Raw genomic sequence first — 288,358 nt, forward strand, 5'->3', positions numbered from 1 at the left:
TGTTACTTATGTATCACTGTTACCCCTTGTTAAAGACTGAATTTTGTCCACCCACCCCAAAGTCATATGTTGAGGTCCTAACCTTCTGTGTGACTGTGTTTGGAGATAGGGCCATTAAAGAGGTAATTGAGGTTAAATAAGGTCATAATGGTTGAGCTCTGATCCCATAGGACTAGTGTCCTTATAAGAAGAGGAAGAGTCCTTAGATATTCTCTCTCTCTCTTTCTCTCTCTCTCTCTCTCTCTCTCTCTCTCTCTCTCTCTCTCTCTCTCTATCTCTGCACAGAGTAATGTTATGTGAGATACAGCAAGAAGACAACCATCTGCAAGTCAGAAAGAGAGGTCTTACCAGAAACCCTGACAGCACCTTGATCTTGGACTTCTATTCTCCAGAAACGTGGTATTTTGTTATGGCAGCCTGAGCTGACTAATATATGCCTATACATTTTATAAATCATGAAATATTTTTAAAAGAAAAATCCTTATATTTTAGCACCTTTAATGGCATTTTTCCTGCTTATGAAAAGGGACTTTACATTTGCCTTTTGCACTAGACCCTGCAAATTATATAGATTGAGGTCACACTCTGTGTCTCTCCTAGAGCCTCAAAATGCTTCTCTTTGCTTCCTCTCTCTCTAAATGAGCTTTTCCAGGTTGCGTATAGTCCAGCAAGTTCAATTCCATCCCTTCAGGTCAAGTGCTCAACATCAACCCATTAATTCTGTCTCAGAGCCCTGGCTCTACATTTCCAGGAAAAAGTATCCAATTGGCTTAGTCCTGCCTGTGGATTTGTTGATCCAATGTCAGGTGTTCACACGTGTTCCTGGCTGTCCAGGCTTATATTTGCAGGAGCTCAGGTGGAAGGTCATTTCAAAGGAGGTGGTGTAGGCTGTGCTTTTATGGAGGAGAAGTTGGCTTCAATTCCAAGCTCAACTGCTTTTTTCAAGGGTGTTCAGCATTTTCACTTGCAAATATAACCAACCATAGTTTTAAAAGGAAAAGCAGAAATCAGTGCTCTATGCTGAGAAGTATTTCAGGGCTGTGTTGCTCAGCTCTCCATTGACAAAGAACCCAATAAAAATAGAATTAAGTAGAGATTTTTAACAGGATAATACAATGTCCATGCATTTACAATTGAGGATACTCTATATTCATTTTAACCTGAACATTAAAATATATCTATATATGTATATATAGATAGATATAGATATAGATATAGATATAGATATAGATATAGATATAGATATAGATATAGATTTCAGAGAGAAAAGAAGGGGGAGAGAGAGATGGAAACATCAATGATGAGAATCACTGATGGGCTATCTCCTGCACACCCCCCACTGGGGATCAACCCAGGCCTGTGCCCTGACTAGTAATTAAACCGTGACCTCCTGACTTATAGGTCGATGCTCAACCACTGAGACACACTGGCCAGCCTAATAAGGATTTTTTTATATGCTGTCTCATTTCATATTACACTGTGATTGAAACAGTTAAACTGCAAAGATATAAATGAGGTAAATTTTAATAACATTTTAAAGATTCATATTTGTTATTTTAAAAATGTAGTAAAAGCGAGTCTTGCTGTGTACATTTCCAGAAGCAAATTTGAAAGATTCCTGTTGAAATGAAATTAAAAATTAAAATCACCAATTACTGAAAAATTTAATTCAGGCATATTGACAATTCTGCAGTCTGCAACCCAGCAGTGGAACCCAGTTCCCAAGGTGCTGAAACAGCTCTGGAAAACACCGTGCTCCGAAGCTTAGCTGCTCTAATTGTAGAAGAGGGACCCAGACAGAGCCAGTCATCCTTACTTATATATACACTCTCTAAAAACTGATTGTCCGGTTTGCTGGCCCGTAGTAGATGAAAACTAACAATGCACTAGGGCAGTAAAAATAAATGAATAAGAAGCAGTATTGCTGCTAAAGCATCTAAGTGATTGTTGACGTTGGAGAGAAAACTGAAGAGGAGGAACTGCAAACGCACAGCGTCTGGAGACATTCATGCCCACATATGTCCTTCCACCTTCCTTGGATACATTCCACAAACATGGCTGAGTGACTGCTCTTAGCCTTTCACTGTGCCAGGTGCCCAGGATGCAGAGGTTAAAAACTCAGTGCCTGCCTTCAAGGGCTTATGATCTAGCATAAAGGTTGACATAGAAAAAGGCAGGTATGATAGAGTCTGGAGAGTGGTTAAGTGCTAGATAAGACTGACAGAGGGTGGAGCCAGAATGCACTCAAAATCTTCCAGGTGAGATGCAATGAAGCCCTAATTAGGACCGTGGCAGTGGAAATGAGAAATGTGGAAAACTAGTTCAAGGTGACCGAGTGGATGTGAAGGGTGAGGGAGAAGGAAAAGTCACAGACATCTTTCAGATTTCCGGCTGGTGTGAAGAAAGAGTTAGAGGCTCTGGTCTCTCTAGAGGGCATTGCCTTTTCCCCTCTGACATTTTAAATGAAGACTTGGAATTACTGACAAAAGGGCAGAAAACTGTGAAATCCACTTAGTAGTGATTTTCTCTGTTGGGGAATAAAACACCTCATTCTAAATGAATGGTGTACAGAGAAATTCTTGGAAGTTCCTTGAGGGCAGGGCACACATCGTTTGTCCTGGTGTCCCCACTGCCCAAATATGGTGGATCTTTAAGAATAATTAATTTATTTGACTTATAGAAACCAAATAAAATCACATTGACCTTTTTCAGTCATCTCCCTTCAGGGGGTAAGATAAAACTGAGGAAATCTATGGATGTCCTTTGTGCTTGAGCAGATAGCTATATATCCTCCAGATATATCCTCTTTCAAACAGGGTTTTTCTTAAGGCAATTGAAAAGTCCACATTGTCTTATTGAATCAGATCTTCTAAAGTTCCTGATGAGCAGCCTTTCCATCTCCTCGTGATCCGAGGGTGTGGTGGGAGGCGGGCAGTGACACCTCAGGGCACTGGGAGTGGCCCTGTGTACTCACAGGCACTCTGCTTGCTCTCAGATCCAGGGACTATGCCTGTAGCAGCCTGGCATTCCCTAAAGGGAAGGAGGCCTCATCGGCTCAAACTCAGGAGTCAAAGGGTCTCCTGAAGCCTTCTTGACCCTCAGAAGTTTCCTTAGGGTTTTTACTCAGAAATGAAGCTCATCTTTGAGATGCAACTTGTAAACAGTTAATTAAATCAAAATACACTTAAAAGAAAAGCTCTGAATTGGGTCAGAGTTGGATGAAGGGGAAAAAACCATGTAGATGTCTTATGGAGCTTCTCTGAAAAATAACGATTTTCACTAATTTAATCAGTGACTTCTACTGGAATAATATAATTTTTTCATTTGAATGTTTAATTTTTAAAGCTAACCTGAGAAATAGAAGCGTTTTATCCTTTATCAAATTGTTATGAGTCATGATGGATGCATCTGAAAACATCAGCTATAAAATCTCAGTTGGCTTTGAAGCAGGAACAAAAACAAAATAAAACAAGAATCAAATCGCACAAGAAAAAACAACTTCCAAAAACACTCCTAAGAATGTCCTTGCATATGGAACATAGCTAATTAAGTCAGATGGCCAAATTTGTGAGTTCAAATAGCAGACTTTGTTATCACAAAATCTCTGGTTTGAGGAGCATCATGCTGCAAGAGTATGAGTGTTTGAACTAAAATTACACTGGGTGTTCTTGGTCCAGGTGTATGTCTTGGGGTGGGAGTAGCCACGTTTTTAATTTCCTCTGAATCCTTCTGAAGCATCTGAAATTTCTGCAAACCTGAAAGTTGTCAGGAAGTATCACTGGCTAGTTGCCCAGAGGACTTACTCTGAGATGAATGGATCCTACTTCAGTCACTTCTTTGTAGGGAGAACATTCTGGAAGCATTTAGCTGGGTAAGGGTGCTAATCTAGCTCATGAGGGCAGGGAGAGGCAGTGGAGGGGTGGGGCATTCATCACGGTTCCCTGGACTTGTTGGCCCCAGCCAGGTGCCCTGACTGTGAGAAGACTTGGTCAGCCTGAAGCAGACCCTGGGGGCAGATGTGCACTGAAGAGAGGCAGCACAGGAGGTATGTGGGGGCAGTAGAATTTGGGTGGGCAGTGCCAGGCGCAGTGACTAACCCTATTCTATTTCTGAATGCAAGGCAGGCCACTGATGATGCCATCTCCTGTGAAGAACAGATCCTTGCCCTTAATGGAAAGTGATGAAGACATGACAGACTTTCCTCTGGGAAGACTGTGGGATCAGAATGAGCCATTTTTGGATATAAATGTCAGGGGCTTTGCCTGCAGCAGTTCAAGGAAGACATAATTACTGTGTGCTGCCTCCCTCCACTCCTTGCCCTGCACTGAATCACCCACCTCCCTGGAAACAGATCCACAGAGTTGGGGTGGGAGGAGGCGGCAGGGGCTGCACCTGCTCAGGATTCTTTCTCACTCTCAGTGGAGTCTCTGACTTCTCAGAATTCTGACCCTGAGAGCTCAGTGGGACTCCAGCAGGCAGAGGAAGACCATCTACCACGGATGTAGCTCCAGAATTGAGGGCAAGGTATGAACTAAACCTGGAGCCTTCTCTGTCAAAGGCAGGCTAAGTTTAGGCATTCTGAGATCAGTTCTGGGCTTTTCTGAACCTCAGCTGGCGGTCTCAGAACTGAATCCTTAGGCACTGCCCCATACTTTCCCTGGAAATACAGATGTGACACGAGATATTTATGCTTACCAGCTACCCGGGCCAGACATATTGGGTCTTTACTAAATCCTTGTAACTTGGAAACTTTAATAATGATTTTCTAGCATACCTTCCACCTAATCTCGAATGGCATTTAAAAGGCAGACTTATTGAAGGACACTTGCTCAATTATATTTTTGTATTTCAGATTCTATACAAACCGAACATGGCTTCTGTAAGGGAACATCTGTTCTATACCTAGCAGTATTAAAATATTCAGAAAATTCATTCCACTTTACAACTACATAATTTAATTTGGTTCTTTTAAACATTTAAAATTACAGTGTAAAGGTTCACAAGGTTGATGAATTCCTTTTTCTGTGACTGAGTTGAAGAGCTATTATTATTCTACGGTCACAGACGCTACTGTTCCCTAATTTCAGCCTGATAGACATCCCGTGGGCCTATTCATCTTCAGCTGTATTCATCTGGTTTTGCTTCCTTATTTCAACTACATTTTTGAAAGTTCCTGTCTGAGCTTATCCACTGTGCCTGTCCTTATAACATTATTGGAGAGATAATATTCATTTAATTCTCACCATTCCATCCTAACTACTTTTCTATGAGGCTTCGGTCTCTACAGAAGTGATAGCCTAGAGGCCTCTCTGTTCCTGAGGGTGATGCTGATAACAGTGAGAGTGAATGTGCTCATAATAGAATTTCCACACTTTTCTTTTTAAAATGTCACAAGTAATATATGCCCATGATGAAAATGAGAAAACATGAACGCGGAAGAAAAATTAAGAATTTATATGTATAAATTTATAAACATGTACATGTACATTTGTAAACATGGAATACATTTGATCACTTTTTAATATGTTCCTGCTTAACATAACGTGAACATGTTCCCTTATTCTAATGGCTGCCAAATTTTGCTTGGTACGGGTACAATCAAATTAATTTAATTAAGCTTTTATTGTTGAAGATTCAAATGATTTAAAAATCTTTGCTATGGTAAGTGCACACTGATGGACATCTTATAGTTATATGCTTGGGCATTTCCTCAAGTATTTTTGTAAGACAAATTTTCTGGAACCCAATTTCTTTTTGACCGTAGCTCTGCCCATGGCCTTAACCGGCTCCTTCCATGGCACCTGGCTTTGGCAACACAGAAGACACAGTATTGCTTCTACTGAATTCTTTATATTATTCCTTTGACCTCAAGTCTTCACTTTAGTTGCTGTATCTCCAGAAATTTCTCACTTTAGGTTTTCTATTCCTTAGCTAGAGGTTATCTGGGGCTTGACCAAAGTTGTAATTTCCCCATTCCCTCCTATCTTTCCACATTGTTCCTTTGCCCTCTCTAAATGCCTGCACTTCCTGTGACTCTGTCTTTGGCTTCCCTTCTTTGTAGTCTGTACTATCCCTCGGCTAATTCTCCCTCCGATTCTAATTTATGAGAGTGGTGAATTCTTGAGTTTTAGCCTTTCCCCCAATCCTTCGACATATATTCCCAACCATCACCTTGGCATCTCCACGTGAGGAGGTGACTCAAAGTTAGTCTTCCTAAGAATAAACTCATGCTTTACTCCAAACTCCCAAGAAAAGAAAAAAAATGCAAAAATAAAAAACAAAAGCACCCCCTCCCCCAAACCAAACAACTCATTTTCTCCTTCTGTGCTCTCTTTTTTAAAGTGAAAGCGCCCACTATCTACCATCAAAATGTCATTCAGATTCAGAGTTAACTGACATTTATTGACTGCATCAAATCCTATCAGTCACCTGCATAAAACTAATGGCTTCCCATTGTCATGAAAGTGTAACCCAAAGGCCTTATAACCGCCACAGGCTCCTGGTCTTTACCTGCCCTCTGCCCTCCTTTGTTTCCAGGCTCCTCCTGGTTGACTCTGCCCAGCCACCTTCTTTCTGGCCTTCTCTTCCCAGTGCAAGTACCCATACATCTCAGAGATTTGGCATTTAACCCATCCTTGGCCATGAACCCCTTTCTGCATTGTGCTTTTGGTGGTGTAACTAAAAAATCATTGCCAAACCCAAGGTCACTTATTCTGTTTTCTTCTGGATGTTTTATAGTTTAAATTTAGATCTACAATCCATTTTAAGTAAATGTTTGTAAAAGGAGGAAGGTCTTTGTCTAGAATCTTTTTTTTTTTTTTTTGCATATGGATATTTAATTGTTCCAACACCATTTGTTGAATATATGATCCTTTGTCCATTGAATTGCCTTTGTGCCTTGATCAAAGATCCGTTAAATACATTTGTGTGGGTTTATTTTTGGGCACTAATTTATATAATTTTTAAGATTCATGTATTCCTACATATCCTCAGCAAATATTTATTGAGCAACTACTATATGATAGACACTGTTTTAGGTGCTGGGAACATATCAGTGGGGAAAAAAAGATAAAAATCCCTGGCTTCACCGAGTTTACATTCTAGAAATCCTTACATATGGAAATATTTTTAGTCATTCACATTCCTTTCCCAATGAAGTATAGTGTGCACTTAAATGCCTATGTCTTTGCTCATGTTTTTCAATGCATTTGTTTGTTCATGACAAATTCAAGTTGCGTGCTGCACACTGTGCAAGGTCCTGGGGCTATGAAGATATCCCCCTTCCCTCCCACCTCCTTGCATGCCATTTTCACTTTTTCTACCCATTGGAAAAGCACAAAGATATGATTTTTGGATTTAGGCATACCTGAGACCTCGAGTACGGTGAGAAATGAGGTGCTGGCTAAGTTATATTTAACAGCTTACTCTGATACCTCTAGCAAAGAAACCTCCATTCCAATGTTAACTGCCTTGGAGTTTTCTGGGTAACTGGGATGAGAACAAACAATGTTATTCAGATTGAAGGGTGATATGGGCAATGTTTTCCAATGTAGACTGCTCCTAATCTATTATTAATTTGCACTCCTCTGATACACAGTTGTTCCAGTAATGTCTAGTTCTGCTCTGAGTCAGAAGAGATTTATGGAAACAAGATGACTTTGAGCCTTATTTGTCTGCAGTATTCCCTTTTCTGACAACCCAAAACTTCATTAAGGAAAAGGATAATGAAAGGGACTTGCTTAGGCAAGGTAGCATGAAAAGGGGAAATTAAAAAAAAAAAAGATGACATTTCTAGACTTCAAATGATTTTTGTAAGGGTGCGAGCTCAGAACTGTCTATCTCATGCTAAGTAATTCACATGAGAATTTCTAAGTTCCTGTTTATCAGATTCAAGAAAGAGCACTACTTGGCTCCCCTTAGCTATCCACAGCGGTAGGTCAGTGGCAATTTATTTAAACAACAACAACAACAGAGCATGAGTTATTAACTAGTGAACAGCCTGAAAGAAAAAGAAAAAGGGGAGGAGAAACCAAGATGGCGGCATAGGTTAACGCCGGAGATCGCTGCCTCAAACAACCACTTCAGAGATATAACTAAAGGACAGAACGGACATCACCCAGAACCACGGGAAGGCTGGCTGAGTGGAAATTCTACAACTAGGAGGAAAGAGAATATCATACCCAGACTCAGAGGAGGCGCAGTGCTGAAGTGAAATACTCAGGTGCGGAGTGTGCGCGCGGAGCGGGCTGGCGGCGGAGGGCGCGGTTGTTGTTTTCAATCGGGAGGGAGTTTCAGACTCTGAGCTCCAGATCCGGGCGAGTCTCTGGGGACCGAGACTCAAACGGGAGAAACGGGACTGTCTGGCTTCGGACGGAACTCGAAAGCAGCTTTCTCTCCGAGGTTTGCAGCCATTGCTGGGGCTCTGAGAGGCAGAGCCCCTGGGGAAGGAACTGAGCGTCGCCATAACTGCTTGTTCCGCCCGCCCTGTAGATCCCCGGGGACCCGCCCCGCCCAAGCCCTGCGCAGCACCATTTGCCGGATAGCCTCAGGCAAAGGCTAGATTAGCACCGCCCTAGAGATCCAGCACAGAAGCCCTCCCACTACAGACACAGCAGACTCTCATAGCCAGTTAGCCTGGAGGTCAAATCACCCCGGTATTGCCGACATCAATCAAGGCTTAAAGGCAACAAGACTGTGGACAAAGACCACTAGGGGGTGCACCAAGAAAGCATAAAAAATGCGGAGACAAAGAAACAGGACAAAACTGTCAATGGAGGATATTGAGTTCAGAACCACACTTTTAAGGTCTCTTAAGAACTGTCTAGAAGCTGCCGATAAACTTAGTAAGGCCCTCGAAAAGACTGGTGAGACCGCCGATAAATGTAATGAGATCCTCAAGAAATCTAATGAGACCCTCGATGTTGTGATAAAGAACCAACTAGAAATTAAGCATACACTGACTGAAATAAAGAATATTATACAGACACCCAACAGCAGACCAGAGGAGCGCAAGAATCAAGTCAAAGATTCGAAATGCGAAGAAGCAAAAAACACCCAACTGGAAAAGCAAAATGAAAAAAGAATCCGAAAATATGAAGATAGTGTAAGGAGCCTCTGGGACAGCTTCAAGCGCACCAACATCAGAATTATAGGGGTGCCAGAGGATGAGAGAGAGCAAGATATTGAAAACCTATTTAAAGAAATAATGACAGAAAACTTCCCCCACCTGGTGAAAGAAATAGACCTACAGGTCCAGGAAGCACAGAGAACCCCAAACAAAAGGAATCCAAAGAGGACCACACCAAGACACATCATAATTAAAATGCCAAGAGCAAAAGACAAAGAGAGAATCTTAAAAGCAGCAAGAGAAAGAAACCCAGTTACCTACAAGGGAATACCCATACGACTGTCAGCTGATTTCTCAACAGAAACTTTGCAGGCCAGAAGGGAATGGCAAGAAATATTCAAAGTGATGAATACCAAGAACCTACAACCAAGATTACTTTATCCAGCAAAGCTATCATTCAGAACGGAAGGTCAGATAAAGAGCTTCACAGATAAGGAAAAGCTAAAGGAGTTCATCACCATCAAACCAGTATTATATGAAATGCTGAAAGGTATTCTTTAAGAAGAGGAAGAAGAAAAAAAAAAGGTAAAGATACAAATTATGAACAACAAATATGCATCTATCAACAAGTGAATCTAAGAATCAAGTGAATAAATAATCTGGTGATCATAATAGAATCAGGGACATAGAAAGGGAATGGACTGACTATTCTTGGGGGGGAAAGGGGTGTGGGAGATGCGGGAAGAGACCGGACAAAAATCGTGCACCTATGGAAGAGGACAGTGGGTGGGGAGTGAGGGCGGAGGGTGGGGCGGGAGCTGGGAGGAGGGGAGTTATGGGGGGAAAAAAAAGAGGAACAAATGTAATAATCTGAACAATAAAGATTTAATTAAAAAAAAAAAAAAAAAGAAAAAGGGAAAAGGGGAAATAAAGATGATTTCAAATACTGTTTTTTCATGGTTGACATTTAGTGGTGTAAGAGACCTTAGGACCATCTGTTCCACAGAGGAGGAATTCTCTCTGTAAAAGCTGCAGCAGAAACCAGCCTATGTTTGAACCCTTCCTGGGGCAGGGAACTCAGTACCTCATAAGAACTGAGGTAAACATAAGTTCTTACCTCAGTAAGAACTGAGCTACCACTTAATTATAGAAAGCCTTCCTCCCTTGGAACTGAACTCTAGCAACTCCCAAATAGTGTCCTAATTCCATTCTTCGAAGCAACAAACACATGTCCTCATTCATAGGAACTTCCTTTGGGTATGGCAACTCTCAGGGCTTTCCTGAATCCTGGATTCCCTCCACACTTCCCCTCCGTCCTGGCTGCAGACCCTCTTTGAGATGTTTTCTGGTTGGTTGAAGCCTTTGTTAAAATGTGATGCTTACAATGAACATCTGGAACATCCACTCCAGATTCTTGAGATTAGGATTTAGATAATATGGGTTGCTAAGAAGAAATGTTAGCAAATGTCTAAATTATACTTCTGTTATATTTCTTTTGGTAAAGTTAAATGTTTAAAGTTCATTCTGCCCAGATTAGAGGTGTTTCCACCTGAAAGTGTTTTCATCTGCAATTTCACAAACTTCATTTTGGAAGCTGGTGGCAACAAGCTGGCAGGAAATATGGGACTTAGGAAAAGCAAACATGTTCTATTTGCTAATGGTCACTAACCATTTGTAACCAAGGTGAGCTTATTACAGAAAGGAACAGATAGCTGAAGTGTAAAGGCCCAGCATTTAAAACTCCCAATCCTTGAACAATAGGATCAGTTAGCAGAGCTCAACTATCAGTGGCTTCATAAGAAAGAGACTTGTTTACACTGTGTAATTTTTGTCAGTAGGACTGCCTGCCTGCTTATGATCTATTTTTTATTTATTTTTTTGTTAATCCTCATCCGAGGATATTTTTCCATTGATTTTTAGAGAGAGTGGAAGGGAGGGGGAGAGACAGAGAGACAGAAATATCGATGTGAAAGAGACCCATCGATTCCCAGGCCAACACTCTATCCACTGAGCCAAATCGGCTAGGGCACGATCTTATTATTTATTCACTCACATTACCTGTGAGCAGGAGATGGTGCTTGCATTTCAGAGGTCTGTGTGAATCACATGTTCTCATTTCCTGCCAGGCCTCCGGTATTCCCTCTTTGAATGTTGTCAGCAAGGCCAAGGGTTTTAGCACATGTCCCTCACCCTAGAAACTCAATGAACCAATTTGCCAACAGTTCTTACCTGTTTGAAATTTTAGACATAAAACTTTGGAAATTAATAAGTTTTGTAAACAGAATATAACCATAAATATACTTGCTTCTGACTTCCAAGGGAAGTCTCTGTGACCTGTGAGTGAAAACATAACTATGAGCCTTATGTCCATCTTCTGACTTGGTGGGAAGCCTTCAGGAATTATAGTGAAAGCCAAGGTTGCCTTCAAGCACCCGTCACTACAGATCCTGAAGACTAAGAGGAGAGGGAGTAGGAATGAAGCACAGCGGAGTCCAAGAGCTTGGAGGGAGATAAATGACCACTTGATAGTCCTCTGACCACTCTGCAGAGGCAGTGATTTTCATTCACCCAGTTGTTTAGAGTTTATGGAATGCAAGAAAAGAGTCACTAACAGTTTTCACGAGAAAAACAACGTGAAAGGTATGAACACCCTAGAGCTGACAAAAAGCCAGTAAAAGGATGAAGAGTATTTGTCAAAGATTCTGAAACCTCAACTTCCCAGCTTCTCTTGGACCTCAGGCCTAGGGATGGAATCGATGAGGTCCCAGAAGATGACTTCTTGGAGCTGCTGAGGCCCTGGCCACAGAGGTGACAGAATGCCCGGCAGCTACCACCCGTAAGGATATACTACATCTAAGAATGTGTTACCTTCCCCTATAAGAAATACCTATTCATTTCAAGATGTGTGTTTGCTTGCATATACTGCAAAGTACTGAAGCAACAACAGTTTAAAAATGCTCAATACTTCTGACATGCTTAGACAAACAAGAGATGTAAAAGCAACTCAGAATTAGAGTCTCTTTACTCAACCACTGATAGATTTCAATCTGAAGGCATATAGTGGCAAGTAAATTACTATTGTATTTCCAGGTAAGAAAAACAAAGTGAGGCAAAGTCTGCTTTTGAATCTAAACAGTCCTATGTCTAAATGGCTTCTCTTTCTGGTGCTAAGCATATGCTCTGGCTATTGATAATGATGACAGCAAACACTACATAGCACTCACTATGTGCCAGGCACTGTTCTAAGTGCCTTTCATATTCTAACTCTTTTATCCTCAAAACAACCCTGAGAGAGTGGTCATCCCTGTTTCATAGATGAAGACACTATAAGACATAGTAGGCACTGAATCAATATTTTGTGAATGAAATGAATAAACCAAACCATCATCAATCACTTTATTTTCTTTTTGCTCTCAGTAACTCATTCTTTCCTACTCTGATCTATTTTTTACAGTTAGTATTACAAATCTGTTCTTCAGAACTAGCAGAATCATTTTTACAAAGATTGAGAAGAACAGAACACTCTAGTTAATATAATTATGCTGCAAATGAAATCATTAGATCAGAAACTGTTTGTATTTGTGGACAATCTCAAAAGACCATGACTCCAGAATCCATCTCTCCTACCAGGGTTGTCTGCCTGTGCCAAAAATATAACTAAGGAAATATGGATATCTGTTTTCCTGAAAGAGCCTCAATGGGCTATGAGTTCATGATTAAAACAAATATATATTAAAGTAACTCATGAAATTGCTTTTTTTTTTTTGCAGGTCAAAAACAGTCAAATAGCAACAATTTCATATGGTTCAACTTAATTGATTTTGTCATATTTTAATGCAGTGTGATTGTAGAACTGAATTTTCTAAGCGAATGGTGAAGGACCTTGGAATAGTTACTGGAATTTAACTAGGAAGGTATTGTTTTATGCTACATTTTAGTTTCTGCAGCAAATTATGTCACGTTTTTAATACACTTAACCTTACATTTTCATTTAATTTATTGCTTTGTATGTCCTTGTTTACTTATGATTTTAAGATTATGTGGATGAAGAATTTCCATTCATACATATTCCAAGTAGTTTTTGAGACATTGTCCATTCTAATAGAACAATATAATAGTCACACATTGTTCAACTGCTAAACACGGTCTAGTTTATAGACTATGTAAATGTCTTTAAAAAACACATTTCCATATATTTTGGATATTAACCCCTTGTTGGAGATGTTATTTGCAAATATCATCTCTCATTTGGTTGGTTGCATGTTTGTGTTGTTGGCAGTTTCTTTTGCTGTGCAGAAGACTTTTAATTTGATATAGTCCCATTTATTTATTTTTGTCTTTACTTCCCTTGCCTTCAGGGTCAAATTCATAATATGTTCTCTAAGACCAAAGCCCATACATTTAGGACCTATGTTTTTTTCTGAGTAATTTATTGTTTCAGATCTTAAATTTAGGTCTTTGATCCATTTTGAAATAATGTTTTGTGGGGACAAACTGTAATCTGGTTTCATTCTTTCACATGTGGCTTTCAAATTTTCTTAGCACCATTAATTGAAGAGGCTTTCTTTTCTCCATTATGTGTTTTTGGCTCCTTTGTCAAAAATATTTGCCCTTATAGATATGCATTTATTTCTGGCCTCTCAATTCTGTTCCAGTGGTCTGTGTCTGTTTTTCTGCCAATTCATGCTGTTTTGATGATCATAATTCAATACCAAACAAACAATCCAATTAAAAAATGGGCAGAGGACTTGAACAGACACTTCTCCCAGGAAATCATACAAATGACCAATAGATACATGAAAAGATGTTAAACTTCACTAGCTATTGGGAAAATCAAATCAAAACTACAATGAGATACCACGTCACACCAGTTAGAATGGCTATTATTAATAAGACAGGTAATAACAAGTGTTGGAGAGGTTGTGGAGGAAAAGGAACTCTCACTGCTGGTACAGCCACTATGGAAAACAGTATGGCAGTTCCTAAAAGAAATTAAGAATAAAGTTACTATATGACCCAGTAATCTCTCCTATGGGTATCTAACAAAAAATCTTGAAAATATTTATTTACAAAGATATATTGCACCCCTATGTTCATTGAAGCATTATTCACAGTGTCTAAAATATGGAGACAACCAAAGTGCCTTTTGGGAGATAGAAGATGGCGGCTGGAAGGATGGCAGTGAGGGAGAGAGTGTAAGAGAGTGATGGACCGAAAGGGGAGTGTGTGGACATGTGCAGTGTGTGTCTGTGAGTGAGGGACAGTTAGATCCTGCAGGACTTTTGGGGGCTGGTGCACTGGGCTCTCTTAGACAACCCCGCTACCGTTGCAAGCACTCCTGGGCAGCCAACGGTGCCGGCACAGAAACCACACCATATTGAAGGGCAGAACTGCTGTAATTAGAAGCCCAGCCTCACCACCACACAGACTGACATCAAATGCAAACCGGGGACCTACAGCCACTCTGGACAAAGACCTGCTACTGCAGCTGCAGACCCAAGGACACCAAGACTACAGTCCTCCTGGCTGCAGGCTCCCAAGTCCCAGAGCACGTTCCCCTCCCACTGACCTGTCACAGCAGCACAGGTCCCACGTGTCTGGGCTCCCCCATGACTCTTGGTGCATGTGGGGCTCCTGCTGACCCGCAGCAGCCATGTCCCCTGGCTCCCCAGCTCGCCTGTGACTTTTGGCATGTGCAATGCTCCTGTGAAGCCCACTGTTGTGGCTTAGGCCCTGCGCAACTCGGTGCCTGGACCCTTCAGTGATAGCAAAAATGGGGAGACAAAGAAACAACCCCCAAAGGAAAGAAAAGGGGGACTTGCCCCCCGCCAAAGGAACCAATGAAACAGTTGCATGCAATATGTCAGAAAAAGAATTCAGAGTAATGGTCATACAGTTCATAAACTAGATGGGCAAAAAAATCAACAACCTATGGAAGAGTCAAGAGGAAATCAAAAGTGATATAGCTACAATAAAAAACATGATGGAAGGTTTCAGTGGAGGACTGAATTAGTGAGTTAGAAGATAGGGCAGAGAAACAAGCCCAATCTGAACAGCAATTGGAGAAAAAAATTATCAGGAGGAGAGCCTAAGGGAGCTTTGGGACAACATGAAATGAAGTAACATATGTATAATAGGGGTGCCAGAAGGACAAGAAGAGCAGTAAGGATTAGAGAACCAATTTGAAGAAAAATAACAGAAAACTTCCCTGATACGGGAAAGAAAAAGTCACACAAGTACAAAGAGTCCCAAACAAGATGAACCCCAAAAGACCCACACCAAGACACATCATAATTACAATGGCAAACGTTAACGACAAAGAGAGAATCTTAAAGGCTGCAAGAGTGAAACACAGAGTTACCTACAAGCATCTCCTATTAGATTATCAAATGATTTCTCAACAGAAACACACCAGGCCAGAAGGGAATAGAATGAAGTATATAAAGTGATGCAAAGCAAGGGACTGAATCCAAGAATACTCTATCCAGCAAGGCTATCATTCAAAATTGAATGGGAAATCAGGAGCTTTGCAGACAAAAAAAAGGCTAAGGGAGTTTATCACTACCAAGCCAGCAATGCAAGAAATGCTAAAGGAACTGTTGTAAAAAGAATAGAAAGGGAAGAAGGAAGACAGGCATAAAGAAGAAAAATGGCTACAAACAAGTACTTATCAATAATAACCTTAAACATAAATGGACTAAATGCTACAATCAAAAGACATAGAGTGGCTGAATGGATAAGAAAACATGACACATATATATGCTGTCTATATGAGACCCACCTCAGAACAAGGGACCCACACAGACTGAAAGTGAAGGGATGAAAAAATATTTTTCAGGCAAATGGAAATGGAAAAAAAGCTTGGATAGCAGTACTTATATCTGACAAAATACACCTAAAAGTGAAGGCCATAACAAGAGACAAGGAAGGCCACTTCATAATACTAAAGGGATCGATACAACAAGAGGATATAACTCTGGTAAACATAGATGCACCCGATGCAGGAGCACCCAAATACAGAAGACAACTTCTGGAATATATCAAGAGGGAGATTGACAGCAATACAATCATACATAGTAGGGGACTTTAATATTCCATTGACTTCACTGGATAAATCCTCTAGACAAAAAATCAGCAAAGAAACAGCAATCCTAAATGACTCACTAGATCATATGAACTTAATTGACATCTTCAGAACATTCCACCCCAAAGCTACAGAATATACATCCTTTTCAAGTGCACATGGGACATTTTCAAAGATAGACCACATATTGGAACACAGGCAGAGTCTTCAAGTTCAAGAAGATTGAAAGCATATCAAGCATCTTCTCAGATCACAATGGCATAATATTAGAAATAAACTACAATAAAAACAATCACAAAAATTCAAACACTTGGAGGCTAAATAGCATGTTATCAAACAATGATTAGGTTACCAAATAGATCAAAGAAAAAATAAAAAATATCCTGGAAACAAATGACAATGTAAACACAACAATCCAAAATCTATGGGACACAGTGAAAGCAGTTCTGAGAGGGAAGTTCATAGCATTATAGGCCTATCTCAAAAAACAAGAAAAACTGGTAATAAATTATCTAACTCTACAACTTAAAGATTTAGAAAGAGAGCAACAAGAAATGCCCAGAGTGAGCAGAAGGAAGGAAATAATAAAGATCAGAGTGGAAATAAATGACATAGAGACCAAAAAAAAAAAAAAGAAACAAACAAACAAAAAAAACCACAACATACACAATACAAAAGATCAATGAAACCAAGAGCTGGTTCTTTGAAAGGCTAAACAAGATTGATGAACCTCTAGCCAGGCTCACCAAGAAGCAAAGAGAGGGGACCCAAATAAACAAAATCAGAAATGAAAGAGGTGAAATAACAACAGACCCCACAGAAATACAAAGAATTGGAAAAAAAATACTGTGAGCAACTCTATTCCAACAAACAGGTCAACCTAGAAGAAATGGACATATTTCTAGAAAAATATGACGTTCCAAAACTCAATCAGTAAGAATAAAAAAATCTAAATAGGCTGATAACTATGGAGGAAATTGAAGCAGTCATCAAAAAACTTTCAGCAAAGTGCCTTTCGATAGAGGATTGGGTAAAGAAGATGTGGTACATATATACAATGGAATACTACTCAGCTATAAGAAAGGATAAAATCCTGCCATTTGTGACAACATGAATAGACCTTGAGAATATTATGCTAAGTGAAATAAGCCAGTCAGAAAAAGCTAAGAATCATATGATTTCGTTCATATGTGGGATATAAAACTGAAACTCATAGATATAGACAACAGTATGATGGTTACCAGAGGGAAGCGGGTGGAGGGGAGTAAAGGGTAAAGAGGGCCAAATATATGGTGACAGAAGATGATTTGACTTTGGGTAATGGGAACACAATGCAGTATACAGATTGTGTATCATAGAAATGTACACTTGAAACCTATCCTATATAATAAAGAGGGAATATGCTAATTGATCATCACACCCTCACAAGATGGCAGCACCCACAGCCACAAGATGGCAGTGCCCAGTCCCCTCAGCCCCTCTGGCAGTGAATTTTCATGCAACCATTACCTTTTTATTTTATTTTTTATTTTTTATTTTTTATTTTTTTTAATATATTTTATTGATTCCTTACAGAGAGGAAAGGAGAGAGACAGAGAGCTAGAAACATCGGTGAGAGAGAAACATCAATCAGCTGCCTCCTGCACATCCCCCACTGGGGAAGTGCCCACAACCCAGGTACATGCCCTTGACCGGAATCGAACCTGGGACCTTTCAGTCTGCAGGCCAACGCTCCATCCACTGAGCCAAACCGGTTTCGGCAACCATTACCTTTTTAAAAAATCCTTACCCAAGGATATGATTATTTCTTTTAGATCATCTGTTCTTGGGGAGCAGGCATAAGCCAGAAGGTGGGCATCCCCCAAGGGTCCAGACTGTGAGAGGGCACAGGCTGGGCTGAGGGACCCCCGTGTGCATGAATTTTCATGCACCGGGCCTCTAGTATTATCATATTAACCAATGCCACCTCAATCTATATATGTAAAAGCCTAAGCAACCATTGCAACCGGTTGACTGAATGACCAGTCGCTATGATGCACACTGACCACCAGGGGGCAGATGCTCAAAGAAAGCAGGAGCTTCCTCCTGGTGGTCAGTGCACTCCCACAGCGGGAGCAGTGTGGTGCCTGGCCCGGGCTTGGGCTCCTCCCGGGCTGCCTGCTGCTTCGTGCACTGCTACATCCCCCAAGGGGTCCCAGATTGTGAGAGGGCGCAGGCCAGGCTGAGGGACCCCACAGGTGCACGAATTTGTGCACCTGGCCTCTAGCAAATTTAATAAAAACATTTCTAGGAATAAATGTAATATCTATAATAATAAAAGCATAATATGCTAATTAGACCAAACTGCTGAATGACCTTCCAGACGTCATTCTGGACATCCTTCTGGATGAAGCCGCGGTGGCAGGGGCCAAGGCAGAGGCTGTTAGGGGTGATCAGGCAGGCAGTTGAGCAGTTAGGGGTGATCAGGCAGGCAGGCAGAGTGGTTAGGGGCAATGAGGCAGGCAGGCAGGTAAGCAGTTAGGAGCCAGTGGTCCGGATTTTAAGAGGGATGTCCGACTGCCAGTTTAGGCCCGATCCACCAGCAGTTGGACACCCTCTCAGGATCCGGATTGCAAGAGGGTGCACGCCAGGCTGAGGGACCTCTCCACTCCCCGTGCACGAATTTCGTGCACCGAGCCTCTAGTCCAGTGATGGCGAACCTATGACACGTGTGTCAGAGGTGACACGCGAACTCATTTTTTTGGTTGATTTTTCTTTGTTAAATGGCATTTAAATATTTAATATAAATATCAAAAATATAAATCTTTTTTATACTATGGTTGCAAATATCAAAAAATTTCTATATGTGACACGGCATCAGAGTTTAGTTAGGGTTTTTCAAAATGCTGACATGCTGAGCTCAAAAGGTTCACCATCACTGCTCTAGTCTATAATAATAAAAGGGCAATATGCTAATTAGACTGGACATCATTCCGGAGTCCTTCCTGATAAAGCCGGGCCAGAGGAAAACCAGCCCAGGTCCAAGGTGCCTGCAGGCAGTCCTAGGAAAGGCAGCCTGGGTCCCGGATGCCTATGGGCAGCCTGAGGAAATCCAGCCTGGGTCCTGGGTGCCTGCGGGCCGCCGGAGGAGGGAAGCAGCCTGGGTCCTGGGTGCTGGAGGGAAGCTGGTGCTGGCAGCTGGGGGAAGAAAGGCCTACTCTTGCATGAATTTTCATGCATCGGGCCTCTAGTTCTATTATAAAATTTTCTTTCAGGCTAGTCCCCTCCTAGAAACCCCTACTAAGTTATTGAGGGGATATTTCCTGACTACAAAAAAAATAACAATTTATGTTTACACTTGAAATCACATGATTCTTGCTTTTACTGGCTGATTTATTTCACTTAGAATAATATTCTCAAGGTCCATCCATGTTCAAGTGAAAACATATTAATAAAGTATTAATATGACTACTTAAAGTAGCCCAAAGCTTGTGATAGCAAGCAGATCTGTGCCTACTCATTTATTTTGAACATGTATTATTATGATTTAATGATGCATTGGGGTCCTTAAGTGTGACCAACTTACCACCCACTTTGTGATATTCGTATATTTTAAATATATCATTCTTCTAACAATAAACCAAATTCTAAAAAAGTAGTATTTATATAATGAAACATTTTTACAGTGTTATACATTTAAGTGTCCAAAAAATAATTGTATAAATGTGCTTATTTGAAAATAACAAAGGGCCAGAGTACACCCCCCTGAATACATTCTACATCTAATTTGACAAACATTTGGCAAATATTACTGGTACAAAGAAATGGGTCAGCCACTGTACTCCAGGTGCCCGCCATCACCGTAAGAGGCCCACAGGCATGAACCAACCACTATGTGAGACAGAATGAAACAAGTGCTAAGAGGAAAGAGGAAATAAGTTGTTCTCACTGACAAACAAAAATATAGGTAAACCTCTTTTATCCCAGATACTTTATTGTTTGGGCACTCAGATGTTTGCACTCATGTGCCTTGTAACAGTAGGGGTCAGGCAGAGAGGGAGGTGTGGGCGTTAGTTTTCCATTTGTACATACAATCCCCACTCCTCCAAAAATTGCGTCAGATAGGTTTCATCTTCTTCAAGTGGCTTGTTGGGAGCCTGCTCCTCATAAATTCTAGACAAAAGGCCTTCATCTGTGAGCTCCTTGTACTCAGGATGTTCACATCCTTCTGACTCATGTTCAAAGCCAAATAAGGAAGGTATACACAGCCTGCCAGTCCGAGGGTCCCAATCGACCAGTGTGGTCGATGGCTCTTCTTCTGGCTCCTCTTCTGTGTCCACATGCTCCTCTGGCAGGTGGTGCAAGTCTCTGAGTTGAGGGGTATATGAATACAGTAGTGTTTGTGGGCCCCAGTCAGCCAAAGCTGCCTGTGGCTCAAATAATTTTCCTTGTAGGAACATCTCCTCCTGCAAACTGAGCTCTTGGTCTCCAGGCCCCACAGAAAGGTCAGTAGTTCTCACATTATATTCATACTCAATGGCTATTTTATCTGTGGGTATTGTTCTGCCGAGTGACTCTTGTTGAGTCAGGGAAGTCCCATTGGAGCTTTCCTCAGTGTCATCGACAATGTCCATCGAATGGGAAGCATACCCTAAGTGCATCACCTCCATTTCCTCCTGATGGGGCTCTTGGTCCTTGCTGGGCTCAACCAGATCCCATACATCATTGCTTTTTTCCATGACACTTACATCCTTATGAGAAAATTTAGAATCCTCCAAAATATTGAGTGTGATAAAGTTAATCACAATTTGTTCAGCAGGTACAAAGAATCCTTTGTCAAGTTCATTTCTATAAATCAAAATCTATAAAGAGAGAAGAGAATGGTTTTCACCTTTTCACTTTTGACAGATATTAAAAACAGCTGTTAAGTAGAACTTATACTGTCATCAGATGGTTTTAAAAATCTATTCTTACCAATTCATGGAAGTGAAAGTTATGCTTGGAATATAGAGAAAACCTCATTCATACAAAATGCATATGGAAGAGACCAAGACATACAAAATGCATATGAAGTGAAAAGTGGTTCATTGGGTGGGTATCTGTCCAGGTCAAATATAAGGGTGTGACTGCCCCCTCCTCTAATTGGCTGAGGAAATTTAGGATGTTATTTAATTTCTCGAGCCTTGATTTTTAATTCTGAAAAATCAGAATTTGTGCCACATAAAAGGTGGTGAGAACTAAGTGAGATGGAGGTTTTGAAATTGCTTTGTTAATTATAGTTTATTATGTATTTGTTAATAAGCTGTGGTTACCTGGGCTCCTAGCCCTTTTTTGGATACAGCCCGGACATGAAATGTGGGTGGGCATGAAAACTGGTTGTAAAAAGCAGATAAGAACATGAGCAGGGATGGTTCTACTTACTTCCCCCAAACACCAAAGGAATCATGCTATAATAAAGTCAAAAAGGGAAATCCATTTGCCAGTTTATGGCAGACAGAAAAACTCTACCTAATGCCAGGAAAACTTGTTTCAGGTTAAAATGTTGCTGGGGATATGTGGGAGGTGCCTGTTTAGATTGCCAGTGATGAGCTATGTTACAATCCTCATTGTCTAATCTATGATGTGATTTCATTTAACATTATAAAATAAATCCTTTAATTTTATTCTTTTACAATTTTTTTTTTTTTGTAAAAAGTAACGTGTGGTCAATTTTGTGAATTTCCCTTCCAGGAAAGGTCTCCCTATGCCTTTAAAAAGCTAATCCTGAACCTTAAGTGCAGGCAGATTCATAGAACTATTTTTAAACTGAACTAACAGGGATACATGTATGTATTGTGTACATGTGAACATATTTTTAATAATTCCCAAAGAAATAATTTTTATTGTTAAAATATGCTCAGCATTTCAAAACCCTTCAGTGCATGGTCCAGAGGATAAGGTTAATTCCTTTTACTCTTTGCTTCTCCTTACTATGAGTGATGAGATCCTGGCCATTTCCCCCCTAAATGTGCTTCCATCCCATGTCCTGGTCTCCAGCCCAGCCCTCCATCCCACTCTCTTCTCTTAGACTCTCATCTTCTCTCCTTGGGAAAACTGGCAGTCTCCTAGTTACTTTACTTGTTTCTTCTAGTCTCAATCCCCCTAATGTTGTCTTAGACCCACTATCCAGTTGGATCTAAAACACAATATCGACCGTGACATCACCAAGGTAAAACCCTACAGAGATTTCTTTGCCAACAGAATAAAGCCCAACCTACTTGGACTAACAGCCCAATTCTCTCATTACCTGGCCTTACCACCCACTCTCTAGTAACAGCTTTCACAGCTCCTCATCAGGAACCTTATGATTTAACAATACCATGTGGTTTCCCAAACAGCTATCCACCTTTCCCCTGTTGTGTCTTCTGCCAGTAGTAGGTCCATAACTCTTACTCACCTTTTATAACCAAGCCCAGGCATGAACTTCTCCTGGTCCCCAGGCAGGGTTTCAGTGCCTCCCCTGTACCCCTAGCATCCCTAGTGCCTGCTTTCATCATAGTCATATCATTTTGAAATTCTTGTCCCCAACTAGACTTGAACCTCTGGAAGGGCATGGATCATGACCTCATTTATCTCGTACCTCAAGACCTAGTCTAATCTGGTCATTAAACCTAAAATCTTTGTTAATGCTAAAGAATCTTTCTCTTTGGTTATGTTAGTGAGTTAATCTAGTAGAGAAAGTGGTGGTTTTTTTTTTTATTTATTAGCTCTTTACCTTTAAACTCACTCTGCCCCTAAAAGGAATGGTATTAGTTACAGAGCCTCCTTTCCAGCTTCCTGGAGATGTGTTGCTAAAATGAGTCCGGCCACACTAAGCACTCACCAGATTTGCCGGGTGTTTCTCTTTGCCAACATGGATATATCTGTACGCAGAGAAGCCCATCACAGAAAAGATAAACAGGGTAACAGATATGGGCAAAACATACCAGAAGATGATTTTAATTTTCAATGCTGATGTTTGATCTGTTAAAAAAAAAAGAGGGGGGGGGGCGGGGGAGAGTAGATTGTTGTAACTTGGTGTGGTGGGAAAACATGGGCAATGTCAAGAAGCTTTGGGCATAATCACTTACACGTACGAATTCAGTTTTCTCATTTATAACAATGTAATAAGGGGTCTCAGAATTCCTACTGTCTCTGACAATAGATAGTCTTAAGGGCTGTCTCAAATCGTTACAGCAAGGATGCGTTAGCAACCCAGGTCAGCATATATTCCAACGTTTTATGTCTGGCTATGAGATTCATGTTGGTTTTTATACTTGAAGGTAAATGTATCTGAAATTCAGGCAACTCACAGCACTCCAAACCGAACAACAAAACCCCCTTGGAATGATCCCACTAAGCAGTCCCACTTTTCTATGCCACTCACTTGACTCAGTCTTTTTCATAGATTCAGTAGAGGACAGGGATATATGGCATCACCTTCTACGTGACCAACAGAACTACCCTCGTGCTGGTTGCTTGGGCTTTTCTGGGTACGTCTGGAGCTTGGGGATGTTTGTAGGAAGGTGGCTGAGCTGGTGTGTACTGAGAACGGCAGTAACTCCTTCCCAGGTTTTGATGTGTTATGGGTTCATGATGAGTAAAAGTCCATAGGGAATGAAAAGACCTGGTGAATAGTTTTAAGAAAAGTAGTCCTGGCCCACCATTGATCAGAACGGGGATTATTGTGACTAACTTATATTTGTTAAGCTCCTGTGGGGTAATTGGAAGTTGGGATGGTTAATTTTATGAGTCAATTTGGCAAAACCAAATTGGAACCTAGGTATTGGTAAAACATTATTCTAGATATTTCTGTGAAGGTATTTTTAAAATGAGATTAGCATTTAAATTAGTTAAACTTGAGTAAAGCCCAGTAAAACAGGGCTCCAACTGCAGGTTCTTCTATCCTGACCAATTCCTGAAGAGCACATCTGTCATCAGCTTCCACATAGAAAGATGCCAACACCACAATGCAGATGGTTTAGGTGACTGAGCATCATCTGCTCCTACTTTAGGCTACAACTCAGTCCAGTCCTCTGGATACAGTCCCTGATCTAGGACGGAACTTGCACTAATTAAGAGGAGCCAGGCCAACAGTGACTGGTGGCACTTCGTGTACATCAGCACATGTTGGTTACAATAAACAAAGAAACCCTATCTGTATTTGTAGGGATGGGGGGACTATGGGGAACAGAAATAATTTCCAAAGAATAGTCCCAAAAGAGATAATACTGATTTTTAAAAATACATCTTTTTATTGATTTCAGAGAGGAAGGGAGAAGGAGAGAGAGATAGAAACATCAATGATGAGAGAGAATCATTGATCAGCTGCCTCCTGCTCACCCCCTACTGGGAATCAAGTTTGCAACCTGGGCATGTGCCCTTGACTGGAATTGAACCAGGGACCCTTCAGTCCTTAGGCGGATGCTCTACTTAGTGAGCCAAAACAGCTAGGGCCCGATTCTTTTAAAAGGAGGTTGTCATAGCATTGTCTTGGAACGGTAGCGGGGGTGATTTAACAGCTGGGAGATCCTGGAAAACCTCAGGACCTGAAATGGTGCCTCCTTGCTCTTTTGTTACCTTTCATAAACTGGTTAGAAAGTTGCTCCATCTGCTTACTGGGAAGTATTTAATTTAATCTCTACTCTAGTTGCTTAACTCTGCCAACTGCTTAAATGACTTCCACTGGAAATGCATTCCTAGCATCTGGCCACTGATCAAGCTATTAGTAAACAGAGCACTTTATCCAAATACCAAAATAATTTCTTCAATCTGCTTTGTGTTGCCTTTTGCTTGCTTAGCATTTTAGTTTAATTTGACACGTGGTAGAGAACCTTTTATTTTAAAGGGAAAGCTATGGCAAGGATAGAGATTTAAAAAGAAAGCTTTTCACTTTTTATTTGTACTAAGAAAATTCCCTTTGTATTCCTTGGGACATTTTTATCATGACATGTGGGAGGCGTGAAGGAGGAGGAGAGCAGGGGTCTATCATCATCCCTGTCCCATAGCTGGGGATGGAACCAAGGCTTGGGGGAAATGCTATGACATTTGTCTTAGGCCAGCACGTTTGGAAGAGAGAAACAGAAGAATAATGGATGAAGAGCCAGTCAGTGAAGGTCAACTTTAGGATTTATTTTCAATTTTCAGGTTTTGAATACAAGGTCCTCTCACCCTGGAGGAAGAATGATTATACAAATGCTAAGCTCCTAACTCCATGTCTCCCAACAGAAAGGAGACTCTTCACTCACAGTTCCTTGGCAGCCACATTCAGACATGAGAAGGAGACAAAAAAAAAGAAAGAAAGAAAGAAAGAAAGAAAGAAAGAAAGAAAGAAAGAAAGAAAGAAAGAAAGAAAGAAAGAAAGAAAGGAGAGAGAAGCAACTCTAAGAGAGAGGCCATAAGTACTGGTTTGTAGATCCCAGACCAGCCAGTCAGCGATATGTAAACATGGAGCCTGTAATTTGTATTTCTGAGGGGGAGCAAAGGATTCTGTCTTAAAAAGTGTTTTGTTTATTTTTTAAAATATATTTTATTGATTTTTTACAGAGAGGAAGGGAGAAAGACAGAGAGTTAGAAACATCGATGAGAGAGAAACATCGATCAGCTGCCTCCAGCACATCTCCTACTGGGGATGTGCCCGCAACCCAGGTACATGCCCTTGACCGGAATCGAACCTGGGACCTTTCAGTCCACAGGCCGACGCTCTATCCACTGAGCCAAACCGGTTTCGGCTTAAAAAGTGTTTTTATGATAATGCTTTGTTTCTAGCAATACAATTAATTGTCTGATGTGCTTGAAGACCACAGAACTTCTACTGACCGGAATGATTATCATTTTGAAAAAGAAAAAACATGTGTGTAAAAGTTTCCCATTGTTATTTCCGAAGGCAGTGGCTTGCTGGCAGCAAGTGCCAGGCCTGGTGCTGAGGTCCCCCGAGGGGTGAAAACACTCCCTAACATTGGCCAAGTTCAATGGCAGTGTCCCGGGTTGCTCAATGCATTTCTGGGGACAGCTGTTTCTGCCTTTGCCTCAACCTGTTTCTGGTAGAAACAGATTTGCCAATACCTTGTCTACACTGCCACACTTCCTTCTAGTTTCATCAGACTTCTTTCCTCAGAGCAGCTGAGGTGTTTTAAAGCTTACCTTTCAAAGTACTGACACACTGCTTCTCAGAAGGCTGAGCAAGGCGAGGAGGCCCCGGGACGAAGGACCCCACGTGGATGCAGTACAGAGTGTCCGGCTCTAGCCAGCTGAGCACCAGCGTGTGGTTGGTCACACACTGAGACCACTAGGTTAGGGAATGGCAAACATCAGTTACAGCAAAGGTTTCTAGTACCACCCCAGACAAACAACTCTACAAGGAAATAAAAGACCCAGATACCATGAAATCCTTTACTATGCCTACAAGCTTTCTTTTCAGCAACAGCTTCAAAATACCCCTTTCCTCTAGCTCGGCAATACCCAGGAACTGAAACAATCCCAGTACAATGCTAAATAATAACGTAAGGATGGATTTCTCATTCAGCTTTGTCCTGTGTTCTTGCTAATACCTTTTTCTTTCTTCGAGAGTGACTGACAGATGTTATGCAAGTAAAAGCGTCTCCGTCAATAACTACTCCAATAGCAATATCATGTCCATTAATAGAAAGTTTCTGTACAGGAATTCTGAAGTCTCCTAAGTTTCTACATAGCTTCAATTGTACCTTGGATGGCATCTCTTTTGAATATCACATCTTCCCATTTTCACATGCAGAGAATTAAAGCAGTAGGGCTGCTTGCTTTAGCATTAACTGCAAAAAGGGACCCAGATTATGTGCCCTGTTCCATTTCAGACTTACCGTTCTGTTTGACTTAGTATTATAGATGGACACATTATACTTCAGATTCGAGTATATTTGTTGCATGGAAATGGAACTTTCTTCTGAATTTTTCTTCCACTTCTCTGGAGCCGTCAGAACCACAGAAATGGATTTCTCACCAGGAGTCAAAGTAATGCCTGGTGGGCCAATTTGTGCTTAAAGAGGAGAGGAGAGGGAATTATGTTCAGATGTAGAAATCACCTTGGATAAAACTACAGTCTAATCCTACTGGGACAAAAACTCTCCATCCAACTCTCTTATTTGAGATGCCTCAGAATGCTCCAAGGTGGGCCCAAGGCATGCAGAAACTTGAAACAAGAATTTCCTGTACGCTGACACGATGTTAAAACAGTCAGTTGAGGAGTTCCCAGTCACATGGATAAATAGTACTCGATGATGGTAAATACAATGAAAACTATTTATAACACTGCCGTGACTTGAAAAATCGGTGATAAATAACATCAATATGATTGGACACATGGCAAAAAGCAGACACGGAGGAATGAAGCACTGCTAAAAACCTTTGGAGATGTGATTGGAATAATCTAGAACAGAGGTTAGCAAAGTTTAACCATAAAGGTCCAGATAGGATCTCTGTTGCAACTATTATTTATATCAATGTAAAACCCATTCTTAGCGCTCGGCCTGTAGAAAAACAGAAAGGGGGGTGGTGCTGCTGCATTTGGTTGAGGGCATAGTTTGCTGACTTCTGAGCTCGAAGGGAATCTGAAGAAAGGCTCCAGTTTCAGGACCTAAGGAGAACTTGTAAATTTCATATGGCACCTCTGAGTGAGTCCTGTACCCGAGTCAGCTACAGATCAGGGCACAGAACAATGAAAAAGCAAACACCAGCAAGATGTTGTCTTGATTCTGAGTTACAGCTAGAAATTGCATCATCACACCACCAAGTCACACCACAAAGAAAAGACTTACTTTATTGATCAGAATAACCTGTAATCAACCTTGTGGACATATTCGACGGTTTTGAAACCCACAACATTAAAAACAGATCTGTCAGTTGTTCCACAAATTACATAGTCTCCACTAAATGTTAAAATCAAATCAAAATTTGATAGTATTGACATTTAGCATCAATTTGGGATCTGGGAGAGATCTTGGAGGTCACTTCGCCACAGCTTGCATTCTAAAGACAAGACTCTGGGATGCAGTGGGGAGAAGCACCTTGGGTCACTCCACCAGCTGACGGACAGAGTGCAGAACAGAGCCAAGCTAAGCACCGGCTCCTCGGGCAGAGCTGTCTATGAGACTGAACCTGGTAACACCAGGAGGTCAGGTGAGCGTGATATTCATCCGTGTTTAACAGACAACTGTATTACTTACTTTCTAATAAAGGATAGAACCGTCCAGTTTCTGCCCATTTGGAACAATCAGATCCCCAAATGGCCTTAACTTTGGCATAATATTGATGTTCATAGTCAGAAGTTTCAGCAGAGAGGTCACAGTGGGTCCTATTGATATTTCTGCATTCGGATTTATTCAGCCATTTCTTTTGCCCGTATCTGCAGAGAAGGAAACTGTGAATTAATAATGAAGTGCCCTCTGTGCTTTACAATAGGAATAAACAGTCATTATATAAACCTGAATGGAACTTAAGACCTTCTCTTCAGAACAACAGAAGTGCCTGTCATTGAGATAAAAAGGAATCTGCTTTTGCTGCTGGCAATTTTTTTCATTAGCTGTCAGGAACATGAGTCAGAGTTTCTGTAACCACCTTTCTTTTCTGTGAATTATAATTCACAGTATATTTTGAAAGCATAGATTTTATTATTATTCTTGGGCTACAGTAAAAATTTTACATATTGTGTGATCAACTCTTCTAATAATTATATCTATGTAAGTTTTGTAGTCTACCATGCATACTTAGGTCAGTTTGATGGGTTGTTTTAAGAAAAATTAGCCATCTTTTTTCTTGGAAGAAAAATTACCTTGACATTCTCATAAAATTAAAAACTCTACTTGCCATCAAGGGTTTGGGGAAAAGTCACTAGACTGAAGTGCATGCCTAAATCTGCATTTTCAATCATAGCGATGATGATATTAACTAGGATGTTCACTCTGATTTTTCCTTTCCTTTGTTAAAAGCATAACACCCATAGTAAATAGGGAGGGGGGAATATTTTTAGGTGGGAGAGACTAAGGTATATTTAGTGATAAGAGCTGAGCCGGGAAAAGAGACAGGTTTGCAGGAGAGGCTACTGAAAAGATTAAAGCAGCACGTTAGGGTTTTAGAAAGATAACTCTGGTGGTAGCATGGAGAATGCAAAGGGTTAGGAGAGGCAGCCTGGAGAGGAGCTGGGAGGATACTCCAGGTGGAAGATGCAGGTGGCTTAGACAAGGATGGTGGCCATGGAACCAACAGGACAAAGGAAGAAATATCAGGACACAGGACTTGGCGATTGAGGGCATGTAAGAGAGGAATTAAGGATGATGCCTCTTTCTGTCTGGGACAAAAGGTTGTAACAGTGGTAACCCATTTTACAGATGAGAAAACTGAAGCTCAGAGAGATAAGGAAATCAAATGCTCAAGTTCATATCACCAGTAAAAGGCATATCTGGGATTTGAACCGCTTTCCTGAGATGCAAAGCTTGAGCGTTTAGTGCTTCCCTATATATTTTTGTATTAAATTCTTTTGGCAGATATATTTTAAACTTTTGTTCAAATTTCATCTTTTACTTGGAAACAAACTTCACTCAAAAGTATAATATGTAGCCCTAACCAGTTTGGCTCAGTGGATAGAGTGTCGGCCTGCGGACTCAAGGGCATGTACCTGGGTTGCGGGCACATACCCAGTAGGGAGTGTGCAGGAGGCAGTTAATCGATGTTTCTCTCTCATCGATGTTTCTAACTCTCTATCCCTCTCCCTTCCTCTCTGTAAAAAATCAATAAAATATATTTTTAAAAAAGTATAATATGTAATCTGCCCAAAGTTACCCAGCAAGGCTCATAGCCTGGCTATGAACCCAGGACTGTCTGACTCCAGCTGAGCTTGGAGCTCTATCAGTGGCATATACCACCCTGTATTCCTGTCCACCTTTTATATATATATATATATATATATATATATATATATATATATATATATATATATATTCTTTTTCAAAAGTTGCACAATCCAATTTATCTGCTGTCAGAGAGCAGTGATGAATCTGCCCGTTTTAAAAAGTCCTTTTCTGAATCACGGAGACATACAAAGGACAGAGCAAGCTCTTTGCTCCACCTAATGGAAAAGGAGGCAAGGGCGTGCTCCAGAAACATTTCCCTTTGCACAGTGATGTCTTCTTTCCTAAACTCAGCTCCTGGGAAACGCCTCGGAAATGAGAATGAAGGTCTAGTTCAATTTGCTCAGGAATAGCAGTTGAAGTCCTCCATTGCCTTTGGAGGTCGGAATTTTTTTTTCAAAGACAAAAAATGGCTTTATTCTTTTTTGTAACTATGGTACATTAAAAAAAAAAACAAACTCAACTAATCAGAAAAACAGAATCAAGAGAGAAATAAATCAGCTGGAAACCCATTACCCTGAAATATTTGGTAAACATGATTCTGGACATCTCATCATGCTTACATATAACCAGAAGGATAGTTAGATAGCTGTATAGATAAAAAACTAGATTATACCACATGCGTAGTTTTAATAAAAGTAGTAAATTTAACTTGACTTAAACTTTAATATAAAATAAGAAATTAAAGGAATTGCTATAGTTCAAATGTCTCATTACCACAAGATATATTAGTTCTTAAAATATCATTTAAATTAAGAAAATGGTTTCTTGAAAAATACTGAGAGCTTAGTCATTAAAATGAAGTCACTTCATTTTAGATCATATTTAATGGTTTTCTGCTATGAATATCAGTTCACTTACAGTTTCTGCCCACCTTCTGATTTGTTCTATTATTGTTTAGGTTCAAATATATATGAGAAATTTCAAGAACCGTATTTCCCATCACTATGTGGTCTTAGTTCTAAATTTACATTGTTGCAATGCATGCTACTAGTCTTTATGCCATTATCCTGTCATTACTAATTTCTTTGTCTAGGTTCATCTTTTTTTTTTTTATGTCAGATGGTTATTATCTTTAGTTAGCGGTTCCCCACCCCCCAAGAAGGTCTCAGGGGAATGATATCCTGAATTCCCACCTACTTGAAAAGACATCTGTTGAACTTGGTAAGAGTCTTAGGCCTCACCTATTTTCCCCTCAGAAGATACGGCACTGTTTTCTGCTGAGTGCTGAGTGCTGCCAGAGAGAAATCACTTCATCCCCCCACCCGACTTGAGTCCTGCTTTTGCTAGGATGGCCAGAAATCATTTCATTTTCTTAAAGTTCAATAAGTTCACCAGGATACGTCTTGCTATTATTTTTATTATATTTTGCTGGATATAGCATGCATTTATGATATGCAATGCCAGATTATTATCATTATTACCTGGTCAACTATTCCTAACAGCTATAATAGTTTTTTTGTTCTTTTTTAATTCTTACTAATTTCAGCGAGGTAGGCAGAGGGAGAGGGAGATAGAAACATCAATGATGAGAGAGAACCATTGATCCACTGCCTCCTGTATGCCCCACACTGGGGAATGAGCCTGCAACCCAGGAATATACCCTGACCGGGAATGGAATCTTGATCTCCTGGTTCATAGGTTGACGCTTAAACACTGAGCCACGCCAGCCAGGCTATAATAGGTTTTTAAAGTATATTTAATATTTTTATTTTACATCTTTTCCCTAAGCTCTGCCCACTTGCTTTTAAAAAAAAGCTCTTCCTGTGGTCTTAGAATCTCTTCTTTTGGAAGAGATTGCAACTTCTTCTTTAAGCTTTGTCATTAGAAACATGTTGCTTATGGGCTCAAATTATGGGCAATTATTTGTATGAATTTTTCTCCCACTTCCATGAGAAAACTTTTCAGAAATTTTTTACTTGTGTTCTTTTTTCCTCTTTCTCTCTTCCAATGATTATGGATAGGTACTGTGCTGGTTTCTCTGGGACTACTGCTCTTTGAATGGGGCCAACTATTTTTATTTATTTTTAAAATATATTTTTATTGATTTTAGAGAGGAAGGGAGAGAGAGAGAGAGCAATAGAAACATCAATGATGTGCCCTAACCTGTTTGGCTCAGTGGATAGAGCGTTGACCAAAGTTCCCTTTTGTCGACTAAAAGGTCCCAGGTTTGATTCCGGTCAAGGGCATGTACCTTGGTTGCGGGCACATCCCCAGTAGGAGGTGTGCAGGAGGCAGCTGATCAATGTTTCTCTCTCATTGATTCTAACTCTCTATCCCTCTCCCTCCTTCTCTGACATCCTGTGGCACCAACCTGGGGCTCCATGGGGACATTTCCTCAATTTCTGGGGGTGGAAATCCTTAGATTCCACATCCTTAGACTTAAGCCTCTGAGTACTGTGACATTTATTCTTGTGAAATTATTTTTTTGCTGTTGGAGTTTGAGGAGGTATAGGTTTACTTCCAGCTTCTAGGCGGTTTTCTTTCAGATTTCACAGTATTTGGCTTATACACCTCATAGTCTGTGGCTTGGGGGCTGTGACCATTTCCTTGGTTGTTTTGAAGTTGGACAATGTCTGTCTGATTTGCATTCTTTCTTGCTTTCAATGAGTTTTGAGGGAGAGGTGAAAAGTAAAAATGTCCACTCACTACTATCTTCAACAGGAACAGGTAGTTGTACATAATTCTATGCTCGGTTTCACTTAAAATGTGCATAATTCCAGTAAGTTTAGACATTTCAGAGATTATGAATTTCTTTATTTGCTCAGCCACAGAATAGTCTTTTGACCAACTTCTTTTCTCCATTTAAATAACTCCCCCTTGCCCCAGCATCCAGTGCTCCTGTCTCCATGAAGAAACTGTTTTCTAATTTAACCTAACAAAGCAGAGCAAGAAAAATTTAACATGAAACATCTAATTTTTTTCTTTTCAAATACTTATTTAATACAAAAGATGGCATATCTTCACACAGTTAATAGGAGTCTGAGTCTTGTGTTTATAAATCAGTCAAAAGGAAAAGAACCAACTTACATGAAATACTGCACAGTGTAAGTCACTTCTACTCCTTGTAGGCCCTCGGGTGGACCCCACTGGAGGACATTCTTCATGTTTATGGATAAGAAGGTGACATTTACAGGCTTAGGCAAACCACCAGGGACACAGGGAACTGAAACAGGAGTAGAGAGAAATCAAGGTCTTAGTGAAGAAAGAGGAAAACATAACCCCTCTGGTAGTGGTGTTCAGTATGGCCTTCCGGTACTGGCACCCTGTGTATTTCCTCCCAAACTGAACCTGAGCGGACACGGACTCACTTCAACCCACAGATTGTGGCAGAAGTGACTCTGGGGCTAAGACTTAAGGCCTGGCAGCTTCCACTATTTTTAAAAAAAATAAAATATATTTTTATTGATTTCAAAGAGGAAAGGAGAGAGAGACAGAAACATCAATGATGAGAAAGAATCATTGATTGGCTGCCTCTTGCACACACCCTACTGGGAATCGAGCCTGCAACCTAGGCATGTGCCCTGACTCAGAATCGAACCCAGGACCTTCAGTCTGCAGGCCGACGCTCTATTCACTGAGCCAAACCAGTTAGGGCAGAGCTTCCACTTTTGCCTTTGGGAAGCCCTGAGCTGCCACATAGAAGTGGGGCCACCCTGCTGGGAACTCCATGTGGAGAGGCCATGTGACGAGGGAGAGGTTCAGTTGTCCCGGCTGAGCCCAGCTTTCCAATCACGGGGCCAGGAGAATCACTGTGGGTGTTCCAGCTCCACCGAAGCTGCAGGAGAGACTTGGAAGAAGACCAGCAAAAGAACCATCCAGCTGTTGCCCCTGTTAACACTCAGAACTGTGAGAAATTATTGTTTCAAACCACTATTTGGGGGTGGTTGGTTATGCACCAGCAGATAACTAGATATAGAAAGAAAATTTAGAATTGATGCCACTGAAAGACCAGAGTTTTAGAACTGATTAGCTTTACTAACAAGTATGTATAAAGCAAGGATTAGAAAAGAAACCAGGAAAAGAAGACAATTTATTTAATCAAACACTGATAAGCTCACATAACTGTGATCTAAGAAAAACTGTATCTGGAGGATGAATTTGTAGAAATCCTCTGTACAGAAAGGATAAAGAATTGAGAAACTCCAAAACAATTAGAAAAGGGCAAAAGGAAAGTGAAGGATAATCTCTTATAAAAGAAAACAAGGAAGATCCGTGAGTTAAAATAAGTGAAGAAATTCAGTGGTAACATGTAATAATAAAAATATTAATTTAAACTATTGGAGAGATCATAAAGTATACTGAGTAATAATCAAATTTTATGAAAAACTTATCCCATCACAAATATGCATATTCTAGTCAATGAACTTCGAAAGAATCAAATTTCAATACTGAAAATCAAAATTGGGAAATAAAATTTAGCTAAGTTACTGCGGCCTAGTCCAGTCTTGGCTCAAGTCCCATAATTCCTATATACATAAATTGGAATTCATGTCAGAGAAAGGAACTAGCTTTATGCTTGTGTTAATCCTTGGCTAAGACTAACTCTATACAATGCATTTTAATTTCACAAGCCAAATGAAAAGGAAGAAAAAAATTTTACTTTAAACTTTTTATATGACCCTGATGCTAAACCTAAATAATCTCTTTAATGTGGCAGAGTAACCAAAATATAGACAGTTGAGTGTGTTTGTGTGTGCATGTGTTATATTTGTAAGGACTTCTACTTTTAACTTTGATCATTTTTTAATAACTTAGTTTCATTTTTTTAAGAAGAAAATTAAATACCCAAAGAGAAGCACTATCAACGGATCACTGTGTGGGTATGTGTAGGAGGAGTAAAGAAGATCTCAAAATGACACAACCTGCCCAATGCCCTTCTTTGATTTTTATTCTTCTAAGTCTTCGGAACGAATGCTATATCAACTGGTATTGGCTTTTTCTTGAGGTTATATTCGGTGAGTAATGGTCAATGACTTAATACTGCTCTGTGCTATCACAAGGTTTGAAATTTTAATCATATGTTTGAGGATGAGACAGAGGATATGGGATGGCAGCAGCATGGAGTACAGTATTTCCCAACCTTTCAAAAGTGAGAAACACTTTTAATATAAAAATCCTAAGGATCTTTCCAGATATAAAATGCTACATGTGCCCTAGCCGGTTTGGCTCAGAGCATAGAGTTTCAGCCTGTGGACCAGAGGGTTCTGGGTTCGATTCTGGTCAAGGGCATGTATCTCGGTTGCAGGCTCCTCCCTGGCCTGAATCCTGGTCAGGGCACGTGCAGGAGGCAACCAATCGATGTGTTTCTCGCACATTGATATTTCTGTCTTTTCCATTCTGTTCCACTCTCTCTAAAAATCAATAAAAAATATCCTCAGATGAAGATTTAAAAAATAATATATAAATATATTAAAATAAAATGCTACGCGTGGTCCTACATGTTTAGTTGATACTAACATGTGAGGAGTGGTTAGCATAGTGTAAGAATTAAAATGAAAGTAGGCTATGCATTATAATATCACAGATATAAGGTATTACCAACGCATGGTTCCACAGAACTATCGGATAAGCAACTAGAGTAGTCTGGTTTGTGGCAACTTGAGTTTGGAAATATAAAACATAAGTTAGGCATATTTTCTCACTGTTTAATCTATACAAATCTTTATCTTCTATAACATTGGTTTCTGTTCATCTTTTAAAATAAGTAAACAATCAGCAGAACTCTCAAGATGCCTAAAACATACCAAAAAGTTTTAAGAAATAACTTACAATTTTAAAAAAGGATTGCTCATTTTTAAAAAAATATATATATATATATTATTGGTTTTTCAGAGAGAGGAGGGGAGAGGGATAGAGAGTTAGAAACATCGATGAGAGAGAAACATCGACCAGCTGCCTCCCACACACTCCCTACTGGGGATGTGCCCACAACCAAGGTACATGTCCTTGACCGGAATTGAACCTGGGAACTTTCAGTCCGCAGGCCGACACCCTATCCACTGAGCCAAACCGGTTAGGGCAAGGATTGCTCATTTTAATTTAATTCAAATTTCGTGGTCACTGTCATGAGGAAACAAAGCAAATTGCTTTTCTGAAATGAACTGTATTGGAATGTGCTGCCAATCATTAATATTCATTGATCCAACAGACATTTTGTTTAATGTTTTGTAATTATTTAAATAATCCTCTAGAAATGCTATGCCAGTTATTAAAATGTTGGCAAACTGTGGTAATAATAGGTTAAATAAAGGGAATTAATAATGTGAACATACTATTAAAACATTAAGCAATATTTTCATCATGCCATTCTATATTTTGGAAAGAAATTGTGAAATGTGTATACATTTCCCCTGCCAAGTCCACATTGTGGGTAAGTCACATGTATCACCACAATTTTGATAGTCCGCCTCCAAGATGGCCCTCAGTTACTCCCTCCAGCTGGCATTCCCAGACTGTCTAATCCCCTCCCACACGGTTTCTGGGTTGGTCTGTATGACCAATAGCATATGACAGAGATGATGGTACATCATTTCCAAGATTAGGTTATAAAAGACACTGAGGCCTCCTTCCAAGAGGCATAATGGTGAGCTTAGAAGTGGGTCCTTCAGATGACTGTAGCCCCAACCTATCACATGACTATCCTATCTAATAAAAGACTAATATGCAAATCGACCGAACAATGGAAGGACTGGTCACTATGATGCGCAATGACCACCAGGGGGTAGACACTAAACACAGGAGCTGCCCCTGGTGGTCAATGTGCTCGCACAAGGGGCACACTCTCAGCCAGAAGCTGGGCTCATGGCTGGCGAGCGCAGCGGTGGTGGCAGGAGCCTCTCCTGCATCCACGGCAGTGCTAAGGATGTCCATCTGTTGGCTTAGGCCCGCGCCCTACAGGGAGCCATCAGTTGGGCATCCCCAAGATGGGCGCTGAGAGACCCCACTCCAGTGCACGAATTTCGTGCACTGGGCCTCTAGTACTCTCATGAGAGACCCTGAGCCAGAACCACCCAACCAAGCCATCACTAGACTCCTCTTCGGAAACTCTCCAAGATAATGCTTATTGTATTCAGCTGCTAAGTTTTGAGGTACCTTGTTACACAGCAATAGATAGCTAATAAAACAAAGATTCTAAAAATAAGAGAAACTAAGATAGTTTAGTCACTAAAATAAAAAAATTAAATTAAAAAAAGGAAATTAAACTGGAAGAAAAAAATACGGCCCTTCTATTCCCAATCATGTTATAAATGACTCCTGCTTTAACAATCTTGAAAAGGTGTCCTTTTAATAGGTCAACTTTTTATTTATAAAGAAATTAAAAAACCTAGTGAGAAGACTGGATACTTATTACACTTTCAGTAGCAAGTAAAGATCACAGCAACAATGTTTTGGATTTTTAAAAAAAGACAAATTCTTAGTTAAGGTCATTGTAAATACACTGATAAGGATTTCAGTAAATTCTTAGTTAAGGTCATTGCAAGTACACTGAGAGTAGTAAAATAGCTTTCATAGAAACATTTCCTAATAGATATTACTGTTTTATACACTATTTCTAGGGAAAGAATATCCCAGCTTTTTAGTCCTGCACATTCTTTATGTGGATCGACATTATCTTTCCGATTGCACAGGCAGAAGAGCTATCAGTTTTGAATCATCCCGTCAATCAATCGAAATATCATCCAGGGGCAGCCCCACCATGAAAAAGGAGGAGAGTGGCCAAGATGGAATGGAAGAAGTACAGATGGGCTAGATCCCCTTCTTTGTGAGCCCTGGGAAGGAAGCTAGATTATACCTGAGATTTATTGCTAAAATAGTTCAAGCCAGTATTCATTAAATGGATGCACACCTGGAGGAACAAGGGGTCTTTTGCCTAAAAGATAGTATAGGAGGATTTAAAGGCACACAACAGCAGGGCAAGTTAGGATATTGCAGGTAATTTGGTGTGGCGAGTATTGAAATTTAGTGGGAGAGTATTGATGAAGCCTTATCATCAGGAGAAGCCATGGCCTATTTTTAGTTCCAATGAATTACTTCACTGCTGAAGGGAGAAAAGACTGGATGGGGGCAAGACTAGAACTGGAGAGACCAGTAGCACCATGACTCCAGCTGCCCCAGGGAGGCGGGCTGAGCTTGCCCCCAGATGCTGGCTGTGGATATGGGGATGGGCGGGCAGCTCAGAGCTCTATTTACAAAGTAGAAACAACAGGACCTCCTAACGGAGCAGAGCTGCTATGCTGTGAAAGCTAAATTAACAGGTGAGGATTTATCAAGGTTTTACCTGTTTTGAAGATGCAAAGCCGTGATAAAAAAATAGAATTAGCACTTTTTCAAAGGGGCGAAATAGAACATTTGAGAAAGAAAAAGAATTGGCAACTAGTACCTTCTTGTGGTTTTTAAATCTTTGCAGTTTGTAGGCACAGTGTTTGTTTCAAGTTTGGAAAACATAGAGAAGGAATGAATAAACATTCCGATTGAGGTAAGTCATTTTTCCAACCTGCCTGTACTGATAAGATAATTTAATGAACACCGGAGTGAAAATATGTTACACCACATTGATATCAGGAGTCAAGGGCCAATGTATGGGTAACAACAGCATTCCCCGCCGCCCACCCCCCACCCCCCCAACACACACACACAGGTTCAGGGCCAGAAAGTATAACTTTGATTCTCTCTGATAATCCATTGATTTCACATCCCAAATCATAAAGCTGTTTGACTGACACACGTAGTTTCTTCTGAGAATGCTGTACCATTACAACTTTGGTTTGAAACACAAGATTCTTCATGGGCTTGTCTGACCACTCCTTTTGCAATTCTGCCAAATGCGCCATGTTCACAGCCACACCAAATTACCTGCAATATCTTAACTTGCCCTGCTGTTGTGTGCCTTTACAATTTTGGTGCTCTCCTCCTATACTATCTTTTGGACTTTAAAGACCCCTTGTTCCTCCAGGTGTGCATCCATTTAATGAGTACTGGCTTGTACTATTTTAGGAACTAAAATATGATGATACTGTGGTGCTATGTAGGGTATACACCAGTGATGGCGAACCTTTTGAGCTCGGCGTGTCAGCATTTTGAAAACCCTAACTTAACTCTAGTGCCATGTCACATATAGAAATTTTTTGATATTTGCAACCATAGTATAAAAAAGATTTATATTTTTGATATTTATTTTAAATATTTAAATGCCATTTAACAAAGAAAAATCAACCAAAAAAATGATTTCGCGTGTCAGTGTCATAGGTTCGCCATCACTGGTATACACAGTCTCCACTAAAGAAAGTAGGCATTACTGACAACAGTCATCTAGGTAACAGTCTGGTCTTGGAAAAGTTGAACTCAGAAGGCTACACTTTGGGTCAGGACCTCTGGGTTCCCTTTGAGCTCTCTGACCAGAGTATGGGCTTGAGCAATAGAGGGATACTTGAGTGTGTCCCCTTGAATTGTGGGTACTTACAATAGCCTGTTATAACAAAGCTGTGAAGGGTCCACAAGGAGATGTCCATTTAATGAACTTCTAAGTAACAATTGTTAGTTATATCTTGTAAGTCCCATCATTTAGCTTAGTGTCCCCTCTCAGTGTTAATTTTCCTTTTGTTATAGCTTGTTATTGAATACTAGAGGCCCAGTGCATGAATTCGTGCATGGGTTGGGTCCGGCCAGCCCAGCCCCAATCAGTGGATCGGGGCTGGGCCTGTCAGGAGGAGGAGATGGCAGGAGGTTGGCCGGCAGGCCTGCCCCAATCAGGGCCCGATCAGGGCTGGGCCAGCTGGGGGGGAGGGACCGTGGGTGACTGGCTGACAGGCCCCACCCTCGATTGGGGTGGAGGGGCTGATTAGGGATGGGGCTGGTCATGGGGAGTGGTTTTGGGCCGGCTGGCCCCGCCCCCGAATGGGGCTGGGGGAGGTTGGCCGGCCAGCCCCAACCCCGATTGGTGTGGGGGGGCTGATTGGGGGTGGAGCTGGCCAGGGGGAAGGGCTGCGGGCCAATCAGGTTGGTGGGGGCCCATTGGGGGTGGAGCTGATGAGGGGGAGGTTGGCCGGCTGGCCCCACCCCAGATCAGGCCAGTTCACTGGCCACAGTGGGCATCATAGCGACTGGTCATCGGTCGTTCTGGTTGTTCCAGACGTTGGCTTTTTATATATATATAGATTGCAGATGATGTTTGATAGCATGTAGGGCTTTAAGAGAGACTACTTTTTAAAATAAATGTATTGGAGTTTACCCATCAAAGAGTACCCTTGGGAATGTTCATGATTACCCCCATGGTACTGCTCAGCTCACGGCATTTGAGGCATGCTTCCCTTCAGCTGCAATTATCTTTGGAGGTATTTAACAAACATGTAAAAAATTCCATTTCATTACTTTATAGTCACACATCGTTTTTGCCCAACATAGCATTTCCCCGTTTAATTGCCCAAGTTCGTTGGAAGTGCCTCTGAATGCTTTTGAAATTAAACCCATATATCAAAGATGGATAAGGGTTATTTTGGCCAAGGTATACCAGGTTCTACCTGTAACTCTGAAAAAAGGAGTTTAAGAAATTCATTGTTGTGAGATTTTTTTGCATAGCCTCCTAAAATACCTATTTTGAAGATACCATCATTAATTTGTATATGTCAGACCTACTGTTTGTTACAAAACCAGTCCTACTACCTTAGTCATCTCTTTATGAATGTCTTCCCTTCCCTTGCCTTTTGAAAATTAGCTTTTTGAGGGCAGGGACTTGATTTTCTCTACATTTTTCTATTTCCAAAGTGTCTTGATTGTAATGCATATCATAGTAACTGTGGAAAAGTAAATTGGAATGTGGATTGGAGTATCTACAACTTGATAACTTGCTTCCGAAGGAAAAACATAAAAGAATGAACAGAGTCAAAGACTAATTGGAGCTACTAAAGTACTGGAAAGATTAGCAGTTGGGAACTCCAAATTCAATCAGTAGGTGTTTATTAAATATTGATATACATCATCCAGTTTATTTTTCTAATCATTTTCACAACTTTTTATCTTCACAGAAGCAATGTTAATTATTCCATAACACCTTCATCATTTGAAATTTTCAAAGATAAAAATCAACAAGATAAAAATGTGAGAAAAAATTAATAGAAAAAGTAAGATGTTTAATAATAATTATTTCATAGAGACTTGGAAGAAATTATCTAGTGGCGACTTGAAAATAAGTAACAGTATTGCCTTCTGTTCATTGTTAATTGCGATTTTGAGAGAAATGAGGTTGGTCATGTGATCTCAGACTTCCAATCAACAAGATGAAGATGGAAGTATACAGTAGCCATCAAAAACACTGTCAGAAAGGTGAAGTAGTTTTTAATAGGCTAACTTTTCTCTGTAGTGACAAGTAGATGCTTTGATGTTTTGAAGGAGACTGGGAGTAGAATCAGACCTCTTCAGGGTTGAATTATCTTACCTAATAATAGACAAACATGTAAATTAACCATCCCTCCACTATGCATCAGGAGAGTATGCAAATTAACCCAACAAAGATGGCAGTTAATTTGCATCCATAGGGGCGAAGCGGCGGAGCGAAGACTGAAGGCTCCGTCTGGAGCCGTGAAGACTGAAGGCTCCAGCCAGAGCAAAGGCCTGGGTCTCGGGTGCTGGAGGAAAACCGGTACTGAGAGCCAGGGGAAGGGAAGGCCTATTGCATGAATCTCTTCGTGCAATGGGCCTCTAGTACCTTGATAACGTTGTATTACTAAAGGTAATGAAATGAACAGGGCTTCCACATAGGCCTTGCTGACGATCAGCTCTTGAGGTACTTTCTTGCCATAAAGATGTAAAAAATATATAACAAAAACATTGGTCAAGAGAAAAGCAGATCAACAATGGATAGACCACCCAGGTAGAAGAGCCAAAGACTGACAACAAAGGAACTTATCCAGGAACAACTAGGAGAATGAATCAATTAAGATATTCCCTTTGCTCATGCTCATTAAAGCAAACAGAGCCTTCAAAGGACTGTATTTATTCAGGAAGTGGGAAATAGCACGTAGGACACCAACTCTAACTTAGCAAACCACAGCTGTAACATATGTGCTTTTTGATAATTATTTGTGGTTTGACTCAGTATTGTAAAGAGCCGCAGACCACAATGATTCTTTGAGGCTGCCAATGACCTTGAGGTCTACAGCTACAAAGGTCCTTACTCCTACCTACTTGGTACCACCCTCAGAAATACCATCCTTTTATGGTATTTTGCTACTTGTCAGGTTTTGTTTGCCGATCTGTGGTTTTATAGGAAAGAAATGTATGTGTTAAAAAGGAATATTAACTACCTAGTAATTTATGGATAGAATATGATTAAAGCAGAATTTAGCTTTATTTTCTTGCAAATATTTTAAATGAAAAGATATAAATTTATACTGAATTATAAATATTTTGCATAATGTGGCTACATGGCAGCCTATCCATGACTATTAATTGAATTTATGTGTTTTCCTAAAAGCCTTTGAAGTATTTATTTATAGTAAGACATTTACTTGGATAAATCATTTCTTTTCAATGCACAGTTTCTCCTCAAGTAGAGTGAATGTGATGTGATGTGACATATATTGGCATCCCCGCCCCCCTGCCTCCCCAGCACACACACCAGCACTTTTTATAAGTCTCAGTTTAAGGGACCCTTTTCATAGGAAGCCCTGCCTAACCCTTAAATGAGATCAGTTGCCTTGTTCTGTGCTTCTAAATAAACATGGTTTACTCAGTTCTGGTATTTATACTTCAACTAGAGGCGTAGTGCACGAATTTGTGCACAGGTGGAGTCCCTCGCCTAGCTGGCGATCGGGGCTGATAAGGGCCATCTCACCCAGTCCCAATTGGGGCCAATCAGGGCTGGCCAGGGGGAAAGGCCACGGAAGGTTGGCTGTGGGAGCGCACTGACCACCAGGGGGCAGGTCCTGCATTGAGCGTCTGCCCTCTGGTGGTCAGTGTGCATCACAGCGACCGGCCTGCTGTTTGGTCATCCAGTTGTCCTGTCATAACAGTCACTTAGGCTTTTCTATATATAGATGCATTAACCTGTCTGAGACTAAAGGCTCCATGAAGAGAGAGACCTTGTTTTCTTGTTCATCTGAATGCCTAGAACAGTTCCTGAAATGTAAGAATGAGTGATATTGTATAAATGAATGAATGGCATTGTATGGATGAATGAACAAAAAGTGCTCAAAATAAACGATTATTTTAAAATCATATTGTATCAAGTTATATTTTAACTTTTAAGAACTCAGAATTGATGCATGGGGTATGAAGGTAATTCTTTTCCATTAAATCTGATCATTCACCTCAAACACCTCATTTCCTTATATTATTTGCTCCTGAACTGCATGTGATATTCTATTTTGCGCTTAAAAGCTATGAGCCAATTTTTAAAATAACAAGATAGAGCATTTAGTAGGTAGCTTAGTGGACCTTTTACAACCTATATATTTTAATCTAAAATGGAGAAGGAGGGCTGGCTTGGAATTATATGGATAGGTAGCCATAGTATGAATAGAATCGTTGTTGGAGCAAGAGTGAGGATTTTGCAGGCAAGGTTCCCCTCAGAGAAATAGAGGCAGGAGGAGCCAAACTAAAAGAGCTTTTAATAGCTAAAGCTGGAACAATTTGAGCAGCAGATATAATTGTATTGGATTATAACTCAAAGAATAAAGTAAATGTTAATGAGTCCTTATTGACACATTTAAACAATCAAATAGATAAATATGTGGGGGAGAAGTTAACAGCTTTTCCTGGCAACAGAATTCCAATTAATATGGAGAAGGAAAGAGGGAAATAAAAAAAAAAAATCACCATTACTCATAATAGTGCAGTCAACGTTCACTGGTGGATACTAAAATTAGTGGGTATAAATAAGTTTGAAGAGAAACAAGATATCTGTATGATCTCAAAGTATTTTCTCACAAGGTATTTATAAATCACAAAGTGGAAAATATGAACTCTACAGTGAGAAACCCTCCAGACACCACCTTAATTAACCAAGTGATCAAGGTTAATATCACCAGTAAAAATCACATATTGATACCATAAATGCTTTGGTATACTGCACTGGGAAAGACAACATAATATGGATGGTATTCTTGTTCAAAAGAAATAACCTCACTCTGATCACGAGGAAACGTCAAACCCAAATTGAGGGACATTCTAAGGAAAAGGTGACTAGATTTCTTCAAAAGTGTCAAGGACCTGGAAGCAAAGAAAGGCCGAGGAACTGTCACAGATGGGAGGAGACGAAGGAGGCATGACAATTAATGTAATGTGGGATCCTGGAGTGGATCCTGGAACAGAAAAGGGGCATTGGTTGGAAAATTGGTGAAATTCACGCAAGGTCCACAGTTTAGTAAATATATTAAACCACTGTTAATTTGCTGGTTCTGAACATTGTACAATGGTTACATAAGATGTGGAAACTGGAGGAAACTAGGTGAGTGATTTATGGGAACTTTATACTATTTCTGCAACTTTTCTGTAAGACTCAAATTAGTTCAAATACAAAGCTTAAAAAATAATTTTAAAAAAGTTTAATTAGTTAAACTGAAAGCATATGCGTATATTAAGTATGTCCTAGAATAATGTCTCAGTAAAATAAAATATCCAATGCTGCTGTTTTTAATATCAAAGAAGAGACAGGTCAACAAATACCCTCACTGTGTTTATTATAGTATATTAGTTTAAATAAGCATAAGTGTAGTAGTTATATTTAGACTGTATTCTAAAGCTCCAAAACTAAAGGTAGGTTCAGTTGTTCATAGACATAAAAAACTCTATATTTTTTCCCTCTTTGGGGATTTCGGAAAGATTTGGAAATTTTGTTCAAAGTCAACTGTATTTACATACCCAACATAGGAGCACTTAAATATATAAAGCAAATATTAGGAGACATAAAGGGAGAAATTAACAGCAACACAATATTAGTAGGGGACTTTAATATCCCACTCACATCAATGGATTTATCATCCAGACAGAAAAATCAATAAAGAAACATGAGCCTTAAACAATACATTAGAACACATACATTTAACAGCTGTGTACAGAGCATTCCATCCAAAAGCAGCAGAATGCACATTTTTCTCAAGTGCACATGGGACCTTCTCCAGGACAGATCACATAGATCAGGCCATAGAACAAGTCTCAATAAATTTAGGAAGATTGAAATAATCTCAAGCATCGTTCTTGAGACTTTTATTCAACATATCATTGGAAAGCCTAGCCACAACAATTGGACAGAAAAAGAAATAACAAGCTTCCAAATTGGACAGGAAGAAGTAAAATTTATTATTTGTGGATGACATGATTTTATAGATAGAAAACCCTAAAGGATCCATCAAAAAAGTAAAAAACACAAAAAACTGTTAGAACCAAAAAACAAAGTTGCAGGGTACAAAATTAATATTCAAAATTTATACACTAACAATGAACTAGCAGAAAGAGAAACTAGGGAAACAATCCATTCCCAATTGGATCAAACCTAGGAATAAATTTAACCAAGGAAGTAAAAGAGCTGTACACTGAAAATTATAAGAAATCAAAGAAAGAAATTAAAGAGGACACAAATAAATGGAAAGCTATTCCATGCTAATGGCTTAGAAGAATTAATATTGTTTAAATGTCATGTTACCCAAAGCAATCTACAGATTCAATGCAATCCCTATCAAAATCATAATGGCATTTTTCAGAAAAATAGAATAAACAAATCTAAAATTTGTATGCAACCACAAAAGATCCCAAATAGCCAAAACAATCTTGAAAAAGAAGAACAAGGCTGAAGGTATCATGCTTCCTGATTTCAAACTATATTACAAAGCTATAATAATCAAAATAGTATGGCATTTGGCATAAAAACAGACTCTAGATCAGTGGTTCTCAATCTGTGGGTCACGACCCCTTTGGGGGTCGAACGACCCTTTCACAGGGGTCGCATAAGACCATCGGAAAACACATATATAATTACATATTGTTTTTGTGATTAATCACTATGCTTTAATTATGTTCAATTTGTAGCAATGAAAATACATCCTGCATATCAGATATTTACATTACAATTCATAACAGTAGCAAAATTACAGTTATGAAGTAGCAATGAAAATGATTTTATGGTTGGGGGTCACCACAACATGAGGAACTGTATTAAAGGGTCGCAGCATTAGGAAGGTTGAGAACCACTACTTTAGATCAACTAGAGGCCCAGTGCACAAAATTCATGCACTTGTGGAGGAGGGGTCCCTCAGCCCAGCCAGCATCCTCTTGCAGTCCAGGAGCCCCTGATTGATTGCTCTGCCGGCCAGTGGCCTGGACCTCCCTCTGCAGGGCGATCATGGGGTAATGGCGGGACCCCCAACCAATCGCATAGCACCTGCCTTGGCTGGCCTGGTGCTAGTGGATGTCATAACGTGGTCGTCCAGACGGTTGTTCCACTGTTCGTCTGTTCATCGGCCGTTCAGTCAATTTGCATATTACACTTTTATTATTATAGATGGAACAGAATGGAGAGCCCAGAAATAAACCCACACATATATGGTCAATTGTTTTATGACAAAGGAGTCAAGAACATACAATGGGGAAAGGATAGCTTTTTTCAAGAAATGTTGTTGAGAAAACTAGATAGCCACATGGAAAAGAATGAAACTGGTTCATTATCTTATGCTGCACACAAAAATTAACTCAAATGGATTAAAGACTTGAATGCAACTTCTAGAAAAACACACAACGTGAGCTCTTTGACATCAATCTTGATTTTTTTTTGGACCTGACACTAAAGACAAGGGAAACATAAGTAAAACTAAACCAGTGGGACTACATCAAACTAAAAAAAACTTTGCCCAACAAAAGAAATTATTAACAAAGTGAAAAGGCAACCTAAATGGGAGAAAATATTTGCAAATCAAATACCCGATAAGGGATTAATATAAAAAATATACAATAAACAACGCACACAATTCAATAACAAACAAATGCAAAAAAAATAAAACAAGCACACAGGTAGCAAAATCTCAGATATATGCCGAAGGAATTTCTTCACTGACACAGCTCCTCGGGCAATGGAAACTAAATGGAAAATAAACAAATGGGACTACATCAAAATAAAAAGCTTCCGCACAGCAAAAGAAACCATCAACAAAACAACAAGAAAACCCACTGCATGGGAGAACATATTTGCCAATGATATCTCCGATAAAGGTTTAATCTCCAACATTTATAGGGAACTCATACAATTTAACAAAAGGAAGATAAACAACCCAATCAAAAAATGGGCAACGGACCTAATAGACACTTTTTGAAAGTGGACATTCAGAAAGCCAAGAGACATATGAAAACATGCTTAAAGTCACTAATCATCTGAGAGATGCAAATCAAAACAACAATGAGGTACCATCTCACACCTGTCAGAATGGCTATCATCAACAAATCAACAAATGACAAATGCTGGCGAGGATGTGGAGAAAAAGGAACCCTCGTTCACTACTGGTGGGAATGCAGACTGGTGCAGGCACTGTGGAGAACAGTATGGAGTTTCCTCAAAAAACTAAAAATGGAACTTCCATTTGACCCAGTGATCCCACTTCTAGGAATATATCCCAAGAAACCAGAAACACCAATCAGAAAGGATATATGCATCCCTATGTTCATAGCAGCACAATTCACCATAGCTAAGATTTGGAAACAGCCTAAGTGCCCATCAGCAGATGAATGGATTAAAAAACTGTGGCACATCTACACAATGGAATACTATGCTGCTGTAAAAAGGAAGGAACTCCTACCATTTGCAACAGCATGGATGGAGCTGGAGAGCACTTAGCTAAGTGAAATAAGTCAGTCAGAGAAAGATAAATATCACATGCTCTCACTCATTTGTGGATTATAATGAACAATATAAACCGATGAACAAAAACAGAAGTAGAGACAGAGAAGCATCGATCAGATGCTCAAAACTCAGAGGGAAGGCAGGGGAGGGTGGGGGTGAGGGGGAAAGATCAACCAAAGGACTTGTATGCATGCAGATAAGCATAAGTGATGGATGTGGACAACAGGGGGTGAGGGTGAGGACAGTATTGGGGGGACGAGGGGAACATTGGGGAGATAAGGACACATTTGTAATACCTTATTCAATAAAGGGAAAAAAATAAAAATAAATAAAAAAATAAAACAAGCAATCTGATTAAAAAATGGGCAGAGGATCTGAACAGACATTTTTCCAAAGAAGACATACAATTGGCCAACAGGCACATGAAAAGATGCTCAACCTCACTAATCATCATGGAAATGCAAATCAAAACCACAATGCGATAACACCTCCTATCTGTCAGAATGGTCATTATAAAAAAGACAAGAAATAACAATTGTTAATGAGGATGTGGAGAAAATGGGGCCCTCGTGCACTGTTGGTGGGAATGTAAATTGGTGCAGCCACTATGGAAAACAGCACAAAAATTCTTCAAAAAATAAAAAACAGAGCTACCATATAATCTAGCAACTCCACTTCTGGGTATTTATTCGAAAAGATATAAGTGCCCCTATGCTCATAGCAGAACTATTGACGATAGCCAAGATATGGTAACAACCTGTGTCCATTGATGGATAAAGAAGATGCAGGGTGTGTGTAATGGAATACTACTCGGCCATAAAAAAGAACAAAATCTTACTATTTGTAACAATCTGGATGGACCTTGAGGATATTATGCTAAGTGAAATACAAATATTGTATGATTTCACTTACATATGGAATTTTTAAAAGCAAAACAAATGAACAAACAAAACAAAACCGAACTCATAGATACAGAGAACAGACTGGTGGTTGCCAAAGGGAGGAGGGTTGGGGGGTGGGCGAAATGGATGAAGAGGATGGAGGTACGAACTTCTAGTTATAAAACAAGTCATGGGGATGAAATGTCCATCATGGGACTGTCATCAATAACACTGCAATAACGCTGTGTGGTGATAGACGGTAATAGACTTACGTGGTGATTATTTAGCAACGTATACAAATGTGGAATCATCATGTTGTACATCTAAAACTAATGTAACATTCTATGTTAATAAAAAGGGACACCCAGAAAAATAATTTTTTTCTCTCTACCAGAAATACAGAAGAAAAAAAGAAATGTTAGTGAATTATCTGGTTACTGGAGTCCAGCTGATAGAGTTTAAATTTAAAAACAAAACCGAAAACACAAGGTAAGCTCTTCCCAGAAAATCAAAATGCACAGCATATCTCCTTTCATGGTCGTACCGGAAAAGGAAAAAATGACGTGCCCAGGAGAGAGGATCTTAACTTTAAAAACATTGCTTTTTTTCTAGACCCCGTTCCTTCGGATCAGACCCTTTCTGGGAGGTTTTTCTATTTTTCGATTTCTTTTTTATTGTATTTATTGGGGTGACATACAGCGCAGACCACCTCTAGCTGCGGGGAGTTCCCTGTTTAAGCGCACAGGTCCCGCAGGTCCGGGGGCCAAAGCGCGCAGTCCGCCCGGTACCGGCGCGGGCGCGGGGGGCGGGCGAGGGCGTTGCGCACGGTCACCGTCTCCGACTGCAAGTTATGAGCTGTGGTAACCGCACCAGCTTCCTCCACCCGACGGCAACCCCCGCCAGAGAAAGTGTGAAACGCGGCGTCGTGCAAACTTGACCCAGAATCAAGCCCGGGAGTGACGGCGGTGAGTTTCTCCCTGGGGCTCCCCGCGCAGACCGCGCGCCTCCCGCTCGGCTCCCGGAAAAGCAAAACCCGCGGGCGGGAGCGCAAAACCCCGCGGGCGGGACGGACTCGACTGGGCCACGACCGGGTCCGGAGTCAGGCGGCGCCCGGGGGCCATGCACCTACCTGCGCGTCCCCACGGCGCGGCCGTGAGCAGCAGCAGCAGCGGCGGCAGCAGCAGCGCCTGGGCCGCGCGGCCGGGCGCCGGGGCCCTTCTGGCCGCCAGGTTCGCTGGGGTTCGGGAGCCCGACAGAGGCGGCGTGGCCGGGTCACATCTCTGCGGGCGGCCAGCAGCGTCGTCCGTCCCCTCGGGCCGCAGCTGGCGGCCGCGCGGCTTCCCCTCTGCGCCCCGGGCCCGCGGCTCCGGCTGCGCCGGCGCTCCTGGAGGCCCAGCGCCCAGGGAGGCGGTGCCAGGTCCGCGCCCCACCCGCGTCCCGCCGCAGCCCCGAGCGGGATGCCAGGGAGAGGGCAGGGTCCAGGCGGTTCCTGGTCCCCAGCCACTCATTGTTAAAGTTCTGAGCGTGTGAGACTTTATCTTCCCAGCCAGGGAGGCCAGGTAACACCTCACTCCAGCAAACTGGAGGCCCGCACCGTGAAAAGTGATTCTGGGATGCCTCATGGTCACCTCCCTAAAACTTTTGAAATGTCAAAGATGGGTGCTGGAAGAAGAGTGAAATGGATTATTTATACTGTCGGCACTCCGCCATGCATTGTATTTTATTTCATTTAATCCTCGCCACTGCAATTAGGTATTGTCCCATTTTACAGATGAGGAGAGGGAGGCTCAGAAAGTGAGGTGTCAGCCTGGATGAAGTCTCCCAAGTTCGTGAGCAGTGGCGTGGGGACTTCCAAACAGGCCTGATTCTAGGTCCCATGGTCTTTATAATGGGAGGGCAAGGGCAGGGGTTGCAATTAAGAAACGTGTTGAAATAGCATGAGCAAAACCTGAGAGCAGGCTCGGCTCCAGTCTCTGAAAGGAGTTGTAAAGATTGGCCACATCCTGAAAGGAGAATAAACGATTTACTTCAGATGTGTTACATCTCTTTCCCTCACAAATACCTGTTTTCAGATGTACAAATAAAGAGAAATGAGCCTAAAATTCGATCAACTACTTTTATCTTAGAAAAAAAAGAATCTTCAGTAATTGAAAAAAGATTTTATTTTTTTGGTGGGAGGGAGTGAGAGGTTGGTCGAGATTTTCAGAGTCCCCTAAATATGCTACCGCCCCCTTCCCAGAAAGAATTGGAAACAGGATGAATCCAGGTCAGGTTGTCCCTTTGGCCAGGACTTGGCTTTGTGATGCAGAACCTAAGACTGCAAACTACATTTGTCAGCGGGCCCTTTAGGTTCAGCCAGTAGGGGGCGCTGAAAGGGAGAGGAGGAGCTCAGAGACTTATAGCTTCCTATTTGCTGTTCTTGTCAGCAATATCCCACAGGGTCTGTATCCTGGCGGGAGCAGCTGCCAGTTTCCCGTTTCTTCCTGTGTAGCCAACATCAGCCTTGTTGCACTGCCTCAGAGATACCAGCGATGGCTGGCCGGGCCCCATTCCCAGAGGTCTGAGTTCCAGTTTCCTGGCCTCCTCTTCCAGGATGTAACCCCCTCGTCTTCCCTTTGTTCCTTCAGCCCTAGAACTGCTTTCTGTAGTTACTCTGTGTCTCAGTTTCAGAATCCCCTTTTTACTTTTTTTTTTTTTAGTTCTCCAACACCTGTTTAACCAATTCCTCATGGCAAATTCTTTTGTTAAAGTAAATTTGTCTGTTTTCCTGGGTGGACTCTTACTGGTTCACTAAGACTTTAGGAAGGATTGAACATCTTAGGAAAGACTCTAGGGGTTATTAGTACATCATCAGCATTGAAAGGGTTAGCTAGGTAGTTTAGGCAGGTTTAGAACGTTTTAGGAATGAAAGGTGTCTATGGAAGAGGAATACATATAGAGACTGGAAGATGCCAGGGTGTTTATCTGACTTGCGCGGAGGATAGAGAAATGGCATAGGCAAATAGAAATAGACCTGGCCCGTGCTATTAAGACAGCCATAAACCAAGGGGATCTTGGGCCTGAGACCATAAATTAGGCCAAAAGTAGCCCTGACCTGAGAAACTGGGAGGGCCATAAGATAAGGTTTTCTCTGCCAACACAACTGGGAGAGCTATAAGATAAATCAAAAGTGACTCCAACAAGATAAGGGGGAGAGAAGGTGTGGACACCACATGGGCTTTGAGCTTTAAAACGAATTCTGTCTAGCAGAATGACCAATAAGAAGAGGTCAGGTTTAGACAAAGAAGTGCAGCCTATTTAATGGCTCAAGACAAAGAAAGCAGCGGTCACCCTTCTCAGGGGCCCCTCTGTCTGTCCAGGAGGGACAGAGTCTTAGGTTTAGAATTAGGTTTTAGAGGTAGTGTCTGCTTGCAGTGTTTCTGTACTTTTCACCTATCACCTTTCGTCCGTGGCTTCATTCTTCGAAACCATCGAGACAAAAACCCGGGAATTCAGGTTGTTCCAGTTCAGTTTTCACGTTTCAGCATTCTCTTGAGTTTCTGTTCTTACTAACTGTAAATTACATTAGTTTAGCTCCATCATTATCATTTTAAGTCTAGAGGATTAAATATGATTCATATTTGCCACAAATATATTTTGGGCCAATTATTATTTGGTATCTAAGCTTTAGGACCTGTATGCATTTCTGTTCAAACATGAATAGTTCATGGCCCTAAAGGGGTTAAAGCAGACATATGCATGGCTCTTCATCCCTTCTCCCTGACCCTTCTTAACTTGAGTAGTAACAGTTCGTTGTTCCCTCCCACTGGGAAGTGGAAGTGGGTAGGGTAGCTGGGACTTGGAGTTCTTTCCCCATAAGTGGGCTACCCCTTGCTTCCGAGCCAGTAGTCTTCTGTGTGTTCCTCCTTCCCTCTGTCCCTTGGTCCTCAGGTTCCCCTTTCACTTGGCAGACAGCAGTCAGAATTTCACGGGTCTCATTCTTGTTAAACTCACCACTCTGCACTCAGCATGCCTGTGGTTTTCGTAAGCTGGGTGTGGCTTGAGCAACTGCTAGGTGTTCAGTTGGTGTTTTCCATGCATTCAATTAAAGAATGCAGTTGTGACTTTTCTTTTGTCTTTACCTGTGACCCAGAACTCACCTCAGGGACTTTCCTTTGTCCCTTTAAATTCTTACCCACCCTGTGAACTTCCTAGTATAAATCCTGCTATACCCTTCAGAGGATTCTTGAAATGACTCAGCACATTTGAATGGATATTTTCTTCTACTCATAAAGATTATAATCCTTCAGCATGAGTTACCATGCTGAGATCTTAGTTTTTGGAGCCCAATATATAGATTTTAGGGCTCTCTGATCAGAAAGGCCATTCTTCAATACCTCCCACCCCCAATCACAACACTAATACCACAAACAAAAAATACAAACTTTTCCTATTCTAGTTTAACTCTAAATGGTTTCCAGGAATAATATTAATAATGCAAAATTATCCTCTTTTCTTCCTCCTCCTTCTCCTCCATCATCATCATCATCTGAAGTTACTGATTTCCTACTTTGAGCCAGGTATTTCACATTTACTGCCTTCTCAGATCCTTAAAACAGTTCTGTGAATTACATGTTACCCCGAGTTACAGAATGAGGAAACATGCTTGGACAGGTCATTCACTTAATAAGTAACAGAACTGGAACTGAATCCTGGTTAATCTAATTCCAAAGTCTGTGTTTTTAATGGCTTCCTTATATGCTTTTTGCACTTAAGAGAATAAAGCAGATGCTTTTGAGGGGTGAACTGTGAAATAGCACACATGTTGAGATGTATATACTGTATTTATTAATCTAAGAAAATGCAGCATTGGTATGATTTCCATATCGTAAACTCCGTTGTGAATGGTAACAGATACTCATTTCTGGGCACTCAGATATTGCAAGGACAGGTTCAGAATGTGCTAAGGTGACTGCTCCAAAAGTAAACCTGAAAGTTAGCGGGCAGGTGGCAGTTAGAGGGAAAGAGTTGGCAAGGTACAGTTCTCTGAAAAGAATTGGGCGTCGGGACAAATTTGAGAAATTTTGGGAGATAATAAGCATCCAGTACTGAGACTTCTTCAATCCTTTTAGTCTGCTCTGCCCTCCCCTGTGGATATTTGAGGCCACAAGCAATTTTTTATATTATGTTGTCTGCTTACGTCCAAATAATATCTAACATTTAAAATCCTATGGAATGCTATCTCAGCATATGTTTCTCAACTTTTTTCCATTTTTTGAGAAGTGGTTCATGCATTTTAAAAGATTTCGTAATTGTGAAGTATAATACACAGAGAGAAAAATGCACAAAGATAGATGTTATAGCTCAATGAGTTATCCCAAAGTGAAAGAAAGCATTGATAAGCATCACTCAAGTTAAGAAAGAACAGTGCTAACCCTCCAGAGGCCCCTTTCCGACCCCTTCATGTCTTTGCCAAATTAGTGTGCATTCCCTTGTATCTGGTTTCTCTCACTCAACGTTATGCTATGAGAGTCATCTATGGTGTTGCTTATAGATGTGTGCAGTGTACTGCTGTGAAGTATGACTATGCCACAATTTATTTATTAATTCCCTCTTGGATGACTTTAGATTGTTTCTGGTTTGGAGCTAATAACAATAGTGCTGTTTTGAAATGCTCATTGTGTCTCTTGCATAAGTGCACAAGTTTCTGCCAGATACATACCAGAAGTCTTATTGCTGGATCATAGGAGAGACATAATTTTACCTTAATAATGCCAAACCTGTTTGCCAAAGTAGTAGTAACAACATACCTGCTCATCAGCTATAATGAGTGTTTGTCTTCCACATTCTTGCCAACACTTGATATTTTCCAGCTTCATGATTTTAACCATTTTAGAGGGTATGTAGTGGTATCTCATTGTAATTTTCATTTTTCTGATGATTAATGACATTTAGAACTTTTTTGTAATTTTATTATTCATTTGTGTTGTGATCTGATCAAGTTTCTTGCCTATTTTTTTCTGTTAGATTGTCTTTTTATTTTTAATTTGTTTGAAGGAATTTGTTACACATGCTGCATATGAGGCTTTTGGCAGTTACATATGTTGCAGATATTTTTCCTCTGGTTATGGCTTGCTTTTCTACTCACTAGAGCAATAAACAAAGTTCTTAAGTGTAATTACTCTAACTTAACAATTACTTCTTTTATGATCATTATATCTATTGTCCCATTAAAAAAAATCTTATCTCAACCTCAAGTTATGAAGATATTCTTCTAAGTTATCTCCTGAAAGTTTTACTGTTTTATTTTTCACATTTCAAATTAGGATGTGCCTAGAATTTATTTTTATATATAATATGAAGTAGGGGTTTAAAACTTAAACCTCATTGACCTGCACTTCTTCCTGAAAAACCTTCCTTTCTCTGAAGCTCTTTAGTTCCATCTTCTTCATAAACTAAATGTCACACATGAATGGGTCTGTTTATAGACTATACTATGTTCCATTGGCCTGTCTATTATTATTCCAATACCACCCCATCTTAATTACTTTATCTTTTTGCTAGTAGAGCAAGTGCCCTTATTTTGCTCTTATGTGAGTATCTTCTATGCTTTGTGCTTATACACTTTCTAGTTCCCACAAAACAACAGGCTTGATTTTATTTTTAGTATTTTTGTTTTTATTAAAGCATAGTATACATAAAATAAAATGCATAAAACACACCCATCTTAAGCTTTTCATATATACACAGCCATGTTACCAACTTCAGAATATAGAATACTAGAGGCCCAGTACATGAAATTTGTGCATTGGGGGGGGGGTCGGTCCCCTCAGCCCAGCCTGCACCCTCTCCAATCCAGGGCCCCTTGAGGGATGTCCGAATGCTGGTTTAGGCCCGATCCCAGGCCTAAACCGGCATTTGGACATCCCTCTGACCATCTGGGACCACTGGCTCCTAACTGCTCACCTGCCTGCGAGCCTAATCACCCCTAACCACCTCTGCCTGCCGGCCTGATCGCCCCAACTGCCTACCCTTGCTGGCCTGGTCGCCCCCAACTGCCCCTCCCTACTTGCCTGGTCACCCCCAGCCTGGTCACCCTCAACTGCTACCCAGTGCTGGCCTGGTCACCCGCAACTGCTCCCCCTGCCAGCCTGGTCGCCCCACGCAGCCTGCTGTTCAGTTGTTTGGTTGTCCCTCACTAACCCCCCTGCCAGCCTGTCGCCCCATGCAGCCTGCTGTTCGGTCATTACTGTTACTGTGACAGTGTCCCAGACAATTTGCATATTCCTTTATTATTAGTACTAGAGGCCCGGTGCACAAAAATTTGTGCACTTGGGGGGAAGGGGGGTCCGTCAGTCCGGCCTGTGCCCTCTCGCAGTCTGGGACCCCTCAGGAGATAACAATCTGCTGGCTTAGGGCTGCTCCCGGGTGGCAGAGGGCAGGCCCAATCCCTAGGTGCAGCCCCTGGTCGGGCTCAGAGCAGGGCCGATTGGGGAGTTGGGGTGCCGCCCCTGTCATGCACAGAGCAGGGCAGATTGGGAGGTTGTGATGCCACCCTCAGTCATGCTCAGGGTAGGGCTGATTGGGGGGTTGGGGCACCGCCCCCTGTCACATTCAAGGAAGGGTCGATGGGGAGGTTGCAGCGCCACCCCCTGTCACGCACAGAGCAGGGCCAATCAGGGGATTGGGGCACTGCCCCCTGTCACTCACAGAGCAGGGCCTAGCAGGGGGGTTGGGGCTCCGTACCCTGTCACACACAGAGCAGGGTCGATCAGGGGGTCGGGGAGCTCTCCCCTGTCATGCACAGAGCAGGGCCCATCAGGGGGTTGGGGAGCTCCCCCTGTCACGCACAGAGCAGGGCCTAGCAGGGGGGTTGGGGCTCCGTACCCTGTCACACACAGAGCAGGGTCGATCAGGGGGTCGGGGAGCTCTCCCCTGTCACGCACAGAGCAGGGCCCATCAGGGGGTTGGGGAGCTCCCCCTGTCATGCACAGAGCAGGGCCGATCAGGGCGTTGGGGTGCTCCCTCCTCTCACTCACAGAGTAGGGCCGATAGGGGAGTTGGGGCACCGCCCCCTGTCACACACAGAGCAGGGCAGATCAGGGGGTTGGCGTGCCGCACCCTGTCACACTCAGGGCAGGGCCGATGGGGAGGTTATGGCTCTACCCCGTCACACACAGAGCAGGGCCCGTGGGGCAGGGGGGTTGGGGCGCCGCACCCTGTCACACACAGAGCAGGGCCAATCAGGGGGTTGGGGCGCTGCACCCCGTCACACACAGAGCCGCAGGGCGATCAGGGGGTTGGGAAGCTCCCTCCTATCAGGCACAGAGCAGGGCTGATCAGGGGGTTGGGGTGCCTTCCCCTGTCATGAACAGAGCAGGGCGGATAGGGAGGTTGTGGCCCCACCCCCTGTCACACACAGAGCCACAGGGCGATCAGGGGGTTTGGGCGCTGCCCCCTGTCACGCTGATCCCGGTGCCGGGAGGTATATTACCCTTTTACTATATAGGATAGAGGCCTGGTGCACGTGTGGGGGCCAGCTGGTTTGCCCTGAAGGGTGTCCTGGATCAGGGTGGGGGTCCCCACTGGGGTGCCTGGCCAGCCTGGATGAGGGGATGATGGCTGTTTGCAACTGGTCACATACCCTTCAGGGTGGGGGTCCCCACTGGGGTGCCTGGCCAGTCTGGGTGAGGGGCTGAGGGCTGTTTTCAGGCTGGTGGATGACTGAAGCTCCCAACCGCTCCTTTTTTTCTTTTTTTCTTTTTTATTCTGGGCCAGCTTTAGCTCTGAGGCTCCAGCTCTTAGGCCTCCACTGCTGAAAGCAGGTATCTGGATTGTTTCGGTTCTATAATGGAAACAATGTATAACTCCAGCTCTGAGATCCCGGCTCGCTGAAAGCAGGTTTCTGGGGTTTTGTTTAGCTTCTATATTTGTTACAGTGTTTCAAACTGCAGGCTCAGAGGCCAGCAAGGCAGGTGGGGAACGTTGGAGTCCTCTGTCACTGAAGCAAGCAAGCCTCATGTTAGTTTCAAGCTGCCTGGCTGCCAGCCGCCATCTTGGCTGGCAGTTAATTTGCATATTGCCCTGATTAGCCAATGGGAAGTGTAGCAGTCGTGCGCTAATTACCATGTTTCTCTTTTATTAGATAGGATAGATTTCCAGAAGATTCCCTCACTCTCCTTCTCAGACCTCTCTAATATAGGGATCACTATTTCGACTTCCATTACCACTTGATTCATTTTGACTCTTCTTTACCCTCCAATTAATGGAACCATACAGTATGTATTCTTTTGTGTCTGCCTTTTTTTGTTTAACAGAATGTCATTGAGGTTCCTTCATGTTGTTACATGTATCAGTAGTTTTTACCATTTTTTTTTTTATTGCTGGGAGTGTTCTGTGATATGTTTTCAGTACCGGCATTTGTTCATTTTTATGCTGAAAGCAAACATGAGGTTTCTAGGACAGAGATCAGAGTTATACCTTTTTCATCTCATGGCACACATAAACTAATTACTAAAATCCCGTGGCACACCAAAAATTTTTTTTGCCAATCTGACAAAAAATAGGTACAATATGATTCAGTCACACCAGACAACTATTGTGTTGGATGTTGTCATTATTTTTTTTTTGTATTTCACAAATGAAGGGAAAGGAGGTGATTGACGCTGACTAAGTAGGTATTGCATGTTTTAAAAATTCTCGCAGCACACCAGTGCAGCACACCAGTTGAGAACTGCTGACATGCAGCAGTAACTGTATGAGTCCTCCAGGCTCCATTCTTTTCTCTCAGTGATGTGATGAGAGCCGCATGGATGCTGTGCATGCACCACAGCCAAGGAAGCCCCTAATCAGGAATGTGGAAGTTTTTACAGGCCGCTCACTGCTTAGCTGCCACTCTCACTTTCTGAGAAAGGGAGGGAAACTGTCTCCCTAATGTCAACAAGTACTTTGGAAAATCAATGAATTCTCATCGCAGGAAGGCAAAGGGGAAAGTCCCTGCCCTGGATTGCAAACATCTGGCTTTGGGGAAGGTTAGTTTTATTATCCTTTGAGTGGGAACATATGACTCCAAGTCTAACTCCCTTGCAAATGTGAGGAGCAAGGGAGTCTGGGGAAGACTTGTTATAAAGTTACAGTAAGAAAATGTGATAGACTAAAAGATTAATGAAACAGTAGATAGAGTCCGACATTTATGGACGTTGGGTAAATGACAAAGGGGGTATTTTAGATTAGTGGGCAAAGAATGGGATTTTCAGTGAATTATGGAAAATTGGGTATTTACCTTATTGCACACCACATACAAAAATAAGGTGCATTTAAGAGTTGTTATGGGTTAAACGATATCCCCTCTCCCTCAAGTTCATATGCTGAGGTCCTAACTCCCAGTTGCTCAGAAAGTGACCTTATTTGGAAATAGAGTTGTTGCAGATGTAATTAGTTAAGTTAGGATGAGGTTATACTAGAGTAGAGTGGGTCTATAATCCATATAACTTGTGTCCTTAAAAAAAGGAAAAATTTGGATGCAAATATGCACATGGGGAGAATGCCATGTGAACAGAAAGGCAGAGATTGGGGTCATTTATCTACAAGCCCAGGAACACAAAGATTGCCAATAAGCACCAGAAGCTAGGGAGAGGCATGGAACAGAGTTCCCCTCACAGCCCTCAGAGGGAACCAGCCCTACCAACACCCTGATTTCAGATCTCCGGTGTCCAGAACTGTGAGACAATAAATCCCTGTCAATTAAGCCACTTTGTTATGGCAGCCCTAACACACCGATCAGGAACTAAATGTGAAGGCAAAACTGGAACAATTTTAGAAGACTATATGTATAGAATATTCTCTCTATATTCTGGATACTAGGCAAATTTTTAAGAAAATTTTTTTAAAAATATTTTTTTATTTATTTCAGAGAGGAAGGGAGAGGGAGAGAGAGATAGAAACATCAATGATGAGAGAGAATCATTGATCAGCTGCCTTCTGCATGCCCCACACTGGGGATCGAGCCAGCAACCCGGGAATGTGCCCTTGACCAGAATCGAACCTGGGACCCTTCAGTCTGCAGGCTGGCGCTCTATCCACTGAGCCAAATCACTAGGGCAGGGGTCCTCAAACTTTTTAAACAGGGGGCCAGTTCACTGTCCCTCAGACTGTTGGAGGGCCGTACTATAGTTTAAAAAAAAACTATGAACAAATTCCTATGCACACTGCACATATCTTATTTTGCAGTAAAAAAAAAAAAAAAAAAAGGGAACAAATACAATATTTGTATTTGCATGTGGCCCGTGGGCCGTAGTTTGAGGACCCCTGCACTAGGGCAAGAGCATTTTTAAGTAAGGGATTTGTGATGTTGTTTTGATCATTTCTTTCTGTTGTGAGACTGAGAACTACTATGGAAAATGGAAACAGTACTCTTAATAAAAACAATGACTTCTGGAAGGGTTTATAAATAGCCACAGAATTTACTTCAATCAGTACTATAAAGAATAGTGGTAATAAAGAAGATGAAAATCCTTGCAAATGTTGAATGACCTTGGCATGCATGATCACCAAAATAGTTCTCAATGCAACAACTGTTGCTGTAATAATTCAGCTGGTGGTTGCACCTGCCAGACATGCTAATTAGCCAGAGTATGTGAAAAGAAACTAAAGAGTCCTGTTTTCTGGTAAGAAAGACAACACTACAACATTAATAATCTACTTTGGTCCAAATCTGGAGGTAGTTTGGCTTTACTCTGTTGCAGCATAGTTCCCTCTGCTGGGTAACCTAAGGAATTTAGATCTGAAGAGTATGCTACTATCCACATTCTTGACTCTTTGCTTTTACATTGAAATAAATTATTTGTAAATAGTGGCATTTTGTAATTATATGACACTATTTTTACTGTGGGTCTGAATTTCTAAAGCTTGACTGTAATTAATGTATGTACTCTCCTGTCTAAAATATGAAAGTTGAGCTTAGGCTCATAACTTCTTTTCATCTTTAGAAATAGAACTAAATTGCTTTTATATATAACTAGAGGTCCAATGCATGAGATTTGTGCAAGAGTAGGCCTTCGCAGCCCGGGCTATGTCCGGAAGATCATCTGAATGGTCCTTCCACTGTTCGGCCATTGGGTTGATTTGCATATTATGCTTTTATTATTATAGATAGATTATTTTTATGTAACTACATACAATCTTATTTTTAATTTCCTCTGGAATCTTGATTTCACACAATAGTTATCTTTATCACTTGCTTTTCTCTGTGTTTGGAATGTTCATCCCCTGATATATACGTGATCTGACCCCTCAATTGAGGTTTTTGTTCAAATGTCCTCAGAGAGACCTTTTAAGATCACCATTCAAAATAGCACCAATCCCTTTGTCAAATTCTACGCCCTTACCTGTTTCACTTTTCTTTTTAGCATTTACCATGACTTGGCATTAAGGGATGTCTATAGGTGTGTGTGCATACACGTTTGTATACATTACTGTTTGTCTTCTCCAATAAGAATGGAACCTCCAAGAGGGTCAGAATACCTCCTTTGCTCACTGCTGGCACCTAGTAGGTACACAATAAACATGTATTGAATGAATGACAAACTTTATTTTTTTATTTTTTGAAATAAGAACTTGATTATTGATTTATTTATTTTTAAATTCTTTATTGTTGAAAGTATTACATATGTCTCCTTTTCCCCTCATTGACCTCTCCCAGCCCACTTCTGCCTCCCAGCATAGGCCCTCACCCCCCTATTGTCTGTGTCCACTGGTTATGCTTATATGCATGCGTACAAGTCTTTTGGTTGCTCTCTTACCAACCCCCACCCCCGCCTTCCCTCTGAACTTTATTTTTAAAACTACAATGTAATTTTGCATTTTCTCAGATGTTGAACATTAGCATTTATTAACATTTATGATGCAACTTAAAACAGTGCAACTCTAGAGAGAGATGATTGTCCTGAAAGTAAAAACCCAGGAGAGAATGTGGACGGATATTGGTAGAGCCTGGTTAGTCTGAGTTCAGAATCTTCCTGGAGTTTCAAAGGGTTCCCGGGCTTCGAAGGACAGAAGCAGAAAGTCAGGATCCAGAGCAGTGTGAGCTCCGTTCATTCTACTCCTGTGTGCCTGGCCCCTCAGAAGTGTGCCCAGCCAGCCACTGGAGGTCACTGTGCTCATGCTTCTGAGTCTGGGTGTCCTGCAGGCCTATCCACACATGAGTATGCAGCGTCCCAGTTTACAACCCCGACACATGGTGCAGGCCTCCTCAATAGGGGATCACTTACTTTTCCTCCATAAAATTGATTTTCAGATCTGAGCAGCACAGAAAGGTTTAGAGGAGATGAGTGATCTCAGTTTTAGTCTCTGCCCTAGAACAGTGCTCAGAAGGAACACGGAGCCATTTACCTTTCAGTCAAGAGTGACTGACTCTTCTGCAGGCCCAGACCTGTAAGCAAGGACTGGAAATCATTGGGGTTTCACAGGTAGTTTAGATTACATTCAAAGATAACACCAAAATCCTTCCACTGGAAAAAAAAAAGAATCCAAGAAATGAAAAACAAGGTTTAATGACCAAAACATAAAAGTTGCTGTCATTTTGAAAGAACTTCTTAACCACACGAGATTACAGTTTGACTCAGAATTATATCTTTAGCCAGTCCCTGTAAGATTTTCAACCTAAGGCATTACCTGTTCATCTCCCATACTTAAAATATACATGTCAATGTAATGAAGCAAGCAAGTTGCCACAGCCTCCTTCCCCATTACTTCTTCCCTGCCCCCTTTGGGCATGTGCTCACATTTACCATTCATATCAAGGTATGAATGATCCATAGGAACTCTCTATACTCCAATTAGGAGTACTTCCTTTAAAATTCAATGATTCAACAATTATTTACCGAGTACCACCTTCTAATTACTGAACTCTGCGTTAGGAGCTGGGGACACAGCAGTGCCACACCACACAACGTCCCCTTTACTGTGGAGCTTGTATTCTAGTGTTTAAATAGAAATTAAGATTTTAAACTAAAGGGAAATCTCCCACATGGTTTTGGTAGCACGGTGAGTAAATAAGCCTCTAGTGAGTGCCACCGCACCCCCATGCCAGCTCCTGCAGCCGCCTTGAAGAGGCTGTTTGCTGCATGCCCATGTTGGCTCTCTCCAGTCGGTTCGCAGCTAGCCAAAGAGAATTTTTTTAAAGGCAAATTTATCTTGTAGCTTTCTTGCTACAAGAACTGTGTCTCATTACTCTTATGATAAGAACCGTGGTCTCCACCATGGCTGTGATTTGGCCCCTACCTGTTTCTCCAGCCTCACCTGGCACCATCCTTCACCTTGTTTCTTCTCCACTCCCTAGAGATCTATTGGCCATTTCTCAGTTCCTGTCCTTGCCAGGCACTTTTCCTCATCAGAGCTTCTGCAGATGCTGCTTCCTTTGGCTGGAAGCTTCTGTAACCATCCCTTCGTCCCCTTCACATACACACTCACCCTTCATTGTCTGCTTGAACTACAGTCACTTCTGCAGTGAAGCCAGTCCCCTAGATTGATCAGGTTTCCCCTACTCCATAGCGCTGATAGCAATGATGTCCACTGTACCTCTCAAATGCCTGAGCCTGTGCATTGCCTTCATGTTATCCTACCCCACTTCACCATTGTTAAATGTTTTGACACTTGTCCCCTAGAAAATGCCAGCATATCACTTCTCCACTTAGCACCCTTTGTGGTGTCCTTATTGCAAACTGGTCAGTGGTCAGTCTGTCTCCAGAATCCCAGCTTAGAGTCTGCTTGCTAGGACCAAAGCCAATTCTCAATCAATTGTGTACAATAGGTGGATATCAGTTTATTGTTATAAATTTTTCCATTTGTCTCCCCTCCTTTCTCTTACCTAGTCATCTCTGGAAGTATCCTTTGAAACATTAGGGAAGCAACGAATTATAATTTAACATCTCTTCCTTTTGGCAGTGCACTTTACCTTGTTTCCCATATATGTTTTATTTTATTTTAAAATTTATTTTATTTTTCACCATTTATCCCCTCTGTGCCCCCTTCCACCACCCCCTGCAATCACCACACTATGGTCCAAGTCCATGAGTTCTCTTTTTTCTTTTTTTGCTTAATCCCTCCACCCACCCCCAACTCTCCAACCCCCATATTTGTTTTAGCTCAAGAAATCTGAACCTGAAAAAGCATCACTGCTGGTTGTCTATATTTTTCTATATCAATTTTAATCCTTAGGAGGAAGAAATTGATTTGAGGATGCATCTCACAGGTCAGTTCCAAAAGGTCAGGTGGTACAAATGAGCTGAGCTGTTGATTCAGTTGAGGTAATTTTGATGAGCACATGCTTGCATGTGGGTCTGTAATGTGGTTCATCTCAATAAAATCGCAAGCTTTATGGGTTTGAAAGCATTAACTCACATCTTAGGAACATCCCACATCGATTATTATAATTCTTGTTGTGCTGCCTGAACATCTGCTTACCTCCAGGAATTACAATCGGATGGAATGGCCCCGCTCAAATCCAGACTCAGAAAAGAAATATGAGAATATCTGAGTCCTTTTCTGTTTCATTGAATTAGCACTTTCTTTTTACACCTTGCCTCGCATAATAATAATAAAAAGGATGTTTGTGACTTTTCTTGCTTCAAATTGATCTTGTTCTATGAGAATATATCTGTGATCTCATGCAGCATGTCTGTAAGTTAATGATATTTAAATATTTGCTGCCTTGTATCCTACCAAGTTGTCTACTGAGTTTCTGTTTGCAGACTTAGCTAAGTCACAGGAGAAAATATACAGTAGTTATACTGGGTCACCTAGTCATCTTTAAAGGCAGAAAGGGAAAGTGTGAGGCAGAATGACCAGATTCCCCTTTATTTTTCTCCTTCCCTGATAATCTAATTTTTTAATGCACCCTGGTAACTGAATGATAACTGACAGGAAATGCCCATCAGGCCTCTCCCCTCTAGTTCTCCAACAGCCCACCCTAGTTACCTATCAGCATTGTTTAAAGGGGAGAGGCCTTGTGGTGCTGGGGCAAGGCATTTCAAAGTATGGAATGAGTTGGCACAAGCCTCAGGGCCCAGGGTTGGGTGTATGAGATTCTGGTACTCTAAATTTTGGCTTTGAGGTGTATCTTTGGAATTTATTATTAGTTGTTTTTTTTCTCTCTCATAGTTTATTTATAGAAGTTTTCCCCCAAAAGTATTCTGTAAACGTGGGGTGTTACATGAGGGGAAAAACTCAAAACTATCCATGGTCAAATAGGTTTCTTTACTGACAATCTTCTCAGAAATTTTAAAATCCAAGGCACATTGTGCATTACCACGAGTGGAATCAGACAGTGTGTATTCAAATTTACTTGATGACGAACCTCTTTTTTAATAGAACATCTTACAAGAATAGTATTGCTTGGAACAAAGTTTGGGAAACACAGGCTTAGATTAATTTGTAAATTAATTTATTTTCTTGGGGCTACCAGGGGATGGCAAGGAAGATGTTTCATATATAGAGAGTAGCAGAGAATAAAATGAGTCTGTTAGTAAAGTGTTGCTGTAGATAATTCAGAAAATGGCTAATTTATATGGACAAAATCACTGAGCATTGACAGTTGCTATTATTTAATTTCACAGTGGAATGGTAAAGATGGGCACTAGTATAGTTTTTATATATACTGTGAAATTTGGTAATATAAATCCAGTGCTACGTATTTTAGAATCAATTATGTAAGGTTAGAAGCATCTTAATTTCATTTCTTTTAATCCATCGGAGTTGATTTTTTTAGAAATTCTAGACTCATTTCATTTAAATATCACTGTTTTGTGGCATTTCCATCCTTCTTTTACTGGAAGTGAATTTCCTGTTATGACATGGCTTCATTGGAGATGAATAAATGTGAACTATAACTGAATGCTGCATGATTTCATAACTCTGTAAAAATATACCGACCAGTTTGAATTGGTCTATGAAGATCCCTTTCTATTTATTTCAATATAAGCTTTCCTAATTATTTTAGCTCCTATGTTCAGTGGGACTTTATGGTGTCTCTTTGGATTCTAGCACATGTTATAATTCAGTGCCAAATTCCATTTCCCAGTTTTTATTGAGAGCTAAAAAGCACAGTTTTTCTCTCTGACATCTGGGGGAAAAGTTTGCCTTCTCTGAAACTGGATTCTTCAATCTATCTTTATCATCTTTTCACTCATTGTCCATATAGTAGGAAACTTTACTTAATACAAAGAAGTAGAAACATATTTCAAGTACATAGTACTATTCCTATTTGAAGTTAAAAAGGGGAGTCCCAGCTCACTCTAAAGAGTGAAGGTGGGGGGTTTCTGAGACAGTACAATTGAAATGAATGGGTTTTGATTTAGACATCAAAATTTAAAACTCTAAAACCTTGGTCATAAAGCGTTTCTTGGTAATAAAGCATTTGCAAATAATGACACATTGTCTGGACATTAAATAATAATGAAAGAGAAGTGGAGCTTAATATTGTGAGACCCCCGAAGAGGGACCCTCACTCTGTCCCACAGATCGACGGCGACCCCAATCAACCGCAGGAGACGTCACTTGATGCAAACGGCAAGAGGCTTTATTCCAGCGCGCTGGGCTCAACTCATACTCACGCAGGAGCAGAGGAGTTGGGCGCCCAGCAAGGGGTCTTTCAGCTATTTATATGCAAAAATCACACATCAGGGAGGGGTTGCATGCAGGAGGGTAAGAGGAGAACAAAGAAATTCCAAAGGGGTCTGGTTTGGGTCTTGATAGGGCATTCCTGCCTGGTGTTTTCACAACCTGTTTATCTCAAGCCCGGTTTACTCAGCCTGCCCTTTGTATTGGGGCTATCTCCTGGAACAGCCTTAGGGAGGGCATCATTCCCTCTGTTCCTATCTCTAGTGGGGGAAGCCTGGGGAGTTGAGATCAAACAGGCAGCTAGGCCTGGCAGCTGGGCCTGTGCAGTTTGTAACATTCTTTTATTCTTTCAATATCACCTCTGTCCTCCAATGTTCTCATATCAACCCAGCTCATGGGACACACCTCCTTATTGTCAGATTGGATTTCACAGTCAGTTCAAAAGTGAGATTTCTCCCATTTATTTATTTACTTATTTAAAAAATAACTATCAGTGGAATATAATGATAATATTTTGACTTTGAGAATGTAAAGAAAATCAGATACTTATTTAACAAATATGGATGGTTGGATATCTTATACATGGTGTTCTCTTCATTTTTCTCTTATCACTGACCCAGGGAAACATCTCTAAACATCCTCTTGGTGTCGGGATAGGCAAGTGGCTAACTGAGTAGATGGTTTAGAACTGTGCTTTGGGAGAGCTGTGATTCGCAGAAGGTGGGGGCTTAGCTATTGGATATTAATGCCAGTGGTCTTAATCCAGCATTTAGAAGTGTTCAGGAATCTGGAGAAGGCGCTGTGCACAGATTAATCAAGAGTCCAGAGATGAAACATAATTTTGAAAGACATTTGAGGGGCCAGAGGAGCTTAGCTAAAGAAACCAAGTTCTCCCTTGTCTCAGGACCCCTTGCTTTTTATTAACATAAAATTGTCCTAAGGCAAGGTAGATATACACATCAAAGGGTAGGGTTAGGTATATAGAATCCATTGTCAGGTTGGGGAAACTGCCTACGGCTGTTCAGGTGTTTGGCCAGTAGCAGGCAATAACATGTAGACTGAGATGCCCTTAGCTGTGTGGCAGTAAGCAATTATTTTAATGCATCCTGAGATTTGGGGAAATGCCCTCCACCATTTCCAGATGATTCATCCCTGCTGACATGCTGGAACTGGCTTCCGGCAGATATGATTATTCATTCATTCATTCAGTATAAACTGAGCACCAACTACATACAATGTCAGCACCCTAACTAGTGCTAAGTCAGGCTGAGGTTGCAACTGTTATTCAATGCCAGGAGGCCTGGATGTTGCCTCAAGGGTGGCTTAGAACAACAGAGCTTTTATAATAATGATCTAACTGTTTTGGTTTTCCTTTGTTGCTGGGACTTCCATTCAAAGAGCTGGTACTTTCTGCTCTGGGTACACATTCTATTAAACTGGGATTATAGTTGCCGTATTTCATGGGCAATTTAGGATAATCCTATTTCCTATGGTTGTTGAAACACTATACTTTAAGAAGAGCTCTCAGGAATTAATTCATTTAACCCATATAATGCTGTAAAGTAGAAGGCTGGGACCTGCCTTCTTTCAAAAATTACTGATGCAGTATAGAGCAGGAATATCTGACCATGTGACCATTCTCATTTCTTTCCCCTGTGTTCTTTCTCAACGCTTCGAGAAGGGATCAGCAAACTCTAACTTGTGGACCAAATCTAGTCTCTGTACAATCAAGCTATTTTTGACTAGCCCAAGAGCTAAGGATAATATTTGTATTTTTAAAGGATTATAAAAACAAAGATTATGTGCCAGAGGCAGTCAGTATGTGGCCTGCAGAGCCTAAAACATTTCCTATCTTGCTGCCTTAGTCCATTTGAGCTGCCATAACAAAACACCACAGACTTTGTGTCTTAGAAACAACAGAAATTTATTTCTCATAGGTTTGGAGGCTGAAAGTCCAAGATCAGAGGTTAACACAGCCAAGTGAGGGCTCTTCCCAGTGGCAGATGTATCCACGTGTCTTTACATGGTGGAAGGGGTGAGCTAGATTTCACAGTTTCTTTTGTAAGGTCACTGACCACATTCATGAGGGCAGCACCACCTTCATGACTGATCATCTCCCAAAGGCCCAACTTCCTAATACCATCACCATGGGCATTAGATTTTCAGCATATAAATTTGTTTGGGGGGACATACGTATTTAGGCCATATAGTACTGGCCCATTACAAAAATGTTTGGCAACCCTTGACTTAGTGGCTTATGTCCAGTCTTCATGCTGTCAAAAACTAACAGTATAACTCACTCTGAAAAACATTTGAAAAAATTATTAGGAATTCAAAAACTTGTCAGATAAAACAAAATTTAAAACAAAACAAAACAAAAAGAACTTGTCAGAATTCCTATAACATATTTTTAAAATCAAAGCAGTTTAGGCTTACTCAAGAATCTGTAGAATACCAGCTTAAATATGGGTTATACATGACCCTGGACCAGTAATATGTCAGAACCAGTTTGTAAGAGTTGATTGTGCATATATCTTCCCAGATCCAGGTTAGTGATGTCAATCTGGTAGCTTGAAACTGGCCATAATGGAAATAGTTACACCACAGAAATTGGAAAGATCTACAAATTGGGCCTTTTCTCCCAGCAAGCTGGTTTTGAGATATTTACCAGTACACCATTGAATGTATGTCATTTCATGTCTAAAGTCATGTATTACCCAAACTGATGTACTTATTCTAGTAATAAAGATAATTAAAGTTTATAATTTCATAGAAGATAATTTTTGACATTGTATTGATAGTTTTTCTTAGAACCCAAAGCCAAGGGCATATATGGATACATATTATCTGTATAAGGGGAATAATGAAATTAACTACATTATTGGGTTGTTGTGAGAATTCAATGTTAATACTTGTAAATTGTCAGTAAATTTTCAAAGGTAAAACATTTAAAGCAGTGTCAGGATATGCTAGTTATTCTATCATTGTTAGACTTTGTATACTCATAACCAGATTCTCGTTCTATGGAGCAGAGCACATTCAAACCTAGGTCCCATCTGGAGATAACTGGGGGCCTGGAGTCAGAATAATGGACTGTCCACCCTTTCTTGCTCCGCCCTTTACCACTTTGCATCTCAGGCAAGTCAACCTCAGTGTGCCTGACCATCCCCATTGTAGAAGAAGCTTAATGTCACCCACCTTGCCAGTTAGTGGGAGGATGAGACAAGATAATAAATGGGAAGACACTTTGCTAATGGTAGCACACCACACAAACATAAGATCTTATTATCTTACAACAAGATGATCTTGAAATATATGTGGTAAGGCTCAGGCTGACATTCTGTTGAAAAGAAGAAATGAGTCACATTTCCCTTTGCTCCTCATCCTATTCTGTCAAATGTGGTGAATCATGGCCAAAAATGTAAATGAGACTCTCATAAAGACTCATAGGGAAGTGTTTATTCCACTTGGAGGAGCGTTGATGGCCCTCTGTATTCAGCAAAACTAAACTATGGACTGGAAACCAAGATACTGTAGAAAACAAACATAAATCTGTTTAATATAATTCATCTATTTTTCTATTATGTAAAGTATTTTACTGTCCTTTTAAAATGCAAGTTGTCTTATGAACTTCCACAATTGTTTTATATTTATACCATTTTATTACTATTGCAAAAGTTCACAAAGAAATTTGTTGTAAGGTACGATCCTAAACATAATTCATAAGTTAATTAAAATGATTTTAAAAAACAATGAAATAACTGCAAATTAAACTTATAATGTAACACTGAATTGGGAGAAAGCAATGCTTGCCCTTGTTAATATTTGCTACTAGCTCTCTAGAGCCTTGCTACCCAAACTTTAATGTATGTATGAATCACCTCTGGGTCCTATTGAAATGCAGATTCCACTGCAGTTAGTGTGGTTGGAGCCCAATGTAGTGCACATGTCACAAGCACCCAGGTAATAGGCACGCTGCTATTCTGCAGACCATATTCTGAGCAGCGGCAGAGGCTGTGCGGTATTCAGCAAGAGGGGAAAAAATTCTTTGAGCCTCTGCTGATTGCAGATTCTATTTAGGCTGCCAGTTGGTGAGGTCCTCAAAAGATAATGCCCTCTTTTTGTATAAGTTCTAAATTAGTTGGAAAAGGAAGCCAGAAGGCAAATATTGAAGTACAAGTAACACCTTCATTACCGATGAGTCTAAAGTGGAGGGTGTAGCATCATCTGGGAGCCAAATGGACTCACTACGAAGCCACAGGCAGGCTAACTTCCCCGTGGCCTGAGCAATGCTGGGCGGTGGCAGACTCCTTGGAGCCGAGCTGAGTTCCTGCTCTCAGACGGACTCACTCCCAAGAGGAAGAAGGGCAGAGTGCGAGTGAGAATGTCTAGTTATTCTTCCGAGATTGACCAGTTAAAGGGACAGAGAACAGCCTGCTTCACAGGAAGTAAAGAAATAGTTCCCATTAATATCAGAGACTGCGTCAACTCTTTTTGTAAAAAAGAGTTATTTACCCCCCCCCCCCCGCCCAGTTTACTACAAACATCCAATTTCTTCTACTCTAGAGCAGTGATGGCGAATACAATTTTATTACTATTTATTTATGTAGCATTGAATTGGGAGAAAGCAATGCTTGCTCTTGTTAACATTTGCTACTAGCTCTCTAGAGCCTTGCTACCCAAACTTTAATGTATGTATGAACCTATGACACGCGTGTCAGAGGTGACACGCAAACTCATTTTTTTGGTTGATTTTTCTTTGTTAAATGGCATTTAAATATATAAAATAAATATCAAAAATATAAGTCTTTGTTTTACTATGGTTGCAAATATCAGAAAATTTCTATATGTGACACGGCACCAGAGTTAAGTTAGGGTTTTTCAAAATGCTGACATGCCGAGCTCAAAAGGTTCACCATCACTGCTGACCCACAAAAGTTTGAATCAAGGCTTGATCCAGGTAATAAGTAGAATTTAAATCACATCAGAAAGAAAAGAATTATGGGGGAAAAATCCAGAAGAGATGCTCAGAGAGTCACCAGAATTAAATGGAATTGATAGATCAGAGATTGAAAGTAAGATATACCAAAGAAGATGTGGCAAATAAGCATGTACGAACACACTCAGCATCTTTAATCATTAGGGAGATGCAATCTAAAGACACAAGGTACCACTACACATCCATTAGAATGGCTACAATAGAAAAAATGGCAATGTCAGCTGTTCCTGAGGAGGATATGGGACAACCAGAACTCTCTCACACTCTTGGTTGAAATGTGTAAAGTTACATCACTATGGAAAATAGTTTGGCAGTTCCTTTAAAAGTTAAACATATACTTACCATAAACTCAGACATTCTACTACTCCTAAGAGAAATGAAAACATATGTGCATACAAAGACAAATGGTCATGGCAGATTTATTTGTCATAGCTCCAAACTGGAAACAATCCAGTATCTATTAAAAGATATTTAGGAGACTAATGTATTTAGAAGAAATATTAGTTTATATATTTGGACACAGTGTATAAAGATGTAATTTTGTGGCATCAACAATCAGAAGGGGTGGGGCTAGAACTGTAAAGGAACAGTTTTTTATGTTATTGAAGTTAAACTGGTATAAATTTAAATTAGAATGTTATAATAACTTTAAATGTTAAATGTAATTTCCATGGTAACTACAAACAAAATAGTTATAGAATACACACAAGAAGAAATGAGAAAGAAAAGTGTTTCACTGCCAAAAATAAACTAAAGACGAAATAAGACAGTTATATAAGAAATGAGGGACAAAAAAATTATAGGGTGTATAGTACACAAATAGGGAAGTGACAGAAGTAAGTTCCTCCTTATCAGTAGCTACTTCAATGCAAATGGATTAAAATCTCCAATAAACAGATTAAAATCTTCATACAGAGATTGGCAGAATGAATAAAAACACACCATCCAACACTATGCTATCTATAAGAGACTCACTTTAAATCCAGACACAAATAAATTGAAAGTGAAAGGATGGGAAAAGATGTTCCATACAAATAGTCACAAAAGAGAGCAGGGGTAGTGCCGCAACCTTTTGCAGCAAGGATTCAGAATCTGGAGAAGGGGCCACACACAAATGGATATACTAGATAAGAAATATAAATTTGGAAGGCATTGGGGGAACCAGGAGGAGGCCCTTCTCTAGTGGAATGGCTCTCTGAATCTCAGACCCATAGCTTTTTATTTACTAGAATACACATTTGCCCTTTAGCAAAGCAAACAGACATCAATGGTAAGGTTTTGTAAACAATAAAGGATTATCAGGTTAGGGGATTTCCTTCAGCCATTCAGCCAGCAGCAGGGTAATACAATGCTGATTCTCAGCCCTTGCTAAATATCAAAGTCCATCAGCCTTCTGACAGACTGCTCACATTTATATGTTAATTACTTCTTGGTCTTTGCCTCCAGCAGGGTAGCTAGGCTAATATCAGACTTTACATCAGTACAAAGAGACAAAGAAGAACATTATTTTGTCATCTAACCTAGATGAAATGAAGAAATTCCAAAAACAAACAAACAAAACAAAACAAAACAAACAAACAAAAAACACCACACAAACCTATCAGGACTGAATCACAAAGAAAAAGAAAATCTGAATAGTAAGGAGATTGAATCAGTAATCAAAATTCTCAGATGAATTCCACCAAACATTTAAAGAATGAGTAAAAGTCCTTCTCAAACATTTAAAAAAAAAATTGAAAAGGAGGGAATGCTTATTAATTCATTCTATGAGTCCAGCATTGCTCTGATGCCAAAGACAGACACTTTAAGAAAGAAAACCACAGACTTATATCCCTTACAAACATTGATTCAAAAATCCTTAACAAAATACTAACAAGTTGAATTTAGCAGCATAGTAAAAGGATTAAACACTGCCCAGTCAGTGCGGCTCAGTGGTTGAGCATCAACCCTTGGTCCAGGAGGTCACTGTTGGATTTCCTGTCAGGGCACATACCGGGTTGTGGTTCAATCCCTAGAAGGGGGCATGCAGGAGGCAGCTGATCAATGATTCTCTCTCATCATTGATTTTCTATCTCTCCCTCTCCCTTCCTCTCTGAAATCAATAAAAATATTTTTTTTTAAAAAAAAAGATTGAACACCATGAACAAATGCATTTTATTTCTATAGTGCAAGGATATTTCTATCCATGTAATACAGGCATACCTTGGAGATATTGTGGGTTCAGTTCCAGACCACTGCACTACAGTGAGTATCAAAATAATAAAGTGAGTTGTAATCTTTTTATTGGTGTAAGGTCTTGCCTTTAATTTGTAGAAAATGCAATATATGTAAAGTGTAATGAAGTAAAGTGCAATAAAACGAGGTATGCCTGTTCACCACATTAACAGAATAAAGAAAAAAGCCCACATGATCATCTCAATGGGTGCAGAAAAGCATTTGACAAAATTCAAAACAGCCTTTAATGATAAAATCACTCAAACTAGGAATAGAAGGAAATTACCTCACGATAATAAAAGCCATTTAGGAAAAAACCCATAGCAAATATACTCAATAGTGAAAGCTTTTCCTCTAAGATCAGGAACAAAACAAGGATGCTCACTCTTGCCACTTTTATTAATCATAGAAACTAGGCAATAACAATAAAAAGCATCCAGTTGGAAAGGAAGAGTTAAAATAATCTGTTCACAGGACTGTGAGAGAGGATCTGTTTCATGACTTTCTCCTAGCTTCTTGTGGTTTTCTGTCAATCTTTGGTGTTCTTTGATAGCAATATAACGCCAGTCTTTACATGCTATGCAATGTGTGTGTGTGTGTGTGTTTGTGTGTGTGTGTGTCTTCACAACGTGTTCTTTCTATAGGGACACACTCATAATGGATGAGTGGCCCACCTTCCTGCAGTATAACCCCCATCTTAACAAATTACATCAGCAATGACCCTATTTTCAAATAAGATCACATTCTGATATATTGGTTGTTAAGACTTCAACATATGAATATTTTGGAGACACAATTCAACCCATAATGACTTTTTTAAAATATATTTTATTGATTTTTTACAGAGAGAAAGGGAGAGAGATAGAGAGTTAGAAACATCGATGAGAGAGAAACATCGATTAGCCGCCTCCTGCACATCTCCTACTGGGGATGTGCGTGCAACCCAGGTACATGCCCTTGACCGGAATCGAACCTGGGACCTTTCAGTCCGCAGGCCGATGCTCTGTCCACTAAGCCAAACCGGTTTCAGCAACCCATAATGACTTTTAATTAACTGCTCAGTGCCTTAGTTTCACCTGTGAAACAGGGATATTAATAATACCTACATACCTACATTGTGGGGTTGGTATAAAGATTCAAACAATAGAACATGTAAAGCATTTGAGATGTCCCATCCCCAACACTCAGTGAGCAATTGGCAACTTTCAGCCATCACTGTTGTCCTCTCCTACATGTGCAGATTCAGCCCCTGGAAGATGTTCTGTTCTGGATTTACAGACCCACACCCCTCCCATCCAGACACCACCCAAAGCTCTTACCAAACACCTAAAAGTAATACGAAGCAGAATATGCTGAGTACTAACGTTCTGAGTGGGTGTGGTTTCTGTATGCCAGGCAGTTATGAAACCTTCATGGAGATGTTAGCAGACCTTGAAGATGGGGAAGAAGATGTGAATTATTTTTTCAAAATCCCTTTTTATGTTCTTTGAACTTCAATTATCTCATTTATAACATGGGGATAACAATTACTGCAATGATTCAATGAGACAATTTAGGTTAAACATCTGTCAGAACACCCAAATATAATAGGTGCTCAATGAATGTAAACAAACGAAATACAGAAGTTGTGCTGTGGGTGAAGGCTTGGGCGACTCAAAAGATGTGGACTGTGGCTTTCAAGCAGAGCAAAGCTGGGCTTATTAGCTCAGCACTTCCACATTCAACTACAGTGACCGCCAGCTTCCCGAAGATGACACAGGGGCACAGGGAACATCTTGTTCAGGGACCTCTCCGGCAGTTGCTGTTTGACCCTCAAAGGAAGCTGGTGTTAAGTGAAGATGGCACCTTGAAATACAGCCACGGGAGGTCAGTAGTGCGCTGTGTGTCTACAAAGAGGCAAAAACGGAGCCCCCTTCGCTACCTTCAGTCCATAAATTCCTTATTCTAAGCCAGAAGTGCTGTATTCCTTCCATACACTCAGATAAATTGACAGGTTAGCTTGAAGAAAGTACGTCTGCAGCTTACAAAATAGAATAGGCACCATTGTGTGTGAAGAAACGCTATTTTTACTCAACATGTTTTGGTTAACACCCTTGTGTTACCATATTTAGACCTTATATCGAGATCACAACTTTTCAAGGAAAATACGCTCAAACACATCTATCATTAGAATGATAGTAATTTCATTAATTTCATATTTCCTAGCTCTTCAGGATGGCACTTCAGTTCAGAGGAGTTAGCTGGGTCCTGGGTGGCTTCTTTCTTCCAGTTTGAGAGGTTGCACCCAAGCTCAGTTTCCCATGGGACCAGTGACTTCCTCTCTCATTCCCTAACCCCCACCAGACCTCAAATGAGATTAAATGGAAATCCCTGCCCTGACTGGTTTGGCTCAGTGGATAGAGCATCGGCCTGCAGACTGAAGGGTCCCAGGTTCGATTCCGGTCAAGGGCATGTACCTTGATTGTGGGCACATCCCTAGCAGGGGGTGTGCAGGAGGCAGCTGATCAATGTTTCTCTCTCATTGATGTTTCTAACTCTCTATCCCTCTCCCTTCCACTCTGTAAAAACTCAATAAAATATATTTTTTTAAAAAAATGGAACTCCCTCTGAAATCCTGGTAAGAGAGCAGCAGAAACATTGCATATGCTTGTACACATGTGTACATGTGCATGTGATCGTGTCTGCATGTGTAGGTAGATGTGTTTCAGTATTAATCACAGATTCCTATGTGTAAATCACATAACAATAGCATATGGTCACTAGCCTTGTATCAGAAAGTAGTATTTTCTCTTCAGATGATATTAGAAAGATCATTTGTTTAGTTTTAAAAGTCAAATGTCATCTATATTTGAAACTTTCATTGTGATTTAAAGCCAGTAACAAAAACCAACAAAACAGAATAAAACCCAAATCACTGCTCTTGGTGTCTTCAACTGCTCTAACTGCCTGACATCTCACTCATCAGGACAGTTTTCTTGACAGGAGAACTTCCATTTTCCCCTTCCCTCCCTTTCTCTCTTCTGTGTGGCAAGTGTATAATGTTGGGTTTAAAAGCACCCAGCACTTGGAAAGGTGAATTTTTTTCTCCTTGTATTACATGCTCCCCCTTCCCTGCCCCCCTCCCCCACACTACTTTGCCTGGGAATGAGAAGAGGTCAGAGAGAATGATCTCATACATGTTTGATGAAAATGTTGTGCCACCCCATAATACTGGAAGACATTTGTATCATCTGTATTCTAGGTTGATGAGAAAGCCATCTTATACAAGTGGTTAATTATTTAGCAGGGGTTCAACTGTTTATTATGTTGGAAAAGTGGGGTTTTGGTGGAGGAGTGAGGTGAAGAAATTGATGTTAAGGGAAGGCTCAATTTGTAGCTTTTATTAGCAGTAAAATCTGAAGCCTTGCCAAATCTCAACAGTGCCCAATTACATAAAACCAAGTTAATGGGTTTTTTTTGCACCATCAATATTTAAAAGCCTCTGGGTGGGCCGTGTTGGCACACCTATGTTTTGAAGAATGTGGAGAAACAGCTGTGATCACCTTTATAGTATGCCATTGAATAATGTGCTTCAAATTCAAGGTGTGCAGTTTCAAATGTGTCATGTTTACTGACATGCTGGCACACAGAGTACCTAAATAAGGTTAGTATGAGATAAAATCATGGGGAAAAGGAGGCAGCTCATTTCCCTTACTTCCTTTGCATTTTTAAAAACCAAATCTTTGAACTTAATGCCTCTGCATGGTGGTTCTTTCCCTCTAATTCTTAAATATTTCCCAAATCACTTTAAAGTATTAAATGACTGCTTTCTGTACCAAGCAGAGACACACCTTGCAGCAGCCCCATACTGACATAAGCTGCATACTAACATAAGTCTGCAGTGTGGTCAAAGGGATGATGTCTCAAAAATAAAGGAAAAGGGAGGTAACAAAATCTAATAGAGAGAATGCATTTATCATCATGGTTACTTTTTCTTGCATCACTGCTGTTTATGGGTCACTAGGTGAGCGATTTTGAGACACCCCTGTTCGTAGCATGTGGAGTTAACAGCTGGGTCACATTTTTAGCATTCCACTCAATGACATGCTTCAGTGTCCAGGTTTAGAGTTTCAGGTTTGCAATTTATAGGCATGTTTGCCTCCAGATATCAGAAGTTTTTTTTTTAGTTGGATGAAGTCATAGAGAGAAAGGCATATCATTCTACTGCAAATATTTTGGCCCTTTAAAAAAACTCTCTTTTTGCATGTATTGCTATAGCACGATAGTACTTTCTTTTGTTGCTTTATTTTGAATAGTCTGAAGATCTTAAAGGATCCCCCTTTGTACCAATCAGTGTCATACTGAATTTCCATACCTACCCTGAAGTCCAAAATGCCCCCCTCCATGCAACTGAAAACAACTTTTTAATGTGGAATATTGTTTAATTTCATGATGAGTCTTGTTGAATCTTCTTGTCTTGGGATCATAATGTGTTGGGAAGAACGTGGTCTGTGGAGCCTGACCCATCTGCGTTTAAACAGCAGTTCAGTTAGGCACGGGGCTTGACCTCGCTGAGCCTTGCTTCCTTCTTTGATGAGATGAGTAAAACAACGCCAACTTCACAGAGTTGTTTCAAGGATGAAAAGAGAATGACGATAACACATAAGAGTCATGAAGGAATTTCTATGTGCCAGAAACTAGAGCAGGAAAAATGTTCCTCTACCCTCTAATGTTCAGTGTCTGGGGCCTGTGAATTTATCTGACAAAAGACAGATTAACAGGAGTGAAGGAGTACAAATGTATTCATATTTTTACATGCACAGGAGTTCACAGAGAAGTGAAATTCCAAAGAATAGTTAGATTTGGGAGCTTATATAACATTTTAACAAAGGAAAGAGAATTTGGGCTTCAAGGCCTATAAATTGTGGGGAAGTAAATAGGAAATATATGGGAGAACTTATGGAAGAGGAAGTTTATTTGAGTAACATTTGTTTATGCACTTGTCTTGGTGCTGACTCTTGTTTGTGGTGATAAGTGTGCCTTTCTTCATCCTGGTACAGGAGAGCAAGGAAAACTTACACCACTTTCACGAAGGCATTTTTATGCCTGCATGTAGGCAGATAAAGGGAGGGCAGAGAACTCTTCCTGAGCCTGTTGATTCTTTTTAAAAAAATAGATTTTTATTGATTTCAGAGAGGAAGATGAGAGGGAGAGATAGAAACATTAATGATGAGAGAGAATCATTGATTGGCTGCCTCCTCCCCACCCCACACTGAGGATTGAGCCCGCAACTCCTGGTTCATAGGTTGATGCTCAACCACTGAGCCATGCCGACCAGGCTGTCTGTTGATTCTTAATTGCTGTTAGCTCAAAATTATCTTCCTGCCACAGTGGCATGGTTTGGGGTAGCATTTCCTGATCCCTTCAGTTTGATAGCATTACATAGACCAAACACTTTATGCAAATCTAGTGTATGGAAAAGGTGTCACATTAATTAGGCAAGAGAAATGTGAATTTATTCCACCTTCTTATGCATTACAAATTCTTGTAAGAATGACTTTAATGAAAATATAATAGCCTAATGAACACATCCTAATATACTTTACCATTTCTCTATAATTGAGCATTTAGATTGTTTCCACCCTTTCATTTGCTATTACTACAGCAAATCTCATTGTGCCTGAATTTATATTTGTGTTTTGAAATTTTCACACTTAGTATAGAGACCCAGTAAAACAATTACTGATTCAAAAGATACAAATACTTTAAAGCCAAATCGGTTGTCCTGACTTATCAACCTTATCCCATTGTTGGTACTACAATTTAATCTTTTTATAGTTGACTAGAGGCCCGATGCACAAAATTTGTGCACAGGCAGGGTCCCTAGGCCTGGCCAGCAATCAGGGCAGATCTGTGGGGCAATCGGGGCCCCCACCTTGGCCTGGCACCACCCGCTCACCTGCTCCACCATCCCACCATGGTCTCACTCTCATCAGGGCACACCGAGGCCAGCAGCACCTCCACTGCCGCCTGCTGCCAGCACCATGTCACTGACACCTGCCATGTTCCACACTGCCCTTGGTGGTCAGCGCACATCTAACTCCCGGTCGGTCGAACTCCCACCCGTGGGGACAATTTTCATATTAGCCTTTTATTATATAGGATGATATAAAATGGTACTTTGTTTTAATTTAAGATTTTAACTTTACTAATGAGTTGAACAATAAAACAATTTCCTGACGATTTGTATTTCCTCTTTTGAGAACTGTTTATTTATGTCTTTTTCCTATTTATCAGTTGCTTTGGTGTTTTTTGTGTTGATCCCTAAGAGCTCTTTCATCTATTAAGGTTATTAACTCTGTTCATTATCTGTTGCAAAAAAAAAAAAAATTACACCTTGCCTTTTTGGTTTTTAATTCAGTTTATGCTAAATTTGAAGATTTAAAATGTCATGGGGTAAAATCTGTCTTTTTCTATGACAACTACTTCCATTGTTTTTATCATCTAAAACTTTTTACCACCCAGCGATAAAAAAAAAAAAAAAAAAAAAAAAAAATTGGTAAAGGATTTTCTCCTAAGTTTCTTTTTGGTTTGAGTTTTTCAATTTAATTCTTTGATTAATCTAAAATTTGTTTTGATGTGTGTGGTGAGGGGAAGATCAGAGTATCCTTTTGACTGTACCCCAAAGAAGGGCCCACATGACTTGGGTCCCATAGAAAAGAAACGGATAAAGACATCTAAAGCAAAACATCCAAAGGCAAGAAATCAATGAATGGATTTTCTTCTTGGAAAAGATGCCTTTACAAAGGAAAGAAACTTAGAAAACTTGTATGTATCCTCAGGTTAAGGCCAAGATTTTTAAAACACAGGGAAATCTCTTTTCTTTTTATCTTAATTAACCAAGGCATATAAGACATTACATCTACCTTATTCTAGAGTACAAGTATCTGGTTCTCTTGGTATATAAAGACTTTGAGAATTCTATATCTATATCTTTGTTTGTGTGTGCGTGTGCGTGCGTGTGTGTGTGTGTGTGTGTGTGTGTTCCCCATTTGGCCACTACTTACCTCCTATGCCTTGTGAAAATAAAAGGATCTTCCAGGGGAATGAGGAACTTACAGTTGCAACACAAAGGACTTGCTGGGTTTTTCTCTGCCACACTGCAAGTCGAGACCTCAGGAGGGTATTCTGATTGAGATTGAGTCGTATACATAAATAAATCCCCAGCCAATGCTTGATTTGAATAGATATATGGAAGTTGGGGACAGAATTGACCAGATGCTGGACCATATGATAAACACAGTGGGTCATGGTGTGGTATAAAAACTGGGCATTTATATGGTACAGCTGTCCATGCATAATCTCCTACTAATTTATAAGGCAGGAGCATCTGCTCTCTAGCTGCCACTCTTTCCAATTTTCTAACGGCCTTCTCCTTGAGTTTCTTGTTTAATGGAGCAAACCCCACCCCATGCTGTGGTAAAGAAGGGGCGTCACCATGAGGGACAATGACATGGCCCAGAATCCTGCCTTTCAGAGAAGAAAGAGAGAAATACCTCCAGGAAGATTATTAGTCTCATTCTGAATAAATTTCTTTTAAAAAATATATATTTTATTTCAGAGAGGGAGGGAGAGAGGGAGAGAGAGATAAAAACATCAATGATGAGAGAGAATCATTGATCAGTCGCCTCCTGCATGCTCCCTAGTTGAGATCGAGCCTGCAACCCGGACATATGCCCTGCCCAGGAATTGAACTGTGACCTGCTGGTCGATGCTCAACCACTGAGTTCTGCTGGCTGATCCTGAATAAACTTCTTTATTGGATGGTAGCATTTTGAAAATGCTCTTCTAAATGGGGCATCTTGGGATTCCATCACTGGCTGAGATCTTTCTCTATTAGGAGAGATTTCATTTTGCCCCTTAATTTATCTAAGAGGAGAATGTAGGCCAAAATTAAAGCCTCACTTTGCTTCCTTTTTTTAATTTTTATTTTTCAGTTTGCTTTCAGCCAGAATTAATATTAGTTTCTGTTTATTTTGAACAAGCTAGCATAGCTGGGGACCACACAGGTAAAACTGAGAGGTGGAATTATGATGCCCTCCTCGCCCTACAACTCCCCTCAACAAAAACCTTTGAGAGGGCCCATCTCCCTACTCACTGGTCTTTCCTTCCATTACCATTTTATGGCATGCCCTTCGTTACCTACTCGACTAGGCCTAGCTTTCTACTACCCCTTTGTTTAACCCCACTAATGTATTAGTTGAAAGAGGCTTAGAATATTTTTATTTTAAAAGGGACTCATAACACTGATATTAAAAGATTAAAAGGAATGAACATCTTAATAACAAAATTTTATTTTCTGGAACATGTGGATAATATAGTTTAAAGAGAAGGACCACTTCACCTTCAAATAATACTATTTTGGAAGAAACCCATTGGGCTATGGTTTAGAAGAGGTTCCTATTCTGCCTCTAAGAGCTTTGTGATATTGGTCAGGTCACTTTGCCTCTCTGAGCCTATGTTTCCAAAACTGCACACTGGGTATAGTAACCTCTAACTTACTTTATAGAAATACCTTTTAATGTATAAGATATTAAACAAAAATAAGTGACTGTGATTATATATCCATGGACATGTGAAATATTAGAGCTGTACGTAATTTATCTATTTTACATACATAATACAATTTATCATCCAAACTAGGATACTTCTGAGAGAGAATGGGGGTGAGGACTGCATAGGAAGCTGGGATAGTAGTGAATTATCTGGAAAACCTGAACATATGGTCTCCTTGGCCATTACAAGCTCTAGAAGCCATATGCTCTAGTTACTCATCAGACCAGCTTTGTCCCTGAATGCTATACATGTAAGATAGGATGTAAAAATTAATGAAGGCCTTTCCACTGATATGTTGGTATGTGTTTGGGGAAACCAAGTACATTCAAAACAATAAATGAATGAAACATTTGATGACCTTCTATTATTTCCCTTTGACCTTCTGCCCTCCCTCAATAGTATTGATAATGTATAAGCATGCTAAGTGATTGAGATGATTTCTGCAGTGCTTTGCACATTGTGGGCAAGGGTCAAGACAAGACTGTGACCCTGATGATCCCTTCGCACCCCCTCCAGCTTTACCCATTTCTCCTGGGGCTTTCATGCTACCCATCAATGTCCATGATCTCCCCACCATGTCCTGTTTCAACCTGAGACCATATGTACTGATTGTACACTAAGTTTTGACATAATAAAGTTTCCCAAACTCCTCTGATCACGAGAATAACCTGAAGTGCTCTCCTTTTAATTCTGAGTCAGTGGAGCCTGATCCTTGGGGTGGGGCCTGCTTATCTGTATATTTAACCAAATTCTTAGGTAATTCTTATCATCACATGAGTCTTAGTTACATGGGTTTAATAAATATGAAAACAGAAAGATGCCCTCGAGGTCTTTTAAACCAGTGGTTCTCAAAGTGTGGCTCTCCAACCAGCAGCATCAGCAGTATTTGGGGACTTATTACACATGTAAATTATTGTCCCTATATTGCACAGGAACTCAAGAGGTGGGTCCAGTGACCTGTGTTGTAACAAGCCCTCCAGATGATTCTCATATAAAGACCCAGACCACTAATATACACCAACTCTTTCTTGTCATCCTTCATGTATAGATGAGGAATATTGGCACTCTCTTCTCTCACTTTGGAATCTTGGATTTGAAGTTAAGAAGGGACAAGTGCTACAACCCCTAGATGATTGGGAACAGGCTGGAAGGCAAACGGTAGGGGGCCTTTGAGGTTGGGGCATCAGTGGGCACGGTCCGCAATTCCGTCTCCCTACTTCTATGGTGAGGGGTCTTGTCTGTATAGATAAGGGCTCAAGTATGCTAAGGGGACTGCTGAAAGACACAGGCTTCTAAAGAGCCACACCCCTGTGGTAAACCAGAGTCTGGGTGTTAATAGTGACTTCTCACCAAAGAAATCCCCTGAGAACCCAGACACCAAGAAACCCCAGTTTCCTCCAGAGAAAGAAGTTTCAGCTCTGCTTTTGGTGGTTAGACTCTGCTTATTCTCAGGGTGGTGATGAAAGACTCTTCTAATTAGTGCTGCATAAGGATCGTCTGAAATTGTAACCTACAGGGCGAGATTGCTGTGGTTGGATCACACGTCTTCCCCTCACACTGGTGGGGAAGAATGCGTGCTCAGCAGATAGTTCAGATGTTCCTCGTTATACTCAAAACCAGTGTTCCCAAATTTCAGTCATTGACTACAGTTTTCCCAATGTTTTCAATATTCAACTACACCATGTACTATCACTTATTCAATATTTTTCATTTACTCAACTTAAAAAATACTCTATATATTAAAATATTTTTAAATTTACCAAACATTTTTTGAAGATAGTACAGAGATTTCCTGTATATCCCATACCTAGTTTCACCTATTATTAACATCTTACATCAGGAGGGTATACTTGTCACAATTAATGAACCAATATTGATACATTATTATTAACTGAAGTCTATACTTTATTCAAATTTTTTTAGTTTTTACCTAATGTCCTGTTTTCTGTTCTAGATCCCATCCAAGACACCACATCAAATTTAATCATCACACTATGTTTGGGTGTTAACCAGACCCACTGAACAGTGAACCAGTGCAAAATGATGGCACTCTGGCTGCTGCTGTTGCTGTGAGTATTAAAGGCCTCTGTCTCTCACCTGGGAGTCTCTTGTCTTCTGCTAAGGGCTAAGAAACTTCTACAGGCTGACTTATCAGCTCCCAAGGAGGATAAAATGCCAGGCCCCTTACAGCTCTTGATAATTGTTTATTGTACAGTTGAAGTGCTCAAAGAAAATAGGGAATATATTAAATTCATAAATATTTAAAATAATTCAATTAAATTATAAAAGCCCCTTTAAACATGATTGTTAAAAGTTTCCAGATTTATAAACACAGTAATGAAGCTTATGAGTTGAATTAAAAAAAAACACTCAATGAATTTGAATTTGTAGTTTTCATTAATTATCAATTGAAAAAAATGACAACATTCCCTGAATAAATTTTTTTCTGGCACAAAAACTATTGTTAAGGATGTTGTATGTTCTTGAGCAGAACTCACAAGTTCTTGGGTTGCACAGTCCAAGACAATTCAAATCTAAGTTTTGATCATAGGCCGAGGCCGCTTCATAAAATCATTTTCACTTGTTTCATCATGGGACTCTCAGATCCCTGCCTCTTAGGCAAACTCTCAGTTTTTGACACATTCTTCAAATTTTGTAGCCTTCAAGTTTTGTGACACTAGCTGTCCATTTTGTTATATAGACATTGACTACTGGCATTTTTTTAAATGTAAGTACTTACCACTCTCTTATTACTATCATTAGTAGTTTTCCCCTCCTAGAAAAGGAGAGATTGAGTTTGCCTGGGTAGCATTCCTCTGAGAACATTTGGTGAGTTTATCCTTTTGCAAGCTTCTCTCCAACCATCTTTGTAATTGATCTCCCTGGGTAACTACTGGAGCTAATGGCTGCCAGGCCCCTCACCGCCCTGACTGTTGTGAAATCAGCAGAGCTGATCAGACCTTTCTATTCTTGGTACAGTTCCTGCTTCTCTAGAACTGTTTGGCTTGCTCACATGTTTTTATTCACCCTTTCCTGCTTATGAAGATAGAAACAAATACATATGTATACTTTGAAACGTATAGTAATAAAAGAAAAACTCCATGAATGTCAACATTTGCCTACATTTAAATGTCAAGAAAAATGAAAATAACCTATTTTTTCCTTTCTTAGTATTACAGCTATCTTTTGTGTGTGTTTTTATACCATCTCCTCCCTTCAGAGCTTTGTTTTGAAGTTAATCTCAAATAGCTTGGCTGTAGGGAACCCTGCTGCCTTCCACTTCATTCTTCTAGCTCTGACCCTGATGTTTTATAACAAAAATAGGGTGTTCCAGACCCATCCTGATATTTTTGGGGGGGGGGGTATATCTACTTGATATCCCAAAAGAGATATCAAGTAGACACTTGGCTATATTTACTCTACTCCTTTCCCTGTAAAAAGAGGTCTTTTGTCAGAACAGTGTTGTGTGGTAAAATATGGTGGTGAATAAGACATTTAGTAAATCCATCAGTGCTGGACAAGACAGAAAGAAGCATGACGGGTAGGAGAGAAAACCTAAATCAAGATGTGGAGGGAGGAGGGAAATAAGGAACTCCATGGGGGACAAATCACTGCCCCCTCCAAGATGTGTGTACAGCTCGCTTGCTGCTGTTGCTCAAGGGAACTCAGACTGGCAGTAGCCAGGTTAGGCTCAGTAGGAGGAAGCTTGTGCCTTCAAGCTGTGTATAATAATCGTCATTCCTACTGAATGGACAGCTGCTCATGAGCACATTCAGAAAAACTGTTGTGTCTGGGAAAGAGGCTGAGAGGTCACATGTTCTAAGAGTGGGTCATCTTCTCTGTTGATTCCAGAGGTCTTACAGTTTATTTGTGCTATAAGAAAACGTTTGGGTCCAGTCTTGATTCTGTCCCTTTTGTCTCATGGCTTGATGGTCCAAGAGAACACCCATTTGTGATTGGAAGCTCCCAAATCCAGAGACCCTGGCTGTGTTCTATCATTAAGGCTTGTCGCAGACTTCCTTCTTGGTCTCCTATCAAGTGTTGCCTCCTCCCATGTATTGCTCATGTGATAGCCAGAGTGATATCTCTAAAACTAAAATCTGATTATAGCTTTTGCTTTTAAAAAATAATTAGTTAGCCCTAACCAGTTTGGCTCAGTGGATAGAGCGTCAGCCTGCGGACTCAAGGGTCCCAGGTTCGATTCCGGTCAAGGGCATGTACCTTGGTTGCGGGCACATCCCCAGTAGGGAGTGTGCAAGAGGCAGCTGATCGATGTTTCTCTCTCATCGATGTTTCTAACTCTCTATCCCTCTCCCTTCCTCTCTGTAAAAAATCAATAAAATATATATTTTTAAAAAATCATTAGTTCAATCGCAGTGCTTTAACTCATATACAATGAACACCAATTATGTGCCCATTCTAGGTCATGAGGAATCAGCAAAGACCAAGATAGAGGGTCCTTGCTTGTGGTACTGCTGAATCTAGTGGAGGATGAGGAGAATTGAAAATAATGTAAACAAACAAAATAGTGAAAAATGAGGAATAAATAAAGTCATGTGATACATATTAATGTAGGGGTGGGGAGACTTATTCTAGATGGAATAATGAGGGAAGGCCTTTTGAGGAGACAGCATTAAGCTGAAACCTGCAGGACAGGAAGCCGGCAAAGTGAAAAGGGAGGAAGGACATTCCAGGGAGAGGGAACACAATGGCTCCCGTTCTCTCATTCTGCAGGCTGGGAGATCAAGTCAAATAGACCATGTGACACAAACACAGACTTGTTTTGTAAGCTGGGGATTGTGTTCCACTATGAGGAAAAGGGACCCAACTCCAATGGCTTAAACAGATTGGAAACTGAAACTGCTATCTAGAAATTTAGGTTCCTCATGCTATAGTGCAAGCCTCTCAAATGGGCTATGGTTGCCTGAAGTAACTGATTCTGACCTTCAAGAATAAATATAATTGCTCTTTCCAATGCAATCATGGATTAATATATCTGTTACCCAAGACATTCTCTAGGGTTTCTCCCAATACTTCCATGTTCAGTGGTAAATGTTAAAGAACAGCTACTGCAAGGTCTGGTCAATCACCTGTTACTCGTCCTCAACAATTTCAGAAGATAAAAACAAAGAGAACATGGAATGGGTATTAGAGGAGGGAAATCGTGATTACCTACTACTGTCTCATCTCCAATGTCAAAAAGATAATTGTGGAGTCTTTTTCTGGGTTTTGCCTTCTGTGTCATCAAAGTTGATAAAGTTGAAAAGTTACAATTACCAACACTTTTTAACCTATAAAAAGTGATGAGGAAAGGAATAGAAAAGAAAGAAAATGTAAAAAATAAACATATGCACATGTATTTATTATACATAAATATACATATATGTATTTTTTTAAATTTCCTTTTTTCTTCTATACCTTTCCTTACTGCTTCTTGTAAGGTGCGTTGGCAATTGTTAGTTTTTAGCTTTGTCCACAAAAATGCAATGAACTGCTTATTCTGGGCCATAATAGCCAATTAGCTGAGCTGCTTGTATTATGGCCTGAATTGGCTAGAAAGCCATCTCCTGTTTTAGGCAAACTGAAACTTGGCAGCTTTTCAATTTATCTAGTAAGCTAGAGGCATGGTGCATGAAATTGTGCACAGGTGGGGGTCCCTTGGCATAGCCAGTGATCGAGGCCTATCAGGGGGCTGGCCAGCCAGGGGGACGGGCCGCAGGAGGTTGGCCAGCTGGGGGGAGGAGCAGTGGGAGGTTGGCTATGGGAGCACACTGACCACCAGGGGGCAGCTCCTGTGTTGAGTGTCTGCCTCCTGGTGGTCAGTGTGTATCATAGCGACTGGTCGACTGGTTGTTCCACTCGTTCCAGTCGTTTGGTGTTTGGTTGTAACGGTTGCTTAGGCTTTTATATATATAGATGCTGAGGAACAGTGAACTGCAAGTCTTTTCATTGTCAAGTAGGCTCATTCTTGATGAACTAATTGCTACTTATTACGATATTTTAGAACTGCAGATAGTTGTTTACTTCTAGAAAATTGAATGATGTAAATTATTCTCTCTAGAGTAAGGCAAATGATATTTTTCCTGTAGAGATAAAAATGACTTCCAATAGAAAAGATAACCCTGGAAGTTATAGCTTTATTGACCTGTAGGACATTCATCACATTTGTATCTAAATTAACATTCTTTCTTTCAGTGACTCTAAATACTTCTCATGCTCCTATAATTCTTTGTGTAAGTTTTACCATTCTTTTGGTTCCCTCATTAATGAGTTAAATCTTAATACATGCTCACTTAAGACACACACATATACACACATGCACACACCACAATGAAATATGACTGTACCAGTATGGCTAAAATTGAAAATAACAACAATACCAAATAGTTATAAGGATGTAGAACAACTCGAATTCTCTTACATTACTGATAGAAATGTAAATTAAGACAGTTATTTTAAAAATGGATTTCTTAATATCTACTAAAGCTAAACATATCTACTCCTGCGTATATAGCCAACAGAAATCCTGAGTATTTCTACCAAAAACATACATAAAAAGGTTTATAGAAACTTTATTTGTGATAGCCCCAAACTGGAAGCAACCCAATGCCCATAAATGGAATAGATCGATTATAATATAAATATACAATAGAAATCTACACACTAATTTTTAAAAACGAACAACTGATACATGCCACCACATAGACCTAACATTAAAGGAAAGAAGCCAGGTACAGAAAACTATACAATGTATGATTTCATTAATATGAAGTTCAAAAACAGGAAACACTTGTCTCTGGGATAGAAATCAGGATTGTAGTTACCCTTGGGCAATACTAAAAGGGAGGACTCACAAAGGAGCATTCAGCGTGTTGGAACTATTCTGTATCTTGATCTGGAATACATACAGAATACACATGTTAAAAATGTATTGACCTATATATGTAAGACGTGTGTACTTTTCTGTATCTTATAACAATTTTAAAAGAAAAAATAAATGAATTTTGGATAACTCACAGGCTCTCCAGGGGGTTGGGGGTGGGGCGGGAAAGAGAACCAGATTTAAGGCTGTAAAGCCAGGAACAGTGTCCCAGTTGAGTCACAGACTGGTCCATTAAAGACTCTTGTGCTACCACTGGGCACAGCCACTATAGCTTACGTATCTTAGAGCTCTAACGCTAGACATTGAATACTGCCAGCAAAACCACAACCACACCCGCCTCTATACCACCTTGCCAGCACCCTGGCCAGAATGGATTAGGCAAGACTGCCCATTTATAACCAAGCTTACAGTTCAAAGTCTGGGGCAGGGTATCAGATTGGCAGAGCCTCAGTACTTACCCCTTAGTTGCAAGGGAGGTTTAGAGAGAGGATACCTGCTACTATTTCATAAACTGGGAGAGTCCTCAGATATAAGATGGGGATTCCAATATGAAGCATCCTGAAGCATAACACATGCCTGTCATAACACACGTGAAGCATAACACATGTCTGCACAAGGTAGGTAATTCAATTTGTCCACAAATACTTGCAGTGTGTCCATGTGTAGAAGCCATTGTGATACTGAAGGAAATCCTTGGGTTGTCTTTCTATTAGATGGTTGTTTTTCTCACTTAATTGCAGGAAGGGAAGGAATTTGTGCTCATTCAGGGTGAAGCTGCTGAGTGACTAGGTTCAGATCTTAAATAGTACACTAGTTTTTTTTTCTTTTCAGGCCAACATGAGTTCACTTTTCTTTTTATAGGTTTATGAAAGGCAAGAGTAATGATCTTAACTACCTATTTCTTATAAGAAAATGATTTATTACTTTTAATAATGAACTTGAACCATCAGAATACTTAATAATGGCAGTAGGTTTCAGCTTGTGGAGATCTTGGCAGACCATTAGTGTCTTGCCTCCACAGCTCCATTCTTGCCACATGGCCCAAGTTCTATGCCCTGGGGTATAGCTCAACAACAAAAACAAGAACAAAATGAACTTGGAGGCTGTTGTGCTGATGAGGAGTTGACAAGCTGTTGGTTCTGGAAACATTCCTCTTTGATAAAGTTAGTTTGAGAAAACAAAAAATGACAGATTAATTTTAAACAATGCAAAATACTGTTTTTCATGCAAAGATGGAAGATAGCGGTAAAGTCAGGTACTGGTTGGAATTTAGCCAGAATTACAAAGCACCTTTTCAAAACACTGGAGATGACATGCTAGGAGCCTATAATAATGGCAGAGAGCGGGGAGGTGGCGGGGGGCGGGGGTCGAGGGGTGGGGGGGCAGGCACTGTAAGCATTTGAAACAAGTTCTGAAGGCATTGTAGATGTGGTTTATGGAATAGAGCCACTAGCACTGCCCTGGGTATATATTAAGATGTCAGCAAGTACTTGTGCCTGAACTTAGAGCATTCTAAAAGGACTTTCCTACCTTGAATATTATATTAATAGAACAAGAAGAAGATATTGGCTCTTTGGTTATAGTATTCATACAGCTTTATGATTTCTGCAGAATATTGAATGGGACCTGGATTTGTTGTAAAACCGAGTACTCATAAAATTCCATATGTATTTAGAACCAGTATAGCTGTGAATTGAACCAAGGGATATAGCCAAGATGAGAATTCTCTGAATGCACAAGGCCTTGGCTAACAACATCTCCGATAAAGCCCTGACCAGAATCACAGACACATTTCTGTAGGGCTTTTCTGAGCTCAAACTGCATTAATTGTATCATCTGTAGATATAGAGACTTTCTAGCAATGTTCTTCTCAATATTTAGAGGTTATAGTTGTTGTGCCCAGAATTCAAAGTTCCCAAGACCCCCAGGGAGCCAGTCAGTCCGATGCAAAAGCAAAGAGTCATTTATTTCAAACCTAGGTTTGGCTCCCCTGCCACACTCACCGATGCAACGGTAAGCTCCAGTGGCCGAGAGAGAGAGAGAGAGAGAGAGAGAGAGAGAGAGAGAGAGAGAGAGACGCCTGATGGGACAGGGGGTTTTAAAGGGGGGTGGAGTGAGGGCAGGAGAGGGGACTGTGGGCCCCGCTGATTGGCCAGGCGCAAGTCGGTCATAGTGATGGCATGCACTTCCCTTGATTATTATTGGTTAGTCCAGAGAAATCCTGGGTGCGGCTAGTAGCGGCTTCTTCCCGTGAGGAAGCACATGGTACCGTCCCAAAATGGAGGACCCAAGGCAAGATGGAGGGCGCAGTCCTTGCCCAGCTCCTGCTGCTGCCGCTCGAACTCGCCACAAGGCAGGACGGCCCTCCCGCACAGCCCCCGCAGCTGGCCTGCGGGCAGACTGGGACTCCAGCGCGTCTGGGCGGCATAGGCCCAGCAAACGGGGTGCGGCCGGTGGAGTGGCCCAGCTCTGGAGAAGCGGCATCCGCTCGGAGCAGGCCCGGCCATGGGGCCGGTGCACTGCAGCATGGCAGCCTCCCCGAGCTAGGGCACGCGCCCCACTCCGCTGCCGCCGCTGCACTGGGCCCGGTCCGGGGGGCAGCGGGCGGGTGGCAGCCCACGCCGGGCTCCCGCTGTGGGCTGGGGAGCCAATGCCCCCCCCCCCATGGGGCCCAGCGGCTGGCCCACGCAGGCCCCGGGCCCCCCCCCCCCCCCCGACCGGGCCCCAAGGGCCGCATGGACCCCCGGCCCCAGCACGGGCAAGCGGGGAGCCGACCACGGGGGAAGGGAGGGAAGAGCCAGGCGGTGAGGCCTTCCGCTCCCATGACCTCCCCCGCGGTCGGTTGCCGCCCGGCCCCACCCCTCGGCCCACCGCCGGCCACCACGCAGCCGGCCCGGACACTCGGACCCGCTCCGGGGAGGCCGGCGGCCGCGGAGGGATCCCAGAGCCCAGCGGCCAGACTCCTCCTCCCGCACCGCCCGGAGAGGCGGGCGGCGCGCCTTTCAATAGTAAGCACAAAAAGTTTTATTTTGTTAATACTGCACACAATTCATGCCACACACTTTTTTTTATTCTGTTAGTCAAGGATCTTTTGGTTGAAAGTGATAGAGAGTCCAGTCAAAGTAAAATAAGGAGGAAGGCAAATAATTTGCTCACTTAAAGTGGAAGTTGAGAAGCTAGGCTAGTTTTCAGCACAGCTGGATTTACCAGAAAACATCTGTCTTTTTCCATCTCTGCTCTCCTTTCCTTTGTGTTCCTCCTCTAATGGGTTTTCTCTAGCTGGTGGGAATATTGGCTGGGTTAGCGCCAAGCTTAGTTGGTCCTTATAACGCATAATCCCAGAAAGAGCAGAGAGAGCAGAGAGAACAGACTTCTTTCTTCTACTCTCAGTATCAATATTTGAAAAGAACTCTGACTGACCTAGCTGAGTCAAATCTCATCAGGTAATTGTGCTGTGCATGTGTGTTGGGGAGGTGGGGATCCCTTCGATAAAGTGACAAAAGGGAAAAAGAAGGGAGACAGTGAGCAGAGCTCTGGGGGGCTGTCATATGGGAATCCCGGGCTTGGTGAGTGAAATGAGGGGTTAGTGTGAGGAAAGAATAAATGGTGCAGAGGCCACATTAGCTGCCATTACTGCCTCTTCTCCTGCCTTCCTAGACTCCCTAGATGAAACACACACATCTCCCAGATCATTGGCCTTGGACACAGTATGATTTGGGGGGCAGGGTAAAAGGCCTTTCTGTTTAAAACATATATTTCCAGTTGCACAGTGTGTGTGGAGTGAGTTTCACTCATGGCAAAGCAATTCAGTCTAGGTTAATCTGTTACAAGTTTTTTTAAAAAAAGCCCCAAATGCAAATCGTCTAATTCGTGGGAATATCAGTCAAGCATAACTGACTGCTTTCTGTAACCTTCTGGAGGTCAGAAAGGAGGAAGGCCCAGGGCTCCCGAGAGGGGAAGGAATACCCAGTGGACTAGCCCCTGCCCACATGGGGCCGAGGAGCTATGGGTAAAGAGAGACTAGCTATTGTTGAAGAAATGCTGAAAGGAATTGAGTTCTTAGCTTAAAAGAAAAAAGTCCACTTAAGGGCACTGGGGTCAAGGTCCTTCCTTGTCATTGGACTTCCCCTATTCCGTAGAGATCAATTTCAGTGGATCGGTCTGGGCAACATCGAGCACTTGGCTGTGTAGTGAGTTTTTTCATTATTTAGACTCAAAGGCCTACTTTCCTTTCCAGGGAACATGGTCTCAATTTGCAGGATAAAATAAACAAAAGAAAATTCATTGTTCTAGTCTCCAAGTTCACTTATGTCTCCGGGTAATTGGCACAGAAGTAAAGGGAACCCTATAGTGTGATGGAAGAATTTAAAAATGCTTATAATTTTAAAAAGGTTGTCTAGAGCTCATCCTAAATCAGATATCAACTTATCAGGTTTTTTGTTTTGTTTTGTTTTGTTTTTGCTGATGCTGTGTTGTTGTTGTTGTTCACCTTGAAAACATTGGGGGTTCAGTTACAAAATACATTTCTGAATTTTTGCTTGAAAATTACGATACCATAGAAATGATTGACACTAGCTTTCAGAGCAACTTGGAGGTAGAACTTATCAGTTAATGAATGTTTGCCAATAAATGCATGGAGTTAAGGGATCTTTCAGTGACTAGGGACCTCCCAACCATGCAGGACAAATACATATTGTTGGACACTGCTCCTATTTGTCCCTGAAAGCAGTAGCCACCTGCTATCTGCCTAGCTGTCCTGTCAGATTTGCCTGCCCTTATGCTGTCTTGTTTCAAAGGTCAACACTTGCCTTTCAATATCTTGAGTGACATTAAAGAGAAAAAGAAGTCCCGAAACTCAGCATGGCAAATCTAATATTTATGAAAGGAATTTTACTAAGGGACTGAAGGGACAGCCATATGTACAAAAATCCAGAGGAATTTCTGGAGGGTCTGATAATGTGTTTAAGCTACAACATTAGACTGATGTGGTTTCTGACATTGACAAGTCACAACCTCTCTGAGGCTAATCTAATAGAATAGGTGACTACCGTTCATGATAATCATAACTACTTTGTGGGCAAGTCTGAGGGTTAAAGAAATAATGTCTGTGCAAGTGTAGACCTCAGACAGGCTGAAGCCCGGACCTGCTGAGGGATGTGCCTGAGGAAATAACCATCTCTTCGCCCAATCTCACGGCCAGTTCTCAGGATTGGACTGAGCTAATTTGTCACTATTTGCTTGTTCCTTGTGATCAGGCTGAATTCTAGCCTGGCTTCTCAAAATATAGATGAAAGGGGAACCTGGGAGGGTGTCAAATCCCTGTGAGAATGGCAAAGAAGGCCTCTCGCCTAGGAGAGTCTTGTTCTGAGCAGTTGGCAGTAGCTACGATCTGTGTCAGTGTGGGGAAATGTAAGACTCTGGGGAGTTAATGCCATTCTGGTAGCCCTGTGTTACCCTTCAGTGTTTAACCACTTCCCAGATTTCCTTATCATTTGCCATAAAGAAGCTTTCAACCTTGTGTGTCCATCGGAATGTTTCCTCTTTTCTCATCACTATCATATGGACACCCTCAATGTATAAATGCTTGGCAAATCCAGAAGCACAATGGAAGTTTGTTTCTTTCTGTAGCCCACTCTGTCAGACACTTACCCAAGCCTAAGTGAAGTGGGTTCACCTGCAGAAAGAAAATCCTAGTTTCTCATGGCTTCTTTCACTTACCTCAACCCTGTCTTGAGAACACTCTCTAAAATCCCTTCTCATCAATGTGGATGTATCCTTTTCACATTCCCAATTTCAGTCCCTCTCTCCTTTTAAAGAAAATCTGAGACAGGACTTCTGGGCTTGACTAGCAGCAAGGAAAACACATGATGCCTAGGAAGCGAGACTCAGTTGGAGGAAGAAACAGCTATTCTGGAGTAGCTAGCTCTCTGCTTTGGTGTCAGAATTGTCTGAGACCTGGTCTCCACTTAACTCCATCTCTGCATCTCCATACTCACCTGCCGAGGAAGATGCGGCAGCAGGTTGTGCAAAATAATAGGAAAAACCTCCCATCCAGCCCTCCTCACTCATCCCTCCCATGTCCTCTTGATTCACCAATTTATACAATAAATGTTGAGTGTCTGCTATGTACTGGTACTGTTCTAGATAATGTGGGGGGATAAGGGGACAGAGCTGCCTTTACATGCTAGTGGAAGAGGGGAGGATAAATGATAAACAAGATAAACAAGTAACTGTAGTGTGTCAGGTGGTTTCAGTGCTATGGAGAAAAATGAGGAGTAGAGAGAGTTGCAGGGGATAGTCTGCAATTTTAAATCAAATTTAAAACAAGCCTATGGATATCTAGGGGCACAACTTTCTGGAAAGCAGCCAGTACAAAGGCCCAGAGGCCAGAGCATTTGTATGTGAGAGCCAAGCAAAGGGGCCAATGTGCTGAAGTAAAGTGAGCAGACCAGAATGAGGGAATGAGGTCTGAGAGATCAGGAGCAAAGGGATGAGATTATGCAGTGCCTTGGAGGCCACAATAAAGATTTGGGTTTTTAATCCATATGAGCTGGAAAGCTAGGAGCACAGGAGTGTCATAATCTGACTTGTGTTCAAAGGGTTCACCCTGGCTACCCTGCTGAGACTAGATTAGAGGGAGGCAAGGGCAGGGCGGGGAGACCTGTAAGGTTGCCATAACCATTATCCAGATGAGAAATGATGTTGGCTGGGAATAAGGTAGCTGTGAGAAATGTCATATTTTCAAACTCAATCCGGTAGGATTTATTGATGGATTAAATATATGATGTGAGGAAAAAGATGGAGATAGAGATGGCCCCAAAGCTTTTGGCCTGAGAAACTATAACAGTGGAATTGCCATTCGATCATAGAACAAGATCACTGAATGCTTGGAGTCCTGCTAAACACTGCTCCTTCTGGCTGGGATGTATGGTGGGTCTAAAAAGTCTAATTTCATCTGAGAGACTTACCAATTTTATCCTCCTCTTAAATAAACCAAATAACAAATATGTCAAATTGCAAAGCAAAAGATTTATTGAAATAGGATGACCGCATATGCCTAACACAATGAAGAATGTGACAATTCTTATTTTTTACAAAGTATTTCATTCTTGCCTACGCGTGTCTAAGTGACTTGCCTAAGCATGAAAGCAAAACAAATAAACCCAAAACTTGGTGCTACCTATTAACTTTCATGAGGCAACCATAGCTGTTTTTAAATCAAGCTTCAGAACTGCTGAATTGCACAAACTTAAATGCTCTTGGCCACATGCAATCCCTGCTTCTCACAAAAAGCAAAAAAGATAATAAGGAGGAAAAAGCATAATTCAAAAATATAAGGTAAAGGAATTTTTTGTCTCTAGGTCTATGCTCAAATTCATCTTTTTCTGACCATAGGGCAAAGCAATGGAACCAGTTCTCTAGCTCTTGTTGTGTCTCTTGCTCTCTCCCTCCATACATTTTTAAATAATTTTTAATCCATTTATCATTGTGTATAACTGTATGTGACCAGAAGCATTGAATATATTTTTATCACATTTTGGAGAAATTTTCATGAGGAATTGTGCAAATGTTCTCCAAAATATACTTCCTCACAAGAAAGACAGCCTTAAACAGATATGTAAGATAAAGCCAAAAGTGAAGAAAGCAGCTTTCTGTTGATTACACTGAGCCTTAGGCTACGTACCTTTACTGGGGTGCAGTGGAGCTGCTAGGAACTTGTTGGGGGGCTTTAGCTGGCCCTATGATCTCTGCCAATACCAGGCCCTCTCCCGAGTAAACCTGTCACCCACTGAGTGCTCTCAGCTTCAAGCCAGCATCTCCACCTGGTTCTCAGCCATCCCACATGTCTCCAGTCAAACTGTAATTCATAAGATCCTTGTACATAGGAGTTCCTAATGTGCAACTGGCAAGAGACCCTTCATCGGGAAGGTAGAGTAGTGAGGGTGGTATAAATTGGAGTTAAGGTTTCTTTTTTATTTTGTTGCGAAATATATTATACCTGATTTTGAGAATAAGGTTGAATTCTTCTAAGGTAACATTAAGAAACAAAATAAAAACAGAAAAGAAAACCTTAATATGAGTATGTGCTAAATGAAAAAAATTGTATTGAGTAGACATCCTTCAGTATTTAGATGTTATTGTGGATAATCTTAATCTAGATATTCCTCCAGAGACTTGAGGTTCTTTGCAAGTACTATTGTTATTTACATAGGTTAAAAGATTGGTTCACTAAGTGGAAATGATTTATATAGAAAATAAATGTATGCAAAAATATCCTATATAATAGAAGGGTGATATGCAAATAAACTGGCAGAACCACCACCAAAGGGCAGACGCTCAATGCAGGAGCTGCCCCCTGGTGGTAAATGTGCTCTCATAGGGGGACCACTGCTCAGCCAGAAGCCAGGGAGCCTCTCCTGCCTCTGCTGCAGCGCTAAGGATGTCCGACTGCTGGACACCCCCGAGGGCTCCCAGACTGTGAAAAGGCACAGGCCAGACTGAGGGACCACCTTCCCCCACCCGCTAGTGCATGAATGTCGTGCACCAGGCCTCTAGTATTTATATAAAATAGAAATATATGGGAATATATTCATTCATATAAAATGTTCATTCATATAAAAGTTGGCACATCTATCTCAAATTGTGTCAATAGAGAGTGAAAAAGGTTGCTTGTCTATAATGCTATTTGTCAAAATTAATTCAACAACAGTTTGTTAAATGCCTACTATTCCTTGGTTTTTACATTTTTCAGGACAGTGGAGATTGTTGTTAGGGATGTTACATTCAGAAGTAAAGCTCTATATTTCATAGAGCCCTTATTCTCTGCCTCTTTAAATTCTAATGTGTTGGAAGTGGATATGTTGCTTAAATTCAGTTTACAAATGAAATATAAAGGAAGAAATAATGGATAAACAAAGAAGTCGCAAAAGTGTGACATTGCTTTAAGAAGAATAAAAACAATTTTCAATGAGATACTTCAAGCATGAGCCATCCCATTCCCAGAGAGCTTTTGATTTCCATGTTGCAGAGCACACCACACCACTTCAAGGACATTTCACACATCTCTCTTCACTTCTCTGACTTCTTCTGTCTAGCATGGGCTGATATATTTCAGCCACTACACAGTAACCAGTGTGAGGTGTTACAGCTTCAATTTCAACCACTCTGTGAGTTCCTTCATATACCTTTCGTTCCTATATACAAGGGAAAAGAGAAGAGATGATAAATGGTTTTCAGTAGGTCACTGGTTTCCTCTATTTTTGATACAATTAATAAGTTGTTCCTGGTCACAGTAGTAGATGGGCTATAGGGTTTCTTCCTAGACACAGCCTCTTTCTCCAGAGTCCTGGAACACAGCCTAATACAGAGGCAGGTCAAGTGACTGTGTAGGTTCTACATGAGGGCTGCTGATTGACCCAGTGGTCAATCTCTTTGTCAAGAATTTAAACTGTGCAGTGAGGAGAATTGAGTAGATTTGGAGACAGCTGTAGACATGCAACATGTGACCACAGAGAGGCAGAATAGGGTTCTTGAAGACTTGCTTCTCCATTTCTCCTTCCCAGCCATTAGAAAGCTGAGCAGCACTTTACTCTTGCTTCTGGCTGTCCCTAAGATTGCTTGTTATTTCCTAACTAGAGGCCCGGTGCACAAAAATTTGTGCACTCGCAGGTAGGGGGTCCCTCAACCTGGCCTGTGCCCTCTCTCAGTCTGGGACCCCTCGGGGATAACCACTTGCTGGCTTAGGCCTGCTCCCCAGGGGATTGGGCCTAAGATGGCAATCAGACATCCCTCTGGCAGCCCAGCAGCCCTTGGGGGATGTCCATTTGCCAGCGGGGAGCAGACCTAAGCTGCAGTCAGACATCATTAGCGCTGCTGAGGAGGCGGGAGAGGCTCCCGCCACTACTGCTGTACTGACAGCCATCAGCCTGGCTTGTGGCTGAGCAGAGCTCCCCCCTGTGAGAGTGCACTGACCACCAGGGGGCAGCTCCTGCATTGAGCATCTGCCCCCTGGTGGTCAGTGTGTGTCATAGTGACCAGTCATTTCCAGTCTTTCTGCTGTTAGGGTCAGTTTGCATATTACCCTTTTACTATATAGGATAGAGGCCTGGTGCACGGGTGGGGGCCAACTGGTTTGCCCTGAAGGGTGTCCCGGATCAGGGTGGGGGTCCCGCTTGGGTGCCTGGCCAGCCTGGATGACGGGCTGATGGCTGTTTGCAGCTGGTCACACCCCATCAGCCAGCCTGGATGAGTGGCTGAGGGCCGTTTTCAGGCTGGCAGGCGACTGAAGCTCCCAGCCTCTTTTTTTTTCTTTTTATTCTGGGATTTATTTACCTTCTATAGCTATCACTGGAGCTGAGAGCCTGCTCCAGCTCTGAGGCCTGGCTCCAGCTCTGAGGCCGTAGCTGGCTGAAAGCAGGTATCTGGGGTTTGTTTAGCTTCTATAATTGAAACATTGTTGCTGTCCTGCTCGCTCCAGCTCTGAGGCCGCGGCTGGCTGAAAGCAGGTATCTGGGTTTGTTTAGCTTCTATAATTGAAACTCTGTTGCCATCACTGGCGCTCTAAGCTCTGAGGCCCCGGCTGGCTGAAAGCAGGTATCTGGGGTTTGTTTAGCTTCTATAATTGAAACATTGTTGCTTCCAGAGCTCAGAGCTGGGCTGCGGCAGGTGGGGAACCTTGGCTTCCTCCATCACTGGAGCAAGCAAGCCTCATGTTCGCTTCAGCTGCGTGGCTGCCGGCTGCCATCTTTGTTGGCAGTTAATTTGCATATCCTGCTGATTAGCCAATGGGAAGCATAGCGGAGGTATGGTTAATTACCATATTTGTCTATTATTAGATATGATTAAACTCCTCCCCTCCACTAACCAGTTTGAATGGGGTTTTGTTCCTTAGAACTTAAGGAACCCTGTCTTAGAAGGCCACACAAAAGAAGGAACATTCAATTAACCACCAAATCAAAATAAAGGCACTGACAATGAATTAAAATATCATAGCAAAATGACACAAATATATAATGCTCTGACTCAAAAGCCATTTAAAAACAAGATTTGCAAAGTCCATAAAAATGAATATTTGTGGCAGTCAAATGGAATTAAATATTGTTAATACCAATCTTTAGATGTGCAGGGAAGATCAAGTGGAGACAAGCTGAGTGACTGAAAAGATACAAACACACATGCACAGATTCTTAATTTAATGCCAAGCACTAATTCCTCATCAATAAGGGTGAAGGTGAGAAGGAGCTAAAAAAGAAATCTCAGGAAAAATGAAAAGGAATAGAATAAAAGAGAGAAGACATATTTTATGACTGAAATGTGAGTCAAATGAACAACAACAAAAAAACAGACTTATCTATTCATCTGAACTTACCTTTTCTAGTGAGTTGTTAATTATAAAGACTCGGTATACTAGCTCATAGTAATTTTCCATTGATACATTTTTTCCTTTTTGGTTTCTATATGGTATCTTTGGAGGATGGAGAATCACCAACAAGGATCCATTGACTTGGGTTATATTCATGCCTGGAGGACCTATTTTTGCTGGAGAAAGAATAGGAAATTTTGATAAGTCATTAAAAAAATGTAATATCCCACATGGATACATTATGCATAATAAATAATTATTAAATTTAGAGATCTGTCAAAAATCATTATGAAGAGATACTGTTGATACCTAAAATATAAATATCTGAGAAATATCTTTGAAGGTAATTTTTTATTTTCAAAGACTCATAGATTCTATTTCAGCTATAAGAGTACATTTATCAATCATTTCCATATGCACTGATTGTTTAGGAAAATGAAGTCTAAAGTTTTGTTTATTGGTTATGTTTTTATTCCCTTTGTTATATCATTTAACTTATTTTAGCTGCTTTCAATATTACAATACTTGAAGTGCTGAATGGGTCAATGTTTGTTGCTTCTGTCCATCTGCTTCCTGTGCTTTTATTGTGAGCACACATTTAAAAGTTAATATGTTCTTTTTGTTGATTTGGTTTGAATTTTGTAATTTTAAATAAACTTTTTATTGACCTATAAAATAGATCTAGACTAGGGGTGGGCAAACTTTTTGACTCGAGGACCACAATGGGTTCTTAAACTGGACCGGAGGGCCGGAACAAAAGCCTGGATGGAGTGTTTGTGTGAACTAATATAAATTCAAAGTAAACATCATTACATAAAAGGGTATGGTCTTTTCTTTTTTTAGTTTTATTCATTTCAAACGGGCCGGATCCGGCCCGCGGGCTGTAATTTGCCCACGGCTGATCTAGATAAAAAATAAATCACAAGGCTTCAGCTCAACAAATTGTCTAGGTACCACTCAGATCAAGAAACAGGACATTACTAGCACTCAGAAACCGCCTCTATGTTCCCTCTAAGTAATTAACCCCAGAAGATAACCACTATTGTCCTTACTTCTATTTACATATACATTAATTTTTAGAATCATATCATATATACTTTTTTGTGTGCCTGGCTTCTTTTACTATATACATATATAAAATTATGGGCTGAATTATGTTACCCGCAAATTCATGCGTTGAAGTCCTAACCCCTAGTACCTCAGAATATGACTGTAGGGATGACATGACTTTAAAGAGGAAATTAAGGTAAAATGAAATCACAGGGATGGTATGGATAAGCCCTAATCCAAAATGACTGGTGTCCTTATCAGAAGATGTGGACATGTGCAAGCACAGAGGGATGACTATGTGAGAACACAGCAAGAAGATAGCCAGCTATAAGCCAAGGAGAAGTATCAGAAGAAACCAACCCTCTGACACCTTGATCTTCAGAACTGTGGGAAAATAAATGTTTGTTGTTTAAGCCACCAAATCTGTGGTATTTTGCTATGGCAGCCCTAGCAAATATAATTATAATATAATATAATGTAAAATAATATAATATAATAATACAATATAATATCTACAGTAATAAAAGACAAACATGCAAATTGACCATACATTCGCTATGCCTTAAGCCATGCCCACCAGCCAATCAGAGCGACTATATGCAAATTAACCCAACCAAGATGGCGGTCGGCAGCCACGGAGCTGGAGCAAGTAGGAGACTTGGTTGCCCCAATGATGGAGGAAGCCAAGCTTCCCGCCTGCCGTGGCGGCTCTGAGCTCTACTCAAAGCAACAAAGTTTCAATTATAGAAGATAAATAAACCCCAGATACCTGCTTTCAGCCGGCCGTGGCCATGGAGCTGGAGCGAGCAGGAGGCTTGGGTTGCCCCTGGCGATGGAGGAAGCCAAGCTTCCCTCCCGCCCACCCTGGCCGGCTCTGAGCTCCTCTCAAGGCTACAAAGTTTCAATTATAGAAGGTAAATAAATCCCAGAATAAAAAAAAGAAAGAAAAAAAGGAGAGGCTGGGAGCTTCCATCCATCTCCCGGAGGGGCTTGGCCAGCCTGAAAATGGCCCTCAGCCTCTCACCCAGACTAGCCAGGCACCCCAGTGGGGATCCCCCACCCTAAAGGGGGTGTGGCCAGCCTGAAAACAGCCATCAGCCCCTCACCCAGGCTGGCCAGGCACCCCAGTGGGACCCCCACCCTGATCTGGGACACCCTTCAGGGCAAACCAGCTGGCCCCCACCTGTGCACCAGGCTTCTATCCTATATAATAAAAGGGTAATATGCAAATTGACCCTAACAGCAGAATGACTGGGAATGACTGGTCACTATGACACACACTGACCACCAGGGGGCAGATGCTCAATGCAGGAGTTGTCCCCTGGTGGTCAGTGTGCTCCCACAGGGGGAGCTCTGCTCAGCCACAAGCCAGGCTGATGTCTGCCAGCACAGTGGTGGTGGCGGGAGCCTCTCCCGCCTCCTCAGCAGCACTAAGGATGTCCGACTGCAGCTTAGGTCTGCTCCCTGCTGGTAAGTGGATATCCCCCGAGGGCTCCCAGGCTGCCAGAGGGATGTCTGACTGCTAGCTTGGGACCAATCCCCCAGGGAGCAGACCTAAGCCAGCAGGTGGACATCCTCTGAGGGGTCCCAGACTGAAAGAGGGCATAGGCCGGGCTGAGGGACCCTCCCGAGTGCACAAATTTTTGTGCACCGGGCCTCTAGTAATATAATGTATATGTAATTCTTTTGGTTGCTGTGTTGTATTTAATTGTATGAGTATCACAGTTTATTGTGTTATTCACTAGGTTGTTTCTAGTATTTTAATATTATGAGTAAAGTTGCTATGAGCATTCTTGTACACGTCATTGGGGAAATATGCATTTTGTTGGGAATATAACTAAGAATAGACTTTCTGGGTGATAGATGTTGCCAGTTTTCACAGTGGATACACCAATTTATATTCTCTTTAGTATATGAAAGTTCCAGTTCTTTACATTCTCTCTAACACTTAGCTTTATTATCTTAACATTTTTTAATTTTAGCCATTCTGGTAAGTGTGTGCACTTATTCTTTCTGTTTTTAAATTACATTTCCTGATGACTAATGGAATTTAATGTTCATTGCATATTTGGATATTTTTGTGAAGAGTCTGATCAAACTTCTTGCCCATTTTTAATCTGTTGTCTTATTATTAATTTGTACGAGTTCTTTTTACATTCTAGACATAGTCCTTTGTCAAATATGTGCATTATTTATATCTTCTGTCTGTAGGTTGCCTTTTCATCACTTTAATGGTATATTTTTAAAAGTAGAAGTTTGTAATTTTAGTGTAATCCTATTTATTAGTTATTTCCTTCATCACTAGTACTTTTGAACTCAGGTTTAAGTATTTGGCTCTGTAACCTGGTACAACCTCAAGTTGATGTTTACTGAAACATGAAAGTTGAATATATTTGAATCTCAGGCCTTTTTGAACTTGGAAAATTCTTGATTCCTAACTGAGTCAAAACTGAAACATACACCTTTCATTGCTGTTTCTCTTCTTTGATGGCAAGGCTTTCCCGAGTCGGCTCTTTCATAGAGAACTGTTGGTGCAGTGGATTGGGCTTGAATTTCAAGTTATTCCAAAAAATATGTGCTGGATACCATGGATTGGTTTGCTTAGTTCTCATTCCGCTCCTGCTAGTTGAAGAATTAGAAAACTAAACATCTAGCATTTTGGCCATGATCCAATTAGTTTGGCTCTAATGGGACATAGCACCAGCTATCATTAGGCAATTGAGGTAATAATGCTGCAAGTTGTAAGATACATCTTTTATACTTCCCTGAGGGTAACTGCAAACTGGAGAAAGATAAGCACAGTACAGACCATTTGGCCAATAATGGACCCTGATTCTGAGCTGATAGTAATCCTTGGGGACTCAGAATGCCCTGTGGGTTCTTGTAGCTGTCGGGTAATAAAAGCAGATTCAATGAGATATACATACCAACTGACAGGATCAATGCCCATTTTGGCTTTCTGAGTTGTGGCATGAAAGTTATTATGGGATGAAAGGCCAAATGGAAGCCAGTGGGATTCCTCCTCTGAACAAAATTGAAAATCAAAAGTACTATTGTATCCCAGGGGAAACAGCAGAGATTTGTGCATCAAAAGAACACCTTGGCTCTAGCTGGTTTGGCTCAGTGGATAGAGCTTTGGTTTGTGGATTGAAGGGTCCCAGGTTTGATTCCGGTCAAGGGCACATGCCCAGGTTGCGGGCTTGATCCCCAGTAGGGGGCGTGCAGGAGGCAGCCAATCAATGTTTCTCTCTCATAGATGCTTCTATCTCTCTCTCCCTCTCCCTTCCTCTCTGAAATCAATAAAAATATATTTTAAAAAACACCTTGAATGATGTGGAGGTAGTAAGATGTATTACTTCCCCCATGCAACTCATTTATTTGAATTATATCCTCTTTTTTGCCCCCTACTTCCCCCCCAAAAGATGGAATAATGAAAGGGATAATTGTAAATGCACTCAGGTAGTGACCATGGTGTAACTCATTATAGTAACCGTTCTGGAGCCAATCAACACAGCCTTTAATATACAGTTACTGCTTTAGAGAATGACTCTTTTCCTTCCTTTGTCCAATAGTTAGGTATCAGAAAAGTTCTCTTTCACTTGGCTTCCTTTCGTTTTACTAAAATGTTTTAATTTTATTTTTATTGATTTCAGAGAGGAAGGGAGAGGGAGAGAGAGATCGAAACATTAATGATGAGAATCATTGATAGGCTGTCTCCAGTATGCCCCCTACTGGGGATCAAGCCCACAACCTGGGCATGTGCCCTGACCAATAAGTCATACCGGCCAGGCTCACTTGACTTTCATTGTCATCCTGGCTGTCTGTCACAAATAATCTACAGTCATTGATCTTTTCACAGGATATCCTGTTGGTCCACCAAATTGATCATGTGATACTGATTACATTTGGTGTGCCTAAAGTACTAGGCACTCTAGATGCTTTAGTAAGATACATAGAAGCAGAACATTCTCATTAAATTTCCTCTGCGGTTTGTTGGAGACATTTCCTCTCAAGTGAAAGACAAGTTGCTTTACTTTTCACCCCCTATTACTAAGAAACATTCGCTGGGCTTGCTAGATGAATGAAACATAAAGCACATTTACTTGTGCTATGCATTTTCAAAATATCCCATGAAATTTTGAACTTTTGAGCTTTGATTTCTCCACATTCTCCACATGTTTTGTAATAAAAAAAAAAAAAGTTCAGGTAAGTGTTTCTGAGAATGTGGATAAATCAGAACCTCATGCACTGCTGAGGGAACTGTAAAATGGTACAGTTGCTTGGGAAAACAGTCTGGCAGATCCTCAAATGATTAAACATAGAGTTACTATGTGACCCAGCAATTCCATTCCTAAGGCATGTGCCACAAAGAAATAAAAATATATGTCTACACAAAAACTGGTACATGAATTCCTATAGGAGCACTATTCATAATGGCCAACAGGGGAAAACAACTGAGAAATGGATAAACAAAGTGTGGTCTATCCATATACTAGAATCTGATTCTGTCACAAAAAGACAGGAAGTACTAAAATATGATGCAATAAGAAGAACCTTGCCGAAACCGGTTTGGCTCAGTGGATAGAGCGTCGGCCTGCGGACTGAAAGGTCCCAGGTTCGATTCCGGTCAAGGGCATGTACCTTGGTTGCGGGCACATCCCCAGTGGGGGAGTGTGCAGGAGGCAGCTGATCGATGCTTCTCTCTCATCGATGTTTCTGACTCTCTATCCCTCTCCCTTCCTCTCTGTAAGAAATCAATAAAATGTATTTAAAAAAATAAATAAATTTCCCTTAAAAAAAAAAAAAGAAGAAGAAGAACCTTGAAAACATTATACTAAGTGAAAGAGGCCAGTCACCAAAGACCACATATTATATGAAATGCCAAGCACAGGGTACTTTGTAGAGACAGAAGTAGATTAGTGGTTGCGTAGGGCTGAAAGGCTGGAGAAGTAGAGGAATAGGATGGTGATAGCCAATGTGTATGGAATTTCTTTTTGAGATGGTGAAAATGTTCTAAAATTGAGTGTGGATGATGGTTATACATATTTGTGAATATACAAAAAAATTGAATTGTACACGTTATAAGGGGTGTGAATTATAATTCAATAAAGCTGCTTAAAAATCTAGGTGCAGGCAGTGAAGGTCCACTTCCCTAGTGTCCCATACTTGCTTGATAGACTCATGAATAAAATGGTTGTGTGAAATGGATGGAGGTCATAGACTCAACCATATGGACTTCCTCTTGCCAAGGCTGGACTGACACTGCTGAGTGTCCAGTTTCCCAGTAAGATGAGCCAACCCTAGTACATAGTTCATTTTATATAGTAGATATTTTTATCTCTTTCCATGGGGGGGGGGCAAGTGGCATTGGAATAGAAGCTGTAGTTATCAGCAGTCCCCCTGGCCACCCCCCACCATGGATGTAATCATGAATGCCTCATGCATGAGCATGGTACCCCACGCTACATTGCTTATGACAGAAGAACTAAGTTAATGTGGAAGAAGTGAAGCCTTACCATATATTCTGTTTCAGCGATGGGGCTTTATATGAAGTAAAGTGGATAACTGAAAACTCAGTTTGGGAGACGACGCCTTGGGAACTTGTCTAGGAATTCGTATTTGCTCTAATCTTGTGACCAATATATGGCGCTATACCTTCCTTCCATAGACAGAATTCACTGGTTTAAGATACAAGACATGGTGGTAGGAAAAGCAGTTCTCATAGCAACTGACTCATGAAATTGTTGTTTCCCATACACTTGATCCTTAATCATTCTGGATAATAACAACAATAGTTTCCAATACTTAAAAGTTAAGGCTGCCTCCTAACTGTTTGAAGCTCTTGGTGCCATTTAACCAACAAAGCGAAAATAAGGTCCATGTGTTGTCTGGGACGATTGATTCTGATTATCAAGAGGAAATAGAATTGTTATAGATACACCGGGGTCAGGGAGAAGTATGCCTGATATCCCTTGAGGTGCCTCCTAGAACTCTCTATCCTGTGATAAAAAATGAATGTAAGATTATGTCCAGCTTATACAAGAAAGACCAAAAGAACTCAAACTCCTCATGACTGAAGAGCTGAGTTGCTGGCTGGAAAGAAAGTGAACATTGAATTAATAGTGAGAGAAGAAATTAAAAATATTAACTACAGCTTCATGACTAGTTGCAATTATGAGGACTATAATATGTAACATTTTCTTTCTTGTTTTGTTATGCATATCTTTGTATATATGCATTAAACACTCTTTTTTCTTTCCCCTTTGTCTACTCTTTTATATAAGGTCTGTTGGTAATGATTTATTTCATAATTTACATATTTGATTATAATATTATTCTTAGATTATGATTACCTTAGAAAAAGAATATACATCATGGAGATATGAATAAGAGAGCGAACTTTTTGTCTCCCCTTTGGGGAAGTAGCAAAAGTCTTAATTTCCTCAACAGAGAATTCTTCTAATGAGTATTTTCAGGAATTTAACCCCCATTATTAGGAGGGGTCTAGGGTGGTACAACTCGTTTCTGCTATCTAAAACTCCTTTTTAAATTATTATTACCTAGGAGGTAACAATCTGGCAGAGCGACAGAGTGTCGACTCTGCAGTCAGATGCAGCAGAATTTGAATCCTGATCTGGTTATACAGGCTGAGCAACTACTGAAGCCTCCGTGCCTTGATTTCCTGGGCTGTGAAGTAAGGGTAGTGGCCGCCATCTTCCAGCATTGTTCTGAGTATTTGATCAAGTGAGATGATGGTGTGGACCTCTGCAAAACACAGGGCCTTGCAACTAGACATACTCTAGGAAGGCTACTCAAGGGCAGGAAAAGCAAATGCAAAGAAACTCCATGGACTCACTTTCCCACCAGGGTGTGAACCGCCGTGTCATGGTCCAGGCTGAGTGGGTCCCAGCCACAGCCGTCTTCACCCTTCCGTAATAAGCCTCCTGAACATCTGAGGTTTCATTGGTAAGGTCACAAAAGAGTTCCGGAATACCCCAACAGTCCTCTTTATTTTTCCATTGTCTCTGTCCGTAGCTATAAAAGGGAAAAGACAAATTTGAGTGTCTTCTTTCTGTTGAAGGAGTGCGCAGTTTTCTCTGTTAATATTTTAGACTGGTTGAAAATTGTTCTCCAATATCAGTACTACTATAAAGGCTTATGGCTACTCTTAAGTATCCTTAAGAAGATTTCTTCTTGTCAACCAAAGTATTCTCTTGATAAAACATAAACTCAAGCCTGACACCTTCTGTATCACTAACCTAGAGCTTGTTTTATTAAAAATACTTTGTGGTTGTTCTTCTGGTCTATGGACCAACTTTTATTTTTGAGAACTGGCTCTCCACATCCTTAATGCTTCTGAGGATTCAACTCTGTGGTTTTCCTCACTTCTCATCAGCTTGCTGTTGAGTAATGTGGCTGATTCTGAGAAGTTGCTACTACTTTTTATCTCAGGTGATGCCTACCCAACACATAGAACCAATTTCTTTATTGGAAATAGAGTGGGGGTTGTAGTGAGTGCTATGTGAGGAGCTGGAAAAGAGAGAGGGGTACCCATAAAATTGTTCAAAAGGTAGCAAGGCAGAGACAGATAGGCTGATTCATCCTGAGACTAGGGGATGGTGTAACAGCAAAGGGGAAGATCAGTGCTTACTTCCTTACCAGTCATAAATCGGAGAAAATGCAATAAGATAACAGTGGGAGCAGAGCACGAATTAGAGGCCAGGAGAAAGGCTTCAACGTATTTGTTGAAGGACTTGAAATCTCTGACTTTCTAGCCATAGGAATATTGCTGATATCTTTACTTTGTAAACTATATGACAGCAGTTTCACTATATCAGAAGATACCATAAAAAAAAAAGAACCAACATCATAGATTAAGCACGATTTAATGTTTTTTAATTGTTATTTATTGATGAGAAATTGTCTTTGCTCGCTGAGTTTAGTATAATGACTGGCCTCTCTATTAATGTGATACCTTATTTTTTGTCCTACCCCAAATGGGACAGGCATCAATTATAGGCCCATATGAACTGGATAGAACCAAAAGGAATGATTTCAAAAATATAAATCCGCACTGTGCTGTTGAAAATACCACAGAGCTAAGAAGGGATCCAGGTAGTCTGAATTTTATACACGTTTGGGAGCCTTCGTTAAGAAAAAGAATTACAAATATAAAATTCTTCTATGTTGCCTTTAAGTTTAACCTTCATTAGTATCATGATAAAACAACTCCTAATCCACTTTTTATATTGGACCACAAATAGGCCCACTTTGGACCTGTTTATATTGCCTACGGAGGAAGGGCAAGAACACTCCTCCCAACTCCCTACATGCTGGAAGCATCTCCAGCTATGCACGCATCTGTTTTTGAAATGGAGGAATCTTTATAGTAAAGCTTTGTAAATTTTACCCAAATGTAAGAAAAGCTGCGGTAGTTACAGGCTGATAAAATTCCAGAAATATTTCTTCTGAAGTTAGTGAGAGGTTAATGAATGGAAACATTGGACCTTGGACCTACTCCATGCTGGAGAGACATGAATTTATGGAATAAAAATTGTTATTTTGGTCCAGAGCTACACCTGGTTTCTAAATTTATGATGAAAAACCTTCAAAATAAAGGGTCGTATTTCCTGTCTCACGTTCAGTCAGCACCGCAAACTATGTAAGAGAGGAAAGAGCCTCAAAAATACCCCAGGAAATGCTTGAGTGGGAAAACCTGTCATTTGCAAATCAGGAACCTCTGTTCCAGGCCTCGGTCCAGGAAAGGAGCTGATCTTATCTGAGGTTTGGCAAGGATCCCGCAGAACTAGCTTGAAGCTTACTCGAGAGGAACATGCAGCAGCGCGTTCCAATTCATGTTCATGCTTACAGGAGTCATTAATTTTTGAAATGCATTTTCTAAATAGTAAACACACTCTAAAAAATGACTTTTACATTAAAAATATATTTTACACACTGACCTCCATGTGACCCACAACTTCTTTTTCAGTATGAATAGTGTCAACTTAGTGAAGTGACTGCTGTATGCTTAGCAAGCTGTTTCCAACACTCACTTGACAAATAGTAATTTGAGTGCCCACTATGTGCCAGACTGCTGTGACGCTGAAGGCTGAGCCTGCAAGGTCTTGGTGCTGGTTTTTACAGGATGACATATGCCCCCAGCATTTTACACCACATCATGCAGTTTGTGTCACCAGGTGGCCTTCAGGGGAGACAAGGCAATCCTGTCCCTTACCTCTGCTTTTTCTCAGTCTTTCTGACACTGAAATAATGCTCATATTCTTACATTCCATTGCATTCTAGAAAATGTTCTCCCCGTGGCCATGTCTATCAGTTGGAGGAAGCTCAAATTACTTACATTTTATATTGTACAAAGTAGATACTGCTGCTGCTGGCAGAAGCCCTCCCAGGCTGCCAGTGCAAAACGTTGTGAAAGTTCCGGGACTGAAAATGTACTCTCTGAGGCTTCAGAGACTCATGGGCTGGATGAGTTTCTAAAATAATAGAGAAGGGAAAACACTGAACATTATTAATATGCGCACCATTGTTATTTTTTAAATATATTTAATTGATTTTTTACAGAGAGGAAAGGAGAGGGATAGAGAGTTAGAAACATCGATGAGAGAGAAACATCCATCAGCTGCCTCCTGCACAACTACTTGGGGATGTGCCCGCAACCAAGGTACATGCCCTTGACCAGAATCGAACCTGGGACCCTTCAGTCCGCAGGCCGACGCTCTATCCACTGAGCCAAACTGGTTAGGGCACGCACCATTGTTATTAATGTAGTTTTCAATGTAATACCTGAGGTGGGATTCCCTAAAGAAGTTGCTGTCAATGCAGATAATGGAAGTGGAGCCCAGAAATCATCATTTTGAATCTTCAATGTGATGATTTTTATGCATGCTGAAGTTTCAGGACCATTGTGTTTCAGACTATCAACACCTAAGTGATATCCTCTCATCCCATTCCCAAACCGTAGAGGAAATAAAGAGCAGTGGGAAAATACTGTCCTTAGTCCCTTCCCTGAGGGTCATGGAATGTAAGGACTGAGATGAAAGACCCATGCCAAGGCCACTCTCCCACCTTCTTAGGAGCCCTGTATGACTGCTCCTCTGATAGAGCATTTTGCCTTGGATCAATTTTGGCTCTAGGACCTCAGCCCAGCACTCAGTTCTTCCTTTCTCAGGTTCTTGCTCAATCTCTGGGTCCTGCCTCAGTGTCCTCCACCTCTCCCAGAGGACCCACCTATATTCCAGGTAGGCCGGCTTTGCTGTCCCACTCCTGAAGGTCTGCACTGATTGGCCTAAGTCCTGGCTTCAAGTGTAAGTGCTCAGCTAAACTGGCCCATGCTATGAAGGAGAGCCGCCCAAGGCCCTGCCATGGGCCCAGTGTCCCTGAGAAGGCTCTCAACAGCAATCATGGCAGGAAAGGATAACTTTGCCCTGACATGGCTTGTACTTTCCACCTCAGGTCATGTGACATGGGTGGTGCAGTCTCACCTGTTCTTAGTCCCATGGAGGCAAGAGACCTTTGACAATATTTTATTCTAGAGTCTGAAGAAAACCAGAATGTGTCACCCCAAAATATGCCTCTTTTGACATAAAAAAACTTATTTTGAGCTGAAGGCAAGTAAGCAATGCAGGCAGGAAAAGCCCCCTCCCCCCCCCCCCGCCCCCTTCCCGCTTTTTCTGACTAAAGGCAGTATATAAATTCTTCTTTTACCAAGACTGACTCTTACCCGCCCAGAGATGGCACCAGAAGAATCTGCCAACAAATCGCACTCCATTAGTTTCCTCTCATATATTTACTTTTCTGTAGTTTCCCACCCTTGCAAGCCTAAAATTGCTTTCATTTGTCCTGTCATGTCTCTACAAATGTATTTTTATTTATTTTTTTGATGAAGATGCTACATAAGCTAGAATTCTAACCCACCATTTTGAGTTACTCTGTTTAGGTTTCTCATTTGTGATGTGCTCTGTATGCATTAATAAGCTGTTTTTCTCTTGTTAATCTTTCTTTCTGTTAAAGCATCCTAGCTGTGAACCTAAGATGGGCAGAGGTAGAGCTTCACCTCCTGGGCAGGTTCAAGGTTTCTGAAAAGCGCTAGGACAGTGGTCAGCAAACTGCAGCTCGCGAGCCACATGCAGCTCTTTGGCCCCTTGAGTGTGGCTCTTCCACAAAATACCACGTGCGGACGCGCACGTACAGTGCGATTGAAACTTCATGGCCCATGCGCAGAAGTCGGTTTTCAGAAAGGAGACAGACGAAACAAGTATACAAGACGAGTGTGGATGGGAGAGTTGGAAGGGGTCGACCTCAGCGAACGTACCTCAATCAGATTGAGGACATTTTTAGCAAAGGCCAGCTTAGGAGTACCCTAATGAAGTTAAAACAATGTACCTACCTATATAGTTTAAGTTTAAAAAATTTGGCTCTCAAAAGAAATTTCAATCGTTGTACTGTTGATATTTGGCTCTATTGACTAATGAGTTTGCCAACCACTGGGCTAGGAAGTTGGGCAGAAGGAGGAGTCAGGAAGCATAACCCCTGTTTTCCCTGACGTCATTTTCTTTCTCCTGCTCCACCTGTGGGTGTGGTCCCCACTGAAGTTCCTTCCCTTTTCCTGAATGCTCCTCCCTGGATTTCCACATACATCAAGTCTTTGCTCAAATATCATTGAGGTGGAAGCAAGTAATCCTAAACCCATAATCTCAGCTCTGAACATTCAAGATGTGTTATTTCTAATGTTTGTTTCTTTTTACCACCCAAATAGTGTTACTACTCTTATTAAGGGGGGAGGGCGTTTTTATTTTTTGACCTCCTTCAGTGCATCACATGGTGGTGTGTACTTGGAAAGAGTCTATTGCCACCGTTAATTTTGCTCACTAAAATGCTGCGTAATCACTCATATTTAGTACATAAAACTCCCCTGAGTTTTTGGGAGATGACAGGCACAGAGTCCTTGCCTGGAGTTGATTTGCTGCCCTGAAGATAGATGATTCAGGGTCCCTTACCTATCTACGGATTTCTTCTCTAATTTTTGTAAGACAGTCATCAAAATAATAGCAAATCACTCTGTACCAGACACTGAGGGGCTTTTATCTGCATTAACTCATTTAATCTGCCCCACTTTTCTATGAAAAATGGACTATTGTCATCTTCCTCTCACAGACTTAAAAACTAAGCCTTGTTGAGCAGAAGGAACTTGTGTAGCAGCAAACTCCAGAGCCTGCCTGTCACCACGGAAAACCAAGTACAAAGCCTCGGGAGAGAAGAGCTAATGGAGAAAACCAAACAACGACAGGCTGGAGATATTCCTCCTCCTCCTCCTCCCCTTCCTCTTCCAGCTGACATTCATTGAACATGAATGTCTATGAACATTAAACATGTATCAGGCATGGTGCTCAAAGCTTTACATCCTATTTCATTCCCAAATCACTAAATAAAGCAGGTATATTTATTACTATATTTACAATAGGGAAGCTGAGACTTAAAGAAGTTGCCTATCTTGCCCAAGGTTACAGACCCGGTAAGATGCAGAGCCAGGATCATTTGGGTAGCACTGAATTCCTGCCATATTTTGCTAAGTTAGTCCTTGGTGTTACAAGGACCAAAGGCATAGTCTACACAATTGCACACATTTCTGGGAGATGGAGGCTTGAACTGTTTTTATATAATCAGTCACTGGGCAACTGTGTAGTTTTGGGAAACTTACTTGAGTCACTCACATTGAGAGGTACCCATCTGTTAACTGGGGGTCCTAATGGCCTTGCTCAGAGGTATGTTGGGGTGATGATGGTCTCTGCTCTGGAAGAGTTCTCTGTGAATACCGAGAGCAAATTCACACATGTTCTTTACTGTCTCTATTCTGTGCCAGGCATTGCTCCAAGCACTTGGCATATATTAATTCATTTAATCCTCACAATACGTACAATTCCCATTCTACAGATGAAGACATTGAGGCACGGGAGCATTAAGTCATTTGCCCAAGTCTTCCTAAAGAGTAAATGGCAGAGCTGAAATCCAGACTTGGACAATCTGGCTTAGAAGACTTTTTCTACCCACTAAGCTGTCATGTCCCCTGAAGGCAAAAGAAATGCTAAGGAGACAGAGGTGGATGTGTGTTGGTCCTGTATGAATTTTGCACCCACTAGAGTAGCTACTCAATAAGTCCACGTGGAGTTAGTTATTCAGGTTGCAGATAAAAACTGCCCCCACATCTGTTCTGATTATTTCAAGACAGAAGAAAGCTGGAATTTTTACAAAGCCCGGAAAAGCAGCATTGCCATTTCTAATAATCCCTCAAGCACACTCAGATGACAAAACCGTGAGCCATTAGAAAGAAATGAAGCACTTACCTGCAGCACCAGTCAGGAAGAGAGTGACGAGGAAGCCTAGAAGGCAATGTTTAGGCGTCATGGTTGCGCGTGTGACTGGTCAGGCAACCAGTGATCCCCTGAATGAGAGCACAGCTCTGATCAGAAGAGGAAATTGGAATCCTCTTGCAGAGCACCCTCTTCTGAGTTTAGCAGTGGTTCCGTGAATGCATTTTATTAGGGAAATTATGCAAGTGAAGAATTGCTTCAAAACATATTTGCTGTAAGTCACTTTGATGTGGAAGCTCAATTTTGTAGGGATTGAGGCTTCATTAACTGTGGAAAGGGAAAAAAATTCACTGAGGATTGGCAGACTGGAGGGCAGGGTAGGGCAGGAATTGTGCAAGGTGCTCTCAGGTGAGTGAATGGAGCAACTCATGAAATCTTAAAGGAACTTGGGCCCTGGAGGCAAAGGAGCTTATAGTGGGCGTGATTTTGAGTGATGTGCTTGGCAGTTATAGCTGTCAGAGCCCCTGGCAGTGGTTCAAAGCAGGTGGGGTCTCTGACTGTTTTTCTTTTTCCTCCCTTATTGGAAGCTCTCTGAGTAAACTTCTTGGTACATCTCGTACCCTCCACACCCTCTGGCTCCCTGCAGCGCTCCCTGCCATACTCGTTGGTCTGATCCCCACTCAAGTAATGCCTGTTCCTTTCTATTCCCAACCTCAGTTCTTATGAATCTGATATTGTGAGTGATTTCTGAGTAAGTCAAACCGAATGAGTCTTTAAAAGTGAATCTGGAGAAATCATTTTGAGCTACGTTAGATCTTTTTCATATCTTTTTGGAAATTTGATTAAACTAGGTTATCTGTTCCTTGTCCATGGTTTATTATGTCATCTTTCTTGCCGGAACAGTATTTATCACATGTTTTTAGAGACACTAAAACTGTACAATAAAGCACAAAAAAGTCAAAGGTGTTTGTTTTTTTTTTAAGAGGCTTAAAAGAGGAAATATATTCTGGCTTCCTTTTCCTTTTATGTAGTCTCAAGTTCTTGGTGGAATGGTCTGTTTAGTAAGTAATAGTGATGGTTGCTGAGCAGTACTCATTCATTCGTTTGTTCTTTCATTCATTCAATAATGTAACGTGTATTTACTGCACTGTCATGTGCTAAGCATTGTTCTCAGAAGCAAGGCTGCAGCCCCTACCTTCCCAAAGCCAACTTCTAAAAGAGAAAGCAGACACTGAAGTATCTATATATATAAAAGCCAAGTGACCGGAATGACCGGTCGCTATGACACACACTGCCGTGGCCAACTGGCCCGATCGGCCCCCGCAACCACCTGCGGCCCCTCCCCATGGCCGGCCCCAATCGGCCCCCTCCACCCTGATCAGGGGCAGGGCCAACTGACCTCCCACCCCACCCCCTCTCCCGCTGCCGGGCCGGCCCCAATCAGCCCCCCTTACCCCAATCAGGGATGGGGCCAGCTGACCGACCTCCTGTGTCCCCTCCCCCCACACTGGCCCAGCCTGATGGCCCCCATTGGGCTGGGCCAGCCGGACCCCACCTATGCAGGAATTTATGCCCTGGGCCTCTAGTGTGAGGATAACACTGTTACCGATTGGGGTAACACCAGTTTTTCCAGTGCTTCCAACTGTCACACTTCTGAATCTACACTCCTTGTCCCCTTCTCCTCCAAGTTAAATTTCTGTTGCTTATAAGCTACCTTAGCTCTCCAAAAGGGGAACTTGCATCACATAATAGATTCGTTCCCTTTGCACCTTCTTGGTGCGCCTTGTCTTCTAGCCTTCTCAGCATCATCCTTCACTCACTTGCTGACATTATCCTCTGAACTCTAGACTTTGCAAAAATGTCGGTATTTAAAGGGGGGATGATTATGTGAGTTTGCACTATTTTTTAAAAAATATGTTTTTATTGATTTTTTAGAGAGAGAAAGGGAGAGATAGAAACATCAATGTGAGAAACATCCTACACACCCCCTACTGGGGATAGAGCCTGAAACCTGGGCATGTGCCCTGACCTGGAATTGAACTGGTGACCTCTTGGTTCATGGGATGATGCTCAATCCACTGAGCCACACTGGCAGAGCTGGATTTATACTATTGATGTTCAATAATTTCAACACCAATATCTCTTGTTTTGAAGCAATCAAATTGCTCCAAATTCCACTTAAGAAAAAAAGAAAAATATTTGAATTCAAAGTTTAAAAAGCAGAGCAGCAGAGAATAAAATTGGGGTTTCTGCTGGGTTACTGACTTGGTAGAACAAATAAAGGGAAATTAGGAGGGAAAGGGAAGAAAGCATAGACTATATTAAAACCTGAATTCTCTCAAATGTGTGAACTTTTATGCTATGTTAAATTTCAGAAACCTAACCAGTTCTGTGAGCATTCAGTGAGCTCTCTAACTGTGTGATATCATATCTGCATTAAAAGCCAACACTGACAGCAATGCCACAAAGTAGATGAAAAGATAAAATTAAATTCTAAAATTCTACCAATTTGGAAGCAGAAGAATTTTACAGAATTGTTTCTGCCCGAGTCCATTCATTGTCTTCACTAGCTGAGTTTAGACAGAGACCCCCAAAAGCTAGTAACCTTTGAAGTCCTAGCAAAGGTCAGAACTGTGCACCACCCAGTTAATCTAGGAACCACCCAGTTAATTTAGGTAATAATAGTTGAAGCATCATCCCCACCTTAGTTCACTTAATTCCTTAGATACTTATGTGGATCCTTGTTGATTATTGTTGATCAGATACTCTGCCTATTCCTGGAAATCATCTACTGATGAGCTAATCAGATACTTTGTCTATTCCTGGAAATTGTCTGCTGATCTGTGTGTCATTGAAACCTCCTTACCTAAGGCTACTCCAAGCTCAATAAAAGATTGGAGCAGCCTGAGCATGGGTGGAAGTCCTTCGGGACTTGCCCACCTGGTCCTCCAATATTGCAAAATTATCTCGTGTCATTTCTCTCTCATTTGTTGTGCGGCTCCTCTTTCAGATACCGAACCCTACTCCACGCAGAACATGGAGGGAGTGTTACTCGACATGTTTCAAGTGAAATGACATTTGCTTTGGGAAGTAAAAACATTAAAGAAAATGGGGGACCCCTGCTCTTCTTTGGTCCAGCCATGAAATGCTGGCTTCAAACTCATTCCCTAGCTGTCCCGCTCTGTCCCTCCCTCTCCCCAACCCCCCTCCCCCTCTCCCCTCCCCACCCTCAGTAGGAAGAGTCCACCTTGACAGTGGGAGTGGATTCCTCCATTGTGTTGGTTTGGAGAGAACTTGCCTAAACTTTGGCCTTGGACAGTCTTTATTCTCTTCCTCTTTTCTCCTTGTGGCTTCTAGCGGGCCAATAATTCATCTAATTAATGGTTTATTATTGATTATTTTTAAGTGTGATATGGGATTTGGGTTATAACTTTTTGTTGTTATTTTTAGAGATGCATATTGAGGTATTACAGATAATATGAATGATGTTTGGGATTTGCTTCAAAACTAAGAGGTTGGGGAAGTGGGCTGTGAGCTGATAATTGTTGAAACTGGGTATTGAGTACATGGAAGTTCATTTTGCTTTCAATTTGTGTGTGTATATATATATACATATATATATAATATTTGGAAATTTTCATAACAAAAGAAAAATACAAGTTTATAAAGATGCCATCTTTATAAAACTCCTTTTGATGATTTTAAATGCCATTTTAGTGTCAATAGTAAGTTAATAAAATTATGGAACACTGGGTTAATTTCTTTCCATGCATTATCTATAATAATAAAAGCATAATATGCTAATTAGACAGCCAAATGACCTTCCAGATGTCATTTTGGACGTCATTCCAGACCAAGCCACGGCAGTGGGGGCCAAGGCATAGGTGGTTAGGGGCGATCAAGCAGGCAGACGAGCAGTTAGGGGTGATCAAGCAGGCAGGCAGAATGGTTAGGGGTGATCAGGCAGTCAGGCAGGCAAGCAATTAGGAGCCAGTGGTCCCAGATTGCGAGAAGGATGTCCAACTGCCAGTTTAGGCAGTTTAGGCCAGATCCTGCAGGGATCCTGGATTGTGAGAGAGTGCAGGCCAGGCTGAGGAACCCCCTCCCCCCGCCCTCCTGTGCATGAATTTTGTGCACTGGGCCTCTAGTCTTAGATCATCATCACAACAAGCCCAGGAGGTTGTTATTATTACCCTGATATTACTGATAAATAAACTGAGATATAGAGAAGCTAAGAGAAACTGACCAGGCTCTATAGCCCATGTGATGACAGAGTGAGGGGTGAATTCAGGTCTGGCTGACCTCAGGGCCTGATACCTATTATAAAATCACTATGTATTGTTCTTCATTTGTAATATTCATTCCATAAAATGATAGAATGATGTCAAAGAAGATTCGGCCATGTATTCCTTTAGTTGATGTTTACTGAGGATGTGCTGTATGCCAGGCATTGTGCCAGGCATACAGCAATGAGAAAGATGGCAAAGCCAGTCCTCATGGAGCCAACATCATTTTCATCAGCCAGGTCTTGGTAGTGAAAGGCCACATGTTTCTTATTCACCTTCAGAAAAGTGTTTAAAAAACTGGTCTTCTGGACTACTTCATCAGGGTTTTATTCAGTGGTCAGTGGACTAGGTTTCTGCTCTAGGCCCTTTCCCTTGTTCTGCGATTTGATTAGTAGATAGCTTTTTAAAATTCTATAATGAATCATAACTTAAACACCACCCTTCTCCCACTCTGACCAATAGACAACCATATGCCTATAGCACCAATAACTGGGAAACTATTTCCTCTTTCTTTTCTGCTGGGCACTCAGTAACTCTTTGGAGTAATACTTATGACCTTTAAGCAGTTCTGCATTCTGGAAATAATTGTCATGCATTTCAAAATAGTTTATGAACTTGAATTAAAAAAAGGAACCTCATTGTCAAAATAGGAAATAAGCACAATGACCAATCCGATCAAGTTTAATTTTAATTGATTTCTGGACTATGAACAGTAATATATTATTTTAAATCTCCATTCATAGGACTTAGGCCTTCATTAAGATAACTTTCTCTACTCTTCATTCATATTGTTATGGATAAACGATGCTCTTAATATTGTTTTGATTGTCCTTGACCAGGATCTTTCACTGATCTTGTAAACCCTATTAGATGATTAATCATTGTGCCTCTACCCTAGCATATGCCTATATATTGTTTTGACTTTAGAAAGATTTTTATGGCATAATCTGGTTCCAACCAGTTGCCAGCCCCTCCACTGCAACCACTTGGGTCATCACTACCATCATCTCTTTTCTGATTTGTGGTTACAGCCTCCTTTCCATTTTCCCTGCCTCTGTTCACTGCTTTAGTTAGGATGGTGCTGGGCACATAATAAACACTTAATGCATATCTGGTGAGTTGATGAAAAGGAATGATATTAGCAGTGGGTATGAATTTACAAGACTTAAGCTAAAAGAACAGGAAGATGCTTCTCTGCTTTTTTTTTATGGTCTGAGATGGTTGTCCTGAGGTATGGTTGTCAGGGGATTCTCTGATCTGTGAAGTCAGTAGGGTTCAGTCAGACACACACGGGCAACACTGGCCTATGCGACACTGTGTAGTGCCACTGCCAACTCTTCAGTTGGACGAGTTAATCTGTGTGACCTGGGAATTAGCTGCTTCCCTAAGACATTTCCTACGTGCTTTTCTAGGGCCATTTGGGCATGGCATTTCTTTGGCAGTTTTCTAATTCTAATTCTCCTATGATCATTTGTCTGTTTAGATTTTCTATCTCTTCCAGGTTCAGTTTCTACAAAATATATTGTTTTTAGAAGAGTGTGCATTTCATTCATGCTTTTAAATTGATTTTCAGAGTTGAGCAAGTTATTCCCTTACAAGGTATTCAATTTTCCCTGCTTCTGTGGTTTCCCTTTTATAATTTCCCATTTTGAGTAATGACATTATCTCCCTTGTTTTCTTACCTTTTTAGTTAAGTTAGTTATTTATCTTTCATTTTATTCAAGGAATCAGATTTTATAATTAGTTATATATTCTACTTTAAAAATTTTTTTGTCTCTTTTCAGATCTTCTTTTACTTTTTCTTTCTGTCTTTATTGAATCTGTTTGAGAATTCTTGAGTCAGATGTTTATTTTACTTATTTTACTATTTATCTTATATTAATACAAGTATTTACACTAGGAATTTACTCTGAAATGTATACCATAGGCTCCCCCTTTGGCTCTTAAGTGAGATATTTTCCTTATTTTTTTCTTCAACAATTTGCAGTTTAGATTACTTTTTCTGATCCAAGTGTTTTTAAAAGAGAGAATTTTAAAAATAACATTTCCAAGTGGAAAGGAGTTTTAATTTTAATTCTCAATTTGCTTTTTCATGCTTTCCAGAGAAGGAAAAGATGCTGACTTATGCAACCACGCACCATGTAGAAATCCACTCTCTTACACCTTTGCTTTTTGGGAGCTGAAGGGCAGGCAGAGAGATAGATTAGTATTAATTTATTCATGAACAAAGATAAACATGGCCAGACAATGTCATATCAGTCCAACAAGATGTACACTTCTAAGCAAAATTTTAAAATTCTCATGAAACTGAGAGTAAGGGAAATACCTTTTGCATTTTAAAATAATGACTTTTGGGGGGGGGGGTCTTATTTTACTGTATCATTTTGTGTAACCATCATAGTAACTCATTAGAGTGTATTTACAGCTTCATTGAAGGCTATTTTTGGAGGTAGTTGCCAGGATGTCAAAGTTAAAGTATGCCATATATTCAGAGAAGTGGTGACTAGAGTTAATAATATCTATACTAATAAAAGGGTAATATGCTAATTAGACTGGGTCGACCGACCATCTTCCGGACATCCAACTTCCTTCCGGACAAAGCCCTGGTGGTGGGGGCTGAGGCAGAGGAGGTTAGGGGCAATCAGGCCAGCAGGAGAGGGTAGTTGGGGGTGAGATCAGGCCAGCAGGGGAGGGCAGTTAGGGGAGAGATCAGGTCAGCAGAGGAGGGCAGTTCGGGGTGATCAGGCAGGCAGAGGCAGTTTGGGTGAGATCAGGCCAGCAGAGGAGGGCAGTTGGGGGCAGTTGGGGGTGAGATCAGGCTGGCAGGGGAGGGCAGTTAGGGGTGATCAGGCAGGCAGGCAGAGAGGTTAGGGGTGATCAGGCAGGCAGGCAGAGGGGTTAGGGACAATCAGGCAGGCATGCAGAGGCAGTCAGGGGCGATCAGGCAGGCAGGCATGTGAGCGGTTAGGAGCCTGTGGTCCCAGACTGAGAGAGGAATGCCCAATTGGAGAGTGTGCAGGCTGGGCTGAGGGACACCCCCCCCCCCCCGCATGAATTTCATGCACCGGGCCACTAGTGTATTGTATATTTGAAAGTTGCTAAGAGAGTAGATCTTACATGTTCTCATCACAAGACAAAAAAAGTTACTACTATATGAGGTGATGGGTGTTAAGTAGACTTATTGTGGTGATCATTTTGCAGATGTGCTATGCCAGTTATATTTCAATTTTTTTAAAAAATCCTATATTCCCAAGAGTATGGACTCTACCTTAATACTGCAGAGGGGCAGTATTGGGTTGGGAACATAAACTGGAAGCTGTAACATCTCTGTTTAGGTTGTTCCTTATCTGGGTCAGTGCAAAACAAAGCCATTTATGAAAGGACAGTTTGAAATGGGAGAGAAAGAAATGGAATTAATGTCCTTATGTACATTAAGATATGAAAAAATTTTTGCAGCTCAGGATCCTACATTCATTGTTCCTTAGGTTTGGAAGTTCCTTCCCAGCTCACTCTCTCCGCAGACCATTTAATTTATGCTTAAGTGCCACTTCCTCAGGAGGCCAACCTGATCCCCAATCTCAATTAGGTCCCCTTGTTATGCTCCAGCGCCAACCCATGCTTTTCCTTCCTTACATTTGTTAGTTTTGTAATTAAGAACTTGATGATTTGTTGTTTCCTTCCCACACTTATGGTAACTAATTTTTTATTAAGTGCTTCCACTGGCCAAATATAGTGTTAAGGGCTCTCTGAGATTATCTCATAATCATATTATAAGTAAAGTCCTGCTATTACCTTTGCTTCATAGTAAACTAAAGGGAAGTAACTGGCTCCAAATTACTTGGTGAGGAGCAAAGTTGGGGTTCTAACTCAGGGTCTGACTTCAGAGCACCTACTCTTAATTAACCACTGCACTGCACATACCCGGAATCAGGACCACCAGTGTGTGCTTGGCTCTTACCAGGTGCTGAATAAATGCTGACTGAAAGAAGAGACTTCTTAGGCCACATAATCATTTCAAATTGATCCATCTTTGAGGTTTTAAATTTAAAGCACCCCTTCTCCAGCTATGATCTTTACATTTGGGTGTTTAGTGAAGTCTTGTTGCTCAGGCTCACAGGCTTCTCCCCACTTCTGTGTGCGACATGCCCTTCTTGATCTCTTACCAGCAGGAGAAAGGGGCCAAGCCAACCTACTCAGTGGTGCTCTCTAATTTCCTCTCCTTCCAACTTCTGGCAATCCCCAATCACATCCCTCATTTTGAAAAAGTGGCTTTGCACTGACCAGTTGTGTGACATGATGGAAGTTACTCTTCGCCTACAAGCCTTCGTTTCTTCACTTATAAAAAACAGGCCATATGGATTTTTAGCCATGAGGTAGCACAAGTGAAGCTCTTAGCATAATGCCTGCACATAGTAAGGACTCAATAAATGTTAGCATTGGTTACTCCTCAGCTCCCCGGTTTCAGAGCTTACTAGAGAATATCAAAGTATCTCCCAAACATAAGCATTAATCTTCAATGGGGAACTCAGTGCAACCCAGCAGGCAATCCTTCTTCTATCTCCTGTTGGCATGGATAATCATCAGATAGCTATCACTGGCTTTATCTTCCTCTATCTGCTTACTTCCTCCCCCCTTTCCTTTGGTTTTTAACTATCTCTGAAATATTTCTACTTCTATAATCTTTTACCACAGCTTAAGCATCCTGGAATACATTCTCTAAGATCTCTTTACCACCAAAGATGCAAATTAAGACCAGCAGGCAGCTGATATTTACTGGAAAAAAGCAATGAGCAGAACCACAGGAACGCCGGCTGAGTGGAAGTCCTACAACTAGGAGGAAAGAGAAACGCATACGGACACTCAGAGGAGGCACAGTGCTGAAGTCAAATTCTGAGGTGCGGAGTGCGCGGAGCGGGCTGGAGGCGGAGGGCGCGGTTGGCGTTTTCAATCGGGAGGGAGTCGCAGACTCTGAGCTCCAGACCCGGGCGAGTCTTTAGGGACCCAGACTCAAACGGGAGAAGCGGGACTGTCTGGCTTCGGTCAGAGCGAGTGCAGCTTTCTCTCTGAGCTTTGCAGCGGGTGCTGGGACTCAGAGAGGCAGAGCCCCTGGGGACGGGACTGAGAGCCGCCATAACTGCTCTCTCCGGCCCACCCTGTTGATCCTGTGCGACCCGCCCCGCCCAAGCCCTGCACAGAGGCTTTTGCCGGATAGCCTCAGGCAAAGGCTAGATTAGCACCTCCCTAGAGGACAGAAGTTCTCTCACTGCTGACACAGCTGATTCTCATAGCCACTTGGCCTGGAGGTCAAACCCTCCCTGGAATTAGCTACAACAATCAAGATTTAACTATAAGACTTCGAACAAAGACCACTAGGGGGTGCACCAAGGAAGCATAACAAAATGCGGAGACAAAGAAACAGGACAAAATTGTCAATGGAAGATATAGAGTTCAGAACCACACTTTTAGGGTCTCTCAAGAACTGTTTAGAAGCCGCCGATAAACTTAATGAGATCTACAAGAAAACTAATGAGACCCTCGATCTTATATTGGGGAACCAACTAGAAATTAAGCATACACGGACTGAAATAACGAATATTATACAGACTCCCGACAGCAGACCAGAGGAGCACAAGAATCAAGTCAATGATTTGAAATGCGAGGAAGCAAAAAACACCCAACTGGAAAAGCAAAATGAAAAAAGAATCCAAAAATGCGAGGATAGTGTAAGGAGCCTCTGGGACAGCTTCAAGCGTACCAACATCAGAATTATAGGGGTGCCAGAAGATGAGAGAGAGCAAGATATTGAAAACCTATTTGAAGAAATCATGACAGAAAACTTCCCCCACCTGGTGAAAGAAATGGACTTACAGGTCCAAGAAGCGCGGAGAACCCCAAACAAAAGGAATCCAAAGAGGACCACACCAAGACACATCATAATTAAAATGCCAAGAGCAAAAGATAAAGAGAGAATCTTAAAAACAGCAAGAGAAAGAAACTCAGTTACCTACAAGGGAATACCCATACGACTGTCAGCTGATTTCTCAACAGAAACTTTGCAGGCCAGAAGGGAGTGGCAAGAAATATTCAAAGTGATGAATACCAAGAACCTACAACCAAGATTACTTTATCCAGCAAAGCTATCATTCAGAATTGAAGGGCAGATAAAGAGCTTCACAGATAAGGAAAAGCTAAAGGAGTTCATCACCACCAAATCAGGATTATATGAAATGCTGAAAGGTATCCTTTAAGAAGAGGAAGAGGAAGAAAAAGGTAAAGATACAAATTATGAACAACAAATATGCATCTATCAACAAGTGAATCTAAGAATCAAGTGAATAAATAATCTGATGAACAGAATGAACTGTTGATTATAATAGAATCAGGGACATAGAAAGGGAATGGACTGACTATTCCTGGGGGGGAAAGGGGTGTGGGAGATTCGGGAAGAGACTGGACAAAAATTGTGCACCTATGGATGAGGACAGTGGGTGGGGAGTGAGGGCGGAGGGTGGGGCGGGAACTGGGAGGAGGGGAGTTATGGGGGGAAAAAAAAGAGGAACAAATGTAATAATCTGAACAATAAAGATTTAATTAAAAAAAAAAGAAGTTTATATAACTAAAAAAAAAAAAAAAAGAAAAAAAGAAAAAAGCAATGAGGCAGAATCCTCATTTCATTACTCATTGAGCAAGTCACTTAACTTGCTGACTCATGGTTTCCTCGTCTAAATGGGAATAATAATTCCTTTCACAGGGTGTTGTAAAGATGAAGTGAGATGGAGTATTTCTGAAAACAGTTTAATAATTATATATTTGTACTTTTGTTTGTTCATTCATTCCTGATTGGTAGTTCTCATAGAAAGTGGCCAAGAGTCCAAGATCCAGAACATAGAGGCACAGAAAGGGAAAATTTGTACAGCAAGTATGGCACCTCATAGATGAGGCTAATCACCCTACAAAGTTGGAGTTTATTATCTAACTCATCCACTAAAAACCAGTATCTTAAGTGTGTCACAGCCAGTATTCTTAGACAATTTATCTTGGCATGGAATGATGGTGCAATGACTCCAGTATTTGGTAACCAGTAATAATTTAGGGAAAATATTTAATAAGCAGGACTGTCAGGAAGACGATCCCTTTGTTAGAGATAACTTTCTCCTAGAGCAAAAAGATAGAGATTTAATGCAACTCCTATGAGGCTAAGTGATTTACCCACAGTCAACATCTTTTGACTAATTTAGTAGGTATATACTGAGTGGCCAGATTATGACCACCTGACGTTTGTAGGCAAATTAGCTATAATTTTGTGCTGACGTTGCTAGCTGGCCAGACCATTATAAATAGGGAAGCAGGTTGTTTACCACGACAGTAGAAGTTATTTTTTTCTGAAGATATGGGTAAACAACGCGATTTAACAGCCTCTGAACATGGGATATACATACACTGAGTGGCCAGGTTATTATGACCACCCCATCAGTACTTCGTTGGGCCACCTTTTGCCTTCAATACTGCGGCGATTCTTCGTGGCATTGACTCCACGAGATGTTGAAAGGTGATGCGAGGAATCTGACACCATGCCTGATGAATAGCACTGTACAGTTCTGTGAGATTTGATGGTTGTGGAACCAGGTGCCTGATGGCTCTTTTAACTTCGTCCCACAAATGCTCAATTAGATTGAGATCTGGTGATTGTGGGGGCTGCCTAAGCAAGGTAAAGCCTCCCTCATGTTCTTGAAACCACTCCTGCACAATATGAACACCATGGCATGGCGCATTGTCTTGTTGGAAGAAGCCATCTCCATTGGGATACGCCATCAACATGATAGGATGAATCTGATCAGCGATGATACTTAGGTATGTTGTGCTATTCAGACGTTGTTCCACATGAATTAAAGGGCCCAAATCATGCCAGGAAAACATGCCCCAAACCATAACACTGCCCCACCAGCTTACAGGGTTGTACTCATGCATGTGCAGTGCATGCTTTCATGCCGTTTCTGCCAAATTCTTACTCTGCCATCTGCATGATGCAACTGGAAACGTGATTCATCGGACCACATGACTGTTTTTCAATGCTCGACTGTCCAATACTTGTGTTCCTGTGCGAATTGGAGACGTTTTACCTTGGTAACTGCAGACAGCAAAGGTGTTCGAACAGGCCTTCAGCTTCCATATCCCATACAATGCAGTGTACGGCTAATTTGCCTACAAACAGGTGGTCATAATGTGGCCACTCACGTTCAAATATATCCCACGTTCAAAGGCTGTTAAATCGTGTTGTTTACCTATATCTTCAGGAAAAAAAAAGCATTTCTACTGTGGCAAACAACCTGCTTCCCTATTTATAATGGTCTGGCCCTCTAGCAACTTCAGCGCGAAATTATAGCTAATTTGCCTAACACATCAGGTGGTCATAATAATCTGGCCACTCAGTGTATTGCTTGAAATGGGGAGCCTCAAAAGTTAAAATACATCCCAGTATAAAACTATAATAATTAAAAGAGTATGATATAGTACTGAGAATTTGGCGTATGATGTGACATTTGAAATCAGCACAGAAAAGTGGGATAATACTATTGGAGCAACTAATTTATCAGATGAAAATATATTATGAAATTGAATTGTGTCCCTTAAGAAGATAGGTTGAAGTCCTAATCTCTGGCACCAATGAATGTGATCTTATTTGGAAATAGTGTTTTTGAAGATCTAATCAAATTAAGGGTCAGTGTGACCTAATCTGATGATTAGTGTCTTTATAGAGAGAGATTTGGACACAGAGACACACAGGGAAGAATGCCATGTGACAAGAGAGATTGGAATGAGGCAGCTGCTGTCAAGGAAGACAAAAATAGCACCTCATTTTAATTTGAACTTTTAAGTGAGAAGAAAGTTTCCCATAATCGTTAATCTACTCATGTAAATTATATTTTTAAAAAATTTTAGTCAGTTAATTAATTTGAATCTTAAAATTCCTACCCTTAGTATTCCCAAGAATTCCTTGTGTAATATAGATAGATATCAACTAATTCTTGGTTTGCCTCTCACTGGGAATTCTCTCTTCACATCTGATGCTTCTGAGGGCTCCCTCACCCATTCCCATGGCTTCGACCACCATCTTTATGGTTCCTCAGTCCACATGCTCTAGAAATCAATCTGCTCCCATGCCACCCCACCCCCAAACAGCTTGGAACAGTGTTCTGCACACTGGGTGATATATACTGAAATATAGGCATAAAAGGACTGTTTTTTTAAGGATTAGGCTACTTTTAGAACTATTTTAAAGATTAGTTATGAATAATTAGAAAATAATTCTATAGCATTAATTCATAAAAATAAGCAAATGGATAAAAAATATTCTAGTTAACTGCCAAAGTGCTTGAATAAATGAGTACAAAAATGAATTTAAAAAATTCTTTATTTAAAAATCTCTAAATGCAGCATTCTATAAAAATTGTTTCTATTTACATACTCTTTATTAATCCTATTGGTATGAATTCAATTTTAAATGCAATTTTGTAAAGCTTCCAGGATTTCTTCGGAAAGTCAACATTTAAAAATATTTTTTACAGAAACTTAAAAAAAAAAAAAAGGACCCTGGGAAATCACTTACTGTCACAGGAAGCAGGGTTAATAGAGAGTATTGACTGTTTCTCAGAGCCTATGTAAATGGAAAAGTTCACATGCAACAACTGTGTCCCCTAAGAAGGGAGACACAGTTTGTTTTTTCAGTCTTTGCAGTTTTCAGACCAAATGTGACAGTGCCAGACTCTTTACACTGTTACCTAAACCAAGGTATTCCATTTGGTTAATATAAAAAAGACACCATTTCTGAAATCATGATCTTTTCATGAAATCAAAGCAGAAAAACTGTTCAGGATAAGCAGATCCTTCAAGTTGGCACATTATGAAAACTCTTTAGAATCTGCTGTGACTCTATAACCAATCAGGGACTCTTTAACACCTTCATCCACAGGCAGATCCACTAGCACATGGGGCTTATCGTAACCAAAGGAGGTAGTAGTGTTTCTCAGCGTTATGGGCTCTGGTTCTTCTGTCTTCATTCCACTTTTGTTACTTGGAGGAGATTCTGAGTCAGATAAGATGATGCCCGATTCCACAAGGCCACTATCAGAACCATTTCTGGAGTGATAACAGTTTAAAGCAACGATGCAGGGTTCAGACTGGTTACTGCCTGAATGGACAGAATCCCCTCTCCTTACGAGGGTCAAAGGGCTACCAGGGGCCATGTCAGGAGTATTTTCTTCTGTGGTCCCTACTTGTGTTCCACTAGAAAGATCTCCGTGTTCTACTTTTCCTGGATGGTCCTCAGTCTGCATACTGGAAATTACTGCTGAAGACAACTGCTCTTCCCAGATCACTTTCTCATTTTCAGGGACAATTGGTTCATAGATGATGGGTGATATATATTTTGATTCAGCTTTTGCCTCTGAAGAGGCATTTTTTACCACAGATACCTAAGGGAAGAAAATTCAATGAATAAAAATAACATATTATTAAACTTAAAGAGGTACCTCAAAAAAATGGTCTAAGGCTAATGGACAATTAAATATACCACTAAACAGCATATTTTGAACAGTAAAATAAAAGCTAGTGGTAGCACTGTCTTTATTTTTAATGAAAATATACTATGTTAAGATTAGAAACAATTTTTAAAAGTTAGTATCTCACCAATATATGCTGTATTTTGTGCATTACTTTTCATACATATGAATGTTAAATTTGTAATGGGAGTCCAGCTACTTTATAAAATGTTTTTACCATTTTCCTTCATAATTATAATTTTCATTGGCTCATATAAGTTCTTTATATGCCAATGATTAAATAATTTCTCTAATAGATGTTAGCAGTGTTAACAATTTTTACTGTTGATGGAATATGTTGAAATAAATATTCTTACCTGTCTTTTTACTTTAGAAATAAAAAAATGGAATGACCAAGTTCAAGGGAGGGGCATGTTTATGGAACTACGACACTTAGTACTCATTGTACGCTTATCTTCCCACCAGGGCTATATGACCAGTTTTACTACAGCTACTCCCGGATATTCAAGTTTATTTTTTCGTCTCTGGTGGGTATAAAATGGCATACTGTGAGATTGCTTTGTGCTTAATTAATAGTAAGGAGGAGTGCTATAATATGTGAATTGTCTACTATTTGTTCATTGTTCTTTTTTTTTTGTTGTTCTTTTTTTGTTCATTGTTCTTATCCACTTTACTTAAATGTAATGTATTCATAACAAATTTAAATGGGCCCTTTGCATATCACAGATGTTATTCCTATCATATGTGATTCAAAAAGCTGTAATTATTACCCTTTAAATGTTTTTATCATCATACAAAGAATTTTAAATGTTAGACATTAAAATGTCAAACTTCTAGTTTAGTCTCACTTTTGGCCATCTTTCCTTCTGCACTCCAACCACAGTGAAGTGTTTCTGTATTTTCCTATTTTCAAAAGCCATGGTTTCTCTTGATGCTGGACCTTAGCACATATGGTCCCTTAGTACTTGGAAAAACTCAAATCTGTCCCTCAGGACTGCTCAGGCTTCACTGCCTCTAAACAAAGTCCTCTTTGGCACGTATATAAACCTCTACTTTTAAACCTGTCACACAGTACACCCACTGAATACTTATCTTTTTCTCCCATTAGACTTTAAGCTCCTTAACAGATTTGTCTAACTGTACTTTTGCCACATGTATAAAAAAGGCACCTGGTGTGTAGTGAAAAATATGTCGTTTTGGATGTGTGGTAGATCTGAGTGATTTATGGTAGGTGACATGCTGCTGAACATCATTCTACTTTTTAAAAAGTTTCAAGTATTAAAAAGGTTCAAATCAGCACTTTAGTGTATATAATTAAAGAAGTATGTTTAAATAGATTACCAAGGACTTGGGTAACATGATGCTTTCTCTCTTAAATGGATTTATCTTCTTAAAGTTCCAACATACAACTACCAGGATAAGTACTAGAAAGAGTAGGAGAGCAGCAACAACTGGAATCCAAACAGAATCTGAAAGAAAGAAAAATCACAAATTAGAATTAGGATGGAACACTGGTATAATCAAATAGTTATAAAGTCTCTGAACTATTCTTTTTTAAAATATGTTTTTATTGATTTGAGAGAGAGAGGAAGAGTGAGAGAAACATCTATGTGAAAAAGAAGCAAAGATCGACTGCCTTTTGCAAGCCCCCTATGGGGATTGAGTGCATAACCCTGGGCATGGGCCCTGACCAGGAATCAAACCAGCAACCTCTAGGGCAGCAGTTCTCAACCTGGGGGTCGAATGACCCTTTCACAGAGGTCACCTAAGACCATCAGAAAATACATATATAATTACATATTGTTTTTGTGATTAATCATTATGCTTTAATTATGCTCAATTTGTAACAATGAAATTGGGGTCACCACAACATGAAGAACTGTATTAAAGGGTCACGGCATTAGGAAGGTTGAGAACCACTGCTCTAGGGGCATGGGACAATACCCAAATAACTGACCCACACTGGCTAGGGCTGAACTATTATTTATATAGATTATATCAGGTAATACGATCAGGGTGTTAAGAAACACTGCCACCAAAGTCAGGAGAGATGAGTAAAAAATTATGTCCTTGTCCTAGATAGCAACATACTCTTCCCAGCTCTACAATTCTTAACTTTCTGTGACTATCCTGTTATGACATAATGTGGCTAAAATAGCTTTTCCCTAACCATTTCCTTACAGCACCAAATATAAGAGGTATACAGAGCTATGCTTTTCTCTCAATTAAAGAGGCAAAAGAAGAATTTTAAAAATATTTAAATAATACAGTTCCACTCCATAGAATTTTGTTACATTTTATATTTATTTCAAGATTGCAAATACTTATAAAGATACATAGACACGTGCACGTGCATATGCGCACACACAAACACACAAAGCTGCAAAGGAATAAAGTCTCCTTGACTTTTGTTTCAGAACATATACATCTATCATCACTGGTGTGATTTTTCTCTTATGCTGCTTTTTATTTTCACAATACAATCTTCAGTACTTTTCCCCACAGTCCTCTGTTCCTAATTAACAGTACTTTACATATCGTGGTGGAATTTGGCTTCTTTCAAGGGCATTTCATTACCTTTAATTTCTATTCCAAAGTTACTTCTTTGGAATAGTAATTCTGGAAGTTACTACAAAATGAATGCTTGTGTCATACCTGTTACACTGTGTCGAGCCAGCTCAGCCAAGGGTTCACAAGCCTGAGTGAGGGCGGTGAATGGATGAAGAAAAGACATACAAAGAGAATAAGCTGGGTCTAGGTGGATCTTCCTGTGCCTGGCTGAGGCCACAGAGAGAGAGAGCCAGAGGCAAGCTGAGCCTTTATTTTATAGCCAGAAGTAAACAAGGTAGTGGTCACCATAGTTACAATGTAATTGTAAGTTTCACTTGTTTTGGCAGCACTTGCTATATCTCCTCAGCCCATTAGCTACCCAGATAAGATCTAGGGAGCGTCATAAGGTCAAGCCTAATTATGCTAAGAGGACTGTGTCCTCTAAGCTAGTACTTGTTTGTGGCTTTGCCAACAGGTCAGTCCGAGGCTTAACTCTATAGCCATGTCCTTATGTCTCGCCCTTTTTTTAAATTTTTAAGCTACTATAATGAAAGTAAAACTTAAGCATCAAGAACAAAACTCTGGCTATTAAAACAATAAAAAAACAATGCCAATGCAAAACCCAAACTACATGTTAACATTTAAAAACTTAAACATAAAGCTCTGGCTATTAATAAAACAATGCCAATGTGTTAACATTTTTAAAACTCGTAAGAATAACAAAACAATACCAATGCAAAACAGCAATAAGTGAGAAATCAAACTACAGTAGCATTTTTCTACTAAATGAAAGTTTCTTTTGCTGATTTACTCAGAGTCCTTGGACTTGGCTGCTCAAGACTTTGCAGAAGACTGGCAGCTAACCAAGGCTAGCATAGCCAGAAACATGATTGAGGGAGTAGCTTCCACATCTTGTTTTTCTACCATCTGCTGGGCCTCAGTTGTTAACTTCTTCAGCTGACCCATGTTGGCACTTCAGTCCCTTGCGTAGCCTTTGTCATCTTCCTTTTCCATATTGCTGTCATCGGGGCAACTCTCAGTCTTTTGAGCGAAGGGACAAGGAGCTTCTCTGGGTCCATTGTGGTGACGCACGTAATGCTCTGGCACCAAAATTGGCTGCGCTGCTCCTTCTTCCTTCATGTTTTCTGCACGTGCTTCACTGGAGCATCCTTTCACTTGACAACTGTAGTTCCTCTGAACTCAGGCCCCGTGTTGGACACCACATGTGCTGAACCAGCTCAGCTAAGGGTTCACAAGCCTGAGTGAGGGCGGCGAATGGATGAAGAAAAGACAGACAAAAAGAATAAGCTGGGTCTAGATGGATCTTTCTGTGCCTGGCTGAGGCCATAGAGAGAGATCCAGAGGCAAGCTGAGCCTTTATTTTATAGCCAGAGGTAAACAAGGTAGTGGTCACCACAGTTATAATGTTCTTGTGAGTTTCACTTGTTTTGGCAGCACTTGCTACATCTCCCTCAGCCCATTAGCTACCCAGATAAAGATCTAGGGAGCATCATAAGGTCAAGCCTAATTATGCCAAGAGGCCTGTGCCCTCTAAGCTGGGACTTGTTTGTGGCTTTGCCAACAGGTCAGTCCAAGGCTTAATCCTATAGCAGAGCCCTACATTACAGGATGTGAAAACAAATTATTACAATAGTAAAAGGTAAAATGAACTACATAATGGAACCAGCACTGGGCTCAGAAGCACTGGACAGGCAAGCAGGGAAGCTGCTATGAGCCACAGTGGTGGCACAGTGTGGCCACCATATCAGCACAGTTTATAATTTAGGCATCTTTTTTGTGTTTGTTTTTTTAAGTAAATCTAGGTTATTTGCATTCTTTTCTCTTTTTATTTTCCTCATTGGTCCGGAAAAGATGATAAAATAAAAATAATTATTTTAAAATGTTAATAATCCATTAAGGCAATCTACATTTATTTTTTAATATTAATTCCCAGTGCTTGTGCAGTTCACATGTCAGAAAATTTTAATCAATTAACATTCCTGCTATTCAGTTTTTAAACTTACTGTCCTCATAAAGAACATACATGAATACATATCTTGAAAATATATCATCTTGCTGTATTGAATAAACTGATTTATATTATTATGCATGATCCTGAAATGCAGACATTTATCAACAGTTTTATGTGTTTTTATATTTTTCTTCCTGCATGAAAAGGTTTTCATATGGCGTCCCAACCTGATTGTTTCGTATCTAGTAAGGCCTGAGATGTGGCCTTATTTGCAATTTTGAACTTCCCTGAGGAATGGAACTATTTTTAAAAGAGCAGTGATTACTGAAATTGCAAATGTCCTTTTTTCACATTACCCTATGTTATCACTCTTTATATTTAGGGAAAAAATGGTAAGAACTTACCTTTTATGCTCTTACTGTCAGAAATGGTAATACAAAGTTCTTTGGACATTTCAGTTTTAAAGGATCTTAAATTTGAGATTCCTTCTGCTGAAATACAGTACTCAGAATTCAGTGAGGACACTGGAATACTAAAGTTGCACTGAGTCTCATCACAATCATCTTCATTCTCTCCAAAAATTCTATCTATCATCTATATGAGAAAACAAAACACAATGAAAATTCATGGCTCCTTTTAATCTGCCAAAAAAAACCCCCAAAAAACAACAAAAACAATCATCATATTTACATTGGCCATACACCTGGAGAAAGCATATATGTGATGAATGTTGTACATGTCTGAAAAGACTGTTCATATCAAGTACTAAGTCAGTTTGTTACTTCAACAGAGCATGATGTAGCCATCAAAATTTTCTTTATAGGGATTAGGAATTTAAAACCACAAATAGCAGGAATGTTTTATTAGTCCTATTTCTGTAATGCTAGAAACTTAGCTGGTGAGAGATAAAAGCATTTTCTAGGAGAATAAGAGAGATATTATGCAAAGGCTGTAGAATCTCTTGGTAGTAATATGTAGAAGGGACTGAAGCAATCTCTGGAAATTTATAATTCACTCCACCAGTCGAAGTGCGTGGATCACTGCGCTAAGGCCTGAAAACTCAAGGGCAGGAGAGTGGTGCTGACCTCAAAGAAATTACTGTAGGGAGTAGAAGAGAGGTAAGAATTAAATGTAAGAAATGTAATGAGTATTGCAAGAGGACATGTATAAGGAACTAGGAATAACTAGACCATAAAAAAAGAAATAGTCTACTGTATCAGAAAATAATTCAAAGGCAAGATGATATGCCAGTTGAATACTGAAGAATAAGTAGAAATTTGCCAAAGGAGAAAGATGAAGAACATTCTATGAAAGAGCATATTACTTACAGGAATTAAGAACAGCAAGCAGTTCACCAAAGCATGAATGAAAATAAGGTTGGAAGGAATGGGGAGACTGGGTGCTGGAAAGGATATAAGAGGCCAATTCTCGAAGGCCTTGTAGGCCATGCAGGAAAGAGAATTTAGATATTATTTTGTAGCTGATGGGGATTTGTTAAAGAGTTTTAAGCAGTGAAGTAATATGGTTCTAGAAACAACTCTGCTAGCAACCGAAATGATGTTTTAAAATCTAAATCACATGTCACTCTTCTGTTTAAATTTTTCCAGATGTGCAATATCTCACTTAGAAAAAAAAATCAAATTCCTCTACTGCCCTAAGAGATGTGGCCCCAGGGACCTCTCTAACCTCATCTGTTTCCATACTCTGCGGCCTTGCCGCTCCCTTCATGTGCCTGGTGTCCTTTGGCCACACTCTGCCTGAAACACTCCCCTATCATGATCCATGGAGCTCACTCCTCCTCTCCTCCAGCCCTGGCTGTAGTAACATCTCGTCCAGCAGGTGAGGTCTGCTCTGACCACCCGTACCCCACTGCCCAACCCTCTTCCCTGCTCTTTCTCCATAGTACTTATCAGTTGAGTTTTGTTTGTACTGTTCATTGCTTCCTCCTGGTGCCTAGAAGGCACAGAGCACACATGCTTGACAAATATCTATATACTAGAGGCTCAGGGCACAAAAATTCGTGGGAGAGAGTCCCTCAGCCTGGCTTGCCCCCTCTCACAGTCCAGGAGCTCTCAGAGGATGCCCTACTGACTCCTGGGGAGCGGGCCTAGGCTCAATCTGTCCTCCCTCTGCGGGAGGCAGCCGGCTGATCAGGGGAAGGTACTCCCCCATCACCCTGCAGCTGCTGCCACTGCTGGCTACCTTGGCTGCGAGGCCTGAGCCCTGGGCTGTGCAGCCGCCGGTGCTCACAGCTCACTGAGCCCCGTGCTTCGCATCCGCTGGGCCTCACGGGTCACTGAGGACCCCCCACCCGTATACTGGGCCCCCATCAGAGCAGGCAAGCCGACCCCTACCCGTGTATCAGGCCTCTATCCTATACAATAAAATGGTAATATACAAATTGACCCTAAAGGCGGACGACCAGAATGAGCTCTGGACCAGTCACTTTGAGGTGCACTGACTACCTCTCAGTTTCTTCCTCGGCTGGCGGAGCTCCAATTGCCTGATAGAGAACGGGGAATTGGGGGTGGGTGGCGGGGGATGTGGGCGGCGCCATGCCAAGGCCACCTCCCCTCCCCCCGCCAGTCGCCCCACACACAGAGGGCAACCCGTGACAGAGGTGGGGCCGTCAAGTCCCTTCTTCCAACCATCAGGCACTGAATACCCGATGGCAAAACGGGAACAGGGGGTGGGTGGCGGCGGGGGGCAGGGCCGGCTGCGGGCAGCCGGGGAAGATGACCCTGATCGCAGGCCAGGCCTAGGGACCGTACCCGGGCACAAATTTCGTGCAGCAGACCTCTAGTTGTTAAATAAAGGAATGGTAGCACTGTGGCAAATGGATGGAATAGAATAATTCGTGATCTGCATACCAGTGCTAGAATGTAATTATATGCCCACAGTATTACTGTTAGCTTTTTCTATCATAAACAATGACTCCAATTACAGCTTTGTGTAATTTTACATTACTCCCAATGAGGAAGAAAAGCATATATTTATTCACATCTTACCAGTGAAGGAATGAAAATATACAGGTTAATATCCTAGATTAGGGCTATTCTGTTATATAAGACAAAGAAAAAACTTAGATGTGTTCACCTGGCCAGTGCTAGTGATTAACTATGCTACCAATTCCACTCAATAACATTTATATATGTATTTCATTTTTTTTACCCAAACCTAGGATTGGTAAGTCTTGGCTGAATATTCATAAGCATTTTTTGTTGTTGTTAATCCTCATCTCAGGATATTTTTTCCTATTGATTTTTAGAGAAAGAGTGGAAGGGAGGGGGAGAGACACAGAGAGAGAAACATTGATGTGAGAGGGACACATCGATTAGCTGCCTCCCACACCCACCGTGACTGGGGCCAGGGACCGAGGCTGCAACCCAGATACATGCCCTTGACTAGAATTAAGCCCGAGACCATTTAGTCCATGGGCTGATGCTCTAACCCAGTGATGGCGAACCTTTTGAACTTGGCGTGTCAGCATTTTGAAAAACCCTAACTTAACTCTGGTGCCGTGTCACATATAGAAATCTTTTGATATTTGCAACCATAGTAAAACAAAGACTTACATTTTTGATATTTAATTTATATATTTAAATGCCATTTAACAAAGAAAAATCAACCAAAAAAATGAGTTAGCATGTCACCTCTGACATGCGTGTCATAGGTTCGCCATCACTGCTCTAACCTCTGAGCCAAACTGGCTAGGGCAAGTGTTCTACTTTCTTACATGACTCAGGAAAAAACTTGGTGACAAAATTTTCCATTTTGAAAAAGATGAAATAGAAACACATACCAGACTTCCATTTATTCTCTCATGCACCTTGTACATGAATGTGTAACAAGTTTCGTCTCCATAAATGGTTCCTAGCACTGTTCCATTTACCATAATTAAAGGATGAAATATATTAATAATGATTTGGTCTTCCTTGTGACTGATATGCAGATTTGGTGGTCCAACTTTCCCTGGGTGGGAGGAAGGCAAAAAAGAAGTAGAATTAGTTGGCCCTGGAACTTTATAGTACACTAGAGGCCTGGTGCATGAATTCGTGCAAGGTGGGGTCCTTCTGGGTGGCCTGCAGGGATCAGGCTGAAACCCACAGTCAAATGCCACCTGCACCTCCTACCTGCTGCTCCCAATCATCCCAGCCCCATTGTGTCTGCTGCGGGCTTGTGCCTAATCAGTCCAGATCAGAAGAGGCTCGTGCTGCCACAGCAGCGCTCCCCAGTCATGAGTCCTGCATCTGGCACCCTCCCAAGGGGTGGGTGGCCTGTGGGATAGGGCTAAAACCAGCTTACATCCCCCAAGGGGTTCTGGATTGTGAGGTCACAGGGCAGGCTGAAGGACCCCACCAGTGCACAATCGAGCCTGGTAGGGACCATGGGAGGACTCCAGGGCATGTCTGGCCCATCTCACTCAGTCCCAATCAGCTGGACCCCAACAGCAAGCTAACCTACCAGTTGGAGCATCCGCCCCCTGGTGGTCAATGCAAGTCATAGCGAGTGGTTGAGCAGCCTTAGCATATCATTAGCATATTATGCTTTGATTGGTTGTTTGGTTATTCTGCCGTTTGGTCTTTTTGAATATTACCCTATTATTACATAGGATTGTATAAAATTACCAAAATCAAACAACCTACTCTTTTTGCTGTTCTAAAGCAGAGCCACATTTAAACCATTCCAAAAAGATCTAGAAGATTTGAAGTGTACTTAATAAAGAAATGTTTATAATATATCTTCTCAGTCAAGAAGTATTCTTATCTAATCTAAACTCCTCTTTAACACATTGTTTGCGGGTAGTTTTTATCGCACACTAACAGGTGGCGTGGGCCATTTTTGTTAATTTTTTGCGCAAATGGCAACGTTCAGTAAAATTACGATAACTTTAGTTTACGTATTTATACGTTACCCGCATTCTACCGCTAGTCTATAAAAAACGTATTAATACGTGTCCCGCGCTCTACTACACTGGTAGAACGTATAAATACGTAAAACGTGTAAACACGTTTCCTGCATACAATGTGTTACCAGTTTAAATTCATTTCAAGTCCTAAAGAAAAATAGGTGGTCATGAATCCCGGTAAAAAAACTTTGATATAATAGAAGTTATTTTTTCTTTACCTTTGGTTCTGTAGACAAAAAACAAAAAACAAAAAACACACAACTGTTTTCACCTGGCCAGTACGGCTCAGTGGTTGAGTGTTGACCCATGAACCTGGAGGTCACTGTTCAATTCCTGGTCAGGGCACATGCTTAGGTTTCAGGCTCAATCCCCAGTAGGGAGGTGTGCAGGAGGCAGCCAATCAATGATTCTCTCTCATCATTGATGTTTCTATCTCTCTCTCTCCCTGTCCCTTCCTCTCTCTGAAATCAATAAAAACATATTTTTAAAAATGGTTTTCTAAAAACATGATTTAGAAAAGATGTTTTAGTTATCTTTAAACCTTTGCAGTAACTCTTTATATTTCCACACTATGGATATCTGGCATGAAAGCTCTATAAAAGTCTGCTGAATATATTCAGTTTTTACTGTGAAAATCAGAACTAGATATTCATTCATTCCAGAAATATTTATGATGTATCTTTGATGTTGGGGACTTTGTTGGTGAACCATTTAACTATTTTTCACATATTTATTATATACCTACTATGTGCCAGGCAGGTCTGTTTTTACTCACCCATGTATCCTCGGGGCCTACCATACTTTCTGGCATAAAGTATGCCTTTGATAAGTCTTTCTGGGAAAAATCTGACATACAGAGGGTATAGTTGTTGATGACAAAGGCATCATAATCTCTGGGGAATAAAACTATTTCAAGGACAGGTAGAGAATGGGTGTGGAGGAGAACAAGTAAGCACAATCCAGAATGTGGGAACAGAAGGAGGTGGTGGTTGAGGTAATGAAGCATGAAGCTGAACAGGAAGGAAGTAAAGCTGGAAGGCAAGGCACTGAAGGACTGGAAGCCTAGGGAGCAGTCAAGTGACTAAAGATTTCTTTTAACCAGAAGTGAGGGTATAAGACAGCCGTGGGCAAACTACGGCCCGTTTGAAATGAATAAAACTAAAAAAAAAAAAAAGACCGTACCCTTTTATGTAATGATGTTTACTTTGAATTTATATTAGTTCACACAAACACTCCATCCATGCTTTTGTTCCGGCCCTCCAGTCCAGTTTAAGAACCCATTGTGGCCCTCGAGTCAAAAAGTTTGCCCACCCCTGGTATAAGAGCTACAAGGGAGGACATTAGTCAGAAAAGGAACTGGCATTGAAGATTCTGGAGCTTAATGTGATAGTAAAGATCAGGTAAACTATGGCAACAGGATGCTGGAAGCATGAAGAGCTGAAAATCATTGGGGTTAAAGAGATTACAGAATTCTGGTATTTTTTAAAGTATGAAGTTGGTATTATAATTCCCACAACCTTGAGGACTTAAGGTAGGCAAGTAAGATAAAGAAGCTGCCAAAGCTCTCAGTGAATGTAACTTATAAAGGAATGACCAAGACAGGGAGGGGCAGGGCAGTGCAGAGTCTAGTTGGACAGCACTAATCCACAGTTATTTATTAAAATATATTTTATTGATTTTTCACGGAGAGGAAGGGAGAGGGATAGAGAGTTAGAAACATCGATGAGAGAGAAACATCGATCAGCTGCCTCCTGCACACCCCCTACTGGGGATGTGCCCGAAACCAAGGTACATGCCCTTGACCGGAATCGAACCTGGGACCCTTCAGTCCGCAGGCCGACGCTCTATTCACTGAGCCAAACCGGTTAGGGCTAAACTATTATATTTCTATTCTACTTAAAAAGGTGGATTAGTAGCCCTAACTGGTTTGGCTCAGTGGATTGAGTGTCGGCCTGCGGACTGAAGGGTCCCGGGTTCGATTCCGGCCGGGGGCATGTGCCTTGGTTGCGGGCACATCCCCAGTAGTAGGTGTGCAGGAGGCAACTGATCAATGTTTCTTTCTCATCGATGTTTCTAACTCTCTATCCCTCTCCCTCCCTCTCTGTAAAAAAAATAAATCAATAAAATATATTAAAGAAGAAATATAATAGTTTATTAGGGGCAAAGTGATGGGCACTTCAGCCCTATTTTATGGGACTTGGGAGAAGAGGAAGACACGAATTCCCTAAATTGCTCCAAATGTTTCTTGGGCATTGTAATAGTTTTTAACAACTGCTAATAAAAGCAAATATATATATAGAAGACACGTGTAAACTCTCAAATTTAAAATTTAGATATGTATACGTTCTACTCACCCTGTTGGCACAAAATAAATTCTTCTGACACTGCATAGGCTGATTCTTCTTGTCCAAGCCTCGCTTTAACTCTGGCCCAGAGAGAAACGTCTGGAAGCTTAATCATGGAAAAGATGTTACAGTGATGATGAGAGGTATTGCAGGCATCAAGCCATTCATCCTCCCTAAAATGAAGAGGAATAAAGAAACACAAAGGTAACTTTTATTAGTATATAAACCTGAACCATCTCTGGCTTTGCTTTGCTTTTCATTCACAGCATGGAGCTGGTAGAAAGAGCTAAATAAGAATACGATAGCCCTGGCCGGTGTGGCTCAGTTTGTTGGGAATTATTCTGTGCACCAACAGGTTGCTGGTTCAATTCCCCGTCAGGGCACATGCCAGGGTTGCAGGCTTGATTCCCAATAGGAGGTGTACAGGAGGCAGCCAACTGATGTTATGCTGTCACATCGATGTTTCTCTCTTCTCCCTTCCTCTCTCTCTAAAAAAATCAATAAACTATTCTTTAAAAAAAAGAAAAAAGAATAGGATGAAGAATCTAGACAAAGTAGGAAGGAAGCCCTTGCTCTTTGGTCAAAAGTACTATAATTTACAATAAAGAGGCTCAATTCAAATTACAAGATCTGTACAAATCATATTCCACATGCAATTTAAAAAAAAATCTGCTCTTTAAACAACTCGTTTCCATTAACATAATCATTACTCACTTACAGAATCAACCCATTACAAAGACTCCTAACACTTGTAAAAAAGTTTTTTGAAATTTTTCTTTTACTGAACAATACAGGTACACTATAGGAAGTAAGATGACATTATTTTTAATAGAGAACTGAAAGCTTTATTTATTTATCGTGCCTTAAAATATGGGAAGTCAGCCTAGCTGGACTGGCTCAGTTGGCTGAGTTTTGTCCTATACCAGTGATGGCGAACCTATGACACGCGTGTCATTTTTTTTGGTTGACTTTTCTTTGTTAAATGGCATTTAAATATACAAAATAAATATCAAAAATATAAATCTTTTGTTTTACTATAGTTGCAAATATCAAAAAATTTCTATACATGACACGGCACCAGAGTTAAGTTAGGGTTTTTCAAAATGCTGACACGCCGAGTTCAAAAGGTTCGCCATCACTGTCCTATACACCAAAAGGTTGCCTGTTCAATTTGAGATCAGGGCACATAACCTGAGTTCGATCCCCAGTCAGGGCACATGCAAAAGGCATCTGATCAATGTTTCTCTCTCACATTGATGTTTCTTCCCTGCCCCTTCCTCTCTCTAAGCATGTCCTCAGGTGAGGATTTAAAAAATAAATTAAGCCCAGCTGGTGTGGCTCAGTGGTTGGGTGTCAACCTATGAACCAGGAGATCATGGTTTGATTCCTAGTCAGGGCGCATGCCGGGTTGTGGGTTCAACCCCCCACTGGGGGCGTGCAGGAGGCAGGCGATCAATGAGTCTCTCTCATCTTTGATGTTTCTATCTCTTTCCCTCTCCCTTCCTCTCTGAAATTAATAAAAATATATTTAAGAAAAATAACAACATAAATAAATAAAAAATTTTTGAAAAGGTAAAAAGACATCTGGGAAGTTAGTGATACTTGTCTACTTCAATTCTGACAGAAGGACTAAGAGGTAGGAAGTTTTCTGATAAGAACTAATTTGCATCGTTGGCTCTCTGGAATCTACAAGCAGTTCAGGAAGTTTTGCCACAACAGAAGGAAGGATAATGGAAGAGAACACAGTTATGAAATATGCAAGGACATGGACAAAACAGAGTAAAAAGGATAAAAGAGTAACACTCACCCATAGACTTTTACCTGTACGGTAAAAACAGGCTTCTGCGCCATGATTGGGTAATTCCAAAATAGGACAGTATCGAAGTTATAGGCCTTAATTGTAAGATTGGTTGGTATAGGCACTGTAAGAGATTTATAAAGTAAAATGGACAAGAGGAAGAAGTTAATTAACATTATAAAAGCTTGCCCTAACCAGTTTGGCTCAGTGGATAGAGTGCCGGCCTGCGGACTGAAGGGTCCCGGATTCGATTCTGGTCAAGGGCATGTACCTTGGTTGCGGGCACATCCCCAGTACGGGGTGTGCAGGAGGCAACTGATAGATGTTTCTCTCTCATCAATGTTTCTAACTCTATCCCTCTCCCTTCCTCTCCGTAAAAAATCAATAAAATATATATTTTTTAAATCTTATAATAAGAAGCCATGTTAACCAAATATAAAAATATATTTTTAAAAAGCATAATCCATAAGAATAAAATTATTTAAATTAGGAGATTTCTAAAAATAATTTTATTGTCAAATGTATAGGAAAGTTCTGATTCATTTTAAATTACTGAAGCAACATCGTGATATAAGGGAAACACAAATATAACAGAAGCAATAAATTCCTATGTTTTAGGAGTTTTTTAAATAAATGCACTGCCTGTTGTAATAATAATCCTCAATTCATTTAATAGTGGAATTTTCTATATATACTACAGATTGTATTCAATGTCTAGAGAAGAACTGGCTACAACAGAGATGGTGAATTTCACTCTCAAATACCACCACCCCGGTTCTCAACTCTACACCCAGCAGTATGACACATCTTTAGTACCTTTCCTGTAGCACAAGAGCAGGTGCCATTGACCATTCCAATCTCATCAACAGTTTGCTCTCTGTAGTGTGCAAAGTTCTTTACAAAAGAAACCCAATATTTCTTCTGGCCTTTGCTGTTTTAAATCATTTCATAAAACTTTTGTTGATGTGAGCCACATGACGTCACTTTAACATCTTCTCATCAGACATAACCAAAACTGCAATCTAGTTATTAAAAGTAGTCATTTCTCCCCTGGTCAATATAAAAGGTTGGCGTCCACCATCCCTTGGAAAATTAAACACACACCACACACACATACACCCTCCTCCCTTCTTTCCCCTTTGTCACCCTTCTGTCTCCCCTCCCTTCTTTCTCTTCGTTATGAATAAACATGAAGGTATTAAATACAATTAGCAATATAATCCCAAATGGAAAATTCTATTAAACATGATTTACTCATACAATTAAAAAATAAATGAATGGCAAAGTGGCCAAGGTTCAGTGGCTTCCTAACATAACTTATCATCTTCTTCAAAAATTCTGAGAGCTACAAGAATACTTTTTAAAGCACCTCAGATAATAATGATGATCACTCAGGTTTATATCAAGCAGACTACTCTAATAAAAAGAATATTCCTTGGGTTGGACATTAAGAATGCTGGGTTTGCCCGGCTGGCAGGCTCAGTGATTGATCGGTTAGATTCCTGGTCAGGGTACATGCCCGGGATGCGGGCTCGATCCCTAGAAGAGGGTGTCCAGAAGACAGCCAATCAGTGATTCTCTCTCATCACTTATGTTTCTCTCTCTCTTTCCCTCTCCCTTCTCTCTGAAATCAATAGAAATATTTCAAAAGAAATCTGGGTTCTTTCCTGCTGTACTACTACCTAGTTATTTCAGATTTCCTCATTTGTCAAGTGAGGTGTTAATTTCACACACATAGGACATTTACTTTCTGTTGAAGGAAACACCTACTCTACAGCATATAGCAGGATAGACTGAGGCTTCCTTAATAGGGTTCCTTGACTTTCTGAAATAGCTTACAATCCAGGATTGAGGCAGAAATAAAAGGTACAATCCTGGGTTCAATTCAATGTGAACATCAAATAACAATCAACATATAAACATAATTTTGCAACCAGATAAGAAAGAGAGGTACCTGATCCTAAGAAAACTCATAATGAATCTGAACTTCCTTCAAAAGCCATTCTTAATTTTAGCATCTTTTGCCTCTCCAGAGGCGAAGAATTTTCAAACCATCAGGTCCTAGTTTCTTTTTGTTTAACAGTCTTTTCCTCTTGATTACTCTCTCTAGTTTTGCATTTACTAGAAGCAAGAAGGAACTACACGGCACCTTCAACACTTTGCTTGGAAACCTCCTTAGTTAGGTCATGCAGATCACTAGGCACCTTTCATAGTGTCGCCAAGCTTTAGGCTTTCTGCCACTACGTATCAAGGATCTGCCTTCCTGCAGTTTCCAATAATGGCAGGTTTTTCCCTTCCTTTCAAGCCCCTGCTAAAATACTACTCCCAATACGAATGATTTTTTAACTGTATATACTCAATTTAAAATTTCTGGGTTTGAAAAGAAAAGGCAGCCCTGACTGGTTTGGCTCAGTGGATAGAGCGTCGGCCTGAGGACTGAAGGGTCCCAGGTTTGATTCCGGTCGGGGGCATGTGCCTTGGTTGCGGGCACATCCCTGGGGGTGGGGAGTGCGGTAGGCAGCTGATCTATGTTTCTCTCTCATCGATGTTCCGGACTCTCTATCCCTCTTCCTTCCTCTCTGTAGAAAATCAATGGAATATTTTTAAAAAATTTTTAAAAAGGCATATAGAAGTCAATCTATATACTAGAATAGCAAATAAACTCCATTTATATTTAAGAGGTTACTGAATCATATAAAACCACAAAAAGCCCAGCTGGTGTGGCTCAGTTGTTTGAACACTGTCAAGGCTGCTAGATCAATTCCCAGTCAGGGTACATACCCGGGTTGCGGGCCTCATCCCCAGTATGGGGCCTGCAGGAGGCAGCTGATCAATGTTTTTCTCATATTGATGTTTCTACCTCTCTCTCCCTATCCCTTTCTCTCTCTCTAAAGATCAATAAAAACATTTAAAATAATAAAAACTAATTCAAAAACCCCCCACAGACATTTTTTTAATGTTAGTTTTTAATGTGAATCAAACTGTTTCCCATAATTTAAGTAAAATTTGAACATGGTTAGACTAGGACAAGGTCTTAAAATCATAGCTTTCAAAGTAATCAAAACAGGTGGCAGGAGGAAGAGGTTTCGATGGATTACAGCAGACAGAAATTACTAGTAGATTAAAGGAGAAACTGTTAAATATTTACACAAAAGGATATCACTTGTGGTTTTAATGCTACAAGAAGAGAAACCATGCGGTTATTAGATACCTGCCTTTGTCATCTGCTAAAATCACAGCAGGCATGAGTTTTCTCATTCAAACTCAGAATTTTGTAGCCTAAAGTTAAAATTGTTACATATCCTGATTGATATAATTAAGGCTTACAACAAACTTCAATTCATAATAAATTTATCTTATGTAAATAAGACATGTATATATATATAGCAAGAGAGTATAGCATAGCATAGAGGTTAAGGAAAGATCCTACCAGATCACATGAAATAAAATAATCTTACAGATTTCCCCATCTCTTCAAAATGCCCAAATAGACAGTTTCCATAACTGATGTTATTTTTGGATATGGATTCCGAGTTATTTAGTGCATATGTACACTCTACCCAGAGTAATCTAGATTATTTTACAGGAGTTCTTCCAAGAACTGAAGATTTAACCAAACCAAACACAGGAGAGAAGAATCAGATTTTCCTAACACTCAATTACAATGGGGGGGGGGGGGGGAGGGGAGTTTTCTGGTTACAGCCAAGTGTTTCCTTGTGATAAACTAGCAGAGACAGAATATGGAAAAAAGAGCAAGGGAGGGGATGGAAAATACTGATGAAGATCACATCAACAAGTCATTAAGTAGTGCCACTAGATCCGGGGTGGGCAACCCCTGGCATGCGTGCCAAACATGGCATGCCAGTAACTTTTGTTAGCACGCGAAACCCTCTCTTATAATCTTCCATTTACAATTTTTGTGAACACTTGAATGACTTAAATGTTAAATTACAAGGAACTTGCAAGACACTTGATGTTATGTTTGGTTACATAAAGGCTTTTGAAAAGAAACTGGAAGTCTTTAAGAGGGATATGGATGGTGAGAGATTTAGATATTTCCCAAATCTCAAGAGGCACATCAAAGACCTCCCAAAAGATGACAGTACAGACTGTCAAAGCCTTCAAAAGCTGTTTTTAAACATCATCGAGTCAACTATTGAGCAGTTCTTCTCAAGATTTGAGAAATTCAGAGAACTGGAAGAGACAGCAAAATTCATGAGGTTTCCAGACAGCATGAAACTGGAGGAAATAAGCTTACAAATGTTTTCATGGATAGACATGGCTGACTTTGAAATGCAGTTGATTGAATTTCAGAGTAGCTCAATTTGGAAGCAGAAATTTATTGACCTTAGAGTTGACTTGGAAAACATTGAAAAAAAGCGATTAGAGACAGGAGTACCAGAGAGAAGTGTCGAAAACAAACTATTGGGGACTTGGAATGCCATTCCAGAAATTTTTTTCTGTTTAAAAAACTTTGCAACAGTACTCTCCATGTTTTCATCTACATACGCTTGTGAATCTTTGTTCTCAGTGAAGAATTTTGTTAAGTCTCGTAATAGGAGTAGCCTGACGGATGAAAGTAGTACCTCGTGCATATCTCTGAAGGTCACGAAATATAAACCTGATGTAAAATCTCTGTCATCAGTGATGCAGCAGCAAAAGTCCCACTGATAATATCAAACGGAGTCATAAAGTTTTCTGTCGGACTATCAATGTACATGTATACATTAAAAAATAAATGTATTTTTCATCATCATATACTGTGTTTTTGTCGCTCAGATGAATTTTATTATTTCTTCAAGGTTCTTCACATACGTACACCTTAAGAGATATCAAGTAGGCATAACATGTTCTCAAAAAATTAGGGTTGGCACGCAGAAGAATTTTGAGTCAGAGATTTTGCTGGTTTTGGCACGCACTCACAAAAAGGTTGCTCACCCCTGCACTAGATGGACAATGGGGTTGTCACCAAAGACCAAAATACAGCAATACAGCGACCAGAACAGTTCTGGGGACTGTTCATTTCTGGGAAAGGTAGGGTGGAGGGGTAAGCAGGGAGCCACAGACATCTGATTTCCGCTGTATGGATGGTGACAGACAGAAGTAAGGCTAGCTGCTACCAGTGCTGCATCCCATAAATGCGAAAAGCACCTGTTGCCTCTACTCAAAGAGGAACAGCCACAGGGATTCTTCACTAATTTTAACAACAGCGGTAGCCAACCCGTGGTCCATGAGGTCCGAAAGGTTGGCGACCGCTGGTCTAGAAGATGTGTACATCTGTGCGGAGCAGAGCTCCATACTCTGTAGACACCATTCCACAATCTGCCTACCTACCTCTCTATGGGAAGGACAACTGAGCAGCAAAGAGAAGTGAAAATACAGGAGTCAGTAAGTTGTTTTTGTGGATCTGAAGTCACCTGACACCACCACTCAAAAACAAATGCTCCATGTTAAAGCATCCAGACCCTTTCCTAAATGAGCAACTCTCAGACAAAAGATCTAACACCCTCTCCACACTGAAGGTGCAGCGCCATGGGTATTTTCACAATCATTTCTTCTTACACTGCAAACTGAGAAATGATGAGAAATATGATGAAAAAAGTGAAAAATATCAACTCAAGACTTTTGCACTTTTTTAGAATATATTTTTTTCCCAATTTTCCTCCTGAATGTTTTCATGATGTTGATAAAATGGCTATTATTCTTAATGCTTTTCCAACATTTTTTCTTTTTATTTTTTCTTGTGTTTTATTGGGATATAACTGACACACAAGTTTAAAGTATACCACAGAACTTGACTTATGTTGCAAAATGATAACTACAATAAGTTTAATTAACATTCATCATCCCAAATAGATACAAGAAGGAAAATAAAAGAGAAGCCAAATGTCTTTTTCCTTGTGATGAGAACTTCTGGGATCTGCTCTCTTAGACAATTTTTTAAAAACAGGTTTGTTTGTTTGTTTTATTGATTTCAGAGAGGAAGGGATAAGGAGAGAGAGAAACATCAATGATGAGAGAGAATCAGTGATTGGCTGCCTCCTGCACGCCCCCTACTGGGATCGAGCCTGAAACACAGGCATATGTCCTGACCAAGAATCAACTGCCATCTCCTGGTTCATGGGTTGATGCTCTACCACTGAGCCACACTGGCTGGACTTAGCAATTTTAGAATATACCATATAGCAGTGTTAGCTATAGTCATCATGTTGTACATTACATCTCTATATTATTTTCTTGTATCTGCAGAAGTTTAAGAACTAAGCGTTCGAGTGAGGACACCTAAAATACTTAAAGTCTATTTTACCTTTTATGTAATAGTTCCTCAGCTGGGTCAAGACCCCTAGTATCCCTGCAGTCTTCTTTTTTATTCCTGTCTGTCTTGGGAACTATTCTGGTTTTATCACTCACTCTGTCTCTTAAAACATGGAGCCCAGAAGTGATGTAATAGATGTGAATGAAATACTTTCTTCTCTTTTTTAAAGAAATGAACATATGGAATAGTGGCATATACTAAACTTGTAATTAACTAAAATCTCCCAAATCTTTCTCTCAAACCACCACCACATGAAGGCCCATCCACTTTTCTGACCTGAAACATAGGATTTTATTCTTGCCCATTTACCCAATTTTATCTAATGCCAATGAATTCCAACTATAAGAGACTCCTTAGTCACTGACTGTAGTCATTTCTCAAGATTAATTCCCCTCTGGACTAAGTCATTCTAAGTTCAAAAATAATTTAGGAACTGGAAAATAAAAAAAAGGCCATTTTAGTCTATGGAAGGAAAAAAAGTAGAAGAGCAAGTTAGCTGCTGAGCCTATATTAAGTTTCTTCAATTCTGCATGAGTTTTATTTTTTTTAAGGCAACACAATTTCTCATATATAACTAAAAATTTTACTATTTTTAAATATATTTGTTGCCAGGCTGGTGTGGCTCAATGGTTGAGTGTCGACCCATGAACCATAGGTCACCAGTTCAATTCCTGGTCAGGGTACATGCCCAGTTTTTGGGTTCGATCCCCAGTATGGGGCGTGCAGGAGGCAGCTGATCAATGTTGATGTTTCTCTCTCATGGATGTTTCTATCTCTCTATCCCTCTCACCTCCTCTTTCTCTCAAAAAAATCAATAAAACAAGTTGATATATATATGTGTGTGTGTATATATATATATATATATATATATATATTTGTTATAATGATGATGCACATTATTGAATGACAATCATAAATATATATCAAACATTTTCTACAGGACAAGGAACATGCTCAACTTTTTTATGCATTATCTCAGTTAAGCACAACCATCCTATGAGGGAAGTAATAATATTATACATATTTTTACCAATGACAAAACAAAGGTTTAGAGAAATTATCTAAAGACTTGACAATATATGAAGTTTTGTTGATTTTAAGAAAAGATGTTTAAGTGTCATTTTTGTGATATAGTTTAATAAAACAAGGGGGAAATAACCTCCATATATAAATAGGAATTGGAAATGGTTATTTTCTGATGATTTCACAAGCACCTGCTTCAAGTAATTTTGCCCAATTTATTATACTATCACAATTATACTAGCCACTGTTAAGTAATGGCTACTGCAAAATCTGAACAATGTATTAAGGTAAATCATTTCTGTTACATGGACACACATGTATTTGGGACACCATGTATTCAGATTACTATGCATTAGGATAATCTAAAATAAAGACACTCCCTTAATAAGAATATTACGAGTAAACTGATTCCTTCCTGTCAGAAATTCACTTAATTCTGGTTCAACTCTCATTCTGATTCATTAAAATGGAACCATTAATTATTGATCGAATTCATCCAGCAACTGCAATTTTGCTGTGTGCAGCCAAATTTTATAAGGTAGCTCTTTAAATGGGTTATTTTTCTCTTCAATTCTATACATATTCTTTTAGGTAGGACTGAAATGTGGAACTTGCAACATCCACATAAATCAGAATAAAATGAAAAAGAAAATTATTATTAACACTTGTCCAATAAGTATAATTAAAATGCATGATCTTAAATATCTGGAATCTCTGAAATAAATAAAAACAGAATCCAAAGAAAATAATGAAAAATTTAAATACACCCAGAGCATTATCCTAAAGTCAGACTGAGTAGAAGCATGGTTGAAAAAGTGGAGGTCAATTAAAAAGCTCCACATCTATGCTAAAGTACAGTGTGTTCTTCAGATAACATCCAGAGTGGAAGATCAAACCAGAAGGAGGTAGCCACTAGCAGGCACTGATTCACTTAAAAATATATATTACTTTTATATGTAAAAGTGTCTGAAAAGTGAAACACTACTAATTATTAGATGACACACACAGGTTATTTTTGCCTATAAATTCACTTGAGAAATATTAACAAAAGCCCATAGCTGTAATATATTCCCAACCACTTGGATTTTTCTAATCCCTTGCCTGTTTCTCTGTTCCTACCAGGTCCCCTCATCTAATATAAACTTCCTAATACACAGTCAAAGCCACCACTAATAAGAACTAACACACTGAGTGTGTATTAAGTGCCAGACACTGGAGAGTCAGACAAGCTAACCAAGAGCCAGAGCAGGTTGTCTTTGTGGGTTTTCCTCCTACACTCTTAGAGATTGCATTTTAAACTAATCTTAAAAGCATAGGGAACACAACAAAATCTAGAGAATGCTTTGAAAAAACTGGACAACTAACTGTATTTAAAATGCACTGAAGCCAAAACCGGTTTGGCTCAGTGGATAGAGCGTCGGCCTGCGGACTAAAGGGTTCCAGGTTCGATTCCGGTCAGGGGCATGTACCTGGGTTGCGGGCACGTCCCCAGTAGGGCATGTGCAGGAGGCAGCTGGTCGATGTTTCTCTCTCATCGATGTTTCTAACTCTCTATCTCTCTCCCTTCCTCTCTGTGGAAAATCAATAAAATATATTTAAAAAATAAAAAATAAAAAAATAAAATGCACTGAAAATAGGGGGTATCACCGATACTTGTGTTTACAAAATGCTGGTATACAGAAGGCCACAGCAGATCTTTCTATAGGGGACGGGCAGGCAAGGCAATTCTACTCCCAAGGCCTCCCAAGGATGTGCAAATTCTGCAGTCACAAGAGAATCCATGTTCAGGAGGGCCCTGTACTCAAGAAGGTAGAGTCTTGGCACTTGGTTGAATCCTCTGCTTGAGCCAGGAACCTGCCACATCTCTTCTTCTCTTCCACATCCAGTCAGTCACAGGTCCTGCTGACTCTGCCTTCTAAATATTCGTCCAACTGTGTCCTCCCTTCTCCATTTCAACTGCCACTTTTTGTCAACTCCTCCCAGACTTAACCAGCAACCTAACTGGCCTCCCTCCTTTAATTCTACCCCCAAACTAGTTTATAAAATGAATAATTTTTCTAAATGACATATGTAATCCAGCATAAAATCATTTCTCCTCTTAAAATAATCTAATGGCTGCCTGGCTGGTGTTACTCAATGGTTGAGCATCGACCCATGCGCCTAAAGGTCACAGGTTCGAACCCTGACCAGGGCACATGCGGGGTTTCGCGCTTGATCCCTGGTATGAGGCATGCAGGAGGCAGCTGATCAGTGTTGATGTTTCTCTCTCATCAATGTTTCTATCTCTCTCTCTCCCTTTCCCTTCCTCTCTCTCTAAAATCAATAAAAACATATTTTAAAAAAATCAGTGGCTGCCCACTGACTTGAGCAAGATATAGTGAGATTATTTTTCTCTTTAATTCTTTACAAATTTATATGGATGTTTCTTAGTTCAGCATCTGTACTTCTTTCAGGAACATTATTTCTCTTCTGGGAACTCCCCTACTGCCATCCCCTGAAATGATATACTTACCATGTGAGCTGGCACCTGACCCACACTGGGTGAGTCAAAGCCTTCCCTTGGGATTTTGTTAGGTTGGAGGAAGCTGCAAACTGTCAAAACCCAAAAGCTGTCAACATCCATGATTCCTGCCAACTAGGGAAAGTGCTCAACGCTAAGAGAGTATTAAGAAATGAAGAGCCTTGCCGAAACCGGTTTGGCTCAGTGGATAGAGCGTCGGCCTGCGGACTGAAAGGTCCCAGGTTCGATTCCGGTCAAGGGCATGTACCTGGGTTGTGGGCACATCCCCAGTGGGAGATGTGCAGGAGGCAGCTGATCGATGTTTCTCTCTCATCGATGTTTCTAGCTCTCTATCTCTCTCCCTTCCTCTCTGTAAAAAATCAATGAAATATATTAAAAAAAAAAAAAAAAAGAAACGAAGAGCCTTGGCAGTCTGACTCTCTGGCCCAGCTCTCCGAGGCCCACCTTTCTCTTTAACTCTTGCTTAGACTCTTGAGGAGCTGATCAATTCCTCTTTTTGCCCACGTCAGGCGAAGCTGTATTTCTAGCCTTTGCTGTTACACACGACCATCTCAAGGCACTTTATTAATTAGTTCCTACTTCTCCACTCATCCTATCTCTCCTTGTACCTCACACACATATTTTAAAATAAAATGCGTAATAGTCCACTAATTCAACATGCTATTTCACGCATCTTCCTCTGCACACACAATTGTCTCTGCATCTCCAGTTCCAATTCTGGAGTCGTCTTCTCATCTTTCCTAACTCTCTGGTCAGAGCCAAGTAACCACATGTTGCTTTCCAGCAGCCTGTGCAGTAAGTTCATGCTCTTACCATAATGTACTACAGCTTCCCTTGTGTCTGACTAACTTGCTCTAGTAATGACAGTTTGCAGAGTATACGTGGAATCTAATGAACAAAATAAACTAACAAGGCTGTCAGAGAGGAAGGGGGCTGGGGGGCTGGGTGAAGATGGCGAAGGGATTTAGCAAAAGCAGCAACAACAACAAACACACCACACACACAGACAACAGTATGATGATCACCAGAGAGAAACGGGGGAGGGGGAAGGTAGAAGAGGATAAATGGGGGATAAATGGTGATGGAAGGAGACATAACTTGGGGGGATGAACACACAATATAATAAACAGATGATGTTTTGTAGAACTGTACACCTGAAACCTATATAATTTCATTAACCTTTGTCAGCCCAATAAATTAAATAAATTAAAAAAAAATAATAATAACTTGGGCCCTGACCAGTTTGGCTCAGTGGATAGAGCATCAGCCTGCGGACTGAAGGGTCCCAGGTTCGATTCCACTCAAGGGCATGTACCTTGGTTGTGGGCACATTCCCAGTAGGGGGTGTGCAGGAGGCAGCTGATCTATGTTTCTCTATCATGGATGTTTCTAACTATCCCTCTCCCTTCCTCTCTGTAAAAAAATTAATAAAATATATTTTTTAAAAAAAGAACTTGGGAGTCTGGAGCCCACCTGCCAGACTCCCCATGAGTTTCAGCAGCCTCTCTGTGCCTCAATTTCTCATCCATAAATGGAGATACCTACAGCGCCGACTTTATAGGGTTGCTGTGACATCAAAATGTGATGAGAATTTAACAACAGTGCCTACAGCTTGATAACTGTTAGCTGTATAATCATGATCCGTGAAAACAGAAACGAAGTAAACTCCCCCTTTTTTTTTTTGCATTCCTAACACCTGGTACGATGTCGGCCCCAGAGAATACGACCCTGTATCTGTTTGCTTGACTTTTAAAGAACAAGCCATAGGAGGGCTGGACCGGAGCGCAGCATTCCTCCCAGGAGCCCATGGGGTAAGCCACAGCACAGAGCTTGGGAACAAGCGCTCGCCGGGCGGGCGGGGCCGGGCCGCGCTGGCCGTGGGCAGGAAGGAGGCACTCGGACGAACGGGGTTTCCGGTCACTGAAGTTTACCCGCCTTGCAGACGAGGGGTAAACCTACTAGGAAATGACCGCATCGGAGTTCCGAGTGGCCATTACACGGAGCTCAGGAAACGCGCCTTCTCAGCACGTTTCCCGGGAAATGTCCATCAGCGGGCGGAAGCCAGACGCTCCCAGGGCGCGAGCGCCCACCGCCGGCCAATGTGGCAGGTCCCGCACTGCCCCTCCCAGGCGGGCACGCAAGATGGCCAATCGCCGCTCAGTTCTCCGCGGGCCCAAGAACAACTTCGCTCCCACCCTGAAGATGCGGGGCCCACCCCGCCAGGATCGCCCGAAGCCAGGAGCTGTGGCCAGTGTCCAGGTGCCGTCCAGGACATTCATTTATTTAAACATGAATGGGAAGAACTGAAGGACCGAGAGGCGCGCCGTGTTCTGTGGCAGCAGAGGAGGTGGTAAGAGAAAGGGAACCGAAGTGTGCAAACCGCAGAAACCCGAGCCGCCTTCCCCAACGGCCGCCCCCGCAGCGCCTGACGCCCCAGAGCGTCCGAGAACCGACCGCCCCGGGCGACTGCGGCGCGGTCCCTCCGCGGGGCTTCCCGGCCGGGGCGGCCTCCTCCCTTCTCTCCCTCCCTTCCCTCCCGTCTACACCCGGCCACGGCCGACTGTACCCGAGGACGGCTTCGGATCCGCCGCGCTCCTCTCAGCCCAGCTCGCGGCCTGCGTGAGGAGGACGAGGAGAAGGAGGCGAGCCATGCTGCTGCGGACGGACGGGGTGCGGACCCGAGCGGCTGCGGGCGTCTCCCGCCGACCCCGCGGCCCGGGCCTTCCCTCACTTCCGCCACCGCGGACCGAGCTGTAGGAGGCAGGGAGTGGACAGTGCGAGATTAGAACCAGAGGCGGGGGCGGGACCAGGAGCGGGAAGGGGCGGGGCAAGGGCCGGGGCCAGGGGCGGGGCCACGGAGCGGGGCGTGGCCATGGGTGGGCCCAGGACCTGAGCTGAGAGGCTGGAGACCGCCCAGGACTGAATCCAGGGCTGGGAAGCGCGATTGGGACAAAAAGGCAAGGAGAGGCCGATTTCGAGGTATCCAGGCGTCAGGGGCAAGACCGTCTGGGGTCGTAACCCGGGTGCAGGGGTTTCTCAGGAACTTGGGTACAAAGGTTACTGTTTGTTGTTGTTTTCCTTGCTTGGCACCACCTCCCACGATTCCACTTCCTATTTTCTCAGTAACCTGGGGTTGAAAGCTTTGCCCTAGGGCCACAACCCACCCACATCACTGTATCCTGTTAGACTTCCCGTTGAGGCGTCCGGGAACTTGAGCGTTTAGAACAGAAAGAGCCCTTAAGTGCCTTCACTAATCCCTACATTTGTCTTTGAGGAATCTGAAGCTTTGCTGGTGAAATGTTTTAGGGAAACTTCCACAGCCCAAATCAATTTGGTTTGGCCAAGAAATACGCTGTGCTTGAGGGAAAGTAGCTTGTATTACCTTTTCAGCAATTAAATATCAATATCAATTTATTAAATGGCGTCTCATCATGAGATCTACCCGCTTTCACACCTGCTGTTACTCCTCACCTCTCCCATCCCACTCCAGCCACACGGGGTGTGCATAAAGCTAACTACCTCACCTGCTTCAAGTCTCTGCTTAGCATGGCCTTTTGCAAAAATTTGAAATTCCAGCCCACCTTCCCTTCTTTTTATCTTGACCTACTATATTTTCATGGCACTTAGCACCTTCACCCCACACTCTGCAATATGCATATTGTAATTTATTTTCTCACACTCCATAGGGCTGAAATCTTTGGCACTCGTAAGTATTTGTTGACCGAAAGAATACATGATTACACTACAGTTAAGCAAAATTTTAGAGAAAAACCATATGAAGATAGTGTACAAACGAGAGGAATTACTAGCTAGATCATTTTATTTATATGAATAAATCCCTTTGCTAAGTACTTCTCCAACTTCAATGTACAGGTGAATCACCTGGGGTGAGGGGGGCTTGTTACAATGCAGATTCAAATTCAGGAGCTCTGATTCAGGTTGGGGCTTGAGATGTTATGTTTCTAATGAGATACGCAGGGAATGCCAATGCCACTGGCTCTTGGGCCACAGTGAATAGGATGGCTTTAGCTCCATCTAGTCTGTGTTTTGGGGAATATTTTGTTTGATGTGTTTATGATGGCACTCTCTTAGTACATTCAGGCTGCAATAATACTATGGCATGGCTTATGAAGAACAGAATTTTATTTCTCACAGTTCTGAAAACAGGAAGGCTGAGGTGAGGGTGCCATCATGGACCACTGAGGGCTCTGCTCTTTTCTGGGTAACAGACTTCTTGTAACCTCACATGATGGAAGAGGTAGGGATCTCTCAGGAACCTGTTGTACTAGTATCAAGGCACTAATCCCGTTCATGAGGGTTCTACCCTTGTGACTTAAGCACCTCTCAAAGGCCCAACCTCCTAATATCATACCTTCGAGAGTAAGAATTTAAACATGTGAATTTTGGGTGGACATAGGAAAGGGACCTTCTAGTCACTGTAAGGATGCATGGATAAATAAGAACCGATCTTTGTTGTTTAGGAGTCTATGGAGTAGAACAGAACATAATATTCAGTTCAGTAAACATAATTGTGGTAGCCATCACAGGTTGGGTTACCCAGGAAGTAGAGTCTGAGGGGGAGATTAGCATGCAAGACATGCTCTTATATGGTTTTAGGATCAATCCCTGTGAAAGGGAGGTGAGCAGAGGGAGAAGCTGATCTGTAATGCCATCCCAACAAAGGCTTCAGAGACCACTTGGGTCTGGGATGGCCTTTTAGAGGTGTCTTAAATTGATATGAATGGCTGGGCCTTCAACTGCCAGTGTTGATTAGACATTGGATGCAAACCAATGATTTGGGGCTGTCCATTTCTTTAAATTAGGCTTCTCCAAAGAGTGCTGAGAGCTGAGGGTTTCTGCCAGGACTAGGGAGCAGATGGGGCTAAGTCTTCTATTCCTGAAGGGGGATTGGGCCGAGCTTCACAATCAGTGTCTACCATAGAAGACTAGCCTTTTGAGGCACTGTGCTAGTCACTTGTAGACTGAAGATATTGATTAATTCACTAATATTATTGAGTGCCACTGTGTATGTCCAGCACTGCTGCACAGTGAGATACAGACTTGAGCAAGGCAGATATGGCCCCTGCCCTCATGGAGCTTACACTCTGCTAAGGGATTAAGCAACCATTAATGAGCCCTAGCTGGCTTGGTTCAGTGGATAAAGCGTCGGCCTGCAGACTGAAGGGTCCCAGGTTTGATTCCAGTTAAAGGCACATGCCCAGGTTGCAGACTCCATCCCCAGTAGGGGGCGTGCAGGAGGCAGCCAATCCATGATTTTCTCTCATCATGGATGTTTCTATCTCTCTCTCCCTCTCCCTTCCTCTCTGAAATCAATTTAAAAAAACCAAATTAACGAAAAAAAAACAAGCATTAATCAAGCTATTATACAAATAAGTACTGAAACTGTGGTAATCATTATCAAAGAGAGCAATGGATTTACAGGAGCATAAACAGAGACTTAGCTCAGTCTAAGTTTTAAGAAAATTCTTTCTTAAGGCAGCTACAATTACAAGGTGAAAGATAAGGGAGAACTAGCCTAGATAAAGCCAGGGTTGGGAAGCGGAGTCACAAGCTAGTAAGAGAGGTAGGAGGATGATCAGTAAAACACACTTAAAAATTCAATATATAGATCTTATATGGCCACACAGAAGTAAAATGGGCAGTGCCTTTCCTTGGTAAAAATCCAATGCCTAATGCTTAAGAATATTGAAGTATATGTTAGCCCTACTATATCCTCTGATGAGTTTTTAAAAACCAAGAGAACCAATATGGGGTGAGAGGTGGATGATTCCAGGGCCAAGTGCAAACTGAAGTGCTGCTCAGAAGTTTGAAGTTTACACTAAGCACAGCCTAGAGCAGTGGTTCTCAACATCTGGCCCTCTGAATACAGTTTCTCATGTTGTGACCCAACCATAAAATTATTTTCATTGCTACTTCATAACTGTAATGTTGCTACTGTTATGAATTGTAATGTAAATATCTGATATGCAGGATGGTCTTAGGCGACCCCTGTGAAAGGGTCGTTCGACCGCCAAAGGGGTCGCGACCCACAGATTGAGAACCGCTGGCCTAGAGGAAGTAAGTTTATAGGCCAACTATTTGAAAGAGAATAGAGACTGGGTGTGCAGTGAAAACTGGACACTTTTGTCTCCTGACGCTGAGCAATTCCTTCCCCTCTTCTCTAGAGCAGAAATGTCTGCCAGTTTCCCTTTAAAGCAAGGAAAGTTTGTGGCATTTAGTACTAAATTCTAATGTTCTATAAATTATAGCCAATATTCCCCTGCCCTCTCACTTTATCCATGTCTCCACACTGTCCCTTTCTTAGCTATGTTTTTGCCATAACACTTATCATTCACAAATATATAACTACTAAAATTGTGGTAAGCATTACTAAAGAGAACAACTGCACCTAGACAAGTGCCTATCATTCCATTAATATTGAGTAAATATTCAATATTTTACAAAACGTCTCCTAGTAGATGACTTATCTCTAAGCACTGGCTAAGGTAGATGCCACATGCAAGTTAGTGAAAGTGACATTTTTCATTAGCTGACTGCTAATAACCTTTCTCAATGTCCTTCTGTCTTGCTACCTTCCTACTATAGAGGCTCTAAAAGCTCAATACTCACTTGCCCAATAGTCACAGCAGTTAAGCATAGTCATATGACACAGTTCCGGGCAATGAGACAGAAGTAGGAGTCTTCCTGTGTGTGTGCATACTTGTGCTACAGATGCAACAGGAGAGGGTGCTGGCCTTGACCCTTTTCTAATCTAGCTTCCCTAAATGTAGGCACATGCTGCCTGGATCTGCAGCAGCCATCTTGCAACCACAGGTGTTAATATTAGCATTGAGCAGTTGAACCAAAATCTGCAACCACCCACCTCTAGACTCTTGTTATAGGACAAAAAATAAAGTCCCATTAGCCAAAGCCAGTTGGTTTTCTGTTAAGTGAGCAGAAAGTTTTCTCAATCTGCCTGGCTAGTGTGGCTCACTAGTTGAGCATTGACCTATGAACCACGAGGTCATGGTTCAATTCCTAGTCAGGGCACATTCCCAGGTTGCAGGCTTGAACCCCAGTGGGAGTTGCTGGAGGCAGCTGATAAATGATTCTCTCTCATCATTGATGTTTCTATCTCTCCCTCTCCCTCCTTGAAATCAATAAAAATATATTAAAATTTTTTTTTCTCACTCAATACCAGGACAACCTAAATAAATTGTTTTTCAGAGAGTGACAATAAATCACAATGGACGGGAAGATGGCTGGGGGTAAGGGGAGCAAAAATAAAAAAAGAAGAAATAACCAGCTCAAGGACAGAAAGTAGAATACTGGAATAATAAGCAAAGATCCCTGGTGAGGAGAGAACAAGAGGCCCAGGTCTTGGAGCTGCAGCTGTAGCCAGAAGCTTGGTAGCACTTTGTATACCCATAACAATGTTCCCTCTCTGTGGCCCCTGAGGACCAGCTCACTGGGGACTATTTCCTCCTTGTCTGTCCCACACATCTTCACCAGAATCCCTTGTCACTAAAGGTAATCTGAGTGTCTTTGTCTCTTGCAACTAAAAGAGTACACCTAATAATGTGTGGTCAGTCCCATAAAGGACAGCTACCTTGTTCTTTTAGAAAACACTTCTCAACATCACATAAAACATTGGTCTAGATAAACTTGCTAAAAAAAGAACTAGCAATGTAAAGACGCAGTCAATTTGTCTCCAGTACCTCACACTTCCTCTTTCAGGGCTTCTTCCTCTTTGCCTAAGTGCTTTCCTTCACTGCACCGATGCCCAGTGCCGTCTTGCTGGTTTTTAGATACGGGCAGGGCAGTCCTCCTGCTTTGAGAACCTGGAACTGCTCTGGTTCACAAGGCTTCAGCTTAAGGACTCTTTCCATCTTGATCTTTGGTCAACACTTCAGTACACAGTTCTGTAATCTGCAGGCAGATGCAAAAGGAAAAGGATCCTGGCTTCTTGCCCTTTGGGTTGTAAATAAATTTCTCCACAGGGAAGACAAGACTAGAGTATCCACCTTGACATTCCAGGAAATATCTCCATTGTTCTGGGGTGGGTTGGGGGTGGGGGTCATTGCTCCTTGACATAAAAAAACAACAACAGCACACACAACCTGGCCTGAGTGGTTCAGTGGTTGAGTGTCAACCTAGGAGCCAGGAAGTCACAGTCCAGTTTCTGTTCAGGGCACATGCCCAGGTTTCAGGCTCAATTCCCAGTGTGGGGGGTGCAAAAGGCAGCCGATCAATGATTCGCTCTCATCATTGGTGTTTCTATCTCTCTCTCCCACTCCTTCCCTCTCTGAAATCAATAACAATATATTAAAACAAAATGCACAGCTCTGGGGAGATAAATCTCTCTGGATTATTAGGTAATCACATGTAAATTCACTTCCATGGTTGTTCTTTTTGTTTAAATCCCAAGTGTCAGTAAAATTTTCTCATAAAATTTAACTGTACAGAAATAAAAGTTTTTTCTACAGCCCACAGTTCCCAGGTTGAACCATCCGCCCACTGTCTTGATTGATTCTTGGTCCTGTAGGCATTTGAGTTTGGGACCACTGCCTCATATCGTCCTTTAAGTAAAGTTAACCTTTGAGAACATTTGAGATGTTGCTTCCTGTCACATGTCATAGGTGAGGACATCCCTTCTTGCTCCCCCACACCTGGCATGCCCTTTGCCCCGTGCCAGCTTTAACCTTCTCTGAAGCACTCTAGATGGCATTCTATACATTGTTTAAAGTCTGCCTCTCACATCTGGAACAGATGCTCCATGAGGGAGCAATCTCTCTAATGACCAGCACATAATTGGTGCTTAATAAATATACTGAATGAACAAATAAATGAGTGAGTGTGTGACTGAGAGAATGGCCTAAAAAAAGTTAACCTTTAGTGATAGCTTGGTGGCAAGCTATCATAATCAATACTTTGATCGAAGGATATATATGTGCTACCATCCAGATCTCTAAAAAGAGAGTTGAAATATATTAAGTTTGTGTGAATGAAGAATTTGTAAGATGATTTTTTCAGACTAGAAATCAAACCAAAAATGAAATGATAATTTCTTACTACTTGCTATAGACTGAATGTCTGTGTCTCCCAAAATTCACATGTTAAATCCTAACTCCTATTGTTATGGTATTTGGTGATGGGGCCTTTGAGAGGTGGGAGCCCTCCTGAACAGAATTAAAACCCGTATAAAAGAGACCCTAGAGAGCTCCCTTGTCCCTTCACCATGTGAGAAGAAGACAGCTGGCCCTAGCTGGTTTGGCTTAGTGGATAGAGTGTCAGCCTGCAGACTGAAAGGTCTTGGCTTCAATTCTGGTCAAGGGCACATACCTTGGTTGCATGCTAGATCCCCAGTCCAGGTTGGGGTATCTGTGGGAGACAACCACTTGATGTGTCTCTCACATCAATGTTTCTCTCTTTCTGTCTCTCACCCTCCCTTCCACTCTCTCTCTCTTTCTCAAAAAAAAAGAAGAAAACAGCTGGCTGTGAACCAGGAAGTGGGCCCTCACCAGACAGCAAATCTGCTGGCGCCTTGATCTTGGACTTCCCAGCCTCTAGAACTGTGAGAAATAAATTTCTGTTGTTTATAAGCTGCCCAGTCTATGGTATTCTATAGTATTCTGTGTTATTCAGCCTGAACAGACTATTCACTATTCCCAATTATGTAGAGAAAATTTTTGCCTACATGGAAATGTATAATGTGCATCTGTGTCTTAATCTTGTCACAGAAGCCTAGCTAGTGGTTAGGAGTGAGCAAGACAGTCTTTGCTATAGTCAGTCTATCATAAGACATTTTATGAAACAGTATTATTGTACCATGATACAATAATCAAGCATGAAGCCTCTGAAACTGGACTACCTGTGTTCAATGTGTCCATCGCTGCTGATTATAATCTTGGGGTTACTTAACTTCTCTTTTCCTGCCTTTCATTACCTGTAAAGTGGAGATAGAATAATGTATACCACATGGGATCATTGTGAAGGTTAAATGAGATAATTATGAGCAGTGCTTAACCCCATCCCCTGATAGGTAAGTATATAAACATTAGCTGTGTATTATTTGCTAGATCACCCCTATCACAGCAATTTAAAGAAAATGAGCTATCATTTCCTCTCTGAAGGAATTTATGAGAGGGATTAAAAATAGCAATACACCTTTGTCTTGCAACAGAAGTTGTGCCAGCTTTGTAAGAACACAGCAGGGAGTGGTCAGTTCTATTTGAAAGGGTGGAGAGTATTCGGGAAATTATTTACAGAAGGAGAGGGAAGATCTTTGAACAAATTCTTGAAACCAGTTTCTATTCTCACCTTGGGCTTCTAGCAACCACCAAATAGTGGTGAAGAAAAAAAAGTTAACAGCATGTCAGACGAATACGAAATGACTATATATTTGACAAAAAAATGCTTACTACCTTAGATTTCAGTGATTGCAAGTAACAAATATGTCAACATCATCAGCTTGCATTTCCCCCATTTTTGCCTTTTATAGCTTCTGACTTAGAGACTCACAAACTCTGCACCTCCACCGCACCCATTCCTCAGTCATTCATGTCAGCTTTAAGTACATCAGCAGTCTGAGAGAAGACCGCAAACAAGATTATATTAATTTCAGGTGTAGAATATAATGACTCAGTATTTGTATATATTGTGAAATGATCATTACAATAAATTTAGTTAACATCCATTCCCATACAGAGTTACATTTTTTTTTCTTGTGATAGAACTTTTCAGGTCTACTCTCTTAGCAATTTTCAAACATGCAATAGACTATTATTAACTACTGGAGACCCGGTGCATGAAATTCGTGAACTCTGGGGGGGGGGGGGGACCCTCAGCCTGGCCTGCGCCCTCTTGCAGTCTGGGACCCCTTGCTCCTTACCGCTCGGCTTGCTGCTCCTTAGTGTTGCCACGGAGGCGGGAGAGACTCCCGCCACTGCCACTGCGCTCGCCAGCTGTGAACCCGACTTCTGGCTGAGCGTGCTCCACTGTGGAAGTGCACTGACCACTAGGGGGCAGCTCCTGCATTGAGAATGCCCCCTGGTGGTCAGTGTGCATCATAGTGACCCGTCGTTCCACTGTTTGGTCAATTTGCATATTAGCCTTTTATTATATAGGATAGTCACCATGCTGTACATTATACCCCAATGATTTATTTATCTTATAACTAAAAGTTTATACCTTTGACCCTTTTACCCATTTTTGCCTACTCCTCACCAATCTATTTCCTGTATCTATAAAGGAGCTTGCTTATTAAAATCAAGATATAATGAAGCCAATACTATCCCTTAGGCCAAAAGAGGGAGGAATGAGTTCATCATGACCTAAGTGGAGACATTATCAACTTTTTAAAAAATTACATAAAAAAAAAGGAATGGTTATGATGGAAACACAGACAAAAAAAAGTGGAGTTCAGGGTTGCAAAATTGCTCACTATGTCTCCAGAGGAGTCACAGGAGTCCTTTCCTAATTATGCATATACCTAGTTTCTTTGCCAGAGAATACAGGGGTTAATTAAAGAAATGGGCAGCCCCATCATTTAATAGCTCTGGGACTTTGAATAATTCTTACACCTCTGTGTGCCTCACTTTTTTCATCTGTGAAATGTTCAGTGAGTATGTATAAGAGTATAATGCAGTGCCTGGCACAGAGAAAGTGCTTATGAAGTCATAGCCAGAATTTCTCTTTTCTCAGCACCGTTTGATCACAGTTTTATTTTCTTTCCTCTGACCCTCAGTCCCAACACACTCTGTACCCTTGCTCACTCTATTTTGACATTCCTGACATTAACTTTCGTTATTTAGTGGGGCTGAAGTGGAGATTCTGTGCTGGGGTCCAACCCCAGCAGGTCCAGGGGTCCCCAAAGGTGTGGACGGAGTTGGTGAAGACTATCCACCCTCTTCCAATGGTGGAGTCCTATCTGTCCCGAGTGCGGGGGGGGGCTTACCTAGGGGAATGGGGGGCTTACCTAAGGGTCCCTGTTCGGGCGCCAGATGCTGGGGTCCAACCCCAGCAGGTCCAGGGGTCCCCAAAGGTGTGGACGGAGTCGGCGAAGAAGGAATGACACGGAGACAGCGTTCAGTTGATCAGCAGCCTAGCCAGGATCTCCAGCCAAGTTCTGGTATGGATCTCCAGCCAAGTTCTGTTCAGGATCTCCAGTGAAGTTCTGGTTTGGTTCTCTCACTAGGTTCTCCAGCCAGGTTCTCCAGGTTCTCCAGCCAGGTTCTGTAGCCATGTTCCCTCGCTAGGTTCTCCAGCCAGGTTCTGTCCAGGTTCTCCAGCCAGGTTCAGTCACCAGGTTCTAGTCAGGTTCTCTTGCCATGTTCTATCCAGGTTCTGTAGCCAGGTTCTGTCTCTAGGTTCTTCAGCCAGGTTCTCTGGCTAGGTTCTGTCTCCAGGTTCTGTGGCCAGTTTCTGTCCAGGATCTTTTGCCATGTTCTCTTGCTAGGTTCTGTGTCCTGTTGTCTTGTTACATCTGTATTTATACCAGTTGATTCCAATCCTATCAATCTCTATTCCAAAGGTTAGGGCATTTCTTATCTCCATTCCAGGGAGTAAAGATTATGTAGCTTAAGCATGATTGTTCGTAGTTAAAGTGATTAATTACCCGCCTGGCACTTAGTTAAGGGGTTTTATTCCCTCCCTAACTTCAGGGGAAAATCCCTACCTGGGGAAACAACCTTTCTCAGAGAGGTGACCTTGGTTAAAACACATAGTGCCAAGAAGGTGAGCAAACATATTAAGAACAGTATGCCATATATGCCAGGTCCCTTGAAACAGCAAGGATGGACCAGCACCCGGCAATTCTGGAGGGTGGTGTTAGGTGAAACCACTTACTACAACTCCTCAGAGTGATGAAACAAACAAGTCTTAGATGGTCACAGGATATTGGGACTTGCTGACTGTCATGAGACGTTCAGGAGCCTTAAAACAGGTGCCAAAGGATCCATATAAGTAGCAGGGCCAGGCCATTAGTGATGCCTCATTCAATCAGTTGAGAATCTTAATAGAACAATGACTGACTCCCCCCTACAAGAAGGAATTCTACCAGCAAAGAGCCTTTAGACTTGAATTGAAATATTGACTCTTCCTTGGGTCTCCAGACTGCCAGCTGTCTGCAGATTTTAGACTTGCCAGAATCCATAATCACATGAGCCAATTCCTTAAAACCAATCTCTCTCTCTCCCTCTCCCTACTTCTCTGCCCCATTCCCGCACCCCACACACACTCTATTGGTTCTGTTATATGGTGAATACTTACTTATACAATCATGTTTAATAGACTGATGATTTAATAGACTATGATGCTAGCTCTTTCTGACCAAGCCTAGGAAAGTGTGAGGTTCTCCTTTGAACATATGGTTGTCTCCTGTAATAGCAGGTTGACCTGCATAGCAGTTGTGGGTTTTGGGTAGAGTGGACAGGACTCCTCACTCTAGGCCCATCTACATTATGCAGGTCAATTTGCTTTACTTAAAGTCTGACAATTTAAATGTAAATCTCATCAAAAAACATCCTCATAGAAATGTCCAGAATAATATTTGACTGACTGAGCATGGTGGCCCAACCAAATTGATACATAAACTTAGCCATCACAGCTATCCTGTTTGTTCAGCAAAAGTGAAAAAAGATGCTCTCTTTTTTTCGGTCAAGATAGATACTAAATGTAAAGATAGATTGACACAGAACCAAGTTCCCAGAAGCAGGCCTGGGATAGTAAGAAAAAGCCCGATAGTAAGAAAAGACCTGGAAGGTGTGTTGTCGGAGTATTGGGTTGCTGAGATTCCTCCTTCACTAGTGGGAGTGGGGTTCTTGCAATATATTTAGAAAAGGAATTTATAAAACTCAAATGGAATAAAGAGTGGCTTTTATTGGTGTGGAATTATATTTCTCGGGTTGCGAAGTCCCATGTCCCTTAATCCAGTCCTGAAAAAGGTGTATCTGGGGGTTTAGTAGAGTTAAAAGCAGGACCAGAGTCCAGAGTTTCCATTCCATGGTGGAGCTGAGTCCAACGTGGCATTAGGCTAGATTTACTCCATCAGTCCATGGTGTGGGCAAATGCAGGGAAGCTTGCCCCCTGCAACAGGAGTCCCAAAGAGCAAGAGAGAAAACTCCCTTTGTTCAGGAGCTTAAATATCAAATCTTCCCATGCTTGAGTGGCCAGGCCTGTTCTGGCCTCTGACTTGTTCTCAGGTGTGACCGACAAGTAAGCATCTTCTCAAGTCACCCTGACCTTACTGGGCAAGCATCTATTGTCCAGTCCCTTCCCCAGCGATCTGATCTGTGAGGAACAGACTTGGAGAATGTCAGCTGTAACTTCCTGGCAAAGTGCATAGATGACATGCCTATATTATATAGTCTCCCCTTTACTCCTTTCCTGTTAATTAATAACCAGATTGTTATAACTGGTATCAGTTGAACTTGGCCCCAATGACCTCTGGAAGCAAAACATTCAGCAAAAAGCATATTAATATCATCTGCTTCAGGAAGAAGACAATTGGTGTCTAGGACTGTTTTCATATACATTCTGGATGTGATACCACAGGAAAATTGGAAATCTGAGACAGAGGAGAAATTAGGGAGGTGAATGGTGTCCTGATCTTGCCTTGCAGGACCTGGGCCCCAATTCTGACTGGGTGAGGATGAAGAACACCCCCACCCCCAATCCATAAGCCACTCTTGGCTGTGCTCAACCTCATGGGGAACAGAGTCTGAGTTTATGTCTTATTGCCCTAAAATTTTCAACAAGTCAGAATTTCATTATAAAAATGGTTATTGAAATGTGATTGTGTTAAATTTATCTAGCTCTGGCCGGTGTGGTTCAGTTGGTTGGGCATCATCCCGTGTATTGAAATGTTGTCTGTCCGATTCTGGGTCAGGGCATGTTCCTGGGTTTTGGGCTCAATCCTGGTAGGGAGGCAACAGATTGATGTTTCACATCAATGTTTCTCTCTCTCCTTCTCCCTTCCTCTCTCTCTAAGAAAATAAATTAAAGAATCTTAAAAAAAAGAAATTTAAGTTATCTATATAGTATTTCTTTTAGAAGAATGGACACAAAGACAGAAGTAATATTCTGATGGCAAAAATTGTGCTCATTTTCTGCCAAAAAAAAAAAAAAATTTGGGAGGTTTCAAATTAGAGCCTAGAAGTTTAAATAGCTATAGTGATGAGTTTCATTTTTAGAAGGTGTTAAATTCTAATCATTACTTCATTATCACTTCAAAAGATTTGCTTTTTCAACTTTGGAGCTTAAAATGTGTTTGTTAAAGTGTCAGCAGTGAAGAGGAGCCAGGGAGTTGGTTGGGGTGTAATTGTAGTTTTTAGCTGGAACACTCACTGTAAACATTGCTTTAGTCCAAATTTATGTGGACAGACTCTTCTCTTTTAAAATAAAAAACAGACTGGGCATGCAATCTATTTCTTAAAAGATGAAAATTTGGATGTAAAAACTTATGAACCCAGTCCAGTTTGGAGGGTAGGAAATGAGAAAGAGTAAAACATCTAAAGAGGTTTTTACAGTCTAGACTTGCCACTAGCTACATATAGTCACAAAACACTTTTAATGTGGCTTGTCCAAACAGAGATATGCTGTGAGTGTAAAATACACCTTGAATCTGGAAGAGTTAGTATTAAAAAAAGTAAAACGCGTCACTAATGTTTGTTTTTATATTGATTACATACTGAATGATTATATTTTGAATATAATGAATTAAATGAAATGCACTATCAAAATTAATTTCACTTGTTTCTTTATACCTTTTTATACTTAACTAGAGGCCCGGTGCATGAAAATTCATGCATGGACGGGGGGTTCCCTCAGCCCAGCCTGCCTCCTCTCACAGTCCGGGAGCCCTCAGGGGCGGGAGGCGACCCAGCCATCAGGGGAAGGCAACACCCCCATCACACCTCTGCTGCTGCCACTGCCGGCAGTGCAAGCCTCAGCCAGCCCTGGTTACCTGAGCCTCGGGCGGCCCTGGGCGGCTGGGCAGCCACCATCCGAGGCTTGCCTGCGCCTCGGGCCGGCCCTGGGCGGCTGGGGGGCTGAGGGCGGATCCTGCTCCATCGTGCACCTGCCACCCCCAGCGGGGCTGAAAGGACTGGGGGACTCCGGCGGGGCTGAGGGAACTGGACATCGCCATCTTCTGGCTATGGGCGCTGCCATATTTGTGACAGTATGATGGTCAATTTGCATATTCCATCTTTATTAGATAGGATGTGGCTAAGAGAAAGTAAAATGGCACATGAACTCATTCAAATCTACTGGACTAGAAAATGATGTCCTTCATTTCTGCCATCTTCTGTACATATCTGTGGTCACTATGTTGATCTCAGGCTGTTTTTGGTACTGCAACAGCCTGCCATCTGCCACCACGTTCATTCCCACCTCGCTCCATTATAGAGGAGGAGGAATAATTTTCTTTCTTTCCTTCTAAGTTCTTCTGGCTGGTCTAATCAAATTGACATAAGACAGATTAATATGAGAAAATAAAATTTGTTATATTGTACATATGGGGATTCCCTAAAAATATAAGACCTATGAACAAATCTGACCGTTCAGGCATATATGCTATTCTGGGCTAAGCAGAGGAATCGGGGCTCAGACTTCAAAGGGAAAGGAGGCAATTCACAGGTAGATGAGAAGGAGCAAACATTTGGTGAATGAATTCTTGCTGGGCCACGAAGAGACAACGGGACATAGAAGAGAGTCTAGCAAAGAGACTTTGCTATATTCTTCCCTGTCTGCCATACTTAGTTCATTTTATGATGCTAAGGTGATAGCTTCCTTCCTTTAGCCTCCCTAACAGGTTTTCTATCTGAATTTCTTTAGAGAAGTAAGGAGGGAGATTCAAAGGTGTGTTTATTTTTTGTTGTTGTTTTTTAATTCTGAGTCTTTCCTTAAAATGAGCAGCTTAAAAGAATCAGTATCACAGAAGGAATATTTTGGGGTGACAAACAACTCTACTTCCTCATGAAGACCACTGGATAGCTTCTGATTTTTATTCATGAGTCTGCTCCAGCTGTAGGTGGAGAAGTACGCCTCTTACAGTCTGATTCTAAAATGAAAATGTTTAACTGGGGCCATGATCTAGTAACTGTATTTAATATTTCTTTAATCTTTCACATTGCAGTTTACTTGAGCATATACACCATCCCTAAGGGACTAACCTGATATTGACTGATATAACAATAGAAACAGGAACATATTGTTTGCTTTACAGCTTAGGAAGCACTTTTAAATAGCCATGATATTATTGGAATCCCACAGTTGTAAGCTGTAGATAGCACCATTATTGGTTATTATCATTTATATATGTAGTGTGGGGACTAACACAATTAATACTTCCTCCCACCTTCTAAGTTCTTCTAGCTGGACTAACAATCAAATTACAGAGATTAACATGAGAAATTACGTTTTAATACATGCATATGGGGAATTCACATAGACATGAAAATTCCAAAGACAGTGGGGGCAATATTGGGTATATATGACATTTTGGGCAAAGGCAAAAAGGGGGTGAGTGGGGTGTTAGATTTTAGAAGCAAGAATGATTTACAGGTAGTTGAGGAAGAGCAGAAGATACGTAGCAGGTAAATTCTTGCTAGGTAGCTCAGAAACAATCGAACCCAGAAGGTATCTAATCAACAGGCCTTTGCCTGAAGTCACACTATCATACTTAAGTCAAATTAGGGTAGTGAACATGATGCCATAGTAATTAACCTAGTTATTAATAATGATAAAGGAGCAAAGGGAAGGCCAAATATTATAGGCCTGTCATTTGGGCAGCTTTGCCAGGAAGCTACAATTTAACACTTCCCAGGGAGCCACCAGTCCATTCCTGCAGATCTTTGGGGGAAGGGACTGAACAGGGGGGAGATAGATGCATGCCTAGTAAAGTTGGAGGGCCTAGCAAAGGTCCTTGTTGTCAGTTACACCTGGAAACAGAGGTCATTGGCCAGAATGGGTGTGGCCACTGCAAGCTTGGGAAGATTTGGAATATTTGATTGCCTGAACAAAGGAGTTCTCTCTCTTGGCCCTCTGTGCTCTTGGCCTGTTGCTCTTGGTTGACTCCTGGCTTCCGTGGCTCTGGCTCCTGCTTACCTGCATTCGCCCACATGGCTCACAGCCATGTGGACCTCTCACACAATGGACTAATGGACTAACCTGATACTAAGCTGGACCCAGCTGCAACATGCAACAGAAACTCTGGACACTGGCTTTGCTTCTAGCCCTACTTAATCCCCAGCTACACTTCTTCCAGGACTGGATTAAGGGAAATGGGATTTTGGAAACATAGAGATGTAATTCTGTGTGAATGTCAGAAATTCTTTTTCTCTCGATATTATAAGGACACGACCCCCAACACTCAGTGGGAACAGGAATATCCCACTTCCACTGATAACAAACATCCTAAGACCTCCTTCCTGGAGGAGGCCTTTCCAGCTGAATCTCTGAGGTACCAAGGGAAAGGGTCAAAGTTCTTTCGGAGTCTTTTGTTTCTTAATAAACAGCTTAAAAATCAATTTCCATAAAAGTCAGCTTCAGGGTGCCAAAACTTTGGTTCCCTTCAATGGTAACAGAGGTGTAGATGAATTAACTGACCTCACCAAAGGCTGGGCTCTTGACCAAGCATCCAGGACTTTCCACTCTTGCAGGCTTCCTACTACTGTCTTTTTCCAGGAAAATCCCCTCGGCCCTGACCTCTGAAAGAAAGCATACCTTTAAAAGTTTCCAAACAACCTGGTCTACTTTCTATCCAAGGCTCTTTGCACTGTGGGAAGAGGAAAGTGGTAAACTGTGATAAATAGATTAGTCATTGTTTCAAGATTGAGGTAGCCAAGATTTTATCCTGGGGACTTTTGAGGAGAATGATGAAAGTTTCCTGATGTTAAAAAATAAGTATGCAGAAGAAAGAAGGAAAGTAGACCCCAAGTTTTTATTTTCCTTTCTTCCTTTTGATGCACATGCTTCCTAGTACATTTCCCACTGGCCATATTTCTTACTAATTTTAACAACTGTTTGTTAAAAATTATTTTTATTTCCCAACACTGTAGTTTACATTCTATACCATGTCCTTGAAGAAGACTAAAGTTTTGCAACCTTGAAGCTGCCTTTTGGGATATTGATATTAATATTTATATTAAGAAACAAAGACTCAGAAAGAAACTTTGACCCTACCCCCTTTCCTGCCCAAGAGATTCAGACAGAGAAACCTTTTTTTAAAATAGGAATGGAGCCTTAGCTTAATCACCTTAAGAATATTCATCCTAGCATAGGTCAAGAAGACTCCAAGCCCCCTACCCCATGTCCCAGAGTTTCTAAGTTGCCTAGTAAGAATTTTCCTGCCATGAATGTTCTACTGTTCCTCAACTACCTGTAAACTGCCCATTCTCACTTCTGAAATCTAATACCCTTTGCCCACCACCCTCTCCTTTGTCCAAAAATGTCCTATGTACCCAATGTTGCCTCACTGCCTTAGAATTTTCATGCTTATGTGAATTCCTCATGAGCATGTATTAAAAATTGGATTTTCTCCTATTAATCTGTCTCTATTAATTTGGTTATTAGCCCAGACAGAAAAACTTAGAAGGTGGGAAGAAAAGTATTAATTTTTTTTTAGCCCCACATTCTTCATTAACTACTCTGTATAGGTATTGATACATATCCTTGACCAGGTAGTTTTTCAAGAAACCTTTTCTAACACTCAGATGTGACCTTACTTGTCCCTTTTCTTTCTTTTTTGTTTGCCTGTCCTCCTCCTCTTCCTCCAGCATTTTACTCATTTGCAAAAAGGGTTATGAAAGGTGTCCTTACTTCCTTGCCAGGAAGGAAAGAGCCATGAATTTCATTCCCGGTAGACACACATAGATGAGTCACATTCATAGCATAACTCTTTTCAGTATATGTATAATTCTTAAACATTTTCTTTCCAGCCTTTAACTGCTTTGGGGGGTATTTAATATTATATGTGAAGGTCTGGAGGGCTAGTTAGTATTAAGGTATAAACTTTTCTTTTTAACTATGTTGCTTGTTGTAGTGGGATGAATTAAGTTCTCTACTGAGAAAATAAATTCACGGGACAATGTTTTCTTTTGTTGCTGTTTTTCAATTACAGTTTGTGTTAAGCATTTAGACAGACCTGAGCAGAGCAAGGACAGTGGGCCAGGTACAGAAAGTCACCAGGGTAAGCCCACAGTGCCTACCAATGGGCGAAACTGGGAAAACAAGGACCTCACCTCCAGGCTAATCTTTCCTCCCCTAGCATATGGCTGGTCAGACAGTTTAGACCCCCTGACCTTTCTATTTCTGGTCATATGTTTCAGGCCCTCCCCTGACCTTTCCTCTCTCGTCACATGCAATGGGGCCAGAGAATAGCCCTTAAGCATTGAGCCCCCAGTGCAATGAGGTTCTAACTGCATCAGATACATCTAGGCCTCAGTTGTGTTTAAGCTCAGGCCCAGAAAGGCAGCGAAACCAGGCAAACATTCCACAGCTGACTTCAGGATCAGCTGCATTGACTAATGACTACCTGCCCTGGTGCCCACCAATCAGTAGAGACCACAACTCTGAAAGTGTTACCAGAAAGGGGACCTGGCCCTTGACTGGTCTGCCGAGAGCCAGCTAGTAGTGTATGGTGCTTGACTTTGTGCAGGAAAGATTTCAGAATACGAGTCCAGGTGAATTTTAGAGGACATTAATTAAAGCTAGGAACAGGAAACAAGAAGGGGCTGGGGAAATGAGCCCAGGCTGGTCTGCTCACAAAGAAGTCAGAGAAAAGGGAGCCTTGGGGACAGGCTCCAGGCATTTGCCTGGGGTGAACTGCCATTGCCCACTGCCACCCTGTTCGAGGCTTTGTGGGGTCCCTTAGAGTTTAGGAGATGCATGCCTGAGGGGAGAGAAGGGGAGAGGCATGCGTGTGCTCTTGGGAAGAAGACTTGGTGCTGGGACTTATGTTTTGAAGGATTTTAAAGGCTGGGTGTTTGGGGGAGGTCTTAGGAGAGTATTTCAATAGAATATTCACCAGCTTTATGCTGATGTACCAACATGAGATTTATTCTCTTAATTTCATCTGTCCTTGGGTATGGTCTGCAAATCGCACCAATCAGATATCTGCTATCTGTCTCCCTGAATAGGGTGGTTTAGCTATTTACCCTCTGGCTGGGGAGAAGTGCTAACCATTTCCTCTTAAGTGTCCCTGGTTTAGGAAACATAGGATTTACTAGATGGCTGCAACTGCTTGGCATTGTGATTTTCTACATGGCTGCAAACTGCTGTACAGCTATCTGTCTCAGTTTCCCTACTCTGCTCGCCCTGGCTTCCTGGCCTATCTCAAAAGGACACACCTGGAAAGCTGATGAATATCATGTTGAGATCCTCCCCTGAGACCTCCAGAGAAATACCCTCAAGAGGGAGGACCCAGTGTGTTCGGCTCTCTCTCTAGAGCACAGTTATGCCTCCCCCCGCCCTCCCCCTGCCTACCCCAGGCTCCTTTTCCTTGCCTCTCTCTTTAGCCTAAGCTGCAAGGGCCCTTCTCTTGCCTCTGTAACTTGTTTCCTGAGACCATTTCTTTTATGGCTCACTTCTTCTGTTGTCAGTGGGGAACAGGCTCTAGAGCAGCGGTTCTCAACCTGTGGGTAGCGACCCCTTTGCCGGTCGAACGACCCTTTCACAGGGGTCGCCTAAGACCATCCTGCATATCAGATATTTACATTATGATTCATAACAGTAGCAACATTACAGTTATGAAGTAGCAATGAAAATAATTTTATGGTTGGGTCACAACATGAGGAACTATATTTAAAGGGCCAGAAGGTTGAGAACCACTGCTCTAGAGAAAGGCATTTCAATAATTCACGTGGCAAGGTGGTTTATTGGTGATGGCCGCCCCTGTTCCTGGGCTTCTAATGTCCTACCTCCCTCCATTCTGCCATGGAAAAAATACAACCATGTCTTCAGCAGGGCCAAAATAAAACCAGTGTCCAGAGTTTCTGCTTCATAGTCCTTGGGAGCCTGAGTAGTCTGCAGGCTCCAGATGACCACTAGACCCACATGGCCATGAGCTCCCTGGCAGGAGAGAATGCATGATGGCACCGATGGGTGAGAGTCAGAGAGAGAGAGAGAGAGAGAGAGAGAGAGAGAGCGCTTTGTCTCCTCAGGTTTTAAGAGGAGCATTTTCAAAATAGCCAATTAACTTCCCAAGATTTCACATGCTTGCATTGGGATCTATCCCCCTAGCAAAAGATCTTTTTCCCAGGTTAGAATGACAAGTATCTATGGTCCAGGACACCTCCCCTGCACTATTTTGACTTTATTGCACATGTGATTACCTCCACCTTTGTTCTTTCCTTTCCCCCCAGTGATCTGCCCGGAATGGACCAGTGGTTCCCTGGTGTGTGTGTGTGTGTGTGTGTGTGTGTGTGTGTGTGTGTGTGTGTGTGAAGCTGTAGCTTTCAGGCTTTCAGGTGAAGCAAACAGGCCTTTGCTTCCTAGCTAACCATGCTCAACAGTGTCTCCATGTGCTTCCTCTCCCATCAATAACTTGCTAATGACAGTAACACTTTTTACCTCTGTGACTTTCTAAATAAACTTTCTCTATAGTTTGAGTCTTGACTCTGAATTCTTTCCTAACCAGAACTCATGTACTGAGGTTGCTGAACCAAGGCCTCGTCTGACTCCACTGGTCTAATACCTGGTGCTGTTTCACTGCCAACCACTTTATTTTGTATTGGTTTCAGGTATACAGCATAGTAGTTAGACCAGCGGTTCTCAACCTATGGGTCACGACCCCTTTGGTGGTCATACGACCCTTTCACAGGGGTCACCTAAGACCATCCTGCATATCAGATATTTACCTTACGATTCATAACAGTAGCAACATTACAGTTATGAAGTAGCAATGAAAATAATTTTATGGTTGGGTCACAACATGAGGAACTGTATTTAAAGGGCCAGAAGGGTTGAGAATCACTGAGTTAGACAATCATGCTTTACAAAGTTTCCCCCCTATATTTTTAGCACCTACCTGGTACTGTTTGTCTGGCTTTTTAATTTAATTTTTATTTTTAAAAATATATTTTATTGATTTTTTACAAAGAGAAAGGGAGAGTGATAGAGAGTTAGAAACATCGATCAGCAGTCTCCTGCCCACCCCCTACTGGGAATGTGCCCACAACCAAGGTACATACCCATGACTAGAATCGAACCTGGGACCTTTGAGTCTGCAGGCCAATGCTCTATCCACTGAGCAAAACTGGTTAGGGCTAAAATAAACTTTTTTCACTTAGCAATGTGCACTTGAAATTCATCCAGGTTGCTGCATGCATCAAGACTTCATTCTTTTTATTCCTTTGTAGGATTTTGTGTTATGGATATACAACAATTTGTTTATCTGTTCATCGTTTGATGGCCATTTGGGTTGTTTTCAGTTTGGGGTGGTTATGAATAAAATTGTATAACTATTCACTTACAGTTATTGTTGTTTTGGGGTGTGGTCATATGTTTTATGTCTTTTGAGAAAATAACTAGGAGTGGGACTCTTGAGTGATATGTTAAATATTTAAATTTTGAAGAAACTGTCAAACTATTTTCCAGAGTGCATTCCCACCAGCAGTGAATGAGAGTTCCAGCTGCAACTTGTCCTTGCCAGTGCAGTATTTGATGGTTTAGGTTTTTTAAGAATATTTTTTATTTATTTACTTTAACTATTTTTATTAGAAAGCATTAGTCCTTGGTCCAATTTAATCAGTATTGGTATTTTTTAATCTCCCCTGCTTCTTAAATTAAGAGAGACTAAATTAGTTCACCAAATCACTGCAAATAGAGGGACCCAATCATTCTAGCTGCTGGCTCTAATCATGGTTCTTTTCTGTGGAGTTCAGGCAGACCTTTGCAGTTCAGATGGGTATCAGGAGAGTATGTTTGTGCATGGGTCTGGGGAAGTGGGTGAGAAAAGCCTCTTATTGGTATGTTCTGCTGAAAGCCACAGGGCCTGGGAAATCCCTGAAAAGTGTTTTCTTCCAGGATGACTAATCAGGATGGATTGCTAGTGAGGAGACTAGAAACCAGTGGACAGTTTAGCAGGGCGCTCAGCAATCTAGTCCTGAGGTAACAAGGCCTGAATTAGGTTGTGCTATTGGTAAAGGCTGGATATGATTTTTTTAAAATGAAATGATGGATATAATAAAAGGAGAATCTAAGTATTGGTATGAAGGTAAGTAAGGAGTTGATATGCTTGAAGTCTTACATTTAAATGATAGGCGAGGATCTCAATAGCAAAGTAAAACAGCATTTTACAAAATCTCCCTCTTGCAAAATCCAATGGCCAGTAAATTAATTCTCCAGCATATTTTACTTATCAGGAATATTGATATAAGTCTCTTGGACACACTAGACACTCCCTTCTTTTTCTCTTAATCTAAGGATACACCTTCCTGAGTCTCCTTCTTAACACTGCCTTCTCCTTATTCTCCTTTATTGGTTCCTCCTCATCTCCACCTCTGAATACTTGTATCTCTAGCTTGAACCTTTTACTTGAATCCCACACTTTTATATCTAACTACCTACTCAGCACCTGATTTGATGAAGTAATTCAGTCTCTCTTAACTTAAGAAGCATGGGAGATTGAAAAATACCAACACTGATTAAATTGGGCCAAGGACTAATGCTTTCTAATAAAATATAACCTCACACACCTATTAAAACAGAGTAAATAAATAAATAAGCATCTCAAGCTCAGCATATGCACAACCAAACTCCTGGCCTCCACAACCCCAGGCTGGAGTCTCCTTTAATCTGCCTCTCTTCTTCCCAATGCTCAGGCCCCGAACCCTGAAATCATCTCTGACTTCTCTTTCTCTCACCTTTACATCATATCCATCACCATATGCTTTTGGCTTTACCTTCAAAATATGCCTAGAATCTGACCATTTCTCCCTGCCTCTACTGCTACCAGCATGGGCCGAATCACCATTATCTCCAACTAGATTGTTTTGGGTCTCCCAGTTTTCACCCTAGATCCCTTAGATCTGCCCTAAAAGCAGTGATTTGAAAGAAAAACAGTCAGATCTTGTCATTCTTCCATTTAGCATCCTTCAATGGCTTCTTATCTCATTCAGAGGCTCCTTACAAGGCTTAATGGCTACAACACACTACAGCAATCAAGTTTTGCTACTGCTCTGACCCAGGACCAGATACATGATTTGCAAGGCCTGGTACGAAATGGAAATGCAGAGCTCCTTGTTAAAAATAATAATTCCGAGGTGCCAACCTCAGAGCATTCAACAAAGTTCATGGCCACTCTAGGCACAGAGCCTAGTCCATGAGCTGGCCCTTCTCTGACCTCATCTTCTCTTGCTCTTGCTCTTGTTTACTCAGTTCCAGCTATAATGGCTTCTGAGAGTTTCTTCAACATGCCAGTCAGGCTGAACCTCACATCCTGTTTGCTCTGCTTGACTTGCTCCGTCCTAGAGATCTAAGTGGCTCTTTCCTCCTTTCCTTTAGGCCTCTGCTCAAATGTCCATTCAGAGATATAGGCAAATTCAAAAGGAGAGATTTGGAGAATAATGTGATGATTTTTAGTCCTATATATAGAATCACTGAACTATACAGTTTAGACATTAGGGATCATTTAAATGTAGTTCTTTCTAGGACTAAAAAACAACCAAAACAATTGAGGACCAAAAAATAAAATAAAAATTAAATGCTTCTCTTTCTCTGACTGGCTTATTTCACTTAGCATAATATTTTCCAGGCCCCCTCCATTCTGTCTCAAAGGGTAAGAGATCCTTCCGTTTTTACTGCTGCATAGTATTCCATGGTGTAAATGTACCACACCTTTTTTATCCACACAGATATTAGCTATTGTAATGTGATATGTGGAATCTAATGAACAAAATAAATTGATTAACAAAATAGATCCAGAAGCATAGAATCATGGAACAGACTGTTGAATTTCAGAGGGAAGGCAGGGGTGGGTGGGTAGGTGGGTGGGATGAGATCAACCAGAGAACTTATATGCATACTAGTATATGCATAACCCAAGGACATAGACAATTGTGTAGTGAAGGCCTGGGGCTGGGCGTGGGTGTGGGCTAGAAGTGGCCAATGGGGGGAAAAAGAGGACATATGTAATACTTTCGATAATAAAGATTTAAAATTAAAATTAAAAATGCTTGTATATATATATTTACACAATTACCTGTTGAGTTTAGAGTGAGACATTTAGAATAGACACCCACAGCTAGAATTTAAGGAAACACAGAGGAATGGTGCAGAATAAGTCAGACCTCACCAATCTGCAAAGTTTTATAGGTAAGAAGTGTCCTGATTCTAAGGTACTAATTTTGGAGGAATTAGTTAAAGGCAACAGTTAAAATAAATGAAAGAATATATGTAGTGGAAAGAGCAAGGGCTTTGGACCTGTTCTTTGAAAATACCTATAATTAGTGGGAAAGAGAATTTGCTAAAAAAGGAAATAAATAGAAGCACTGATTCTGGAATCAGACAAATCTGATTTTGATTTTTGGTCAATTCATTGATTAACTATGCAACCTATTCTTCAAGCCTTATTTTCCTTGCCTGTGAAAAGAGGGTAATTATAATAATGTCTTTTTCATAGAATTTTTGGAAGAACATATGAGATAAGCCACATAAAGTAGTATAGTGTTTTCTGCATAATAAACATTAATTAACTACTGTTCATTATCTCTATAATTTATGGGAAGAAGTACTCTACCAGAAAATACATAAAGCTACATTCCAAAAATAATTGTCCTTTTTTCCATAGTCCCAATTTGAATCTATTCTTTCCAGTTGCTCCATTTTAAGGGCATCACTGGTTATGCTGAGACTGTTTGTGGTTTGGTTGAAGGGAAGTTGCACAATGTTCTGTATTTATGCTGACCACTTGAGAAATTTCACTGTTGTTATAAGGAGTTGAACGCTTCTGAGTAACCTAAAGCATTGTTTTAAAAAGGGAATTTCTGGGTATTGAGAATAACTAGCATGTTTCTAAATTGTTGTCAGCTGTTCTTTCTGTTTACAATAGAATGAGAAGTGCTTTTAGATTGGTAGTTCTTTCTTACTGTAGAGACCAGAACACACACTTTTCTTGTCCTCTTTACCTCTAATCCTTACAATGAATGCTCATTTATCAAAAATTGGAGGATGGTTTTATTCTCTACTAGAGGCCGGATGCACAAAAATTTGTGCAAGAGTAGGCCTTCCTTCCCCTGGCTGCCGGCACCGGTTTTACTCTGGCAACCAAGACCCACACTTCCTGCCGGTGGCCGGCAGGCACCCAGCACCCTAGCGGCTTTCCTCCAGCCCTTGCTTCGTCCGGAAGGATGTCTGGAATGACGTTCAGAAGGATGTCTGCTCTAATTAGCAAATTACCCTTTTATTATTATAGATTATCTGGTAGAAAGACTTATTAGGGAGAACTTTTTTGTTTTAAAATCAGCCATAGTTATTGAGAAAGAAAGACTAAAAGTGCTCTTATTCAGACTTTAACTTTTTCATTCCAAAAGATAAGAGGTTTAGATTTTGGCCGAAACCGGTTTGGCTCAGTGGATAGAGCGTCGGCCTGCGGACTGAAAGGTCCCAGGTTCGATTCCGGTCAAGGGCATGTACCTGGGCTGCGGGCACATCCCCAGTAGGAGATGTGCAGGAGACGGCTGATCGATGTTTCTCTCCCATCGATGTTTCTAACTCTCTATCTCTCTCTCCCTTCTCTCTCCCTTCCTCTCTGTAAAAAATCAATAAAATATTAAAAAAAAAAAAAAAAAAAGGTTTAGATTTTGGAAAAATGTCCCAAATAAATGTTCTGTGGGTCACTAAAGAAGTCTTTATTGACTCATTATCCTGAGGACATAGGTTTCTGGTCATGATTTGAAAAAACAAAAAAGTTTTTCACAGGACTCCTTGTGAGAACTTCCTTCCTGCTAGAAGTGGCTGATTGGGACAAGGGACACCCATGTAGTCACTGAAAGTGAAGCGAGTTGGCAATGATTGTGTTCCCTATCTAGCTGGGGATGGCAATATGGGACTCCTTTTTCTTACAGTGTGCATTCGTCAAATATTTGAGGGAACAAACCATAGAACTGTGGTGGCTTCTTGGAAGTTCTTTTTTGCTTGTAAACTATCCTGACTGGCTATAACCATTGCTATCACTATGTGTTGGCTAGAATTTACAAGCTCAGTGCTGGGAATACATGTATATTGAAATGAGGGTGGTGTACCAGAACCAATTGTGCCTTGGTTCATGGTCCAAATGAGGAGGCATCACATTAGAGCTCAGATTCACGTAAGAGTTCTGCCTTTTTCCGGTCATGTGTTTCTAAGAAATCATAAAGCCTTGAGTATGAGCATGATTATTGGTCACTATGGTTAAAAATTGTAATTAGAACAAGAATTAAAGAAATATACATACTTAAGTATAATTAATGTTCTTTTCCCTGGTTCATAAGTACTGGTTCTTCATTCAATCTTTATTTCTTCATTGTAACAAATACAACTGTATTGCCTTTAGCTTCCTGCTTTGAGTGGAGGCCACTCTAGGAATACACCCAGGAGTAGGATTACCTTTACATGGTTTGTTCATCTGCTGAGGACTACTGGAGTACTCTCCTAAATTTCTAAAACACTACAGTCCTTCCTGGAGTGCATAATCATTCTTATTTCCCTCTGTTTTTACTAAAATCTAACATTTTTTGATTGCCTTTTTGTCTTTCTGATGCTTGGTTTATCTCAATTTACATAAAGTTTAATTTTGTTTAATTTCTCCAATATATGGCAAAGTTGAGCATGTTTTTATACTTGTTAGCATTTTGTATTTCTTGTATATAAATTGCATTTATCCTTTGTTCATTCTTCTATTATGTTTTCTGTCTTTTGTTGATTCATATATATTCTTTCTCTATTCTAGACACAAATCCCTTTTGGACTTTAAGTATCACAAATATTTTCTCCCAGTCTGTCACCAATAAGTTTATCTTGTCTGTGGTATTCTTTGTTGGCAAGAAATCCTGAATTTTAATGTAAGTTAGTTTATCTTTTTTTTAAAAAAAAAAAAAACAACCTTATGACTTTTAGCATTTGGGTCATATTTAAATTATTCCTTCTTCTCTGAAGTCTGCAAAAATATTCTGCTACATTTTTTTTTCTGTTAACTTTATGGTAAAACTAATGTGATGAGAAGAAGTAGAATATAGGGAGTAGAGTTTGAAATGAATAAAACTAAAAAAAAGACCGTACCCTTTTACGTAATGATGTTTACTTTGAATTTATATTAGTTCGCACAAACACTCCATCCATGCTTTTGTTCCGGCCCTCCGGTCCAGTTTAAGAACCCATTGTGGCCCTCGAGTCAAAAAGTTTGCCCACCCCTGGAGTAGAACCAGAGGCGATAAGAGTGATCTGTTCAAGGAAAACAATAGATCTTGACAAGAAAAAAAAAATTTTTTTTTGTTAATCCTCACCTGAGGATATTTTTCCCTTGTTTTTTAGAGATAGTGGAGGAGAGGGGGAAAGACAGAAACATCAATATGAGAGACCCGTTGATTGTTTGCCTTTGAACATGCCCACCAGGGCCAGGGATTGAGCCTGCAACTGAGGCACATGCCCTTGACCAGAATCGAACCCAGGACCCTTCAGTTCCCAAGCCTATGCTCTTTCCACTGAGCCAAACCAGCTAGGGCAAGAAAATTGAAAGAGAAAAAATAAACATAAACACAAACATGCATATTAGTAAATAAAAGGTGTTCACTGGACAGATTTAAAATGTGTAAATTTAAGACAAGGAAGTTTGAACTATCTAATGAAAAGTATAACAGAGGGGAAAAAAAACACCAGAAAGTATGGTCAATGGAAAATATAAAATACAATCACAGAAGAAGTCCTAATACAGTAGTAATTATATTCTATTTAAAAGGCTCAAACTTATTTATCAAAATGCACAAATTTTGTAGAAAAAAGAATATAGAAAAGTTGAAAGGAATAAATGGAAAGACATATGCCAGGAAAACATGAATCCAACAGTAGCAATTTTAGGTTAAGTGAGAATTTAAAGTAACAAACATCTTAAGAGTCAAAAGAAGGACATTACACATGGGAAAAGAAACTTTAGCTCAAGAAGATATAAATTATACATGTACCAATCAACTGGGGAGAAGTGCTTCAGGCTCATCAGCCCTTTTGTTATTTATTTGCCTTTGACTGGTTGTGTGCACCTGGGAAGGGGACAAGGGCTCAGTTCCTAGCTTTTGCCCTTCCAAGTGCATCTAAGGAGTGAGCACGGGGAGATTTTCCTCAGCGTGGAGAGTTTTGATGTGAGATTCTGTTTATTGTGTTCCCAATTTCCATTACCTCATCTCTCAGGTGACCTCCTGGGACATCAGCCCGGCATTGCTCTGTCCCAAAAGCTGCCTCCTGGGTTGTCAATTCCTAGCTCCCAGGGGTAGCCTCTGCAGGGCTGAGGGACAAGGAAGGGAAGGCAGCTGGTTGTCACTATGTCCTTTTGGGGCCCAGTGGTGGAGTGATGGCATCAACATTAGCACATCTTCTTGTGAGGAACTAGAACACAGTATGCATCTTTATTCCTTACAGATAGTAGATGCTTAAGCTATGTTTGCAGCCACATTGATCTGAACTGTCTCACCTACCTTCCAAGTTCATTATGAGGAATAATCACAGTTGAAAATTATAAATAGAAACATATAATACAGTGCACTTAAAATAGTATGACTTTACATATAATAACCACTTAGTAAATAACCACTAAATAAATGTTAATTTGGATGAGCAATTAGAGTAGGCTATATGCCCCTATGACAGCATTGTTTCCTATCACTACGGCTGTTATGCTTTGATTGGAGAGAAGAAAAGATTACTTCAGGTCGATGTGAGCCGAATCATTTAACACAATTAGCACTTGTTTGGGATGTCATTTCAAAAAATTTTTAACTTCCCAATTTTGACCAAAATACCACCAATTGTTTGTGAATGAGCTTTGCAAAATTGAATACAGAAGTTTGGATTGTGAAGCGAAAGCTCGCTCACCCATGTTAAAGAAAATGTACATGTCGTTCTTGCTGGTATTTTAGGAAGAAAAAGGAGAAGTGTTCTCCAGAAGAGAATTTTCACTACCCTTGTTTTCCACCTCCTTGCAAGAGTGGAATAAGTCCCCATTTATTTGACAAGCAAAACTACTCCATAATTTCCAAATAAGGAGTAAAGTTTGCCATGTGCACATCTGGTACTTCAAATCTGTGGATCCAGTCTCAGTAAACAACAAAGAATACTTGTATTCTATGAAGTCACCAGAAAGTTCAGTTTGGAGTTGACCTAATTAATTCATGCAAAAAAAATGCAACTGATATAACTGATAATTGACAACAGTGTAAATAAAATATTAACCATTTGCCCTTTGTGAGATTTCAATTCTAGCCTTTTATCATATTAGGTCACCATAAATTAAACTATCTGGTCTGAGTTAATGTAACTCTGTAAAATTAAAATGTCCTTTACTAATGTAGCTTTATTGCTGTCTTTGGCATTCTTGAATGTTGATGTTAAGAGAAATGGTCCTGTGAAATTAAGATCTCTGCACCATTTTGGATGCCTCCATTGCAAAGATTAATAATCTAGCAAGACCTACCATTCAGAGAGTACACCATATGTTTCAGGCACATGTGTTAATGAATTTCATTCTCAATATAATCTTGCTAAATGGATATTATAATCTTCCCATTATAGATGAGGAAACCGAATCCAACTGAAACAACTTGTCCACAGCTAATAACTCGAACCACAGAGTTCAAACTCAGGTCTGTTTGATTTCAAAGTCTGTGGCCTTAAAGAATGTTTTGCATTGTTATAATGCTACCCAGTTTCTTAAGATAAGGATCCCAGTAATCAATTATTCTTATATTAGAGGTCTGGTGCATGAAATTCACACACAGGTATGGTCCCTAGGCCTGGCTGGTGATCAGGGCTGATGGGGGCCTTCTGGCTGTCAGCTGGGGCCTTCCTTCATTTTACGCTGCCCCTTGGTGTTCAGAGCACATCATAGCAAGCGACAGAACTCCTGGTGGAACTCCTGTGGGGACACTTTGCACTCAGTCTTTTATATGTATAGACTAGAGGCCTGATGCATGAAAATTAGTGCAAGAGTAGACCTTCCTTCCCCTGGCTGCCAGCACCGGCTTCCCTCTGGCACCTGGGACCCAGGCTGGCTTCCCTTGGGCCGCCCACAGGCATCTGGGACCCAGGCTGGCTTCCCTTGGGCCACCTGCAGGCACCCAGGACCCAGGCTAGCTTCCCTCTGGCCCTGGCTTCATCAGGAAGGATGTTTGGAATGACGTCCAGAAGACATCTAGTCTAATTAGCATATTACCCTTTTGTTATTATAATGACAAGAGGCGATCTTCAGAAGGGAAGAACTACATTCTAGAGCCACAATTCTGGTTGAAGTGGCATGCCACAACCAGGATGATCTGTGACACATGTAGGATTGCCTGTAGATTCCCAGATTCCTTTTGCCAGGCAGCTAGAAAAAACTGGACTTTGGTTAGCCAAGCATGCTGGGTGGCATGGACACCCAAGCCTTTGTGACTGGACATTGAAGGGAAATTTGATTTCACAGGCAAAGACATCTGGGACATTTAGATGACCTATATGCACAAGAGTTTACCTTTGATTTTAGTGTCTTCATGAACTACAAAGTGTAAGAACTCCTGATCTAAACCATGGCACTTCCCAGTTTTTCTTAGTTTTAAGGAAACTTATATTAACTGAAATACTCAATTCTAATAGTCCCCCAAATATTCTTATGTGTTTCCCACTCTCTAAGTTGGTAGATTTCAAATTGTGTTTTGTGTAGACCTAGGGATCCCACAGTCTCTCTCGAGGGGTGCCCCGTTACTAGGGGGGAAGAAAGCAGGGATGGGGCTCTGGCTAGGCATCACCACACCTCAACTGAAGCAGATCCTTGGACACAGTTGTAAAGAACGTAAGCTTTAGTTCCACTGTCAGGTGATTTGATTTCTTTATGCTCAGTGTCCTCATCTGTAAAAGGATACTAATGATTCTACCCTGTAGATTTCCAGTAATGATTAAATGACTTAATATGTATATGGAGCACTCAGTAATTTTTGGTTATTGCTATTACTATCTTAGTTATTACCACTGCTTAATTATGCTTCTGTATATAATCTATAATAATAAAAGCATAATATGCTAATTAGACCAGATGTCCTTCTGGACGACCTTCCAAATGAAGCCGGGGCTGCGAGGGAAGCCCAGGTCCCAGGTGCCAGAGGGAAGCCGGTGCCAGCAGCTGGGGGAAGGAAGGCCTACTCTTGCACAAATTTCATGCATCGGGCCTCTAGTTGTGTTATAATAGAGAGTGTTGAAAAATTTTTAAATCACTATCTTATGATCACTGAACTTCTTTTATTGTGTTTAAACTCTTTTTCTGTTTATTTAATTTTTATTTATATGTAATTTTCTCAGTAAATGGGATTAACTTATTCCCAGAATACCACTTATGAGGCAGTAAACTGTCCTTCCTGAAAATGACCAGTTATTTCTCTGAGAAACTTGAAAATCAGCTTTATTTCTTGACTAGATGATCTGATAAAAATGAGATTATGACAACTTAAAATTTTTAGTGGCCCTTTCTGCAAATGAGGGAAAATAGAAGTAAAGGAGTTGGCTAACAGCAAAGGAAAAAATAATGCCTATTACTAGTCATTTTGATGTTTCTTACTTTCCTTGGTCCTCATTTCTCTGTTTGAAACATCTGTTAAGTAATTTTTTAAGATGAAAAAAAAAATCCCATTATTTTTATTGTGCTTTTCCCCATTTTTGAGCGGTAAAATGTATCATACATACAAACTCGTGTAAATAACCTAATTTACTGATTTAAAAGGAAAATTAAATGAGCCCCACTGTGTGGATATCTTTGGTTTTTCCCTTCACCTTGGCCCCCTTGCTCCATTCTGCCAATGTTCTGTGCTCTCTATGATCTCTACCTCCATCCTCCTTTGCCTTCTGACTTCCAGTTAGCTTTGACCAATGTAGCACTGCATGAACTTATTTTTCTACACAGTGCCCCTACCTTTGTAAGTAATTGCCGTAGTAACTTCCCTTCAAATTAATTTGAGTGCACCATCTGTTTCCTTTAGAGACCCAACCAGCTCCCCAGGATTGCTGCAGCTATTCGGGATCTTTTTTTATTCCAGATGAATTTTTGGAGAATTCATTCTAGGTCTGTGAAATATGCTGTTGGTATTTTAATAAGGAGTACATTGAATCTATAGATTGCTTTGGGTAGTATGGACATTTTAATGATGTTGACTCTACCACTCCATGAACATGATATGTTCTTCCATCTGTTTATGCCTTCCTCTATCTCTTTTTTCAGTGTCCTGTAGTTTTCTGAGTACAGGTCTTTTACCTCCTTAGTTAAGTTTATTCCTAGGTATCTTACTTTTTTTGGTGCGATGGTAAATGGGATTGTTTTTTAGTCTCTCTGTAAGTTCACTGTTGGTGTATAAAAATGCCTTAGATTTCTTGGTGTTAATTTTGTATCCTGCTACATTGCCGAATTCATTTATTAAGTCTAACAATTTTTTTATGGAGTCTTTAGGGTTTTCTATGTATAGTATCATGTCATCTGCGAATAATGACAGTTTTACATCTTCTTTTCCAATTTGGATATCTTTTATTTCTTCTTGTCTAATTGTTATGGCTAGCACTAACAGTACTATGTCAAACAGGAGTGGTGAAAGCAGGCATCCCTGTCTCGTTCCTGTTCTTAGGTGAAATGGTTTTAGTTTTTGCCCATTGAGTATGATGTTGGCTGCCAGTTTGTCATATAAGGCTTTTATTATGTTGAGGTATGAACCCTCTATTCCCATTTTTCTGAGGGTTTTTATCAAGAAAGGGTGTTGGATTTTGTCAAAAGCTTTTTCTGCATCAATTGATATGCCTATGTGATTTTTATCTCTCAATTTGTTTATGTGAAGTATCACGTTTATTTGCAGATATTGTACCATCCTTGCATCCCTGGGAGAAATCCTACTTGGTCATGGTGTATGATCTTTCTGATGTAATGCTGGATCCTATTTGCTAGAATTTTGTTGAGGATTTTGGCTTCTATGTTCATGAGGAATATTGGCCTGTAATTCTCTTTCACTGTGTTGTCTTTATCTGGTTTTGGGATTAGGGTAATGCTGGCTTCATAGAATGAGCTTGGAATTGTTCCTTCCTTTTGAATTTTTTGGAATAGTCTGAGGAGGATAGGTTTTAGTTTTTCCTTGAATGTTTGGTAAAACTCCCCTGTGAAGCCGTCTGGCCCCGGGCTTTTGTTTGCTGGAAGCTTTTTGATGACTCCTTCCATTTCTTCCATAGTTGTTAGCCTATTGAGATTTTTAGATTCTTCTTGATTGAGTTTTGGAAGGTTGTATTTTTCTAGGAATATGTCCATTTCCTCCAGCTTGTCTAGTTTGTTGGGATAGACTTGTTCATAGTATTTTTTTACAATCCTTTGTATTTCTGTGGGGTCTGTTGTTATTTCGACTCTTTCATTTCTGATTTTGTTTATTCTCTCTTTGCTTCTTGGTGAGCCTGGCTAGAGGTTCATCAATCTTCTTTACCCTTTCAAAGAACCAGCTCTTGGTTTCATTGATTTTTTTATACTTTTTTTTTTGTCTCTATGTCATTTATTTCTGCTCTGATCTTTATTATCTCCTTTCTTCTGCTCTCTCTGGGCATTTCTTATTGCTCTCTTTCTAATTCTTTAAATTGTAGAGTTAGATGATTTACTACCATTTTTTTGAGGTAGTCCTGTAGAACTATACATAAGATGGGAAACCATAAAAATATTAGAGGAATCCACAGGCAGCAAAATCTCAGACATATGCCGAAGCAATACCTTCACTGATACAGCTCCTAGGGCAATGGAAACTAAAGAGAAAATAAACAAATGGGACTACATAAAAATAAAAAGCTCTGCACAGCAAGAGAAACCATCAATAAAACAATAAGAAAGCCCACTGCATGGGAGAACATATTTGCCAATGTTACCACTGATAAGGGTTTAATCTCCAACATTTACAGGGAACTCGTACAACTTAACAAAAAGGAAGATAACCCAATCAAAAAATGGGCAACAGACCTAAATAGATACTTTTTGAAAGAAGACATTAGGAAGGCCAAGGGACATGAAAACATGCTCAAAGTCACTAATCATATTAGAGATGCAAATCAAAATAGCAATGAGGTACCACCTTGCACCTGTCAAATGGCTATCATCAACAAATAACAACTGCTGGTAAGGATGCAGAGAAAAAGGAACCCTCATGCACTGCTGGTGGGAATGCAGACTGGTACAGCCACTGTGGAGAACAGTATGGAGTTTCCTCAAAAAACTAAAAATAGAACTCCCATTTGACCCAGTGATCCCACTTCTAGGAATATATCCCAAGAAACTAGAAACACCAATCAGAAAGGATATATGCACCCCTATGTTTGTAGCAGCACAATTTACCATACCGAAGATCTGGAAACAGCCTAAGTGCCCATCAGTAGATGAGTGGATTAGAAAACAGTGGTACATCTACACAGTGGAATACTACACTGCGGTAAAAAAGAAGGAATTCTTACCATTTGCAATAGCATGGATGGAGCTGGAGAGCATTATGCTAAGTGAAATAAGCCAGTCAGAGAAAGATAAATATCACATGATCTCACTCATTTGTGGAATATAATGAACAACATAAACTGATGAACAAAAACAAATCCAGAGATAGAGAAGCATAGATCAGACTGTCAAACCTCAGAGGGAAGGTAGGGGAGGGTGGGGATAAGGGAGAGAGATCAACCAAAGGACTGTATGCATGCATATAAGCCTAACCAATGAACACAGGCACCAAGGGGGTGAGGGCATGAGTGGGGTTGGGAAGGGGAAATGGGGGGATAAGGACATGTATGTGATACCTTAATCAATCAAAAAAATTAAAAAAGAAATGTTTTTAAAAAACAAACTTTGGATGCTGTTTTAATGCAAGGATATTTTCCAACTAATATTGATTATGATGTGGAGGAGTGGGGATGTGGTGATGGAGGGTGAAGAAGAACAAGACCTGACCTTCCCTGGAGGCCGAACTGCTCTAGGACAGGACCTCAATCATTCCTTCTTTCCTTTTCCATTCTGGCTCAGCACCTTTGCATGTGCTGTCGCTGCTGCCTGGTATGGTTTCCCAGGTGCCTCATTTGGTTAAGCACCATTCTTCTTCAGATTTCAGCTCAAAGTATCACTTCCTCACTGACATCTTCTTGGACCTCCCAGTTAGGTACATGCCCTTATTAGGCATTCATAGCTGCACGCACCTTGCCTTTAGGCAAATCACAAATGTAATTATTCTGTTTCTGTGGTATTTTGATTAATGTCTGTGCTGCTGGTAGTAACCTAGAAGTTCCATGAGGGAAGGGTCCGTGCATATTTGGCCTCTTGTCATACTCCTGCTGACTCACACAGGGCCCTGCATAGAGGCACTTTAACGTCTATTTGTTGAATGAATGAATAAAGATACTCAACAAATATTTATTCAGTACCTAGTAGGTGATCTGTGATAGGCACCATGACCACCTATAAGGGCCCATGAGAAAGGTCCTCTGCCTGAAGTAGTATACTGTGCAGTGGGGAAGAAAAAGAAATATGATGCCCAGCTAGAGGTTACACACACAGTTCTGGGGAGTAAAGATTTTATGCTGGACATGAAAGATGTATTTCAAAATCTGCCTTTGAAACTCTACTCTCCATTACCTAAGATGGTATTTGCATTAGGTGCAAGGTCTGGTTTTTAAAATTTGAGATATAATTGATATACAACATTATATTAGTTTCTGTGTACAACATAGTGATTTAATAATTGTATATGTTGTGAAATGGTCACCACAATAAGTCTAGTTAACAACTGTCATCACACATAGTTACAATTGTTTTTCTTGTGATGAGAACTTTTAAGATCTAAGCAACTTGCAAATATACTCTTCAGTATTATTAACTCTAGTTACCATGCTGTACATTATATTTCCAGGACTTTATTTTACTTTGTAAATTTTCAAGGTATTTATATCCTTTCATTGTGATTTAATTGCACAATGTATGAATAATCACTCAAAAATATTTGAATCCCACCTCTACCATTTGTAAGCAGTGTGATCTGGGTAAATTAAGTTACTTAACATATCTAAGCTTTAGATTTTCTGCTATAAAATGTGATAGTAGTTCGCACCACAGGACTGTGGTAAAGATTAAATTCAGTAATGGGTATAAAGGGCTTCTCACAGTTGCTAGCACTGAAGAAGCGATGACTGCTGACTGTTACTGTGCTGAGTGTAGCTTCATTGATGCCTATTCATCAGTGCCACCCCAGTCAGCAGCTCTAGTCAGGGCTATCTGACTGCCAATTGGAGGCTCTGCCAGGGCACACTGGCACCCTGTGGCTCAGCCTGTCCACAATCAAGTTCTTCCTGTCTCAGTGGTATCCTCACCTTCTTGTCATTCAGACAGAAACCTCTCCCTTCCTCTCCCTGATAACCAAATTCTGAGGCTTTTCCTCATCTAGCTACACCTTGTTAACATCCCTAGCGTGTGGCTTCTCTTCATCTACAGTGAATTTCAGTATCACTGACAGAATTGCCTCGTCTTACCACCTAGCCTTCTCTTGAGTGCATGACTGTCACTGTGTCTTTTCTAACTTGCGAGTTTAATCATGTTGCTTCTTTTCTTGAAACCCTTCAGGGGGTCTTGATTGCAGGCTGGGATGCAGGGTCCCTCCCAGACTTCTCCTGGCTTTCCTTCCAGAGCACTCTCCTCACCTCCCTCCCTCCCTTCACTTGCACTCTTACCCTACAGCGTGGGATGGCTGCAGGTTCCTGAATCAGCCACACCTAGAATGTGACTCAGGGGATATCCTTTATACTCCCAGAGCCAACCCTGCCTCACCTTCTTCACCCAGCAGACACCTACTTATCTTTCAAGACTTGGTTTAATCATTACCTCCTCTTAGAAATTTTCTCCCAGGGTAGAGGTGACCATGGTGACTATCATGCCCTCACTTCTGTCAGGACACCGTCCTCTAACACTTTACAACTCTGGCCTCATTGCTAGACTGTGACTAGGTTTTTCACCTTTGCATCCAAAGGAATGGTTTGGAAAAGAAGGTAGTTGTTAGATGAATGCTTTAAAAAAATCAAACCACTGAAAACGATTCAATTCATATTGAAACTCTGACTAGGAAATAGGTGGTCTATATTTACAACTTCTCTGAACAGAGTGACCTCCATTGCATGTGTAGATATAGTAATAGCACACCTTTGTGCTGCACAAAAAATGTCCACTGTGCTTGTGAAGCTATCCAGTGTCTTTCACATGTCACACTGTAAATATTTGCTTAATTCATGCAATGTGCTAGATACTTGTGGGCTTTAAAAAAGTATTTGGTCTTTTTCTGTTCTCTGAAAGAGGATGAAGTCTAGACTAGGTGTTGGCACCACTGGGCCGGCCAAGAGACTCTGTCTTCCTGTCTGTACTAAGCTCACCAGCTCATGGGGACCATGTTCAAGTCCAGGACACATCCTCTCCACCTTGGGGTCTATGATGATGTCTCTGCTCTGCTGCACTGGGTCTTTGCCCTTCACTGGATCCCAGGGGCCCAGCACTTAGAAGTCCCCTAGCTGAGCATATTTTCTTTCTGAACTAACACCCTTCCCTTCCTAACTCTACTGTATTTTCCTTTTGAACTAACACCCTTCCCTTCAATACTCTACTGTATTGATCTAACAAATTACTACAAGCACAGCAGCTCCAAACAACACAGATATATTATTGTACAGTTCTGGAGGTCAGCAGTCTGAAATGGGTCTCAGTTGGTTAAAAGAAGGGGAAAGCAGGTTGTGTTCCTTTGGGAGGCTCTAGGGGAGAATCTGTTTATGCTTTTCCAACTTTTGAGGCCACTCACATTCCTTGGCTCGTGACCTTCGTCCTCCTATTCAAAGCCAGCAGCTGGAGGTTGAATCCTTTTCACATTATAGTACTAGAATCTTCTCTTCTGCCTCCCTTTTCCACTTTTAAGCATTACACTGGCCCCCCTAAATAACCCATAGTAATCTCCCTATCTCAAAGTCCTCAACTTTATCAACGTCTGCCACATCCCTTTTGCCATGTAAGGTATAGGCTCTGACCGTTAGGATTGTACATCTTTGGGAGTGGGCATTGTGCTGCTCACCACATCTACCATTCCCATGATCTTTGCCATTTTTCACCCAAATATATATATAACCATCTGATTATTTTCCATTCTTTATCAATTTACTTATGAATTTAATAGATAATGTATTGCTTTTGTTATAAAGATGAGTTAAAATATCAGTCTAATATGAAACATATACAACCAAGCAAATAATTCTAAAACCTTGTGAAAAGTACAATATTAAAAGAATGAGTGCCAAGGATCCAAGAGGAAACAGTGCTCCAGTTTTCCCCGAATCAGACAGGAACTTGGAAAGTGCAAGGAAGGCCTCTAAGGGGAGGCTTCTTTGGACAGAATCTTGAAGAATGCGTGGAACTTACTAAACAGAGAGGCAAAGATGCCAGATAGAGAGGACAGGATGTACAAAGGCCCTTGGGCTAGGCTGTGAGAAAGTGATGGGGTGTGGGGAACTGCTATTAGTTTAATATCTCTAGGACTTTCTGCCATGATGGAAATGTTCTCCATCTGGGATGCCCATCGTGGCTGCCACTGCCACAGTGGCTCTTGAGCAGTTTAGATGTCGCTAGTTGACAACAATACTACATTTTTAATTTGATTTAATTAAAGTAAATTAAGTTTAAAGAGTTGCATGTAACGAGTGTCTACCATAGTGTCAGCCCAGTTACAAAGCATACGGTATCTCTGAGGGATTAATGGGAGGAGATGAAGCTGGAGAGGTGAGTGGGGGTTAGGTTACTGAAGACCTTTTTTGCCATGCAGGTGATTATGTGTTTCTCTTTTAGAGGTGTGGTTTTCAAATTGTGTTTCATGGAGACCAGTGGTTCCGTGGTTACTCAGAGCTGCTGCCAGAGCTGGTGTAGAGGTGGGGGAGATCCAGGAAGGCTGAGTGGGTGCATGGATGCCTGTTCCTCCTCTTCCTACCAACCCATCTCGTGAGTCTTCTTCAGCTGAGTAGCTCCTGTTTTATCATTTTAATATATTAGGTTTTGTTGTGTTTTTTTTTAAATACAGTACTATGGGGGAAATGAGCGGATGGTGAGAAATGGGATGACAGATTTGCATTTCTGATAGATCACTCTGTCTTGAGGTTGGGTTTCAAATGTGAGGAAGGGGTTAGAGGCGGAGAGAAGAATCTGGAGTTGGTTTCAATAGTTTGGGTAAAAGGTGATGCTGTCTGAATGGAAAGATGGCAGGGCAGATTTAAAGGGAACTTTAAATAGAAATGAGTAGAGTGAATAGAAATATCTAGGGAATAAAGGGAAAAAAAAGTTAAGAGAACTAAGATGATAACACAGGGCCCTGTTCATTTACACCTCAAACTACTCACTTGAATACATTTTTATCATGACGAATAAACTGGGAGCTGGAGCCACATGGGCTACTGTTTATAGACTGACCCTTCATAGGCTAACTGGATTGTGGATAGCACCTTGCTGTAAGAGGGGAGGTGCAGAAATGACTTGGAGAACATGTGGATGCATCAGACAGCCTGGCACTATCTGAACCAGCAATACCCCAGAGAGGTGCTTTCCAGGTGGCCTGTGGACCTTCAACACGACCAGTTCAACTCAGAGACCTGGGGCAGATGGGGGCGGGGGGTGGGGAATGGTTCAGTAGTCTGCATTTTCAACAACTCACCAAGTAATTCTCATGCACCCTGGGACTGGAAACCCACATCTCTAGAGATGGTTTGCATAGACTTCCTGCGCTTAGTGCCAGATAGAAACTCAGATTAGGGCAGAGATTTTGAGAATCAAGTACCAGAATAATATCAAGTACATGGAGACCCTCAACTACTGTCTGTATTCAATGGAGAAGCAGCAGCAGGGCCCGTTCTGAGCCCCAGGGAGCCCAAGAACTGATGTGAGCCCCAGTGCAGTGTGGAGGAGCAGCAGTGCCCTCCATGGTGTGAGTGGAGCTCAATTGTTTGCAAGTAAGCACCTGTGAGACACACCTGGGCACATGAACTTTACAGGAAAGTCTAAATCCTGCGTAAGCTGCAGGCAACAGTTCCAGGGAAGTATGTGTCATCCTTGTTAATGTGACCTCACCTGCCTGGCCAGCTGGTGAGGTCTGGAAGAAATCAGGTTACAAGTACAGAGATGAGGAAGCTGAGGTCCACAGACTACAGGTCTGTTTTTTCCTGTTGTCTAAGACAACACACCTGCGGGGTGGGATTCTAACCCAGGCCTGCCTACCTTCAGAAAGTGAGGCTTTGCTTCTGTGCTTCCACATGACAGAGAGTGTTAAAGTTCTTCTAAAGGTTTTGTAAATAATTAAGGAGTGGGATACTCTCCAAGTTTGAACTCATTGTTTTGTTTGTTCTTGGCAAAACTTCCACTGACGTAACTCGGGAAACTTCTAGGGTGTAGTTGAAAGTAGTTTTTAAATGCGTTGAGCAAGAGGTTATTCATTATTGATACAGAACTGAGTACAGATACACTTTGCTTAAATTTATTTTTCTAATTTTTCTCACAATACTTTCGCAAATCATTTATTAATGCAATTCTTATGTAAAAAGGAAAGAGGCAAAAAGAATACAGGATCAGGAAGTCAAAGCGTATTTTGTTTTTCCCCCTCCCAAACACTTTATAAAATTTAAATGCTACTGTATAGTTTTGCAATGTAGCCTGGGTAATCTTAAAAGAAAGGAAATACTTGTGTTTTAAATGATGAGCAGAAAAGCCTTTTACGTAAATAATTGACCACTTCCCTGCAAAAGTTTTAAGATTTCTCTAGAGACAAGGTGAATCATAACAAGTAACCTAAATACTCTTTAGTTTTGAATAAGCAAATAGTTCAAGGCAAAGTGGCTGTTATGCTAAAATGAAAAAAGAAGATGTAAGAAAGAAGGCTTATCAAGAAATTGTCAAGAACTAATGGGCACAGACTTTCTTTTGGTGGTTATGAAAATGTTCCGAAATTAGATACTTGAAATTAGATGGTTGAATAATTCTGAGGATCTACTTAAAGCCATTTTCCAGTTTAACAGGACAAATTTTATGTTATGTAAATTATATCTCTGTAAAGGTGTTATTAAATAAAATAGTAATAAGAGAACATAAGAAGAGTCAGTAACAAAAGAGAGACCCCCCAAAAACTTTCTATCTAGAACTAAAAGGTTTTAAACTAAAAATTTAAAAGATAAGATGGTCACTGTTGAAACCCTAATTAGTTACCTGAGAGATTTTTTTTTTTTTAAATCTTAGGGAAAAAGAGACAGAGGGGCCTGATGCATGAAATTCGTGGAAGGGCCTTGGCCCCAGCCCCTACCTGCCGCCACTGCAGCTGGGGGCCTCTGCCCCTCTGCTGTGGTCCCTGCCCACTGCAGCTTTGTGCGGAAAGAAGGACGTCCAGTCTAATTAGCATATTACGCTTGTATTATATATATATATATATATATATATATATATATATATATATACACATATATATAAAGAAAATCATGACTGAAAACAAAAACTTCTAAGATACAACTAAGAATAACATCCTATCTAATAAAAGAGTAATATGCAAATTAACCATCACTCCACAACAAAGATGGTGGTGCCCATAGTGTCCGGGCAGGATGCTGGTGGCGTCACCCCGGCAACGTGAGCCCAGCAGGCAAGTGAGGCCCACAGGCAGCACCCAGCAGGTCCTGCTTGCCCATCGCCATGGTATGGAGCAGGCAGGCCCCTCAGAGAGCAGAGAACCATGGGGAGTGGGCCCAAGCCGTCAGTAGGACATCCCCTGAGGGCTCCCGGATTGGAGAGGGTGCAGGTCGGGCTGAGGTACCACCCCCTCCGTGCACGAATTTCGTGCACCGGACCTCTAGTGTAAGTAATAAGTTTCCAGAAGAACAAAATACCTGGGTTTTAAAGTTCATATAAGCCCTAGCCAGTTTTCTAAATGGTTAGAGTGCCAGCCCATAACTAAAGGTTCTATTTTGGTCAAGGCCACGTAACCTTAGCTGCAGGCTCGATCCCCGGCCCTTGTTGGTAATTTGTGTGTGTGAGGCAACCAATTGATGTGACTCTCTCACATTGATGTTTCTATCTCTCCCCCTCCCTTCCACTCTCTCTAAAAATCAGTGGGTAAGGGTTAACAACAACAACAACAACAACAACAACAAAATTCATATAAAAATGCAAGAGCAGGCTTCTGGTCAAGATGATGGCATAGGTAAATGTACTTAAACACTCCCACAACCATATCAAATTTTACAACTAAAATACAGAACAACCATCATTCAGAACCACCTGAAATCCAGCTTTATGGAAGTCCTTCAACTTGGGAATTAAAGAAGCACATGGAGACCGGTAGGAGAGGCAGAGATATAGGTGGAATTGGGGAATTGGCTGGTCCCACACCCACGTGTGGTGGTTTAAAATCAGGAGAGATATCTTGGCTGTGAAGGTTTCCTTAAGGAGCAAGGGGTCCCCGGCCCACACCAGGGCTCCCAGCCCAGGGTTCTGGTGCTGGGAAGAGACATTCCCACTTCTGGCTATAAAAGCTAGAGGGGATTGTGACTCCTGGAGTTCCAGGCAGTTCCCTTTAAAGGGTCTGCACACACACTTACTTCAACTTACTCCCTCAATCTCCAGCACTGGGGCAGCAGCTTGAAAGGAACCTGAGATATTCAGGGAGGAACTAACTTGTCTGGGATCAGGGCAGGAGTTAGAGTGGCAGTTTTCTCCCAGCAGAAGTGATATATACTATCTAATAAAAGAGTAATATGCAAATTAGTTGTCGTTCCATCACTCCGTCGCAAAGATGGCCACGCCAATAGCCACAAGATGGCTGGGCCCCACATCAGGACTCATGCAGGAGGCAACTAATCACTTTGATGTTTCTCTCTGTCTTTCCATTTCTCTTCCACATTCTCTAAAAATCAATGGAAACATATCCTCAGGTGAGGATAAAAATATAAAAATAAAAATAAAAATAAATGTCATATCCTATGAAAGACATCTTGAAAATGCCTAAAGAAAGTTGTCATTTTTTCATGGTGAAGGGACTGGAGTCCGTGTTGATGAAAACACCTTGGTGGCTGTGGTGACTGGCAGTGGCTGCAGCAGCGGGGTGATGGGGCTGGTGCCTTCCCCTGATCAGCCCGGTCGCCTCCCACCAAGGGAGGCCAGACTGCGGCTTAGGCCCACTCCCCAAGGGGAGCAGGGAGCGGGCCTAAGCCATTAGTAGAACATCCCCTGAGGACTCCCAGTATGTGAGAGGGGGCAGGCTTGGCTGAGGGGCCCCCCTCAGTGCACAAATTTTGTGAACCAGGCCCCTAGTGTGTGTGTATTATTGATTTCAGAGAGGAAGAGAGAGACAGAAACATCAACAATGAGAGAGAGTCATTGATTAGCTGCCTCCTGCATGCCCCCACCCACACACACACTAGGGACCAAGCCCATAACCTGGGCATGTTCCCTCGACTGGGACCCTTCAGTCCGTCCACAGGCTGACATTCTATCCACTGAGCCAAACCTGCTAGGGCTGTGCATATATTCTCTAGAATTAGTGTTTCAGGATTCTTCAGGTATATTCCCAGAAGTAGAGTTGCTGGGTTATAAGGCAGTTCTATCTTTAATTTTTTGAGATAACTCCATACTACTTTCTACAGTGGCTGCACCAATCTACAGTCCCACCAACTGTACACAAGGGTTCCCTTTTCTCCACATCCTTGCCAAAGCTTATTGTTTGTGATTATTGATGATAGCCATTTTACAGGCGTAAGGTGATATCTCATTGTGGTTTTAATTTGTCTTACTCTGATTTCTTAAATATGCTACAACATGTGTACACCTTGAAAACATTATACTAAATGAAAGAAGCTAGTCACAGAAGAGCACTTATTGTATGATTTCATTTATATAAAATGTCCAGAATAGGCAAATCTATAGAGACAGAAAATAGATTAGTGGGTGCTTAGGACCAAGGTGGGGAAGAATGGAGAGTGATTGTTAATAACTATAGGGTTTGTCTTTTTTAGGTGATGAAAATGTTCTAAAGTTAGATTGTAAAGGTGGTTACACAAATCTATGAATTTATTTAAAAATATTGAACCTTATACTTTATGTAATTACTAGATGCCCATGTATGGGTGGGGCCCTGAGGGGGGGAGGCGGGGCAGGCAGGACACAATTGGCCCTCCAGGTGGCTGGTGGGATGCCCTTGCTGGATCCATCCCACTGACATTTGCGCCGGTTGTTGGGAGCCACCTGGTAGCTGCCTTTATATTATTTCTTTCTTGAAGAACATCTAGGGAAGGGAAGTGGCCGCTGTGCCCAAGGCTGACTTCCAGGAGGCCAGCAGTGCTGTTGGGATCATGCTTGCAGTGCTGGTCCATTGGTACCTGGCCCGTTCTCCAGAGATTGGACCTGCAGGACTACTGAGGGAGTGAGTGGCTGCCGCCAGGCTGGTGGACCACCAGGACAGGTTGGTCAGCTGAGTGGTGCTCCCACTGTGGGAGCACACTGACCACCAGGGGTCAGCTCCTGTGTTGAGCGTCTTCCCCCTGGTGGTCAGTGTGCATTATAGCAACTGGTCAACTGTTCTGGTTGTTCTGGCTGCTTAGGCTTTTATATATATAGATAAATTTGAAAATGCTCTTGAAATTTATGGTATATGACATATATCAATGAAGATGTTTAAAAAACTTAAAGAGAAATAACAATAATGCAAATTATGCAGTTATTTCACTTTCCAGAATCCCATTAATTAATACACTTATGACTTGCTAGTTCTGATCCTTAGGCCAGATTATAATAACCCTGCACTTCACTAGGAATTTCCTGGACACATTCCAGATGGGACTCCTAAGCTGGGCTGGAGAGTCTTAGAAAGTCTGCATTCTCTTTTGATCAATAAAATTGGTCAAAGGTACTATTACTTCAAAAATGCAGGTGTTTGGTTAAAATCTTTCAAAACTTAATGTTAACAGAGAAAATTAATAACAGGGATTTTTTTAGTAGCGGAAGTATTGGGAACATTAGCAAGTCCTGCAGGAGATAGTACCAGAGCACTCACATATTTATCAGGCACTAATTGAGCTCCTACTATTTGCCAGAGGTTAATAGGCACTGGAAAGAAATGGTTACAGGCTGGATACCTGCCTGAAAGTAGCTTACAGTTTAAGGCAGTGGTCGGCAAACTCATTAGTCAACAGAGCCAAATATCAACAGTGCAACGATTGAAATTTCTTTTGAGAGCCACATTTTTTAAACTTAAACTATATAGGTAGGTACATTGTTATTAACTTAATTAGGGTACTCCTAAGCTGGCCTTTGCTAAAGACGTCCTCAACCTGATTGAGGTACGTTTGCTGAGGTCGACCCCTTCCAACTCTCCCATCCACACTGGTCTTGTATACTTGTTTCATCTATCTCCTTTCATTCATCCTCTCTATGTGTCCAAACCATCTCAACATACCTTTCTCAATCCTTGACACTACATCTTCTTTCACTCCACAACATTCCCTAAAATTAACTTAATAATCTTTACTTAAAGTTTTAAGTCTTAGTTAAAGTTTAACTAAGTGGGCGGGCGCGCACGTACAGTGCGATTGAAACTTCGTGGCCCATGCGCAGAAGTCAGTATTTTGTGGAAGAGCCACACTCCAGGGGCCAAAGAGTTGCATGTGGCTCGCGAGCTGCAGTTTGCTGACCACTGGTCTAGGGAAAGAAACAAACACATTTAAGTTTCTATGTTGGTGCAAGGAAACTGAGGACACAGGTCAGTCAGCCATTGGCAGGGGAGGCTCTTTGGAGGACTTTCCAAGAATGAATCAGGGTTGGGGTAAGAGTGGGGCTGTGAAGCACAGGCATCTGGGATGTGCATTCCAGGGAGAAGAAAAAGTATTTCAGAAAGGGCAAGCCAATGTCCGCAAAACCCCACACAAGATTGTTCTCTTCTGCGATGCTGTGTTTAAGTGTCTTTGAAGAAGGAACTAATTTGGAGAAGCAAAGTATCTGAGCTTGAGAAAGAAAAGCCTTTGACTCAGTGCTACTTCCTCCTTAAGAAGTATTGTCTCAGAGAACTGCTTAAATATGTGTACTAGAGGGAAAACAACGTTAGTGTTCATTTATCTTCCTTTCTCATCTCTCTTCATACTCAGGTAAATTAGAAAACCAAAGTTCTTCATCATAGGAGCAGCAAACTATATATATAAAAGCCTAAGCAACTGGCCAACCGGCCAGTAGCTATGATGCACACTGACCACCAGGGGGCAGACGCTCAACACATGAGCTGCCGAGTGACAGCAACTTTGCAGAACACCCTCTTGCACTCCAGGACCCCTCAGGGGATGTCAGACGGCCGGTTTCACCCCAATCCCCACAGGCCAGGCCGAGGGACCCCACCGGTGCATGAATCCATGCACCAGGCCTCTAGTATACAATATGTATACTTAAACTTAACACAAATTTTACATTTCCTTTTATAACTTTTTTTCCCTCAAACATACACAGAACAGTGTACTGAAACCCCATATTCCTGTCAAAAACAGGGAAATACTATATACTTTTTAACTATATATTCTATGTTAGTATTTGTTTTCTGCTTCTTAAATTGAATTTCTATTTACTATGGCCAATACTATATATACTTCATGTGTTTTCAGTTTTTGAAATATTTGGCCAATTTTCTTTCTCTTTGCCTCAGTTTTCATAGCTGAAAAATTATTGGATTAGACTAGAGATGATCTTTAAACTTTTTCAAAGTTAACATTGTTCTAACTAAAAATTGAGAGATACCTCCAACCTTGTAATAACTGCTTTAATCCACCAGATGTCAATGCAACATAGCAACCTATTTTTTGGCCATTTAAGTCTCTTAGATCCCAGACTTAAAAACAGGAGAATAATAGTAAGTTTTATATCTGTTTTTTATTTTTGTTAAAAGATAAATGTAAAATATTCTTGTCAAAAAAGTCAATATACAAGCCTGTTTTACTTCAAAGACAATAAGCATAACTCTACTAGAGTTAATATTTTTGCCAAGGTATCATATACTCATGGTTTAAGTTTAAAATTCAGTTTCCCTTTTGAAATCAACACTTGGAGACTATTTCCTATCAGGTAAGTAAGTGGCACCAAAATTTGAAAGTCACTAAATTAGCCGAAACCAGTTTGGCTCAGTGGATAGAGCGTCGGCCTGCAGACTGAAAGGTCCCAGGTTCGATTCCGGTCGAGGGCATGTACCTTGGTTGTGGGCACATCCCCAGTAGGAGATGTGCAGGAGGCAGCTGATCGATGTTTCTCTCTCATCGATATTTCTAACTCTCTATCCCTCTCCCTTCCTCTATGTAAAAAATCAATAAAATATATATTTAAAAAAAAGTCACTAAATTAAGCAGTCACTCAATAATATTTAAAAATTTGAGCTACTGAGGAGAAAATGTTCAAATGTTCAGCGGTAATGGCTCCTCCAAATAGTATTATATTGAGTTAAACTATATATGAAGGTTAAACTATTTATTAACTTATTGATTTAATAATCTGCTTCATTCAGATTTAACTCCTTATGATTAATATTTATTCTGCAGATAAATATAAACACTTTTTTCTCTTTGAAAAAAGGATGATAAAAGTAATTTTAAATATAGATTGACATCATGTTTAAATCAGAATGTTAGAAAAAGATTGGTTTATTTTATTTTTCATTAAAACTTCAAGTGTAGCAGGGTGAGAAAACTGCTGGTGTTGCAGTTGTTTAGTTTTTAAAATTCTACTTTTTGCTTGTGAACCATCTTTCTATATATATAAAAGCCTAAATGTTGAGTGTCCAACCGAGCAGTCTACTGAATGACGTGCACTGACCACCAGGGGGCAGATGCTCCAACTGGTAGGTTAGCTTGCTGCTGGCGGTCCGGCTGATTGGACTGGGTGAGATGGGGCCGGACATGGCCTGAAGCCCTCCTGTGGTCCGTCCCCAGCCAGCCAACCTCCTGCAGGGACTGGGCGAGATGGTCCTGATCAGCCCCAATCGCAGGCCAGGTGGAGGGATGCCACGCATGCACGAATTCGTGTGCCAGGCCTCTAGTTATAAATATTATGTTCAAAATGTTTGAATTTCAAGCAAACACACACACATACACATGTCAATTATATCTTAATTTTTAAAAATCAAGAAAAAATGAATGATAGTGAGGAAGTTAGTAGGGAACTAAACTGTTAAGTTTTATGAAAACTCATGTAATACAGGGGAAGTAATGGCCAGCCTCAGCTCTAAATTACCTTATAACAGAAAATTAATGTAAACACATGAGTGAATGCTACTTAAACATATTTAATGTAAATTTATTGGTGATATTATGAAATATGTGTTTGTGTATATTTATAACTATGTCTATATTTATATAACATATTTGTAGCTATGTCTATATCTGTTATATCTATCTAGCTACATTACCTTGACTGTTACCCCAATAAATTCAATGTATAAAGTTGTCATATATTTTTAAAATTTTAAAGGAATTTTATAATTATATAAGGAATATATTTGATTATAGGCCATTTGGAAAATACAGAGAAGAAAATAAAAATTATACTTAAGCTTATCAGTATTTTGGTTTATATCCATTTCTAAATGTTTATTTATTTTAATAATAATACAAATATAAGTTTTGGATTAAATTTCAGTTTAACATTTTATCATGAATAATTTCCAAGTTTTTAAATATGCTTTGGAAGCATCATTATAATGGCTGAATTATATTATGTCAGATTCATAAATTAGAAGTCATAATTTATTTTGCTATTTACCTACTTTTGGACCTTTGGATTATTGTTAATGTTTCAATATTAGAAATAACACTACAACGAACATCTATACATATACATTTGTGAGCCTATCTATGACTATTTCTTTAGAAGTAGAATTACTGATTTAAGGACTATGAATATTTTGAGATACTTGTCAGTTTACTTTCCTAAAATTAATATCAACTTACATTTTTATAAATAATGTATTGTGAGTACCTGTTACAGTGAAGATTGAGAATTAACATTTAAAGTATATTTTGTCAATTGTGCAGATCATAAATAGAATCTTAATGTAGCTTTATTGTATGTTTCTCTAGTAATGAGGTTGGTAATTAAAAAATATATATTCATTGCAGTTAGTGTTTTCCCAACCAGGGATTGTCTATTCATGTTTTTTATTACTTAGTGATTTTTAGAGCCTTATTGTTATTTATTAAAAAATCTTATTACCCAATTAAAATATTTATTTTATATTTTGTTTATTGTTTTGTTTGTTTTTTTATGCACAAAAGTTTTAATTTTATTTTATCATTTTCCTTTACTCTTTTATTGCCTTTATCTTAGAAAATCCTCTTGTACCTTCATATCAGTTTAAAGACACATCTCTTTTCATCTAATATATTAGAGTTTCATTGTTTACACTCAAACCTTTAATAAACCCATTAGTGTGCTATAAGTTAAATACTTAGCTTAATATTTTCCTACGGGCAGATTACTGGGTCATTGAAGAATAAATTTGCTGAGCACCTAAAGAAAACAGAATGAACTATGTTCAGAGATTCATAAATGATAATTCATAACTGTTAGTAAATTATTTCTTGATGAACTATGTAAGATAGAGATGTCTAATAAAATGGCAAATAAAAATACTTTTAGGTGCATTTATATGAAAATAAATTTGAATGATTCATGAATGTGATTTTAGAATTCAGATATCTGCCTGCTTCAACAATGTAAAAATGACAGAGCTTGATTCTTATCCTTCTGATTGCTTAATCCTTAAACTTCTTGTAGTAAAAACGTTTTCATGCACATTTTCATCATAGTTTATATCTTAAACAGTGTCAGGAAAATTTATTGTTGTTTACTTAAAATAAAATATGTAAATATTTCTATATCTGCATATTTTGTGATGTTAAATATAGTTTTTACATAGCTGATGAAGCATCTGAAGGGATTTCCAGTCTTTTGGTCACTGGGGTTTTGGACACTGAGTTCAGTGTTAATTCACTAGAGCTGAAAATAAAATTAAAACACACACACACACACACACTGCATTTGTCATACTCTCAATAGTTCAAAACTGTGTGCTTATTTGCACAAAGACACAGAGCCAATTAATTTGAGTTTAGTTTGGAGATACTTCACAAAACTGTTAATCTCAGAGATAAAACCATAATGGTGCTACATTTCACACTAAACAGTTTTAGCAATTATTATCAGATATAATAGGTAACTTTATGTGCTTTTCCTTTTGGATAGTGTCTACTAGTGTATATTAACATATATTTTATATACAACACGATACACATAATAATAGTAACATATTGAGATGTGGTGAGATAAAATTTATCTTAAAATATAAATAACTAGATCAAAGAAATACTCCAACTATATGATGTAGGTAATAGAATTCTAATTTTAATTTGAATAAATTCAATGGGTCAGGCCAAAAATAAAACTCCATCAATCACATTTAAATTCTTCCCATGGATTTTAAATTCATACCATGGACTTAAGTGCATGACACTATACTTAAGATTTATTTTCAAGAGGTTTAAATTATAAGCTTTTTATAACTAATTATATTCATAATAAGTTGTGAATAAATTAAGAACACAAGTAAATTATTTTTCAAGCAACATGTTCTTAATCTAATTAAGGCTCAAGATTTTTTAAATAATTTTTTAAAAATTTATTTTTGTATATTCCATTTAAATGCATCTTATAAGATTTTGTTTACTCTTTTGTGTTTTTGTTCATCTATTTGTAAGCAGTTTTTATTCAAGGGGTTATTAGAAATATAATGAATACTTACCACTAAGTTTATAACAATACATGATAGAATACACATATACATATATGTGTGTATATATATACACACAAGATGGTAGATAATGATTAAGATAATATCTATCTGCAAATTTTAGACGAATATTGATCTTTGTAACTGATTTACAACATTGAACTAATGTAATATCTTCTTTTATTTGGAATCTTGAAATAAATGTCTAATTCAGAAGCATGGCTTTAGCTGAGGGTCTGTATTTATTCTTAGGAGAAATTTGAAGAATTTCATAATTGGAAGGCTTTCCACAAGCCCAGTTTATCAACCTGTTCTCTAAAGGCTGCTGGAGCCCTGGAATTATCCATGGATTGATAGTTTTCAGGTGCTTGAGAGTTACTGAGAAGGAAAGGGAGGAAGAGATGGGTTGATAGTGCTAGGTTAGCCTCATTAACTTGCCTGGTTAGTGTTCATATGAACAATGATCAATTGAAAACTTATAAAATCTTTGTGGGGAAAATAAGGCTAACTCCATCTGGAAGGCTGATCTGGCCTGAGCCTGTTGGTATAAGTGGGTAGCAATCTAAAAGAGTAGTGTCTACAAAACTCCAATATCTGTTTAGATCAATAGATGTGTTTACATACAACTTTGTATCATTTGATAACTTTCTGATTCGGCTTCTTTCAGTGTGCTGAAGAGCAAGGATTTGGATCCACTAAATTAATGTTTCTGTCTATAGTCTTTTGAAACCTTACAGCCTGTAAATAAAATAGGTAATGTTTCCCCATAAAATCAGCCATGAATTTTAAACAAATTAGCCCTTAAGCCTCCCCTCTCCCCCAAAATTCCATGGTGACAACTAAAGCGTATTGTCCACCATTGCTTCTGTGAAACACAGTTCCCGTGAAAAACTCTAAATGTAAACTCTTGAAGAACTTTTAGATCATTTTTGTTTTAATGAAGAGGCATTGACTTCTGCAATTTCTTATACTGTATAATTTCTTTCTTAGAAACAATATTTTTTATATTAATTGATTGGGTTTTGGCTATTTCCTCTGCTGTGATGTGTCTTTCAAGTTCAAATCGTGTCTCAAGTAGTATTTGTTTCACAAGGATCATGGACACCAGCCTTCCAGAATGTGTTTTAGAAAAGTCATGAAATGGAGTTCTTGTGGAGACTGAAAATGCATGTGCAGGACATGCAAACGAACCGTAGTCCAATTAACTCCTGAAAACAACAGCCCTAAATATCCTGTAAATGAACTGCATTCAGGCGCTAAAAAGACCTTCCATCATGATGAGATTATAAAGATCCTGCCCTTAATTATGAGTTGTAAAAGCCACTTTCAGGTAGAAATAAAGAGGGTGACAGTTGCTCAGCGAGAGGTGAACATTCATCTAGGAGGGGGGAAAGCCTTTCTGTGATAAGACCCAGAAATATGTTTTTCTGCTAATGCAATTTCATACATTTTTGTTGCGTGGTGGGCTAAGCAGCATTCCTGGTCTGTTGCCCCGGATGGGAATTGTTCAGCGCCATGTCACACATAGCTGTGCCCTCATGCTGAGCGGTGCACTGATCCCATGGCTGCAGTGACAGTTGCTGCAGAAAGCAAGGCAACACTAATTCATTCTCAGCCTCCTCTTCCCAACTCTGTCTCCAGCCTAGCATCCCTTTCAGGTTTATTCATGAGCTCATCACTCCAGAAGAAAAAAAGTTTATTTGCATTATAACATTAGATTTAAAAGCTATAAATTATGCAGAGCTATAAATATTGCTCCTGGGTAAACACCACCTCTCATAAAACCTGTGTTTGTGCACATGCACACATGAGTATGGTCTTTGGATTTTCTCCCTCGCCTTACAGCTCTACTCAATCTTCAACATCCTGAAACATAGCAGTTAAAACAGTGCTGTTTGGTTTTCTTTCTTTAAATGGAGAGGAAAGAATTTGGACTTGTTTTAGACAAGCTGGGATTCCTAGTGAAACATGACACCAGGCTTACTCAAATTGGAGACTCATCATCATTCCACAGTAAAAGTACTGCTGCCATATACTCGTATGTATCTAGAAAGTTAAAAAACCGATCATTTTTTATCCTGTATTGTCTATCCACCAGAGGCATAGGCAACTAGCAGGATAAACAAATTTTCACCAGCTTTGCCACCCTGGAATACTCCTCAAGTGCAGGCCAAACTTCAAATCATCAATATAATAATTACTACTGATCAAATATTTTCAGAAACTGAAGAGTTGGTCATTTGAGAAGAGGCTAACCTCAGATTGAATATAAGAAAGCCATGACTCTGTATCTCTCTTCTCACTGTAAAAAAGAAAATCCTGTTCACTAAGTCTGTTACTCACATGTGCACACAAACGTGAATTTCAATGAATCCTGTGTCCTCTGTATCCAGTGGCCCGGGTACTTGGAGGTGCTGCTAGGAGTCAGACATGGCTGTTGTGTCTTTGGAGCCTGTGTCAAGGGTTGGGTGGGGGTGACCCAAGGTGGGTCTGGCCCCAACTCTTTTCTCCTCAGTGAAATACGCGTTGTGTACTGGCTTGATTCATTAATTCCAACTCATCATGAACCAACATATGAACTACAACTTTAGGAAGATTATAGACCAATCTTCTCTTTTAAAAATAACAATCACCTACTTTTTTTGGTATTGTCTTTATATTGCAGAAAGTCTCCCTCAAGTCCAATTGGAATCCTTCCTAACTCATTTTAAACCTTTTTTTTTCTTGCCTGGACCTACTGTGTGCCAAGCATTGCTCAGAAACAAACTAAATAGACAAAATCCTGCCCTCATGGGGTTTCCATGCTGGTGGGCTCCCTTCCACTGCCCAGTTATTCCCAGAACTATGAGGGAGGGATGGAAGAAGGTAAGAGGAAAATTCAGCTGTGGGACCTGGAGGGAAGCGAAAGGAAGAAGGAAGTGTGGCGTCCTAGGAAAGCTGCCAGGTGATCATAAGTTGCCTGGCTACCTGGGAAGAGTGACCTTCCTTTCTAAGCAAAAGACCCTCTTTGTGAGGCCAGGGAATAATATTAATTTCCCATCATTGCCTCTCCTTTCTCCTCTCCAACAAAATGTAAAACAAAAATAGAAGAGGAGCAAGAGGCCCTTCTCTCCCAAGAGCCTTCACTGTGCTGAGTCTCAGGGCAGTTGTAGAAGGCACCTGAGAGAGATATTACAAGACTTGGGTTCTAGTGTAAATTCTGTTGCTAACTAACCATTCACTTGTGTGTCAGATGAGTTTAGCTTACATAATCGCTAAAGTCTCTCTCAGTCTAAACCACCTATGGCTGTGAAACTCACTAGAAGCAGGAATAAAGGTGACCCCTGGTTTGTAAACACGTTTCTTGATCAAAACTCAAATCTTTACATAAAGGTTGGGGTTAATGGGGGGGATGAGGACACACTTGTAATACCTTGACTAATAATAATAAAAAAAAATCAATAAAGTATATATTAAAATAAAAAACTTTACATAAAGGTTACTAATAGAACAAACAGAAAAGGCATGGAAACTCTTATATATAACAGAATGCCTGATATTCCTATATATCCTATCTAATAATAGACAAACATGGTAATTGACCATACCTTCACTACGCCTCCCATCGGCTAACCAGCGAGATATGCAAATTAACTGCCAACAAAGATGGCGGTTAATTTGCATATGTAGGTGCGAAGCAGCAGAGCAAAGACTGAAGGCGGCTCTGGCCGGAGCGAAGGCCTAGGTCCTGGGTGCCGGAGGAAAACCGGTGCTGGCAACCAGGGGAAGGGAAGGCCTATTGCATGAATCTTTTCATGCAACAGGCCTCTAGTATGAATATAAGTTGAAATACCCCAGTGATGTTTTTATTATTAATACTGAAACTTCATAGTATGAAAAGTCAAAATAATGTTTTAATTTTAAACCAATCTACCAATGGTCAAATTTTCTTCCATGTAACAACTATATCTTCTTGCCTACTGAAACTTGTAGATTGTATCTGAAATATTAATTTACCCATAAAGTTGCTAATATTCTCAGTCAGAATGATTTTTTTTTTCTCAGCACTTACTTTCTCCCTCTATTGAATCACTTGGCATACTCTGACTGGCATACTCTGTGTGTGTGTGCATGCATGCATGTAATTCCCACAGACTGTGAGTTCTTTGAGGGTAGAACTTGTATCTTACTTATCTTTCTGTCTAAACAGTTAACACAGAACCTTGCATAAAGTAAAACACCAACACATGTTTGTTGGATTGCATTCTCTGGCCCCTGACCCATTATGCCAACTGTTCTTATGCAATTTCTCAATTTCCTCAGTTCCCAGGAAACTCAGCTAATAGAGATGAAAACCCACAGATTGTAGAAGAAAATGAGATAAAACAGACAGATTGTTCAAGTCTTGGAAAGGACGTATTACAGATGGAATTAATATTGGCAAAACACCAAATAACATAAAAATGTGTTAGAATTGATTGATTCTGCCCAGTAAACAAAGTTAGTTTACCTTCCCAGTTAGTCATAGACCTATCACTCCTGGTCCAGGCAGGGGTGGAGGCTTGCAGGCTCCTCAGATCATAGGGTAGAACCATTTAACCAGAGAGTCTGAGACAGAGTTTTCTTGAAAGGCATTTAATACTGTCCGAATCTACCCAGTTTACAGAATAGACAAGATGGGCCCCGATTGGTAGAATTCCAGTTTTCCTGCCTTGAGAGAAAGGAAACACACTCCTTTTGTTTCTGTTCTTATATTTATGTTTTTTGTTTTTGTTGGGAGAGGAAGTCAGGGCCAATGGTAGGAAGTTGATCTACCATCAGGCATCATGGATGGTCTTTGTTTAGCAAATAAAGGAAGCCCTCAAGCAGAGGTTTCAGACAGCCAAGCCAGAATGTGCTCTTGGTTTTGGATCTACCACTTATAGCACCAGGATTCATTTCTTAGTAAATGGCTCTTTGGTATAAACTCTAGACCAGCTCAGGTTATTGCAAACCACTTTGATAGACTTTTTAATGTTACAGTGAGGAGACGTTGGCACAAAGTGAAGGGGAGACAAGACTAAGATGAGTAAAAAAATAGTTCTTGTCCTCAAAGTTGGATATGGTCTGGGCAAATATTGACATGTCCACACTAGAAAGGGAAGTGGTTTTGTGGGCTAAATGTGGAATTTAGGAAATTTCTAACTTCTTACATTTAGTCCTAAATTTTTTTCTCTTCAGTTTTTTTGCTCCATCAATCAATAATGGGCTTCCAGAAGCAGGTATAACAAGCACACAGATGATAAAGTTACTGCCTTTAAGGAGTTTATAAGCATTTTATTTGTTTTTATTATTTTAAAAAAGATATTTTTATTGATTTCAGAGAGGAAGGGAGAGGGAGAGAGAGAAACATCAATGATGAGACAGAATCATTGATTGGCTGCCTCCTGCATGCCCCCTACTGGGGATTGAGCCCACAACCCAGACATGTGCCCTTGACTGGAATCGAACCTGGGACCCTTCAGTCTGCAGATTGACACACTATCCACTGAGCCAAACCAGCTAGGGCTATAAGCATCTTTTAGAGAGGAAAAAAAAAGACTCCATGAAACAGAAATCATATAAAATAGTCTTATGTGCCATGTTATAAGATAGTAACACTAAGTGTAGTAGAATTTTACATATACAGAAAAACTTGGTATTGGCTTGAGCAGTGGGAGATGTCATGGAGGAGATAAGACTTGAAGTGGACCTTGAAGAAAGTCAGGGCTTACAGAGAGAGAAAATCCCAAAAGAGAGCTAACCCATTAGCATCAAAATCATATTGTGTAAATCAAAATAATTTTCTGCTATAATGTGATCATTGGTTCTTAAAGAAGCCTTGTGTATTCACGATAAAATTTTGATTTCAATTGGGTGGTTGGGCAAAAGGAGGTTAGGAACTAGAGAATTTCAGAAGTCCATTTATTTTTCCTGCAGGAAATTCAATTTTAAGAGTTTTATTGATGCATATTTTGCTATAACAAACTACAAAAAATGGTTAATCAAAATTAGAAAACAATAATCTAATGTTTCAGACAATGATAGGAATAATACTTTAAGACCAGAACAAAAATCAATGAATTTCTAGATCATTATTATTTATACTCATTTTGGGGTAAAATTCCAAACTGATATAACTTCGTTTTTTTACAAAAACAACAAGATTAAAGCAAACTGTGGTGTAGTTCCCATGCCTCAACCAGCTTCTAGCCACTCAAACAAAGAAGCTATGTGATCCGAGACAGCTAGTTTCTCAGGGACACCGTGCCAACAACCTGATCAAACTACATTCTAACCAACAGGCATGGGATGAAATTAATGCAATTAATTAATGAAATTATATATAATTCTCATTATGAAAATTTAAGCTGTAGGGGAAATGTTATGTTTGAATGGCAGTCCTAACCTTACCAGACTCCTACGTGCCTTTAAACATATCACCTTGTCAGATTCTCACTCAGATGCCTAGGCAGACTTCCAAGATGACCCTCAATGATCCTTGCTTCCTGGTATTCACATTTTATGAATCCTCTCCTCTTCACTGTAGGCTGGATCTATAGACTTGCCTCTAACCAATAAAATATGGCAGAAGTAATGGAATGTGGAACGTCACTGAGGGAGAACAAAGTTTTGCCACCTTTATATATGCTTTTTTGGGATATTGATTTTAAGCTGGTTATTTTAAGAAAAAAAAGATTCAGAAAGAACTTTTGACTCTCCCCACACCTGCCTAAATGAATTTAGATGGGGAAAACCAGCTTAAAAGAAGGGAGCTGTCATTTTAACATAATATGAGCTAAGTGTGGCATATGATACAATCTAGCAACTTCTGTTCGTTAGACTTCCCTCTGTGTCCATTGTTCCTGGGTGGCCTGGCAAGAATTTGTCTATCAAATGTTTGCTCCTTCGTATCTACTTATGAATTGCCTACTTTCCTTTTGAAGTCCCAGACACCTACCTCTGCTTAGTCCAGAATGAAATATAATCCTAACTGCCAATGTGTCTTTGGAACCCCTCTGTGTACATACATAATGCATTTGGTACTTTTTTCCTGTTACTCTATGTCAATTTGATTATTAGATTAGCCAGAAGAATTTAGAAGGAAATTTATTTTTTTCTCCCTTACTGGTAGAAAATTGTGGACAGGCCAATAATGGTAAATACAAGTTAGTTAGGTTTGCAACCTAGATTCCTCTGGTGCCTAGTAAAAGTCTAGAGTTGTCTCCAGTGATTCACTCTGTTCTTCCTATAGAGAGGGGAGATGAGAGAGGGGACACCTTTATAAATGTGCGCCCTGCTTTTAGGCAAAGAGGAAGAAGGCAGAGAGCTTTTATTGCATTTGTTTCTTTTTAATTGCCTTCTGCTCAAAATAATCCTTATGCTAAAGTGAAATACTTGGAGGTGGCATAGTCTGTTACCCTTCAACAGCAACAGATAAGGAATATATTTTGTAATATCGTAAGGGTCAGTAATATCTCCACTTTACAACCACACAAGTGTGGCTCAGAGACTTTAGATAACTAGTCTTCAGTAGAATGACCGAGCTAGGATGGCTGTGATTCTCAGCTGGATGATGTGTCATCAGTCCCTCAGACCATGCTCTTCCTTCCACATGAGTGAGATGCATATGGACTGTCCAACAGCGCCAGTCTCTCTTGTCACTTCTCTTTCCTCTACCTATTACTGCTCAGCCCAAGCCAATTTCCACTGAGAATATCTTTTCCTGTCCCACGTTACAATCTATAATTGTGAGGAATGTTAAAAGATTCTGGGCTGCTGTATTTGGATCAAGCTCACCTCATATTGGTAGCTGAGCATCATACATTTGTGCTGTCAGGAGACAGTGGGGAAGGGGGTTGTACCTGTCAGGACGATAGGTTCTGGCATTAGGCACACCTGGACTCAAATTTTAGCTATGGCATTTGTTATTTGAAACTAGTGACCCAGTGCATGAAATTTGTGCACATTAAAAGGGAATTAATTAGAGGAAATATTTTAATATTGCTGTTTGCCCTTTCTCTATAATAGAAGTGTCAGATATAAAAGAAAATTAGTAAAATGTATATGAAAATCTTCCTCCTGTCAGAGTCTGGGGTGCGCCACAGGAACCAGAGTCAAGTCCCCACCCACCCACGTGCACCTGGAAATTGCGTGAGACCCAGATCCAGCCTGCCCCACCCCTGTCAAACCCCGCTGGGTGGGGGGCGCAGCCTCAGGTCGCCTGGCCCAGTGCCAGGGTGGGGGGCTCGGCCTCAGGTCCCCCGGCCTGGGCCGGGGCTGGGGGTGCGCCTTGAGGTCTCTGTCAAACCCCGCTGGGTGGGGGGCGTAGCCTCAGGTCCCTCGGCCCAGTGCCAGCGCGGAGGGTGCGGCCTGAGGTCCCCCGGGCTGGGGCTGGGGGTGCACCTTGAGGTGCCTCGTCAAGCCCCGCATGGCAGGGGGCGCGGCCTGAGGTCCCCTGTCAAGCCCCACCAGGTGGGGCAGGGGGTGGGTGGCGCAGCCTCAGGTCCCCTGACCCGGCCCAGTGCCATGCAGCCTCAGGTCCCTGCTGATTGCTTGTTAAGGCTCATTAGGAGAACTCGGCCTCTGTTGTGGGTGCAGCCATCTTGACCATTATGGTGTGACAATCAATTTGCATATTCCCTCTTTATTAGATAAGATATTACTAAATGCTTCTGTATACCAGTTTCCACATCTGAAAAACAGAGGTAATAAAATTCTCTATCTCAAAGTGTTATGAAGAGTAACACATAAAGTCCTGATACACAAATACTCAAATGTTAGTCTCTCCTTGCTCCTGTCTGTCTGTAATGTAGCCAGAGGTGCCTGTGGATCTCGTTCCTCTCTGAAGCACATGCGTATTGGACAAGCTTCAGCCTTTTTAGAGTTATAATTTTCAAAATTTTCACTCAGTTTTTGCAAATTGATCCTGGCTATACCAGTGTGTTGCACACAAATAGCTGTAGTCACATGGCTCTAGCTGTAAAAGCACATTGGAAGATAGTTCTCCGTGAATCTCTCATGTTCCTTGTGACTTGCAAGAAGGAACTGACAGTTCTTGTTTTGGTCTGGACTACCCTTTCCAAGGATGTTTGTATCGCAAACAGCCTTGGAAGAAGGTAATAGGATCTGTCTACAGAGGAGATGGCAGATTTGCTTGCAATACAGTATAATAATATCTCTCTCTAGGGCAAAGGTCGAGCAAGTTTTCTTATAGCCCACTTAAAAAGTTGGGTTTCCTATGCTTGGAATTCTTTGGCTGTGATGCAAACCCACTCCATGTGCAGTAGGCACCAGGCCCACTCTCGTCACCACAGTAACACTTAGGGGACTAGGGGGTTGACATAAATATGAAAAATTCACGCTGCCTATTGTGCTGGGACTCCTAGAGTTCTTTGTCTCTAGCCTGGATATCATGTCTTTTGCTATCATCCATGAAACTGCGGCAGCTAAATTGTTAGCCTGCATAAAGAGCAAAAATCTCAGACCCATGATAGTTTCCTCATCTGTATGATGGAGATGATGGGGTAATAGTACCAACCTCATACCTTGAGAGAATTAACTGAGAATATATACACACACATAATTATGATTAGAACAGGGCCTGGCACATGTACACTCCTTGAGTGTTTGGTATTATTATGCTTTTTTTGTTGTTGTTGTTGTTAATCCTCACCTGAGGATATTTTTTCCATTGATTTTCAGAGAGAGTGGAAGGGAGAGGGAGAGACAGCAAGAGAAAAGCATTGAGGTTAGAGAAACACATTGATTGGTTGCCTCCCTCACAGGCCCTGACTGCAACCGAGGTATGTGCCCTTGACCAGAATTGAACCCGTGACCCTTCAGTCCATGGGCTGATGCTATAACTGCTGAGAAAAACTGGCTATTATGCATTTGTATAATTGGTGCATGAATTAAGACCAGTAATTTATCTCAGAATCCAGAGAATAAGACCTGAAATAACCATTACATGACTTTTCCCCCCCTCACTAAAAAAATTGTTACTTTGCTTGCAAATAAATATTAGTGTGGAATCTCTAGCACACACACAGCAGTCATTACTGTAATTATTTCATGCTGGATAGGTTGAGCCAAATAGGTAAAATTATAATAGTTTTCATTTGCAGACTTGAGGGGTTTTAACCTAATAATCTATTACTGAATACATTTTTATTAAGTACCTATATGAACAATTACATACTGGACATTTTTAGCTCAAAAAGATTGTTTCCTACTAACTCTGAGTCCAGGAGAAATCCTCTGTAAAACTTTTCATTAGCCAAGAGGGCATAAAAAATGTTGGGTTGATAGTGTAAGTAATTATTTCAGGATTCATGATTGCAAGTTTTTTAATCCAGTTCCCCTTACATTTTAAGACTACCTATTGCTTTATCTTTAGCTGGTAGATTAAGAGTCAGCATGTTCTTATTCATTTTTAGAATTTGAAGAACATTGTGATCAGAGACCTTCTTTTTCTTTTCATTTTGCAACCTAACTTCCTCTTTGGGTCTGTTGTGCCAAAAGCTATTTTCTAACACCCATTTCCTTCCCTTCTGCATCATATAGTGTCAGACTTTGCAGGACTCATTACCCAATAAATGTTATAAAGTGATTGGTAATCTATGATATCAGTTATTTTGGATCAAACTTAGAACTACCTGGATAGCATCTCCACACCATACCTGACATAAAAATGCTAAGGACCCTTTAAAAATAAATAAATATATATATATATATATATATATATATATATATATATATATATATACACACACACACACACACACACCACACACACACACACACACACACATATTTATATGTCAGGAATTTTTCTAAGCAAAATCTCATTTAACAAAGTTAAATTGTATCAAATGTACCCAGTTATTAGGAATGAAGTAGCTGTAAAAGCAGCTCAATTGCCAAACCCAAGAATTATGAGTATTACATATTATGTGCTATGCTGAGTTAGGTAGAAAGTCTCATGTAGATATTGCTTAACCAAATATTTCCTCCAAGGCAAAGTGTAGCAACTCAGGCCAAGCTGTAAAGTTTAGTTATATTGGTACATGGAGCAAGGATTCAGGCATTAGATATTTGGAATTTATATTTGTAGAAAAAAGTCACAGGAAATTATATTTTCAACGATTTTTTGCACACTTTAATTATGTCAAAAATAATTTTAGCTAGTTCTTTTAATGTTTAATTGGTTTTTTTTAGAGAGTGGAAGGGAGTGGGGAGACAGAGAGAAACGTCAATGTGGGAGCGACACATTGACTGGTTGCCTCCCGCACACACCCTGACCAGGGCCGGGGATCCAGCCTGCAACCTAGGTACTTGCCCTTGACTGGAATCGAACCCATGACCCTTCAGTTTGAGAGCCAACACTATCCACTGAGCAAAACCAGCTAGGGCTTAGCTCATTTTTCTTTTTTTTTTTTCTATAAGAAAAGGAGTATATCTGTGTTTTGAAAAGAATATATTCTCTCTTATAGCAATGTCAGTATATAAAAGGGCATGATATATAAACATCTTTCCTATAGCACCATTTATAACCCAAGCTGTGGATTTATCCTTATGCCCTGTGGGGACTGGCAAGGTCTGTTTTATTATTTCCAAGGTTTGAGGTGTTTTGAAAATCATCTAGTTCCATTTCCTTGTTTTATAGATGGTGAAGGGAAGGCCCAGGAGATAAATTTAACCCAGTCAAAGTCATTGAAGAAGAGGAAAGAATAGTGTAAAATCACACTCCTCGAAAATATCTTCCTTCATAATTAATTTGAAAATTCCATGTCTAATCTGGAACTAAATATATTCTGTAAAAGAAAATTCTTTGAATACCATGGATAATGCATTCTAATATCTAACAACCTTTCTAGTCAGAAGTGTCATTCTTGAGTGTAATAACCTCTTTTCATGCAAATTAAGCTTATTTCCACTTGTTAGATGCTTAATAGAGATGGATGATAGGCACTTTAGTAATTACAATCACGCACATGTATTATAATACTTTTTAATGTTAACTTATTCTCCATTATTTTCTTTGTATGCATTAAAGAATCAAACACCTTTAGTTTTTGAACATATGTCTTTGCTTCCCTTCCCTAGTGGCTAAGCCAGATATCTGGATATCATGATTCACTCCTCTATTTTTTCACTTTCACCTCCATTTAATTACTGGGGTCCTCTGGGTTTTACTTCCTAAATAGCGCTTGACTCTCCCATCCTCAATATCACCACTATAATTTATGCCACAGTCATTTCTTATCTGAATTATCACAACATTTTACCTGATCCATTAGTCAACCATTACTATGACAACAAGCGATCCCAAAATTATTGCTCTCATTGCATGAGGGCTTTAATTTGACCTTGAGCTTGGCTGGGCTTGGCTGAGCTTGGTTGGGCTCCATGTATCTTCCCACTGTGGCACCAGATGAAAGAGCAGCCCCCATTTGAGATTTACTAGTCTCACGACCAATAGCATAAGCTCAAGGGGGATAAAGCCATATTATGCTCATTTAAAGCTTCTGCTTGGAGGTGGCTTACGTCATGTCCTTGTTTTGGCCAAAGTGAGTCTCTTAGCCAAGCTCAAAGTCATTGGAGTAGGGAAGTATACTATGCCCATTGATGAATGTGGCAAAGGTAGAGAGAGTGCAAACACTTATGAACACTGAGTAACCTGCCTATAGTTATGTTCCTCTCCAATTCCTTGTCCACACTATCCACCTCACAAACAAGATCACACAATACCCAGTAGCTTCAGGATTTTTAAGAACAGGGGTGAGGGAAGAATTAGTGACTTCTTCAGAGAAATGAGTCTTGAGAGATAAATAGAATTTTCTACAAGAGGAGAAGAAAGGAAGAGCATCCTCGACTGAGAGTTCCAGAGCACAATAATAAGAACATCCTTCTGATTGACTAGTTTATTTCTCTAGATCATTTAACCATGTAGACAGCTCTTCATAAGATTGTCTCAGTTGTAGTGCAATGATTTGTTGTATTGTCATCTTTACTCTGTCCCTGCACAACTGTGAACTTTTTAAAAATCCTCATTTGAGAATATGTTTTTTTAAAAATTGATTTGAGAGAGAGAAACACTGATGTGAGAGAAAAACATTGATTGGTTGCCTCCCATTCATGCCTCAACAACCTAGGTATATGCCCTGACCAGGAATCAAACCCTCAACCTTTTGGAGTATGGGATGATGCTCTAACCAATTGAGCCCCCAGGCCAGGGTCAGTTGTGAACTTTTTGATGGCAGACATCATCTGTCTTATTTCTTTGATTACCCAGTACCTCAAATGGTGCCTGGAAGGCAGTAGGCATTCAAATTACTTGAGGGGAACATTTCTATGTTCAAAAAAGTTTGATTTAGGTAACTGGGCCATCTTAAAATCATGCTGCTGGTCTGAGACTGCTGGACAGTAACTGACAAACAGACTGTCATTATCCAAATCCCATGGCATGCATGGTCCGAGACACTACTTCTATTAGCTCTTCCCTAAGTATCCTTACTTATTTCCTCACCTCATTTGTCTTTTCTTACTTCTTCTTAAATATTGCTTCTTCAATTCATCAAGGCATATAAAATGTTAGCCTGCTTTCCTGACCTGGCAGCATCTGTGACCCTAAAGGAACTCATTATTCAGTCTTTCATACAAATGCTTAATACCATGTCAGAGGTTGACCTTTACCTTGCACCCTAGATACACACTTTTATCCAGCTTTAGGGCTTAACCTATACTTTCTCCATTTCTTTTTTTTTATATATATTCTTTTTTTTATTATTATTATTAGTTAAGGTATTACAAATGTGTCCTCATCCGCCCCCACCCTCCATTTTCTCCATTTCTTACAAAGTAAAGGTTGAGTCCATTACTAAGATTTTTCATACCAGGCCCTTTACACACTTTTGTCCCTTATGTTTGCTGCTCTTCCCCTTGCACCTTCCTCCACAGACCATAAGCCTCAGCACATCCTGCTCTTCCACATCTCTAGACGTGGCTTTTGTTGATCCCCTTGCTAGGAACTCTTTCTCTTTGTCTTCGAGGAAAATCCTACTCATACTTCAAGGCTCTACTCTGTGAAGAGGTCATTATTTCTGCCTTTACTTCTCTACAATTGTCAAATGAATGAATGAATGAATGATTTAGTTGACAGTTCAGATTTATTTCAGATTAATTTTCAAGTTCTCTTTTCTATAAGATATTCTTTATTTTCCCCTTATTTGAACTATTGGTTTTACCAATTTATAAGTCCAAATGCTGGCTGAGGCTCTAGACTTTATTTTTGTGCACAATTAGGTTTCTGCCTTCTGAAAATTCAAAACTTAAAATGGACATTATTCTCTCTGACAAGTTTTTTTTTTTTAAATCTTTATTGTTGAGAATATCACAGGTATTTTCACACACACACCCCACCCACTCACCTGGTTTCTCCCATCTATCTGGTTTCTCTGACAAGCCTTAATAGGATAGATATGTCTGTAATAGTGTGGATTTCAAGGAAATAATGCATTTTTTAAAAGTACAGATGAGTTATTATTATGGAAAATAAGAGGAAAATGGAATTGTATCATTCAAGAAGATGGGATGAGAAAGAAATTACTATCTGACTTTCAGCCGATCAGACAGGCCTAATGATTCAGTGGAAGAAAGTGTATTGAGAAGTCTCAGTTCTAGTAGAGAACTTATGCCTGGACCCTGGAACCTGCAGCTTTAATCTGAATTCCAGCTCCACCACTTGGTTTGAGCAAGTGACTGAGGCTCCCTGTGCCTCCGTTTCCTTACTTGTAAGATTTGGGGGAATAACAGTGTGCACATCACAGGGTTGTTATGAGGACGAAATGAGCTAATATATGTAAAGCACTTAAAATGGTATTGGGCACATGGTTAAGTGTTATAAATTGCTATTTCTGCTTTGGAATTTCTCCACTTTTTTTAAAGTTGGAGAACAAAAATCCTTGTTCTCACACTTCTGGGTTTCAACTGAGAAAATTAAAAAACAGTATAAAGCTTTAAAGTTCTAAAGAGATGCAGCTAACCACCTGTCCTAGGCTGCTCTTTCCCCTCCCCCACCCTCAACCACTTGAGGATGCTGCCCTCTGGTGGTCACTCAGAACTGCTATCTAGCTCTTCATTCTAACTCAGGCCAGAATTTTCTTTGTCTCCATCTCCCTGTAACTTAAACTTTAATTTATCAGAAGTTAAAGTATTTCTCTCTGGGCATTGCTTGAAACGTAGCTGCTAAATCACAAAAACATAGTAGATTTCAAAAATTGGAATGATTATTAAATATTCTATTTTTTATTTTAATGGTTATAAACTATTAGAAGATAATATATGCAATTACAAAATGTATTGTCTAAGTCTTTTCATTGATATACATATTTAAAAAACAGATAACTAATAGCCAAATACCTGAGGACCAAGTAGATATCTCTTTGTTACTGATTTAGACATTCCTTTTAAAAAAATATGAATGCTAGTTTAGGTATTATACTTCATATTAAAATTTGAATTATTTTATTAAAATTTTATTATTTTGGCAAAATGTTTTCCAGAATTGAGGAGACAAAAACTATAGTCATTAAAATGAGAATTCGTGCATGTGTATGAAGTCTATTAATATTCTAGATTTTATTATTTTTATCATCTTTAGTCTGCCCAACTGCCTAAACCCTATTTCTCCATGAATCTCATTAATAGGCATTTATTTTAAAGTGAAATTATGAAAAACTATTCTTTGCTAATTCTTTGGAAAACTTACATAATTCTGGAATGTAGTCTGAAGCAGATAGCTCACCTCTGCTGGGTGAACCGTTATGTCATTCCCAGCACCAAAAAAGAAACATCAGAAGATCGGTGACTATTTATTTACACATTTGTTATAGCTTCTACTTGAGAATAAAGAATGAGTTTGAACTCTAAAAGCTGAGCCTGCAGGAAGCCCCATCAGTCTCTCCACACTTCTGCTGTCATTCCTATTGTAGGGGAAACATTATTCAAACCACAGGCTCCAAACTCCCAGGTAACTGAAGCCAGCAGGAAGCTCTGTTTGATATCAAGTATGTTCTTTATCAACCTTTTTGTTGTGATGGGAAGAAATGAACTAACTTTACTTTTATCTTGCCCTGTTTTAACATAACCCAGTAGGTGAATGCTTTATTGGTGTGTGTTGGCCAAACTCTTTGATATATACTGACTTTGTGGTCATAAATTTTCCAAATAAAAACAACAGCAATCGTTTTTCATCCATCTATACTAATCAGAAAATATTACATGTTCATACATTTTTATTAAAAGTGTATTTGAAATTTTGCTTACAGAGGTTGCCACGGAAAACACACTTGATTTTTCTTACAAGATTCTGGGAAACAGAAGCCCTTCTGCCATCACCCAGAGAATCAAACATAACAATGCCACCGTGAACTTTGGGGTCAACATTAGAGACTCCACTGAATACTTGGTCTCAAAATGCTTTTTTGTATTAGACTCGTGTAAAATAAGAAAATTAAGGGTTTTTATGTTTTTCCCCCACAAGTAGTTGATTTTCAGTGAACAAGATCCTGATGCTGTATTGTGCAGTTTGTTAGCAAAGGTACTTCTAATGCTCATATGCTTTTTGATATACCGTTAAACCATACATTAAAGCTGTTCTTTGTTCTTTGTAGAATATTATTTGTGCAATCTCCGATTCAGTATCTGTGTTTTACAGGGAAGGAACAAATTTGAACAAAATATAGAAGGTTGAAGCAACACAGATTTAGAATGATTTTAACCTCATGTCTTTATCTTTCCTGCATCATTTTCTGTGATACATGGTCTCTTTTGGTTGCTGAGTTTATTACAAATTCCCAGAATCCAAATAATTTAATTCAAGGGATTCAGGCTCTAACAGAAAGAAAAAAAAACATGAAAAAATTTTACTATTTTATTTTAACGCAACATTTTGCAATTTAAAGCTCATAAGTGATTCAAACACCAATTATTTCAGTGCTATTTTTATTACAGTATTAGAGACATTATATATATTTAAACAAATATTATTTAACCACTGTCTTGAGGAGGGCCAATGCATAGTTTGTTGAAGTTATACTCCATCAAAAGACAAATCTAACCAAGTATTAACCCACAATATGCTGGTAAATTTAGAATTATCATCAGAGTCTCATTCCTTCTTATCTTCTTGGTAAGGTTCATATTAGCCTTAATTCCATTAGTTGGGAGGTTTATGCTGATGGAAGTTAGTTAAGCATAGTTGGTAAACATGTGCCTATTTCTGTGGCTCCTGGGTACTCTTTCTCCCATTCGTTACTTTATATTCGTATCCTGTTTTTAATCACTAGTAGCAGACAAATGCCAAAGTAGATCTATAAGAGAATCCTTCAGCTGTTGGAAGTAGATTTTTGACACATCTGTTTTTGAAGGAAACAGGTATAATTAGCTATGAGAATTGAAAACAAATTATTTCTTTCAAATTGAAAAAAAGACATTTTCAGGTTGAAAGGATGTCTGAGTAGAAGAGCGAGATAAAACACAACATTTTAAGATGGCTGCATCTTTCTCAGGGAGATTTTTATATTGAGCATTCCTAGTGGAACATAATACGAAATTTTCTTGGCATTGGAGACTAAGCCCAGAGCAGCGAGAAAAGCTCTGTGGCCTTTCTTTGAGCAGGAGTCCATACTGGAGCAATCCTCTGCTGCGTGTATCTTCTCCTTCCCACTGGCCTTCTTCCTGGGCAGGAACCCTCAGGAGATCTCAGCCCCTCGTGCCTGTGGCCAGAGGAAGAGGTAGAATGATGTTTTCAGCAGCAAATGGCAGGTCCCATGGAAGGATGGTGGAATGGTCCAAAGGATGAGATGGAGGCCAAGTTTCCCACCTGAGGCTTTCTTTCTGCCCATTCCACCTCGTCTCTTTGCATTCTTTCCACTTTAAGAATGACAATGTTATTCTCAGATGTATGTCATCCCATAGCTGGAAGGCTTCTACATCCAGAGATGTAAAAGAAAAAACTCTTTAAACTCCATGGAATCATTTTATGTGGAAAAGAACTAAAAAAAAAAAAAAAAAAAGTGGATCCATGTGTTCAAAGCTGGGTGGGTGTGCAGGGCAGCAGGTGGCTGATGTGTCTTTGCCAACCTAATCCACGCAGATGCATACCTCTTGGACACCACAGCAGCTCCCGACCTGCGCCATCTCTGTACTGAATCAGGTAGAAGGTCACTGGCCACCAGACCATCTCTGCCGGGATTTCACCCTCCTCGGGCTAAGGGAGTGAGGGGTCAAGGTTGTAGGGTGTGCAAGACTACATTCTGGTGGTTTTCATACTGCTTACAGGGGCTTCTAAAAATGCTTCCCAGGGAACTGGTTAAAGTCATAGTGTGTCTCACCAAATAGCTTTTAGAAATATTTGGTGTTTTTCTTTTCTTTTTTTTGGTACGCCTAAAATCCATACAATCCCATTAACCAATGTGGTGTTTTCCATTTTCAAAATGCTGCCTGTAATTTATCCAGTTCTTATGATATTGTTTCTGTTTGTGTGGTAACATTTGTTATCATAGACCCATTATAGAGAAAGAAAGGCCAAGACTATGAAAGGATAAAAATTGACAACAAATGGAGGGCATCTCAGATCATGAATATTTGCGATTTTCTAGTATCAGCCTCAGACAGCATTTAGGAACATTTTTAATTTATGAAAAAGAGTTATGCTGTCAGTTTACATTGGTAACTGTAGAGACCAAAATTTAATAAGATGGAGAACATACCAAACAAAGGGGGAAAATGTGTGAAAAATTAAAATGACAAACTGAGGTTGGTATGGTGTTGTAAAGACCATTTATGTATAGTCTGATGGAGCTAGGTGAAATATGGACTCAACTTGTTAAAAAAGAATTACAGATTTTATAGAAAATCTCTTCATAAATATAAAATTATACTTTTATTTTTTCTATAAATTTTAATATTTATTGACTGTTTTCACTACCATTTATTTTATTTATATTTAAATTGTAGTGGCTATGATTTCAAAAGCTCTGAATAAATTTTCTTAATTTCAAGTTAAATTTATTACTCTATTTTGGGATTTCTGGCAAGAAGTAAAAGACAGATACCCATTTGCTTTCCAATAAAATAGTAATTCATCTGATTTGTTAGCAGGAGCTTAGAGACTAATCCAATATGAAATAGTTCAATGCATATAATACAATTTCTCATTTTATACCTGTGATTCTGAAGTCCCTCCTGCTCGTGCATAAAGTGAGAAATATATTTCCCATGACAACAGTAACCATATACTTATAAGGACATTGCTGAAATTGAAGTGCAGGGTATGTTTGTATGTGTGTGTGTGTTGTTGTTGTTTTATTAACTCTAATATTATCCCAAACCTATCAGGGGATTTGGAGAGACTGACAGAGCAAAACGCAGTGAACACCCTGGGCTGATGGTCAGCACACACTCTGAGAACCCGATGAACAGCTTGACCCGACAGCCTTTGACGTCCATAGTGAGTGGCTCTGGCCACAGCTCTCAGGCATGAGATGTGGGTTCTTCCAAAAGCAAACAACCTTCGACCCATGGTCTTCATTTGGGCCCATCAGGTCAACAGTTGTTTCACAGGACATCGGCAATTGTCTTTCTCTGTGTGTCAGGAGCCTCTTGAAACATTATACGAGGATAATTAAGTGGTGAATAAGGGTCAATGCGGACAAATAAATCAAACTGATAGTTTGAACACAGACTGATTGAGCAAAAACAAGGACTTCTGCCATGCCTGTTACTGCAGTGCTTGATGTTAACTGACTTTGTTAACATTACATCCAAAGGCAGCAAGTGGGAAAGCTTTGTGTGGAATCAAAAGCTGAGCAAAGAGACATGGGATTTAATTGTTCAGCTTTATTTTTGAAATAAAGACATGCAGCGCATCCATTTAGTTGACTTTAATGGAGCACAAAACCAAACCCATTCTTTAGCATGCTAATTGAGTTAGAAGATGCTTTCCTCTTGGATAACAGAGACGTAAGAAATACCAATGGAATCATCAGACTTTTAGAGCAAAAGTTCAGAGTTATAAATATGGTGAGAAGTTAGGTATTTGTATCTGTTGAGGTAGGTTAAATATACCAGTAAATGTAATATAATTTTATAATTATTTTAAATCTTGTGTTACAAATCTGGTGGTACTGTATATGTAGAGGAAACATTTGAAATCAAATATATTAATGTATGGAGGAGATTTTTGTTAGCAGAAGGGCAGCCTAGAAATCAAGAAAAGAACAAGAGAGAGGAAGAGAAAGGCAGAGAGAATCCTTAAAAAGGCTTGTATATGTCCACAGGATTGTTCTAAGGGGAAAAATTATTAGAAAAAAATGTAAAGAATAAATCTGTCTTTTAATAAGAATAAAGAGCTGCTTTTTTTTTTTTTTTTTTTTTTTTTTTTTTTTTACTGTAAACATGAATCTAGACTATTTTATTTGGGTATTGAAATTCAACTTTTCCTAGCAGTCAAACTTTCATTTTATTACCCACCTTTACATGCAGAAATAAACATGTAGTTGAAACTATTACCTTGTTATATTAATTATCTCAGCTGTTCTCTAAAACTCTTGTCTTAATTTACCATATAGAGCTTTATCAGATAATGTAGGACATTGCATTTCATAAATATCACATATTATCTTTACGCATGAGCAGCATGGTCTTTTTAAAGGGTGACAATTAATAGTCTCATCCATAAAGTGAGAACAATTAAGTTTGAAATATAAATTTAAAATATGGACAATATTTTATTTATATAATTATATCATACACTTGTTAAGCATTAATGAAATTTGTTTTCATATAGAAAGCCATTATTTTATTATCTTAGTCAATAGAAAAATCTCTAGAGAGAAATGAGGAATTAATGACTTCTATTCTTTTGTGCATTTTCTACTTTATATTTAGATCACTTGAAGTTGGCAATATGGTGAACAGTGATTACAAACAGTAATTTATGAATTTAAATACATTTACATGACATTTGCTCAGAAACATTATAATTACACATTTATTCCCTTATCTGGGCATCTGTCTGCATTTTTAAAAAATTTAAGTTCAGTCACAAATACCAATATGATGGGATTAATGAAACTCACACTATTTGTCATTAATATTGGTTTTTATAGTAACTGTGCTACTATAAAATGACTATCAAGAATAAGTTATATAGCTAGTTATTGGACAGTGGCTACTTACTGCAGTGCTCCTGGGGTTTTTTTCCGGCCCATAAATAATTTCACATAAAGAATCTAAGAGAAGCTCTTCTATGAGCCGCCTACCCTGAGAAAGTGGGCTGAGAAAGGTGTAAAGGATTATGGAGGGAGATGAAGGCGAGCTTACACCATATCCAATCAGGCTTTTTCTTAAAGGTCAGGACATTCTGTCTGGGCCCATTTGTGTTTTTGATTCTGCCGTTTCACTCTTCAGGAACACAATGTAACTGTCAGTCTCAACAACAGTCCCTGGCTCCACTGGCTCCACCGCTCTGGGTAACATACAATATTTCACATCCACAAAACAATTCGGCGTCTGCGTGGGCAAACCATATGATGACCGCGGGGAGCAATATGGTCACACCCTACTGAGCACTCTTAAGGAGGCTCTGTAAAGAACTACATCTAAAACAGAATAAGGCTTTGCTCTTCTGGGCTTTTGCGCACTTGCCAAATAGCATTTTAATGCTTCATTCTTATCGGCAGAAGTCAAATGCAAATGTTTGCCCCCCCCCCCCCCCCCCCCCGCCTGTTCCAGCTCAGCAGATAAAGACAGCTTTACTGATATGCAAAACATGTGCAGTCATGGAGTTAGGAGGGAGATAGATATTACAAATAATTTAGTACATTAATGATGGCCTTGTTGGATCTCCCCCGTGTATGTTTTGTGATATTATTGATTTCTCTTTCCAAACAAAACCAGACATCAGCTCAAATTTATAAGGGCAAGGGACGGGTTCTGACAGTCTGGGAGAGCAGAGAACCAATACACTGTCTAACATAATTTTTAACCAGTGGGTTCTGAACTGAGCTCTGGAGAATTAACGCATATGGTACATTTTCAAAGGATTTGGCCTGGGAGACGACTTCTTTGACCAGCTGATTGATTTAAGTTACATCCCAGTCTGTCACTGTACTCAGAAGAAAATTAAATAAAGAAATTATTTACATAAAAGGATAGCAAAGAAAAAAAAGCTTCTATTTGGGGGCATATAGATCAGATTGTTTCCCTACTATCTAATATTCATTCTTATGGCTGCATTTTCCATTTCTATTCTTTTTATTCAATAGCTTCATCATGAATTCATTTTTAAGTGAATTATTTTTTAAAATACTTTAAAAACTTTCTTGAATTTTTCTAACAGCAAAAGCTTTTAAAATGTTTTAAAATGATGTGTGTTCTCTTTTTAACCTTCTCAACATTTCACCTGTGCCTCTGAAAATTTCTTCAAGTTCATAGCACTTAATTCACCAGAGACATTATTCATTATTTAATGACTAGAGGCCCGGTGCACCAATTTGTGCATGGGTGGGATCCCTAGGGTGGCCTGCGGGGATCGGGCCCCAGCTTGCACCCCCAGGTTCGCAGCCCCAGCTCGCACCCCGAGCCTCACAGCCCTGCTGTGCCTGCTCTGCCCCCTCACCTGCTCCACCATCCCACTTGTGGGGCGATTGATTGGGGTCCCCTGCCCAGCTACCTCAGCACCTGGGAACCGAGTGGCAGCTCTGCCCACCTCTGCTGCTGCTGGTTGCCTTCTGCAAGGCAATCAGCGGGGCAATCAGGCCCCCGCTTGCACCTGCCTTGGCCTGGTGCCGCCTGCTCACCTGCTCCATCATCCCGCAGTGGTCCTGCTCTCATCGGGGCCCACTGGGGCTGGCAGCTCCTCCACTGCCGCCCGCTGTCAGTGCTGCATCACCAATGCCTGCCCTGTTCCACGCTGCCCCCTGATGATCAGTGCATGTCATAGTGAGCAAACTCCCAGTTGAACAATTTGCATATTAGGCTTTTATTATATAGGATTCCTCTAATGGTGCTAAGTTTGACTTATGCTTGAAAACCTTATTCCTACACATTTGTAATACCTTAACTAATAAAAAAAAAAAAAGAATATTACCACTAAAAAAAAAAAAAAAGAAAACCTTATTCCTAGTTCTATGTTAATGACACACACGGTGATTGTCTAAGTATATATGCCTAATTGTATGAGAACATGATGATTATGTGTTGTTTTTTTTCTTTCTGGGTGGTTGTAATTTATGATAATAAGGGCCAGTGAAACTTTAAAAACACAAATGATTTATCTTTGGCTCAAGAGTGCATTTTTGTGTGTTTGCTTAAGTAGAGTTCTGTCATCTGATGTTACAGGAATTTATCATGCAAATTTTATCTTTAATGAATCAATGAGACTGAAATATTAAAAGCTGACTTAGGAGAAGCTAGAAAGGTTTTTATCTAATTTGACAACTCAATTCTTAGTAGAGACTATAGTAAAAAGTATTTAAAGAAAAGTAAAAATTAGTTAGAAAAGTTAAATGAAGGAGAAATCCACAGGTGATTGTGCAGAGGAAGTAAGCCTGTGAAAGGGTGAGTCCTGTGGAGGGAAACTGCCCCGAGTCCCTACAACTGTCTCTTGCCATCACGATCGAAGTTGAGCACTAGGTTTGAGTGGATGAGCTACATTATGTATAACCCGGTGTATGTAAGAGCCATGCCAGAGCAGTATTGGTGCAAGAAAGGAGGTTGTGCTGGAGACTGGTGAGCCTAGCACCTGCCCCAGCTGAGTGCCAGCCTATTGCCAGGTGGAAATGACAGCATAGTATTTTTATCAGAATTTCCTTTTCTTTTCTTCAAGAAGTTATATTTTGTGCCACACTAGTGAACTGGGTACCTCTTCCCACCATAGCATGCCAGTGGGGAATCTAAGGTAGATCAGATAGGACTCTTCTTAGTTCTTATGCTAGTATACAAGGTGGGGCAAAAGTAGGTTTACAGTTTTTCATATAAGAAATAATACAATAATTAATAAGTAACCCTACAAGAATAAACTCTGTGTTTCCGTAGTCATGCTGTAAACCTACTTCTGTCACACCATGTATATTGTGTTATTAAGTGTTTTGTTATTAAGTCAAGTTTTATGGCAATATGCTGAATTATTTTAACACTAGTGGCCCGGTGCATGAAATTTGTGCACATTAAAAGGGCATTAACTAGAGGAAATATTTTAATATTGCTATTTACCATTTCTCTGTAATATTGCTATTTGCCCTTTCTCTAAAATAGAATAATTGATTTGTCCCCATCTGACACTGGCCTCCCATTTAAAGTCAAGTCCGGCTCCCTCCTCCCTCCTGTCAGAGTCTGGGTCGGTGCCCGCGGGGATGCAGCATCAAGTCCTGCTGGCGCCACAAGACCCAGAGTCAAGTCCCTGCCCACCCACGTGTGCCTCGCTGCACACGCAGCCCCATCCACCTGCACGCACCTCGCCATGCATGCAGCCCTGCCCACCTGCGTGTGCCTGCTATGCACGCAGCCTCCTGGTGATCGGTCATTACGGCATGAGAGCATCATGACCACAGGCTTTTTATAATATAGGATAGCACTTGATCACTTCTTCTAAATTTATAGGAATTTAATGTCTTTACTAGGAGGCAATAAGGAAACTGGGCTGTTTAATAGCTTCTTCAAGGTTTTTACTGTGCAACTTCCTAAGATGTCTAAATACACATTGAATTATGATTTCCTGTCATATCAATATGGTTCAGACTGCTGGTTGTCCCTCAGTCCCTTTCTCCTTCTTTCCCTGGTACATGGCTGTGTAGCTGGAGACTGCATCCCCAGTCCCCTGCAGTTAGGTTCTTCCTGATAGAATGTGACAGGATGTCATGTGTGCCACCTTGGAGCTCTAGACATTGGGCTGTCTCATCCACATTCTTTTCCCTTTCCTACTGGTTGACTGTAGACATGGTGGTGACCTAGCTTCAAGTATGATAACCAGGCATGAGGGTGATGCAGTGACATGGAAGGTCCTGAGTCTCTCACACCACCTACTCTGGCTGACTCACTGCAGAAGTGTTAGGATAGAGAAGAAAGCTTCTACCTTTTTAGAATCATTGTATTTTTGTTACAGCAGCTTAGCAATACTCCCAGGAACACATGAAAGTATATCCCTTTTACAGAAAATTACAAAAATATAATGAAAGACAAAATAGAAATAATTTGTGGCTATTACCATTCTCCATCATTACATACACTTATAAGTTGATGGTAGTCCACCCAGGAGGAGAAAGTCCCACATGTGGGCAACTCTGGTGCAAAATGCAGAGCGTCTAAATGAACATTTTACAAATATGACTCAGCATTGTTTTCCTGTAACTTTTATAATGCAATAATATTTATCTGTCTTTTTATTCCTAGTAAAAATGAGCAAGTTACTTAAACTGTTTTTCCATAGGATCTTTCAAATCGAAACTTAGCATAAATTTATTCAGCTGTTTTAGTGACTGTCTCCCGGTCCCCCCCCCCCCCCCCCCCCGCCCGCACCCCTTCCCCCCCTCGCCAAGGGAAAAGTTGAGGGATGCTTCACAATGTGTTTCTGGCCAGAACAGAAACTATTGCTGTTTGCCATTGAGTAATGCAGGAATCAAGAGGTGTGGAACCAGTCATTTTAAACACAATTTTATTTCTTCTCACTCATACCTTTGGTCCCCACCAGTTCAATACCTTTTATCAGATTAATTTCAGGTGGCAAAAGGCAAGCAGGGAGGAGTCAAAATGGGTATTCACCAACTAAAATGGCAGTGCCCTTCACAGGTTTAGAACAAGGGAGAATTATTGAAATCATGACTATAGATCTCCTCAGAATGAAGACCCTTGAGGTGGTATCTCATCCATCTCCTCTCCACAGTCTCCTGCCAGCACCCACCCTGTGTATAAGCAATGCGTGTGCCTGTTATACTGAAGAGGCTCAACAAATGATGTGGGGGAGGTAGTTGACATGGACAAGCAATGACAGCATTTAGCCATCGTATGTGCTTGGGTACATGTGTCAGTGTGGGCAGAGAAAGCACTGTTCAGATTCTATGCCATGGGACCTGGTGGCCTGGCATAGGATGTTCCCTTTTTTCTTATCCCCGCCTTCAGGTCTGTTTCTCAGGGCAAACAACATTTTCAGGCCCATGTCCATCATTCATAGAGTGAGCAGATGGCTTATTTCCACTGACCTTTAGCAAAGGCATCAATCAGGCCAGCTTTTCCCAGGTCAGAATGGTTTGTTGCCCATAGGAGAGGATGAGCTGTTTTGTTTTGTTTTCAATGTTGGAACCAGGAGGTAAGCACACTCCTTTCTTCTAGAATTTCTTGAAGTTCCTCTTCAAACTGCTCTCTCCAAGTCCATTCTTCATCTCTGCAACCCTCCTGGTTCTATCAGAGCCAGATCTATTGCTAAATCCTCAACCCTTTTCATGGATACATTTCCCATTCTACACTTAAAACTATGAAAAGTCGTGTAACCTATTATCGGAGAAAGCTGGGCTCTGAACTTGAGCCCTGGGTTTTCATTGTTATCTACTGTACAATGCAGTTATATAGTACTCAGTACTTCCAACAATGAAATGAGAAGGCCGAAGATAACCAATCTCAAAAAGACTCAACTGAGCAAGGATTATTACTTAATCTGGCAGGAGGTGAGAAACGATATGCATTGTTCTCATATTAATTGCCTGTCCCTGTGGAGGGCACTGGACTTAAAAGATCTTGTTCATGCCTCATGACCACCTCATGAGGTAGGAATCGTTGTTGCTTTTTCACAGAGAAGGAAGTTGTAAGTAGAAGGGATTTAATGAAACCCTCAAGATCACCCACCTGGTAGGTTGCATAACAGAGGCTTGAATTTGGAGCTACCCACCTCTCAAGCCCATCATTTCTCTCTCTCCTATGTTCCTGCGCAGGGTCAGGCAAGGCTCCTGCGTGCACAGTTCTGGTAGGGTTAACCAGAAGTAGGCCTTTTTGAACCTGCAAGTAATACAGTATTTTGTCCCAACATGCACTCCCAAAGTTGATAGAGCTTAGTTAATTGATATGTATTTATTATTCTGAATAGACTTTTATTTTAGTTTCACTTTAAGTAGAGAAAACATCGATTTCTTTAGACTTTAATCAAAATTTCTAACCCACCACATGCAGCCAGCTTGTGGTTGCCCTTCGGAGGCTGCAGATTATCTGAAAATACTTGCCGTCTATCCTCACATAATCTCTCAGATAGAAACATTTCACTGACATGAACCCTTTCCTCTATCCCAGTGGTCGGCAAACTGCGGCTCACGAGCCACATGCGGCTCTTTGGCCCCTTGAGTGTGGTTCTTCCACAAAATACCACGTGCGGGCAGGCACGTACAGTACGATTGAAACTTCGTGGCCCATGCGCAGAAGTCGGTATTTTGTGGAAGAGCCACACTCAAGGGGCTAAAGAATCGCATGTGGCTCGCGAGCTGCAGTTGGCCGACCACTGCTCTATCCAAACTGCTTTACTCACTATCTCCACAAGACAATCACCTTTATTTCCTTCTTGCCCTTGTTCATACGCCCTGCTTGTCTAGAATGACTTTCCTTCTCTCTTTGCTCAAATGATCTTACTGAACTACCTTCAACTTGCAGTTCATCTCTTGCTTCCTTAATGGAGTTCTCCCCAGTACTTGGAGAGACTTCAAGTTCTCGTATGCTCCCAGAATGCTTATGGCTCTTTATTACTCATTTGACATTTAACATTTGGTGTCTTCTATTAAACTAGTAAAGTGTGACAGAAAAGTCCTGGCCTAGGTGTCAGCAGACCTGAGTCCCGGACCTGACACAGGATACCACTTGCTCATTGTAACCTTGGTTTCCTTGTCTGTAAAATTGAGGTAATAATACTCAAGTGAATTGCTTTGACAACCCAAAGAAATGTTAGAACATTTTACAAGCAATAAAATGTTATACAAGAGAAGGTATTATTATTATAAGCACATATGTTTTACTGGTACCACCCTCCCAACATCCCCCCCCCACACACCAAAAAAAAGAACCAAAAAAAACACCCAGCCAGCATAGTGATTTGACCATAATGTCAATAAAATGAATGAATGAACCAACTAGGAATCTAAAGAGCTGATCACTGGACCCTGTCCTGTCAGCGGCACAACCTTCAGTTTGACATCTGAATTCTATTCACTTTTTTTGTAAAATGTGAGGGTTTGTCTAGTCTAGACTAGACCAATGGTCACAACCCTGGTTGCACCTCAGAAACACTGGGGAGCTTTTAAAAAATGCAGATGCCTGGGCCTCACCTCAAAGCAATCCAGATTCTCTGGAGGAGAAGCTCATGAATAAGTATTAAAATCTGTTGTTTTTAATTTTGAAAAACTCCAACTTACAGAAAAGTTGGAAATACAGAATAAATAACTTTTTAACCCCGAACCATTTAAATTGCACACCTAATGATCCATCACTTCTGAATACTTTAATGTGAATTTCCTACAAACAAGAACATCCCCCAACACAAAAGCAAAGTAACTGTGAAAATCAGATGGTTAATATGGATACATTCAAGTTCCCCTTCAAGTTTCACCCATTGCCTCGAAAATGTTTTTGTATACTGGACCTGATCAGAATCACATCTTGCATGTAATTATCATGTCTCTCTAATCTCTGTTACACCAGAACATTTCCTCAGTATTTCCTCCATTTTCATGACCTTGTCACTTTTGAAGATTATAGGCCATTTATCTTGTAGAATGTTCTACAACTTGGGTTTGCCTGAAATTTCCTCGAGATTAGATCTAAGTTTGCATGTTTTATAAGAATATCATAGAATAGATGGCTCTTCCTGTTGAAGTTTATCGTTTTAATTTGTTCCATCACTGATGAGGTTCATGATGGCTTGATTAGGGAGATGTTGGCCAGTCTTCTAAACAATAATGTTAATCTTTTTCTCCTTTGTTATGAGTAAGTATTTTGTGGGGAGGCACTTTGAAACAATATAATTATCTTGTACCTTATCAAGCTTCAATTGTATTCATTTATTTATGTCTATATGTTGTCATGATGTTCTGTTTTATTCAATGAGCTGTAATACATTACTATTGTTATTTATTTTGATGCTTACATCGTCCGCAGTTTGGCCAGCGGACGCTCCATCAAGTTGGCTCTGTGTCCTTTTCACATGCCCCCATCATTCTTTGAGCGCTTCCTGCTTTCTGACACAGTATGATGTTCCAGGCTTGTCTGGTACTTGCCCCCTCCCTGGGATCAGTGATCTCTGCAAGGAGCCGGGCTCCTGGGAATGGTATTACAGCTAAGCTCAGGGTGCTAGGTATGCACCTTGCTATTGAGCTGTCAAGTGGCTCTGAGACTCTCTCAGTGGATGATGTTAGGGAACACATAAATCTGCAAATATGTGCACACACATACTTGATGGGTATATTTATTTCTGTCTCTATGGGAAGAAATAAATATACACATAAAGTATATTTTGAAACCATGAATTTATACTAATTCCAGTCCTAAACCTGCAAAGTTTATTCTAAATTTTTCCCTTTCAATATTTGTGGAGTTTAGGCACTTGATTCAAACACTAACAAAGAAAATCCTCTTGAGATTTTCTAAACTTTTATTGCTTGCCAGAATAAACAATAAATTATAAAATTATTAAACAAGATACATCTATTTTTGTAGTTCTATTATATTGTTTCTACACACACACACACACACACACACATTTGCACACAGTCATAGTCACACATTTTTTAAGCTGAGAAAAGAGCATTCTACCAGACATTTAAATATTGCTTTTATACAAGCTTATGGATCTATGCCATTCTTTACACCTATTTAATTGCCTTCATAGAGTAACTGTTTAAAAATATTATAGGAAAAGTGACCTTTCTGGCATTTTAAAACCAGAGTGAGATACATAAATAGATTTGTTTCTTGTCAGGAGCAGTGGAGTGGAAGCCCTTCCACAAGATGGGAAAAGTTGTGCAGTAAGCAATCCGTGACGAGCACATGTTGAGCCAGACAACACGGTGCTGGAACTCTGCCCGCCTGATGGACACCCAGAGATGGGATTATTTGTGTTGGGAAAGCTTGTATCAGTCACAATGGGAAGGCGGAGGCTGCAGTGGATAGAGATTGCCATTTGGGAATGCTTGTATCATGCTAATTGCACTTTGCTTCTGATGCACTTTATTTTCAATATTTCCCTGATTGGAAGATTATACTGTATTTCCACTCAGAGGTATCACACATTTTGTTCACAATGTATTCACAATCCATACAGTTAGTTACAAGGAGCAGCTGAAATGATGTAACTTCTAACATTTTCTGTTGAAGTAAGTACACGATACCTTTGGGATATTGAACTGCCATGAAATTTTTAAACATGGTTGAAAAGTAAAAGAAAAAAAATCACTCTCATTGACTTTTTAAAAACTGATATGATCATACGTATTTTATTGGATTACCAGCTTGGGTTCACTCTTTGTTACCTAAATACTCTTTATCTTTTAATAATTTCATACCTCTTATCACTGCAATTCTATGTGCCCAGTGTGATTCATTTCCTTCTTACCGTTTCACCCTCTTTCTTTTTATGATATTTTAAATCTTTATTATTGAATGTATTACAGTTGTCCCCTTTGGTTTTGTTTTTTGTATTTTTCCATTGATCCCCTCTAGCCCATACCCACCTTTTTTCTAGTATTTTTTTTAGAGAGAGAATAAAGGAGAGGGAGAGAGAGAAAAAAAGAAAAAATCAATGTGAGAACATAACTTGGATCGGCTGTCTCCTGCACATCCTGCACTGGGGATTGAGCCCAAAATCTAGGTATGTGCCCTGACCAGGAATTGAACCTGCAAGCTTTTGGTGCACAGGATGATGCCCAACCAACTGGGCACCAATTCACCTGCTTGGTAGATTATTGAGCCTCTAGGGTATATGCCACCTGGGTATATTCATAATGGATACTATCTTAAGTAAACAATTTTTATGTTAGCTAATATGTCTTGGTTGAGCATTCAGCCATGCATTAATTACTAATCCACTCAATACAATGCAATCAAGATCAATCAATTAATCAGGGTATTTTTAACCTGTTAGTTTGTCATTAAGTGGAAATCAGCTATTCCTTAGAATTTCTTTGATAGTTCTAACCAGATTTTTCTTTTTAGAGATTAAGGCTGAATAGTCGAATTACAATTTTTTATTTTAAAGTAGATGATTATTGGATATCCATTAATTGCATGACTAAGTTAGTATAACCTAGTTGGTAACTAGTTGTCTTGGCTTACTTGCGTAAAGTATCTTTCTCTTGGAGGTGAAAGGAGGTAGAAAAAGATGTTGGGAGATTGTTGTAGAAAATGAGTCGTCAGCAGTATGAGACGATAAGCAAAGAAATTTTCAAGCGATGGGGGTCATTTTAGACCAAATAAATTTTAAAGGGAATAATCAGAAAAGGTGGGGGAAAGTATTTTACAAAATGAAAGGTTGAGAGTAGAATTTTCTCAAAAGGAAAATATTTACTGAAAATGAAACTAGAATGTTACTCTCTAAGAGTATGTTTAGGTAACGACGTGTTTCCTTTTTTTATTTGAATACATAAAGTAGTTTACTTTTCTATCAAGTCAGCCGAATGATTTAAACTCTGCAAAATTACACTGTTCTAATGATCTGAAGAGTGATACCACAAGGAAGATATCTAGTCTAAGAGCTGGGTATATTTTAGAAATGTCTAACCATGCATTTGAACTCAGCCCATTCTATCCCAAATAAGACAATATTCCATTTTAGACTTGAAAAAATTTTGTATATTTCTGCCAAATGTTTAAAATCCTAGGGATTGTCCTTCCTCTCAGAGTCTTTTCTGAGCTGTTTAGAAAAGGGAGTGTGTCGAAGTAGCTCTGTTTATAATAAAACCTCCCTTTTTTGTATAAAACCAGTTAAGTAGAGAACATTGCATCATGCATGAGAGAATCTTCCCCTGGGTGCGTCTATAACGGACTACAGAGTACCATCCACAGACTTTAACAGATGCCCAACAGAGGAGTTCCAGGCCCTAACCTTCCTCTCGTCTCTTGTGTTAATGAGGACTCTTGATGCAGTTTAAGGCACACTAGTGAGCAGCTCTAAATCAGAGTTTATCCTGCAGAAGGAAACTTTACAATGGGTACCGAGGCCAGTTGGTTAGAATTCCAGATGTGGGGCCTGTACCCTGCCTCTGACCAGCATCCATTTCTGCGCTTCACAGCTGGTCCCTGTAAATGTGCCATATTGCCGCCCATCTGCTCAGAGAGTGCACAGTGGCACATCTCTCTCTGACAGTGGGCCGTTTTATTGAATGCTATAAATATTGAAATTCATAGGCATGAAGCAGCAGATTTTTAATGTTACTTAGAGAGACATTTGAGCCTCAACCTTTGGCAGAAGCATACACTGTTAGCATCTCAGTACACTGTGCACCATTTGGTTCAGACTCATGAACAACTTTTCCAGGGATTTCATGGCTCTCCAATCCCAGGTAAAATGGAGTACAGACCCTGAGGGATGATATTTAGTGTGAATGTCACCCTGCATACAATGCGCATTTGGGATATGGACTTTCCAGCCCTGGGCTGTGTTAAACCATATGTTAATGTTTTTATACTCAGAAAAGATTAGTTTGGGGACCAATAAAGTTTCAAAACTACAAATAATAGGCTAACCATTGAGAAACGTGAAGCATTCCTTCGGCTGATTTTTTTCCCGAGTCTCTGCAATTTATAATTTTTAAACGGCAGGGCTGTATTTTGTTACAGGAAACTGGCTTATCCATATTTTATAAGCTAATATGTGCAAATTTTGGACCAGAGAGTAAACATCCCCATTAATTTGAAATTACTGGCATGTGAGCTGGATAAGAAATAGAAAATTGCTTTGCGGTGTTTTCCCCCTTTGACCAAATAATCCCAAGCGAACTCTGAGGCCAAAGGGAAGTAAATCAAAGCACAGAAATGAAAAGGGTGCGAATCACCTTGCATGGTTTGACCTCTGGGTTAATATTCTTTGTCCTTAGTGAACTGTGAGCCAAAACAAAGCTGTTTAAGACAAAAATAAATGTGGTCTTATATAAAGACCCCTCTACTTTTCCTTCAGTTCTACTGTGAAAATGCTAAAGAAACAGAAAATGCCCTTTTAGCAGTTGTCAGGGATTTAACAACAGGAGCTAAGTCATTTATTTAGAACAGTAAGTAGTTGGAAAGAGACACGATACTGCTCCCAGTTTGGCATTTGTTTACACCAGAGCTGCTTAACAACGCTAATGTGACAACTATTTAAAAATAAAAGACTTTTCCTGCCTAATTGATGTGAAGAATTGAACACGATCAAAATCCAAACTGAATTTCAATTACTCTTCTGGCACGTACATTTCTCAAGACTGTGATGCTTTTTAACTTTGCTTCATTATCATTTTCCAATTGCTCTGCAGTCTTTGCATTTTTTTAAAAGCAGCAACTTGCATCTTTATTACTGGAGTTGTCACGTTGCACCAATAAGCTGTGTCATTGCTCCAACATTTCCCCGAGTTCCCAATCAGCAGAGTTATGTAAGGTGGCAGGTTAATAAATGCGACACACTGAAATCATTTGTACCAGATTATCTCTCTTTCCAAACTCTGACAGATGCTAAGTCCAGCTGGTACAAAAAGTTTATAGGCGAGTTGGATCTGGGGTCTTCACACACTCCACAATGTTGGCTACCGACGCTTGTTTTAATGAGTCACGGATTGCCTGTTTATCTTCTGCTCCCTGCTGTTTCTGCATTTTCTCTTCCAGAACAATCCTAGAAACACATGCTGCTACAGACGCTGGAGCAATGTGTGTAGACATTTGAGCCAAATTATTATAAAGAACTCTTTCTTCTCCGATATTAAAAAAAGGAGCGAGAATTGCACATTGCCTAGCAAATCGTTATCTCAGATGTTCACTGTGACATGCTCAATATGGCCTACCAGAAAAAGTTGGAGACATTTGAAACCTTAACAACTACACAGAATGACACTGTAATTGGCGGGTTTTGTTGTTCATGTTCTGGCTCAGCTAAAACTGCTCTAAACACTTTGTTTAATGATGTTACATTATGACAACACATGGCTTCTATACAGCAGGTCGTCATGTTTAACATGCAACTACACAGGAAAAGTAGCAAGTGGCCAGGAAATGCTACCGGGAGTCACCCTTCAAAGTTCTTGCCACAAACCAAAATATCATTAAACATGAAGTCTCCAAATAATGCCGCTTGCCACTAAAGGCTCACTTAAGCCAGGTTCCCAATTCCACTAGTTTAGGATGACTTTTCCAGGAAAGCTGTTGGTTTGAGTGTGTGTGTGTGTGTGTGCGCGCGCGTGTGTGTGTGGTGTGGTGTGGTGGGGGAAGAGGAAGGTATTGCCATCACAATATTTAACTGCAACTTGGGAAACTAGGTTAAAAAAGAAAGAGAAAAGCATACAAGCAAGATCATGCTTTAAGCAAATTGCTGAAATTTAGGCATTTTCCTTTGAATTTCAAAAAATATTGCTTAACAAGAAACTATATATTCTCCTCCAAATACATTTGTTAGTATTGTATTCTACTGCATTTTAATAATGTTTTTGGTCATCTCCTGAATGCCTAGCTTTTGCTGTCTGAGAAATATAGTGTGAAAATTAATGCAGACTCTATCTACAGATTTTTTTTATAATATCATGGGGAGAAGAAAGATATAGACAAATATAACAGGTATATACAGAAAAATATAGATGTAAACTGATGGAGGAGTTTGGTTAAAGATCACGGTGACAGGTTGCAAAATGTTTGGAATGACATTTGTGAAAGAATTTTCTACCAGGATAATAAAATATTGGAGAGGAAGGGTTGGACAAAGAAATATAAAATTGCTTTTGGATGTTTGGGATATCCCAGGAGAAGCCAGTGGGAACTGATGCCACGTCTATGCAAGAAGCAGGACATTCTGACAAGCTGGTCTGAGTGCTGTAGAAAAGGCTTGGAGGTCATTACTAAAAATAACCATTTTGTCCAGAAGAAATCAGGAAACTGGCGTGTGCCATGAGTAAGGACAAAAGGTGAAAAATTTCAGAGGAGACAGAAGCAAAAGGCTAGGAAATGTGAAGTCATCTAGAATTATATCATGCTTGAATATCATTTTATTATCTCAGAAAATATGCTGGAAGATTTTTTTCTGCATCTCCCTCAATGTACTTTATAAAAGATCCCTTGTGATAAATTATCATTCATATTGAATTTCAGAAAATATTTTATTTCTTTAAACAAATTTGTATTTTTATTTCAAAAAATTAAGGATGGGACAGACTGTACCCTTGCCATTTTAGATGTCAAATACTTTAGCATCAGTTATTAAGATTCACTTGCTCACAGAGGAGTCTGAAATATTCTCCTCCTCCTGTTTCTGTCAGGGCATTTCTGCCCTGTTTTGTCTTTAAGTCCCTCGGTTCCTTTTGGAAGCAGAGGGTACAAAGTAGAGAAGGTACACAGATCTCCTCACACTTCAGGATACTGTGCAATGAAAATGTAGCTTCTTCATTAAAAAAATAATTTATCTAATTTTCATTTCAGTGGTCTGATAGGTAAAGAGAAAAATAAACGATATTTTCGCACTCAGCATGTTTCATTAATTTAAACACGTCCTGTAAGTGGGTTAGTCTCTTGAAGTAAATATTTACTGTTTCAGGACCTTATAGTGCTCCTCTCCAAAATGGCATCTGCGTATTTAAGGAAGAAGGGCCTCCATGCCCTCGTGTTGGAATGGAAGGAGGTGTCTAGTTATTCTCTGCTTGTCCTCCCTCCCCCTGCCCTCCATCTCTGCCTTTATCTGCTCTCCTGTGTGTCCTGAAAGATTGGCACCTGCAGACACTCTCCCAGGCTTCCCTGCTGATTGGCTTCTGTTGGGTTGGTTAATGGGAGACACCAGCAGGAAATGGGGGTTTGGAAGGTGAAGAGTGGGGGAGTTTCCTCCCTTCTCCCTCGTGCTCTGTGCCTCATGATTCAGACTGGCACAGTCCCAGCTCTCATGGGCTCTGGTTTATCCTCGAGGGTCCCCTTAGCCCCAGGGGGAGGGAGACTAGGTTGCTTGTCTCTGGGCGCCTCACCATCCATTGTTGCTTCCTCAACTCTGTGCATGTCTCTGGAAGTAATGTCCACTGAGAGCCTTCATTTGTGCCACCTCTGCAACCTGCCGGGGCCTTGGCTGACTCACCAGTGTCCTTGCACTGACCTCCTTGCTTTCCTTTATTCGAGCCCTGCTCCTTGGTGGCTGCTCCCCACCCACTGCATTTGTTACTGAAACCTAGTGAACACAGATTGTTCTTTCTTAGCTTACTCTGGACCCACTGGTCCTCCTTGGCTAACAAGGATTATTTTGGATCCTCTAGGCACTCAGACCCCCCCTGAATTTCCTCTACTTCCTTCATGCCTAGCTTCTGGCTTAAGCTGTGAACTGCACAGCATCCATTTCTAACCCCCTGGCACTCCCAAAACTCACTGACCTCTGCCTGGAGAGTCCTCTCTTCTACCTATCCAACATGCTCCTTTTTTCTTTTTTTTTTTTTTAAAGAATTCCCACTTCAAGGGGGAGCTTGGAATACACAGGTCACCATCTGCTTCTCCTTCTTCTTATAATTCTATGGGGCAAAAGTAATGGATTCCCTGCTCCCCCTGATTTTTTTCTCACAGTAGCTATTGTCTTTACATTTTCTTTGAGCTATAATGATAGAATTCCTACTAGAGATTATGGGAAAGAGGTTAAAACATACATTAATTAAATATTTTCAAAGTATTAGGCTATCTGGAAGATTGGACAGTAGAGAAAGGAATTTAGTCAATGGATAAGAAAGAAAGATTCTAGCCTTATAACTGTGGCAAAGAAATACAGGCATTTCTCAGATGCAATGTATGTGTTCCTGAAAAGCCTCATGTTCTACAAAATTGCAAAACATATACTAAAAATAACAGGGCTCTTGGGAAAACCAGGTTTGGGGCAGATTTTCAAAACCCATATAATTTTTAACCAGAGAGTTAGCAAAACAATAGCGACCCCAACAAGAATTCTGGTACAGCTGATTGCCCACCAGTCATGCTGTGTCACAGCTGGCTGGGCCTCTGTGACCTTAAACCTGGCGCTCCTGCTTCCTTTTTTGAAATATCTCATCAAAACTAATCATCTGATGCAAGATACAGATGTCTTCATCAATAAAAAAAAATTTTTAATCACAAGTGGATTCTTCATCTGTACTGTTAGCTTCTCTGGTTGTTTTTTCATATCGATTTAAAAAATTATTATGCATTTTTATCACATAAGTCTATTTAACTAGAGTTCATTGTTTGGGGTGTACATTCTGCGGGTTTTGAAAAATGTATTATACAGAAAAATTGTTTCGCTGCTCTAAAAGTTTTCTGTGCTTCACTGTTCATCTCTCCCTCCTGCTTCTGAAACCCTGGAAAGCCCTGATCTTTTTTTAAATCCTCACCCGAAGATATGTTTATTGATTTTTTGTAGCGAGAGGAAGGGGGAGGAGAGAGAGAGAGAGAGAGAGAGAGAGAGAGAGAGAGAGAGAGAGAAGCATCAATCAGTTGCCTCCTATATGCACCCTGACTAAGGACTGAACCCACAACCGAGGTATGTGTCCTGACTGGGAATCAAACCCTCAGCCTTGTGGTGTATGGGATGATGCTCCATCAACTGAGCCACCCAGCCAGAGCAACTACTGATCTTTTTACGGTCTCCATAGTTTTGCCTTTTCCAAAATGTCCTGTAGTTAGAATCATACATTATGCAGCCTTTTCAGAGTGGCTTCTTTCACGTAGCAATATGGCTTTAATTTCTTCCTTTGCATGGCTTGATAGCTCATTCTTTTTAGCATTTAATAAAACATTCCAGTGTGTGGATGGAGCACAGTTTGTTTATCCCTTCACCTACTGAAGGGCATGTATGTGTAAATAGTTAACAGAACACATAGGGACACTCCTTGTGCTAAAAAAAAATGGCTTCTGTCAAATTTACAGCTTTTTTCTTTATGACTTTCAAATACTGATAGAACATGAATTATGATAAACTTTGTCCAAGACATTAAAGTTTGGGAAAAATTGCATATGAACTAACATCATGCTATAGGTTAAGGTGTACTTGTACATAATTGTGTTGAAACCTTCTTTCTTACTACACCCTCCCAATTCTTTCCACAAGTAAGCATTTCTTAGACCCAAAATACTCTGTTGACTGTACTTAAAAACATTAGCACCCGTTCCATCCCTCAGGAGGATTCTTCTTACCTTTTATCTTCCCTGACTCAACCAAATGAATCCCTAAACCCTTGGGTGGTTTGATAGCTTCTATGTATGCAAGGCCTCTGTGTTCAATTTTCTAAATTTTTTCAAAATTTCCTTTGTTTCACTCCTTGGCCCAGACATCATTATCTTAGCAGCTACTTAAAAAATACTTTAATATGTCATTTGTCATTTTGACCATCTCTACAGACTTGAATTACTTGTCAACCTGAGGCATCTATAGCAGAAATAAGACACTTTATCCTTAAACTTGGAGATGACACTGTTCTCTAGAAACAAATAGATCCCTGTGGCCATCTGAACAGTGGGTGAGAGCAGAAACATCACATGTGCAGCAATTGAAATAGGGTAGTAGGAGCTCAAAGCATGTTTTAAATGATTATTACACATTATTATTGATTGCTATCTATGGAGCATTTTCTCTCACACCAACTCTGCCTCGGGCATTTCATGTACTTTTTTCCTGGATCCTCACAACCACCCTGAATGATAGAGTCATTCCAAACTTTTAAGGAGAAAACCGACTCAGACAAGCCACATGATAGCTGGACAATGACAGAGCTGGAGTCTGTCCCAGGTCTGCCTGGTTCTAACCACTGTCTTCTTTCCTCTGTCTGACTCATTTGAGCAGCCTTTCCATCAGAATGAGACATGGGCACCGCATCCAGGTAGGGTGGGAGCCTGACGGGTCATCGGTTCTACAATGTGAGGTCAGGACTGAGGGTAGAATGTAGGAACCAGTGTGTGATGTGGACCCGCCTCCTTCAGAGCCAGATTTTATCTCAGACTGCTGGGAAGTGTCCGTAGTTAGTTAAAAGCCACTGTATTCTTCATTTTCCTGTACTTCAGGATGGTCCATAGCAGCCTCATCTTTGTTTTACATATTTCCACAGCATGGCTGTATAAATAGGGCCAAGTCATTTCTAACACATAAAATATGTTTGTATTGTACACAAATGGTGGATGCTATACAATATGATATATATATATATATATATATATATATATATATCTCCCAGTGTATGAAATCCATGCACTCAGCGGGGAGGGTTCCCTCATCCCAGCCTGCACCCTCTTGCAGTTCGAGAGCCCTTGGGAGATGTCCAGCTGACAGCTTAGGCCCGCTCCGGGCCTAAGCCTGCAGTCAGACATCCTTAGCATTGCTCTGGAGCCAGGAGAGGCTCCTGCCACCAGTGCTGCGCTAGCCAGTCATGAGCCTGGCTTCTGGCTGAGTGGCGCTCCCCCTGTGGGAGCTCACTGACCACCAGGGGGCAGCTGCATTGAGTGTCTGCCCCCTGGTGATCAGTGCACATCATAGCCACCGGTCATTCCGCCGTTTGGTCGATTTGCATATTAGCCCTTTATTATATAGAATATATATATATGACAGTCTATCAAAATTTCAAGAGTACTACTCAGTGAAGATAGAATTTTGAGTTTTTGTTCCCTACTTTTTTATATTTTCACCAACAAACAAAATTATGTGTTGATATTTATTTGAGAAGCAGTAAGGTATGGAATAATATAGATTTTAGAGTCAGGCAAATTGGGCTAAAATATGTCCTCTGTGACAGTATCACAATTCAGTGGATTCTATGAACTTTAGCTTTCTCAGTCTTACAAACTAGAGAATTACTTAGTCCTTATAGGATTCCTTTGAAGTTTTTTAGTAATAACATATGTTACTACTTACCATAATGCTGGCACTTATTGAATGCTCACCAGAGTCCCTGTGGGGTAGTGTATTACCACCCTCCTCTCTCAGATTTGGAAATTGAGGAACAGAGAGGTTACCCTGCCTGAGGCTGCACAGGGAGAAGTAGTGGAGCAGGAATGTGAACCCAGGCATTCTGGCTCCTGAAACGTCTCTCTTAATCAGAAAGAAACAATGCTTTCACTAACACTGTTCTCAGTAACACTCCACTAAACCATAGATTCCTCTAGACCCGTGGTCGGCAAACCGCAGCTCACGAGCCACATGCGACTCTTTGGCCCTTTGAGTGTGGCTCTTCCATAAAATACCATGTGCGGATGCGCACGTACAGTGCGATTGAAACTTCGTGGCTCAGGCGCAGAAGTCGGTATTTTGTGGAAGACCCCGTATTTTGTGGAAGAGCCACACTCAAGGGGCCAAAGAGCTGCAAGTGGCTTGTGAGCCGCGGTTTGCTGAGCCGCAGTTTGCCGACCACTGCGACCATCGTGTTGGTAGTCATCTCCCCCGACCCTTTTAAAAATAAATCTTTATTGTTGAAAGTATTGCATATGTCCCCTCTTTACCCCTAGCCCATCCCCTCCCCCTCAAGCCTTCACCACCCTATTGTCTGTGACTATGGGTTATACATATATGCATATGAGTTCATTGGTTGGTCTCTTTCCCCCCTCCACCCCTCCTCTGCCTTCCCTCTGAGGTTTGACAGTCTGTTCAATGTTTCTAGGTCTCTGGGTCTATTTTTGTTCATTAGTTTATGTTGTTCAATAGATTTCACATATGAATGAGATCATGTGATACTTATCTTTCTCTGATCCCCCTTATCTTATTATTAAGAAATCCTGTTTTCATGTATAGTTAGTATTCAGATATTGACTTAAACATGACACCTCTCTTAAAAGAGTTGAAAAGTTGCTATGTCATCATTTCTCCTTCTATGTTTAACTATTTTCTTCAATTCCTTTTGTTCCAGATCTCCTATTTAAACAAGTGGCATCTGACTTCTGTAGGAAGATACATCTTAACACAGTTTTCACTGTAATTCGGTCCAGAATCATGTTGTTTAATAAAAACATCATGATATTTGGCAAGAAATAATAAATCATTTGCTAGCAATAAATAAAAAAACTCCTTTAACACTGTAAGAATTTTAAAAGACCCATTTTCAGCCTACCGATGGATTCTATGTGCTGGGATTTAATATGTGAAATTCAAATGATAACCATTTTCAACCATCTTGCAATTATTTAAAGAAAATTTTGTTTTCCTTTTTCCTTCAGCATGTGAAAGTGTGTGCCATCTTGACAGATGTCAAAACACCAAATTTATGTCCATCCATTTTGACAATGGTGTCAAACATTGTTTAAAAAACATTTGATAGGCGACATAGTCAATCACCCTTACTGAGTATTTGGCTAAGAGAAATTTTGTTCTGGGTATTTCACACATTCTCTTAAAGGAACCATCATTAATCTAAACAATACTTTTTTTCTCAGCTGTTTTCCTCTTATGAAAAAGCCTGTGAACTTTACATTAACACAAGAATTATTATTTATAGCAATTCCCCATGGCTGTGTTCTCATTCCATTTAGCTGTTTTAACAGTATGCTAATGACAGGAAGAAAACATACATATAAAATATTGTAAGCATCAGGACTTGGTAGGAGAGAGTAAGTTTGGCTTCTGACCATGAAATCTTATTCTGTGGTGCCTTCTAATGGCATCTCTTGAGGCCAGTGGCTTTGAATTCTCCCAATTGTATGTGGTCACTCTGGCAGCATTGACCAAGTAGAAAATATTCAGCCAGAGAAAACAATAGCAGAAGCCACCCTTTAAGTGTCCTGCCTCCGACATCATGCAATTGACTCCAAGGCTCCCCACTAAGATGTCACTGTTTGACCAGTTTGCTTTAAAACAGCTTAATTAGCTGAAAGGAAAGCTATGTCTGAGCATGTTTGTGAGAAAAAACACACACACAAAAAAGATCTCTCCTTTCAGAAAGCTCATGCTCCATCTTGTCGGAAATCTTTGGTTCTGAAACAAAACAACATTCCTTTCATTCGAAATCAAGTCCCTGACAACAAATTTTCCTGGATTGGGAAATCAGTGGCCTGGAGTTGTCTCCATGTGGTCATTTGAGTTCAGGTTCTATATGCCTGGGTCTGTGTGGGACCCAGGCACAGTCGCCTGAGGCAGTGCTAGAGGGATTCTTGCTGATATCGTTTGTTTATTTCAAGCAAGGTCTACAAAGGGCATCACTGCATAAGACTAGGTACATTTTCTGGTCAGAATCTACTGAAGTTTACTGTAATGTCAGTCATGTCAAAATAACTTAAGTGGTCACATTGAAAACCACTCACAGCACTTGATTCATTTGCTTCTAGTTAAAATTTAAAAATTTCATTGATAAGAAACAACTCAGATTTCATTGCTGGGAGGATATGGATATCAACTTTGTGATAAAAGTTAAAAATATTCTCGATTAAACATGGACCTCCTACGAATGCATGCATACCATCTACTGTCTCTGGACTTCTAGCCGTGCAGTGAATTTGGGACCCATTCTAAATTCCTTAATGCAAGAGGAAATTCAATGGCTAACAGTGGATTATAGTGGACCTTTCTTGGGATGTATTTCTGTTGCTACACCCATTTGAGCAACACAGGAAATCCATGTTTTTATTTTTCAAGGCAAATTGACAGGGGATTGTTTTCATTTTGATGGGACAAGTGGAAACAGCTATAGAAAAGTTGAATCCATGTAAAAACAGTTCACAGGAAAGCCAATGAATCCCTAAAAGGGAGGACCACTGGCCCCCTTTATCACCCCACTCCAGAAAGCTTTGTGGATTTTGTTTTTTTCAAAGTCGCAGAAGAAAATCCCCATGGTCGAAACAATATCCAACTGTAAAAATCAAATTCTTTCAAAAATTAACCACAGCAGTGTGGCCTGGCTACTCATCCAATTTCTTCCATCGTTTCCTGTCTCAGTAGTAATTACCTGATGAACACACACATTCCCAGGCAACTCCAGTTTAACTTTTAAGTCATAATGAACACCCAATTCCAACCAAAGTACATTTGGTGTGTTTTTTTTTATTGTGCTGAACTCTGGAATTTGGTATAACTGTAAATAGTGCTCTCTCTCTCTCTCTCTCTCTCTCTCTGTGTGTGTGTGTGTGTGTGCTGTGTGTTTTGCCTATATAACTCGAGAAAGTCAAAATTGTGGTTTGCAAAATCCCCTAAAGATGATGCCACCCTTCCTAAAGTTACAGTGGATTTTAATCTGGAACTGTATCTCCACGTTTTTTCTAATGAAGAGAAGAATGAATAAATTAGAAAATAGTCTGTCATAGCAATATAAATCTTTCACCGATTTCAGGAGATCACCGATGAACTGATGCAGACTTCAGACACATCTGCTCTTTTGGCAACTGCTGTCTCTTCCAAGCCTGCTCATTGGCTCTCGCTAATCATATGCGAGGCCTCCTGGAAGCGTTTTGTGCCTCTCAGACTGAAGCCCGAAGCCGGGCAAGGCCAGGGACCAAGCTGCATTGCTCAGCTCCAAGTACCAACGCCATGCCACCTCCCACCTTCAAGAGGCCAGCAGTTGGGGCGGTGCAGCGGGAGCTGGATGTGGCTGGGGGTGGGCAGTGGGAATCACCTTGTGAGGCCGGGGGAGCACGGTTTACAGCCCCCAGAGGCTGGCAGGCAGCTGTCAGGACCTGATATTTTCAGAAAAGGTTTAGTGCCCACAAGGTGGCATCATTGGTGTCAACTTCGGAAGGTGGCCCTTAGCTAATCTTTGGAGTTGAGGTACTGTGCCGGTGGAGCCGCGGGTGAAGACAGAAAGGCCATTCTCATGAAATAATTCAAATCTTAATAAAGTTGTTTCTTTTAACACAGCGTAAACAACAGTGGGGAGAAGGGGCTAAGAGTGTTGCTTTAGTTCACTGGCTATTGTGTTGTGAGGCTAGAGGCCAAAGGCCTAGTGCAGTGGTCGACAAACTGCGGCTCCCAAGCCACATGCGGCTCTTTGTCCCATTGAGTATGGCTCTTCCACAAAAACCAACTTCTGTGCATGGGCCACAAAGTTTCAATCGCACTGTATGTGTGCACCCCCACGTGGTATTTTGTGGAAGAGCCACACTCAAGGGGCCAAAGAGCCGCATGTGGCTCTCGAGCCACAGTTTGCCGACCATGGGCCTAGTGCATTGGACAGCACTGGCCATCCTATATAATAAAAGGGTAATATGCAAATAGACAGAAGGGCAGAATGACCAGAAGCCTGTGGCCCCTTGCCTTGCCTGCCCCCCCCCCACCCCAATCCGGGCGTGCCCTGGCCAGCCCCGCCCCAGATCAGCCCCCCGCCCCCAATCAGCCCCCCGCCCCAGCAGGCTTGCTCCAAATGGCCCCATCGGGGCTGGCTGGCTGGACCCTCCCAGTGCACAAATTCATGCACCGCACCTCTAGTGAATTAATAATAGAAACTAGACACTGTACAGCTCAGTGCACTTTCATATAAATAATTGTGATTGTAAAGTATTGGTTTTCTCAGTAGCTAATGATGTGATATAAATCCTAGGTTCCAGGCTGTGCATCTGAACTGGGAATGCAAATTCTGAACTGGGAATGGAATCATAAAGTTCCTTTTCTTGAAAAAGCTGCAAAATATTGTCAGTATGTATAGTAACCCAGAGGAATAAGACACGTGAGTCTTTTTTTGTATCAATGCAGAGCTAAGAGGCAGAATGTAATCCAAGTACAATATTATTCTCCACATTCACAGGCAGTTTCTTGCTTTGTATGTTATGGTAAATTCCCTTTTCATTAAATAGTGAATTTCACCTTATCTGTGACACTTTCTTATGATTAGGTAAGATCGACAGCCTCCCTCGTGATGCAGATACAGGATGTGGGTATATTCGTCTAGTAAACAATTCCTGGTATTTAACAAAGCCCTTTATTCCATGTTATTTTCGTTTTGATAACTGATAGTTGTGCATTTTATGCCATCTTGCATTTAAAGATGTATGCGTCTATTTTATGGAGCCACTGAAGCTGGTCACTAAATATACTGGTCCAGCTCTGAAGGCGGAACAGGCAGGGGTTACACTTGATCGCACACTGCATTTGGGAATGAGTCTGGGGAGGGGTGCTGGGCGGGGGGTCAGAGTGGAGTGGGGAAAGTCCGGAGCCCTCTCAGCAGTGAAAGGGCCCAGAGCAGCGGTGATCCCTGGCTGAGCATCTACTGAGTGAAGCCTGCAGAGCCTTTGTGCCTTGACACCATTCAAGGGAAAAACAAAGAGAATAAAAAAGACCTACTATTTTGAAAGCTCTCCTCATATTTTACTATTTTATTTAAGCCCTCTCCCACCTACTGGTATTTTCATCTCTCCCAAAACTGTTTGAGAAGATAATACAGCTACGTGCTTCTAGTGTCCATATATTCTAGCATCTCTTAAAGTCAAGAATATGACTAAGACACCTAAGTTAACTAAAAAGTGTATTTATGCAATAACATATGCTGTCTCAGAGTCTTTCAGACACCAGTAAAATGTTCTTTATGCCACTTAATGCTACTTTCTGGTAGGCTATTTTTTCAGATCCAAAGTTAAACATTTCTAAAATTAATGTTACTGTTTATGTTAAAGGTGCCTGATCATATAGCCTAATCTCTGATTTATGCTAAAAATGATCTTTAAATATTTACTTTAGTAATTTATAACATATGTCCTCATTGAGAATAGGTCCGCTATCACCTTTACCTGAGTTTCTTATAGATAATTACAGAGAAAAAATTAAACAAGCTATGAAGAAAAGTATGTGATAGAAGGGGGGGGGGAGGAGAAATATGCACAGAATTTTTAAATTGGTATTATTTAGGTGTTATTTTTACTAAGATTTCACTAATATGATTTTGTATGCAGAGAGCTGTTAATGATCTTAGGCTGTCCACTCTAAAAGAAACTTAGAAAACTTTTTTTTCCATTTTATTGAGATATAATTGACATACAGCACTACAGAAGTTTAAGCCTAATGACTTGACATACATATATTGTGAAATGATTGAGAAACTCAATCTTAACCCAAGAACACAACTGTGTGAAGGTTTAAAATTAAGCAACTGTGGTGATGGTTGTATTTTAATGGCTATTTTGAGATAGTTTTAACCAGCTGTTAATTTTGTTAAATTAAGGTGATAGTGAAGTACATTCATAGCCACCTTTTCACTGGTAAAGACTTAGCTATCTATCTATATATATATAAAGCCAGTGACTGTAACACTATAATGACTGGAATGACCGGTCGCTATGATGCCCACTGCGGCCAGCTAATGGCCTGGTAGGAGGGGTGGGGCCGGCCAGCCAAACTCTCGCAGCCTCTCCCCCCAGCTAGCCCCACCCCTGATCGGCCTCTCCCACCTTGATTGGAGGGGCAAAGCCAGTGGCCAACCTCCTGCAGACCCTGCCCCCGCTCGGCCCAATGCCCATGGCCCCTCCCCCCAGCTGGCCCGGCCCTGATTGGGCCCGATTGGGGCAAGCCAGTCGGCCAACCTCCCCCTGTCTCCTCCTGATCCACCCCAATTGGGGCTGGGCCAGCCAGATCCCACCTGTGCACGAATTCGTGCACTGGGCCTCTAATCTATAATAATAAAAGTGTAATATGCAAATTGGCTGAATGGCCAAACAGCAGAACGACCATCTGGATGACCACACTATGACATGCACTGGCATCAGGCCAGCCAAGGTGGGTACGATGCTATTGGTTTGGGGGGCCCCACCATCACCCCATGATTGTCCTGTAGAGGAAGGCCCAAGCCACCAGCCGGAGGGGAGATTAATCGAGGGGGAAGGAGGGGTTGGTGGCAGACGAGGGCAGCGCCAGGCCAAGGCGGGTGTGGGTGGGGGGGCGGGGCTGGCTGCCAGCAGCCGGGGGAAACCCAGGTACCAGCAGCTGGAGGGAAACCCGGGTGCTAGCAGCCAGAAGGAAGCCTGGGTCCCAGGTGCCGACAGGCGAAGGGAAGCCTGGGTGCCAGTAGCCGGAGGGAAGCCGGTACCGGCAGCTGGGGGAAGGAAGACCTACCCTTGCACAAATTTTGTGCATTGGGCCTCTAGTAAGAAATATATAGTAATGTGCAGTAGTGGATACACTAGATATTTTTGAAACATCTCTATGCAAATTAATACAATATGACCTCAAATATTAACTTGCCAAAGACCAATAATAAAATGTTTTACACTTTTTGGTGTGTCTGAGCTGGTAATAATTTGTACAAAATGTGTGATGGGGTGAACTGAAAAAATTAAAAGGCTAAATGCAAAGCTATAAGAATCATGAAACGGCAACCAATGTGTGTTTAAGTATATACTTGTATTCCTTCCTCATTACCAATAATGACACTTATTTTATTACATATTTATTTAATCTTATTAAGGGGGATCAGATTTTTATTGTATTGCCTTTGTTGCTTATTTTGACACCAAGTTGAATTCTCCAGATTTTTAGAGATTTCTCAAATTTATGATGGAGCCCAATCATTTACAGTAAGCAAAGAAATGTCTTTCCTTTGAACAAACTAAGCATGGAATAGACACCAAAACCACAGTTGGGGCTAGCTAAGTGAGTAGATCAAGGTTTGGGTAGCAGGACTCCGTGTTGTGTGGGGTACCATATACGCAGTAGCCAGGCCATCTCTGTGGAGTCCTCAGAAATAAGGAGACTGGTCTTTCTTCTTCCCGGGGGCAATGAAGGCAGCTCAGGGTCTAGTCCTAGGGTGAGAGCCTTTGCTTCTCATAATTAGTCCTTTCTGAGCATCTCATCCCCTGCCAATGCCCCAGAGAGCAGGTTGGATCTCCCTGCAACTTACACAAGGAAATCCCACCTTTTCAAGATCCTTCTTGTAGTTTAAACAGAGGAGGAGACCCATAACTAAACTGTGGGATGGGACTGCACACAATGAGGAATTAAGCAGGTGTAAAGGACTCCTCCTCATTCTTTTGGGCACATGCCCTTTCTCTTTTGAATTGCCAGGGAAGGATGGAAATACGAACTTTCATGATGCCTATACAACACGTCATAAGCCAAAAGCGAAAAGAAAACAGATAAAGGAGATTGGTGGGGAGAAAAGAGAGCTACCAAAAGAATGTCCAAGGTATCAATCAATTTGGTTCCCCCTATGGTATGTCACTCTTCAGTGTACATGAGGCTAAAGGCATAGTTCCTGGCACAAATCAAAAGAGGAAGTGATTCTTCTTGTGTAGAGAGAAGGTGACATTAACTTTGCTGAAATGACTTCGACAATACCTTCCGTATTTTATATAGGGGGAGAGGGAGTGGAAGATGAACCATCAGTGGTGTCCCTCTGCGGCAGAAAGGGAAGGTAATTTATTATCTTTCGGCTCAGTCTCTAAAAAGGTAAGAAAATAAACTTGAGGAGGAATAGCCTGGAGCATACACATTCAGCAGGTCCATCTTTTCCCAAGCAGATTTCCAATGGAACTTTTTATGAAATGCTCCTTTCAAACCAGTGTGACATCTCACAATAAGGCACGATTTCTAGTCAAAACGAATGTCCGCTGTGATGCTGACAGCCGCCCAGTGGGATGGGGTCATATAACAGCACTGCAGGCATCCAAGGGACATCGGTTCTTGACCCCTGAGTCAACCTCCAGAGTTCCCAGGGTCAGGCCAGCATCCTCAGGACGCCCGTGGCCTCATTGGGGGACACCTCTGGGCTGTCCCACAGAACAGGGCCATTCTTTGCCAAAAGCGTTCCCAGCCCCATTTTGTGGCTTGCTTTGTAGAGTGAGACCGTGGAGCCTGAAAACAAAAATGCCTGGGGAGTGGAGGTTGGGACAGAGATGGTCAAATCCTCGAGAAGCCTGGAAAAGACAGCCTCCTCCCTGGGATGGTTTTGATGGGAATTATGGATTCGGACTGGAGGAGTTGGAGGTAAAGGAAGGATGCTTTCTTTACGCAGTTCATAAAATATGTGATCACATAGAGTGCACATTCATAGTGCGGATTTTCATTTTTCAACTACTTGGCAAATGCTGGATTATAATCTTTAAGGAACATGCAAACTATAGCATTAACATTCCACTCCTCTAGGCTCAGATTTAAGAAAACCCTGTGCCCCAGGACAGCACCAAAGTGAGTAAAAGATGCCACTGTCCCCAAAGTCTCTGTCACAATCCTTAACCCTAGGGCTCCATTAGGAACTCACTCCAAGCCTTAGTGTCTCTTAGTTTGGGTGCATTTTAACCCAAATAATAAGTAACACAGAAGAAGAAGGGAACCCGCAGGGTGAAAACTGTTAAGGGGCAGGCAATGAGACAGCTGATATTCTGCTCAGAAGAAGAGAAAACTCAGGATAGAATTATGATCCTGCATTGAAAAAATAAACATCTCTAGAGGAAACTCCAAGTCACCAAGACAAGTTTAAATGATATTACTATGTTCAATATATTCAGTTTTATACGGTAAAAACATAAAAAAGTGTACCCAAAGCAAATTCCCATGAAAAATATGGGAGAAAAGAGCTTTTTGTGTAAGTGATGAAGTTTACATTATTGTATAATTTGCTTGTATGGACCATGCTAATCTTTAAAGATGGATAATAAAACACTGCACTTGGGTACATATCGTTGGAAATTTTTAATAGCTTATTATGTGTAGAAATTTCTTTTCAGAATAAGTTATTTTTAGTTATTGCTAAAAATGATAGTAATCAGCCCAATAAGTGGTGTACAGATAACTCTGCCCTTATGAAGCTTATTTGTACAAGGCGGGAAACGAGTGTGTCTTTTTCTATGACAGTAAATGCTTTTCTTCTGAAGGTGGCAGAAGGTTCTGCTTTCTTACTCATTGGGAGGCCTGTGAGAGCCCATGTACGCATTCTACCTCTAAAAGGAATGCTCCCAGGATGAAAAGCACTGCCCCCCACTAAGCTAATTTCAATGTCTAGTTCTGAAATATTCAAGGCGCACTACTTTAAAAATCAAATAGAAACAAAATTACTATTTTAAAAAGATATCTGCACCCCATGTTCATTGCAGCATTATTTACAATAGCCAAGACATAAAAACAACCTAAGTGTTCACCGATGGATTAATGGCTAAAGAAGTTGTGGTATATATACACACACACATACACACACACACAAGGGAATGTTATCATCCATGAAGAAGGAAATCTTGCCATTTGTGACAAGAATATGGATGAACTGTGAGGTCGTTATGCTAAGTGAAATAAGTCAGACAGAGAAACACAAATACTGAATGATCTCACTTATATGTGGAATCTAAAATAAAAACTAAAAACACTGCATTCATAGATACAGAGAATAGATTGGTGGTTGCCTGAGATGGGGGTGGGCAAAATAAATGAAGGTGGCCAAAATGTACAAACTTCCAGTTATAAGATAAATAAGAACTAGTAATGTAATGTACAGCATGGTAAGTATAGTTAATAATACTGTATTGTATTTTTGAAGGTTGCTAGCAGAGTAAATTACAAAAGTTATCATCACAAGAAAATAAATTGTAATATGTGAGGTATCAATGTTAACTTATCATGGTAATCATTTTACAATAAATATGTATATAAAATCATGTTGTACACTTAAAGCTAAAGTTATACAGCTATTACCTTTAAATTAAAAATAAGATTAAAAGTTTGCAAAGTCTCCAAATAAATAAAATGTTAGAAAAATAATGTTGATATAAATACTTTTTTATTACTCCATCCTGTCATTAACAATGGCTAATGTTCATGAAAGGAAGATGAAATTTATTCATAAATCTCTTAACCAACTATTTTTTGCATACACTAGTATGTAGCAGGGATTCAGGGTTGCAGGGTTATTTTTGTCAAACAAACCACACTGTTTATACCATGGAGCATGACATGAGTTTCCAATATAGACTTCTTGAATTGCATCACTACTATTGAACTGACAGTGCTCACCTACTTCTGTTGGTTAGTCTAACATACTTTTATGCTTTGAACTAGGGGCCAAGTGCACGAATTCGTGCTGCAGCCCCTGGTCCCCTCTCTACCGGCAGCCCCACTCCCGCCACTGCTGTTCGCACTCACTGATGGCTCTGGCCCCGCTCTCACCTGCTGCCCCGATTGCCCTTCAGAAGCAGGGGAAGGTGGATCAGCCCTCAGAGGCAATTGGGGCCAGCAGCTGCTGCTCGCACTGAGTGTTCGGGACAGGTGCCGGGCACTGGCAGCGGGTGCGAGCAGTGGCTCCGGCACCAGCTGTGGGTGCAAGTGGGGCTGGCGCCAGCAGTGGGTGCGAGAGGTAGCTGCCAGCCCCAATTGCCCCTCAGGAGCAAAGGCAGGTGGAGAAGCCCTGAGGGGCGATTGGGGCCAGTATCTGCCCCTTGCACCCGCTGACGGCGCCGAACGATTGGGGCTGGCACTGGGCGGCAGCAGCAGGTGTGAGCGGGGCCAGTGCCAGCAGGAGGTGTGAGTGCCAGGTGGGATGGCAGCACATGGGAGCAAAGAATTTTCAGTAACCACCAGAGGCTTGCCCCAATGACACTGACTGGTGCCCTGCACCTTGGTCTGTGCCCCTGCTCACCTGCTCCACTGTCCCGCTGCAACCAATGCCCACCATGTTCTGTGCGCGCCCCCTGGTGGTCAGCGCACATCATAGCAACTGGTTGTTCGGTTGTTCTGCTATTTGGTCTATTTGCATATTAGGGTTTTATATATATACTAGAGGCCTGGTGCACAAAAATTTGTGCACTCGGGGGGGGGGGAGGGGGGCCCCTCAGCCCAGCCTGTGCCTTCTCTCAGTCTGGGACCGCTCGGGAGATAACGCCCTGCTGGCTTAGGCCTGCTCCTGGGTGGCAGAGGGCAGGCCCAATCCCTAGGTGCAGCCCCTGGTCGGGCTCAGAGCAGGGCCGATTGGGGAGTTGGGGCGCCGCACCCTGTCATGCACAGAGCAGGGCGATCCGGAGGTTGTGATGCCACCCTCAGTCATGCTCAGGGTAGGGCCGATTGGGGGGTTGGGGCACCGTCCCCTGTCACACTCAAGGCAGGGTCGATGGGGAGGTTGCGGCGCCACCCCCTGTCATGCACAGAGCAGGGCCAATCAGGGGGTTGGGGCACTGCCCCCTGTCACTCACAGAGCAGGGCCCATCAGGGGGGTTGGGGCTCTGTACCCTGTCATGCACAGAGCAGGGCCAATCAGGGGGTTGGGGTGCTGCCCCCTGTCACGCACAGAGCAGGGCTGATCAGGGGGTTGGGGCACCTTCCTCTGTCACAAACAGAGCAGGGTGGATAGGGAGGTTGTGGCCCCACCCCCTGTCACACACAGAGCCGCAGGGCGATCAGGGGGTTTGGGCGCTGCCCCCTGTCACGCTGATCCCGGTGCCGGGAGGCCTCGCGGCTCTGCTGATCCCGGTGCTGGGAGGCATGTTACCCTTTTACTATATAGGGTAGAGGCCTGGTGCACGGGTGGGTGCCGGCTGGTTTGCCCTGAAGGGTGTCCTGGATCAGGGTGGGGGTCCCCACTGGGGTGCCTGGCCAGCCTGGGCGAGGGGATGATGGCTGTTTGCAGCTGGTCACACATCCTTCAGGGTGGGGGTCCCCACTGGGGTGCCTGGCCAGCCTGGGTGAGGGGATGATGGCTGTTTGCAGCTGGTCACACACCCTTCAGGGTGGGGGTCCCCACTGGGGTGCCTGGCCAGTCTGGTTGAGGGGCTGAGGGCTGTTTTCAGGCTGGGGGTGACTGAAGCTCCCAACTGCTCCTTTTTTTCTTTTTTTCTTTTTTTCATTCTGGGCCAGCTTTAGCTTTGAGGCTTGGCTCCAGCTCTTAGGCCTCTGCTGCTGAAAGTAGGTTTCTGGCCTTTACTTACAATGTTGCGATCCTGCTGGCTGAAGCCCGGCGGACTAAAGCAGGTTTCTGGGGTTTTGTTTAGCTTCTATATTTGTTACATAGTTGCTTAGAGTTGCAGCTCAGAGGCCTGCAGCGGCAGGCAGGGAACGTTGGAGTCCTCCGTCACTGAAGCAAGCAAGCCTCATGTTAGTTTCAAGCTGCCTGGCTGCCGGCCGCCATCTTGGCCGGCAGTTAATTTGCATATTGCCCTGATTAGCCAATGGGAAGGGTAGCAGTCGTACGCCAATTACCATGTTTCTCTTTTATTAGATAGGATATATATAGATTCTGGTGATTTGCATGGGACTTTGGGAATCCATTTACTAGACTCAGTGCAATGTAGATATTTACTCATGCAAAATAAAAACACATTTGTCCTGTTAATGTATTATGCTACATCTGTCAACACCATCACTGGTTTCAGGTCTGGGCTTGAAATGTGAATTCTGGTTCTCATGCATGCACCTAGGTAATATATGGGAAATTAGGTGTATCAGGTGGGTCTAGGAGTGACCTTTTATTTGAGACATAAAAAAACTGACCCACAAACTCAAAAGTAATTAGAAAATGTTGTATCATCTTGAAAATAGGAATATGGAAGTGAGAAGCTAGCACATAAACAAACAGGCAAAAGGAAGGAATGAACTAAAATATATATCTACATGATATTTAACATGGGGGCTATTCATGGCAGAGTCTTAGGTTAGCTTCAAACCTATATAAGTTACCTTATTGGTAACTTATCAGGTATCCCTTCTTTCTCCCTAGCATAAATCAAGTCTAAAACTTCCCAAAATGCCTGTGTCATATATTTTTAATATATCTATAGTCTTATTTCTAGATGGTCAATGAATGTTCCTTCTTAACAGAAGCTTTCTTTGACTTTCTAATATTCAACTTCTGATTAGTGGAAACTAGGAGGGCATGGGCATGCATTTTAGATCTAAAAATAATCTGAGGAGCTCATTTGCTCTGGGTATCTGCTTTGGAGAGGTAAGATACACCCATTTCACAGAGGTAGTTGAGGCTCAGGGTGATAGAAAGAAAAGGAAAGCAGAGTAGGCACATACTGTATTTTAGACTTTTTCTCTCTGCTTGTGCCAATATTGATAGATCTCTTTATTATCTTAGAGGCATTTTAAAATCTGCTCATGGGGGTAATTTTTGTAAAATGAAAATAATATCTATAACTGCCTGCCAGTGCTATTGTGAGCCTTGAAATGAAAGGATCTGTGTAAAGTTCAATACCAATCTGTTATTGTAATGTTATTATGTGTTCATGAGCCATGCCTGTAGGGCAGAGAGAAATGTCATTTAGTTATTTTTTAAAATAAAGAACTTTTGAATTCTAAAGAACCTTAATACCTTCTAACTCATTGTTTTATAAATGAATAACCTAAACTTGAAAGGGGTGAAGTGAGGTCAAGGTTACCCAGCTAGTTAGGGATGAAAATGAGACCAGCACTCAAATCTCCTCATTCCTGGTTCAAGCTTTCCACGGTGTTATGATGTGCTTGGTTTTTAATCCAGCGTATTTAGCTATGTAGACACACTCTAGGACAACCTTAGAGAGCAAGGTGCATTTTTTTTAGAAAAAAAAGCACTAGTTTCTGGGGCCACAGGCACTTGAATTCACAAAATGCTTCTGCAGGACAGTTAAAGGCAGCCATTGTTCCTACAATTATTTGACTGAGTTGCCCAATGTGTCTTGGAGAAACCAGTGTGCACATTCTCCATGTCAGAGACTCCCACTCCTAGGCAGACACAGCCACTGTTTCCCCACTGGAAAAGGCCCTTAACCACAAATAATATGTACTTCATAGTAAATGCTAGACATCAACTAAATAGCAAGCGTAACTCTTCAACATCACACAGTGAATCAAGTATTCTGCATTCTAGGAGCAGAAGGAAGACTGCTTGCACACAGGCATCATAAGATTAAGGTGAGAGTAGATACCCTTGGGACAGAGAAAAATAGGCCAAACAGAAGAGTGTGAGAAAATTAGCTCAGCTGATTTGATGTGAACATCTGCATAAATTGTTAATGGGCACTATGTCTAATTAAATCCACCAGACAGATGCATGCCAGTTATCTGTGAAAGGTACTTTTCCCCACGCTGCACCTGTTGCTGGCTGGGGTAGGCTTGAATTCTACCACGTGAAACGTCAAAAGGATTTGAGGGAGACGAATGCGAAGCTCCAGTCTGATTCACTTAGAGACAAGCACTTCAGCAGTGGGAGATAATCACATTCAGGACTCAAATACAGACTGTAAAATGCAGATACGCTGAACCCTCACTGCTCTCCAAACCACCCATCTGGAGCTCCTCACAATTCTCACCTAGAGAGTAGACCTCTGAAAGGTGTAGATTTGAAAGACAAATTCTTACTGCGAACCAAATTTCAAAGAGTTTATTCAACCTGTTCCATTGGAGGGCAACATATTTATGCTTATATCAACCTCCATTTGTATACAAATGATTATTGTGCAAATAACAAATGATCTTTGCACATCTGAACAGGCTTGTTTGGGGCAGATGTTTCCTTGGTTATTCCACATTTGGTCAGGCATTACTTTGTGTCTCGCTATGTCCCAAGTCGTTCCTTTGATGAATGGTCTCCACTGGTTCAGACAGAGCATCTCGCCAGTGAAGTGGGTGCAAGTTGCACTGATAAAGCATCAGGCACAGTGATGAGCAGATAGGCTCTGGAGTCAGTTCCAGATCCCCACTTGCTGTGTAGATGACCCCCAGACAAGCCACGTCAGCGCGTAGGCTAAGTTTCCTTATCTGTAAGGTGAAGATAACAATAGCACCCACCCCGTATAGTACTAGTGAAGTTTAAATGGAGCATGTCTAGTGCTTAAGGTTACATTGGCACAGTGGGAATACCCTCGGATGTCAAATACAGGTTGGGGCAAATTAGGTTTACAGTTGTGAGTACACAGTTTATTCTTGTATTATTATTTATTAGTTATTGTATTATTTTCCATACAGACAACTGTAAACCTATATTTGCCCCATCCTATATTTTTGTCAGTTATTACTGAACAAACTAATTCTAGCAGATATCAATTGCAGCTGAGAGCTCAGTTTTGTTGTACTGAGGAGAGAAATGCAAATTAAAAACTAAGCTTGAGGTTGAATAGGGCTATTTTAAGACCTATAATACCAATAGTCACTTTATCACAACCACACCCTTCCCCCCTCTCCCATACACAGACACACATAGATACATGTTCATGTGCTGATGTAATTTGGTGAATTAAAAATTAGACTGATAGACAGGAAAGTTACCAGGGAAATCTTGGCTAGATTTTCCACTAATTCTGTGAAAATGTGTATAGTCACTATGCTTACTTAAGTTTTAAGCTAATGATATAACAAGGGACTATGCTAAAGCTAATATTTCCTCATGGGCTAATGAAGAAATTCTAGAAACTAGATCCTAATGTGAATGAGATCATCATGTGAAGCATTTTGTGGTCTTAGCAGGGGGTTTGGAATCTAAGTCGAATGGAGTTGACCTTGCAGAGGACTTGTGCAATAACACTACTCTGAGGGCAGGGAGATGTTCTGCAGCAGAAGACACCTGAGATCACTGTAATTGACACTGGACTCTCCACAGAAGTTCTGCATGGATACTCCCTATTTTTAGCTCTTTACTTGCTTTTATTTCAACTTTATTGAGATCTGAATGGTGATTAGAACAATTAATTAAAAATACAATGCGCTAGTCCTGTCACAATGTATTTGAATTTTTATTTGCTATATGTATCTAAAAATTTTTACCCTTTCATTTAACATAATTTATTCATTTAGACTTGTAAATAACATTCTGTAATTTTTCAATGAATATGTCCTATTTTTGTGAGCCAGTTAAACATTTATAAAGTATAATGTAGACAGAAAAGAAACACTAGATAGACATTAACATTCACACATCTCTTCCATATCACGTCTGAGAAATTCTTCTCAAATTAACCCCCACGGAGGAAAAGTCTGTGTAAACAGATGGACTTTGCACCTTGCCCTAAAGGTCAGCTGGCTGGAGTGTTGTGAAGTTTGACAGAAAATCCTTTCGTCAAGGACCTTCCCATAAGAAAAGCTTCGTCTTTATTTCAATCCAAGTGACATCAAGGGGACCCGGCTTCCACCATGGACACAGCATTCAGCTAGGCTTTCAAAGAATTCTGTGATGATGATGATGGTTGTGGAGGCGAAAAGCACGTTATATTTTCCAAGGCACTTTCACATCATTCTCACAATTGAACCTTAAAACATAGAGAGAGAAATACATATGCAAAGTATTTTTTTTCCGGGTTAAAAAAAAACCACAGAGACATATAAATCAATTTGAGTTCTTGAATGCCTCACATCAAAAGAACTTTACAATGTTTGAATATATCTTGACAGAATCCAATTTTAGCATTTTTAGAAGTACAATCTAGACTAGTAATTTCACCAGCAACTCTGGTTTGGGAACTACAGAACTCACAAATCATTCAAATATGACACACTGTGCACTCCTTTCCTGACTCTGCCAAAAGAATAACCAGCAAGAAATATGGTGCTCATAGAGGACTGCTGGGCCGTGATGCATGCTGCAGCTGCATTGTTCTGGGGGGATCTGAGTTTACCCCATAGGAAAACTCAAGAATCTGGTTCTTGCCTGTCCCCCTTTTCAGAGTCCTTGGACAAAACCCATTTTATGTCTCTTAAGTGAAAATCCTTGCTTAACTGTGTGTTTGACAGAAGTATGTTTTGAAAATGAGTGCCTATTGTATCTTCTCTATGACCATAATGGTACAATTCAAAAGAACTTTATTCAGGATTTGGCTAATTTTCTTTCTTTCTCTCTGTCTCATCCCCCCTCCCCAAACCATTGTTGGGCTGTCAAATGGGCATCTCTCTCATCTGCCAGATTGATGGCGTCGTCTAGGACTTCCCACATAGACAAGATAAACGAAAGGCTTCCCTGGACAGGTATGTAACTGTGGAGACAGCAGTCCTGCAGAAGAGGCCTCCTGATCAGAAAGAATGCCTGTCCCACAGTCAACTCTCTGGCTCTGCAGTCACCTTTGACATGACTTGCTGAATAGGAGTTTGTTTTCCAATTTCCATGGTTCAGCCATAGGCCATGCAAAGTAAATACTAGTAAATGAGCAACAGTAGGTACAAAGAAACATAAGACTAGAATCCCTCCTCCTTTGGAAGCCAGTTTGGGTAGCATTCACATGTGAATCAATCTGTTTGGGGTCTTTGAAGTGACTTTGATTAAGAGTTGTGGCCCAATAGTAGTGAAATGGGAAGGGACATCAAAAGAATTGGCAGTTTCAATGTGGACACTGGATGTGTGCACCATATCCAGAGAGAGCCCCAGGTAATGGGATGCTTTTTGTCTTTAATTCCAGTCACTATAAAATTTGCATCTATCTCATTTGCATTTTCCAATTTAACTTACTATTTTCTGCACTTTCAAATAACCGTTACTCTCTATTATTTCACTCTGGGGAATTATATTTCATTCTCAAATATGGATTAATTTTGGAAGCCAAACAAAAAGGAAATATTTGAGACCAGCAATATAGTTAGTATCGTGGAAAGAATACAGGCTTTGAGATCACATAGGAACTAATACCTAAGTGATACTCGCCACTTGTCCCACCTTCAGAGCCTCAGTTTCATCCTATGAAAAAAGGGAACATAATGCCTCCTGCTGAGTTGCCACGAAGATTAGAAATAAAAAATATGAACTATTAACTTATTTGTTCAAAAATGGCCATTATTAGTATTAAAATTTGAGGCCTATTTTCTGATTTTCATCAGAAATACCAGTTTCCTTTTTGGTTGGTGCTGTTTTGCCCTGGGGCAGCACATATTCCCAGTTTTCATGGCATTTGAATCATAAACACATGCATGCACAGTTGATTTTGAATTCATTTCTCTTAGGGTTGGTCATTTATACCACTAATGGCTATGATGAATGTATTCTGGAGCAATAATTAAAAATAAACACGAAAATCAGAACTACATAGTTATTGACTCAAAGTATAAATGAGAGCAAACATATTCCATTCAAATAAGAATATTGGAATTGTTACCAAAATTGATTCAGGAGTGAGAAATCTCTAGCTAGTGTGGGAAAATCACTCTCCTTTTCTGTGCTGCAGATATCTGAAATTCGTTACAGTCTCCAGTCCTCTTGCCTACTCCCACGCTACCATCCCAGGCTGACACGCTGGTCCTTTTCATCTATGACCAAAAAGGAACAAATGCTGCTGTTCTAAGCAAATTTTATTTTCTAAAAAAGCTGGAAGATCTGTCCACATTGTAAGAAAACAGATTGAATGCTTAGGTAATCCCAGAGGAGTATCACTAAATGGCTGTACAGCTATTGAGCAAGTCTTGTGTATTCATTAGCAAGCCACTTGCCATCTGGATGCCAAAACTTTGGTCCTTCGAAGTCTGAGACCTAACAGATTTGGTGGCTAAGCTCTTTCTGCACAAGCTGCATGAATGAAACCTGGATCAAAAGGTCACAAGTTGCATGTTTACAATGAAAAAATAAAAAAAAAAACAACCAGAAAACTTGAGACGTTTCATAGCATCATATGCCAAGTGAAGTCATGATGGCTCTGGTATGGCACGAGGGCTGCTTGAATTACTTCCCCGGGTTTCAGCTCATCAGTTTGCCCTCATCCATCCCAACCAATGCATGCCAGCAAGAATGTGAATGCAGATTGTGTCAGAGACAAATTATCTGGCCCCTAACAACACTTCCTTCCCAGATAAGCCTTTCCTCTAAGGAATGAAAAACACCTTCTGTCATTCACAAAACACTCTTGCTAGCAGACGTTTGATTCATTAAAGATGGGAAATGGCTCTTATTTTCCTCTATCATATCTCCATACTTTCTTCTTCTGCCCTATCACCTCTTTTTTAGAAAGCAAAATATTCCAAGTTGCCATTAGAAGTTCACACAATAAGAACTTTACACACTCTACTAATGAGATAAGAACTTTCAGAAATTCCACTTTTGGTTTGGCGGAGACAAAAGTTGGGGATGAAAGCAGAACATCTGGCAATAAAAGTCAGTGAAACAGGATCAGAAAAAGAGAGACCCACAAGAGTAATCATCACTTGGGAGTGTGTGGCCTACTGTCTTCATCTAAAACCGAGAGAAAGGGGTAAGTCCCACATAAAGGAGGAAAAGGGAGCGAGAGGCCTCTGCCAGGTAAGACTGCATCACAGAGATGACCCGGCCCAGCCATTCTCTCTAAAGAAGGTAAAGCTGTACTTTGTTTACTTGTGTTCATCTGCTTCAATAGCTCAAACATATTTTTATTAGAATTTTGTTTGGCAATTAATTATCATTTCTTACTGGAAACCTAATCACTGCAGACATTATCATAAAGTAATCCCTGAGTCTAATGATCCTTGATAATTCTACCTTTTTAAAAAATAAAGTTTGAATTTGAAATGTCTGACCATGACCTGTATTCTGGAACATCCAGCACTGATTACATTGTATTTGATCTTTGGTTCAGATGTGGCTGCACTTAATTTGTATTATACCTTTTTGTAGTTTACAAAATGATCTCATGTGAATTATTTTAATGATAGATAACATGCTGATTTTTATAGACAAGTAAACTGAGGCACAAAAGAAGTGGAAAGACAGGACTCAAGCCAGCCCTTTTAGCTCCAAATCTAACATTCCTTCCATCAGCTAGTGTACAAATTAAACCACTGGATATGATGCAGACCTTCCATAGTCTGCAAAAAGGTGCCATGGTGGCAGTTATTGCTATTGAGTGGGCAGGATTGTAGAACACTGCCCAAATGTCTTACTAAAATTTATCCTAAAAGCTACTTCAAGGGTGGAGAGGGCCACCGTCCTTCAAGGCCTGAATGATGTGACACCACTGATTGACACAAACCCAGCTCAGACCTCAGGAAGAGTGGGGGGAAGACAAGCCAAGTCACAATCCAAATTAGTGCAGCCGCTCCTGCAGCTAGAGGAACACAATGTGGTCTTTGACTAACCTTTCAAAGCTCCGTGTAGCTTGATCTCTGATGGCACTTGTTAAAGAAGAGCAGGGCGGTGCCGAGTTGACAGCCTGGAACATTGACCAACATGCTGCGACTGACGTGTAAATAACCCTCTGACTAGGGGTCCCGAACTTGGAAAAGGAAATGTCATCTCCAGACTTTGCCCATCATGTGTTTATGCAGAAATGGTCTGTCGAGGTGCCTTTCTCTACCTTTGCAGACAAGTGACATAATACTGGTGGAGGTAACATTTTTTGGAGTTTATTCCCAAGATTGGCTGTAGTTTTAAAAACATTCCTTTTACTTGAAATTCAACCATATTTTTTCTTTCTTGAAATGTCTCATCTCTGTCCAGAGAAGAGGAAGCAGAGAACGTATCTAGTCAATGTATCAAATATATCAATATATTACATATTGATATATAACATATTGATACACATCAATATATCAATGTACCAAATTTATCAATGTATCAATATATCATTGGTCAGGCTGAAATTCCTCTCTGCTGCCTTTGTAGCTGCCACACCCAGATTCTTCTCAACCTTCCCATGCTCCCATATTGGCTTCTTCTCATGCAGGGGATTTGGACAAGATATCATAGCATCCTGAAATGTTCAACCTATCCATGTGATTTATGAATTGTCTACTCCTTCTCTTTTTAGAAATTTCACCAATCATTACTAATGAGTGAGAAAAATGAAACTAAAAGTTAGCCACATGGATAGTAACTTAGCATATTTTTAAAGTATTGACAAGGATGAAGCCAAGATGTTATGTTTACATGCAAGGTCAAAAACTACAAACTTCCAGTTAAAAAATAAGTAAATGATGGAGATGTACTGTACAGCATGGTGACAATAGCTAATAATACTGTGTTGTATATTTGAAAGCTGCTGAGAGAGTAGATCTTAAAAGTTCTCATCACAAGACAAAAATTTGTAACTCTGAATGATGATGGATGTTAACTAGGCTTATTATAGTGATCATTTTGCGTCGTATACAATTGAATCATTACATTGTATACCTGGAACTAATGTAATGTTATGTGTCAATTGTGTTTCAATAAAAAATATTCACCTAAAATAAAGCCTTTTGTATTCTCTATTTTTTAAAAATATATTTTTATTGAAGAAGGGTGAGGGAGAGAGAGGGAGGGGAGATAGAAACATCAATGATGAGATAAAATCATTGATCAGCTGCTCCTGCATGCCCCACACTGGGGATGGAGCCCACAACCCAGGCATGTGCCTCTACCAGGAATTAAATTGTGACCTTCTGGTTTATAGGTTGATGCTCAACCACTGAGCCATGCTGGCTGAGCTGTCTTTATTTTTATTCCTATTAATGTGGCCAATCAAGAGTTAACTTAATGTGTGACTGTTAAATGTGTACCTTAATTTCCTGGATACTTTTTTTTTTAAATCCTCACCAGAAGATATGTTTCCCATTGATTTTTAGGCAGAGTGGAGGGGGGAGAAGAGAAACATCAACATGAGAGAGATACATTGATTGGTTTACTTCTGAACGTACCCTGACCAGGGCCGGGGATGAACCTGCAACCAAGGTACTCGCCTTTGACTGGGAATTGAACCCTCAACCCTTCAGTATGTAGGCCAATGCTCTAACCACTGAGAAACTGGCCAGGGCACCTGGTTACTTTTGGTTTAGTATGTCTTCGGTGGGGGGGGGGGGGTGGAGAGGGGGACTTGAGATTCTGCATCTTTTGATACTGATGTTGTTGGTCTCTGTATTACACTTTGGGTAGCAAGAACCTGTATATTATTTTATAAAGATTGGCAGAGCAGAGTACAAGAGGGCAAGTATGATAAAGGTAATACAATTCAGATTCTTCTAATAAATTATAAAGATCCGGTAAAAATAGAGCTTATACTTCTGGAAAAGCAATCATGTTTTAGGAATGCTTATCAGTTTAGAATCAATAGAATATAAAAGTAAACTAAATTAAGTATGACCTAAAATTTGCTTTCCTTAGTTTGCAAGACACAGAAAGTGCTAAATTCTCTTGGTTCATGAATGAAATACTAGGCTGATCTCTTAAGAATGATTGGTTACTGAATAGAATTCAGAACGGAATTGTGAAAAATTAGGAGCTATATTGAGACCTAAGTCATCAGAAACGGAGTAGAGCTATGGGACCGTCATCACACCCTTAAAGGACCTCCCCAGAGACTACTCAAGCCAAATTGGCCAGCCCCTACACCCAAGAGTGGAACAGCTTTTCCGTAACAATAGCAAGTGTTGTTTAGAACATTGTGCACATGTAAGATGAGAGCTTTTATGGAAAGAAGAATTCCCTTTGCTGCTGTGAAAAGCAATGTTTTTGGTTAAATGAAGTCATCATATATCTTTCTTAATATATTTACATTCAGTTTCAGAGATATATATAGAATGCTTTTGAATTCATATTGCTCACATATATTTATATACCAGGCCATTTTTCTGGGGGGCGGGGGGTGAGGAATTTAGGATGAACAAAGCAGACATAATTCTTGCCTGCATTGAGATGTCAATCTACATTTGCTTTTTCTTTCCTATTAAATATGTCTTCTTGTAACTGTCTAACTCCCTTCCCAAAAACTTTTTTATTTTTTAAGGAAAAAATTGAATCTTGAACTTGGATCCAAATTTTAAAAAAACATGTGCAATTGAAACATTTGTAAATGTTGCTACAGTTGGAAAGATTATGAATATTACACCTCATTTTTAAAAAATATGGTTATCTAACATATATGCACTAGAGTCCCAGTGCACAAATTTGTGCATGGGTGGGGTCTAGCTGGCCAGCCCCTATTGGGGTGGGGAGGCTGGTCGGGGATGGGGCTGGCCGGGGGTGGGGGGGAGGGCTGTGGGTGTTTAGCGGGCTGACCCTGCCCCCTGGTTGAGCTCTGGTGGAACTCTCGGTCAAGGGGACAATTTGCATATTAACCTTTTATTATATAGGATACAGTATGACTTCTGCCCACATATTCATTGCAACTAGTTCTAATTTTGTGCATGATATTGTATTGCAATTACCTGTTTATAAATCTGACTCCTGAACTAGGCTGAAAACTTCTTAATGGAACCACCACTATCCACTGAGTTTCCAAGTCAGAAACTGGACCAGTGTGGGCTGACTGTCATGCTATAAACATCTCTCCAATCATCTTTCTGGGTGCTCAAAATCTCATTTACAATTGCAGTAGCCTCTTCACTTGGGCCTTTCCCAACCTTGCATCTTGTATTTCCAATCTGACATTCTCGGTTCCAGAGGGAGCTCTCTAAAATGTTAATGGCTCATGCCACTTCTGGCTTCAGTAGATTCTCATTACCATCAGGATAATCTAAATCAGTATGCAAGTTCCATGAAGGTACATGTGAAAATGTTGGACTCTATCTATTTCCTTTAACAATGTGTTTTAGTATTTTAAAGGTTCTAAGAAGACCTGCAGTGAAACAGTCCAGAAGGTCTTAACTATGGAATATTTTTGCCTAGTAATTCCTATCAGCATCCACCCAGCCAGCTCTAGGATAGACTTTAGGGAGCACTGAACCCATAGTTGCCTTTCTGAAAGACCCTGAGTTGATCCCCCTATCGTAGCTACATTCAGCTGCTGGCTTGATTACAGACAGATGGTTCAATTTAAAACTTTAGAGCTAGATTTTATACTTTTAAAATGATTGAGCACAATTGCATAATTATCATTGTTCTAGTAGCCAGAAAAAAACAGGTAAAATTAATTTGAATATTTTATTTAATCAATATACCCAAATTATCATTTCAATGTGTACTAAAAGCTATTAATGTGATACTTTATATTCTTTTTTTGTTCAAAGTTATCAAAATCTGGTGCGTAATTTATGCATACAGCATCCCTCAATTCAAACTAGCCACACTGCAAGTGCTGAGTAGCCATGTATATATAGCTAGTGGCTCTCATGTTTGACACCACAGAGATGGGACATGTCTATCATTTCAGAAAGTTCTATTAGACAACATTGACTCAGAGTGGCGGTTCTTAGCTGGGGGTGATTTTGCTTCCCAGGAAACATCTGGTGATGTCTGGAAACAGTTTCAGATGTTACAACAGAGGGGGAAGTTGCTACTGGCATCTAGTGGGTAGAAGCCAGGATATTGCTATACATCCTACCATACACAGAATGCTCCCCTAACCCCACACAAAAAATTATCAGGCCCAACATGTCAATAGTGCTGAAATGAGAAACCCTAGTCTAGAGAACTGGTGAGCTAATGAGAAATTATACTCTTGTAAAGGCTCTGTCTCTTATTCACTCATTCCACAAATATTAATAGTTTCAAATACTGCTGGCTACTATGTTAGTACTTTAGACATAAAGACACATCAAATATCATAAAATATGGTCAATGAGTACAATAAATGTTATACTGTATAGGATTCAGAGATGGGGCAAAGGAAGGAACAATCAACATTGGGTGTCTTTGTCCACTACAAGGTTAGCATAAGGTTTTACATGCAGATGAGTGGAAAGGAAAGATTTTAGAAAGGGGAGGGGCGGGAGGAAATGAAATGAAGGCAAAAATAGAAAAATCAGAAGGAAAAAATATATTTGAAAGAAAACAAAGATAAATAATACACTAAGTTGAGAGACTTGGGAGGAAAGCGGAGTGAAAGGGATTTAAGTAATATATGGTGGAAAAACAGGAGCAAGGCCAACGACATTAGCCATGACTCCATATTCTAGTAGTCTACTGTCCCTTTGCTCAGGGTTTCCCCTCCCAGTCTCTGTGATCCTTCCTAACGGATCCTCTCCATGACTATCTCCAAGAATCAATTTTCATTTTTTTCCCGTCAAGAGTCAAAAGCACTTATTTTCTAGAAGGATATCAAGTTGCTCTACACTGGGATTGGAAGGCGGGCTGACTGGAGATTCAATGGGGTCAGTGTCTGGACAGCAATCTGTCATGAAGCAAAGCCCGTCATAGACAGCCCCACCGACGCAGACAAAGACTCACGGCCATTATTCTCCCGGGGGAGACTTTAAAGCACCTTGGGGTCGCAGTTCTGTGCGGGGCCTTGAGCTTCCATGTTGGACCACCTGCCAGGAGCTGTGTGTCGGGCTGACCTCTCCCAACCCAATGTGAATAACTTCCGAGAGGTAGCCCCACATAAGGGCAGGGGCTGCAAGTGGGTGAAGAAAGAGGAGATTTATAGCTCTGGCATATCTCTGCCTTTTGAAATGAAATGGCACATTAGGGGGAAAATGGGGCTGGGCTGAAAGGGCCTATCCCCAGGCATGACCAGTTCAATATTCATTACCCATTGCAAAGGCTTGGGTCAGTCCAGGCAAGTGTGCAGAGAAAAGAAAGGATTGGTGTGCTTGGAGCAGACAAGCAGAGGCTCCCTCAAGATGCCTCTGACCCATTTTGAAGACCTTTATTCTCAGTGATTTTATTTTCCCTCAGAAGGCTGTGTTTGCCTGGAGCCATTCCCGTGACAGGGGAGGACTCAGACTACCACCTACAAACACGTTAGGTTCTACACTGAAGTATACTGCGATGTGGAAAAGAACTCTGCGTGCCATTCCCCTCAAAATAAAAAGAAAGCTAGATTTTGTGTCTTTTTGATTTTTCTAATCTCTGAGAAATTGTTTGGACTCTTAAAAAGCCCAGTGATTCCCTTAAGCCCTGATGATTCTTTTAACCACTTAAAAAGGATCTAAAAGTGAGATGATGGTAGCCTCTCTGAAATCTGTCCCTGCAGGACATTAGTTACTTACATTTGAGTTTTTATGACAAGCAGGAAAGTGAGGGAGTTTCACTGAAAATATCATATTCTTAGAGGACAATGTTTTCTCCAGTTTTGAGGGACAAAAGGCAGCTCTGGGCATAGAATGAGGTTCAGTTTCAGCACCACGGACATGTCTGAGGCTGTACCAGGGAAATCCATACACAATGAAAACACAGACAAGGGAGATTTGCACAGCTTTTAACTTAGGTCAAAAAAACATGTAATTTGTTAAGTAAGAGGGCACTAACACGTGCCACGTCACGCTAAATTTTCTTGAAAAATAAAAAAAAAATAACAAAGTTAAACTTTCAGTCAACCTGAAAATATTAGCTTTTTATGGGGCAGGGCGGAACGAATGGAACAGCAGCGCTTTTTTTTTTTTATTGCCCGTTTTCTGAGTCTTCTCAGAGAAAGAATGATAGGGGAGCAAGGCAGACAGGAAGGAGTAGCATAGGGGGAAATACTTAGACAAGTACTAAAGACACAACACAAGTAGAAAAGGTAGTTCTCTATGACTAGTGACCACAATATATGCCAGGGCACGATGATAAATGTTTCTCTGAGACTGAAATTTGAGGTCCTTTAATTGAAGGAAGAAAAATGCAAATGGAATGTTATAGATCATGCAGATTGAACCTTTCTAACACCGAAGTATAGTACTTTTCCAGAAGTATAAATTGCAAGGGCTTAGGAAAAAAAGAGATTTTGATTATAGAAAATTTTCCTCTTTAAACCATTAAGACAACATTCTGGAGGAAAGAAAAAGAATGGCTGGCTCACAAGGGTAAGGTCAAAGATCAGTATCAGTGGGCCAGAATCATTTTTATTAAACAAAGTCTGACAGAAAGCAGGGTAGATAAGACACTGTGTGAGAGTCAACAATGAATGTTACATCTCAGTCTAGAAAACCAATGTGTACTAAATGCTTTCATTGAATTTTTTCTTAATTTTTTAAAAGTTATACTATTAAACTTTAAATTTTCCCCATATGCTTTTTAATTATCTTAATTTCTTCCTTGTCATTGTTTCTGAGCATTTTGTCTAATAACAAAGCTTGATCTCCTCTCACCTCATGTGCTTTTTAAAATAGATTTTTAAATGATGATGAGGAGGATAAGGATGTTGAATAAGGTGATAGGATGTTTAATGTCTTCTGTTCTGAGGTTAGTGAATGCCTGTTTAAATCTGAAACAAACTCTAATTATTTATCATTAATTCCCTCCATCATGATTTCATATATTCTGTCTGGTCTTGGAATGGAAAAACTGGTATCAAAAAATGTCTGAAAAAAAAAGTCTATTCTGTTGATGTTTCATATTGGGACATGAATGGTGGGGAAATGGTGGACACATTAATAATCCTACTATTTTTTTGCCCAAATGAAAGTCCAGGGAGAGTTTACTGTACTTCTACTCCCACCTCTTCTCTCCACCATACAGGCAAGAATTGGGGGAGGGAGCGCTGACCCCCAGAGTCCACACAAAGAGCTTTTGGACAATAAAGAAGGTCGACTTTTTCTATACAGACCTGCCTTTGTGCTCCGTGTGGGGCTTGATCCTTGCGGCCCCGAGAGCTCAGTAGATGCCAGGGAGATAGATGTGGCGTGTTAGCCTCATCCAGGGCAGCAGCTGAGCCACTTTCACACACGCAGGCAGGTACAGCCCAGCCTGGTAACAGATGAGAGCCCCTGGGGAGCCCTCGACTATGGAGAATGAAAAATCAAAAGGAACCATATTGGACACAGATACAAAGGGAGTCCCCTGCTCCTTTTCTCTCCTCCCTTGTTCCCTTTCTCCCCTTCCTTAGGAAACATCAATGAATGTGGAAAGCTGTCTTCCCCCTGGAAGCATTTGAGTGCGCTTGGACTCCAGATGCTATTCTATGCAAATGGTTTCCACTCTTTCCTGCCTGGGGAGATGCACTTGAGCCCATCTGCATATCCATTTTCTTTTGGCATTGCTGGGAGGGAAGGCAAAGCCAGAGTGAAAACCCTTTCTAGACAACTGTCTCCTGGCTTCACTCTGGTTGAGTGGGAATGGAATCCTGTGGAAGGGTGGACAGGTGGCTGTGCTGCCCGTTTTGGGGTATCAACACCAGCATCTGGAATGGGAGGGCGGGTGTAGAGATGTTAGGGAGCAAGGCCCAGAAGGGAATCAATGAAGTACTCAGGAAAAGCTTTAAAAATACTAGGTGTTTCTGTCAAATTAGTAAGTAGGGGGTAAAGGTATTTGAAAAAATTTGGCCCCAAATTTATGTAAGTACTTTCAATGTAACATAATTACATTTTATATTTCACTGTTAAAGGTGACCCACCTCTACTTTCCCTATTTGTTTTTAAAGTACAGCAGTATGATTTAAGTTTTTGTTGTTGTTGCTTGTTTTACATTACCTCTTTATGAGGTAAAACCAATTCAATCATCCTACTTGCATAACTTTGAAATTTTTTAAAAAGTACAGAATGACAACTCCTTACTAGGATGTTGAGGTAATAAATTGTGATTGTGAAAATAAAACACAATTTTGGTTTCATGTCAAAGAGGATTCCAGGAGTTTTAGAGTTGGCACCTCATTGACCGGGAATCACACTTAGAGCTCAATCTCAGATAATGGTCAAACAAACTTGATATATACTAGAATGTTTAAGAGATATTTAGAAGTATTATATGGCTGTTGCACATATTTGCCTCTTTATTAAATATGTATTGAACTAATATCCTGATGAAATGGGACACATGTATACTACATTTAAAATTTCAATGTAGGGTAATTTATACTTTATTTTGACACTTCTGTTAGCATCATTGGTCTGCCATTCTAGACTGATGTTATTTAAAAGAAGTAAATAACTCACCATCAAATAATAAATTCATCCTTTAAAGAAAATCAGGACTTCCTTTACCACATTTATCTTCAAGTACACACACACACACACACACACACACACACACACAGAATTCTAACTGTCTTTTATTTATTTTTAAATATTTTTGATTGACTTTTTTAGAGAGAGAAGAAGGGAGAGGAAGATAAAGATAAAGATAAAGATAAAGATAAAGATAGAAACATTGATGAGAGAGAAACATTGATTGGCTGCCTCCTGCATGCTCTCTACTGGGGATGGAGCCCACTACCTGGGCCTGGGCCTGGGCCTGGGCCTGATGGGGAATCCAACTGGTGACCTCTTGGTGCATGAGACGACGCCCAATCCACTGAGCCACACCAGCCAGGTCAACTATGTCTTGAAAACAATTTATATCAGGTAGTTTGTGATATGTAAAAATCCCTTGTGCTAAAACTGAAACACAAATAATGCTTTTATTAAGGACCAGCCTACACCCCCATTCATATGTATACATAATTCTAATGTTAACACAGCAGTGTAGTGACTTTTATGCTTGTTTGCTTTTTCCTTCTTAGAGACACAATCATAGTTAAGAAGAAAGCACTGGAAATGGTGGTTTTAAAAAAAATCCAAGTTCAGGTCCCAACTCAAATTAAATAATGATAGACTAATCTAAAGATACAAAGTATGGACCACATGTGTTCCCTTCCATACCCATGGCAGACATCAGCAATCAATCATGACACTTTATACATTCTTGTAGTACTGCCCCAGGATGGACTGAATTCAGGAACAAAACACTCCCCTTTTCAATGAGCATAGCAGTTTGCCGGGGATGAGTACAAATGCTGGGGGAAGGTTTTATGCTCATTCACATGGAGCGAAACTGGCTGGATCATATCTCTCAAAAGTGTGCCTAGAGGCAATTGACAACAAGAGGAAGATTTAAAGCTTGATGCCTCCTAGACATTAATTGGAAGTAAGTGGGAGAGTCAATACAAATGAAGCCACCTGCCTGCAAGACATGTATTTAGAGAAAGGATTTATGCAAACTGTCTGATTGTCTTTTGCTGTGGATACCCACGGAGTCCCCAAAGCGAGGAATTGGTGAACTTCTGGTGGGCAGCCCAGAGCTTGGCCATAGTACTCTGTTCAGGAAGCCACTGTTGTGATTAGGGAACACAGACTTGGGGTCAAAAGAGACTGATTTGAGATATTGCTGTGTCACCCCTATGTTGCTTATCCCCTGGGTCTCCGTCTTCAATTTCATAAGTAATAATACTTACTTAGGAGGATTGTCATGAGAGTCAGTGTTAAGGCTCTACATAAATGGTGGTTCTCTTCATTGCTATGTGCCTTATGGCAGTCATCACTATGCTTCTCCAACTTTACTTTTATATAATAAGGGCGAGACTCACTGCCTTACTGGAATATTATGTAGCTTACTAGATAATACCATTCTGCTGTTTTTGCAAAAAAAAAAAAAAAAAAAAAAATCTTAGAAAAACTACATTTTGTCAAAATATTCAACAAAGATAATTTGTGATTGGATTAAAATCATAAACTACATGTTCTAGCCTCCCTTTCTTCCTGAAATTCTAAAAATATCAGATTAAAAAAAAAAAAGACTAACAGATCTGGGAAATAAGAAGTGGTATCTTAGGCAGATTATAAATTCTAAAGATACCATAAAAATTAGGAAGATAAAAAATAAAATTGGATTTAGAGAGAAAACCAAAGACCAGAAAATATATATGAAGGGATTAGTTCACAATGTAAGAGTAACCTTGAGGGTGCTCCCCGCCTGAACCTGGCAACTATGGGGAGCTGAATGAGGCCTTTGGATGGCTGATACCTTGATATTTGACTTCTAGCATCCAGAATTGTAAGAAAATAAGTTTCTATTGTTTAAACAACCCAGTCTGGGGTACTTTGTTATGCCAGCCCTAACAAACTGATAAACCTGGATGGAATTAACCATGGGTAGAGGGTTTGACTGAGGTAGAAGGGATCTCATAGGGGTAGTCCTAGGCCAGACTTCCATGTGCTCATGTAAAAGGAACATTCGATAAACATGGAAGGAAGAGGCCAAGTTGCAAGGAGCTTCTCCTTTGTAGGTACCAGGAGGGACAACAGAGGCTGGTTTCTTGGGTGGCACTTCTAAATATTTAGGGAAATACCTTCATTCCCAGGAGACACAGAATTGCATAATGAGTAAGAGTTTGGCTCCAAGTGGAGAAGATTAAACTAGTGAGGATAAAAACCACAATGAGTCAGGAGGCCCAAGAATCCTGCTGAAGTTGTGCTGGTTCCAGCCTTCCTGTCATCTTGCTGATACCACATCATCAATTGATGGTGCACTTTGTCTGAGCTCTGAACTATGACTCCAAATGTCCAGATATCATATAGTCATGAGAACCCGTGTCTACCTGAACCTAAGGAGCCTGCCAGGTCCAGCACTCTGACCCATGAACAGTACGGGTGGATAAGACCTACTTCAACAAACTTCATAAGGACTTAACCCAGGAGACTTGCATTAAAGAATCACCATCACTTGCTGTCCCCCACCCTTACCAGCATTTTTAGAAATACATACTCTGGTAAGCATAAATCCCTTGGATTTCTCCCCTTACAGTCACTCTGATGTAAGAGTACAGAATAGAGCTTAATTAATACAGGGAATATAATTACCAAATATAACCAAGTCTTATAAGTCCCCACGTCTCTCAGGGTATCAGTATCATTATAAAACTGCAGTCACAGGAAAGGAAAGAAAGGGACCTGAGAGGTTTTCTGATGCCAGAACCCTCTAGGCCTCTCTGTCATTCTCCATTAATTTGTGACATAGTCCAAAGTGTTTCACATCTTTTTCTTCTGACAATGGGCAATGCATTCCAATTCACTCTTGGTTTCTTATTGGAAAAACTCTGATCCCCATTTTCCCTCCCAACTTTTCTTGTTCCTAATTTGGTTAAGTTGTTTTAATATTCTCCACTAGTATGTAACATCTAAGAGTTAATGTACTGATTAATAATGTTCTTGAAGTTTTTCTAATATTTCCATCGGATTTGCTCAATAAATGATCAAAAAGGATCATATTTGTCTCTATATTTTAAAAGAATATGTCCTTTTCAGTAAGATCAAAGTTAAGCTATAATTCAACATAAAAAATGTTTAGAGTAAAATAGATCAATCCTCCCTGGTCTTCTTTTTCTTTGTTGCTGCTGATATTTCTGTATTCTACAGTTTTGCAAAGGAATTAGGAGGAAACATGAACCGGGGCTCCTACTTGTGTTCTCACTGCCTTGTCCATCTCCTCAACTTGCTGAGACAGAAGGAAAATCAGGAGGGGTGGAGTGGAGATGATAAGAGAGATGAGGGGAGAGAGAAAGGGAGAGAGGGAGAGGAGGAGGGAGAGAGAGAGAGAGAGAGAGAGAGAGAGAGAGAGAGAGAGAGAGAGAGAAAATGAGAATAAGTGGAGATGAAATAAATATATAAGGGAGTAATATATGGGAACCAAAAGAGACAGAAATGAGGTATTAAAACTTTTACTTCATCTTATATTTACTTGCTAGAATATAAGCACAGAGATTGGGTGCTTTTACTAGGGAAAGTGTGTGTGTGTGTGGGGGGGGGTCGTGTTATTTTTAGCCAGGATAGATAACTCCTTGGAGCGCTTAGCAGCAGGCTAAACAAATCGTCTTAACTGCCTTGAATGCTCTGAGCAAAGTTGCCATTTTTATTCATGGGCCTCTGAGCCATGGCTCCCAATGGAACCATGAAGATTAAATAAATTATGTCTCCAATCATTAGTGAGCCTTATTTTTTTTTTTTTTTAATGGAAAAGGGAGCCTGCAGTAATGCTGTGGACAGAATCTTAGCTTTATATTGGACAAAAAAGGATTTCGTGCACATCCCTATTTTGAAGCAAGCGGGCTATGCGGTGGAGTGAAGATGGTGCCTGGGCCCAATCAGCCCATCTAGCAGATGGGGTATGGCCAGGGCAAGGGAAAGGGGATGAGGGGCCAGCTGGTGACTTCAAACAGGGATGCTCATTCTCCTGCAGTAGCTAGGCTCTGCTTCCCTACAAAGGGAGGGAGAAGTGGAAGGAAGCTCCTCTACATCCTCATGGAACATGGTGAGAAGAACAAAAGCCTGCCTAGCGTTACCGGAAAAGATATCCACCCCCTGCAAGGACCCAAAGTGCTTTACTTTGTGGTAATTTGTGGCTTTATTTTATCACTCCAGACCAAGGCCCTCTGTGCATCTCCTCATCCCTTCAGTCTGGTGTTGACCTTAAGCCTAGACCAACAATCAAAGTCAGCAGGGAAATGGGAAATCTATTCTGAAAACTGCCACTTTCCTCTGCTCTCCACCCCCCTCCCCACCTTCATCCTCCTCCCAAAGGTTTGTTCTCCTGTTAGATGTCAAGTTGATGATTCTAACTCCCAGATGTGTCATGCTCAGTTAGTGAATAACAGACTGTCAAATAGAGCAATAAATCTTCTTGCTCAGTGGCTGCTGTGCAGAGCCGCCATGCCATAGCACTCACATACCCACTAATTCTGTGTGATGAGTGAGGCTGGCGGCAGCCTCGTGTTCTCCAGGGACTGGTATCAAGGTGCAAACATATTGAGATGGGATGATTGCTGGATCAGTCCTGCTTTGCTGGCCACGCGGTTCATGACTGGAAATCCAAAGGCAATCTGCTGTGTGAGCACTGCTAATTATGTTGGCTCAATGCCTCTTTGGAATCTCTCTCCTTCCCGAGAATCTGACAACTTTTTCAGAGAATAGCATGGTCCTGGCAAACTGGTGGTTTGGATTGTTGTGTGAGGTTGTTTTTTAATGCTGGGGTTCCTTTGTTTTTCTTTATTAGGTAATTAGAGGTGGAACTTTTTATAATCCACTTCCCCAAGGATGAACCATCTAGATCACTGGGGATTTCTCTTCTCTTAGGTTGGCTCCTTAGCCAGTCCTTTGGAAGAAAGCATTGAGTTGGCTTTCACAAGGACCAGGGGATGGAATCGAAAGGACTCATGGGATCCAGCCAAAATATTGCTAGCTTCATAACCCTTCCGCAGTTGTATTTTTCCTTATTCTAGATTCTGAGATTGTCTTCAGGGAAGGGAAACAAGAGTTACCTATTGCCATATGTGCTACTAATTGATTATGACCCAAAATGGTGACAGGATGAGAATTCTGTGCATATCTGGGTGGAAAGTAAGAACTATTTAGAGCTCTTATCTGAATATCTCTCAGAGTATGGCTTTCACTCAATGGCTAAGAGCAGAGATTCTAAACTGGCTATTGGGGTTTGAGTTATAGTTAAACTGAAATATATAAATATATTGAAATTACAATCCTTTTATCTTCTGCATGCTTGATTCTTCTTAGTGTAGAAATAAGGGGAGGAAAGCTCTAGATATTCAATAGCATGCCCTTGGAAATTTAACTTAGAACTATGTGACAACTCACAAGTCACTCAATTTCAAATTCTGGTTCCATTTCAGTCTTAATGACTTGCCCAGATTCATATAATTTCTATTTTATGGACTCTTGTTTATTCAACATTGTGGCTTCTGCTTGTATTTGGAGAAAATCAGAGAGAGAGGGAAAACAAAGTGCTCTCAAGAAGTAGTAAATTTAAATGGAGAAAGCCAAAACAATTGTCTCTCCAAATTTTGATTGCAATCAGTGTTTACAGCCTCCTCTCTCTCCAAGTCAATTATTAAATATAAATATTGCAAAATTGGCTTGCTTAAGTTTAGTCTTCTCTTAGTTCCCCTGAACTTATAAGACACTTGGAACAAGAGAATTTATTCAAGTATTAATTGTGAGAGTAAATAATTGGAAGGGGGAAAACTTCCATTAAGAGGGAACTCGTCAAATACATATTATTCAATTCCATTAAAAAATATGACCTGTGTCTCTAGATTTTAACATGGAAGGTGATTTTCTACCTCTGACCTCATCTTCCACCACACTCTCCATTGCTTCAGTGCTATAGTCACACTAGTCTCCTTTCGATCCCTTACACATGCTATGCTTATTGTCACCTCAAGGCCTTTGTATCTGCTCTTCCCTTTGCTTGGGGCACTCTTCCCTGAGATTTTCATCCAGTTGCCTCTTCCTTATCATTTCAATATTTACAGACATGGCCTCCTTAAAGAGGGTTTCCCTAAACACCTAGGTGAAGTGTCTGCGCCCTGTCACCCCATACCCAGCAATCTCCCTATCTTCTTCATAGCTTTTCCCATTCTGCAATTACTTCACATTTCTTATTTACAAGCTGTATTGTTTGTCCCCTGCCTTTAGAATACGTTATCTTGGGTCCAGGTCTCAGTCAACTTTGTCCACCACTTTATCCCCAGTGCTTGGAAAAACCACCTTGCAGGGAGTAGGTACTTGATTGATACTTGTAAATCCTATATAATAAAAGCTCTAAGAGCATAACAACCATAATGACACCAGGGGCCAGCCGCTCAACCCAGGAGAAGGGGAAGGAGGGCACAGTGACGCCTAGAGGTGCATTCTATGGCCCAGGGATCCCAGGAACAGCAAGCCCATAGCTTGCTTTCCAATAAAAAGAATAAATTGTAAAAAACAAACAAACAAACAAAAAACAGCTGATGCTGCCAACCTGGGAAGAACGGCTCCAGGAGGGAAAGGCCTCCCCATGCCCCGCCTGGCCTGGCTGATGTGCAGTGGCTGCAAGGGCCGAGGCTCATGCAGCTGTGGTAGCTGGCAGTAGCAGCAGCAGAGACGTGATGGGGGCATTGCTTTTCCCTGATCAGCCAGTAACCTTCCACAGAGTGAGGCCAGATTGCAGCTTAGGCCCGCTCCTGGGGAGTGGGCCTAAGCCGTCAGTAGGACATCCCCTGAGGGCTCCCGGACTGTGAGAGGGGGCAGGCTGGGCTGAGGGAACCCCCACCACCACCCAGTGCACCGGGCCTCCAGTGCATTAATAAAAGGAATCCATGAATATCACCATGGGGACGTTGCTTATGCTTCCTCTGTTTCCTCATTGGTAAGAAAAGAAAAAATAGCACCTACTTTATGATGATGTTGTAAAAATTAACAAGAAAATGGCAATGGGCTCCGATATAGTGCCTAGCACATAGCAACTGTTTCTTTCTCATCTTCTCTCCTGATTTCTCAGCTGAGTTCCATATCTCTGAACGGAATAGAAATGTTCTTCTCTCTCTACAGCCCTAAGTTACTCATGTAGTACATATGAACCTTGTTCTGCAAATTTAAGTAGGCAAAGATATAAGGTATTTTTTAGATTCAAATTTAAGTTTTATTATGATCCTGCATGTCTGTTGGGTGGTGTAGATTTATCTTAGTCAAATGATATTTTATTTTATTTATGATTTACTAAACAGCCAGTTTTTCCCCCATTTATTTGTAGTTCCCTTATACACACAGTAATTTTCTGAGCTATCTTTTCAATTCCATTGATCTATTAGTCTGTTCTTGAACAAATATCATGGTGTTTCTTATTCCTGTGGCTTTATCATACACATGATATTTGATAGGATAAGTCTCTCTCCTTTATACAAGTTGATTTCACCATTTGTGAACCTTAATTTTTTTCATATGCCTTAAAATGAGTTCATTAAATCCCAACTGAGGTTTTAAACTCTCCTTTCCACTGGACTATGTATAAATTTCAAGAAACTTACAGAGTGCTAAAACTGGTAGGAGCCAATCAACTCATGGTGTTATCATTGTTCACCAAGCTATCCCTTTTCCATTTACTGCAAAGGAAGTGGAGAGATTTTAGGGACATTTGGGAAGGGGAACAGACCACACATGCTTATAGGTGTACATGAAGGGTTAAGAAAGGGAAAGTGTGAAGAACAATTTTTAGTTAGGTAGCTTGAGCAACTAGATGGATAAGGCTGTCACTTACTGTAATATGGAAGAAAGAAGAACGAACAATAAGAGATTTAATTCTGGACATATTGAACTAGAATTGTGTATGTGGCAGCCAGGCAGAGTTATCCAATAAGTTGTTGGAGCTACACAACTAGAGTCTGGAGCTCAGGGAAGAGATGTGAGCTAGACAAGTACCACCTAAAGGAAACATGTACACAAGAGAAGGAACAACTAAGTCAATAGTGACAAATGCAGTAGTTAGATGGACCTTAAAAATAAATATTTGTATAATTTTTTAAATCATGCAAAACAAGAGACTCTATTAATATCTCACTTTATTTGTCTTACACTATTAACTGGCAGCACTCTGCCCAGCCTCTACTCAGGCCTGCCTTTGCTTCCTGGGAAGGTAAGGAGTGGTCATCACTGAGCCCTGCAGCGTGATCCACCTCCCATCATCTGGTGAATGCTCCTCAACCCAAACTGTCCTCACATCAATGATTTACATTGTCAACAAATGTTCTGAAACAAAAATCAGATAAAAGTATAGCTTCTTGTGATTTCTAAATGCCAGATTACAAACATCTGTTGTGCTAGGCCTATCTCAAAGCGATAACTCAGGAAAAATCCATCATGAACATTTTCTGAAGGTCAAGGCAAAAAGAAAATGGCAGAATCTCTAACCCCTAGGATCAGGATCCTCTCAAGAGGTAAATTCAGCCTTTAGAATATGTCATCTTGAGCCCATGAGGAAGGTAGAGAATTTTTCTACTCTCTGACTTCTGTAGGTCAGAGAAATGGGCTGATTGTGCATAAGCGAAGGAATGTGAGCGTCTTATGGACTGCCTAGGATTCTGTGGATCATAACAAATCAAGCGCTCAAAGTGTATGCCCTTTCCCAGGCCACGTGCCTCCCACACCCATCTTGTAGAAGAAGGGCTCTTCCTCAGGACAGGAGCGTGATCATGGTTTGTGCCCTGGAAAGTATTCTTCTTACAAATGGAATCCTTGTGCCAAGAATACATGGGTAGCATTGTTCTTCTATTTTTCTCCCACTAGATCTACTTAGGAAGAGAATTATAACAGATGGAAGACAAAATACGTTGGTTTAAAGTCAATTCAAATGTAATCTGTTAGTATAAATAATGCCTAAAGGTGTCACTTTAGGGCAAACATAGAGTTACTTTTAAGAAAAGAGGCTCAGGAAGACTAAATTCATCCCAAGATGCTAAAGCTTGGAGTGCATTTGGAGAAAAGTGGCTTAGTTTTTCTCACCCCCAGGATAAGTCATGCTGTCATGGTTCCAGGTTTTTGTTTTGTTTAGTTTTGCGATCATTCAGTTTAGGGCTTGTACCCTAGGGTTGTATCCTGGTTCCACCGGGGGAGTTGAGCAGTATCATTTTTAGTGAGGCAACATATGGCCAGGTACTTTGTTAGCTATTGTGTGCCTATGCATATGTGTGTCAGCCATATGTAATGCACACATATACACGCACGCACACACCATCGTTTCAGTTCTAAATCCAACCTTCTGTAAATTAAGTGAGCCGCGAGAGTTGGAAAGACAGCAGCAGCAAAAGGCTGGAGGAGCTTGCAGCAACTGCTTCAAGCTGCATATGACATAAAACTGGATTATAATGTCATTCACTAACTGACAGATCATTTAGTGTCTTGGAAGAGCCTGTTTTCACACTGCTGAAGCTCTCACAGGGGAATTCCGTGTGGGCTCCTTATTGTCAGAGCTATTTTTCACCCAATTTGTTTCCAAATGATGTCTAACCTGAGGTCTTCCCACTGAGAGAGGTTTAAGCCATGATTAATGAGGAGTGTTTGCCCAGGCCCACCTGGGAAATGGCCCATCTGCAAACTCAGGTAAGATGGGGAGGCCTACAAGGCATCAGCTTGTGAATGGCAGGCAGCTTCCCATGGCTCGAGGCCTTCTCACAGCAGTGGCAAGGTGTTAGGGTTTAGCGGCATAATGTTTCCAGAGTGCTGGAGATATGTGCCACTCTTGCTATTTTTTTTTTCCTGAGATGGTCACGAGGAAGTGCTATTGGTCTTGGTATTAAAAGAAAAATTCCCTGTTTCTCAAATTCATTTATTGTCATAAGCTTTCATACACATATGGCAATAAAACCCAATACATATGACACAGAGACATGGCTTTGTCTCAAAGAATAAGATTATTAAGCAAGCAGAACTTAGATATAGAATACTGAGAACTGTTTGGACCTGGTACATGAACCTATATGACCATCTTTTATTTTTTGTTCCTAAAATAAATCGTTCTTTGTTATATTCAAATGTATCTGGTAATTATTTTTAAATGAATCATTTCCTCTGTGAAATCAATATTAGAATGTATTTGTTTTTCACCAGCTAGTGGATAGTATCAATCCTCTAATAACTTGAATAATTTAGAATCTTTGAAAGGGGAGAGCCTTTCACTCAAAGAATAGAATAATGAAAACATGCAGAATACAAAACCACATTTGTGCTAAGATAAAATTATATAAGCATGAATTGGATAAAGAATTCTAGATTCTTTTAAAATAGCTAGCTGTAAAAATGAGTGAATCTGTGGAACATAGTCTTTCTTCCTCACCAAGCTCATTCTTTCTCTCATTTAACATGCACATTCTAGGCTCTCTCTCTCTCTCTCTAGACTGTCATTAAAATATGACATCCCACAATTCCGTCTGTCAGGACTAAAATCTAACTGATCCAACTGTCTCCAAATGAAACAGATTGTTTGCTAAGAACATTTATGACCCATAAAGAGTGAGAGCTTATCCTGGCAAAACAATCCTTCTTGTAAACAACCAACATTCCCTGAATCTCACCAGCTGACTTTGCATCCATCTATTTCTCACTTGGCGCTTGGCTTCATCTAAAGATTCTTTAATGGCATTTTGTACCCAACTACAGGACAAAAGTCACTTTCCATTGAGTGGTTCTACATTCAGACACCAAAACAATCCCACACTTTCTTTAACTACTTCTGTTGCCAGCAACATGTTTACCATGATTTAGATGTCTATTATACGCATGAATGACTTGTCTACTTAATTTCATCAAAAAAATGAACCTTCATAAGTGGCACAGATGCTGGTATGATGGTAATCAAATTAGTTTTTGGACAGGTTTATGGCCACTTGCTGTCAGTTAAGCTCTCTTTGGCTACCTTCACTCCTAATACAGTTTTGATGGTGATTAATGGCTCCATTAATACATGGTTTGTGTTATGATAGACCTAACATTATGGTGTCATTTTCTGACTACAGATGACATTATATTTGGTAAGATTCAGGCCCACAACATATTAGCATTTAACGTCAACATCTAATGACAAAGTTTTACTTTTTTGGGCCTAGTGTATATTTAAGTCCAACCAAGATGAGCATTCTGTTTGTGCCAAAACTTTTTGTTTAAGTTAATATTCCATTCTGTGATCTTTTTCTTTCCCTTTCTTTGTTACAGGAATATTATCCCCCTAAATTATTCTCCCTAGCCCATGTTCTATATATATCCTTTTCATTTCTAGTCTTCCCTGCTTCCACTTCTAAATGCTTTAAATCTTTGTTGTATATAAACTTTTAGCATTTTATTCAAAATTTTTCATTTTTTGCCTGCTTAAATATTTTTTTTAAAACCTCTAATTATATATTCTGCTAAAAATCATTGTCTTTTAACATTTTTCTTCCAGACAGTGCCTGTCATCCCATTCACAGCTCTTCCATCCTATTTCTTATATTCTTTTAGGAGTTAATTTTAAATTGAAGTCTCTTGTGAGCAGCACAAGTTTATTTGCATTTGTACAACTGGGCTGCTAAAAGGATGAGAACAAAATGGGAGCCTTGTAGGCTAAACTACGGTAAACACATTTGGATTGTTTACACAGCTTTTTTATGTTTAAACAAACATGTTTTTTTATAATGAAATTGAGTTTCCTCCTGCCCATATTTGATTTTTATGTTCATCTGTGCACTTGCCTAAACTCCACCCACTTGCTGCTATGCAAATACAGATTATGCAAATTTTTGTTTTGAATTGGGTGAACTGAGCAGATGCCCATTTCAGCATAAACAGTCTTCAGAAAAACGGCTTGAATAGACAAGTATCATTGTAAAAATACCTAAATGGACATTACTGTTTCTTTTCACACTGACAAAAATGTTAAGGTTGTTTATTTCATTCTTATAAGGAAAATCTAAGGTCATTTCATAACAAGCCTAAGTGCTAAAATTCAATTTCTCATTTAATAGCAGGACTCTAGACTAGGCCGCATCTACTACAGTGGATCTTTGAACCTATTAATTTATTGTAATCCCCCCTTCACTTAAGTAAATATGTCTAGTAAATTACCTTTATCTAACACTGGCATGTCTGTTGGTGGAGGTTTTTTTTAGTTGTTACTACATGCATTTACCTATACAAAATGGCTTCATCTGTATTTATTTATCTATTTATTTTCAAACCACTTTGAGGTATGATTGACATGCAAAAACTCTATGTGTTTAATCTCATTATTTCTGTAAGGCCTCCCTAGGACTCTCTCACCTGACCTCTCATTTTCCAGAACTCCTGTGGCATTTTTCTGTACCTTCACTTGGCATTTATCATACATTCCTCCACCATTTTTTATGGTTTCTGTAAGTTTTATGCTTGATACCCTAACAATATGGTAAATTCTTTGAGGT

General features: G+C 40.7%; 3 protein-coding genes and 3 long non-coding RNA genes across 10 annotated transcripts; 3 read left to right on the plus strand and 3 right to left on the minus strand.

The window, feature by feature from the left end:
• Positions 1–20,092: 20,092 nt before the first annotated feature.
• IL20RA (interleukin 20 receptor subunit alpha) lies at positions 20,093–50,156 on the minus strand. Of its 2 annotated transcripts, XM_036315981.1 has the most exons (7): positions 49,863–50,152; positions 33,059–33,194; positions 28,349–28,527; positions 26,987–27,162; positions 26,292–26,436; positions 22,993–23,132; positions 20,093–20,992 (listed from the first exon to the last, which is right to left on the minus strand). In XM_036315981.1, the coding sequence occupies exons 2-7, from the start codon at positions 33,133–33,135 to the stop codon at positions 20,201–20,203; spliced, it is 1,509 nt and encodes a 502-aa protein (XP_036171874.1). In that variant the 5' UTR covers positions 33,136–33,194; positions 49,863–50,152; the 3' UTR covers positions 20,093–20,200. The 2 variants fall into 2 exon arrangements, with proteins under 2 accessions (XP_036171874.1, XP_036171875.1); XM_036315982.1 differs by lacking the exons at positions 22,993–23,132; positions 26,292–26,436 and having other exon boundaries at positions 49,863–50,156.
• On the plus strand, positions 49,268–130,440 carry LOC118659708. 2 transcript variants are annotated; one of them, XR_004968663.1, is made up of 5 exons: positions 49,268–49,698; positions 83,185–83,294; positions 84,091–84,205; positions 123,738–123,940; positions 129,978–130,440. It is a non-coding gene; the product is annotated as an uncharacterized LOC118659708 (long non-coding RNA). The 2 variants fall into 2 exon arrangements; XR_004968664.1 differs by having other exon boundaries at positions 49,270–49,698; positions 130,070–130,440.
• IL22RA2 (interleukin 22 receptor subunit alpha 2) lies at positions 96,029–115,113 on the minus strand. The gene is made up of 5 exons (XM_036315987.1): positions 114,793–115,113; positions 110,790–110,925; positions 108,288–108,466; positions 100,388–100,557; positions 96,029–98,213 (listed from the first exon to the last, which is right to left on the minus strand). The coding sequence occupies exons 1-5, from the start codon at positions 114,851–114,853 to the stop codon at positions 98,064–98,066; spliced, it is 696 nt and encodes a 231-aa protein (XP_036171880.1). The 5' UTR covers positions 114,854–115,113; the 3' UTR covers positions 96,029–98,063.
• Positions 128,613–155,820, minus strand: IFNGR1 (interferon gamma receptor 1). Of its 3 annotated transcripts, none has more exons than XM_036315986.1 (7): positions 155,605–155,820; positions 143,188–143,302; positions 141,390–141,553; positions 137,929–138,098; positions 134,531–134,720; positions 130,946–131,073; positions 128,613–129,517 (listed from the first exon to the last, which is right to left on the minus strand). In XM_036315986.1, the coding sequence occupies exons 1-7, from the start codon at positions 155,687–155,689 to the stop codon at positions 128,945–128,947; spliced, it is 1,425 nt and encodes a 474-aa protein (XP_036171879.1). In that variant the 5' UTR covers positions 155,690–155,820; the 3' UTR covers positions 128,613–128,944. The 3 variants fall into 3 exon arrangements, with proteins under 3 accessions (XP_036171879.1, XP_036171877.1, XP_036171878.1); XM_036315984.1 differs by lacking the exon at positions 155,605–155,820 and adding an exon at positions 143,995–145,668 and having other exon boundaries at positions 143,202–143,302; XM_036315985.1 differs by lacking the exon at positions 155,605–155,820 and adding an exon at positions 143,995–145,658.
• On the plus strand, positions 141,472–218,161 carry LOC118659709. Its single transcript, XR_004968665.1, has 2 exons — positions 141,472–141,584; positions 217,761–218,161. It is a non-coding gene; the product is annotated as an uncharacterized LOC118659709 (long non-coding RNA).
• LOC118659710 lies at positions 162,553–163,734 on the plus strand. Its single transcript, XR_004968666.1, has 2 exons — positions 162,553–162,612; positions 163,540–163,734. It is a non-coding gene; the product is annotated as an uncharacterized LOC118659710 (long non-coding RNA).
• Positions 218,162–288,358: the final 70,197 nt, after the last annotated feature.

The sequence above is a fragment of the Myotis myotis genome, unplaced genomic scaffold (assembly GCF_014108235.1).
Source record: "Myotis myotis isolate mMyoMyo1 unplaced genomic scaffold, mMyoMyo1.p scaffold_m19_p_7, whole genome shotgun sequence".
In the NCBI taxonomy this organism is placed as follows: Eukaryota; Metazoa; Chordata; class Mammalia; order Chiroptera; family Vespertilionidae; genus Myotis; species Myotis myotis.

What these genes read in the sequence shown, in the direction of transcription:
- IL20RA (XM_036315981.1), bottom strand. Translation starts at nt 33,135, where the DNA reads ATGAAGAATGTCCTCCAGTGGGGTCCACCCGAGGGCCTACAAGGAGTA. An exon ending in GTGTGTCAGTACTTTGAAAG is followed by an intron (nt 23,133 to 26,291) that starts GTAAGCTTTAAA and finishes TTTTTTTAACAG; the next exon opens with ATCAAACATCAGCATTGAAA. An exon ending in AGAAACACCCGGCAAATCTG is followed by an intron (nt 20,993 to 22,992) that starts GTGAGTGCTTAG and finishes CTCTCTTTATAG; the next exon opens with ATTTTGATTTATAGAAATGA.
- IL22RA2 (XM_036315987.1), bottom strand. Translation starts at nt 114,853, where the DNA reads ATGACGCCTAAACATTGCCTTCTAGGCTTCCTCGTCACTCTCTTCCTG. An exon ending in CTTCCTGACTGGTGCTGCAG is followed by an intron (nt 110,926 to 114,792) that starts GTAAGTGCTTCA and finishes CTATTATTTTAG; the next exon opens with AAACTCATCCAGCCCATGAG. An exon ending in TACTTTGTACAATATAAAAT is followed by an intron (nt 108,467 to 110,789) that starts GTAAGTAATTTG and finishes TCCCTTTTATAG; the next exon opens with CTACGGACAGAGACAATGGA.
- IFNGR1 (XM_036315986.1), bottom strand. Translation starts at nt 155,689, where the DNA reads ATGGCTCGCCTCCTTCTCCTCGTCCTCCTCACGCAGGCCGCGAGCTGG. An exon ending in GTACAGGTAAAAGTCTATGG is followed by an intron (nt 141,554 to 143,187) that starts GTGAGTGTTACT and finishes TCTTCATTTTAG; the next exon opens with GGAGGATGAATGGCTTGATG. An exon ending in TGACAGTAAGAGCATAAAAG is followed by an intron (nt 131,074 to 134,530) that starts GTAAGTTCTTAC and finishes TCTTTCTTTCAG; the next exon opens with ATTCTGTTTGGATTCCAGTT.